We start from the raw sequence: 288,358 nt of genomic DNA, 5'->3' as shown, positions 1-288,358 counted from the left end.
TTTGGCTTTGCGTTATCGAATTTTACATTATTCTTCAATTCAAGAAATTGTAAACAAACTGAGTACAGTAATTTGAGGACCAAATACATTAAATTACTTTAAATTATGGCAAAGTATTCACATAAGTAGGTTGTACAAGTAAAAATAATAGAATGGAAAGATAGTGTTATGAATAAGTGAAAAATATTGGATTTCGCCCTATTCTTTCATTGCAGTAGTGCCCTCCATAGCTCACAGAAACTTTTATTATTAGAAAACACTAGTATGAAACGTAAGTTAATTAATGGAATTTTGAATGTATCATGTGACTGGACTGAGGAAATTCATGTAAAATTTCGAATTTTGTGAAACATCCTTGCTACATAGATAAGAATGAGTTCTATCATGTTGCGTGTCTAACCTTGGAATTTGGCCGTGCGTTATTGAAGCCTATCACCCAGGAAGCTGACACAATTCCTCTTTTGAATACAGGAAAGATATTCAAGTATCTTTTCTGTGTGATTGTTTTTATACCTATATACTTGTCAGCGGAACATCTCAACCATGAAAGAGGAATAGATTTGAAATTTTGTAAGTTACCTCAGTCAAGCCTGTTACGCGACACGTAGTTTTGCATACTTCTAACTTGTATATTTTCATGCAGGTAATTAAAGTTATCAATATATATATATATATATATTATATATATATATATATATATATATATATATAATTGTATAAATGGCAATAGCCTTATTTAATTTCAATAAACATTGAATCACAAAAAGTACTTGCTCCGCCGGGAGTCGAACCCCATATGTGACAGATACGGCCAAATACAAAAATAATTGAATCGCAAAAAGTGAGCGCTCTGTGGTGTAATGGTAGCACATTCACCCGGCAAGTGAGAGATCCGGGTTCGACTCCCGGCGGAGCAAGTACTTTTTGTGATTCAATGTTTATTGAAATTAAATAAGGCTATTGCCATTTATACAATTATATATATATATATATATATATATATATATATATATATATATATATATATATATTGATAACTTTAATTACCTGCATGAAAATATACAAGTTAGAAGTATGCAAAACTACGTGTCGCGTAACAGGCTTGACTGAGGTAACTTACAAAATTTCAAATCTATACGGTCCTCTTTTCATGGTTGAGATGTTCCGCTGACAAGTATATAGGTATAAAAACAATCACACAGAAAAGATACTTGTATATCTTTCCTGTATTCAAAAGAGGAATTGTGTCAGCTTCCTGGGTGATAGGCTTCAATAACGCACGGCCAAATTCCAAGGTTAGACACGCAACATGATAGAACTCATTCTTATCTATGTAGCAAGGATGTTTCACAAAATTCGAAATTTACATGAATTTCCTCATTCCAGTCACATGATACATTCAAATTCCATTAATTAACTTACGTTTCATACTAGTGTTCTAATAATAAAAGTTTCTGTGAGCTATGGAGGGCACTACTGCAATGAAAGAATAGGGCGAAATCCAATATTTTCACTTATTCATAACACTATCTTTCCATTCTATTATTTTTACTTGTACAACTACTTATGTGAATACTTTGCCATAATTTAAAGTAATTTAATGTATTGGTCCTCAAATTACTGTACTCAGTTTGTTTACAATTTCTTGAATTGAAGAATAATGTAAAATTCGATAACGCAAAGCCAAACCACATGAAACAAAATGAAAAATCATCGAAGTAAGTGGTGCTCATATAAAAACAGTGCCATACAAACTTTTAAGTGTATATTCTTTTTCGAGATATCGTGCGTAGAGGCATACAGACAGAAAATAAATTCTAGCTCCACGAGTGGTAAGCTTCGTTGACACTCAGCCAATAATGTCGTTAGCATTGATGAAGTCTGTAAATACAACATAAGAACGTTAAAGTGCGGATGAAGAACATTAAGCACCGAATTTGGTATTCTTGTAGGTATTTTATAGGTATATAAAACAAACTATATTTTTTTATTGTAATTCTCTCACAGCTTTGATAGCTGTAATGACAAAAATAGGCGTAGGTAATAAGTTATGTTATCTGTATACCCAGTACTATTTTCAATGTGATTGAACAAACCCAATAATGGTATAAGAATTCTTAATCTAAGAGAAGGCCCTAATAAAGGTATTACTTTAAGTGTATATATTATGTCCTGATCATTTCTATACACATGTTTCATATATCTTTATAATACAAATTTAAAACAGTATTTTATTAAAATATATTTCATTTATATTATAAATCATTAGTGTACATAACTTATATCAAAATAAAAACAGCACCAGTTTATATGTTTGTATTGAGTGTCATTTATCTGTAAGAATTTTTAAATTTTCCGAAGTATACATAGAACTCATGAAATGTAGGTCTGTGTGATGTAGAGAAACCTGGAACCGACAGCGACAGCGACAGTCCTTGGGTCTTCCAGTCGATCTGATACGCTCCTTCACCCGTAAGTGAAATGATATCGTCGTTATCGAGTTTGTGAAGCCATCAGCAAGCGATCACCGTGGTCGATCGATTACCTATACTACACCATCTTGGAAAATATGGATATCCATGTTAGAAAGAAACATACGATATATTTATGAATATACGATATATTAACATTCAGAATATATATTTTATGACTTTCCTAGCTTCGTAAAATTTGTATGTAGGTATTCCACAATAATAGCAAGTAAGCTTGTATTTGAACATATAAAATTTTCCCTTAATATAACTTTATATTTGTTCCCTTTTACTAGAACTTATAATGAATATTCAATGTTTTATTAATAATTACGCGCTTAAGTTATAAATATCATTGCCGTTAAATAGAGCACAATTTTACCTAATGCAGTATTTGAACAGCAAGTCACTCTAAACATAGTGATTACATTTTTTATTATTGTATAACAGTAGTTTATATTAAATATATAGTATTACATACAATATATAACAGTTACGTTAGTGCCACTCCAATCATTATAGTATTCTTTTATAGTTATTATTATTAATTTTTCTATATATTTCAATTTAAAACATTACAATTTCACAATCATTATATCTACAGGAATTTTAACGCAAATCTTTTAAAGAGATAAGGCACTATCGTACCAATAGCCAGCTGTTTTTAAGAAACTATAATATATATCTCTTCCAAATGTAATATGTACAAATAACAGTATATATTCGCTTGTAAAATGCAACACATATCTGTCAATTAATTTGTAGTTGCTGTAAAAAATATGGTTAAAAATATCTGGTATAATACAAAACTAAAATTTATTTGTAACGCTAAAGATTAAATTAAAAGTTCAAATATGTTGTAACTTTCTAACACTGCCTTTAAGAAACATTAAAATAAAAAATAGTATAATATAATAGTAGTGATATAATGATTAATAATTATCCTTCTGTCTCTAAAAGCATTCACATTCAGATTTTTTCCAAAAATATTTAGAATTTTTCTCCTGCATCACTCTTTAAAGGAGTTACTAACACCTGAATAGGCACAATCAATTATGTCAATACTATAACGTTGAAATGTGTATTGTCCGTATGTTAAAATAATGAGACGCGTTCACTATATTTAATTTATGGCTTAAATTATAAACTTTAAACAAGAACAGTTTTCAGCAGTTAAATTATTAGTAATGGAGATTTAAGATTAAATTGACTTCTTCTTAATGTGAAAAAATAGTTAATTAGAAATTTGGATTAAATTTTAGAGACTTTTTATTCACTAAACCTTCTTACCTTCTAATTAAAAAATAAATTAATAAACTATCAGATTGTTACGACAGTCATACACACAACAATATTCTTGTTAATAATTTTCATGATTCAATGCTCTCGACAAAATTTTCAAGTGAGAGGACTTGCAGTGAGCAGGATGTGTAGGTTAGGAAACTTAGCAGTGAAGAGGTTAAAAGCTTCCGCCGTTTGAGCCGCTGTGTACTCCCTTTCCGCTTATAATTTCGCAAAACGTATACGAGAGAAAATTTACGATTCTCTTCGGTATTTTAACTTTAGTTTACGTAGCTGGTCCGCCAGCTCGGTGAGGGACCTACTCGTGGTGTCCTTGTTACCAAATTGTTTAAATTTCCAGATAAAAGTTATATGGATATAAATAGTAAAAGTTATATTTTGTATTAAACGGTTCAGTCGAACTGATTAAATATTTAGTTTTTACATAGTGTATAGCATATATGTTTCCGTTCATAAATTGGGTTTATTCGAAAGTCGAAAAGTCAAATGCATATTATATTTATTTAATTCTATAACATTAGTACTCACATTTATTCATTCATGCAACACAGTTCGAGAAGAATTTAATTTTTAAAATGCGTATTACAAACTTTCGTACCATGTTTATCTAGTTGAAAAACCTTTTACCATAAGAGAGAGTTGATTGCTTAAATATACAGCTTTTTACGCAATTAAGTGAACACTAACAATAAAGATGTTGTGTACTTGCAAATACTGTATATACTAATACTATTATTTTTTAAATACAATCATTTAGCAGTAATTAAGTTTAATCGTTAGGCTGACTGCCCCAACACTAATGTGGGAGTTTGAGAATTAATTCTCTAACATTTACAGATAAGACTAGCTGTTACCCACTTCTTCATAGAAATTTTTCCTCATTGTCACATAGGTGCTTCAGCAGGCAAAGTTTTAACACTGAAGACCAGAGAATAACGTGTCTAAGTAACCGCTGTGTATATAAATATAAACTGTAAAAAAAAATCCCATTGGAATTGTTTTGTAGTTTCTGAGGCCAGTAGTAACTGGATATACTGAATAAATTTAATTCATTTTTAATGTATCCCTAACACCTTTTGCGGTTACAATAAATAATATGCCTATCATGATTAATTTTTGTAATAATAATTTTCAAAACAAAGTTTAGAGTTATTTGTCTCAATAAAACCATAACGTAATTTATTACTATTTATTTTCAAATTGTAATTTTTTTGGTTAAATTAGAGTTCATAACAAATTAATTATGTGTAATTTATATATATATATATATATTATATATATATATAATTATATATATATATATATATATATATATATATATATATATATAATATATATATATAATAATAATAACTACACGATTTAATTAATGTCTTAATAATCCTCGCCGCCTTGACCAAGCGGAAAAACTATATTTCAAATTTTCCAACGACTATTTATGGTACGTAACTAAGTTCACAAATACTAGACAAAATTTAAGTTTTGTTAATACTTACATTTTTTACTTATTTTACTTCTTTATATATTAACTTTTAGTAAATCCTTACAGGTATTTTTCACTCTTTACAAAAAATTAAAAAGAAAACAAATAAAAATTTAAATTTTAAAAGGGCTATGAAGTCAAGAAAACTGTCAGGAGAAAACTAAAGAAATAAGATCATTCAAGAAAAAACTGACATTGGTATACAATTGTTTCATTTACAATTTTACAAACATACAAACTTTGTAAAAAACACGTAGGTTTTTAATAGTATAAATTCTTTTGAATTTGAGTTTTGAATTTTTTGAATTTGAAGAACAAATATATGTTGGTGTTTGGTAATAATATCTTCTAATTAATGTTCGTACGAATGCATTTCACTCACATTATGACTTCAGTTGCTCTATGTTCCTCTTTTCCATTGTAATCTAAAAATTATCAATAATTGATCAATGACTTGTCCTATATGAATTGGAATTAAAAGCAAAATCATAATGTTAAAATAAAAACTACAAAAAATAACCTTTACAATGTTACAGTATATTATTTAAATGCATATAGAAGTATCAGTAATTTGGTATGTAACTGGCAGAGAGAGGCCTGTTGCAGAGTCAGCTCTAGAAGGTGGGAGCACTTCTCTCATTGTTTGGCGGCTGAAGGGCTCTTTCATGTCCCGCCTATTCACCAGTTTGTGCTTTATCTCTAGCGTGTGTGCTTTATACTCGATCCACAAGAAATTACTGTACGACTCAACGAACTTACAGAAAGTTAGGTTCATTCCAATTACAGAAACCCCTAATTTAAACTTTCGCAGAAGCTATTTTATGGGCATTCTATTGTCATTATAATGTATGCTATCATGAAAAGCACACAACTAGTGCACTACGTACACTTTTATATTAAATTAAACTTAGAAAAAAGTGTTATTATTAAAAAGTTATCTGAAAATATTTAAATTGTTTCCTATCACTTTTATTATTTAATCTTATCTTTAATTTAATTATTACTTAAAACTCATTAATTATGAACTTAGAATTATATTACGTATGGACAGACCTGTGACACATAAATGGCCACCATTTTACACAGGGTGAACCATTTGAGGCGGTTTAAGCCATTGTGTTCCACTAACAAAGCCTTTTAATTTGATGTACAACCTATGCTTGCATTGAAGAATTTCCAGACGTCCTCTAAGGGACGTGTATCTGATATGATGAAAACTAGAAAGTTGCTTGAAATGTATATTTTTACTTTAACACTGATGTACATTCTCATCCGTAATCAGGAAGACGGTTCCAGACTTAACTGACACCCTGTATATAAAAGGGTGTAACTAAACTCTCCACACAATATGTATGATGTTGTTCCTTGGGTGAAATTTAGCAAAAAACAAAATTCAAAAAACGTTTATAAATTTTCGTTTATTGAATGTATGTGGGTAAACATAATGATAAAAACTACTTAATTGATTAAACCCAATGTTATAATCAACCCTTACAACTTAATTCCCTACCGAAAGTATGTGTTTAATTTGCATCACCCGTTTCAAAATATTGGCAAACTAAAATAATTGTATCCATTTTACAAAAAAAACTAATAGTTTCAGGAAACATACCAAGAGAGGTAAATTTTAGTGATTTTTTTATGCGGATTACATTATGCCTGAATGTTGAAAGTCAAATAAGAAACAAACAAAGAAGTTACATTGATTTTTGTGCGACACTAGGCTCGTGTACAAGTATGGCCTATATCTTGAATCCAGCCAAACCTTAATTTATAACATTATTTCATTTTATATTTATTTGAAGATAGTTAATGTATAGATATTCCCTTTTGGAAAACGGTGCTTTTGAGCTCTGGGGGTCATGTTCGATTAAGTCATATAGAAACCTTCCCTAAGTGCCTACATGCACAATGAGGCCAATTATAACTTATAGGCCGATTTTGTATACGGAATCTACTTAAAATAGTTATACTAGTTTCGTGCATTGGCATAAACAATAATCTTCCACAGTATGTTACGTCGATCCATTACCGTATAAAAGAAGCACATCTAAAACCGAAACCAAATCATCGTTGAAGATCATTGCTGAGCACATAAGACATTCGGTGAAAGGATTCGTGAATGTGGAAGTGCGAGTAGGGACGTTATGTGGCAAGAATGGCGATCATTTATAGGATGGACGACAATGAACACCATATTGCGCAATTCCACAGAGTAAAGTGCCGCATTGTGGGGTATTAACAGGTCGGCATTAGGAGGGTTATGAGACTCACAGGTAACAAACGCAATACCTGGCTGCGTTCATTGTTGTGTCATTTTCTACCGGCAAAAAATGAACGATGAAACAGAACTTGGTCGAAAGCTGGAGAGTGGAGAAAAGATTGCAATACTGCCCACATTGTCAGCAAAGTACCCTATAAAAATAATCAGAACTTTTATTGGTACGTTAGTCTACTAACTCAGATGGTCATAACAAACTTTGTCTGAAGTTCTACATTATCAGTCTGCATATCATGAAACTCTGTTGTATTTAGATCGTTTTATCACCAAAGATACAACAGAGAAGTCCATAGACATATCCGAAAGAAAGCGTACTTCAACTCACTGTTATAATTTCTATATTTACTTTATGTATGGTTTTATTTAAACAAGACCGTTGAGATGGTTTAAAACTAAATTTGGACCACCCTATTGGAAATTAGAGCTATTTATGCCTTTTTACATTGAGTTAAGACAGTTTACACTAATTTATATAAACAATTTAAATCATCCGAGACCTGGCAATAATCATAACCCTATAAAACGAGATAAATTCCTATAAAACCATCAATATGTATTATTAGCTTAAGTAGACTTTATCCTAACGTTTCACATAAATTGTATTTGACAACTATGTCAGAAACAAGATTAAACATTACGCTTGCATAGACCAAGAAAGGCATGCAAATAAGCATGCTATGTGTATCTTAAACGTTAAGACCTTCGAAAACGATTTGCGATGAACCTTTTTCAATCTTAAAAATGGCATTAACTTTGAGTATAGTAAAGATCGGAGAGAAAATTTAAATTTTAGTTACGGTATGTATTTTTGGTGGAAAGAAAAAACTGTGATGATTCAATTGAATGAAACTTATATACATAAAAAATAAAAATATTGTGATTCCCAATTTTAGTTTAAAAATATCTGACTTGTACAGTATATCTGTGATATTATTTAACACAAAATTCTTCAGACATTTGTGCAAATTGTAGACTATTACATCAGAAGGTGCATGTATACTTTAACTATAGAGGATCTCCAAGTTATATAAAAGGTATTACTACTTTCCTTATAAATTTCGAGTATGTAACGAAAATCCAGCTCGAAACTTAACCTTTAGGTTTAACGGTTTAAATCATCCTTCTAGACTAAATTGTTATCTAGATAATCACGAAAATCAAGAACGAAAAATTTAAGGACCATAACTGTCTAGAAATTATTTGTTTCTTTCATTAAAAAAGATTCTCTGACTGTACCACACATTTGTTTTCAAGAGCTTTAAATGAATCCAGTACATAAAGTACGATATCTGGTGTAGTCATTGTTCACTTATAATGCCACATTTCATGTTTCTCCACTACCAATCCCAAAAGTGCCCCAATAGTCTAAAATTACTCTTACTATTACTACGATATTATCATAGTATTTCAATTTATATAATGGCATTAATCTAATTATTTACTATACTAATGTGTAAAGTACAACATAAATGTTATTATTCAAATGTATGTAATTTTCGTGACAATCATAATGAACTAGAACCCTCATCCACTAACAACTAACTTTAAACAGTAATATCATTCCTCAAAGCTGATTTAAATTTACTCAAATTTACTTTAAACCTAATGCATTCACCAAGAGTACATACACACTGATTTTAAACAATAAAGAACTCGCCAAATTTGTGCTCTAATTTACGTAAATTCGTTTTAAGTCACGAGGTATTCAACAAAAGTGGACTATAATTCATTTAAATCGCTAATCGTTCACCAAAAATGGACGCTAATTGACTTGAAACCGCAAAGCATTCATCAAAAGTGCACTCTAATTCACTGAAATTGACTTAGTGCCGTAAGGCATTCATCGAAAGTGAACTCTATATAAGAACTGCACTGTAACTACACGACTGTTTACCCTTGTGTCAATCATACGGTTCACATACCACTCGCGGAGGTGGTGGTAAACACCGGTAAATGTCGGGTAATGACTATGAGCCGGTGGTACTCTCTCTGCCATGTATGGCCGCTACGGCCGGTGGAGCAATGTCAATAAACACTACAGCATTACCGCATCTCGCACAGAGCTTCCTGCCTTCCCTGACTCGGGGGCTGGGGTCAGCATTTCCTCTCACCGACATCATGAGGATCACTTTCTCCAGCAGAAGACGCTGCTAATTTAATCGGTGTTTATACTCCTTAACGTAAACATTTATTGGACATTACCGTTAAGAAGTGAAAACCGTTAAGATCCAGTTATTGGATCTTTTTGAAGTGAATTTACCATTTCGCTTTTCAGTTCATAAAGAGTTATTTTTATATCTATAATAACAAGGATGTAAAATATAATTAATTTATGGTTACACACACTACTAAACCAATGTATAAGACACTGGTTTGTTTTATACACCTCGGTACAAGTAGGGGTTTCAGTAGTAACGCTTTAAATTAGTGATGTACGCTTTAAAATATGTTTACACACACGTAGAATTTCCAAACTTGCTTCCTCTGCTAATGTTTCAGAACGAAATAAGTGGAGATCCTTTTGAGATTCTGATTCGGGTTGAACCTAGATATATGTTAGGTGGAATACGAATGTGTTCGAGTCAGCTATTCATCTGTATGGTAGTCTTTGACAAGTCTGACCTATGCAAGCAGTATCTCGGTAGACTGTTGGATTGATGACCGACTAAAATCTTACATTTTGTACTGTTGCATGTATTTAATCTACCGATTTGGGAACAGCATCAATTAATTCTTGCCATCAGTTACAGATTTTTTCACAATTTACGAACGTTTCAGTGCTTGATTAAAGACTTACTGTAGCATGCATTTTCAAGTTACATTTACACGCAACATTCCAGAAACATCTAATCGTCAGTAAGTTTTCACTGGTAGATTAATTGGCATTTTAATTTGACATTTATGTTTAATCGTCAGTAACTTCAAAACAAGAATTTTGATCAGCGTGCACCTTTGAGCATTTTATAGTCTCACAGTTGTAAGACCTTTAACCATGATCTTTGGGGAAAGAGAAAGTTTTAATTTTTAAATTAGAGAGATTTTTAAAATACGAAATGAAAAGTGATGAGACCACATGTATGATTACAGATGGACAAGCGCACGTAAACCTGTTTCTCGAAACATGAAATTACCAGAACCTGCGCGTTATACCATTCAGGTAATGTGGGGAGGGGGGGGGGGTTACTTGCTCGATTCGCGGCCAACCTTGACTAGCTTTTACCGTCTTTATTCTTCAAAAATGTGTCACCCAGTGAATATACGTACTATTGGGAGAGTAAAAACGAGGGGTAAACATATTTTAACTTTACGAACAAAACGAATATTTGTGAATTCAGTACAAAATTGAATTGATGTCAGTTTGAGTACGTATTATAAAAAATATTATCTTTATCCATGTTAGTATGTAAAGGTGCCAACATTAATACTAACATTACAAGCATAGTATAACTCAAATTTTATTCTTTTATATAAAGTTAGCAAAAATATAGTTTTAACACGTTGCCTTTATTTGGGATAATGTTTTTTGTTTACATTTGTAATAATCTTTGTAGCACATAAGATTGAAATGTAGGATTGTAAGATTTGAAAAGATCGTAATGCCTTGTATTATATTAGTTAAACAAGAGATAACTCACACAATGCAATGAGGTGATGCTTGGAAAAGGTAAGCTCTGGCCATATGTCGATTGAGATACTCAGGTAGTAAATATTTGAACGGTAACAATCAAAGTTACGTAACACAGGCCTAACGTCGGACCTCAAACCTAATTGAAATTATCCTCCGGATGTCAGTACATCTCGCTTGAATGAATGGTTTATCTCCTTAGTAAACACACTAAAAGCTACTTTAAAGTGTTAAAGGAATATTATTCGTATTAAATATAAAGAAATATACTATTTAAGATTTTAAATTTTGAGATTTAGGATTATTGGTTTGGTTCTCCCTCTGTTAGATATCTGGTAGTAACCCGCGGTAACTGAAAAATATCGAACTATTTTTATATAACTTATTGGAAAAGATGCTTATGTCCTATTTAAAAATCTATGCATGTTTCATGTGTTTCTGTAATGTGATGACTTAAACAAACTATTTTTCTGTACCCTTGAATGTATTTTTAAAGTTTTATTTTAAAGTTAAATTTAGCCTTAACATTAAACAAGCTTTCATTCCAAATCTTATCATATTTTCATATACGTGAGCGATTTTATGAAAATAATGAAATTTACATAAATTACATTATACTGTAACATTTGATTTTACTATATGATTTTAAATGTGTTATTTAATGCTTGTAACCTGAACTTTTGTGTGAATTTATATGTCACAATTGGTGAATTTTAACAAGCATTTTAATTTTTATGAACATTTAGGTAATATCTACACCAAAACTTATGAGAATCATATAATACGTATGTAGTAGACCTGTGACGTTTTGCACGTCTTGTTCATCAATTTGATCAAGAAATATAAGTATATTCAAACCTACTCAAACCCCAAAAACAACAACGATACGCTATAGAACGTGAACTAAGAACTACATAAGTCTAGTTGCAGACACGCGAATCTTGTGCCCTAAAACATACTTGTGCCCGAAATAAGTAAACTTGTGAATAGATTCTGAAGACCAGTGCAGAGATCTGATGTCCTCTTTTCTTTCTGTGGAAGAATAAGTTTTTATAATAAGCAGAGCCCACATGGACTTTTTCACAAATGTTTAAAGATTTCGGAGCTCATGGCCCATGGTTCTTGTAACAGCTACACGATAAAACTGTCTCTAAATAGTCAAATCACTGAAAATAACTTGAAATGCTACATAATAATAAAATTTGTAATTGATCATTTCATTATTATTTATGCATTTCACTTTATACCATGAAAGTTCCAAAACAGTTATTTGTTCAGATTCTAGTATACATTATTTTATTAAAAAAAAAAAAAAAAAAATTATATAACATTTATATAATTATAACTCATAACATAACTATAATGTATTTTTTATCTTTTACCTCTATCTGATAAGGTTGTAAAACATGAATATAATTAAACTTTTATTTTTGCCAAAAGTAAAAGCTTTTGTAATTGACGAGTGATTTGTAAAAAAAAACTAATCTAGTCTAGTGAATTTGTTTGACATTTTTGTTATATTTATCTAGTTGGACTAAATGAAAAGCCTTATTCTGATTGCGATAACTGTACTCTAAAAATAGCGCACAACCTGGGTTTTCTTAAATTAAAAAGGAATTTTTCTAAGAGCTCAATCGTCAGTCCCGTTAATTTTAGTTGAGGTCAAAAAGATTAAAAATATAAAATACATTATTTCTCAGATTGTAATTATTCTATGTTGATAGGCCTACATTTAAATCTACCATTAGACACATAAGTAATAGTCAGACTGATAACTAGGTAAAGAAACAAAGACTGCATTTGAGGGTCGGTATATGGTATAAATAACCGCTGATTAAAAATTTATTTACGAGTCTTGGAACTATTTTTAAATGTTTCAAAATAAAAAAAAATGATCTGAGAAAAAATTATAACTTAAAATTTGTAATTCCTTTGACACCATCCCATTTCTACAGCTACCAAAACTAGAGCGGCATATAATTTATAATTTTCTCAGGAAACCTTCTATATTAGTTTTAAAAAATACGCCGTCAGCTCCTAAGGTAATTTTAAAATTTACTTTTGGACAACCAACATATTTTTAACTATACCTACTATTATAAGTACCAACTACATATGCACATAAACTTGATTATAGCTTTGGTTTTCTAAAATGTAATTTTATGTCCTAAAACATGTTTACCACTCTGAGTCCACACCATTGCGAGTACTGTTCAAGTATGAGGAAGATTCTTTCACTCTAAGTCTTCTACTCTGTATCCACCACTTGAACATCTGGGTCAGCCTGACAAAAGATCAACTGAAGTGTAAAGCTTTATGTAAAACAGACGGAAAGCGTTTACTGTACTTCCTGGCGATAGAAGCCTGGCTGTCGACGGGCACTTAGCTGCGACGAGATGCCGACAGGGTTACGTGCAATTGCGGGCGAGTATGGATTATGAAACTCTGGTGAAACAGGATACAATGAAACGCATTTTAACTGGAACTGGCACAACTTTTGTGAAAAATGCATAGAAGAACTCTTACATCTGTTATGGTCATCATTACCAGTGATGGTGCTGTGATTACTTACTTCAGAAAGAAACATATACAAGGGTGTGTAGAAGATTTTCATGTTCACTGTACAATTCTTAACAATATCTGATTGAGTTCTTACAGGTCCCCAATTCCCAATCCGTTCGAAGGTTTCTAACAATTCTGACTGCCTTGCGTCGTTGATCCCCTGATAAACAAAACCTCTTGCATAGGATAACTGGCTCAACTATTTCTTTGGTGGGTTTAAGCCTTCTTAAACTGATTATGCTGGTTAAAATTCTACATTAACAACATAACCCCACTAGGAGGGCTATATCAATTTGCACTTGAACCCACGACGGATTCGTTATCTTTTTGGTCAAATGAACTTCCTGATCATGACCGCCAAACTTTTGTAACAACACGACACTCTTCTTGTAAAATTCCCTGTCGAATCCTATTTCCGATTTTAGGTTATTGCCTATTTTTACTAATCCCAAATTAGCAAAACCCCTGTGAAGGGGGCTCGAGTGCCGTAGGTAGTTGAAATTTTATAATACAAATTTCATTTACAGGATAAAAAGATATATCAATCATTACGACATTATGGTATATGATATTAATGTACAACCAAACAACACCTGTTATAACGTTAAAGTCCTTTCCTTTATTGTTTATTTTCCACTGTAAATTTTCATAAAACTTTTCAATGTTTTATTCTGAACACTTGCACGTGTTGTTACCAATCCCTCAAGTTTTTACATTGTTCTATATTTTTAAGGCAAAAGGTTAAGGCGAAACAATAACATAAAGCATTGTAAACACAAGTCTGGAATTTAAAAAGAAGTTTGGGCTAGTCGAATTATTTAAATAACACTAGAATAATCGGCGTTGACATCCTTGCATCGCTAATGGAGACGAATAAAAGATGCATTAAGTAAAGTGGTCCAATAACCTTGTACATAAATGTCGACACTTATATTACGTGCATTGACATAACATTAAAGTCATGAGTCCATCCAGTTGTGTCTGGCGGTCAGTAGCAAGTTCGACTCGAGATGGGAATTAACAAGTTGTTTCAGATTGCTACATATTTATGTCTCAGACCGAGTAAATCTAGCAACATGTAAAATAATATATTCTGTAAGTATTAAACAAGGTAAGAGCACGCCACACCACGCTTCGCCTGTAACAGGCTTCGTTGAAGTTGCATGCAAGCCTTCTCTCTATTCTGTATGGAATAGGGACATGCCCATCGTCAAACACGACGTTGTCTAAGCAGAAATTACATTACATTAAAAATTTATAGACCATAACTCAATTTATATTTGACATATCCAGCGGACACAAAATTTACAGACAGTTAGGAGAGGAATTATACCGAAACCCTTCGTTTGCTAATCCAAATATTCTTCTAAGTTAATAGATCAATTCTTTTTCTTCTTCTTCCTTTAAAGAAAAAGGAGAGGCCGATCCCCTTTTAAGCCTTATCCTGTCTGTCCTCATGGGCCACTGGCCTGTGCGAGGATCGTATCAAACAGAACAAACGGGAGAGTCGATACAGTACAAGCTCACTGATACTGATAAAAAGTGTTTCGGCCACAGACAGGGTTTGAACCTGCACTATCTCTAACTCATATCGAAAGTCCAGTGTCAGACCGCTCGGCTATCGGCACTCCCAAATATATCGGGTAATATTCAATCTTGAGATATCAGTGTGAGTTATAGGCTTTGCTGATCATTGCTTGACTATATTTAACAATATTATTTGTATTGATACACAAATAAACTAATACAGCTGGGTCCAATAGAATGTAATGAGAGCATGAAGTAAAAAATAAATAATAAACCAGAGACATACCAAACAATCCACCAACTGTCACATGTCAAAATGTCACATCACATTGAGATTTTTAAAAGTTTCTTTATTCTTCTTTCATTCTTGTTTCCATCATGGTTAGCCAAGAGACCAATGAAAATATGTTCGCTAACGTTCAGCTAAACCCCATGGAGTTGCAAGCATTATTATCGAACTTGATTGTCCTCATATAAAAATGAAACTACATGCAAAGTTTCAAGTCGATTTTCGTTTTCGTTTATATCTTGCGAACAGGTATACAGAAAAAATAATAATTTCAGTTCCTCGAATGATTGGCTTCGCTAAAGCTCAGCCATTTAATCTATGAAGCTCATAGTTTAAAAGTGGACTTTACTACTTTTGTAAGTTAAGTGCAGTTTTAGACATAAATAATAAAAATATAAGCCTCAAAAGATTTCTAATGAAGATTTATCGTCTGTGTTATTTTGCCTCAATAAGCAATTTAGAAAATGATTTTGCTTAATTTGATTACTCAGTAGATATCCAGAGTATGCACATTTTGAGTATAACTGATTACTAATCAGTTACAGCTCTAAAGTATATAAAACTATGGAGAATAAATTAAATCTTATTAAAAAGTAGCACTTCAAGAGAAAATATCTCTAATACATCGAAAACTGAGTCTGTGTAGTAGCCCAACGTTGGCTAAAGAAGTTGAACTTGGCTGCGAGATGAGATAGGTTTATATTTCCTTGTACTATTGACGCTTTCAGAACTTTTCTAAAAGGGAGGAAGCCGTGCAAATCTCGGAGGCCCTAAAATGAAAGCAAGCTTTCCTCTTTTATGAACTTATGACTCTATCTCTCTTCTTTCGCTAGGTGATAAAATTAAATTACATTAATATTAATAATAACTATATTTTACACAGGAAAATTGTAATATCTTACCAGTTTACTGCAACAAAACCCAAGGCTTGCAGTCTTCAACAGAACACCTTGTCTGAAATGTTTATTTGAATAGGATTTGTTCAATTAGGTTGGTTTTCTGGAAGTTAAAGGCTATTTCAGAAAGAGTAGTATTCTTAAGAAGGTGAGGCTGATCCCCTTTTAGCCATATTCTAGCCATCCTCGACATAGTAAAACAATGTTTACGGTGGAAATGTTTGTTTTTAACTGTTTATACACAAAAAATAAGTTTAACAGCTGTCATTATTCTTTTGACTGAAGATATTATTTTATGTAAACATTGTTTTATTTAATAGCATATTTTATAAAAACACATGTATAGTTTTTATGGAGTAGGTCTATGCAATACATTCTAACTCTATAATACTTGTACTTCAAGTGCACAACAAAAATGTAAATTTTCTGAAAGTTGCAGCATAAAAAGCAAACTTATCTAGTTCATTACGAAACGAAAACAAGGAATTCATGCCTTTCTCCTTAATTTGTTTCGTGTTTTTCCTCCATAAATACTTTTCGGTGGAGTTACTCTTGCATACCTATTGAAGTGCGGGGGGGTCATCCGTCACGGCCCGGCGCGAAGCAATAAGGCACGGCACGGCATGACGATCAGCTGTCTTACACAAGTCAGCTGTTAGAAGTCCCTGTCAGCTGGGAAATTGGCAGCGGCAGTTGGTCATTTATGGCATAATCATCTGACCTGTTAGCTCCTCCGTGATAATTGCCAACCTCACCGCGTGGAAGTTATGTCATCTGCTATTGCCGAATAAGAACCGCAATGTTTTTAAGATACACAAACCATAATAGAGTTATTTACATAAGAAAACTAACACAGTATACTTGTAATAAAGGTAATGAAATTATTAATGTTCAAAAACCTAAGTTGCAGCTTCACCGTTAAATGGCCCAAAAAATCTTTTATTTAATTGGTTTTTTCAGATTTTCATTAAATTTCCTTCTTTGTAAAATCACTTTTATAACTACCGGTTTACTAACAACTTAAGCGTCCATGAGAGTCAAAAGAGTATAAATATATGTTTTCTTTATGTTAAATAAAATTTACTTATTCCAATGTTTACCTTGGTCATTAACTTTAATTAACAACAAACGCCTTTGGAAGATTATGTAAATATTATTCTGTTCCTCCGCTGAGTAAAGGACGAAGATAAAATATTTGTTGAGAGAACAGTATGAGGATTGCAATCCTAAAAGAAATAAGCGATATCTCTAGACTTCCATATATTTTTAAAAACTAAGCATTATCCATGTGGAGTATGGATGGGGCCCAATCTGTCTGGACCCAAGGTACAGTGAATAAACATTATCTCTTCTAGTCGAGTCATTGTTAGAACATTTCGATTATATAAGTCTATCTAACAACTCTTTCAAAGTTAATGTTCAATTATTATGATTTTGGGAACTACAAAACTATATATTGAACATTTCCTCAATCTAGACATAAATGCTTAAAAATTAAACACATTCTAGAATACAAACTGTACAATGAATACCTACAACTAAGTATCAATGAAAAACTATAGAAGAATTATTTCTGTTTAAAAACTTGGCCTGAAACATGAAATTATAAATTGGCGTTATTTTTCTAACATTCTATAACAATTATTAATCTTACTATTTTGGATATTCTTAAGTTATTTATTTAAGAAAGAACAAGTGTCGTCGCTTGGATTTCAGTGTGATACTATCGTTACAAGTAAACCTACCTCCTTAAGTGATGGTTTGAAAGTCATTCTCAATTGAATTGTTTCATGGTTGTGTAAAAGAGACCTTAATATGACATGGACACGAATATTGTATCCATATTCTTTCCCTTAATGCATTTTTGTATCCTTAAGTCAATTTGGATTTTCTTTCGCATTCACTTTACTCTCTAAAGGAAAAGATTACTTTCTTTCTTTCTTTCCGTCACGGTTACACAACGTTTTTCTATCTGTGCTCGTTCAGTTCGACAACAATCATAACTCACAATGTCGGGTTTATCAAAGGTGGCGACGGAGCTGTCGTCTATCGCCGCCTCCGGAGGCACGACTGACGCGCTGTGAAAGCCCAAAGATTTTGCACGACGAGATATGCACCGATTTTTATTGAGTGTGATGGTAATCCGACGAGAGACTTTCCATCGTGACGCGCTATGACATTGACAATGACTCCGCTGTACAGCATCGGTACGGGAGCGCGGGAGGCGCGAGGGTCATTCAAGGTTACTTTCACCGTCGGTGCCGACTCTTCCGGGCTGTGGGATCCTGGGATTGTGTCGGCCCTGTGATTTCGTTTGACTGTCCGTCCTGCGTTTCCGGAACATGGAAATTCGGCTAGTCACGTCCAACGCCCTCCTTCGATGGCGATTCAGAAACAGAAAGCATCTGTTGGATGCCTTTAACCTTTACTAATAACAAAGGTAGTAAATAACCTTTACTATTTTGTGAGAATCTTCAAAATTGTTGCGTCTTTTTTGGGTTGACTCCTTTCCAACCAAGAAATATAAATCCTAAGGATTTTTACATTTATAAGTAAAGATTTGGGGGTTTCAGAGAAACGCACATACTTTAGTTCGGCTTAGAATATACCATAAATTCGAAACTATCTGTGGTGGAACTGTCTTGCTTACAAAATGCCAATTGCAACTATAAATATTATATATATATATATATATATATATATATATATATATATATATATATATATATATTATATATATTGATTGATTGATTATATATATATATATATATATATATAATCAATAATATATCAATATATCAATATAATAATATATCAATGTCAGTGTTTTCTTCCTTTCACAATGGTATGATAATAGGTTACCCATATTTAATCGTCTTCAAAGTTAATTGATCTATCATCACCCATTAATTCCGTTAAACTAATTAACTTCAACCAGGTAGTAATACTCTTATTTTATAAAACCTATAGTCTCTTTGAAAAGAACAAACATTACATTGTACAGTTTATATGTCAACCCCACTGACAGACTCTAATTATGCAGTACGTTCAGTATACTGTACACAAAGTTTTCATTATGTTGTTACTGCCGTTTAAACCGGTATAATCAAGAATTTTCTTCGGTTAGTTATAGGTTTACTGTCTTACATTGAGGGTTTGAAGTCTGAAGGGTACAAAAAAACACAGTCTACAAGCTTTATGCAGCCACTTGTAAGACAGAAAAACGTAAATGTAAATTATGGCTGACCATAACATGTGTTTAGTATTGATAATAATCACTATGATTTCATGAAATCAGGTAACTTGTTTGCAAGTGTCAACGTCGTCATAAACGGAAAATAGGGAATGGAATAAAGGATATTTGGGATGAATATGATGACCTGATTTTGCACACGTTGGATGAACTGCTAGGGAGGGCCACGAAGTTCCAACAGCTGTGCTGGTCATCTTCTTTTACTTAGAAATCCAAAAGTCTGTATGGGTAAATTTTAGTGGTAATTTACCTTGAAATTCGAAATGTAATATAAAAAATTAACAAGAAAGGTACGAACACGAACTAGTTCGTGAATAGTACAGAACTGTTGATTATATTAGCATCGTTATTAGAACAGCCTGAAGATACCCAGATACTTGACAAACACTCATCGCTGGAACCCCACTCACTCAACCAGACGATATCGGCGTGTCTTGTCACTCTCGAACTGCTCTAGTGTCATAGTCCAACCAGCACAGTTCTACGTCACATACACTGTCATGACCGCGCGTTCTTTGGCAGCTTTGTACACTGTTAGTAGATGTCTCTGATACATCGTAAAAGCACTGGCTATTTCAATTTCGACTTCCTTTTGTACTTTACAGTCCTGTTGTAATACAATTGATTCGGGTGTAGATAAACTGAACATGATTCTGACCTGTGTCAAATAAGGGCATCAGCACTGACACTGACAGTAAATTCGCAGTTATTCGCCTACATAAACATGATCTCTATATACATTACGAACTATACTGGACGCCATGTTCGGCCGCGAATTGTAACTAATTGTAGAGGTGCTTAGAACACATATGATTTGATAAGATATGGACCTCTAACCTCACTACATATTCAGGCTACCAATTACCATCCCAAACAGTAATCAGCCGTGATTAGAGAAAGTGAGCAGTTAGCCAGTAAACGGAGTGTCGCGGTTCCCATGAGAGCGAGAGAGAGCGTCGCCTGTGAATTGTTTGCTAACGTTATTTATGCGTAATTGTGCGTGGGATGTGTGCGCGTGCGTACGCATGCGTTACGCCACGGCGGGAGGTCTGCGTAGTGCATAAAGAGAGGGGTAATACGAGTATTGGATTGCTGCTTGCGTAATTCGCATTTCTTCGGATTGCGTCACTTGTAAAGAAAGAAAAGAGAGCATACAGGATTATACATATGATTTCAAAGTGATATTCTTTTGTCTAACTTTCTCATATTAGGTAAGCAATATTTCATTGTCATTTTTATTACAATTAAATAGAACATTTTTACATTTTTATTAGAATTAAATTAGAACTAGACTGAGTCCTTTGACCTAACTAGTCTTCTGAATGAAGTTATAAAGATTTTTATGTCATTAAATTTTGTAAAGGAAGTGCAAGACACAAGCTTCAACCAATGTAATCTCTCCCATTATGCGTAAATTGCTTTTCAACCAATACGAATCTCTCCCTCCTAGCTGACGCCTCCCAGTACAGTCTCCTAAGCAGTTGTCACAAGAAGGGAGGTGTTCTTTACGTGAAAAAAACTCAACGTCACAAATTTTATTGTTATGCAAAGTCAAATAATTACATTTTTATAACGAAATTGTATCGATTAAAATATTTTAATAAAATTATTCGACAAATACCAAAAAATATTAAGTGAAAGATAATATCATATGTACAATACAAACGAGAGATTCACAAATTAATTGTCGTAGCATCCTAACTGGCATTTTTCTACTATAAGCTATTGGTTTAAATATATAGAGTAATAAGCTATGATCAATCTTTAATATATGGAGTTAGTGTTGGAGAGCAAAGTTTTATAAAACTCCAGGACAATCTGACCCAACTTGTGCGAGTAACCAGCGACAACCGGCTTGGACGGTGCCATAAAACGACGCGTAGCTTACGACATTCTCACGCCGATGACTATTGTCCTTGGGTACAATCTGGCCCAACTTGTGCAAGTAACTAGCGACACCCGGCTTGGACAGTACCATAGGATACCGCGCCGCTTTCGACATTCTCACGCTGATGACTATTGTCCTTGGGTACAATCTGGCCCAACTTGTGCAAGTAACCAGCGATACCCGACTTGAACAGTGCCTTAGGATGCCATGCCACTTACCACATTCTCACGCCGATGACTATTGTCCTTGGGTACAATCTGGCCCAACTTGTGCAAGTAACCAGCGACACCCGGCTTGGAGTGTGCCGTGGGATACCGCGCCGCTTGCGACATTCTCACGCTGATGAAGTGCGGAGTTACTCTAGTGAAACCCTTCCATTCATGACAAGCCACTCACTTGGTCTTGCACATTCTCCACTAGGATTTTACACTCAATGATGCACCTTACGCGTAACACAGTGGTTGACGTTAGCTCATAATTAGTTACAACCTCAACCGGTGAATCACACTTGCTTTATTGTTGGATAAAGTGAACAGCTTTTAATGCATATCTTGTAATTTATTCGTTTGCTTTCTTTGGTAAAATTCTATGAATAAATAATTAGTTGTTAAATATTTTACTCAAGACACTAGCTTTTACATTTTATTATTTTTATTTAATTACAATCTGTTTCCTTAATTATATATATTCAGTACTTTTTACAAACTTGGTTTGGAAATGTTTTGAGCCTTCATAACTAGCTGTTATGGACAATTACCATGTATCTCGCTCGGCTTGGAGTCCCACAGAGTCCCGCTGCGTTATTGTGGCAAAACTGTCAACACTTATCATCTCCACTAAAATTCGTTATTTCTTAGACTAACTATTTATTCGTTTTTTTCTCAATTAAGCATAGCTTCAGTTTAATTGATCAACTTTGGTACTTTATTCAATTAAATTTTAAATTACTGCTTTTTTAACTATAAGACTTGGAGATTCTGACAATATAATGATATTGTAAAACGAAAAAGAGCCATCGTAACATTTGAAGGCACATGATCTTGCTTATATAACCACATAGAAGCTGTAAGAACCGGAGACACTGGACAAAACTTTTCAGATAAAATTTGTACTCTAGTTACAAGTTACGTTATTGAATGCTCCAGAGTTTGTGAAAAGTCCCCAGTATCTTAAAATTCTTAAACTTTTTAAAGTCTTGGACTTTAATGTGATTTGGGCAGGCAGTGTGATATGGATTCCTGTGCTGTGAAGTCCTTAATGATCATAAACTACTAATTTATATAATGTACTAGCGGGCCCGGCGCGCTTTGCTGCGCATTTCAATAATTTTTTGCAAAAGTTGCCCGCGGCTTCGCACGCAATTTCCCGTTGAAAACAGTACACTATATTCACTTATTCTTTTTCTATCACATTCTAAACATTGCTGAGATAATTGATAGTCGTTCCATCGTGAGCCTCTTGGGCGTATTATGAAGGTATGTACCATATTCCTGCCTCTATCTAGCTGTTACCCACGGCTTCGCACGCAAATCTTAAGAACCGAAGTCCTTATATTACTTAGTAAATTTTTTTTTTTACTATAATAAAATTTTAGATTAAATTAGTTATATCTCCGATGCCACGATTGAGCTTGCTTTGTTGTCTCGATCGAGAGAATATGTACACACGGAGTTTTGAGAACCATACTTCTGTCAAAAAAAACAACTAAGGTTGATTTTATAACATTCTTTATATTTGTAGCCAACGTAAGATAGTAATTATGATATCTGCATTACTCTTCTGATCAAGCATGAGCATGGTTTATATTAAATAAATATTGCAGTTAAAGGTGAATTTTTACGTCAAATTTGAATTGTATTATCTGGATAGTAAAGTCTATGTTTAACTCAGTGATTGCAAAAACAGTTTAAACAAAATTTGTCGTTTCTCTTAAGCTTACTCTATGCTTTAAAACTATAAGTGTAATATATGTTTACAAAGAACAGCTGATTAAAAATTTGAAAAGACGTTAACATATGTTTGCTGCAATGCATTTCTTATGGGTATTTTTGTAACCAGTGGGGCGGAATCCTGAATCGGGAAAGGGATGGGCATAGCTTATAAACCTTCTCCGTGGAAAAATACATATACGTACAAATTTTCATCATGATCGGTCCAATAGTTCACGATTCCATAAAGGACAAACATACAAACATTCATTTTTATATATATAGATTTACTTCCAGTTGGCCCGTTATTATTACCCTTGTGTATTGTTTCCGATTTTGGTAGTGACTGAATAAGAAACCTGTATCTCTTGAAAAGTTCATTTCAAAAGTCATTGTTGACCAGTGTTACAATTCCGCGCACTCAATATCTCGCTGCACTAGGAGGTTCATCACTTCCACACACACGATGGCACATCGTATCAATGTGGATCATTATGAGAAATCAGTTTCAAACCCTATCGCACCCCATGCCTCCAGGTCCGATAACCCACAGCCCCCTGCAGGGAGGGAGATTGAGCACTGGTGCCTACATGATGTGATATCCTCGAGGAGCAATATTATATTTGGGAGTAATACTGATTTTCTCACCAACTCCCATCCCATTGTACAAAACCCATCCTAATAAGTGCAAAATGGATATCATTGGATCCTAAATTTATGCCTCTGCGTTAGGAGACTTCAAAAGATTCTGACGACCCATCTTTAGTTGAACAGAAAATTATAAAAGTTCTAGAACTTTTTAGAAAAAATGTTCTAAAAAAATGCTTGAACATAATATCAGACTGCATATTTACTGAGATTTAAACATTAAAGACTACGAGTCTTATTTTAAATATGTACAGTATTTCATTTATTTTAATACTTGCACGGCACACACTTTTAAAATATCTAAATATTAAAAACATCGACCTTAGTATTATTCTAGGTAATTTAAGTTTCATAATTCCACAGTGTTTGTAAATTTTAACATCTTATCTAGGAAAGACGTTAACCTTAACATGAGAACATCGTTTTATTACTTCCCTCAGCATAAAGCGTGGAACTCGAGAAGACTGTTTAAAGTGTATTCTAAATATCTGGTCTTAATATTATAATTATTTTTTTAAGTCACAGCTATATCAAGTAGGCATTAAGAAATGGGGATTAACACTATAAAAAAATTGAGGAAAATATTCGTTTTTATCGAAAACTTAAGAGTAGAAAAGTGGGTGTATGAATCAACCACGGATCAAAAGAGCTACTTGTTTAAGCATGTTAGAGTTTTTCATGAGTGCAGTAGAAAGGTAATAGACAACAAGCTCGCTAGACCTATCTTCACATGTGCAGATTAGGTAAGGTTCTAATCTGTCGACACTTGAGACTTCTCTGGTCACGTCTGAACCAGACGATTGTTCACACTTTCTCCTGCGCCTGTGTTGTGCTGATACAGCTCTATATTCAAATAGCGCAGGCGCAGTGCCCGCGTATTTGTTTGCGCATGCGCCGAGCCGTACCCTACAGCAGGGTGCGCCGAGCCTCAGCTGTCATCACTGATGGCGGAGAAAGTACCGATTGTGATGCGATACTTTCGTTCTCTAGTATAGGACCAGGGTTGTTGACCGCTCCTTTGACTCACCATATGAGCAGTAGTGCAGCAGAACCAAACGTAATTATCCGTAGGCTGTCACTAGTAATTGCTTTGCTAACGCTCTACTATCAACTCAGATGATTGGAAAATTGCATGTTCATCGGAACATAATTATGTGTGATTGTTCGCACGGTACATAGAGAACGGTTTAAGCCAGGGCATTCAAAAGCAGTATGCGTGTGATTTTCCACATTCTCCCACCTCATGGAACAATCTCCAAGCATCTCTCCGAAAAATCTTCTCTTCAAATCAGTGTTTTATGAATGTATGCAAATTATATCGTACATCTACAAAATTATCTTTAGTACAAATTTGACTACTGCAAAAAAATTAATTACGAATGACCCTTACAACAGGGTAATTTTAAAACCTTCAACTTATGATATGTAACTTGTAATATTTACTCACAGCCTTTTACTGACAATAATTATTCATATGAGAGTCATTTAAAATCTATAACCGTTCTGACGATGTAAATAAACTTGAACGTAAATAGTAAGTCAACTTCAGTATCGCTTAAAAGGTATCGTTAACAAGGACTTTTGACATGAAAAAACAGAGTTGTCTCAAATTCTACTAGTAAGTGAATTTGATAGCTTCATAGCCCTTTAATTTTTTTATTATTCCAGTCAACTAGAAGCATTATCAATAGATGTATTGCCAAAGGGAAATTATTAATATTAACAATATTAGCAATACGAAGTTAAATTACATTTTGTACCATTTTAAAATCTTAATGAGACAAAACATGCATGTGATATTTGATAATTAATGTAGTTTTATCAATCCTTAAGATGGTAAATAATTAACGTAATAGCCATAGGAAGAGTGCTAGTGGTTTAATGGACGACTACACCTCGAAGAGGTGACCTCCGAGGAGAGCAGGATGAAACCTAAGAAAGTGGATGGATGGATGCATTCACTTGAATCGTGATCGGATAACGAAGGCCCCATTGAAACCCCAACGGTGCTTGAGGATTTTGTGTTCATTCCTCCTTGTATATATTAAATATACTTGATATGGTAGAGAAGGGAAAGTTTAGATCAGATGGTCGTTATGTGTGTCTTCGGTTCGTAGAGTTGCGTCTGCCAAATAATGAGTTTATGAGCGTTTCCCATTCTAAAGTGAGCTAAGCGAGATGGACTAATAGTCGCATCTCTTCTCTGTATTCATCCCTGGTACAAATCTTAGCAGGTTAAAACACTGGCATATTATCCTCTTCGGTGTCTCATTCCAATTCGGCAGAGAAGTAATTTTATTAGGACATGTCTGCAAATTCTTAAGCACAAACATTTTTGAGAATCTGAGAGACGAACAGAGTGCTATGGCACCTTATACCAAACATTCTTTCCCAGAACTCAGAAAAAACCCGAATTTCATTGTCTCACATTCGGATTAAAATGCAATCCAAAAGTTACACGCAAGAAGAAAGCGTTTTTTGGTTGTGCAGCACCGGTTGTCACTTGCCTAAGACCTCCTCAGACGTGATGTAAAGTTATCGAAATCATGAGAGTGCATCTCATATCGGTTTGATTGTGAACGTCAAAATCTGACCGACATTTATGAGAGACATCGTATTGTGTACATATATCAGGATCACAGGCAATGATAATTACATTTCTTTTTTATTAGTAAAAGTCGATTCTGAAAGAAAGAGCTCAAATTTTAAATGAATGCTTCCTACATCGTAATTTAATGTTTATTTGTACATCTTTTTTGACAAAATTAATATTTATATCTTCTATTAGCAGTGTGTTACTAATTATTTTGTGAATCTTTCCTTTACCAGAAATCTATCAATTTACCAATGGTTTAATTAAAACCTCTCATATAACTATATACTTCTAGCTATTTCTATCAAAGATATAACTGGTATTTTATATTCAATTTTCAACATTATCTCAAAAGCTCATCAGAACAATCATTAATAGTTCCATATTTATTAACAACTGCTAAAAGTTGCTCCATTATTTTGGAAATTCTGTTTCTTCACTGTTCACAATAGTTTATTTTCAGATTTTAAAACTATCTCAATTAAATTGGCGTAAGTTGACAGTGAATACTACTTGCAGTAATACAAAATTGTATATAAGATGGTTTTAGCATTATTTCCTTCTCACAAGTAATCACATAAATAATATATAGCGCCAGGCAAACATTAGTCGAGAAACGCAAACAGAGGATGCTCCGTTAGTGAATGTCTAAGTAATGTGAGAGCTCTGCATGTTGGTTGGTGGTTATTGTTCACCAGTAATGGTATGCAGACCGACAAACATCTTGTTCTTGCCACTTCCTCGTAAATAACGTGACCACAAAGAATATTGCTTCTCTGCAAACTGTTAGCGTTTAATGTCATAATACGATACTTGGGAAAATACGTACGTTTATACTTGGATTAGTTTAGATTACCACACGCTAAATATTCTGTTTCGTGATATGTATCCATATTTTTTAATGGTTTTTCTAAAAACCGATATATAGCAAAGTAGGAATGAGCCATTCTACGTGGCGTGTAATAGGTTTCGCTGAGGTTGAATCCAAAATTTCACGTCTATAGCTAATTTTTGTGTTACTGTTTGTCGTTTTTAAATGCCATATGATTGTACTAAGTTTTTTCAGATTTATTTATTTTGCTATTTTCTCGCTTTCATCATGGTTGATATGACCAAATTAAAAATATTCGATAATGCTTAAACAAATTCCTCGGAAAAACATGCTCAATCAAACTTTATACATGCTTACACTGAAAAATTCTCATGAAAATCTTTGGTCTAGATGTTAGTTCGATCTCGATATATGGTGCGAACAGACAGAAAGGCAGTCAGAAATTAAATTTTCCCAGTCCTTCGTTCGTTAACGCTCAGCCAGTACTACAATGATCATGTTCATGACTATGATGAAATTAATGTTATTATCACTCAATATGGTATCTTGTATATGCTTAGAAACATCAACAGTAAAGTGGAAATACAATATTAAGTTGTAAGGGTAAGGTTGTAAGTGCCATTACAATGGACTTGAAATGTTGTGACAAGTCTGTAACAGCGTCAGAATCCAGACTCTGCACTAACAAGGAACGTGAACTGGAGCTGACCTCAACATTCACACTGTATCACCCTTCCCACATCCACTTTATGTGTATTAAAGTGCCGTTTACATTGGACTTAAATTACTAACAAAGCCGTTGGAATTTAAATTAAAATGAGTATGTATATTCCTTCAGTATGTTTAAAAATAAAATCCTTAATTAAAGTTATTTAAAAGAGTTTAGAAATTATATATTACTATAGTACTAGATATGTGTACCAGTCAAATCAAGGATTTCTTTTATGACAAAAGTAACAACTGCTACTATGAAAAACTATGGAACAAATAATATGAAATATGAAAATATATGTTCCAGAAACCGGTTGACATTAATAAGAAAGTCAGTGCATACATCCTAGCAACAACTATCTCAACATTCATGGTATTCTGAATCAAAATAAGAAAATACAATAGACATTACTAAGGACGTAGCTTACACATAGAACGCCGCAGTAAAGGAGGAAATGATCGTCTCTCCATGAACCCAAATGATTCCAACTCACTTTGGGGACCAACCCTACAATTTTTCAAGCGTATTGACATGAAAACTATGCCTTACAAGACTCGAATGAAGAACAGATTTACAAAGGCGGAAGTGGGTTTCAACTGTAATAGAAAGATTTTTCATCAATATGATGATGACCAAAGTCCTATGCATCGAGAACCAAACCTTCAAGGAGGAGATTGAATTATAATACTGGATAACTATTGGTGGGTAGGTGATTTTACGAATAGAGCATTGGAGCAACACTGTTCACGTCAGCTAGGAAGCTGAACTCGAGAATCACTAATTATTTTTTAATGGAAAAGACATTTTTTATACTTCCACATTAAATTTATTTAAAAGCGCTTTCGCCGGTTAAGGCATCATCAGTTGACCTTTTCTGTCAATCGTTTCGTTCACGATTATGTGTGATATCTGATCTCACTACATCTGAAATCAAATAAAGCCGAAATATTTCATGCTCCAAATCGTTTGAAATCAAAAAGGTTGTTGGGTCCATGAAATATTCCTCCTTAGCTTTTAAAGTGTAATCCAGATTTGCTAGTACTACCTCTAAACTATTTATTCAATAAACCCCAAAGAAATATTTTTTCCCAGAATTTTGGAAAAAAACATGGATATATTGTAATTTTTCTCCACCAGCAACAGTTTTGAATGTATATTATATCACAAGTTGTTTGTATACATCCCCAATAAACATATTTTTACTCCACCAGATCGATAAACTGAAATCTGTTAAACATTTCCGAATATTGCATAAAATTGGGTAGTCAAAACATTCAGGTTGATTATAATTATACAGATTTTTAAGAAGACTTTAATAGAAATAATATTTTACCATTTCTATCTAAACTGCATTGCTATAGGCTCTCGGAAGAAACGTCGCAATTTTTACCTTCGTATTGTAACAAAAGGAAATAGTACGTTACATATAAAGGTTTCTATTCTAGTGATATTTATGTTGCTTATGGTTCTCCAAGGTGTCAATTATTATTTATAACTTTTACCAGCAGTTACCCGGGTCTTCACTTGCAGTTTTCGAAATCTAACGCCATAGCTTTCGTAGTGAAAGCATTTATAATGTAATATGATGGAGTCCTTCATATTTTTTAAACATAAGTAGACATATGGGGTATATATTATTTCATTATCCATAGTAGAGATTCAAAACATTAGTTTTTACTAGTTATATTTTAAGTTTTGTTGTATGTATAAATATATACAAGTCTCGAAGATCTAAGTTACTTCCAAAGTGGCACATTTCATCTATTTAGATGAATTTTCTATCTAAGATATTTCAGATGCCATAGTTGAGTTTGACTTGTGCCCGATCAAGAAAATATGTACCAACAAAAACCCAATTTCGATTGAAAAGAGTCTACTTTCGGCTCTTTTAATTTACTTTCTTCTAAGAGTTTTCAAGAGCCATTGTTTTATTTCTTATCCAGATAAACGAAAAATATAACTTCCGTACTAAAAATTACAGCGGTCAAAAAGAGTTAAATACGACCGATTAAATTCACTTTAGCTCTACTTTATTTACGATTCCGCAGTTTAGTTTATGCTGTTGGTCTGACTAATAAAATAAACTCATATGTGGGTTTTAGAATCCACCTTAGATCGTTTTTTTGTCGTCTGCGATGTTTCTGGTGCTATAAGTAGTATTGATTTTTATCCTGATCATGAAAATATGTGTATACGAAAGATTAAAAAGACTACTTTACTAAATGCATCTACTTTCGTCGCTTGTATTCTCCTTTTGATATAAAGGGAAGAGTGTGCTATCCCGTTGCTTTCCTTTAAATATAGTAAAATTGTTAAGGGAGCCAACCAGTTTTGATAACCTCATGTTGCAAATCAGTCTCAGCTTTGATTTATAACACCGTTTATATATATGTATATATATATATATATATATATATATATATATATTATATATATATATATATATATATAGATAGTTTATTCGTCACTGGTGCGATCTAAATTAAAATTAGATAGTAACTTTGTGTTTAACACTACTGATCAAGCACTGTAATACTGGATTCACCTTCCTTGGACTTCTGCAAATAGTTCAAAATCAAAATTAGCCAACTAGGTCCAGCCGTTCTCAAATTTTTGTGAGCTAACAAACGCTCTTTCATTTTTCTATACCTTTTATAAGAGACATTTTGAAAGCTATGTAACGTATTCAAGTTATGTATGCTGATGACCTAAATCTGAAGAGATACTGCTATTAATTTTCATCAGTTTCAGAAAGGTATAAGCTCTTTAACTAACAGAAGCAATTGCAATATAAATTTCAAAATTAAAAAATGTCTGTGATTGCTCGTATTGTATTAATTAATAATTTATGAGTAAGAACCTCACTTTTCCAATCGTTTAAGGTTTTGGGATACAAATCAAAATAATATTTGCTTTAATAATTTTCGTTGAGATCATATTTTTATTGCTTGTGCCTGTCACTTTCAGACAAATAAAAACAGTTTTTGTAGTAATATTAGCTATATCGTTAAATTTAATTACTTTGATTGCCAATCTGAAAAAGTCTTATACATAGATAGATCTGCAAATCACATTGGATTTTAAAGTAGTGTGTTTTGTGTTCATATATATATAAATTAAGAACCGGATACTGTAAATATATTTGTAATTAAGTACATACATTATTTATTTATTTCCTCTCATAAGTCGTATTTCCCCTATATCAACATAATTGGCTGATCGTTACCTCAATGTGCTGGAAAGATTGTACTTCTATCTGTTTTCCGTATGTCTGTCTGCCTATCTGTCTACCTGGCCGCACAATATATAAAAAAACAAACAGAATTATGAAGTTAGTATATAGCATGAAGTTTAATTTTCAAACAGAAAAATATGGAGTTCAATGAGTGCATAGGATTTGACAGATCGTTTTTTACAGTGGTGTTATGGGTTCATGATGGCAACGAGAAACAGCAGAATAAATAAATTTGTACTGAGTACACTCGTGTGACATGTTTAGGCCTACAAGAGACATAGTAACATAATTATGTTGCTCTAGACTACACATTTTGCATGTAGCATGTTACGTGATGTAACATTCTCCTACCTTGTGTATTTTAAGCATTTTGTAAAAAGGTTTTAACAGTGGTATTAAAAACTTAATTTATGTGTTTTCTTCTACTATGCTTTTTTAAATTATCCTAACAATCAAAATCAGATTTTAATTTATTCACACTTACATCTAAAAGCTCTTTTTCTTATTGGAATCCTTACTTAATTTGTAAACAAACACCAATAATATTTTTTTTATTTTTGTCAGGCATTTCTCGTTTAAGGAATACATCATCAAGCTGAAGGCCTCACAAAAATAAAAAGTGTACTATTGAAGTGTCCGTCTTCAAATTTATTATTCACACTATTATGAACTGTTTTTTTTTCACTTTACAATTCGTAATCACACCCAACACTCTTGGACTTGTCCGATCGCCATGAAACGTGCGGTAAGGTGCGAATTGCAGTTCCGGCATGTTCTCTTCTTCCTGCATTCTAGTTTTGGAAATCATTCACACATCGAGCTAAAAATATGTGTGACCAGTTCATTTCTTTTATAATACGTTATTGATAGATCCGCAGAATCGACCCCAGTCGCGGGCCCGACCTCACTTTCCCTGTGGGCAGGGACACAATAGACTGATGATCATCTCTAAATATCCTCACATAACGCGTCATTAATAAATCAAACATCGTGACGGTCCGAGAAGGCCCTCTCTGACATTGACGTGAAAGCGCACATCTCTGTGATCGATTGACGTTTGTCCATCTACGTCAATGTCTCTTGTAACACCTATCGCTTTCGGTTTCTTTACCTCTCTCTTCTATTCATTCCGCTCCAAGTTAGATTATATTGTATTCCTTCTTCTTTTAATGGCAGAAATAATAAAATAATACTTATCAGGCAATTTGTAACAGCATTAAGATTATTGCTTAATATGGACGATTTCTAGGATTTTTCCTATTACTTTATTACAAAGTAGAGATCAAAGGTAGAGATATATTTTTTCACAAAGATACTTTTACAGTCACGTTAAATTGTTGCAATCGCTATTAGTAGAACTCACACTGAATCGACTCTTCCCAACTACAGCTACTTTATATGTAGAAAACTCAGTTAATCCGCCGTGATTAAACATCGTGTCTTAAACATCGTAGTACACTCAATTGTGCATCTGGTGAGACAATGAGAATACCTCTTCACCTAGATTACGTTATATCTTTTAGTCTGTGTGTCTCTGGTTTTTTGATGTAAAGACTTCATCTTGACTTCTTCAGATTCCACTAGTCACGTCAGTGACAGTATCATATTCACATATTCAAGGTGATCTTGAGTTAAATTCAACTTTTCACTAAAATGAACGAACTTGATCATTAATTAAATGGAAATCTATATTTTATCCTTAATTTCGAAACACCTTTTCTATAATATTCTAACCGACAGTGACGATTACGTCCAGTGTAAACATGATAATTAATTATCTCTCAGTTAAGACCGAGGATAGTGCTGGACCCTCCCACTGTTGACAATGCACCACTTGCTGTACCCACGCCACTTCACACGGCTCCACTGTTTACCAACTATTTCACAATGGCAGATGGCTAACAAGATTAATCACAAAGCTAATTACACGCGACCTGGCGAGTGCCACGACAGTTCCCATAGACCACACATCGCAGGAGACTTAGAGGCTGGAAGTCTTTAGCTTAAAGGCGCCTACTTACACCTTCAACTCAACTTCCTGTTGAAGTGGTGGAGGCTAAATTACTGCATTGCCAAACTATTAATTTTTAATAATTTACTAGATCCCATTCGAATAATAATAGCTATTTTTAGTTTTAAGTTTAGCTCAAGATCACCTTCCTATTATTTCAGTTGTGTACTTGATGAGACAATTAGACTGCCACTTCACCTAGATTACACTAAACTATTGGTTTTTTTATTTAGTTGTCTCTTAGGTCGGAACAATGTACTTTCTTTTTGAGCTTCTTCGTTGGCGATTTATTTTGGATCTCTTCAGACGAACTAGAAGGTTGTAGGAGGCAATTCCGAGACAACGTCAGATACCAGACGCTGCAGTAATAGGAAGATAAACTGAAGCTAAATTCAACATTCAAATTTAATCAACCCGTTCTACTACAGCTACTTTAATAATAATTATATTGTATTTTATGAACCAGGAGCTGAGAGCAAATTCGCATTCTGATTTTTCTACACAAACTTATTTTTCTTAAATCGATAGAGAAATTTCGCCTAAAGAATAAATCGATCGCCAGCCACTCTAGTTTTGTAAAGTTCAGAATTGAAGGATTAAAAGGTACAAAATATGAAATAATATTTTTCTAATCATTTGTATAGCTAGGCATATAAATAGAAGTTAAAGAACTTTAAATTGGTAACTTTCAGTCTCTTTGTGCACCGACAGTCGGTGAGACTATTATTTGTGAGTCTGAAGATCCGTTTTGTGTCTAACAAGTTATGTAAAATATATTCTGAGAAAAGTTTAAAAATAAAAGTTAGGAGGATTTTAATTTGGGTTATTGTTCCACATTTTTAATCCTTCTGATATCCTCCCTTTTCTATATCCATCAAAATTAGAGTGTCTGACGTTAGTTTTCATTCTTAAGAAATATTTCTCGATCAATTTAAAGAAAAACAAGATTGCGTGGTTATACAACGTCTAGGTGCAAGATGTAACAGTTTTTATACGTATGTGGACACTAGGTTAAAGTGGGGGAAATAAACCACACATAACATTATAACTCGAAATACTGTAGTGGGTCTGATTTTAAATGAATATATGTAGATAAAAACAAAACAACAGTTGCTCGATTTGCAGATTTAGTACTATCCACTAAGGAAGTTAAGCCTAATTGTGTAAGTCAACTAAAGATCTACAACAAACACAATCATTCAATTGGAAAATGTTACAACTTTCCTCCACCCAACCAATATCAATCACTGATATAGCTTATGTTTACGTTAATTTGACTATGAAAAGACTGTCACTCAAACATCACGGGTTCTATTAATGGTAAGATTGAAAACCACAAAACGTATGCTCTGCCAAAAAAGCCACATCTTCCATATTATATTGGCAAAATTATATAAAAATTACATTACTTTAGATAGATGCATGAAATTTTTTCATATAAACTCTGTTCGACCTCTCATTATTGTACGATAGGGTGATGTATCGTGAGTAGTGAATTTGATTTTCCTTTCGGCTAAAATAGGTGGATTGATCGTCATCACTGGGATGTAGTAACCTTCCTCTGTACCTAACTTCCACGCAAATCCTTTCAGTAATTATTTTCAAGATCGTCAGTGTACGGTTCAGGGGTGGCATTTGGTGTTAAGTTATAGCGGCATTCTATTAAACAAAGCAGGAGCACGCCACGGCATGTTTTGCTTACCACGCTTTGCTGATGGGGTCTACAGCTATTTTTATTAGGGTACATGTGTAACTATTCGGCGTGTTAAAATTTTATATTATTTCACAGTTACTTTATAAATTGATTTATTCTGTAATTTTCTGGTTGCCATCATGGTTACCCCTAAGAACAATGTAAAAATGTTCGCTAACGCTGAGCCAAACCCAATGGTAGATCATACACTACGAACTATGTCGATCTTGCTTATATACGGTTTTTATATTTTATATCATATTGCATTCTATCATCATTTTTTCTAAGTATTACAATTACGCTCCAAACTTATTCATAGCTTTTTGTTGTATTTTTTATTTTTTATTAATATTAATATCAAATTTATACTTGTTATTAATTTATACTTCCATTCTGCCTAGTTGTAATTAAGTTGTTATTAGCAGTAATTACCAGTCTAAAACGTAGGCTACTTGATTTCTTTTATCGCATTTTTGCTTAGTATTGGTATTCATTTTTAGTACCACATCGCTTACTCGCTTTTATTTTTTTGGAACTCAGATGTATATTTATTGTTGTTACCTATTATTATTTCTCTGTTGTTATTTATTAATTGATAATTATTAGTATTTTTTATTGACTTATTGACTGTTATTTACCACTTTTTATCTTTAGAATTTATCAAAATGCATTTCGTACGACTACATTCTCACTATCCTGTCTTATTTTACTATCTATATCTATATATTTTTATATGAACATCTATGCAAAATTTTAAATCTATACGTTATAGTTCGCTTTTAAGACATCGTGCGGATAAACAAACAAATAGGCCGACAGAAATGAAATTTCTCCAGCCCCTCGACTGATGGCTTCAATAAAAGATCGAACATTATGGATTGCTTGTTTGAAGTTTCTTTTTGACGATAGAAGGATTGTGAAGGAAACAGGATTTTCCCGAACGTTATCCATCATTCACTGATACAAGAAATCAGTAACACTAGGTTTTGAGATCTGCAATATAATCTTTTCCTCAGGTGAATAGCTAAGTTAACACATAACTAAAATATAACTTAAAATAAACAAATCGTACAAAATCATTGAGACGCATAAGTCAGAAATGACGACAACCATTTTATGTGTCACTTCATGCACAATAACTAAAAAATATGGAAAAACACAACACTAATTATTAAAACTGAACTACAGAGTACAGGTATCAATAGATATGAAATTACCGGCCTACCACATAGGACTGATCACGGATTGGTCAACTTGTAGTTACAGGTCTATCAATTAGTAATTGATACCGATGTAAATCAGTCAGTCATGTTGCTGGTGATTAGTGGCAAGGCTGCATCTGTTTCATTCACAGCTAACAGTCAATTCAGTCATACTTTAAATTGCGTATTGGGATTTTGATGTCTAAATTTCGCATAAAACATCATTGGCTAAATTAATGTGAAGACATTGGTATATCGAAATTTTTCACAAGTAATTCACAAACTGTACATTATGCATGGTCAAATTTTATAAAGATTATCACAATTGATTATTTTCTAAACCATGCTTATGGTACAACACTGTTGAACTGAAATATCAATCTTATCGAATAGTCATCTCCTATAGTACCTTTACCAACTACCACTGTAATGCTAACAATGCCGTTCCGCGAGGTAATACTAGTTGCAACAAAGTGCACGCTAGTTTTATTGATGTGAGGAAATTACCACATCCAACTAAACTACAAAGAAGTTTCCATTCTATTGGCCAACGTCAGTACATCTGGGTGCCGCATAGTACGGTGAAATATTTGACAGTTCTTGCATTAGCCTCACAATCACAATGTTTGTGTGGTCCCAGCCACGGTTGGCTAACTCCAATAGTTTACAAACTACAGTTGCTGTAGGGCCTCGTCAACTTGGATGGCATCTCGTTTAGGATTGCTTCTCCCTCTGTCGGCGCTTCGTAATCTCCAAATAATATTAATGTGCAGCTCTGTGTAAGGCTGTGATTACTAAGCATTGCCAAATTACTTTTCTACATTCCCTGCAAACAAAAGTGTCTCTGATAAGATTTAAGTAAGGTAATGGTCGATTGGAAACTAATATCATAAGCATACTTTTTTGATAGTACGATAAAACAATCGTTCTAATGAACAACTCCTTATAATATTATTTAAGTAGCTAAGTTAAATACCCATATCCGGTGTAAGGGAATCTGATATACTCTGAATTGTCCTGCCTGAGCCATGAGTCAATTCTCGAGAGCTGTCCGTAAGAACCTTTTATAATTAATAAATTGAGCGTTTTTAAAGATAAATAATAAATAATCCGTCCTTTTAATTAAAATCTCGGCTTAAGGCTAATTATCTTGGGGTTTGTTAATTTGGGGTCAACATCCTTACTTAGACAGGATCATTCCGCAATTTTGCATTTATTCTAATAAATGTTTCACGAAGGAAGTATGCCGTTAAAGAGTTCAAGCCATAGTATGGGACATCCACTACATCCTAAGAAGGTATTTAAATATACAGATTTATTGAAGTTGTAATATTTAATTCATGGGGAACATTGAGAGAGCTAAGGAAAGTTATTATGTTTAGAAATAGGCTAGAACATAGTCACAGCTCATAATTACTGGCCTATGGCACAGTTTATGTACAGAAAAACAGTTTGGTATAATAAGGTAAAGTTACTATAAATTCTTAGACTGCATTTACTAGTGTACCTCGGTATACTTTTATCTAGTATGAGGTACCTTTAACCTTTCTTGAGATTCCCGGGATGTTTCACTTCTAGCTAGTTTACAACTTTGAATTGAACCTACACTGGGTACAGCAAAAGCGATGCTCACTCACTTCCGGGCAACCCCACGGATTTCCAAGGTTGGCACATTACAACAACAAAAGTCGAAATATTTATGTAAAAAGATTGATCGATTGGTCTACTGTACTACGGAGGATTATATAGGATGTGTTAAGAGTTAGTGCTAGAGGGTTATTTATGCAGCATAAAAATTAGAGAGTACTGTCCCCTAACTGTTTTGACATGATAGAGATGTAGAGTCAGAGATGTACTCATAGGATCTCGACAGGAGATGGCCTCTACTACCAACCTTGCCCATCCTGTCATTCCGAAAGCAGCAAAGATCCAATGAGTTCAATAAGTTCAATAAGGGGTTCCGTCAACTTAATATCCTAAGTGATTAAATGTCCTTGAGAAGAACTACCATTCATTCCTATTTAAAATATCCTTACAATCAATCTTAACATAGCATAATCATCTACTTCATAGAACACTCAGTAATCTATGTCAAAATTTATCTTATACTAAACCATTCCAAGAAGTTTGTGTCTCAAGAATTAAAAGCAAGAGCCAGACTGAGTTGAGATATGCACTGAGCAATGGTGTGAAAATACCGACAGCATGATATCAGAGGCGACACGACAGAACGCGACGGCAATGGTGTGTTTGTCACGTCCCAAAGGTACAATAATCATTGTGTTGCCGTGGATACTGTTATGTCACCGGTATGTGGAACAACAGAAGACATGTGCGACCACATCAGCTCTATGCCTCGCCCTTTACAACTGAGGACATGTGCCGACTACATCAACACCTGTACCGCACCCTTTCACTCGTTACCAATTTATTCTTGGGGCTTTTTTGGAGTGATGATTATATCACTGCCTCACCACAACGTAAGTATTTGATTAAATATGCGAATTTAAGAAATTGTAGGCAGGGACATATTCGATTGAAATTAAAGGCAATAAATTAATTCATAAACATCATCATGCTTTCAGTGAGCTGTTATCACATTTAAGGTACAAATGTGAACCCTTTAAAAGATTAACTAAAACTTTAAAGACCTGTTTGATTATTTAAAACCAATATGCATTTAATCTTAAATAGCAAAACTAATATTTGGGGTTGTTCATGTCAATATTTCAAATTAATATAAGTTAGATCGTACAATTCAGGGTCAAGACTTTATCGTTAAATAAATTAATAATTGCCATTGTCGATTTCCAATCAGATTAATGAGTTGTTATTTGTAGATATTATTTCAATTTATAATCTAAGAAATTGAACTTAACTACATATTACACCATTGAGTGACTCAGCATAATTTGTGGATTCAATATATTAAGTCCTTGTTGCCTATTAGGCTTTAATATAAAACCAAATATAGTAAAATTATTGCCGTTGTGAATCATGCTACTAACAGTCTCAGCAGCCTTCGTATTAGGGTCAAACAGTTTTTCAAGGTGCTTTATTACTTTTGTGGAAGCCACAAAGAACACACGGATCTAATTGGCCTCTCGACCGTACAAAATTTGAACTTTTACTCTGACGAAATATGTATAATTGTAATTGTGTAATTACTGGACTGGAGGCAGTAAGTAATTTTGTGGTCGGCCTTGACAAATATCCCGAAGAAGTCCTGAGAATATATGAAGAATGTAGTTTTATGGTGTGTTTGTAAGAATCTGGTTAACTAGGATGGGGAATAAATATAATCGATATTAAAATTAAATGAATTATCAAATTGTGGGGAACTATCAAAAAAGTGATGAATAATGAAAGGCGATGTATCAGTAAAAACATTTCGATGCAATGTCCAAATCAAAACTAGTCATAATATTAAATTTATAAGAGATAGCGATAGAGTTTGCATGAGATTAAATGGTAAGAAAATTCTAAATTTTAATTTAGGTAGTACCATTGATTGAAGATGTATAAATAGCAATACTGAAATAAAATATCATATACCATTTCCTTATATCCAAAGATATGTAATCATCTCTAAACATATATACAATGAATTCTTCTTTGCAGTATTTATATGGAATATATTTATAACTTCAGAGTAATAGTTACATAATATGTAATATGTAATTTCACTAAGCCATACCTCATTATAAAAAGACTTGTCACTCTCTTAAGTCGCAACTCAAATACAATATGACACACTCATATCTTTATCTTCGATCTTTATTCTTGGTTACAAAACTGCCCAAATTTACAACTTAAATTATCTATTATTTATCTCTCGTGTTAAAAATATATTTTCCTTTCTATAGGCAAGGTATTTAATGTAGATTTTTCTTATAAATTTATCAAGTAATATTTTTCATATATTATAAGTTGATACTATTCTTGCCAATGAATTGTAATTATCGATCATTATTGTTTATTTGACGGCCGCAATCTTAAAACTGTTGTTTACTGTTTTTCATTGTTTCATGTGGCTTCTAATATTTAGTCACCTTTATAGAGTTAACCTGTACATTTTTTGATAAGTAGTGGGGGGATAGTGTAATAAACATAAAGAAAGATCTTTTCTAAAGTATGATCATGGTACTTTACACATGAAGTAGATTTTTCTACGAAATTCACTTTAAAATGGCATACTTTCAAACCTCCTCAAGTTTAAAATCCAATATAAAATTGCCTAATAACTATCAATCACTTGGGATAAAATATGTTTTCTTCAGTTACTTTGTTAACTAAAGTACTTTGTAACAATAACCAACCGAACTCATATAAGTAAAAAATTGTTTTAAGCCAGAGCTTTATTTGTGGATCTCTTACTTTATTAGTATAAAAAGTTGTATCCTAGTAGTCATAACGTCTGATGATGAAACAATATTATCTAATTTGTCATTTTTTTATGTTTTAGTGTATTTCTTTATAGAGTACATCCATATTGGAACATCCCTGAACGCCTGTAACCAATTTGTTGTATGTTTTTCCCCTATTTTTCATTTTTGTTACGAAATAATAGAGGAATATTAGATCATATATTCTATGTTGAAATAATTTTAAGGAACAACGTTAGTTATTACATATCGTAGAATACGGAACAAAATGTAATTTAAATGCACACGAGAATGGTTGTTACTACCACGTATTAAACATGTATACATTTTTAGACTCCTATTTTCATGAATTACACGAGTTACCCATGAATTTCTCCCTAAATATCCTGCCCCAAGCAACTATACACCGTACAGAAAGATAGACAAGTGTCAATGGACGGTTAACGGCTGGGCTCTGAAGGGCGACGCGACGGGGGCTGTAATGAAGAGTTCGACCATAAACTGGATAACGGCCTCGTTGATTGAATATTGGCAAACACCAGTTTACGACTCTGCCATTTTAACTCGTGAGTTACAACTTTTAATTTTATTCCTAAATCCTAAAATGAATGCATAACAGACATTGGGATTATTTTCGTTGAACTTTTTGATTGATGAACATTTTGTTACGGTGTATTGATATATTTCCAATTAAAAGTGTATTTAGAGTTACATTAAGTAACTTTTTTATCCGAAGAATGGAAACACTCTTTAACCTTCAGTGAATATGTCTGTACCAATGATTAAATCATGCAATTTCATGTAAACCTCTTTAAACGTCTTTATCAAAAGTTGTTCAATAAACGTAATATAAACTCCTATTGTTATAACAACGTAAACAACACTCACGTAAATAATATGGCAGAGAAATAAACTGATCACATGTGCGACTCATCAAATTAAAAATAAGGAAAGATTAGAAACTATTTTCCAGCGCAGACCCTTATCGTAAAGACTATTACTAGTTTCAACTGACCAAGTGAATTGAGTTAATCTAAGTCGGATTTAATCTTCTCGTCATTTTCTGTCCGTCTGTGTAATAATTCATGATAAACATGTCCTAGAGATTTGAAACTTTGTAAATAGGTTCTTCTTGGTTCAAGTAAGAACCCTTTTGGGTTTAGGATCAAAGACTAGTCATCAGTCTGTCTGACCGTATGTGTGATAACTCATGATAGAAAGACTTTGTGACATTGATCCAATGGATAGTTCTGGACTTAAGAGCACAAAATGGCAGTCCGTCTGTTTGTCCATCCGTCTGTGCGATAAACCTTTCATTACGTTATGTCGGGTCCTTCGATAATCCCTTATATCGGTGTATTGTTATAAGTGTATATACAACAGATGTACCTACATTGTTCCACCTGTCTCTCTAATACCCAGAGTATTGTCATGCTCAGGTCCCTCAATTTCAGCTAGACATCTCTACAGATTGCCTCAATTCTTCTCTTGTACAGGTTCCCTGTGGATAGGTCACCTAATGGTTGTGTATGACTGCGCCATTTGTTTGTCCGTCTATCTACCTGATGGCCTCAAGTGTATCCTACGATTGCATCCTAACGATCATGACAGAACGTGTGACATTAACAGCGAATCTGACATAGCCTGTAAAAAAGGTGACATTTATAACTGACCCTCCGTAGTTACTTGAGTTCCTGCGCTTAGTGATCCCGACGCTACGAAAGTGGCTAATTATCGAGATATATATATTTTTTGAGACCCACTCTATCTTGAAAGTACGATATTAATAAAATAATGTAAATTCCATATTTTGAACGTTGTTTTAATTCACTATGACTTCCTTAAATAAGTCTTCTCTACTAAAACATTTAATTAAAAATATTATACTAGTATAGATAACGTATTATTTAATAGATTAAATATAATAGGTGTTAAGAATAAAAAATACGTAATTAAACTTATGACACATAGACCAGTAAAAGGCTTATACAAAGCACAAAACAAATTAAACACGAAAACAATAAGAGCCTGAAAATAAATTACAAACAAATCTTTTAATATGAATTAAAAGATAATAGATATATCAGCTACTATGATGTCCTTGAGGAACACATTCAACATTTATGCGATAAAAAGAATAGCTACGCTTCAAACTTCAACTGGTTTGGCGGATACCACGCTGAGATTTTCAGTTCTCTATAGATCAGGAAATAGATACTAAACAGCTGGTCGACATTACGTGACATCACGTTTCCATAAGTGACAGGTTTGCAGCTACTCTAAAGGTGGACACATGATCGTGCCGTTTAAGGTCGATAATAAATTGAGTGGATGAGTTCGCAGGTTTTTAATTCCTTGTATAGGCTATCTCCATTTGATATGCAATTGCGGTATGCGGGATGGATGTTACATTCATCTTGATAACAGCCTTTATCATCGTTCACGATCAATTTTCCCATGATTTTGATACCACTACAAGAATTCACAAGATGGAAACTCAAAAAACAAAGATAATACTTAGATGACGCAATCGGTTTGAATTTTATTTAATTTCTAAACAGCATTTTTGCCATCTCTCTTAAAGTACTGTATATATTTTTGTGGATACTGGAAGAGTAGAAACAGTTTTTATCATTCTATGACGAATTGTAGGCATTCACAGCAGAATTTGGAGGATTCTTACGATGAATAAAAACTTGTTGAAAATAAGTATACAAAATCTTTGCAGTATTTTCATGAACTGGAGAGAATTACATGTTCTTTTTTTATTAATACAAATATTAATTGCCTTAAATTGAAAATCGCTGTTACTCCCTGGAGGTATATTTCATTTACATACTGTAAATAATTTGCATTTAATAAATGCAAATTATTTACAGTATGTAAAAAAAAAACTGCCGGAAGATATAATATATCTTCCGGCAGTTTTTAATGAGGCCTGGTTACAAAGTTGCCTAAATTTAATATTTTATGCCAGTAATTGCTTGTGGGGTCATAAAATAATTCTACTTTCATCAAGACTTTATCATAAAAGCTCATCGTTTGAAAATATAAATATTATTCAAATCAAAAACCTATTGCGCAGCCTTAAATAATGTTAAGTGATCAGTTAAGTAATAATGGTATCAATATCAGTTTTAAAATGTGTTTAGCAAGTTATTAAATTGCTATTTGTTTCTATTTCTGATTGAATTTTAATAAAAATTATTGATCATAAGAACCCTAGATTTAAACAATATTGTAGTTAAATTATTTTCTTATTTGTACTTTACTATTGATTTTTTGGTATCACAAGCTTCTTAAACATCAAGAATGCGCCCTCTGGTATGTATAACTTAATTTATCTATGTTATAAAATGGATAATGAAAAACCAGAGATGAGGCACATTCCCACCATTTTTGTTGATTAGGCAATACATGTTCGATTTTTAGGTGTTCAATTATTTGTGTGATTAATTAATTTAAGGAACGTTTGCGCTTTTTTGTAGGAATTTTTAACAGTTAAAACAATATTTTTGTGATTAATCCTTTTCTTCTAATTATCTTTCATAACAATATCACCATCATTAACAATGGTGATTTCTTTACGTTATAAACATTCAAATATTTAAATAAGCTTGTGTCTACCACAACGCTTGTATAACGCGAATATTTCCATCTCAAACTAACTACATCATTTTTTTGCATCCTGAATGTAATGAAATCAGAATGCTAAAGGCGGTGAACAATAAAATTTACATTAAACAATAACTAGAGGGTTACGTGTAGCTTATCAAGAGTGAGGGAATAGTAATGGTTCTTGATAAACGCTGCTTAGAAAATGTACGAGTAATCTACTTCCTCTTCTCTCTCAAATAAACTATCAACACTGATGTCAGTGTTGGTTCTGCACTAACCATATTAAGAACTTGTTATTTAAAATAAAAGAGCACTTACAATTATCATCAATTATCGTTATCATTATTTTCTTATATGAAAAGTACTTTAAAAATCCTTTTACTTAGTGTAGCGTATGGCTAACAAAAATACTTCTTCAGAAAGTATAGGGCATCTTTAGTTTCTTGCTGTAAATTATTCAGTTGCGTAGATTATTTTAAACTTAGTAAAACGTATTGTATATTGTGTTTGAGTATTGAATTATGAAGTAGCTCATAATGTAATTGTGTCATAGTTTATATATTATATAGTGAGTGGACTGATTCAGTCTATTCTGGACACAATATATTATATACGTTTTTATATTTCCGTATGTACTGTATAAAAATATAGTGCCACCGAGAACCTGTAATTTAGCAAGTGTATTATGTCCCAGAATGTGGTATTCCTCCGTAGTTAAATCTAAAAATATCAATCAGTATTTCCTTACTTTGTTTCCATGTTCAATAAAAAGTTAATGCATGCTGAGGTAGACAAGCAACGTTTTCGGTATAAAAAGTAAAGTTCATCCCAGGAGCTGTCATGAGCCAGGCGGCACGTGTGAGAGAAGTTAACTACTTGAGACATGTCTTGTGTCTCGTCCTTATACTTATAATGAGAATGTACCTCAGTTCGTTTCCAAAACTGTTGCAGTATTCATAGAATTCCATTCGCATTGCTTTTTCTTTTCATTCTATTAAATGCCATCTTTTATACTTATTTGAAATAATTTTACACATATGGCAGCCTATTCTAATAATATATTTTAAATTAAAATAGAAAAATCACTCATATTTCACATATCTCAAAATGTTTCCAAAATTATCATATATTTGAAATATTGAGACTATTAATGAGTCTTTATGTAGATTATAGCTATGTGAGTACCTACCTGATTTATAACATATTTAGCACTTTAAAAATGTTAGGTTATATTTATAAAGTGAGTTTATTCTCCACGCAATAATTTAGTATAATTTAAATGCATGCAGTCATAAACATCGTTTGTCAGCAGTTAAATATAAAAAATAAAACGTGATCGTAGAGTTAAGGTAGAAATAAGACTGACTATAGTCACGCACTTTGAAAATTGGCGTTCGTGTTTTGTTTCTACATCCATTTTGTAATATAAGATTTTGCAGTATTTATTGCAATTTTTTAGTCCCCACAAGAAATAAGTCACTATTATAGTTGTCAGTTTTAACTTCACGACAGCAAAATATGTTTTTAGAAATTAGAAATTGTAAGTATAAGATAATGACTATAATTTAGACCTAACTCTATGAGCAAGTTTTATCAAAAATGCTAATTGAAGATACAAACAATTAGGAGAAAAAAAGCTAAAAGAAGGATTAATTGTTCAATAACACGAATTTATACACTCATACGTTTTTAAACATGTGATAAGAACCATTTTCCTTGTTCTTATCGGAAGTTAAAATAACGTTTTTAAATTATTCGTCCACAACATTAAATGGATCAATTTTGAACCATTTCAAATATTTTAGGAGCAGTCGCCTCAAAACCTCCCTTACATTTAGGTTTTCAAATTTTAAAAGTTATTTCAAAACTCAAGCTCCTTATTTTTAACACTACATATAAGGGCAACTATACAAAACTATATTATTTATTCATTTATGTTTTAAGCTTTTAATTAATGTAGCAACGTCTGTAGTGTAGGTACATAATTTTGGAGAAAGGAAAAACAATCTTAAATCGATCCACACAGGAGCCATTGGTAGAAACTAGTACAATAGAAAAAGGTTTTGACTTTCAACAAATAATGTAATATTTTATACGTAGCTATTATAATTCAGACAAAAATAAAATCAGAAAGAAAATTATGAAAAAAGTAAATACACAATAAATGTCTTTAAGTATAATTGTGGTATAAATCCCTGTAGAGTTATTGTACACAGCCATCTACAGTGGGAAATGACTACTTGTTTGTTTGTACCTAATGTTTCATTATACAGTAGACGGGGAAAGTAATGTCAGGTCTGATGGCGGGAATTGTGGGTTATGTTGCTGTAGTAATGGCAGAACCGGTTGACCCAGGATCGTATTCGAGTGACCTTGACATAACTTGTCCCACCACCATATAAGTGATTCATCACATGTTCATTTATTTACATATACGAAATATTTACGTTCAAATTTGGTATATTTGATTACCGCGTTGATTACCGCATTCTACATATTTGATTTAATGAAGAAAATGGAAACTAAGTGATACAGTTTATGTTCTGTACCTAATTAGGAACCAAGTTCAAGGATTAAGATTTAGTGACACCGATTAGTGGGTATGTTATTTTGAAGGTTAACGTGTTAATTTTGTATGTCTATAATTATAATTGATCTATTCTGTATTGTTGCTCCATGTCTTGGTAAGTAGGCCCTTTAGTGAAACAATACCTTTAAAGAGAAAAGTCCCCACTTTCCAAGTCAGAGGTTTTTCACAGTAATTTAGAGAAATCTTTATCTCTGCTCTTTACCCAATGCCGCTGTTCCATAACGTATATTCCACATGAGCTCTAACTGAAGTTCCATCTCAAAAAACGTAGAAAATAACAATTTTCCTCACCATTACTGTCATGCTTTAATCCATGGAAGAAACCCCATTCTTAGCACACTAATCTGTTTGTGTTATTCAAAACTGGATGTATGATTCTTCCCAAATGAAACATTATGTGGAACAGTGACATGGAACAGCCAAACATCACCTAGCAATAATGAAGAATGCCATATCTTCTTATAAATAAAAATGAATGGCGAAATGTGTTGGTAAGCGCTAATCACGATAACGGCTAGACCAATTCTGTTAATTCTTTTTGTAAAATGTCCATTGAAATTCGAGGAAGGTTTATATGAAGAAAAACTAAAGAAAAGTTACCTGGAATATTTTGTAATTCAGAAAAAATTGTAGTTTTTTCGTTTCATAATTCAAATTAAACTGGCACTAAACAGCTGTTGACAGCTATAGTTCGACAAACTTTCTGAAACATCTGTTTACATTTAAATTTTATCAATAATAAGTAAACAGTGCTTGATCGGTAGTGTAATGCAGATAGTAAATAAAACATTTATATATATATATATATATATATATATATATATATATATATATATATATATATATACATTTTACTCCAGAATGCCCCAGTGACGAATTAAAATCATCTAATGCATTAAATACTGTTATAAAACTAACCTTAATGAACAAAGTTATGTATGTTTTCACATAAGTTACTTTAAACTCGTGATATTATGATATTACATTTTAAAAATGGCTTATGGAAAAACAGAGAAACGATTACTAACACACCTTAACGATTCATTCGTTCCCTGGCCACAGTCCATAAAATAAGTGTAACGCCAACTTGAATAACTATTATTTTGGACTGCTGCATAACCTTAATAAGAATTTCCCCCTTATACCGAAAGTACATAAGAAGTAGGTAGGACTTCTCCCTAGGTCGTAATAGGCTTTTCAGGACAAGGTAAACTCAACTATTTCAACACGATTTTGACCAAAATAGATTTCCGAGAACTAGATAATGGAACGTATATAGTATTTTGATCGAGGTAATATGACAAGCTAAACTGTGACATAGTACATAGGTAAGTGAATTTAAACTGTCTTAAGTAGGCACTCTTTAACCGAAGTAGGCATCTCGGTCCTACATAAGTATATTTTTCTTCCTCGTCAGAACAAGGCAAACTCTACTATGGTACTGGAGATATCTTAGACCTGAAATATATGGCAAGGACTGGAAATATACGGCTTTTGACCAAAGTAAGTTGATCAGAGATTTGTGTTTTCTTAATCGTGATTACAAGGCAGATTCAGTTGTGACGTTATGTATAGAATTAATTAGAACCAGAAATGCTCCTACACGTGCCAAACATGATATAATAATTAAGTTCAACTCTGATATTATTTACCATGAACTTAAATAATATCTACCTGATGTATGCCTACTTACGTTTTAAAACTTTTATAGGACTCCCATCATATTACATCATAATTGCTTTTACTAAGTAATATAAGGACTTCAGTTCTAAAGATTGCGTGCGAAGCCGCGGGTACCTTATAAATCTAAACAAAACTATGTCTGCGGTCAACCCTTTCCCTATGCTTTAGTACAGACATATAACAGAGGCATCTCTCGGTACACTTACACGAACAACGGCATGTCCCTTGGTATCAATGAGATAAGCGATGGCCCTTGCTAGAAAGTTGTTTCCCAGTAACATCCTCCTTCTCGTTGCTCTATGACAACCTCTGAATGATCCCTAAAGGAGCGCTATCTGAAAACCGGATATTAATAGAGAAAGTACCCATACTGTCTCTCGGGTGGGATACGTTTTCTGAAAAAAGAATCTCTGCGTTCAATTCTATCTTGTTGCTCTTGAATCAATATCGCTGCTAACAGTGTTACTCACAATAAGAAGAAATACACCCCCCACCGGTATTTAAAAGTAAATTTTAGTCATCTGAAAACCTATATACTTATTTCGTATCGTTGCTCAAAGGTTTCCTAGAAAAACGTTACCTAGAATCTTGACAGAGACAGTGAAATGTCCAAAACACCTCTGATATAAATTATGGTTTTAAAAAATCCACTTTTATCTCTGTTCTGCCTTATTGCTCCAGTACGGATTGAGCATTATCTCTAACATGAATGCTTTTCAGAAAGTAAAAAGTTGTTTTTATTTGGAGAGAACGGCAACTCTCTTACCTTCTTGCCTGTCTCATTCAGCAGATGTTATATGTGCGAATTCCACGTTTATTTTCTGGTCATTTACTCGTCCAATTGGAAAAATATTCGGAGAAAAATAAAAATAAACATATAAAAAAGGCGAATTGTATAATAATCATATAATAGTAATAATTGAACCCCTTCTTTAATGTCGGCTGATTAAAAAAAATTGCTTATTTAACAGCCAGCCTTAAAAAAGCTTAGGCTGCCATTTTACGATGTTCAAAATGTAATGTCTTTCATTACTCTCGTTTCATGAGACAACTAATATTGAATGGTCACATATCGAAGTCCATATTAAATTTAAGTATTGTCACTTGCTCTTGCAAGTTTAACAAAGTAAGTTCATCTTAGAATTTGGCATAAAATTGTTAGTGTAAATTTTCTATTTCTGTTTTTGTGAGCATAATTTTTATCTTGATAGCTGGCGCTAAATGAATACCTAGCAAAATATTAACCTAGCAGTTTGATTTTTTGTCATTCAAATACATAAAATTTATAACTTTTGAGTTCACAATTATTTTACCATTATTGTATTTACACTTGCTGGATGTGCAGAAACAAAAATAATAATGTTCAGGTATATTAAGTAACCTGTGACCTTCGGCAGTTGCTCCTTGTGGATAGAAGAGTGTTGTTGATTTGGCCATAGAGATTACTTTGAATTTAATCATGCATGGCCTTCATTTTGTTGTCAATACAATTCCCAATTTTTATCAGGTCGTAACTAAACTAAACTACATCCATTCGTACTATCTATATTCACTCATTTCTGATACCATCTTCAGTTTGTTTTCTTTAGAACTTAAAGAAATACAAATATAAAATTAATTACAGTAAAATGATTATGTACAGTATCTCTTGACGCTTCTATAAATAAATAACCGATTTCACCTTGTAAGATTCTATTCAAATTATTTCAACTTATTGAGTGGACATCAAATTGAACAAATGGAAATTAAATAAGCACATAAATAGTCTGAAAAGGTGACCTTTCGGAAACAGCATCAGAGTGAGAACGAAATCTTGATTTGCGAAGTGGGAAGAACAAGGGGAGACATTTTTCAGGGCAAACAAGGATCGACAGTTTCCGATCTCTGGAGGACACGTCCCATCAACCCAACCCCCTCCTGCTGCTCGTCCTTCCGCATCACTAAATCACGGTCTTAACGTATAGTCAGGACTTGGACAAGATGGATCACATTTATCAATTATATTATAATAAAATGAAAATTAATACATTAATAGTGATATTATTAGAATGTGTTTTTATTCATTTTTGAAATCAAACATATTCCTAAGGAATATAACAATTGAAAATATTCACAAATCAGATATTTCATAGTTAACCAATACTTTTCTTCAAAAGTGCTATAACTATATTGACTATAAATACTCAAACGAATACTAAAACACGAATTGTTTATACTTTTCTTATTTTTACGACTTCTATTGTAAAAATGAGGCTTTGTGACTCATTCGGCTGAATAATTTACATAATCTTTTCCAGAAAAGACGTACAAAACATACAGGCAACGGAGCTATATTCAACTTTTCTATTTCTATCACTGCATCTAATGATTTCATATTTTACTTCTAGACAGTTTGGATATGGTCTTTCAATCTTTTCCATTACAATAAATTGTATTGTTGTTACTGAGCTAAACGTATAATTCAAATTACTGTTCATAAATTAAAGGCATTACAAATAAAACTGGTACTTATTAGATGGGTTTTTAAGAAAACAAGATAAATCATCAATAACCACAATATTAATAATAAAATAACACTGTATTTTTTGTAAAATTTTCTGACGTAATTCCTGCCTAGTTAATAATAATAATAATATTAATAATAAACACATTATATATCAATAAACAATTGCAAAATAACATCAATATGACCGAAACAATTGCTAATATTTTATTCTGATATGTCCAACATATTTACAATTTGCATCAATTTACAAATACAAAATAAAAACAGTAATTAATTTACTTATATAATATTATATACTAGCTGCTATCTGAGGCTTCAATCAAAATTTCATAGGATTTGCATGTATGTGAGACTAGTTCAAGTGAATTATACGAGTCTCGTATTTCGAACGCTAACGGACGCCAATCAATGCTGCCACGACCAAGAAAACCTGCCAAAACGTTATATTTATGGTCATTGTAGTTTACTCCGGTCTTAGTATTTTTGTTTCATAGTTGATTTTACTTTGATTCCAGATAAATAAGATATATATACATACACAGGACAAAGAAGCTTACTTCTGTATAAAATAAATCTAAAATGGGTTATATGACTATATTGAAATTATAGTAAAGTACAGAAAACCGAGCTTCGCATATATATATACACACATATATATATATATATATATATATATATATATATATATATATATATATATATATGTATATTCAAGAATTTCTCGTTTAAAAGTATTACATATATAGATGCTAGATAGTAAATGTATCTTTGATATCTAACATTTAATATCTGCTTAAAATTTACAAAATTATTTTTTTACTAAAACTGTTAATTTTTTATCTGGATATTTTCTTAACCCGTGATCAACAAAGGTTACAGAAAAGGTTGAAACAAGAAGTGTTGTTACTATCAAGCTTACTTTATTCTTTCACACTAGACATGTAAACCACTTGAAAATAGTGGTTAAATTAATTTAACATATGCCTGCGCTGCGTCATATTTCGTAACTGTTCAGACTAAGAGTGGATTTTTTCGCTAGTTTAGAGACTAGTTTTGTAATGTAAGAACGAATGTAAGACATGTAAGAACGAGCTATTCTTGAATGAAAGCTGCTGAAAATGTTAATGATGTTCAACATTTTTATCATATGCGAGACTTGATGAAAACTTTCAAACACCTTCTCATATTCTATAAGCACGAACGACAGATATAAACAATTGAATGTAACATTATTTTAAGGCCTGCGGTTCATTACCGACGACATATATAAAAATATTCTTAAAATTGCTAAGTCAGTTTGCTTACTACAGGGAGCAGAGAGGTTTATATGAAACTATCTCAATATTTCTTCTTCAGCAATGTTTTAAACGTTATAAAATTATCCTTCAACATTAAGCTACATTTTACAATGTTTGTATACATTAATTGACTTTATGGGTCAGGAAGCAATGAGGTGTCAAGAAAGGTGAAGCGTTCAACATCGATATATCGGTGTGATATCATATCAGCGAACTGACCTGAAAAACGACCTTTGCTACTGTTACACAGAGAAAGTGGATAGTTCCAGAATTTGTAATAGGTTTATAAACAGCCACTGTTACAGTAGCATAACATTATCGAAGTAATTAATCAATTAATCTGTTCCATCAGTTATATTGATAACTGCCAATTATCTTGATAATGGTTATCGTTCAATAGATTTGCTTTTTGCATACGATAACAAATATTTAACACAATACAACCTTACTTGTAAAAGATCGGTAAGGTCAAAAGAGCAATCGTGACAGTTGATAACGTTTATATTAAGACCTAAATTTATCTAATTATACGTAAGAAAACCTTAATACATTTTAAACTAAACTAGGTATGTTATATTCTTTGACCTTTTTTTAATTAATTTTTTACAATGTTATGTTTTTGTTTTAATTACTAAAGTAATTTTATATTATAAATGTAAAATGTTGATCCTACGATTTATACATTTTTGTATCATAATGGAAATAAAGATATTTTTGATTTGATTTGAGTTTTGAGCTTAACTATAGAATAGAGGATTCTATAGCTAAAAGGTGTGCACCTTTAGGCGTAAGTGCCTTCTGAAAACTTTTTGGTCCTGTATGTTGTTCAATAAGTGACATTTGTGAACAAAATTCATCATCAGAACCTAAAACTAATGACATGATCATGATTCAACCCATTGAGTGAACAACAAAAGTGAAATTTAAACTATTTAAAGCTTTTTATGTTGCATTTTCATTGCAAGAACGAGAAATTGTGCGCAATGAAAATAAATACGCTTTAAGGATTCTACGTTCTTTCCGGATGGTTTATGCATTATTGGGTAAGAATTCGTTAGGCATTCCAGCATATAGTATCAGTTTTTATGCAAAAGAAGGATGATAGTCCTTTTCTGTGCTGATAGAACAGACGTTGAGCTTATGTTGTACGAGCTCTACTACAAATAAGTGGATTCCAATAATATTTTAAATGCAAGTAGCACCTTTAGAATTCTAATTAGTGCGGATCAAGCTGCTACTAATAAATACAAAATTCTCTCAAACATGCACAATTCATAGTAATTTGTTAATGCCTCTTTACCCTAGTATATTACTTTTGACGTTCTCGTGACTGTAAGAAATTTGTTAAGACCTGGTTGACAGATAACAGAAATTTGTAGTGACGGATACAACCGATTATACCGTAGTACGATAATTTATCACCAACTCATAAAAAGAACGTAAGTTTTTGTTATTCAATGTTACAAATTTCAGACCGGTAATCTAAACTGTTACAGTAAGCGTGTAGCTTGGGAGCGCTCACTCTTTTCAGAAGTAAAAACTAAAAATTAAAAGTAATAAAGTATGAAGCACTTACTTAAGCTTGCAAAGTGTATACTTTCTATTTGCATATTTACTACACAGTTTTTTTTTTTTCAAAATGTGTAATACATATATTATGGTTACATACAAAACTTTTTTTATAGGTTTAACTATTTATAAGTAACCAATGGGCTGTATATCGACGTTCAAAGGTGCAGAGCAAATATCTTGCACTTATATCTTCTATTTGATTACGTTTTAGTACCCGTGTCGACCAAAATGTTGAACCGCCTACATTTGGGATCCAAAGGTACTCCCCACTAGTGTTGTTAGAGAATTATCTGCTTCTTAACTCTTTTGAATGAAATTCTATATATAAATAGTTTAGTAATTGAATAAATGGAGGTTTCATTATGTTTAAAAATATTTTGAGTCAAAAAGTGTTTTGCTCATTTTTTAAAATCATATACTTGAATTTACATTCGTCTCAAAAGTGGGTTATATTTTTCTAAATAAAAAAAATCAATATAATTAATTTATCATGAGTACATAACACGTTTATTACAAATTTATTAATACGGGATGATTTCAAATCCATCTTAGATACCACTGTTTTGTTCATGAAGGGTGTTCAAGCAAAAGTATTTCAAAATATTAAACAGTATTTGAAGTACTGGCCGACATAAAATCCATCTCCGAACGATACATTTTGTTTATATAAAGTGATTATACGCAAACAAAAATGTAATTATCAAGATTGCAATATTTATTTTGTATTAGTACCCTGATCGTCCCTCTCACCACCATATGTTACACTGTCCCATCTTCAGCTGATCCCGCCGTTTCCCGCCGTTTATCAGCGGTTACCAAATACCCTGCCCCCACCCCATGCTAATGCCGCGGGTCTGGGTGATGGTATAAAAAGAAAGTGCCGTTCTTCCGTTATCAACTGTGGGAGCTGGTCTCGCCGTGGTGTGTAGTGCCAAGTGAACCATGTGGATTCAACCGCTACACTTTGTAAGTCATTTTGTTTTCATGTGTTTTGAAATTTTTCTTTATTAAAATAACAAAACAAGTCACATAATTTAATATCCCCTAACTTATTTTTATCACGCTTTATAGTCTAAATTTTCGTTTTATTTTCTCTATAATTTGAATTTTTAATTACAGTGACAATTTTATAAATTTAATTGGATTGCGTTGGAGTTATAGAGTGTTCACACAAGCAAGTAAAGTTGTAAAGAACTGCCACAACAGAAGTTGTAATGAAGATTTATGTAAAGAAATATTGTCTTGTGCTATTTTAATACTGGCATAACAAACATTGCAAACAACACGCAATACATTTGTACAGTGTTTTTATTTAGCTTTAGTTATTTCATTAAGTAAAACAACTCGTAAATGTTTATTTTGAAAAACCAATAAAACTAACCTTACATTGCTGGTCCTCTTGGTGCTTCAGCCTAAATTTTAAGAACATATATAACTATTAGCTTAGAGCTGTCAATATCGCGTTCTATTTTAGAAACTCACTGCATTCGCTATCAAAAACTTATGTATAGCGTTAAATAAGATATTTTTCTGTGGTGAAACCATAAATTTATATTTCGATTCGCAAAGAAAAACATTTAATTTAATTTCGTTTTATACCACGCAATTTTTTTATGTATTAAAATTGTACACTTTCTTATATTTTATCTTTTTTAATCTACGAACGCAGACACTGAGAATTTTTATGAATAGTTGTATTCGGGTTACAAATAGATTAATTTAAACCTCAAAGCGATTAATTATTTTAGTTTCATTTTTGATCTGTTGGATATATATTGGCATTGTGGACAGTGGTGTCAGTAGAATAATACATTTTATACCTCAATTTACGAAAATAATATCCGTCATTTGGTACCTTACTTATGAAGGTTTCAGAATTTTGTTTTGAAACATGTGTATTTCAAGTTATGTGTATTAAAATTTAATAAAGTATGTTTATTTTATTTCATAAATTATTTCATCTTAATACGCCATAATGATTCAGACCATGCGTCGTCTATATGATATACTACTCACATCTGCATTTAGATGATAAACAAATTTGCCTTGTTGAATTCCATTTATTCGTATCCATAATTTTGTCTTGTTCTACTTATATATACATTCTACTTACATATATATTCTAATATATATATACATATATATATATATATATATATATGTATGTATATATATATTAGAATTTTATTTAGTATTTGCTTGGGCAAGTATATAATAAGAGTATAATAAGAGCGCATTCAGTAATCTGTACCTTTGTACCTTTTTTTAAATTGTGTAATACAGTAATATTTTATATTATAAAATATAAAGCTTCATAATAAAATTCATTTTACTATCATGACTCACTTATTCTAAATTTAAACAATATAAAATACTTTCTAAAATGTTAAGTAATCATTCTATTATACGCGTAATAATTTTGATTAGAACGATCAATAGACATATTTCGTAGTTTTATGACTATATCAGCAATTTTAATAATAAAAACGTCATTACTATTATTAAATGACAGCACGTGCTGTCGGATCTTTACTATCTAATTAACACACCAAAATTATTATGAACATTTTTGGAAATCTTTAATTCTCAGCCAGTTGGATTTCGTTATGTGTGCACATAACTTTAACGTTTTTATATAAAGTTGTGGTTGATTGAGTTTTTATTATTGAATGAGATTACTCCTATATATGAATAGGATCAGACCTCCTAAAACTATCAACCCACCATTCATTTTTATTTTATCTTTATTTTTCGCCATCGTCAACACCTAATTCCTAATTCCTTTTCAGTAGATTAAATAGCACAGGAGAAGTTATAGTTTTGGGACAGCTTATATACTCGTACATCAAATATATCTTTATTACATAGATTAGAGTTTTATCACGAGACAATCAATTTATATTTTGTATGTAAATTGTGCGTAAAAAATATACATCGTAATATATGCATAGTAAGTAACTGTTCGATTTTGTCGATGAAAAGCGCATCAGGTTTAGTACTGGATTTCAAGACCTAGTCCAGAGGGTGTAGAGGAGAAGCAGTGGGTTAGAAGTTAAAGTATTATTTCTACAGTCTTTAGTGATCTCTTTTATTGGGTTATAATTCAATATTAAGATAAAAATATCGTTTGACGTCATCGAATAGAAAAATTGAGGTTTAGAGCCCGTATTCGATCGTTAGATAGACCGGTAAATGATTGGAATTTGAGATGTCTTCCAATAACCACCTGTGAACTCAGTGGTAAATAATACCATTCTGCCGTTCAGTTAAAGACTCACTTAAACTTGCATGACTGACGGTGATACATAAGACCATCGGGGTGGAGATTATTCCCCATTCCAACAATGGAGGTCTTGCAACGTTGGTGCTTGGCACAACTCTTCTCCAGTGGTGTGTTTAAATGTCTTCATTGATGACCTTGTTAGCATGGCAGTGTGAGATGTGTGGAAATGCAGATGTAAACGATCTTTATTGATGGACACAACTAATATCAGAGATAGTTGGAATCACATCATCATCTAACTAACAATTTTAGATGATTCCCTTATTTGGAGGCCATGAGGACCATGATAAAAAATAGGTTCCGGTTACATAATTTGCCCATGGACTACGTGGATCTGGGACAAGTTATGACTATCGAATCTTTGGCATTTGTGTTAGTGAGTTTTGAACTCTTCTTTCATCAAAATAAGAACCATTTATGAAACACAAATATTTTCCGAAACCATCATGAGGAACCTCTAATATTTGTACCACTATTCAAGTGTAAGAAAAATGAAGGTCGATGATTTCCAATTTTTTACTCTGTTATGTTGAAGTGTTGGCATGTATGATAATCATAAACGGTTAGCCTATTAAATAAACGGGCGGAATTCATGTCTTTACTGTGTTGCTATATAAAGCAATAATAATACATATACGATGGTAGAAAGTCACAAAATAAAATTTAAATTTTAACACTTTCAAGTTCATTATTTGGTTTTTAATTGTTATCTCACAGTTTACAAAAAGTACTGGTTTCATTGATTATATTAACTTACAAAAACCACCAAAAAGCCATTTTCAAACTCATAAAAAGATATATCCTTAATTATCAAGATTTATACCAAATATTGTTTTAAAGATACATAGAAAACTACATAAGCATAGTTTAATACCAACCTAATGTAAGTTTTTCGTGAAGACAATTTATTAGTCCTATCATGTTCTAAAAGACTTTTCAATCCTTAATAACCCTATTTCATTTAAAATGTGTCTAGTTGACACAAAACAAGTTAAAGGCTGTAATTCTAGAAAGGTTTGTTTATTTGAATCTGTAATTTCCGTGGTTTAAGAGTTATATTCTTGATGTTAGTTCAGACATAAAATATTGGTAACAACTAGGAAGGTTCAGTCGACAATGGTGCACTAACAGCTTGAAGTAACACAATAGCCAAATGGAAGGAAGCAATTTGTAACGGGATATGTCGATGGGTTTAATTGTAGTGCCGGCAATGGCAGTGGCAGTCAGCTGATCGTGCTGAGATGTTCCCGCAGCGAAAGTGGAGGCTTTGACATAACCTCCACCTCACCTAACCTAACCTTACTTGCGTACATTCTCTCTCATACACGGACCACTCACAATCACGATCACTCTCTCCCTCCTTTGTGGTTTTTGTCTCTGGGGTAATTAATTCATTACCGCTACGTGACAGAACTATCTCTATTAATTAGCATAGTAACGAACTACTCTAGTCACGGTAAGATTCTGCAAACACAAAAAATCTTAGACATGAGTTCACAATTTACTAAATGACTAGTTTGAGAACTTGAAGTAAACGAACATGTGTTTTTCATTCAAAAATAAATTGAGTTTCAATGTCTACATCATTAATACATTATAGTGATACAAGTCAATTTATATCTTAGAGTTTTCAGTTTTTGGTAATCGTCAAATATCGTGAGTTTGTATTCTTTTTGATTTTTCTTTTATGGCTGGACAAATTATTTTATTCTACTTCATGAAAGGCACTAAAACAAAAATGTTAAAACTACTTCTAAAAATCTAAATTGTTGTCTTAAAATTTCACCGTAAGTACATAAGAGAATTCTTACAAGAATCATCTTCCAGCACTTGTAAGAACTACATTATAAAATATATCTTTACCGAGGTTATCTCTGCAGAACATGTACTTAAAATCTTTCAAAATCGGTTAAGAACTTTTGCAGGTTACACATTATTTTAAAGGAAAGTTATAGGGTGCCAATGTATATTTTATAGTTTTTAATTTGTTTATGATTGTAGTATTGACAACTATTATTTATTTCTAACTATTATATACGTAACGATGTGCACAAAAACATATTTTGTATAAATAACGTGACTAAAAACCTGGCGTTATATATTCAAATTCTTTTGAACACTTTTTACGAATCTAAAACTGAGCAATTATCATAAATATAAACGAACATTATTCCTCTTGTTAACTCATTTTTAATTAAGCTTTCGAAATTATATACTAAAATCAGGTTATTTTCCTCTGTAGCCTAGCTGCATGTGGTGACATCAGATGATATAACCTACATAATTTGAACCGCTGCCTTTATCCTAATCAGTACTGAAAAAATAAACTGTTTGTTTTGTATTAATGTAATATCCAACTAAAGTGCCTTTTGTCACTCGATTGAATTTTCTTAGGCGATTCGTCTAGCCTCGACTGATAATTTTGCTGATCAAATATAGGATTCCTTTTTAGTTCATAATAAACAGATACATCTGAAGAGTTGAGAAAAATGTTTATAAAGTGAATTACAGTTTAATAGCCGAAAACCAAAAGTACTTATTTATTATATTTTATTTTTATGTACTTGAGTGTCTTAGTTTCATCACGTAGTATGACACTGGAGAGAGAATTACACTTCTTGTGACACAGAAGAAGCTTTACACGAAAACTCGAGTTATAGCATTATTGAGTTAGTTCAACATGTGTCCCTCGCTTGAATATCACATCAAGTTAGTTCAGCACACGCATTCTACAATCCTCGTAGTGGATATTATAACATCCTTTTGGAAAGATAAACTATTCTATACAACATCCTTCTTCAACTATTCTGGGAATCAAATCTCCGGGGCCGTGATGAGTACTTAATTTTAGGGTTCTACTAAGAAATGCTTGCTAAAGCTAAACCACTAACTCTTTTATTCGTGTAAAACTTGCAAAGAGCACATTATACTTGTGAATTTCATAAGTTAAACAAATAATTTAGGGATGTGAATTTTAAAATTGTTGATCACGCTAAAACGCATAAGATTAGTATGTAGAATTCAAAGTGAACAATATTACACTTATTGTTGTGGAAACATTACATAAATATTCCAATAATATTAATTACGCAAGGCCTTTTCACACCAAGTATGCCATCATCAGATGTGAATCCATAAGATGCTTCATGTAAAAAATTATGCTTATTGTCTTTATCACTTTCGGTACCGAATATCGCTGTAAGCGACTTTCTGTGCTAGAGGGAAAAGTCGCTGACATCGACTGTTCAGCGGGCGTATGTCCTCTTTATTTTTCAGCGTTCATTACAATCCAAACTTTTCAGTCCAGCGTTTTCCAACCTTTCCCTACTTATTGCTTGTTAAATGGCAAGACAGCTGGTTTTCGCTTAGCAATTGAAAGGCACCGCAGTAATAGGTTAATAGTGCGACGTTCTTTGAGTTTGATGTGAACGTAATTAATTAAAATGCCATCAATTATTAATAATATTTGTAAAATTCTCGAAAATCTCTTTCTTAAACTAGTTTTTAGAACTCTAGCTGCTTAACTGAAAGTTGGTTTTGTGTTCCAGATCTTGCTGACGATATCGGCAGCGGCAGCTCGGACAGTCTACAAGCGAGATGGTAATTACAATGTAGACACTTATTTCATCAAGACTGAATTTGCATGTCATAACTTAGTTTATTCTCCTCCGTATATGACTCGTGCGGTGCCCGCCTCTGGCATTACTTGGCTCACATTTGCCCAACTGTTCATTCCTGCCAACATTGTTAATCTCTCCACGTCCTTCGTTAATGATGAGTATGAGCTCATATCCTTGCTGCTTTCAGAGTAGAAACTCTACTTCACTGCTAGTGCAAGAGAGGATTATAATAAATCCCTAAAAACATTACGCCTCATCACATCAATCACCGTTATCAAAACATCAAAGCGAGAGTCTGTAAGTGGCGAAACCTCTTTAATGATATCAGTTGGCTCTAGACTAGAATAACTGGAACAATTAGAAAAGTGCAACAATGCAGACAATCCTACGTAGGCAACGTACAAGACTTCCCAACTTGTACTTCCACCAACTATTGTATAAGTCTAGCAAGTTTCACATTAAAAAGGTCAAAATATAAACAATTAGTAGGGTATTGAAATTAGAAAAGGGAAAATTTCATATGTTTGAAAATCAACCCTTATTTGTAAAATTTTACTGCATAGGTCCAGTTCCATATTACTTCGTATTTATAAACTGTTTATTACATGGTTTTCTGTAATTTGTACACTCGAACTGCGCTATTTGTTTGAGAAGATAATCCGAAAGATTTGGTTGACTTGTTTTTGAGGTCAAAGCTTTAGTTTTAGTTATATTAATTCTCCATTAATATTTCTACCTTTGTACCTCTAGCAAGAGTACCAGTAACATAAATCCAAAGAGACTGTCCACTTTCTGAATCCTACTTGCTCTCAGACTTTGCTTAGGGCATCCATCAGTCATGATTCTCCCGCTACGTAGAACGTTACTGACAAAAATTTTCAACATTTTTTTTGAAAGGTAGTAACTTAGGGTAGCCTAAAACATTTTCCATTTAGATCCTTATTCTAATTTTCATCAGTGTATTGTATTGTCTTCCATGTCAATATGAGACCTTTGCTAGTAACAGACCCATGGTTTAAATTTTGAAGTATGGTTACTGGAGTTCTCTTATAACTGTCAATCGCGTGATCTACCATACTGGAGATAAAAATGGCATACCATTTCCAACCACTTGAGATATGACCGAGAGTTGCAGAAGTGCTGCAGACTGACTGCACGGGACCGTGACTCTCCTCAGCTGCAAGTCAGGTCCCGTTGGCGCTATTGACTGCTGCCGCCCACAGACAAACCGGTTGTCTGCCTAACACTTTCTCGGACAAATTGGTGCTCCCGTTGATCGTGAACCTGCCAGTCATTGATGGCGCCCTTGAACGCCTGTATTACCAGTATACCCCCGGGCAAGTCCTTTCCCTTTCACATTCACCTGTCCTCTCTTGGCGCCTCCAAGCCCTCCTGCGAGACATTCGCTAGATTTGTACGGTTAATTCAGCCTTCCAACGCTCAGGGACACGCTTTCTTATCGTTGCAATCGTTTATAATTTATTTTGTCATGACATCACCACCAAAAGTTTATCTTATATACAAACTGTTTTTCGTTTGAACTTCACTAACACGTTTAGAATTCTTCGGTTGTTTTTTTAATACTTAATTTTGGTAGTCAAATTTAGGATATGAATATTTAGTATGAATTAATTAAATTTATTAATTCATATATATATATATGTATTTCTCTGTATAATAGAAGAAACTTAATATATATATAAAACTTGTGTCAAAAATATTGGATTAACAACTTTTTAACATTTAGATATATATGATATTATGTATATTTGTGCTACGTAGCCTACCTCTAGACTACATCTAAGTATATATACATGATTTTGTCGTTAACACTAATAAAACAAATTTGCACAAATCAGAATTAAATTTAACGTTAATTAACCTTTGTTCTTCTTGTTCATCTTTTGTCTTTTCTGTATCTTGCCTCAATATATTTCATTTAAAACCCCCGTTTATTTGGTATATCTGAAAACCTCTGTATAATAGAAGAAACTTAATTTATTTTGTCTCGGTATTCGTATAATGTACAGGGTTTGTCCGGAAAGTAATAGGACTGATTTTCTTTCGCCGAGACTGTACTTCGGAGCGTGCACGCAACGACTGGATTCGGTAGAGGGCGTTCCTAGCTAACGAACAAGCGGCTGGTCAGTTGTTTCCGAGCACCTGAAGAGTCAGAACAGGCATTTTCACATGACGTGTTTCTGTGAGTGGTGCAAGCTGAAAATGCAGCGTTCGTTAGAGAAGAGGTACACGATTAGATTCAGTGTGAAACTCGGTAAATCTGCGACAGAGACATTTGATATAATCAAGCAGGCTTACCCAGATGTTGCTTTAGCAAGAAGGGGTGTGTTTCGGTGGCACCAGGCCTTTTTGGAGGGCCGGGAAGAGGTCGCTGATGAAGACCATGCTGGAAGACCTTCGCCTTCGACAAACACCGACAATGTGACTCGTGTGCGCAAAGTTTTGAACTCAGACCGTCGACTAAGTATTCGTTTAATTGCCCGCATGTTACATTTACCGAAATCTGTCGTTCATGAAATCGTGACGGAGCATTTGAACATGCGCAAAGTGAGTGCGAAGATGGTCCCAAAAGTGCTCACTGGCGACCAGAAATTGTGGCTCACACCGCCTTTCTTGTGAACAGCTACCTGACCAAGGCCAGCGTCCCAACTCTTCCACAGCCGCCCTAAAAGCCCAGATGTGGCCCCCCCAGACTTTTTTTGTTTTCTCGCCTGAAAAGGCAAGCATTTTGAGACGACAAAGGAGATCCAAGCAGCTTGTACCGCGGCTATCAAAGCTATTCCGGAGAATGGCTTCTGTGACGCCTTCAATGCTTGGAAATCACGCTGGCAGCGCTGCATCGACGCAGAAGGAACCTATCTTGAAAGTTTTATAAGAATTGTAACGATTTGCTCAATACATTTTTTTTTAATTGACTCAGTCCTATTACTTTCCGGACAAACCCTGTATACCTGCCAGGATTAGTCTAAACTATTCACCAATGTATTGGACGTATAATTAACACTTCAAATATGTATAAAATCTAGCGGTTTTCTTAAAATTGCTTTATAAATTAATTTATATGATCTGAGATATACTGAAAGCGATGCAACCAACCATTGTTATTCATGTCATTAGGATGGATTTGCGCGGTATTATGCAAAACAATCAACTAATTAAATTATAACACGCAATTTCTGGCAGTAAGACTTTCTTATGTTGGTAAATTTTATGAACTTTGGTTCAGCCAATTATTATAATTGTTTAAATCATTATCACTGTTGGAAATAGAGTAAAACTATTTATAATTTTTCAAATTGTGACTTTATTTGACAAATGATCTTGAGATCGATCATTTAATCCCAAATTTTTAATTTGGGACTTCTTTTCCAACTGCTTCATCGTGAGAATGCGGAATATTAAACTAGGTTAAGGTTAGTAATAGCTACTATTTCCCAATGTAATTTTTATTATTTTTATGTAAATTTTGTAACTTTTCAATTGCTCAAGAGTCTTCAAAGAGGTAGATTAGTTAATTGTATAAAATTTCTTAAAACAAAAGTAACGTTCACGACACTACACACAAACATTGATGATTCAGTTATTCAAATGCTGTGTACACGAATTTTGAACTCAAATCTCGATTGTCAACACTATAACAAGAACCCCTTTTAAGAGACTCAATTTCATTCATGTTTTGTATTAATTTGTGGTAACATTCAAGTCATGGTTACGTAACACGTTGAGTTCACGTAACAGGTTTACTGAGGTTGCATGCAACATGTCAAGTGTATAGCTCATCTTTTTACATTTCCCTCTCCAAAAATCATAGGATAAATTGTGCAGGCCTACTGAGTTGTACGCTTCAATCTCAATCAGCCAAATCCAATTGATGGATATACAATATCATAGAACTCATTCTTGTCTACGTAGAAATTATGTTTCATGCAAATTCGGAAAATACTGTTCTTGAGATATGTTGCTGAAAGGGTATACATGCTAGCATGTCACATAATGCCGTATTATGAAACACAGGTTGTTTAAAAGTTTATTTACTCTGCCACTTTTTCGTTATTTTTTTGGTTACCCATGAGCCCAACGTAAAAGTATTTGTTAATGCTCAGCAAAATCTCATGGCTGTACATTTACCATCATCTAACTTGATGATTTCTCCACAAAAAAGAATCTTCATGCAAAGTTCTAAGTTTATTTTGCATGTATATAATTCTTTCTCGAGATACCGTGCTGACAGACAGACAGAATTGAACTCAGAAAAATGTACTTATTTTTCAAACGTGGAGATATTTCATTTCAAATTTATCTAACCCCTTGGAGGATTCTCTTCTGGCTGATGTATACCTGCCAATAGAACAGACACGAAGTACAGTAAAAACCGAAATGTCACTTACATTAGATCGACTCCATGTATGCCAAGGAGCTAACCGTAAATGTAGAGATATTTGTTTATCTATCCGTTTCATTTTATTGTGTAGGATGATTAGTTTAGAGAGTGACTTCTTAAATGTTTGCAAGATTTAGAGTTTGGAAGTGCAGTTCCCTGAGACTGAAACAGAGAAAGCTCCTCTTTCTTGTAAGATGGCATGTCTGAGATAGTGCCCTCTATCCTTCTTCATGATGGCTATAACATGGAATCTCTGGAGCAAGCGTCTCTAATCTCCATATCGTTACCCATCCGGAATATCGTGTCAGTATAGAAGCCAAGCAAAAACACTCAAAGGATTAATTGCAAAAAGAGGTTCCTGAGCTTTTTTTCCAAATCAATCAGATGTTATCACAAGTACTTAAGCTCAAGAGCAGTGCCATTGATTCGGTTCAATATCTTCATTCTGGACTTCATGCAGTTCATGAAGTATATCTGAATTATTTTAACTTTGAGTGGAAGTTCATTGCCTATTTAAGTTTTTAATGCCTCAAGTTCATTTTACACCTAAAGAAGAATGCACATTTTAATCCTCTAAATGTAGTGTTAAACTGTTTTGTCACATTAACGATCACAAATTTCCAAAATATTATTATGTTGTCAAACCTTTCATCGTAAACAACTAACTATAAAAAAAGAAGTACGTACTTAAGCTCCTTGGTTATTTTTACTCTATATGAAGAGATGAAACCTTGAGATATGTCATTTATCATAAAAAAATAATGGCAATGAATACGCCACTTGACTAATTACAGAGTTGAATCCATTTCACATGTTCTTGACGTATCTGGAGAGTTCTAAGACAGTTTCAGTTGCCCCTCACACCGTTACGCACAGTAATTAATTCTTTTCTTCCGTCTTCTTAGGCAGAATTTGAACCTACAAAAGTGTTATTAACTATTCTAGTTTAAACTGGAAAAAAAATAAAAAATTGTTGCTAATTACGAAGTTTGGTTGAAAGCCAAAACTTTCTTTCACGACTAGTTAAGATGTAATCGGTTTACTCAACGGGACACAAAATACCAAGAATTTGGCGAAATATTCAACAGGTCCGGGTTAATTATCGCGCCGTGTTGGCCACAAATGTGCGGTAAATGCTGATGACTTCACATTAACAGCCCTCCGCGGTGACGTGTGAAGACCACACTAAGGTAAGACACGGTTGTGGAACCCTACAATCGCCGACACTGACGACACTTTCATCCTCATTAGCTCGGATCTCGGTGTCTGTCCCGCGGGTCATCCCGGCCTCGAGCTTTCACCTCCGGTGAGTTGCGTCGCGTGGCTTAGCTATCTCCAAATGTGCAGTGTACCACAAGTATAGTTGATTGCACCCGTATCTATCTGTAAGAGTTGACGTGGCTGAGCTATCTCCAAATATGCAGTGTACCACAAGTATAGTTGATTGCACCCGTATCTATCTGTAAGGCTTGACGTGGCTTAGCTATCTCCAAATGTGCAGTGTACCACAAGTATAGTAGATTGCACCCGTATCTATCTGTAAGATTTGACGTGGCTGAGCTATCTCCAAATGTGCAGTGTACCACAAGTATAGTTTATTGCACCCGTATCTATTTGTAAGACTTAACGTGGCTTAGCTATCTTCAAATGTGCAGTGTACCACAAGTATAGTAGATTGCACCTGTATCTATCCGTAAGAGTTAACGTGGCTGAGCTATCTCCAAATGTGCAGTGTACCACAAGTATAGTTTATTGCACCCGTATCTATTTGTAAGACTTAACGTGGCTTAGCCATCTCCAAATGTGCAGTGTACCACAAGTATAGTTCATTGCACCAGTATATATTTGTAAGACTCGAGGCAAGTACATTCCAGGACTAAAGTGAATGCCTAAATCTCAAAAAGCTGGCTGATTAAGTCTATATGACAAAAGATCAGAGGTGGAAAGGCAAATTTTATCAACTTGTACCTTGCCAAAGACACTCATATCTGTATCCGTGTGGATGCCGTTATTTTTGTGTAATCCGCATATCCACTTGGAGTAGAGGTTGAAACAACTGCAAATAATTAAGTTGCCTTCTGAATGTTGAATAGTTCAACTTTCACTTTTTAATTTACATAGCTTGAAGTAATGTTCTGAACAGAAGAAACGCTGTGTTGTGAAGAATTGTAACTAATAACAGTTGTGTTCTGTGAAATTTCCCTATTACGATTTACTAAATTCAAACTTGTTGGTAATTTTTAAAAAAGCTATTACTACCTATATGCTATAGATTATATACATATGTTTTCACAGTTTAACCAGTATATGTGATAGATCATAAAAACTAAAAAAAAGTAACTATTAAATCAAATTAGATGAGCCAAATGCACTAATTTCAATGAAAGGTTGAATCTCAGAAATTCTAGAAAGATGATCTAATGCTGATATTTTTTTAATTTGAAGTAAGTATTTTCAGGATAAGTCATGATACAAATTCTTAAAATTCAATTCTTTAAATTTTCGTGTTAAGGTTTGTCCTGTTTATGCCTCTGAAAAATAATTTGTGGTATACTGAAAGGTGCTATGGTTTTTCATAATATACGATAAATTTCCGACCACCCTATGAATGTTTATTCTCTTTTGCGTATTAACGTAATAGTTTTTCTTTCAGTACAATAATCGATTCAATGTTATTCATGAATATAAAGCCTCGTGTTGTTATTTTGTCTCAAAAAATTAATAATTTTATTTACTGTAAAGTATCGTTGGTTAAAAAACCTCTAAATATGGTTTTTTTGTTACCTTAATAATGCAAAGTTATTTATGTACTAAAGATTGATGATTGATACTACTTTTCTTATTAGTATTTTAAATAGTATAAATCACTCGCAGGTTATTCCTTCATGTCAAATATCATCAAAATCATGCAATCCATAACATTCTATCATGACAATACATTTTTAACCATAAACTGTATAGTTAAAAGTAGATCATCTGTTTTTATCGTTTTTATAAAAACTAGTTTTAGGTTTCAAAAATATGCAAATAATAAAAGTATTTAACGCTTACTTATGTATTTGGGTAACACAGAAAGCGATGAATTATACACCGATTAGCCTGCTGACTCGTTCAAGCTAAAATGTTGAAATAATGTCAACACAACTTCTAGCAAATGTTATAAATCCAAACGTAAGTAAACTGGCAACTGAGTGAAAAATGTATACAATTTATTGTGTAAACAATTACAGTGTTAAAATATTAAGCTAGGAAAAGCCAAATGTTTATCCGATTCTACAGAATCACTATGGAGATATTCTTTGTGCATAATTCACCATTAAAGACATTTAATACAAGACAATCTTGTCAAGTGTGAAAATGTCTATAAAAATACATTGTTTCACTACCCTTACAATTCTTGTATACTTCCAATCAGTTCTAGGAAAAATCGAACGGATACTAGTAGGATCATCTCTCTATGGTTCCGTGGACACATTGGTTAACCTTTCTCAATAGGTATCGCATGAAAGTATGTGTCTTGCGAGTTATCCAGTATATCTAATGAACAATCATAGAAAGTGAAACGTCACTTGAATCCGAAGAGAGCTACTCGGACAGAACCGGTTGTTATGGAGATAAAGTGGCCCTGAACCTTAGAAACAACCGGTCTCTGACATGACACGTAACCCAATCATCGCTACTTCTTGTCCTAGTGTATGACCTACATTATACCGCTACTTCAGTAGCGTCCTGGTCGACAATAGTGTAACTTTCTTCACTTCAGATAGAATAACTTAACGTACCATAAAATATGTAATCTCCTAATTTTTCACTATTAAAATTGATGACAATGCTGTAAGTGTACATTGGTTTTAGAAAATAAATCATTTTTCGTTATTTAAGCCATTCTGTGATTTATATTCGATTGAGTGACACCTTTTTTCAATTCAGTAAACTTTATTATTTGTTTATATGTGATCAAAGTTTTTCATGTACTAATTAATTTCTCAAAAGTCCGATTTTTATAGTTAAATAATTTTATAAGTACACGTATGGATGTTAATACACGTTATGAATTGCATAAAATTGTCAATCATATTACTTTTATTTGAAAAATAAATAGTTTCATACAAATTTAAAGGTTTTTCATTAGTAAATTGTTTATTCTTAATTATATTAACTTTCTGCTAGCTAATCAATACATCTTATTTCAGCTCCACTAATCGGAGGAGGATACCCCGGCGGTGGTGGTGGGGGAGGAGGGGGATATCCAAGTGGAGGTGCAGCGTCACCTCCATCCACAAGCTACGGTGTTCCAGCAGGACCAGCTCCTGTGCCGTCATCGAATTATGGGGCTCCGTCAGGAGGTTTCGGGGGTGGAGGTGGTGGTGGTGCTCCATCATCATCCTACGGCGCACCATCGATTGGCGGGGGTGGCGGAGGGTATAGCGGTGCATCAAGTGGAGGAGGTGGCTACAACAGTGGTGGTACTGCACCTTCTTCCAGTTACGGAGCACCTTCTTCTGGAGGCGGTGTTGGAGGATTCGGTGGAGGAGCCTCTGCCCCTTCCAGCAGTTACGGAGCCCCAGCAGCACCGTCTTCCTCATATGGAGCACCCTCTTCAGGTGGAGCAGGTAGTTACAGTGGAGGAGTAACGGGAGCTAGTTGGAGTAACGGAGGCTCAGCACCTTCGTCTTCTTATGGAGCACCTTCTGTGGGAGGAGGAGGAGGTGGTGGAGGTTACAGTGGCGGACTTCCTACAGCTTCTGTATCTTCTTCATTTGGGTCATCATCTGCTGGGGGATTCAGTGGAGGAATACCATCAAGTAGTTATGGCGCACCCACTGGAACTCCATCTTCTTCGTATGGAGCACCATCACTCGGAGGAGGTTCCAGTGGTGGATATAGTACTCTTGGTCAAGGAGCATCAGTACCTTCCAGTAATTATGGAGCACCATCTTCTGGTGGTGGTGGAGGATTTGGTGGCGGAGCTCCTTCAAGTAGCTACGGAGCGCCTGCTCCATCGTCATCTTACGGGGCCCCATCTAATGGAGCTGGTGGAGGTTACAGTACTGGAGGTGTGACTGGGGCCAGTTGGAGTAGTGGTGGTACCGCTCCTTCTACTTCTTACGGTGCACCATCCAGTGGAGGAGGTGCAGGAGGTTATAGCAGTGGAGGATCTGGAGGTTACAGTGGTGGCAGTGGAGCTCCCTCCTCATCGTATGGTGCTCCTTCTAGTGGAGGTAGTGCAGGCGGCTACAGCAGTGGAGGAAGTGGAGGTTACAGTAGCGGTGGTGGAGCCCCTTCTTCATCTTATGGTGCTCCTTCGAGTGTAGGAGGCGGAGGTGGCTACAGCAGTGGGGGCTCTGGACGTTACAGTGGTGGCGGTGGGGCACCCTCATCATCGTATGGTGCTCCATCTATTGGAGGAAGTGCAGGTGGCTACAGCAGCGGAGGAGGTGGAGGTTATAGTAGCGGTGGCGGAGCCCCTTCTTCATCTTATGGTGCTCCTTCTAGTGGTGGAGGGAACGGTGGATACAGCAGTGGAGGGTCTGGTGGTTATAGTTCAGGAAGTGCAGCTCCATCGTCATCCTACGGAGCTCCAAGTAATGGAGGAGGTTACAGTTCAGGAGGATCTGGAGGATATAGTACACTTGGAGGAGGTAGTGGTGTTCCCTCTTCATCATATGGAGCACCCTCGAACGGAGGTGGAGCCTCCAGACCATCTAGCAGTTACGGTGCGCCCTCAACTAGTACATCAATAGTTCAATCTGTTAGTTTTGGAATACCATCTAATACTTATGGTGCACCATCTGGAGGTTCTTCTGGCAGACCATCAACATCATATGGAGCACCATCAAATGGAGGAGGTTCTAGTTGGAGTGGAGGCGGTGGGGCAACGAGACCCTCAACTAGTTATGGAGCACCATCTAATGGAGGAGGTTCAAGTTGGAGTGGAGGCGGCGGAGGTGGAGGATCTTCGCGGCCATCGAGCAGTTACGGAGCCCCAGCTGCCCCATCATCATCTTATGGAGCACCATCAGTTGGAGGAGGTTCTAGCTGGAGTGGGGGTGGTGGAGGAGGAGCATCACGACCATCTAGTAGCTATGGAGCACCATCTAATGGAGGAGGTTCTAGCTGGAGTGGAGGCGGTGGAGCATCGAGGCCTTCTAGTAGCTACGGTGCGCCATCCAATGGCGGAGGTTCAAGTTGGAGTGGAGGTGGTGGAGGTGGAGGAGCTTCACGACCATCTAGTAGTTATGGAGCACCCTCTAATGGAGGAGGTTCTAGCTGGAGTGGGGGTGGTGGAGCATCGAGGCCTTCCAGTAGTTATGGAGCACCGTCCAATGGAGGGAGTTCAAGCTGGAGTGGCGGCGGCGGGGGTGGAGGAGCTTCCCGACCATCTGGCAGCTACGGAGCACCATCGTCGTCTTACGGTGCACCCTCAAATGGAGGAAGTTCAAGTTGGAGTGGGGGAGGTAGTGGATCATTCGGTGGCGCACCTTCAAGTTCATATGGGGCTCCATCATCGGGTGGACAGCAATACTCGGACGATGGAGGATACGTATATTAGGCCTTGGTGAATATGGACGGAGCAGTTTCCTGTGTATTTATACAATTCCATACTAATTATAAAATAGAAACTAATAAGCAATCATTAAGCTAAGTATCTTCAAATTAAATATTGGCTATTCGTGAAAGCCATTACAAACGCCAAAATGATTAACTTAGGCAATATTTGAACGTTGTATCACTTTTGTAACTGTGTAAATATTTAATTTTTTATACTTCGTTTGTAAGATGTTGTAGATATTTTAGCTGTATATTTAGTTCTGTATCTTGTGTTCGTAGAATTGTGTTTTATAAGGTTTTGTAAGTAAAAAGATTTTGTATATGCAGTATTTCATTCACCAACCAGTGTCTTTCATAATAGTATTTGTATATGCAAGCCCAACTACGGTGGTGTGTTCGTAGAAACGGTCAAGTTTATAATACAATCAGTTTTTACTGTTATTCGCAATAACAAACTAGAAATTTTCAGAGAAGTCTTTAAAGTGTTTAAAAAAAAAATGGGTTTGTATGCCTAAAATTACCAGACAGAATTCATAATACAAATAAATACAGATAAAAAATGTACAATGCAGTGTTGAAACTCTAACGACATTATAGTTTAGTCTTTTTTCGTAACAAGCAGTTTTTGTACGCTACTCTCCTACTGATATACCAATAAAGTGGTAAGTATAAGAATGAACTAACAATGAGGACATGGTGATATGCCGTGATGTGCTTCTTTGTACTCTTAGTTCATTTGAATATCAATAATCTTAACTCTTAAAATCGGTTTAACATTTATTTTTATACCTCTATACTCCTTGTATTGATCCATATTTTTTTATTCAAGCTGTTAGAGCACAAATACGACTACAGAAAAAATAATAGCTTTTTGTAATGTCAACAATATAAATGTAAATATCCAAATATTGTGGATATTTCAGGTCTATACCAATGCATAGACAACCAAACTAAGCACATAGAAAGGATAACAATGTTTTCCCAATTATATATACATTGGCCCACTACCACTGACAAAGACATTATCTTATGGGTTTGAATTGCCCTTAACGTCATAATTGCGTCTAATTATTACATCATTGCATTTACTTCAGCGCGCCACGATGTCTACCTAGACCAGCCTAGACAAGGATATTGCAGTTAATTGCATCAGGGCCTAAACTGCTCTGCATTCAGTACAGCTGATTGCAGCAAATACGCTTTTGTATAATGGAATTAATAAGATCTTAGTATGTTTTGCATAAACAAACAAATAAAAGATGTAAAAAATAAATTACATTTAAAAGGCCAATTTATGATTAGGATGTAAATAAAATTTATGAATGATAATCAAATATATGTGGGAGGAATAATCTAGGCCTATTGCTTTTATCTTATATAGTTAGGGCTCAAACTGAGTTCTCGAAGTAGATTGGGTAGTTGTTAAGTACGCATGAATGTTATAAATGTATGGTACTTTAGTACTATCCGAAGGCCACTATTTTTAAATCAGTTTTTGTAACCGAGGACCTAAAAACTACATTATTAGAAAGTACAGACATTATTTAACTTACTGTGAAAATTAAATGTCATTATTACGATCGGTTCTTGTTTTCTGCCTCCCAAAAGGATGAGATGTTGGCGACAAGTAGGTCACTCTGACCCTATCTAATTCTTGTTTTACACGACATAAGTAGGTGTTGATTATGTTATCATAAGTATGTTACTAGTAGGTTAAATATGGCCTTTACGAGCGCTCACTTAATCTGAGTTTGAATTTGGATATTATCTCGAGATATGGCCAAAGGCACAACCGAAGTCTTCACTGGTGAGATGCATTTCCGATCGTATACGGATATGATAACAACGAAAAACTAACACATCCCTGGAGATAGTACCTAAATTCAAACTCAAATCACGTAATTACTCGTAAATTTAAACTTCAACTTTTTATATTTACAATTCATACGTATGTATAGTCTAATAACAAAGCGTATACAGGGTCAGAGTGGCCTCGTTCTAACCCACATCGCTTTCTTTTGGGAGGCAGAAAACAACAACCGATTGTCATAATGACATTTCACAGTAAGTCAATTAAAGTCTTTTCTTTCTAGTAATGCAGGTTTATTAGGTCCCCGATAATAATAAAAAGTGGCCTTCGGATAATAGCAAAGTACTAAATACATTGCCAATAGCGCACATTGTTGTAATACAACGGTGTCTAGTAAAAGGGCTCTAATCGGGAAACAGTGTTTGTTTAGTTTCTGTTCTCAACTTTTTATGTTAAATACTTTTCACCTGTGTTGACCAAATATGTGCCATCCAGGCTTCAGGAATACGTCCATCAACCAAGAAAAATTACAACATTGGCCATTTAAGAACCTCCAGAATTGATTGGTTCTAATTTTGGTAGTTTCCGACGAATTTACTCCTGGATATCATCTTGGCTTACTTCAATAGATTGCAGGAGGAATGTTTTGGACCAAGAGATTCCTGTCCTGTTGAAAACTCCCTTACTTATATCGCTTACTTGTATTACCCATTTTTGGTAAATGCGAACCATCTACGCTTAAATCACAGTTTGTGTTGGAAAGGTCCCATACAATTAGTGTACGGTAATTCGGTCTGTATGTATTCATTTAGTTTTTTTTTTTTTTTGTGTGTGTTCTGCTTTACCAGCATGAACTTCTCAACAGTGCACATGCTTATCAACAGATTTATAATGGCTGACATTATCAATTACTGCAAGGCTTTAAATGAGCTACTTACTTTTTCTGCTCTTTTTCCACCTTGATTTATGCCCCCAACCAGTCCACCTGGGGTCCCAGTCACGCTTCACTTTGTGAGTAATTTTTACCACATCCAACGAATTTGACACGCGGTCTATTTCAGTAACAACACACTTTGCAAATACTCTGGCCACATTGCCATCTCTAGATAATGCAAATGCATTTCTTATGCAAATTGTGTCTATTCTTTTTTTTTTAAGTAACTATTTCAAATATTAACCTTTATTTCAGGAAGATTCACAGGGAATGGCCATTTTCAAATATGTCATCCAAAATGTTATAAGAAATATTGCAACAGATATATTTATGATATACCCAATACATTATTCTTTAGAGAAATGCTAGTAAACAACAATTTTAATCATAAACTTTACTACAATATCAAATATAATAGTATTCATTAAACGATTCTAGTGTGATTTCACAATCATAGAATTCAACATTGTGTTACTTATTTTAAACTTCATACTTATAACTTAACACTTATACGTAATTGATTGGGCTGAATCATAATATCAGATATCAGAAGTAGAAGTTATTTTATGACCAGCCAATCAAAAGATTTTTGCAAGGAATTACATTAATTTGTCGAAGAGAAATCTGGTTTTATAAAAGCAAGAACAATTATAAAACACATTTACATTTATTACATTTATCGGAGATTTTTAAATGTATTGACTATCAATGCATCATTTATTATAAAATAATCTTCAAATATAAAATTTACCAACAAAAAAAAACAATAATATTGTGCAATTTTGCTTGTCTTAGGCTAGACATTAGGAAAGCAAGTTAGACCACTGAAGGGTAACTGAAAATTGTAGCAGTCCGAGTTTTGAGAAGAACTGTTAAAAATTGTTATCATCAACCAAATCATTTAATTAGAATAATTAAATTAGTGGTTTTAGTACACTTGCCCCTCTGAGAGAAAATCTGTAAGGTTTCAGTGAAATAACACGCCTAAATAAGCCTTGTATAGGTCAAGTTGTATGTCAAATTAAAGACATTGATTGATCGAAGGTTTTTTTGGGTCTTTTGGAAATATTAGTTAGGTAAAACATTTTTAGTATGAATTTTATCTTAGAAGTTTATCATATCTGTTCAGACAAAACCCTGAATTAGGGAAATACCACTCAATGACTAATTAGAATACTTCAGGGACCAGAAATATTTAATAGAAAATATTTTCTTATTCCAAATAGAGGCTTGCTGAGAATCGTAATCTTTCCATCATAAAAATATGAGGTAAAATCATAATTTAGCCATAGTCATTTCAGTAATAATAATGTTTTTTTTTTAATTTATTATGAGATAAGTATGAAATATTGTACCACAGAAAACTTCTTTTATGTATATTTATAGCTACGTTTTCATATATATATGCAATAAAAATTACATTTATTATATTGGCTGTTGTTAATTTCTTTTTAAATTGGAAATAAAAGTAATCATAAATTCATTTATTTGAATGATCTCGTTTCATGAGACGAGTAATATGTAAAGTAGAAAAGGTAAGATAAAATGAGTTATCTCATTCGTTAACTGAGACAAATGTCATATTACGTGTGCATCTAACCGAATAGTTGGTTATGCGTGTTCCATCACACAATATGTATACGATGTATAGTTGCGGTAGGGTTAGGGAGGTAACTCATTCGTCAATTAAGACTACGTGTCTGATTACATGTGCAACCAACAGAATAGTTGATTATGCATGTTCCATCACACAATATGTATACGATGTATAGTAGCTGTAGGGTTAGGGAGGTAACTCATTCGTCGATTAACACTACGTGTCTGATTACATGTGCAACCAAAAAGAATAGTTGATTATGCATGTTCCATCACGCAATATGTATACGATTCACCTTAGCAATAGGGTTAGGGAGGTAACTCATTCTTCATTTAAGACTACGTGTCTGATTACATGTGCAACCAACAGAATAGTTGGTTATGAATGTTTCATCACACAATATGTATACGACGTATAGTAGCGGTAGGGTTAGGGAGGTAATTCTTTCGTCAATTAACACTACGTGTCCGATTACATGTGCAACCTACAGAATAGTTGATTATGCATGTTCCATCACACAATATGTATACGATGTATAGTGGCGGTAGAGTTAGGGAGGTAACTCATTCGTCGATTAACACTACGTGTCTGATTACATATGCAACCAAAAAGAGTAGTTGATTATGCATGTTCCATCACACAATATGTATACGATGTATAGTAGCGGTAGGGTTAGGGAGGTAATTCATTCGTCAATTAACACTACGTGTCCGATTACATGTGCAACCTACAGAATAGTTGATTATGCATGTTCCATCACACAATATGTATACGATGTATAGTGGCGGTAGAGTTAGGGAGGTAACTCATTCGTCGATTAACACTACGTGTCTGATTACATATGCAACCAAAAAGAGTAGTTGATTATGCATGTTCCATCACACAATATGTATACGATGTATAGTAGCGGTAGGGTTAGGGAGGTAACTCATTCGTCAATTAACACTACGTGTCCGATTACATGTGCAACCTACAGAATAGTTGATTATGCATGTTCCATCACACAATATGTATACGATGTATAGTAGCGGTAGGGTTAGGAAGGTAACTCATTCCTCAATTAAGACTACGTGTCTGATTACGAGTGCAACTAACAGAATAGTTGATTATGCATGTTCCATCACACAATACATAAACGATGTACATTAGCGGTAGGGTTAGGGAAGTAACTCATTCGTCAATTAAGAATACGTGTCTGATTACATGTGCAACCAACAGAATAGTTGATTATGCATGTTCCATCACACAATATGTATACGATGTATAGTAGCGGTAGGGTTAGGCAAATAACTCATTCGCCAATTACGACTACGTGTCCGATTACATGTGCAACCAACAAAATAGTTGATTATGCATGTTCCATCACACAATATGTATACGATGTATAGTAGCGGTAGGGTTAGGGTTAGGGAGGTAACTCATTCCTCAATTAAGACTACGTGTCTGATTACGAGTGCAACTAACAGAATAGTTGATTATGCATGTTCCATCACACAATATGTATACGATGTATAGTAGCGGTAGGGTTAGGGTTAGGGAGGTAACTCATTCCTCAATTAAGACTACGTGTCTGATTACGAGTGCAACTAACAGAATAGTTGATTATGCATGTTCCATCACACAATATATACGATGTACAGTAGCGGTAGGGTTAGGGAAGTAACTCATTCGTCAATTAAGACTACGTGTCTGATTACATGTGCAACCAACAGAATAGTTGATTATGCATGTTCCATCACACAATATGTATACGATGTATAGTAGCGGTAGGGTTAGGGAGGTAACTCATTCGTCAATTAAGACTACGTGTCTGATTACATGTGCAACCAACAGAATAGTTGATTATGCATGTTCCATCACACAATATGTATACGATGTATAGTAGCGGTAGGGTTAGGCAAATAACTCATTCGCCAATTAAGACTACGTGTCTGATTACATGTGCAACCAACAGAATAGTTGATTATGCATGTTCCATCTCACAATACGTATACGATGTATAGTAGCGGTAGGGTTAGGCAAATAACTCATTCGTCAATTAAGACTACGTGTCTGATTACATGTGCAACCAACAGAATAGTTGATTATGCATGTTCCATCACACAATATGTATACGATGTATAGTAGCGGTAGGGTTAGGGAGGTAATTCATTCGTCAATTAACACTACGTGTCCGATTACATGTGCAACCTACAGAATAGTTGATTATGCATGTTCCATCACACAATATGTATACGATGTATAGTAGCGGTAGGGTTAGGGAGGTAATTCATTCGTCAATTAACACTACGTGTCCGATTACATGTGCAACCTACAGAATAGTTGATTATGCATGTTCCATCACACAATATGTATACGATGTATAGTGGCGGTAGGGTTAGGGAGGTAACTCATTCGTCGATTAACACTACGTGTCTGATTACATATGCAACCTACAAGAGTAGTTGATTATGCATGTTCCATCACACAATATGTATACGATGTATAGTAGCGGTAGGGTTAGGGAGGTAACTCATTCGTCAATTAACACTACGTGTCCGATTACATGTGCAACCTACAGAATAGTTGATTATGCATGTTCCATCACACAATATGTATACGATGTATAGTAGCGGTAGGGTTAGGAAGGTAACTCATTCCTCAATTAAGACTACGTGTCTGATTACGAGTGCAACTAACAGAATAGTTGATTATGCATGTTCCATCACACAATATGTATACGATGTATAGTAGCGGTAGGGTTAGGGAAGGTAACTCATTCGTCAATTAAGACTACGTGTCTGATTACATGTGCAACCAACAGAATAGTTGATTATGCATGTTCCATCACACAATATGTATACGATGTATAGTAGCGGTAGGGTTAGGCAAATAACTCATTCCTCAATTAAGACTACGTGTCTGATTACATGTGCAACCAACAGAATAGTTGATTATGCATGTTCCATCACACAATATGTATACGATGTATAGTAGCGGTAGGGTTAGGCAAATAACTCATTCGTCAATTAAGACTACGTGTCCGATTACATGTGCAACCAACAGAATAGTTGATTATGCATGTTCCATCACACAATATGTATACGATGTATAGTAGCGGTAGGGTTAGGGTTAGGGAGGTAACTCATTCCTCAATTAAGACTACGTGTCTGATTACGAGTGCAACTAACAGAATAGTTGATTATGCATGTTCCATCACACAATATGTATACGATGTATAGTAGCGGTAGGGTTAGGGTTAGGGAGGTAACTCATTCGTCAATTAAGACTACGTGTCTGATTACATGTGCAACCTAACAGAATAGTTGATTATGCATGTTCCATCACACAATATGTATACGATGTACAGTAGCGGTAGGGTTAGGGAAGTAACTCATTCGTCAATTAAGAATACGTGTCTGATTACATGTGCAACCAACAGAATAGTTGATTATGCATGTTCCATCACACAATATGTATACGATTCACCTTAGCAATAGGGTTAGGGAGGTAACTCATTCTTCATTTAAGACTACGTGTCTGATTACATGTGCAACCAACAGAATAGTTGGTTATGAATGTTTCATCACACAATATGTATACGATGTACAGTAGCGGTAGGGTTAGGGAGGTAACTCATTCGTCAATTAAGACTACGTGTCTGATTACATGTGCAACCAACAGAGTAGTTGATTATGCATGTTTCATCACACAATATGTATACGATGTATAGTAGCGGTAGGGTTAGGGAGGTAACTCATTCGTCAATTAACACTACGTGTCTGATTACATGTGCAACCAACAGTAGTTGATTATGCATGTTCCATCACACAATATGTATACGATGTATAGTAGCGGTAGGGTTAGGGAGGTAACTCATTCGTCAATTAACACTACGTGTCCGATTACATGTGCAACCTACAGAATAGTTGATTATGCATGTTCCATCTCACAATACGTATACGATGTATAGTAGCGGTAGGGTTAGGCAAATAACTCATTCGCCAATTAAGACTACGTGTCTGATTACATGTGCAACCAACAGAATAGTTGATTATGCATGTTCCATCACACAATATGTATACGATTCACCTTAGCAATAGGGTTAGGGAGGTAACTCATTCTTCATTTAAGACTACGTGTCTGATTACATGTGCAACCAACAGAATAGTTGATTATGCATGTTTCATCACACAATATGTATACGATGTACAGTAGCGGTAGGGTTAGGGAGGTAACTCATTCGTCAATTAAGACTACGTGTCTGATTACATGTGCAACCAACAGAATAGTTGATTATGCATGTTCCATCACACAATATGTATACGATGTATAGTAGCGGTAGGGTTAGGGAGGTAACTCATTCGTCAATTAAGACTACGTGTCTGATTACATGTGCAACCAACAGAATAGTTGATTATGCATGTTCCATCACACAATATGTATACGATGTATAGTAGCGGTAGGGTTAGGGAAGTAACTCATTCGTCAATTAACACTACGTGTCCGATTACATGTGCAACCAACAGAATAGTTGATTATGCATGTTCCATCACACAATACGTATACGATGTATAGTAGCGGTAGGGTTAGGCAAATAACTCATTCGCCAATTAAGACTACGTGTCTGATTACATGTGCAACCAACAGAATAGTTGATTATGCATGTTCCATCACACAATATGTATACGATGTATAGTAGCGGTAGGGTTAGGGAAGTAACTCATTCGTCAATTAATACTACGTGTCTGATTATATGTACAACCAACAGAATAGTTGATTATGCATGTTCCATCACACAATATATATACGATGTATAGTAGCGGTAGGGTTAGGGAAGTAACTCATTCGTCAATTAAGACTACGTGTCTGATTACATGTACAACCAACAGAATAGTTGATTATGCATGTTCCATCACACAATATGTATACGATGTATAGTAGCGGTAGGGTTAGGGAAGTAACTCATTCGCCAATTAAGACTACGTGTCTGATTATATGTACAAACAACAGAATAGTTGATTATGCATGTTCCATCACACAATATATATACGATGTATAGTAGCGGTAGGGTTAGGGAAGTAACTCATTCGTCAATTAAGACTACGTGTCTGATTACATGTACAACCAACAGAATAGTTGATTATGCATGTTCCATCACACAATATGTATACGATGTATAGTAGCGGTAGGGTTAGGCAAATAACTCATTCGCCAATTACGACTACGTGTCCGATTACATGTGCAACCAACAAAATAGTTGATTATGCATGTTCCATCACACAATATATATACGATGTACAGTAGCGGTAGGGTTAGGGAGGTAACTCATTCGTCAATTAACACTACGTGTCTGATTACATGTACAAACAACAGAATAGTTGATTATGCATGTTCCATCACACAATATATATACGATGTACAGTAGCGGTAGGGTTAGGGAGGTAACTCATTCGTCAATTAACACTACGTGTCTGATTACATGTACAAACAACAGAATAGTTGATTATGCATGTTCTATCATACAAAACGTATACGATGTACCTTAGCGGTAGGGTTAGGGAGGTAATTCATTCGTCATTTAAGACTACGTGTCTGATTACATGTACAAACAACAGAATAGTTGATTATGCATGTTCTTTCATACAAAACGTATACGATGTATTAATATATATATAATATATACTCATTAAAACGCATATATATATATACTCATATATTGTATATATATATATATATATATATATATATATATATATATATATATATATATATACTATATATATATATATATATTATATATTATATATATATATACAGGTATACATAGGCAATGAGCTCACGACTAGCTGATAAGGATCTTCTCTGATGCAGGTCATTTTCCTTATTACTGGAAACTTTCAATTGCGCTACCTTGCAACACCTTAGTTGTTGACTCTGTAATCAGCCACAGGAGAGTGCTAATTACATTATTTTGGCTTGAGGTTAGGAGAAGATTCCTACTTGGAACCTCACACTCACGTTATGAATTCTACATCAGCATTGGGTAGAAACTCTTGGATATTGTTAACGGTACATGGATAGGCATGCCCATTATAACACCCTTCTTCAATCTAGTGTCTAATCAAGCAAACCTTAACCCTACCTATTATAACATATGTTTTTAATTTTTCAAGTTGTTGGGGGGGTAAAGGGGGGCAACTAAACATTTTCAAATACAAACCCCTATCATGTGACCCCTCATTTTAAAGGGAATAAAAAAAGAAATCCAATAATGCAAACTAGAGGTATCTACGTTTATTTTAACAGATTTTATGACAAAATCAGTAACTGTCTTGTCCTGTTTATCGTAACATGAGTCAACATTAACGCAAATTCTAAAAACAGTTATCTGTTTTAATGTAGCAGGTGTTCAAACTGTTCACCTTCGGCTGTTTGACAGTGTGCTAGACGTGTGTAAAAAAATATGTTATAATAGGTAGGGTCAAGGTTTCACATAGATATCTCGGGCCGTTTAAATTATATCCAGGTGTGCCAGGACATAAAACTCACTCTGTACTTTTTCCGAAGCAGTCCTATCTGCATATTCGTTGTAGAGTCTGGAAATATTTGATCTGAGAAGTGTCTACAAGTTTAAATATGTTTCAATATATATAACCAATTAAAATTGGGCATGTAAAATATAGCAACCGTTACAATTAAGTGCTTAACTAAGAAACAATAGCTTCTGGGTTGTTCATACCCACCGATAGACCAATAATGCCTTTGTCTGTCCGTTAACCTGTCTGTACGATGACTAAATAGTGCCTTTGTCTGTCCGTTAACCTGTCTGTACGATGACTAAATAGTGCCTTTGTCTGTCCGTTAGTTATCCTGTCTGTGCGATGACTCTTAATATAATGATACTGGATACTCGATACATAGGTTTCTCTGGACCAGGGAAGAAGTCTATAGATTTGAGATCAAATGGCAGAAAATCGTGAGGGAAAAAGGTACAATCAGTTCGTTAAAGGCTTCGACAGTAAGTTCGGTAAGGGTTTCGTTCGTTCTGTCAAGTCCGATATTGTTAATTCAATCCACAAACTAAATGATGCATATTCACTAAATATTAAGCATTCTATATTAAATCTAAATTTTATTAACCCTAATACATAATTCAAGTTTAAGTACAAAGTGGTATTAAGTACCTACACTAAATATTAAGCATCCTATATTAAATTTAAATTTTATTAATCTTAATACATAATTCAAGTTTAAGTACAAAGAGTTACTTTGATACTTTATAAAACCAAATTTATATTTTCTTATATTTTATCAGTAGTTTCTAAAATTGAAGAAGTTACAAGTTATACTAAATGCTAAGTGACTAGTATCAGGTATTCAATCGTGTAAACTAAAATTATTAATATTATTTGTTAGATAGTATAAACCATAATCAATTCAAGATAATGCACGTTATATACAAGGCCGTATTTTGATGTGAACGCGTGTGTTAAGAAAGTTGCACAACTTTAGGGGAGCACCAGCCCGACCCTCAACGTCACATGCAATATGCTCACACGCCGTGAGCACAGCTGGTGGTACCTCAATTAACGGTGACCTGACCTCTGCTTCTGCATGGTTGTAACACAACACAATATTGCTTCTTCTGAGTGTCGTCTCAACATTGTAGTCACTACTGTATTGCTACATTAATTGGAACAGAATGCTAATTTCATTACCTAGGATTAAACCTTGCAAAACATTAAGATAACATTACCTTTTTATCGTTGTAAATTAATGTATTTTCTATGTGATGTAATAATAGCTCTGAGTGATGGTGTTTAACCTGTGATAATGTATTTATGATGATGGGAGTACCTCGAAAATCCTTAAATCTGCAAAAAGTCAAAAAATTATAAATTATAGACATTTCAATACAATGATGGGAGTATTTATGTTAATTTGATTCTATACCTGGATATTTACCATTAATCAATGTTTTAGTAAGTACATTGCATTCAGTAAACGTACTGATACTAATAATGCAACCACAGAGGTACATGGATCTATACAGAGGATAAGAAAATTTTTGATCGTTCATCGTGCCAGGATCACGGGAGAGCAGCCAACCTTAATCAATATTCACACAAAATTTCTCTGCTCACAAGTTAACGAAGCCGGGAACATATCCAGCAACCTCTCGACGCGAGCTGGGAGCCAAGAGGACTATCTAAACTACTACATAGTCGTATAAACTGGAAAAATTAACCGGAACTTGAAGTAAGAACGTTTGAAAGCTTCTAGAACCAGAAGTTACTTTCCAGTAACTGATAGATGACGTGGCCAACTGTGACGACAAAGAAGAAAACGGTTCAGTACCGCCAACTGCACAACCACGGAGCAACAAAATTAAAGTAGTAAACGCCACAACAGTACATTTAAAGTGAAAATCGTGTAGTCATGCTCTGTTATAATGCATACAATCTTCAGATTTTTTAAACATATTTTTCATATATACGAGAGGTTCTGGGGTTTCGAATTTCTTTAGCCTACTACCTCCGATACGCAGGATCAGCATTGTCTGAAGCAATCATGTATATTTAAGTAGATGGAAGAAGAAAAGCTGTGAGAGCTCCAAGATTTCGGGTACTATGGAGGCCTACTATGGAATCAAGATAATTTAAATAGATTATTATCTGAACCACCACTCCTCTCTTACTTAACATCCTTTCTTAACTCTACACTTATCTCTACTATATTTGTATATTTAGTAAATTTTTCAACATTGTGTACACTATTTCTTTGTATGAGATCTAAGGTATACAATTCCATCATTCATTGCACTCTTTGTATCGTGTATTTGATCATCACCTCTGAAAACCAACGAGGCCACCACTAAGCATTCGTACTAGAAGTAATGATTCCTTGAAATACGGGTTAACTTAAAAACAATTATCTCGTTTCGATCTAGCTGTAGGTTTCGGAAGTAATGTTTGTGTGGTGACTGTAAGGCCAGCGTTGCGTGTTTTCCACACGAGACACGCAATACACAGTACCCAGGCAGCTGTTGGGAGTAAATTTATTTATAACAACCCTTACACATGTTATACGTCGGTTATGATCATATCTGACCCTCGGGAAATTTTTCATTGCTTATCTCAATTCGTGTAAACATTCTGTAATATAGATTACTAATGAAAATATTTTTCAAAACAAATTGTAAAACATTTGTGCATTGGTAAATTAATACAATTATGGAAGATCTCTAAAACTGCTATTTTATCATTTATCATCAATACTTTTTGATAGTCTCGAAGAATGTTAAAACATAAATTAGGGGGAATTTACTAGTCTTTTCTTTATTTACGACAGTTGGGATGTAACCCCACTACCACGCCATTCTTGTTCCGTTCTACCAGGCTGGACATCCTATGATTTTACCGAATGAACGAAATACATGGAGTTGTAGATCTTTGAGATCGTAGTAACAAATAATCTGTACAGCAAACTTTACTTATAAGTTTAATTATATCAGATAAAACCTATAAGCACCACTTTTAGATGTTCAAATAAATATATGAATTGTCACGTTTTTTCCAAAAATAGAGTAATAATTAACAAAAAATGTATCAGGGGTTTAGTCTGGTCGTTCCATGTTCTTTACAAATTTTGCTTACAAACGCAGTCACTTAATAAAACTTTAAAATGACTTCCCTTCAAGTTGATATCCACTTACATACGCGGTGCCTACATCTTGGCTCGACATTACAGCTGTATTCCTCAAAAAAGATTCATTCTAGGACTGAAGACTCGATAATGAACGCAAATTTGGACTCAAAGGTGAACTTAAACTCACCTAAAACAAAATCGCGATGGTATTAGCCATTTATTGAGACAATATATAATTACTACAAGGTGGTCTCGTCAAAGTATATCACCAGATCTATAACTGTATTAATCTGGCAAATAAAACATAACCACAGGTAAGTTACTTTCCTACTTAAAAGTTTACTTTATATTACATTTATTAGAAAATAGATATCTCGCATGAAAGGGTTAATTTATAATACGATAATTTAAAATTTAACTTATGGACAAGGCGCGCGAGGTGGTAACCGGTGAGCTGACGGACGGCTACAAAGTTCAAGAGAGACAAAATTACTACGCTTTTCAGTTAGGTTATTATTCCACCAAGAATTTAGTTCCAAGAACATCGGAAAAAATAATAATAACCCGTAACGAGTAACAGAATTGCGAAAATATATAGTAATATTATAAATGCGAAAGTGCCTTTGCTTGATTGTTTTGCTTTCACGCGTAAACTATTAAACCGATTGTACTGAAATTTTATATGGACATTCCTAGGGACTCTAGGATGAACATAGGCCTATTCTTATTTCGAAACTCCCTCTTGGCTACGCCCCACTTATCTCTAAAGCAGCAAAAAATCCCATATTGGGATTTAGAGTTATAAGTATATATATATATATATATATATTGGATTTTACCTATTCAGGATGTAGACCTACTAAATTGGAAATGTATATATTTAAGGTATTGAATTTGGTTTCATTAGACATTGTAGGGTACATCGTATCTATTTCTCTCTGATAAGGTATAAGATACTGATTAGGTATATAAATACTGATATAATTCCTAGACTGGACAGAGAAAATAGAATAACAAAAAAAAGAAAATTGAAAACATTGATTGGGAAGCTAGAACGTGTACTTTTACTGCACCATGTATCATATTTACATATAGATGACAACTATCATAATGTCAGTATTATTGATGTTTATTTTAGTTTTTAATTTTCAATAACAATATCTATATACATACAATTTAGAAAACTATACGGTTTGAATTAAACCTCATTACAAAATTATATGTAGGTTTATATACTGTGTCTTGGTACAAAAAAGCAACCTCAAGTTTTGCATAAGTAATAGAATTAATTTGAACTAGAAGTGTAAAACCTGAAATAAGAATTACTTGCAATTTTGCTTAACTTTTGGTTCTCTTAATAATGAATACTGAAAATGGATACCTACCTGATGCATAATATATGACTAATTCCGTTTTTTAAATATCATACGCCCTATCGTATTACACCACAAGTGCTTTCTCTAAGAAAGCTATACAATTTTACTTTGGAGATCCACTATATAGGTCTAAAATAGTTGAATACATCGAATGTTGTAATTACAGGCGGTATTTTCTAGATGCAATAAAATAACGGTACAGGGTCTTGAACATTGATTTCAACGAACATTATACTAGTTCGAAACGGTTTACTCTTTGTGTAGATTGTGACATATCCATATCACTCCTATGTGTAACAATATACCATCTAGTCCTATTACACCTTCGAAAACAAAACATCGACAAATGATTATTAGTAACATGATTGATTGTAAACGTCTCTTAATCTTGCTTAGGGTGTCTTATCAAGGGCACAAGCACACTGACTTCATGGTATTGGGGTGGAGCTTCCATTAAAATCGTATCATTCTACTCTAAGCTATGTATGAAAATATCTCACCATTAAGGCCTAGTCCCAGGTAAACGCTGTTTTTTGATTGCCAAGCAACTGTTGCTACAAATAGCAAGAATGTGACATTAAACAAATTTAATATTTTCGGCATAAGCTTTACTATTTAACAACGGTCGCAACTGGTAAACGACATCTTTCAACCCGCAGTCACACTAGACAGCTTAGCAGCCGCAACTAATTAATATCACCGTCAGGCAACTAAGAAGACAATGGTAGTACCAAAATGTTAAATATGTTGGCTTTGAACTAGGAAATAGTAGCCCGCTGACATTCCGCCAAACTAGGCTGCTGCTGGAAAATATTATAATATTTTGGCCGTGACTTTAGCTAAAAATCCCGATCATAACTTGAACAAAGTCGAGTGCTAACTTACCTAGGTCAACGAATAGGCTACTTCATGGTAGTTCGCAATTCCTTTCAGTCCATAACTGACTTCAGGGTTTTAAGGGAACACTTCATACTCTGATAGCAAGAGGTCGTAGGCTCTTGTGTGACATGCAAAAAAAGATTCAGTGTCAGTTGCAAGTATTTCACAATCCACAAATGGTTCTGATAAACGGTTCTATTGAAGACTTTAAAACTTAAGCACTCTTCCAACAAGTGGAGAAGCGGCTTGCATCCACGCCTTCATTTTTCGGATTTAAAAGGATTAAGTCGTACCTTAAAGACAAGGAGCAATGTATTCAAATTGGAAACCCAACTTTGAAGAAATAAGAATAAATTTTGGTTCCTCAGGGATAAGTTCTCAACCAAGCTTTCTCTTTGATTTAACGTTACCAAGCTGAGCAAATATATGTGTATACCCCTTTTCATTATTCCCTTTGCCATGGAAATCGACACAGGTATTTAGCTGTTAACTTAAAAACATCTTGTAACCAAAACCCAAAAATCATGTTTAGTTTGTGGAAGGAAGAAAGTGAGAATCCCCTCTAGTGATAGTGGACAACTTTCACTGGAGAGTTGATTCTACCGAAATCCTGCGAATGCATCTCGACGAAGAGCTGACCTGAAGTGAGCATGTCGATTTAGTTTGTTCCAGAGTCACTAAAGCATATTTGTTTTACGTATTTGGTAATGTTTTGCCCACTAAATTTCTTGAAAATTGCGTACTGCAATAAAAAAAACACTCCAGAACTCATTTTAAATTGAATTTTATGTAGGCTAAACTCGTTTTCTCAAGGAGCGATGTTAACAATGTCAGTAGTGAACGATGTTTTAAACACTCACGTGTTAAACATTTTCACAAATAACGTTATATATCCCACTTCAAGTTGTTGATATTTTCTATAATTTAAAATATCTTATAACAAATATCAAATGTTAAACTATTACACTATGAAGGCCTTTTGATCAATACTGATCGTAGTTTCAAAGAATCAAGCCTCAACATTTAATATAATTGTTTATTAAATACCATAATATGAGTATTTTTATGCTTAAATTTCATATCAAACTAGCTTTTTGATTTGTATCATAGTTAAGAAATTTTTCGTTTAGTTAGAAGCATCTCATTTTTTCTAAGCATTATAAATCAATAATGTGTTGGTTTATTATACACATCTGAAGTCAACTTATCTATAAGAAATTTCAACTAAAAGCTGAAAATAAACGTTTACTTTTGCTAGGAGTGATATTTGACTACACTTGAAATGTATTTCTCTCGTTTACCAGTTCGGAAGTTGAATCTCTCATTACAGCTTGCAGGTAAAATAAGGGCTGTTTATCGGAATTCTCTAAAGCATCAAATCCGCCAGTGGAGTGTCATCAACTACTTTGAGTGGAAGGAGAGGGGAGGGTTCATACCAGATGTCAACTTAGCCAGCAACCGTCTGCCAGAGTCCTTCTTACACGCTCTCGTCGCTTTTGTACCTCGGGCTTGGTAACGTCTGCCATTAACAAAACTAGGTGACCTTTAGTAGTACTCATAGTCAGGGGGCTGCAGGGGGCTGAGGGGGCCGGGGGTTTACTGTGGGGGCGCCAATGGGGTGAGGGGGCGCGCGCAGGCGCCACCACCCACGCCACGACCCCCGAGCTCGATCAATAATGTCGTCTTTTTCCACGGGCCATCGTCTCGTTCACTACACGGGCATGTGGCTTTTTTGAGTTGTTCAGTTAACCAGTGGTTTTATTTTGGTACGGTCGAGCTCCTGTCTTTCTGGGAAGAGACATCGGGCCTCTGGCAGGTGAGTGATCTGTACTATTATTGTATTTAACTGATGTCACAGGAGGTGGCGTCTGGGCTAGGGCAGTCAATAGAGCATTGCATGACCTCTTATCGATTCAATTAATGTGTTATTTCCGTCCGTCATGACCTCTAATTTTGACAATGATTTCATAAGATTGGTGAGTGAGTTGTCATTTAAAACACGTGAATATGATCCTTTTATACTAGGTTAGAGTGATTGCAGCGACAAATTTAGTTTTTACTGATGAATTGCTAATTTACTAAATAAACACTTGAAAATACTCAAAGACATGAAAATTTTCTCAATAATTTATAGGTTTTTAAATAATCCATTTATTACAAATATAAAATTGTGTTTAAGTAAAACTAATCGTAAAAATGAATCACCTCTATTATTAAATTACAGAAAATGCATGTTACATTATATTTGTATCAAAAAACAACAATTACAATTTTTTTATTCAAAATGTTCAATTTAAAAAAAAACCTTCATTTTTAAACCAATACTAATGGTAATTTTACACTTACTTTGTAGTTGTTTCCCTTTTAATTCCAACATTCATAAGTTTTAAGAATCCTAGGTAAATTAAGCTGATATAATATCTTATTTCAGTTTTTGGATGGCAATCTATGACGTTACTATTACAGTGTAAGAAATGTGTTGTTTTCTTTTTTTATGTTATAGTAATTTGTTTCAGTTTATAAAAATTGGTTCCTTTAATCATCAAGTGTTGGTTTCCAGCAATTTATTTTTAAGGACAACACTTTTCTCGCAAATAGTGTATTCGTTTTTATTGCGAAAAATAAAATTGAGTATCAATATTTGTTAGTCGTTTGAAATCTATTTTTTTTCAAATTTGATTTAGAATGTACATCAACCACAAAAATTCAAAATTTGAAGTTTTTAATAATTTTACAGATGTATTTTATTGTATCCAAAAGTGTACAGTTTATCCACAATCCTTGTTAGATAATCCTACAAAATCCATTAGAAATGAAACTCAATTACTTCTAAATTATAGATTGCATTGCAATTTATAGATTCTAATTTATCTAAAAAAAATTTGCTCTTTATGTATTTGCCAACAGTATTGTTAGTTAATTGTAAGTATTCATAAAATATTCACCCAGTGTGGGGTGCAATAATTAATATTATTGCAATGACAAAAATGTGAATTGATGGTAAAAGCAACCCAATTTACAACATTTATATTGTACTCACACTGCATTACAGTTGTGGATTATTTCATACAAAAATATTAACTTACTCGTATTAATCTTTCTGTAATAAAACTTTATGAATACATTTTGTTACTCTTATTCTGCTTGTGTAACAGGCTAATGCAGAAATGGCAGGGGATGTAATACAGCAAGAACAGAGGAACAGCTGATTGTGAAAAGCTATAAATAAATATCTACAATATCTAACCGGATTGAATTTTGACAAAACCCGAAAAGTGGGTAACATTATTTTAATTTATTAATTTATACGTTTTGAATCTTTTACTAAGAAATCCTTCTATGGTTGATTTAGAGATTTATAATCACCAAAATAATTGAGTGTTTGTAATCGTGATATAAAAAAACAAAAAAGGTGTTTCGGTCCGGAAAATTGATACAGAACACATCATGGAACCAGATCCTCTCATCATCGACTATGCCACAGATCGGTGACCCCTCACAAACTCACCAGATCTTCCAACTCTGATTTGGAAACAACCCAGCGCCGGGGAAACATTTCTTTCCTTGTGAGAACCACTGTATCACACTAAAATTCAGTCTTTAATGGGTATGCAACTCATTTACTCAAATGAGTGAGTTATTTAATAATAATTCGATCTAAACTCATTTTACGGTTTTTGTTATGAAAGTCTTTTCTATCCGGCAAAATTTTGTTATATGTTTTACGTGTGGTTGTCGTCTTCAAAATAATATTACAATTAAGGTGCATTAATAGGTCTGGACGTCAATTTGTACAAACTTGTCATTACTATTTACGCTCTTTATTAGGAACTGGCAATCTAGATTTTCAGCTCCACCCACTGTCTTAAAACAAGATTTTTATGTGTTCATTTTTACGTACATACGTATGTTTACACATATTTTAAATTTGTTTCCAAAATCTTTCTATAGTCGGTTTACTAATGTATATTCTCCAAAATTCTAAATGATTAATAGGCGAGTGTTTTTAATCATTTTTATTTTTTTAGCGAAATAAAAAAATAAAAGTGGTATTTTGGCCCAGAAAATGTATACACAATACATTATGTCACCGGAACTCTCCAGAATACCAGAATTCAGTGTGCACTTGGTATATTATTTTCTCCTAGCAAATAATATAAAACCAATTTGTAGTGGTTGTGTACTATATTTTATAGTCTAGGTGTTTCTGATGTCAAAACAGTGTAAAGATATCATTTTGAGCTTCTTCGCCACTGCTTTTCTTTTAGATTTCTTCAGACGATATGACTCCAGATTTCAGGAGTGAGGTCTGTGACAATGCCAGATTTCAGACGCTTTACTAAGAGAAAGGTGAACTGGATCTATACTCAACATTCTCATTTACAACATATTTAGATAGATCTAAACACATAAGAGATTTTTAGAAACTTTTTTACTCTGGATAGTGACACAGTCTAGATAAATTTTATATTATGAGTGTAAATCCCCACTATTTTAGATAATTTAATTAAATGGGCTATATTATGGATTGGCCAAGAAAAATCTTTCACAAGTAATATAAACCTTAATATAGGACCGTTCATTGAATGGATTTAGTTTCAAGTTTCATTTAGGTGCATCGCGCTTGGTTACAATCATAAATTTTGAAGGTGACTGCGTATACTCGTCGTATTGCTGCTATCTTATCGTATATTTTTAATAAATTTGTACAGCTGCCATCTTAAAACCAAAAATAAATAAGAATAAAATTGTATTTAATGGCTGAAAAATTCTAAACCCTTTCATAATTTCAATCTATTCAAGTTAATAACTGAGATATACTTGGCACGGCCGCCCTCTTGAAATTGTTCATGAAATGCTGAACGTTTCCAACGCACTCGACATTACCGAACCAAACCTGGTTGGAATAACTAGTAATATTTCCAACGCTATTGTGTTCACTTATATCACTGCTGTAATATTGTATACTTATCAATACAGTATATGGACACCATATTTAAATCTTAGGAAGTAGCGAAACACTTATGAGAATGAAAGTGAATTGTTCGGTAAATTATAAACTCGTTATAAAATTGATTGGAATAGGTAGTATTTCCAGAAACTTACGTGAAAATTCCAAGTGTCAAATGGTCATCACTCGCTCCGATTTAAAATTTTCAAAATGATGTCCCAAAGAAAAGTGTTATCACTTCATAACAATAAGGTTTTACTTATGTCGTTACGCAGAGATACGTGTGCCCATGTTTCACATAGACACGCAAGTCTCACTCTCAGATGTCTAGCTAATATTACGTTTTGGTTATTTTCTTAAAAAACCCATAACTGGTCAAAGATAAGTTACAGTGTTCTAAATGCTTGTGCTTGTTTGCATACTTCGGGCACACAAATTGGACGATTTCAGAAACATAACATAAACGAACCGTAGGAAAATAATTTTTCCTTTTTTACAACAATTTTGTTTTCAAACTCATTTTTGAAACCACAGTTATAAATTTATGTAATAATGATATTTATTCAAAAACTGAGTTTTAGCTGTTACTTTTATATGTATATATATATATATATATATATATATATATATATATATATATATATATATATATACAAATTAATACAAAACTATAAAACCTAAACAAGAATCAAGACAAGATAAATCTAAACACAGTGCATAACATTTCATAAAGTCCAGCTGATGTACAATTTTTCAAAATTTCATCTTGGTCGAACAGTTGATTTTTATAAATGATGGAATAAAACTTGTAATTTTTGACAAATTTTGAATCTATACAAATTATAATATAAAAAGTTATCTTAAATTTAGACCAAATCGATTTTTTGTCTTCAACATGATTCGATAAGCTTGCTCTATGTGCTTTAATTTTAATCTGTTGTAATTTTCATCAGGGAATGGAGGTATTTTGTCTATTCCTTTTAATGCAACACATAAAATAATAGAATATATTCCAATTATATAAGCAAATGTAATTTCTCTCCGGATTTTGCAAAAACGGATGTAAGGTATAACCAAAAATATTAAATTAAGGGTATTTTAAACATATAAGGTTTCTCTACAAAACCTCCTGATGTCATGATTTGTTAACGAAGTTGTACCACTCCAACCATTATTACCATTGAATAGCTGAGTGCACTCACAACCATTCACCAGGCTCCAGACTATGTTTGCTCTCGCACATTTTGCTGTGTGTGACTGCCACAACCTCTCGATCCGCCCGGTTAGTTCTGAATCCCTTCGCTTCAACACTGGTTCGGATGCAGTCTTACAATGCCCTACCTTTGAGCTCTGTTCCAGTACATGCACGTAGTCCAACAAATGGAATGTACAGATATATAAAAAGCAAAATTAAGCATTTTTATGTTTATACGTCTCTATAGAGTCATTTGCATGCTGCTAAGGTGACAAAATATCTAAATAAGTCGGCCTCGAAAATAAATTGTTCATCCATTACAAATGCTTCTTGTTCATTTGTTCTTGTTTTCCTTCATTTTTGGCTTGTGATATGACCGCCTTAAAGACTGAAGTTCAGGTGGGTTTGAACAAAATAGGCCAAATTTATTTTTACTGCAGTTAAAATTATCAGTACCACCAGTACGTTTTCAGGCGACCGTGTGCATTGTAATGAAAGAATTTCCAACGATGCCCTATTTGAAATGTAAGAAGATTGTACAATAACCTTTTAGTGCCAAATGAAAATGTTAATATTGTTCTAGGACTTCATATATATTTGTCAGAAGACATACTGTACATTATTTCTTTAACCCTTTCAGGGCCAGGACCAAATATGAGATGTTGCAAAATTTTTTCACATATCTATCCCCTTGTGACTAGTCAAAAGTGCCAGGCTAAAATTGGCGATTTTGCAGTCTCTTAGATTAAAATTTATAACTTTTCATAAACATTAGAGAATGACCTAAAAGTTGCACCAAATTACTCGTATAGATATATACTATCAACAAAAAAAATATAAAGATGTAGTTTTAAGTAATTTAAAATTTAAAAAAAAATAATGTTTTAATGGATTACATAAAAAAAATTTAATTTTTTAATTTTTTTCGTAAATAACTAAAAAAGGAAAAATAATTTTACTGTAGAAAGCTATGTTATTATATTGTACATTTATAAAGGAACAACCATACAAAAATTTTGTGTTATTTCTCTCATAAATAAATTTTTTATGACACATTTTGTATAAATACGCATAATTGTACTTCGCAACAAGTGATAAAGCAACTGACTCTTAACTGCAAGAAACTTAAAATAAATATTCACATTACGGATGTACCGGTAAACAGATGATTGTAGGATCCATAAGCAGTTTCAATACAGTTAAAAACACTATTTACCAAGAAATATTTACACAATTTTATTTGAAATTTATTTACACTTTTTCTATTTACAAATATGCTACTTACAATTTCACTCCCGTGAGATCGCAAATTGTCAGTCATTGTAACTACTACACACAATAGCTAAGCAGGTAACACTACTAATATTTACAACCACAAAATAAAATAATGAAGAAGAATCCAGCATACAATGGTACGATTGCACTAAAGCATAAAGAATTAACAACAATAGATCGAGTCACCTGATAATGTCACGTGACAATTACGAAATAAAAATGCATAGACCTCCAAAATAAAAATTATATTCATATTAAATATCTACAAATATACCAGGGAATAAAAAAACATAAAACTTTAATCATTTGATGTCGTATTTTTTAAAGAAAATTACGAATATCAAGGCGGCAATATATTGCCGCCTGGCGCTTTTCGCGTATGTCACCGACGGCAATATATTGCCGCCTGGCACTTTTCAGACACGATCTATGGCGGCAATATATTGCCGCCTGGCCCGGAAAGGGTTAAATACTTGCAACCACTATTTTTAAGAGAAATCCATGTTTTATTAATTCTTAAATAGTTTTATTTGTTATACTGCATTTCACTTCACTAATAACCTTTTTATTGAAAACATCACTTGATTTGTCATTTTATTTTGTAAAAATTCACATCTCAAATATATAACTTAAAGCATAAAAAGGAACAAATTCCAAAATCTTGCTAACCTGAATAAAAAACATTCCATTTTTTCCAAATCTGGGTAAAATGCAGCTATAGCTGTATATAAACTAGGCTATGTAATTATCAGAAATATCATTTAATTGTGATTCTAAAGCATTGCATTATGTTGCTTATGACTAATTAAAATGTTTTCGGACATTGGCATCAATAAGGTGTAATCAGTGCCAAAAAGATGTACTGTAATTAATAACAGAACACAAAGAACTTTGTAAGCGAAGCCGGGCATAGCAGCTATGTTACAGCAAGTCTTACAGGTTTATATCTGTTCTTGACACAGTAAATATTGTGCTATCAGTAAATCCTATTCCAGTGAATTATCAAATATATATGTATATAAATAAATAAATACATATATATATATATATATATATATATATATATATATATATATATATATGAAATAAATTATTGTTCAAAATTTACGGTTACAACAATTTCAATTCTTTTTAGCAAAGATCAAGTCGTTTGGGTTATTATACTGTCAGAATTTTTATTCAATTCACTCATTTTAAACGTGTCAGAATGTATGGGTCCAAAGAAATAAATTTGCTCGTGTAGGATTGTTTAAACGGATTTTTTTGCCAATCCTCAAAATGCGATACAAAATCAAACCCAGTGAACTGAAGAAAGTTGTGAAACAGGAATTAAACTAACTGTATCACAGGCTTAAATATAAATCAAATATAGTATGTACAAGAGACTGAGATAAAGGCCGACTGGCAAACAATCAGAGCAAATCAGGGATAGAATGGACATTTAGGGAATAGCAGTAAATAACTGGTCTGGTTCAAAAGAGGAAAACATTCGTGGCATTTTTTAATAGTCACTCACGGTATTTTAGCGTTTTAATCCACAATATTAACATTCTGTTGAAATTCTGGCTATCTATTCGTTGAGCAATATTGGATAGAATAAAAATATTGTTAAAAAAGTGGTGATTAACCTTCACCGGTTTGTATCCTTTCATGACTTCAAATCTTCCGGGATACCTTAAGGTAACGAGATTTGCCCTCTATCTTCTAGATCGAATAGGTTCGTAATCTTAACTGATGGAATTTTGTGGCAGGAGCCTTCGTTTGTTTAGCTGAAAATATTGTTCTAATACATGGGTTGTAACGTTTTTGTTTGTTGACTTATTTTTATTAATTTTTTATTTGTTTAATCTGTCGTTGTATTTTACCGACTGTAATTTTGCTGCCCTTTGCCCCATTCACACATGCATACCTGTACTTAAATTCATAATAAAAAGCATTCCAATTATATACAAATTTTGTAACCAACATTGCACAGAATATCAATATGTCATCCTCTCAAGGGCAACTTTGCCGCCCTTTGACCTTTTAACCCCGTTCATACATACATACCTATACATTTACATTCGTAATAAAAAGCATTTCAACTATATACAAATGTTGCAAACAAAATTGCACAAAATATCAATAAGTCATCCTCTCAAGGGCAACTTTGTTCCCTTTGACCTTCTGCCCAAAAATCTTCCTCAGACCAAGAGGAACCTATGCACCAAGTTTTTAACTTTTTAGGACCTTTCTACGAAGATTTATTGCACAGACGGGCAGATAATAAGATGATTTTACCCTTTCGGATCCTCAATCAACATTAAGGTTTTCATTTTTTTTTTACACTATCGTTATAAGCAGTTCATATACTTACCACCACTTCAAATTCGACTCTCGGAAACCAAATAAATCTCCTTCATCTAAAACACTGTACAATTTAAGAATCTGAGGAAGATCAAATGTAGTTCTATAATGTAGCTCCAGAGCAATTTATTGCTTAAAAATAAAGAATTCTAACGACCTAGGTATAGGACACTTTACACCTTAAGGGCTAAAAAGTTTTGTTGCTTATATTCTGCAGGATAGTGTAACTTCTGGTTAAGTGCTATCATAAACTAACCAAAGTAACCATATTGTAGATGCTGGTGACGTTGAACAGTTTTGTCACGTTGATGTCTTTCTTGTCACTAGGAGATTGCTTGCCACCGTGAACTGAATAAATATCAGTCTTCGTATCTGGTGTGATCATTTGTTTTATACATTAATTCTCTGCTTCAAAACACATTGTTTTTCTCGTCTTCTTGGTATTTTAGAGTATCATATCGTACTAAAGAGTACATCCTTATTATGTCTCTTTTATACTTATAAAGTTTTATTTGATATGCTCAACTATACTGACTACTTATTTTTATAAATTGACTAGCGGACCCGGCGCGCTTCGCTGCGCATTTCAATAAGTTACCCACGGCTTCGCACGCAATTTCCCGTTGAAAACAGTACACTATATTCACTTATTCATTTTCTATCACATTCTAAACATTGCTGAGATAATTGATAGTCGTTCCTTCGTGAGCTTCTTGGGCGCATTATGAAGGTATGTACCACATTCCTGATACTTCTGTCAAAAAAAAAAACAACTAAGGTTGATTTTATAACATTCTTTATATTTGTAGCCAACGTAAGATAGTAATTATGATATCTGCATTGCTCTTCTGATCAAGCATGAGCATGGTTTATATTAAATAAATATTGCAGTTAAAGGTGAATTTTTACGTCAAATTTGAATTGTATTATCTGGATAGTAAAGTCTATGTTTAACAGTGATTGCAGAAACAGTTTAAACAAAATTTGTCGTTTTCTCTTAAAGCTTACTCTATGCTTTAAAACTATAAGTGTAATATATGTTTACAAAGAACAGCTGATTAAAAATTTGAAAAGACTCTTTCACTTAATAACATATGTTTGCTGCAATGCATTTCTTACGGGTATTTCTGTAACCAGTGGGGCGGAATCCTGAATCGGGAAAGGGATAAAAAGTATCCTATAACCTTCTACAGATCAAGACGAACAAATTAAAAAAAAAAATTAGGCGAATCCGTCCAGCCGTTTGTGAGTGATGCTGTTACACACGAACAGTTTCATTTTTATATATATAGATTAAATGCAACTGTTCACATTATTCATACGAATGAAGGGGTAGGGTACGATAAGCGGACCCGGTTTTTTATATCGAAGAATGTAATCATCGATACCTAATATTCGAATCTCAAATCCTAGACTATCAATCGATATAAAAGTATCTATAGTCCTCAATAACAACCACATGTTTTAAATTAAAATATGAATGTAATATTTACAGTGATCAAACAAATTATTATAGCCAAAACTAGGAAAACTGAAGACGACCATATTTGCTCCTCTCACAGTTACAGTTGTTTCTTTCCCAAAAATTTCACATACGTTTTTCGGTACGAATACAACATGTTGAAGTCACGAAAACATGTCTTGTCATCTTTCAAAGCATTGTCATGTAGTTTTCTAAAATTTACTGCCTTTTTAATAATCAAGTATTAGGCTACTTGTATAAAATTGAAATATTACATACCGAGTATTATTTGAAAGTGTTTACAGCAGCTGTTGATATAGATTATTTAAGTCAGTTGTTCAAAATAATTAATCAGTATCGATTGACTATATCGATGGTTATGATTAAGTAATATCGTTTGCCAATTTCGATATAAAAACCGGGTCCGCTTATCGTACCCTACCCGAAAGAAGTATAGGAGAATGTAATGAAATTATATAAAGGGAGGCTATACTTAATTCTAATAAATAAGAAGTTAGGTGTTCGCAAGACCATAGCTTATTTCATTCTCGAGTTGACCTGAGGACAGACAGAGAATCGAACAGAAAAGAACATTTTTCAGCCCCTAGGTACGTAACATTCTTCCAGTCAACTGAGTTAAGCTTTAGTGCTCCTCAGCCGTCGATTGACGTGCATCATCATTAAACACATTCTTGTCTAAGACGAAATAAAGTTTCAGGCAAAATTTAAAAATTTAATATAATATCGTTATCGGTATATCCTTTCCATAGTTGGGCTACATGTGGTAACTATGTCACATGTTAATATATCATAAGATCGGTTAGCTTAGAAATTTATTTATTTAGCAATTTTCTTCTTAAAATCGTTATTATAAAAAATTTTTGCTAACGCTCAGTCAAACTCCAAATCTAACACTGTGTTGCATATGTAAAAATGAAGACTCATGCAAAATTTCAATAGATATGTTCGTTCTCAAGATATCGTATAAACGGACAGATATAAATGGAATTTGTCCAGTCCCTCACGTGATAGACATCGCTAAAGCTCTGGTAATACATTTTTATAAAGTACTAGCTATTTCCCGCGGCTTCGCACGCTTTTCGTAAGCTTTGCCCGTGTATGTGCACTTCTGGTTGAGGTAAATTATATTTCCAACGACGATGTAGAGTTTGTATTGTTGCCACGATCAAGAAAATCTGTCAAAAGTGTATGTTTATAGCCATTGTCTACGTACATGTACTTTATTATAAAGTGGTCTAACACGCAAGCTTTAAGTTCAACCAAAAATGTATTTTGAAGACAAATACACATCAAAGCTTAGCGCCTTCAAATAGTTTTTCGCTATTTAATATACTTAACTGTCTCGTAATCGCAGTTTGTAGTGTAGAGGCGCTTCAAAAACTTTTAACTTTTTCATTGCCGTCTGGTGGCGAGATACATCAATAGGCATAGCATATAAACCTTCTCCGTCGAAAAATACATAATATACAATTTTTCATAATGATCGGTCAAATAGTTTACGATTCCATAAAGGACAAACACACAAACATTCATTTGTATATGTGTAGATCAAGCATAGTATTCATTAGTTATTTTGTAATTTGTTAAACAACTATAAAAATTGCCATCCATTCACTAACAGTGGAGCAAATTAGGCATCGCTCCCCAACACTATAATTTTGATGACTCTATCCCCTCACTTCAACAGGGCAATAAGTAACGTGTCTATTTGGTGGAAGGGAGGGAGATGGAGTGAGAGTGGTGACCAATCCGCAGCTGCACGCCAACTCCCCTAGCAGTACATATTAGCAATTCACATTTGGTTAGGTTCGAAACGTGTTTTTTTTATAATAATTACTTCCTACTCGCGTTTTGATCACGTATAATGTCTATTATTGGAACTACAGAAAGTTTTTTCCAACAAAATGTTTGTTTCGTAGTTAATTATATACAATTGCAATATAAAAAATTACCTTACAGAATATTTTTAAGTACCAAAAATATGTTATTACAAACGTGCATAATTACGTAATTAAACTTATCAACAAAAATCCTGTGCTCCATCGCAGTTGTTTCAGGGCTTATTTTAGTAATAGCACTAGAAATGTTGTAGTAACATAAATACACTTACCTACAAAATATACTGTGTCCCATCACAGTTGTCTCTCGGCTTATCTTAGAGATAGTAACAAAACTATTTTATAAAAACACAAATAGTTATTTAAATAAACTTCCCAACAAAAATACTGCGTTCCATTACATTTTTTGTCGCCTTATCATAGAAATACCATTTAAAATATTACATAAAAACAGTTATATAAATAAATTTACTGTAAAAAATTGTGTGGTCCATCACATTTTTCTCTCGATTTATCTTAGTGATAAGACAAAAACATTTTGCAAAAAACTGCTAAATTTTATACGTAAACTATGTAGGTAACATAATATGCTGTGTTCCATCATTGTTGAATCTCTGCTTATCTTAGTGATATAGCCAAAAAGTCCTTAAAACCGGTATAGCGACTTAAATAAACTTTCCAAAAGAGAATTCTGTGCTCCATCATATTTTTCGGCTTATCTTAGTGATAGCACTAATAATATTTCATAAAAACAGGTATAGTTAAATAAATAAACTGACTATCAAAAATACTGCGCTTGTCTCTCGGCTTGTTATAGTGATGGCACAAAAAATATTTCATAAAAATAGGTATATTTTCATGAATAAACATACCAACACAATATGATGTGGTCCTTCATAGATGTCTCTTGGCTTATCAAGAAAAATATTTTTTTTTATTGTATAATTTCATAATTAATCTTTACAGAAAAATACTGTGCTTCATCACAGTTTATAACGTACGATAAAGACATCATAATCACTTAAACTCGGATAGGTTTCTCTTAGTTTGAGAATTATCTCCATTGACGTTTTGGTCCAAAGTTTAAAGGGCAGTTAATTTGCAAGTAGCTTAAGGTGAAAAAGATACTCTGTGGACTTAAAATGCTTCATTGCGTCCTGTTGAGTAATTTTACACTATATTGCATTGCTTTATTTTCTTGCCTAAAGGATTAATCCGGTAAAGACAAAGCAAACGGCCAAAGAGAAGAGAAATATTGGTGTGGTCTTCGGATTTTATTACGGATTCTTCATACAGGAATTTTCATTCTTAAATTTGATTCCTTTAAGAGTAATATCTCTAAACATATTATTATAGTATATTTAAAATTTTTAACTCGCCCGATTTTATTAATTTAATTTTGTAGTGTTCATAAATCAAATATAAGACAAGTAAATGGAAACCAATAATAACTTAAAATAAGAAGGAGTTACGAAGTAAATTTCAGATCTACCTTATATACTTCTTTACCTGTGTAAACTAAGGTAAACCTAAAATTCACACATTCATTTCCAAAATATCAGCATCAACGGTTGAAATTTATAGATTATAATTTGTGTTTTATACATAACGGATTAGAGGGCATTAATCGGTGTTAAAATGTTAATTTTCTATTTCCCACACAGTTATTACGGATATTCTTTGTTTTCACAAACGTCTTTACGGAAAATCGTCGTAATCATTGTTAACCGAGACTGTTCTTGAGCATCTTCGAAGCTAAAATAGCAGATATTCAAAGACTAATGTATTGTTAAATAAATAATCTAGAGTTTTCATAAACAATACATCAGACTCACTCTTAACTCTTTGAAGCACGGTGGTTAGTACAACTGACCACTTAAATTTTTCCCTTTCAAGCACGGTGGTTAGTAGTGCAAACCACCTTGTTAAAGCATTTTAGTTTGTACCCTAGTGGAGATTCCATGAACTAATACACAATTTTAGTTCCTCCAAGTCCTGGCAGATAGCAGGGTATAGCAGGCTACTTTTGTCAAAGCTATGATGTATGTAAACCTGCTAAATAGTAAACATGTGTTATGAGCAAGACTGTGCCGCCATTAACATTAATTATTGTGAATGTTAAGTTTCACATCTAATGTGTTTGAAAGTGCTACAACTTATTAGTTAATTATACAAGGAATTGAGTATACATGTAGTGTTTAATTAACAAACGACCAATTTACTATATTAGTTTGTGGTGTAACTAGTGGTTAGTGCTGCTGACCACCACGCATCTACGGTAGGCCTAACCTAACTCTAAATATTTGAACTTTTATTGATTTTTCTGAACTCTTGAGTTATGGATCATAGATCGATTTCTGAGTACGAAGAGATTCCTAGTGGTTCAGATTGTGATCAATCAGATGATACAGATGAAGATTTGACATGGTATCCTCCTAAAAAAACATCCAAACGAGACATGATTACACTATTTTTACGTTCATCTTCTGATGAATCAGAAAATGAGGAGCTTCCAGTTAAAAATTTAGTAGGCCTACATACTAAATCGAACATTGACAAACATGCTATTAATAATAGCCCTAATTCTAGGTGTGCTATTCCTAAAAAAAACTTACTCTCGCCAGAGTAAGATGGGTAAATCTAATGAAACAAATTCACCAAGAGTTTTCGATGAATCGTTACTTGACAGTCCAATTTCACCGACTGACAGTCTACTTAGGTATTTAGATGATGAAATACCAACACCACCTGCTCTAAACGCATATGTGGCCTCTGATGAATTACAAAAGACATCTTGTTTATAATTACCGGGGATATCACGTACCCCAGACATAACATGCTCTTTTCTCACTTCAGCCATGCCAGGTCCATCATCCACTACTGCTCAACTTATAAGAGGACAGCAAACTTAAAAAACAGCTCCACTTTTCACTACCCAGGAGAGCCATGATACTAATCGTATAACTAAGAAAAGAGGGGTAAAACGTAAACAACCAGATGATTTGCGTTGTGGGAGACAAATTAGCCTGAAGAAACCTGCACTTGAATGGGACAAAAATGAAAGACAGAGGACTATCTTCCTGATTTTGAATCTTTTTCAGGACTTTCAAACAATGTTAAGAACCTACCAAATAAGTCACCGGCAGCTTTATTTGATCTGTATTTTCACAAAGATCTAATAAATCATATTGTGTTCCATACAAACTTGTATGCTACTCAACAGGATGCAAACAAAACATTCCAGGCTGTAACAGCAGATGAAATACGCTTATTCATTGGAATAAACATATATATGGGAATGAAAACACTTCCCAGCTATCGTAACTACTGGTCGTCTGCTCCGGACTTCCAGGATTCCTATATTTGTAATCTAATGACTGTGAATAGATTTGGATGGATTCTAAGCAATATTCATTTTAACGACAACACATTGCAACCTGACCGTGGGACGAAAACTATGATAAGCTTTATAAAATTAGGCCAGTGCTTGGGTATCTTTCAGCATCCTTTATGGAACATTGCACACCTCAACAAAAGCTTGTTGTTGATGAGTCTATGGTCAAATTCAAGGGCAGGAGTAGTCTGAAGTAATATATAAAAAACAAGCCAATCAAAAGAGGTTTCAAAATTTGGATGCTATGCGACCAAACAGGGTATAACTTTTGTTTTCAAAGATATACTGGAAAACAAACCGAAAATGTTGAAGTTGGACTTGGATCTCGGGTTGTACTAGACCTGTGTAAGGATGTGTTTGGTAAGCAACATATGTTGTTTATTGATAACTTTTTTACTAGTCCTGCTCTATTTATCACACTAAAGGAAAATCAAATTTTTGCCTGTGGGACGGTGAACCCTCAGAGAAACAATATGCCTCAATTAGCTGAAGATAAGACTCTGAAAAGGGGGGAGCTTGACTGGAGGCAGTGTGATGAGGGTCTTACAGTATTCAAATGGAAGGACAATAAGTCAGTACATTTGCAATCCAACTACCATAACACATCGGACACAGTAACAGTTCAAAGGAAAGAAAAGGATGGGACTTTAAGTAATATACCTTGTCCCCAGATTCTGAAAAACTATAACAACAACATGAATTACGTTGATAATTTTGACCGGCTAAAAGGGGATTATGCGTTGGACAGAAAAAGTATAAAAAGTGGTATTTACGAATTTTTTTTCGACTTAGTTGATGCGTCTGTTACCAATTCTTTCATTCTTAATAAAATTCTTGATGAAAAACAAGCTAACGAACAAGGATTTCAGAAGAAAAGTGTACCAAGAATTACTTGCCAAAAAAATTATTGAAGTAAACACAGCAAAAGCTTTCCCAACAAAAAATAGTGTAGAAATTAGAGCACACAAGCCTTATGTTGACAAGTGCATTCGCAACGCATCAGCTTCTCATATGCCAGTGCATTCATCGATGAAGAGATGTGCCAGATGCAGTACCAAACAAAAGCCAGTTAGATCAACATTGACCTGCTCTACATGCAATGTGGCCTTATGTCTAGGCAAAGATAAAAACTGTTTTCAAGTCCATCATCAAGAATGAATGTGTAGTGAAATACCGAATAAACTTCAAGCTTAATAAATATTGACACTGTTTTTTGTTCTATCTAAAGGTTGATTTCTTATAATTAATAAAATGGATGTTGGACAGCTCTATTTCTGACTAACTCAATGCCCTTATGAGATATTTACACTTGTTTTATTATGATAGTATTAGGTGGTTAGTACAACTAACCACCAAGAATAATGTGCCTGTTGCACGGTGGTCATCACAGCTAACCACCTTTCATAACGTCATAAAATGCTGACGAATAGTATTCATTCAGAATTAATTATTATTTTCATTAACAATTAGGTAAGATTGATCTAATAAAACTAGCAAACACAAACATTTAAGAAAAAAATGTTTCTGTGGATGAAAGGGTTTTTAATACTGAAAATGTCTGTACTTTAAATAGTTAACCGCCCTAGCATCAAGTGTCCGTCGGATTAACCGACTCCTTCTAAGAAGACAGTATAAGACTTATATTCCACCACAGCTTTGTTTAAAAGATTTTTTGTGTACTTCATGCATTTTAAGACTTGTAATACAGCTAGCAACAGTGAATATAGTATAATGTTGATAAGTAAATGATTAATTATTATACTACATTTATTTGTAAATACAAATATAATTTTTTTTATTGTTATACAAATTAATGCAATGATTTTTACAATTCCAGGACCTTTTAACTATTTTTTGTTTAACCTGCTTTATGGCGGTTATGAGGGAGTGTACTGCATTAAAATATATTAGTTCTTACTTTCGAGTAGCAGTTAATATGCATACTTTAGAATAAGGGAAATGCACGACGAAAACATATGAATAAAATCAAATATTACAAACACAAAAAATGCACAAAATTGATTCATATCTATATTTTTCATTATAACGAGTTCAAGAAATCTATAATGTCTCTGCACTTCACTTTAATGTTCGTTATTTTTTCCATTTAAGTACAGTTTCTACATCTAAACAGACAGATTTATATAGATACCGCTAAAAGTGTACATACAGCAGTACGTAATTACACGAATGACGCAAAACACATCATCGATATCCGCCATGTTGGTTCATCAGACTAAATTAATTTCACTGTTCGCCGAGTTTGTCTATTAGGAATATACACCGCTGTGCAAACATTCGCCAGAAATAAATCGATAACAGTGACTTAATTAATCTACATAAAATTGAATGATTGCAACAGTGTTCAACCCGTGACCTTCCCGGATATATAGGGCAGCTTCAATAATCTTCTATATATTAAAAATGTTCATTCAATGTTCTCTCTAAAGCAGCATGAACATTTACTTAACTTTTAATAAAGCTCTTATTGTTCCACTACACAATGCGCCTACTGTAATTAGATTTGATATACAACAGATAATAACAAGATAGGGATTGTTTAGGTTTAGAAACCTAACAATTGGCTAAAACTAAATATTGAATTTCATTATTATATTAAAGACTAAACTTGATATATGCAGGTAATTATGATAAATCTATAAAAGCGTTTCAAGATAACTATAAATTTATAGTAACGCATGCTGTTGCATTTATAGTAATCTCGGTAAGTTTAAATGCGTTTAATTATTGCGCTTTAGCTTCTTTAATTAGTTATTGAAGTATGCTTAAAGATACATATAGTTTTGTATATTTATTGAAGCGACAATCAGCCTTTATATTTCTATATGTATATTCAGGAAAAAAGACTAAGCTGTTGTAGCCTAAACCATAACTTGAATTTTCTTCTCTAATGTTAATGAAATTTTGAAATCAAATTGTCCATGAAAGAGTTATTATGTATTATATTAATGCTTTGTATGTACAGAATTTTTAGATGTAGAAAATGGAAACAGGTGTGCACAGAAAGTAAGTTCAGTCTAGTAAGCGAGCTGCTAGTCTCTGGCAACCCGAAACCAAGATGGTTTAAGCAACCAATGAAAGCTTGGGAAAAGTGTGTGGTTCAAAAATTAATATCGTTTCCTTAAAAACTATACAATATACAAATTTTTATGCAATTATCATCCCGATTGTAAATATTGTTTCCTATTAAAACCGTAGATACAATGTTTTATCTCAAACAGTTCTCGACTTATAATTGGAAGAGATGGGCGCGACCCACGCTAAGTATCCCATCTTCCTCCTAGTTGTTGACCACAAAGGCGGATGACGACAACATCATGGTGGCTATAGTTTAAACAATAATCAAGAATACATTTTTGAATAATCAGTGTATTCCTTAGCCCCTAATTGGCCCCTTGACTACTAATACTAATAGCCTAAAATTTACAACTGTATTCTAAATTCCATTCATCAGCTTACTGAATAGCAATAGGAATTCTTTATTTCTTGAAATTGTGCATCAAGCTTCATTTAATATATTAGCCATGATGGTACTTCCATTGGATTAGTCTGACCTTATTTTTACATGGGTCTTTTGGGTAACTAAGATGGTAACGGAAAAAGCTGAATAAGTAGTAATTTAGTAAACAAAACTGATTCCAATCATTTTACATTTCAACACGTGACTTTTATTCACAGAGTAAAAAAGAAAAAAGTGGAAATTTAATTTTTAAACTAACTCGAGATTGTAGTACCTCACGGAACTTTCATTATTTAAAAATGCTATGAATCCTTAACTGAATGAGCAAAATTTTTAATGTATCATGTGCCAAGTTATCTCGAATAATATTTTATCTGTAGACTTTAAACTTTGCATCGAACTACATTTCTGCAAAGACAGTAATGAGTTTTGTGTTAAAGCATGTCCAACTATAGAATAAATTCCCAAAGGTGACCATAAGTTGTCTGTCACATAGTAGGTTAACACAATTTCTCTGTTGTCTACTGGGGGATGTAAAAATGTCTTCCCTTTATGATGCCTCTCTGTCTACCTGTACGCAGGGTATCTCGAAAAAGACATGAGCTATAGATTTGAAAGTTTGCAAGCAACCTTGGCGGAGTAAGGTCCTGTCCTGTCTTGTTTTAGAATGTACTAATACAGAATATAAACTTCTTTAATTATAAATCTATCAAATTAAATTATAAAATCTATAAGGGTAATAAAATGTATGTTATGTAATAATTGATAGGCTATTACTTCAATTAAAACATTCCTAAAATTAAATTACGATTAAATCAGGTAAAAACTTTGAAGAACATTCAGTGGTTGAAATTCCATTTGTTATATTAGTGCATAAGCTCAAATCATGTTGCTACTGGACATACTTACGTTGAATCCAATGATGTAGTAGCATTCATGTAATTCGGTACTAATTATTATTTTAGCTTTGGATGAGAACCGCCTAACGATGCGGACATGATGCTAGGATGTAGTGAGGAATTCCGTGATGTATGAATTCCCTAAATTTTCCCCAATGCCTAGAACACTATCACGCCACGCTGCGTTGTAATGTTCGTGGGCAAAACGCTAGAAATGAGAAATCTCGTTAGGTTCTATGCTAGGTGAGGAGTAGGAAGACACTCTTGTGTCGGTGGCGGCAAGGCAAGGGCTGGGTGGCATGGCCTACATTGCGAGGTCGATAGTGGCGGATTACCCCGGCAGCGGTGTTGCCCTCTCACCTGCCCTCCACACGCACGGTCCACCCTTCGTCTAGAACAGCTAATACTACTTTTAATGAAGAAAGATGGAGTATCTTGCCGTTTAAGAGTAATGATAACTTAACTTATTACCAATATATTATTAACAAAAGTTAGAAAAATACAGGGTGGAAAATTGTATAACCTTTTCATGGCTTTACTTACAAACAAAACTGTCTTGATGAATATGGCCACAAGAACTTATATTTTTCTATATTTAGTCAGCATTTAATCTTTTCCCGAGGCCAGCCGTGAGGAATCGATCGAAAATATTCAATTTAAGTATAAGTCATGTTAGTATCGAACGAAAGTTCTTAAAAGAAATTAAATGCCGTAAACAGCATCTCAAAATATTAACGCTGTTTAGAGCTATGGGGCCTATTATAGCAAAGTAAGTAATTGTACACTGTTTATTTATTTGCTAAAAATTTGTTATGTAACTGTTGGTATAGAAATGAATTTTTTTTGCCATATCATTTTATTTCAAAATTCTTAAAACAAATTTCTGATATTTAAATGTCCTCTCGTTTTCACTGCCTGCTGTTTACCAATAACAACTGAAGTGTAATTAATTACTTTCTTTATAAATGCAATATTAATTTCGTATCTCATTTATTAACGAACAACGTATAATTTGTGCATAGCAGTAGTTAAGACGTTACAGCCATTTACATCCGTATACATACCGTCTTGATTCTGTTTAATTATAGAGACGTTCTGAGCATACTTTAGTTTAGAAGAATTCTAGGAGTGTTGTGATTGATATTGCAGCCTCGTTTATATGTTAGCAAATTCTCATAACGAAATTCAGCAATTGCAGTTACACCTCTAGCCACGCCCGTGAGGATGAATAAAGTATTTATTGCCTGAGCGTTAGAGAAGCTTCCCACTTAGGAATTTCGAAATGTCTCTCATAACTTCAAGAGCAAACAGAGTAATATTCTTGAAATTTTGCATGAAGCTTTATACAGACATCATCGAGTTCCAAAATGGTGCATGTCACTCCATAGGATTTTGTTGAATATTCGCTTAGCCAATCCATGAAATATTTAATCTGTTTACATCTTTTATGAAACTTCATTTTTACATACAAGAATTTAGTTACATCATTGAGCATGTATATATATGGGATTTTTCTGAACGTTATTGAAGCCTTTCATTCATATAGTTTTTATTTTGGAGAAACTCACTGGTGTGTGGGACTCGCACCAACTAAAATTCCCACCGGTTCAGACATCACTTCCTCTTGGGACTGCTTCCCGCATTACTTCAAGAGTGTGCCTATTTAAGCCAACAGAGGGCTCCTAAAGTATGAGGCCATCGGTTGGGCAACACTGGTGCTGTATTACCTTTATTCTAATTTCTTGGTTTTCAGCACCTCCTTTACATAAGTAGAGATATTACTCCAAGTATGTCTGTCAGAGACTATTTTCCGAACAATCGTATCCCGTGAGAGTTGGCCTATAGGAATCTCGAGTCTCCTTTTTTTCGTTTTCCCACAGTCTGCTGAAGAATAACGTGTGGTGGCTGTAACTCCATAAGGACATTCAGAACTTTCAAAATTACCCATCTTAAACAAATACGCTCAAAATACGGTGTCTAATCAGCCTGGTCGTCCAACGTCCTCTGCTCTTAGCAGCCGTCGTTCCTGACAGCCCCTCATGGTGAGTTCTCGACCTCGGCGAGTTGCCATATCGTTCCTTGATTAGACTTGACTCTATTGCAAATAATTGATATTACTAAAATATTTTATTGCTTATTAAATTTAAGAATGGATAAAATGTCTTAACATAAATGAGAACAAGTAACAGAATTATCATGAGATACAAAACTAAATTCAAATAATGTTGCATGTGTTCCAAGAACATTAGTTCACAGTGCATGTTGTAATGCGTTCTATATGTCTTCTTATGCCGAAGTTAAAAGTAGCTGAAAACTTGTAATTATATAAATACTAAGAAATTTATTCACATATATCTGCTACCTCAGAAATGCGCATAAAAACCGTATTTTGCAACTTCTGGTCTCCACCCCACTCACTTATAAGTTAAGGTAGACATTCTATTATTCTATATGGTTCTAGCCTTAGTGAGATATTTTAACGACTACTATATATGTCACAAGTTTTTAGGAACTATTTAAAAAGGAGTTCATAAGGCTTCTTTTGATACTGTAGAAGATGAGTGTCCTCATAGTTTTGTTGTATTATTGTATTAGCTTGTTTCTTTGAACAGTGGATAGCAGCTAACCTATAAGTTTTTGAAAAAGTCAACATTTATTAACAATTGGAGGAATTTTTGTAGTAATTTGCCAAAATGGAAAGTACTCTTCATAATCTATCTAATACAATGTTTCTCGGTTAAAACATCAAATTGTATTAGAGCCTGCGTTTCTTGTATTTGCTTGAGTCATGGGCCTATATGTTTTACATGTTTTAAATATTGACATAGACTACACAGAATACTTACACCCATTATAAGCGTACTATATGGCGTTTTAATGTGTGCCATGTAATGGTAAGGACTGCTAATGTAGAACAATTAGTTATAACAGATGGACTATATCAATGATTGATTGAAAATTGATATTGTATTTCAAAATTATTATACATGTTAATTATTATGTTAGCATTTATTTACAAGATTTATACATAACAAAATATACAAAATAATTAGATATGAATAACAAGAAACAATTAAACGTTTTTTATGTTTTATTTTAGCTAAATAATCGTACACCAGCAATAATCAAACAAACCTAAAAAATTCCTACCACACAAAAATTACGAAATTGTTCCTCCAGCATGGCCGCTCATTAAACCAAGAGTAATTAAAACACAGTAGGCGGCTGTGACGTTCATTAAATACTACCACTCACTTTTAGTTAATTACATTTCTTTGTTACTTTTGACTTTCATCTCTTAGTCTTTTGTTTAATGTCAGTCGTGTCAGTATGCAGAATATATTCACGACTAACATTATACCATCAGTCAATGTTTGGATAAGGTCAACACTGAAGCGGCAGTTTCTCATGTTCAAGGAAAGAAACTTTTTTAATATATAAACGTTTTCTGAAGCATAATTATCTAACTGAACTAATTTCTATATTATAATATTGTTCTAGTACTGTTTTATAAGGCGAAATTTCCTAAAATGATTACTTATGTCACTGAATAGTGACTATCACAAGGTAAACTAACAATTCATATTTTAAAATATGGAAATAAGGAGTTAAAATTATTCTTTTGTAAAAAAAAACCTCGGTCGATCGTGTCAAATAAGTTGTGAAGGCGTTAAAACATGTATCTAGGAGCTACCATGTGAGTTAGTCTTACCTTTCCAGTCAAGGTCTGATGAATGATGAACTCCGAGTTATATGTCTGTCTGTCTATACGCATGGCAAGTGTCTAACCAGTATGTAATTTAGTATGAAACCCTACATTTGTTTATTCGAAGTTCTGATTTCTATTATTAAACAAGTGGCTATCATTAAATTGTTGGCAACCACCTTAGAAACGAGAAAAACAAAATAACTTAATAAATCTGTATATTTTGTGAAGATTAATCATTTGACATTTATCTTATCAAGACATAAGATGGATTTACTTAGTTGGGTTGGTCGGTTTGATACGAACCTTTTTGAACATTTTAGTCTTGCAATGTCACATCCATAGTCAAGCTAATCGGTATGTTTTTAGATTGGCATTATTGATGAAAATGAAAATTTTACTATCCGTCTGTTCAACACACAGACAACAACTCGTATATTATTGTGGTTTTTGAGTCCTTACACGTTAGATTTAAGAATCTACTGTATTTTACAGGCCAAAATTGTAGATTTTCCTGGGAAATTTCTGTTACTTATAGAAAGATCTGGCCCCTGATTTTCTTCGTTTAGAATATCAGTAGTTGGTGTTATTAAGCATTCTTGTCTAAATTTATTCAGGATTTGTAATTCCATTTGCAACTATAGAACCTTGATTTATACTTTCTGGTACAACTAACCCACACCTTAATTGTGTTTCCTTCTTCTGCATTCGGTTCTTACACCAAGCAATTTTTACGGTTGGTTTCTTTCTGATCCTAATATTTCTGTTATTGAACTTTAATACAGTTCTGAACAAAACTTGTATTTTTGCTTATCAGTGTTCTAATTCTGGGGTTTTTACTCCTTTCTATCAAGGATAAAATAATTAAGATAGCGACCATTTTTACATATTAATCATAGCTCTTTTCGTGTAAGACCTTCATGATGGAGTTTGTAAATACATAAAAATTTTTTTTGTTCTTCTTAAGGCTTTACTAGGAAGACACTACAAAAAATGCAACATCGAGTTCACGCTGATCCTATAGAAGTGCTGTTTTACGTATACGTTTACTGGTTTAGCTTCAAATATTCAATTTCACTTTTGATGTAAGTGAGTTCATAGTTTTGTTTTTGAACGTTCATATTTTTCTGTCATGTTGATTACTTTTATAAAAATACCGATCATCTGTTTATAATCATTTTCTACTGTCTTCGAAAAGTTTAAGCTCTTTCACTTTTACAGACCTTGATTTGAACGAGGACTCCTCAATTATTTCCTGAATTAATCCCATTTGGTGTATAAAATAACATTTGAATATGATGCAACACTTTTAACTGTATATCCCAAACCTGCCTTGCGTAATGACCTACATCTTAGGAACGCCTTGTATATCTCGCCTCTATATTTGAGTTTTAAAGAGATGTTGTCAATCTTCTCCAACGAAGTTCGCGGTGCGTTACGGTTGTTGAAACATGGTTTCAATTAAGCTAATTTCCCTGATGACGTACTAATTACAGGTGGTCAGTGGGGGAGTTATGTGATTGCGCCACAGCACACGAACTGGCGCTTTCCATCACAGCATCTTGTTGCCGTATGACCATTACAAACACTTCAACTAAGTGTCTTCGTAATCATTGGAAAGTAAAATAATGTAATATTATCTTCTGTATAAAGTTAAAAAACTAAGTATCTGCTTACATTTTAAATTATTAATTAATTAAGGTCACGTGGTTAGAAGAAAGAGATTTGATCATCTTGAAATATTGGATTTTTATTGCATAAAAGTTTTCCAAGTTTTGTAACATAGTTACAAATCATAGTTAGAGTTGTAAGAGTTTTAAAATTTGTTTTATTTTAAGATATTTCATAATTGAAAAAGAAATTAGTTTTGTTCTGATTTAAAAGGGCGCTATTTTTACACGTGTTTTAGATCTAATTAACGCTGTCATGATATCGTAATTTGATTCATATATTTACAAAAAATTAAATTTATATAGACGTTACCGATGCAACACTGCCTGGTAAGTACATACTTGTTCTTTATTTTCGAAAATTGTACAATTGTATTAATGATACTCCAAAAGATTTTCAAAGGTTTAACAGTAAAGTTTTATCAAATATTTAAATATATTGAACTCTGTTTTGCTTTTCTTACCGAGTATAAGATTAAAAGATTAAGTATCAATGTTCAATCAAATCGGATTCAGCAACTAGTTCATATGTTTTATGTATGTTTAAAAACCATAACATTTTATAATGACCTTGACATTTTTTCTAGTTATCGTGTTAGTGCGTTACATTGCGTGAGCTGAAAGACGAGGATTATTATTTTAATGCCTTGTGGGTGGAGTTAAATAAAAGCATGAAAAACAATCGACGTTTTGAAGTGAAGCTGATTTTACTATGCAGAATTTTGTTCTTAAAAAAAATTATGGTTGCCTGTAAAGTCGGTTTTACGGGCGAAGATTTTACGTGACAACGTCTTTTTCTCGGTAGAATATTTATTGATATGAATATTATTAAATTGCACAATAGGAACAAGGAATTGAATGAAAATAAGAATTGCACAAATTTTAACTATAGAAATATATTTTGTTTACTAAAACATTGTACATAATTTGAAATTAATTAAAATTTGTTATTGTAAATGGTAAAGTTGAATAAAACATTTACTAAAATTGGAATTTGAAATTCTTGCTAAACACAGTTAAATTCTAACTTCGCGCGTGGTGATTGGTCGGTTTAGTTCGTTTGTTTGGTCGCACTGTTATGACAGGTTAGAGGTTATAATTTGTTATTTTAAATGTTTGACTAGCAATACGCGCTGTTTCTTCTCAATCGACTGAATTACGATTGATTGCAGAGTGATTTAAACTAATAATTTACTTAACACTATCAACATTTGTCAATAGTATGACATAACCTATAAACTCAGTTTCTCAACTTTTGTGTCAATCTAACAATTAATCAATCAATCATACTTTACGATAATGAAATATCAGTGTACAATTATTTACCTTTATTGTTGTAGTTGTTGTAAATGACGAATCTAAGCACTCCACATTTTCACGAATAAACATAGTTATCTGCTTTATCCCGTGCGGCGGACCCACAGTTATCTGCTTTATCCCGTGCGGATCCCGTGCGGCGGACCCACTGGACGGGCATCGTAACGTTACCGGGCGTTACACTTTTTCATGAGTGACTCCGAGCCGCAACCTAATTTAAGACGTTGTCACGTCAAGAACCGAGCTAAATCAATTATCGAGCAATAAATATGCATTCATGTTATATTCCTCTATAGTATTTAATGGAAACTGTTCATTGATTTCAAAATAGCAAATTGAAGAATAGCAGTCACTGATGGAGTGCAAAGTCTCCCTACGTGTCTCCAATTAATTTATTTTACCATTGTCGAAACTTCAAGAATCTGCATTTTCACGCTGTACATTAAAAAGCAAATTCTGCAAACAAATTTAAAATTGAAAACCAATTAATTATAAGTGTGAGTTTTATGATGTCATTTTTGCCAAAGGACGTTTCATCTTTAAATAATTAGGTGAATGTTTTTAGTACTGTGCAAAGAGGGCAGAAGTGTTTACCACTTTATTTTGGAAATTTATAATAGATAGCAACACACTGATTTACAGCACCAAAACATGCACACGCATCCAGCAGTACGTGCAGGACATACTTATATATAACGATTCCTGATAACACATCCTTTGTAGGCCGTGATTTCCAGAACAGATTTGTTTGCAACCAGAAGGTGTACTTTACTGTAATGGGGAATTCCCCCAGTTATTTAAACATCAAGGTCACTCTCTTCTTACTGTGAAGCATTCTACTTTTTTACAACAATAGATCAGAATCGTTAAAGAAATTCTACATTCTAATACATCTTGTTCATGAAGGTTTGCTTATATTTAACTTGCTCAATCAATCAGCCTACCTTACGTACAGGAATATCTGGCATATTTGGGGCTATGAATCCAACATATAACAGTGGGATGTTTGTATCCGAGATAGGCGGTTCCCAATGCCATATATGTAAGAGGCCACTAGGCTGGCACTAAGAGAATAAAGTGAGGACGGTTGTGGAAGTAAGGATTTTTCTCAATGGTCATAGAGTAATTTGAGGATCCCTCCATCCAACTGGAGACAGGATATTCCACTTCCACCTGTCACTAAGTAGATGCTATTGTTTGTCCTGCCGAGTTTGAGCAATAAAACTCTTGTTAGGTTTATAATTAAATATGGTATTTCTCATTCCAGTATGTAATGGGCATAACATGAGTAACCACAGAAAAGGTGCAAGGCCCCGTTTTAGATGGGGAAAAAGTTCTTCTTCTGTTCTTCATGGCATCGTCTGCGAAAGAATCAATAAATGTCCAGTCACTGAGAACTGGCGAACTATTCCCAGGTGAGAGTGAGTAGCTCCAGTCGGTGCGTAGTGGTAGACGTGTAGGATGGTTGCTCTCTGCGGAGGAAAAGAGATACTACAGTGGTAGGTTTAAAGTTAGACAGACAGGTTGTTTGGGGGTAGCAAGTAAATAATAAAGCAATAAAATAAAGAATAAAACATAGACTATGGGAAAAGAAAACGTTAAGATTATCAGTGCTTACGTCTAAACAAACATGGCAGTAATTTCAGGAGTAGGGTATGGAAGTTAAACCATCCGGAAGGACAGTATATACAAAGGACACGGTATCGACAGGCAGCAATGACCATAGACTGTTGTATCGACCTAGACTAGCAAACACATCATAACCACCTTATTGCCTCCATCGTGATATTCTTGGCAGTGCTTTAACATGATTCTCGCCCCTTCTTTTATTATTATTATTTATTTCCAACGGACAAACTTCTTCATTTTATATTCAAGATTCATATAATTAACTAATAAAAGATTAACTTATTAACATTGTTATAATAATTTTAGCGAACATTTTCTCCTAATTGTAAATCACTGCAGGACATATTTCGTGAATATAATCTCCCGGGGTTCTGAAATATTATTAGCCTAGTCCTGTAATCCTGTAAGAATAAACATCCATTTTTATGTCACCTGAAATCAGCACTATCCCCTTGAGTGGCCTGGTAAATATTCTTTGGAAATTTTCGGTGGTTAAAAAATTGTTTACATTCGAAACTGGATTTTCAAAAATCTATATTTGTACATTCACGCGTTTCGGAAAAAAATAACAGTACACTATTTTAGCACCATAATTCAACTAGTGCCAGAATTCAACCAGAAATAGTTCTAGACTAGTGTACAGTTGTCTCTTAACCTAAAGAAGTGGGAATTCTGATTAAGAAATTATCTCATTGATTCGAAGCACTATTTATGAAAAGAAAGTTTATTACTACGCTTTAATGATTGGCTAATGCTATTGTGTGGTCTGTTATCACATAACAGTTTCTACATAAAAAATGGTTCAACTTTTCACGACCATGTTTACCATCCTTAAAATCATGTACTTATACAGGGTGTAACAAAAATATTTGGCTGGCTATGCATTTTCAGATTCTATGTATGATTCTAAGCTAAGAATGGAGAATAACTTTTTTCCTATTTCATTTCGTTTAGCAGCTATACGCCATGTTATTAATAAAACAATTTAGTCTTAGTTTTTACTTTTACGATTGTTACAAAAATTATTAAAAGGGTCATGTCAGAAGGTATTATATCAGAAAAAATATTTTTAAATAATTTTTAATACTTTTAGAAAGTTGGTCATTTAATTTTCTTTTCATAAAATATCTAATTTTTAACTAAACAGTTAAAATTAGATATTTCATCAAACTTTTATAAGACACAAAACCGTTTTTAAACAATTGTTTGTTCCCAAATACACTTCATTTATAAAAATAGGTTAAGAAATAAGCATGTCATGGAAGGATTCGTATTACACGCACAAACTAAATGGCCCATAATTTGACTTTTCATTTCTTTGGAAATCCTGATGAGACAATGAGAATACCACGTCACCTAGATTATACTATACTGTATTTTGTAGTATAGATGTCTCTAATGTCGAACGATGTAAAGAGTTCATTTTTATCTTCCTCGTCGTCATATTTTTTTGAACCCTTCAAAAAAACAAGACTCCAGACTTTCACATTATATAACATGTTATACATTCAAATTTCCAATTTTTATTTCTAACCGTAAAATCACAACGCATTTCCCACCTGAAGCTGCTTAAAAAGCTTGTAGCTCGTTGTTTGATAAAAACGACGATGTTATGGTTAAGATTAAACCAGATATACTGCTAAACGAGCAAGATTGTATCAAGAGCTCATTAGCTTCGTTCCCCTGCAGATAATCTTGGTTTGTGGGAATGGTTAATTTTGGAGTCCAAAATAGCCTCTTCCTCCGCTGGCTTGGAGTCGATTTGCATTTTAATTATCCCGCCGTTATGCCAATCTTGTATCTATATTCTTGGCACAGAAAATTATTTTATTATATATGTACTTACCTAGCGCATGTGTTGAGTAGCTAGGTACAAAGTACTGATAAAATTTTAAAAATCTTGCATAATTTTCGTTATCTTTGACATTTTTGAGATATCGACTAGCATTAAACTCATAATAAATAAACAATATTTGTTTTAATTCAGTTTTCTTTTTACAGAATAGATATTTAAAATTGTGGAACGTACATCGTCATCTTACTCAAGGTGAATGTATTTTTTAATTTCATTTTGATTTTCAATGGCTTAGCGGTCTTAAGGCGTCAGACTTTGGGTCTGTACTAGAAATTGCAGGTTAAAATCTTGTCTGAATGCAGCACTTTTTATCAGTAACATTGAACTTGTACTGTATTAACTCTTCCCCTTGAAAATGTCTCCAGTATTATGAGATACTTTGGCTTTTAAAATAACATACACATCTACAAAATGGTCATTTAACTAGTCATGTCATGACTATAAATGACTGACACAGGTCAATGAGTCAGGTAGGGTTTTTTTTACTTTTACACGATATCAAGAGTGTATTCATAATTATTCATGAGAATTACAATAAATATTAAATCTCTTCCTCGTAGGTAAGTCTATATTAAGACCATAGGTAAAAGTTTAGTATAATATCTAGCTGTCGTTAATTTACCTGTCTATTTCTTTGATAGTAAAAATAATCCCTGTTTAATTAACCAGTTGAAGCAACTCTACACCCTTTTTAGAGACCTTACCTCAGGCAAAATCATAATAAAAATATGCCCATAGTAATCACAGAACAACAAACTACTTGTTGACGTAACTCTACTTTAATTGAAATGCATTCAAATATCCTAAAGTAAGCATATTACAATCGACCAATAATTATGTTTTACATTAAATACCGTTATTTCTGCTTATAATTAATTAATATCGGTTGATTAGGTCTCTGGTAGCCAAAGGGCTATTGAATAATTGGATGGTAATCCCCTCTCCCGTCCACCTCATCAACCCCTCCCCCCCCCATCACCGGATTAAGGGTAACGCGTGACTCACAAGAAAGCGGGTCAGGTTCGCGGGTTAATCAAGTTGAGGTTCATCCCTCTCGTCAACCGCCCCCAAATTTCACACCCTCTCATCACCCTCTACTCGTGCTGCCATGACCTGCGAATTCGTGTCTTTTGTGATCGCTTTTTAAAATCCGCTGATTTTTGCTCAAGCTCGGACATGTATAAATGTGCAACATTTAAATCATATTCTAAATTATTCATTAGCAGTAGCAGTCAGTAAAAGGTGTACAGTACAATCGGCATTTCGTAAGAATATTTTTGTCACTAATATTTTGTCTGTTTTTTAGGTTTTACTTACTCTTCTTATGAACGAGGCTAGTCAAAAATAAATATTGAATTTATAGAATCTCAAAGTTATACTGGTATTCTTATTTTTAATGTGACTAAACTGCAACATTATAAAAATTACTACGTTTGAGAAAGTGTGTAAAATTAAAAAATAATTACTGTGGTCTTCAACTATTCTTAGTGTGAATTTCTTGTATAACAATGACAGTCGAAGCTGCAACTGGCCGGTCTTTCTACTCAAGCTTTCTTACCCATCAAAAAGGCTTGTCAGTAGAATAGGTTTTCAACCTAAAACCTAAACTCATCAGGAATAGTTTGAGCAAAAACCTAATGTTTTTCTCATTGCAAATTTTAGAACAGAATGATTCATTGTAACATAGTCTTCTTCAAAGTTAATTGTAACATATCTTCTTCAAAGTTAATTGTAACATCATAAACAGTCATGGAAGGGAGTAAACTACCAAAATACAGCGTGCACTAGGATGCCAAGAGAAAGTTTCAACTTAAAACTTTATTAAGAACTGTTTGTTGTAAGAAAATTCGAATTATCTAATTGTTTCTAATTACAAATGTTACAGCAGAATGTCTATGAACCTAATATAAGTTACCTCCTCTTAACAGTTAATTGCAACGTCCTAAACATACATAAAAAGGAGGCAACACTTAAAGTTTATTTCCAAAAAACAGCTGTGCACATACAAATACTCAGAGGTACCAAGTACCCAAGTACCCAGAGGTGTAAAATAATTAGTTACGTTATTGGCTAAGCTTCAGTGAAGTCTATCAATCATGAGGCTGGAAAAAACTTAATTTCTGTAAGTCTATCCACACGGTTACTCGAAAACTAACTGATCTATAAACTTTAAACTGTTAATTCATTTAAGTTATTTTATTTCTAAATTAAAAATACTGAGTTCGATGATGGTGCATGTCACTTCGTTGGATTTGGCGAGCGTTTTGATCTGATTTTTTTATCTGGATTTGGAATATTTTTTCTTTGATCTGATGGGTAACCAAGTCGACGACGAGAAAATAACAGAATATATAAATACATTTGTAAGCAAACTTAATGCATCAATAACAGATTCAAAAATATAACATGGTAGCAATACAAGTAGCTTAACTACCCCAACACATACATCATTTTATAGTGACTTGGTGTGTGGACTTATATTACTTAAACACTGATAAGAAACCTATTTTAATGAACAAAAATCTGAATGTATCATGTGGTAAGAAATGCCGAGAAAGATTTTTATACATAGACTTTGCATAACTCTTCATTTCTACAAGATTGAGTTCTAGTATGCGTCATTTTCGTGTCAACTTATGTATTGTATGATTGTCTATTTCTGTCTGTTTGCCCTCAGGACATCTCAAAAATGAAATGAGCTTTAATTTTATTTTATTTGAAATGTTACTTCAATTTTACAGCAAAGCCTGCTACGACAAGTAGTGTGCCTTAGTTCCACGTTTTAATGTACAAGTAAGTATTTTCCGCTAGTGTTTGGAAAGAACCGACTATATTATGACTCATAATAAATTAAGATCTCAAGATAGTCTCTGCGCGGGTTCAGATAAGTTCGGTATTTAAAATATCGTTTGATTCAAATTGGCCGTCGTTAAACGGTCAGGAAATTGTTCATTTGCCGGCTGTGATGTACGCAAATCAATTTTGTGACGGATTGTACTGGCTGTTTTGTCCGATTGTACAAAATGAGGCAATCACTGAATCAAGAATAGATACGAGATAATGGAACCGTTCCATTCGCTGATTTGATTGCACCCGTGCATGTGAGTAATGATATTAGACCCCACAGTTCTCTAATTATGACAACATTGCTGTAAATCCATTTACTCCCTGGAGGACTGGGTATCCTGTTTACTCCTGCACGATAATTGAATCATCCTGAGTCTCTGATGGCAATTCACTGCTTGGTCACAAGTTTAGGAAAATTAAGAATAAATATAACTTAAATTCTGTATAAATCTATATAAATAAAAAAACATGTACCGCTAAAAATGACCGTCATAACTACAAAACGGATTTACATTAAAGTTTTAAATGATCCATCCACTTTAGTCGGGAATAAGGTAGATTTCACGTGGCTGTAATTTCTAAATGTCCAACTAAAGATGAATTAGTAGCTAAGATGGTTAGTTAGTACTCGGTATGTTACACTGAAAGTATGAAAGAATCTTCATTCTGTCTTGTAGAAGGGCGTGCAATCATCTTGTACTTCCTTAATTTTCACCAATCAGATAATTTACGAAAATGTTATATTATCTAAATATATATATATATATATATATATATAAAACTGAATGTAAACATGTAAAAACAAAACAAAAACAAAAACAATGTAAAAAAAGATTATATAACATTTTGAAACTAGTGTGAAGTTCCAAAATACAAACTTTAACGTAGGAGAATTCATGATAAAATGATCAGTTGTATTAAAAACTAATTAATAAAATATATAATTAATTACTAAAATTTCATTAAAAAAGTCGATTAACTGTTTAGTATAGTACTAAACATATCGTCATTTAGTGAAAATAAACCGACTTCAAAACACTATAGTAAAATCGAGGATCTAAAAATTACAAATTATTTTTCATTTCAGAAAACGGAAGAAACATATTGAAGAAACGGAAGAATTGTGTCATATTCTATATCACACAAATCATTGTGGCACTTAAAACATTAAGGCAGCCCCAATTTTTAAGAAACAAATATTATGCAATTAATATTTGCATAATACGACCCATGCGAGGATCTCATTTCTATGCATAGTTACTATGGTTGTTCAATGTGGTGCTTGTGGCTGGAAATAAATGTATTTCTTTCTTTCTTTCTTTCAAATTCCAAATATTATACATTATGTAGACATTTTGCCCTTATTGAATTTCTTCTTGCAGAAAAAATACAAAAACACCATAGACGAGATATAGTCAATAGATAGGCCATCAACAGACTGAATTAGCCAATATGTATTATTTATGCTGTACAACTGCATTTAATACTATATCACGGTTTATGTATACAAGAGGTTCTCCTCTCTACTAAGTATGAATTATAAATACGGATATTTAATCTGCTTTGCCAGAAAAGTAATTCAGTGACAACTTTTAATTCATAACACCTTGTTGTAAGAATATTTTATATTTTAAACTAGTTTTACATAATCACTTTTTACCTTAAAATTGCATCCAATTTCTTTAATTGAACACCATTACCTTTAAAGAAACCATTTCCTTTTAATCTATTTAGAGTTTGGTGCTGCCTTAAAAAATTGTGTGGATTTGAGTTTCTTTCCTTTTCTGAAATAAAAATAATTTTTACTTTTTAGTTCCTTGATTTTATTTTAGCATTTATAAGTCGATTTATTTTTATTTTTTAAAATTGTATTTTTTATTTTTAGCAACTAATCTTGAGTACTCTTTCGTAATTTAGTAATACAGATTAAGATATTCAGGGATTAGAACCTAACATTTAGTGAATTCATTCATTCATTCATTCATTTCATTTATTTATTAGATGTATTTGTATTTAGTAGATGTATTATTTTGTTAGAAGACTCATAGTGGTGCATTCTCTATTGGATCCCCAATTAATATTCTGAAACATTCTAATCCCATGTCTGAAATTTGAGTTAATTTCTTTAATTTAATTTGTAGAAATCTCTGCACTCCGTACTATCCCTCAGCTCCATGAAATACTTTATTATAAAATATTCCACACATTCTACAACTGAGGTACCATCTCAAAATATTGAATGTTAATAAGTACTTTTCCTTTCTCGCTACTCTATTCTGAATCAAAATTTGCTTAAAACTCACACAAACAATTTATCACATGACATTCCAAACTAATCCAAGTAAATTATTTCCTGTTATGTCTGAGGTAATTCATGGTAATAGCTAGAAAAATCCATCCCTGCAATATAGTCCATCTCGTTACTCCTTATCACGTTTAAAAAGCCTCCTAGAATAATCATTGATATAAATAAAAACATTTTCCAAATGTCTGTGGGGTAAGCTATGTTTAGTTTTTATTAGTTACTTTCTCCCATTTTGGTGCTCTAGGACTGAATCTACTAGTATAAAGAATGTAGTACTTGTAGACTTCAGTCCTATATTCAGTACCTCGCTCCCTAGTGTCTGCGAGGTACTTTAGCAGTTGAAATAACTCAGAAACTTACTGTTTCATTGCTCCATATCATTTTTAAAACAAATCCTAGAGGGACATTATCTGAGGTCCTGGTTTACACTGGAAAGCTCTATAGCAGTTCTGAGTTAATTTAATGACTGTTTATATTCTAATCTCAGAAGCAATTCTGACTGATTTAGAGATTCTGTCCTGATAATGCTTCATGACAGAATCCAAACCGCTTCAAAAAGAGTATTACTCAGACAGGTACTATAGACTACGATATGATCCGTAGCATCTGTGAAGTACGTTATGGTCATTGCAAAATAACTACATCTAGGCATATTCTATCCCATTTTTCCATGTAATGTTTCAAAGGGTGTATGTTCCCTAGCAGATTGAGGTAATTTATGGTCATTGGAAAAAATACTTGAATCGTACAGGAGCGATTGCTGAAACCTTGATATACACCGTGATATACAGTAGTTTGGAAATGTTTAAACTCCGCACATAACTCTCTACCGTTACTCCAGGAAGGACATTTTATACTGCCTCCAATAATAGAACGAACCATTATCAAGAACAGATAGTACTTGCTCCGCCGGGACTCGAACCCGGATCTCTCACTTGCCGGGTGAATGTGCTACCATTACACCACAGAGCCCTCACTTTTTACGATTCAATTATATTGTATTTGGCCGTACCTGTCACATATGCGTTTAAATAACTAAACTAACATATGATCGGAAGACCAAATACCTGACAAACGACTTTTGTTTATATTAATTAAATTTGTAGAAATGGCAATAGCCTTATTTAATTTTTTCAATAAACATTGAATCACAATATACGGTACGGCCAAATACAATATAATTGAATCGTAAAAAGTGAGGGCTCTGTGGTGTAATGGTAGCACATTCACCCGGCAAGTGAGAGATCCGGGTTCGAGTCCCGGCGGAGCAAGTACTTTTTGTGATTCAATGTTTATTGAAAAAATTAAATAAGGCTATTGCCATTTCTACAAATTTAATTAATGTAAACAATAACAGATAGTGATATATGTGCCCTATCATCTGTGAAGTACGTTATGGACATTGGAAGGAAACGATAGAGGATGGATTATGGATCTCTGCATCTTATTCTGTCTTGTTGCTGAATTTAGAGTGTGTTTCATGTGGTAATTTTGGAACCCTGATGTAAACTAAGGAACTTTTGATAGCTAGCTACTTTAAGGTATTTTAGTGATTTGGAAATTTCTAAACTCCGCATTGAATCCTGTCCCGTTGCTCCAGGTCGAACTTTGTAAGAAAACGGCATCTCCGCGGTTTCCATTGTATGGCTTCTCCATATGGCATTATATGTAAAACTTCCGAAGTGATTTACTGCTGAAACACCTGTCAAATCCTTAAAACATTTATGTGAGACCAAAGATTCATCAAAACTGGTTTAGTAGTTTTCTAAAAAACTATGAACATAAAATAATTAACATAGAAACCAGTCGAATTGCATTTGGAAACCGATTAAAAATAATGACAATCCTACAAGTTTAAAAGTCTTTCTTACTTTTCTCGGCAAATTTGAAACTTGCCAATTCATAAAAGGTCGTCTAAACATATGTATTTCTAAACAGACTATTTTCACTTTACAAACTCCTTTAAGTACAGTACTACACTTTTACATAAATTGTGCAGTGGTAAAACTGTTTTCATTCTGAAATAGAAGAAATCATTTTTTTAGAATCCCAGTAAATTGTAAAGTTAAATTTTAATAAACTTCTCCTCAGACATTTATGTTTGTTATTATTAATTTATTCATGGAAATAAATATTAATCTCTGCAGGAAATTTGTTCGTTTATTTTTTTAGTAATCAGACACAACCGATTTCGTTTTCGTCTTCTTTGCCGGATTAACAGACGTAACAGTGACGCACTCTATGCAAACAAGCCAAACTCGGAGCTGAGTACGGCTCCACCACCGTGTCTGTATCACGGCCACCACATAGCGTCACCGATAAAAACTTTCACCGAGATCGACAAAGACGTCTCTGCCGAATTAAGAGACGTGACAGTGACGCACTCTATACAAACAAGCCAAACTCGGTGTCGCCGATGAAAACTTTCACCGAGATCGACATAAACGTCTCTACCGGATTAAGAGACGTGACAGTGACGCATTCTATACAAACAAGCCAAACTCGGAGCTGAGTATGGCTTCTCTACCGTGTCTGCATCACGCCACCACGTGGTGTCGCTGACGAAAACTTTCACCGAGATCGACATAAATGTCTCTAGCGGATTAAGAGACGTGACAGTGACGCATTCTATACAAACAAGCCAAACTCGGAGCTGAGTATGGCTTCCTTACCGTGTCTGCATCATGCCGCCCTCGGTTACGGTCGATGACTAAACGTGGAAGATATTGGTTTATTTCCGTTGTAGAAATGGAGCACAGTGGTTGTCATGTTCATTATATGAAATATATATTAACACGTTAAAAATTTAATAGTATTAATTAGTAATAAAAGTTGCTATAGAGTATTTTTTTATTATTATTATAAATATTATCACGGCATCTTGTTAATGATTAATATTTAATTTAGACTGTTATATTTGAATAATCACCCAGATAAAATTTTATAAAATTTAAATTATATTAGAATTCGATCAAACAAATTTCAATTAAATTATTATTTAACAATTATTTGTATTGTAATTAAATCCGGTGAAGAGATTTTAATTTTGGTTTATGAACAATATATAATATTATTAAGGTGATAACCCTAACATGTGAGATATCAATTTCTTAATATAACATTTACAGAAATTGTCATATTGTAGTTTGGGTAATTGTCTCTCAGAGCGTAATGTACATACAGGATTACAATCATAAATTTCTTACGACATACTACTTAGGACGACAACCCTATTAATGATCATATGACATATATCGTCATTGTATATTAAATGGGAAAAAGGAATATAAAATTCTTATAAGTATTAAAACGTTGTGTGTATAATATTTTGATATGTTAAAAATCGAAAACTGCAATGTACATTTAGGTATAGAATAGTTTATGCAATGATGTTGCAATATTGTGTAGTAGTGAGGTTTCAATCGTTGGTAAAATATTAATCTTTATTAGTCATAAGATTAAAATAAAATCTGATACTAAGCCATTTTACGGTGAGGAGATATAATTCACCATATTATCTATTCTTGTCTCTTAAAATGCGAAATAGCTCATTTTAGCATTTTTGTATTAATTTTTTTTAGCTTATGTGATTGGCTAGGTGTTCGGAAAGTATAATAACTCGAGGAGCAAGAAACATTGTATACTTGTCTGACTGTCTGTCCGCACGGTATTTCGAAAACTGCCTGGTCTGTAGTCTTGAAATCGTGCATGAAGCTTCATTTCTGAATTCGATGATTATGCAATTTAGCTGAGAGTTAGCGCATATCTTTACATCGTCCTTATTGGTTACTATTATGGTAACAAGAAAATAGCAGGGTAAATAAATTTTTTAACAGACTGACGACAATCATATGATACTTTAACGTGTGACATATTAAAACATGGAGCCTAACTACCTAATCGTGTAAAACATAATCTTTTGGTGACTTGGTATGTAGGATATAGCAAAGATGAATGTCGGTGTTCTTTTATTATTAAAAATCGCTATGAAACCAGAGGTAAAGGTTCAAAACTGTGGATGTTCAATGTGGCAACATATCTCAAAAAGATGTTATCTGTAAATTATAAATGTTTCATGAAACTTCAATTAATATAATAGAAGAAATTCTATACTGATGCATGTCCATAGGATTTGGTTGTTTCATTGAAGCTTATTTTACAGTAGGCAGACACAATATCTCTCATCTGCTAGGGAGATGACAAATATGTTTTATTGTTTTATGTGCCTGCCGCAGGACATCTCGAAAATAAAATGGGTCATAGACTTAGGTGTGCCGTACTCCAAATTTATACCACCTTGTTTTTAGTTTAAGGAGTATAAAGAAAGAATATTAATGAAAACTATTTATGATTTGATACTCATAGTAATGGGAAGATAAGCAAAATATGTAAACTAATCTAATTTATATTACTTCTTCTCTTTATAATAAAGATTTATACCTCTTTATTCATTCAAATATCATATTATTATTTAGAACTGTTAAAATGATAGATTTATTTTACCATAACATGATAATTACTACATGTTTTTTTCTTTTAATATTACAAGCATCCATGATTGTTGCATTGAATATATTTTGTACTAGCCCTACTAGAAAACCATATGATTAGTAGTTAGCAAAATAATTCCGATATTTTAAACTATTTATTCCATTTTTTACACAATTAATGCTTGACATATATGTGTTATTTTTGTATCTTTAAATAAACTGCGTTTTATACTAGTTTGGTACATAACATACACAAATAACAAACCATCTTAATCTCTAAAATAATATTTATAAGGTAGCTGGATTGAAAGGAAACACGTATCAACCTATCAAGAACCTACTTTGATTAGATTATTGCTACATACTCAACAGCGTGATCCACCCACCTCATTCACACTTGATACAAACGAAATGTCAGATTGTTTTGTTCAGCTGTCACACGCCGGAACGAAACCCTTGCAGAGAGAACTTTTGGAGTTGACACTTCATTACAATTGTTCCCAGCTAAAATGTTGCAGCGATACGAGGATTACACGATGGCTGATATCACAGTTTAACACACTTAGAGGAACCATATAACAATCTTAACTTCTCTTTTGACTTAGAACATTAACAATGATTAATTACTACTGTGTCATCCTATCATTTAGTAGACAATTTTCACAATTTACGAAGTTCATAAGACACATTTTCAAAGAAAATATGTACTGATATTTTCAAGGAAACCTTTCAGTGTTAAAAAATGAAATAATGTATGGAAATCGAGTTTTTTGACTAGATTGAAATATTATATTGCTCCACTTTAATACTGAGTGCAACTATCACGTTACTTCCTTCAGATAAAAAAGTGTAAATACACGAGTTAGGACGGTAACTACAAAGTATATTTTCTCAACTGCCCTCTTAATCATTAACACTGAAAATGGGTACATGAGTGCTTGATATATGAATAATTCCATTTTTTAAATATCATAGGATCCTATCGTACTACATAAAAATAATATATATACTTCGAATTTGGAGTTCCTGTAGATTTATATAAAATAGGTTATGTTACTGAAATCCCAAAAGCTATTTAAACGAATACACCGAATGTTGCGGGTGCAGCCGAAGGCATGTGCTACAAATGTAGACATTATTTTTTCAACTTTTGAGATATCGAATAAGCTATGGAGGCAAATTTTTCTGTATAAATAATTCTGTAGACAATTAGGTCGCAGGTTTGAGTCTGTCTGCCGGCCCCATAGAGTAAATTCAGAAGTTACAAAAACGCTGACTCATTAAACAAACTTTCTCTAATTCAGAATAATCAATTTTTTTTTTTTTTTATATAACTGAGTAACCTGGAATAGAAAAGGTAAAAAAAGATGTATCATGTATTTAATGTGAAAAGTATTAACATTGTTATTTGTTACAAAGGCAACTAATTGGTTTGTAATGTGCGCTTATTAAATTAATTAATTCCTCTCTATCTTTACTTTTCAATTAACTGAGTTGACATTTAATTTATGTTAGTCAACAATGCTTTTTTCATCCTCCAATAGTTAATCTCCTCTTGCATTATTTCCAACAAACATATTACACGTAGTATTCGTACAATGTTTTAATGTGCTTTTATGACATGATATGAAACCATTGTATTTAATGTATTATAAATTTTGAAGTCAATGGGGTAAGTCTGTCCACAGTGGAAGCAGTCATTATGCAATTTAAACTAATGAACGCATTTATGTAAACGAATGCCATTTATTTATTTGCGGAAAAAAGTACTATATTCCTTTTATCAAAATTTCTTTTTAATTTATTATTTTTAGAACTTGAGATAGGAATTAACAATTATAACTTTGGTATATTTTGATAACGCATAAGTATGTAACGTATTTTTTATTTATTTTTACTCATTCGCATGTGAATAAGGGTCATGTTTTAATGTCTTTATTTTTATGGTCCAAAACTGTCTAGTTCCATTTGTGATGACGTAAATAATTGTGACACATTACCTCTTTTTAAAAAAATCGCGACACTATCTAGTCTGGTAAGCTTACCATGACCTTCAAGGGGCTTTTTAGCTTCGGATGGTAGTTAGATCACATTATCACATCGTCACGAAAGTCTAACAAACTTAATAGTGTAGATCGTTCAATTAACTATTTTACTGAAATATTATATGCATAACTCACATTATATTAATTTATTAATATTTTCATTAATTCATTTATTAATGTAATTTACTGTAATTTATTAACGTGTACTGCATTGACTTGCATAAAAACATATCATACGTTCAATTTTAATTTATGAAGCTTATCAGAGTTTTTAACAAGATATATCACGGCACGTATCGTAGCCTCTTCATATGTGTTTGATTTGTTTCATGATGTTTTATTATAGTTCTCACACTATCACAGAAATAATTAGCATTGTTTTGAATTACTGTTGCAGTAAACAATGAGTATAATGTAAATGTCCCTCTGTTGGGGTTTTACCCCTTTAAAGCGGTAAGTATTCGCTGAGTAATAAGAAAAACTAATAACTAGTTAAGAATAAGTATCGTACTAAATTTTATATTCTACTCCTCACAAAATACTCATGTCTTCGGAACTCATTCTTGATTTGTTCCTTTTTATTATAGTTTTAAAAGGGTACTTCCTCGAATAACAGCTGACACACAAATATCACTTGCTTGGATGAACACATAAAGAAAGTCAGTTTTAAGAATATGTTACAAATTTTTATCAAATTTGGATATCATCCTATAGCACAAATTAAATTATAATAATTCGAAATCGTAAATTTTGGATTATTCAATATTTCTACTGTTATTTTTAATTTAATGTTTAATGTACCTATTGCAAAATTCAAACTTTTAAGTGCTAATTTAATTTTCTTAAATTAACTTCATATTAACAAAATAGAATTATTTCTAAGAATATGAAAATTCGATTTAAAATGTTGTTCTCCATGGTTCACGTTTTACCGAAACGCCGTTCAATATATCGTGCAAATTAGTTACCTATTTGTTTAGCATGTTTAGTTTGGTTCAAAAATGAAGGCGCTATCACCTACATTTAGATTGAACCAAATACTGGAGTATATTATATACAAAATGTCAACTCAAAAGAGAAATCAGAAAATTACAAGCTATAAGAAGTACTTTTAAAAGGGATATTTCCTTTATGACAGAAGCATCGACTACCTAAGTTTCTGTAATGGGAATATATGCATTTGACAATCTGATTCCAATCAGTGTCTTTGATAAAGACCTACTTGTCTTTCCTGAGACGACAATACATTTCTGTCACAAAGTTAGACAACATCTCTTTGTATTGTCTTTATGTTTTGTTTTGTCATTTCCGGTCACGTTAACTATGATTTGAATGTGTTAAAATCTGCCACAGCCTCGAGGCTACATTTTAAGGGATTTGAGGCGATGGTGTGTGGCGCTGAGATTACACATGTTTAAAAATGGTTTAAACATAAGAATTGTATTTAGGCACTAGTAATTCAACAGCTTACAAAACGAGTATAACAAATAAAAAGATTATATAACTACAATCTGACCCTGCCACGCTTCACGGCGGCTTGGTTATCATACGATTAATATTATGTACAAGTTATTCATTATTATATATATTTTATTAAATTCAAGTACAATTAAAATTCTTTATTGCTTATACAAACACAGACACACAATATAATTTCAATACTAACACCAAACAGATTCGCCTAAACTCACCAGTTTCATTACACTAAGAGCCACGGTATCGTGTTACAGATTCGCCTGACCAGTTCATAATGCTCCCTGCCTCTGCCCTTGCCTTCGGTCTCCAACCTCATCAGTTTCATCACACTAAGAGCCATTATAGTGTTACAGATTCGCTTGACAAGTTAATGCTCTGCCTTTGCCATTGTCCTCAATATCCAAACTCACCAGTTTCATTACACTAAGAGCCATGGTGTTGTGTTACAGATTCACCTGACCAGTTAATGCTCGCTGCCTTTGCCCATGCCCCCTGTTTCCAAACTCATCAGTTTCATTACACTAAGAGCCATTGTATTGTGTTACAGATTCGCCTGACCAGTTAATGCTCGCTGCCCTTGCCCTTGCCAGTTAACGGCCCTCTATGCATCCGAGACTCGGCCCCAGTCCCCATGTACAGCCTAGCCTTTAAGACACGCAACAGCCCTTCTCAGAAGACGTCCCTGCGATGGGGGGACTGCTGTAAGCCCAACCGCTGATGCAACACCTTGTTACCGTTCGCTACCTACTGTTGTTACTCAAAGACTATTTTGAAAATTTGTTATAAATAATGAATTCTATATTTTTCTGGGGAGAAAAGAAGACTTTATACCAAATATAATATATTTTAGTGAGAGTGTATTTCGGTTATAAATTGAGATATTTATTTTTATGTGAGAACTGAAACTGATACATATCATTCACATAAGTGAAGAAGACTTCACCCATCGTAACCCAACACTAAACCAAAATCGTAAGTATAAACCAATTCCATAAATTTCTCTTCATCTTTATTCTTTTGATGCTTTATACTAATAAACATGAGGACTACGAATTAACTCGTAGCCTACTAGAAATGAGTTTCTATTTTTTTATTATTGTCTCTAGCTTTGAAGAACGTTTTCAATTAAAATGTACGCATTTAACCGTTGGGAAAATTTAAATATATAATCTGATTAGTGAGTTGTAACAAAAGCGTTTAAAGTAAATATTGTTAGTTGGATAATTAATTGTTGATTTACCTTCAAAGAAACTGGACTGTGAAACACCCTACTGGTGAAGTGCCCCACCCTAATTGTGACTTCACCTCCCCATATCGTTCTATTTACATCTAGGAAACCTTGAATGGTATACTGGATAGACTTATTAAATTACTTTAATTTGTTATAGATATATATACTTTTAAATTATTCCCTGTAGTTTTCTACGTTTGGCTCTAAAATTATATTCAAAATAGTTCTGAATCAATTTTATTTTGTAATAACTAATCCTGAATAATACAGCGGATTTTTTCATAATTATAAATCAAAGTAAATTTCAATCATGTAACTTGAATATAGAATATGAATTAATTCTTAAATATATGACTATTACGCAGCGTCTATCAACTTATTATTCCCAAACACTTCATTTAAGGACCTCACTTTACATTATGTAACTAAATTTCTAACAATTTAATATTTTTCTGAGGATCAGTTGAAGTTGAGTATTTACGTTTACCTTAACGAGTTTCTTTTAACTTCATAAATATTGTGGTGTTTATTGTTTTAAATTATAAATGTATTATTTCACTATTTATTAACACTTAAGAAGAACACTTAACACTGAGATAGTATGTTTTGTTTTCATCTGCAAGTTATAAAAAGAAAGTAAACAACTCAGGGGAAGTGAATCCTTAACGTATATTCATTATTACAAGGAAATGATACAAAAGGGAACCGAAAAAGCTGTCAATGTCAAAATGGTATTGACAGGCGATGGAAACATCATTACTGCCTATCATAAATATTGACATTATTCCATTTTTGAACCAATAGATAGTTTATTATGAAAAGTGTACTACTAAGTGTACTTTGAACTTTTTTATGATTATTATATGAACAGGAAAGTAGGATGAGTTTTGTTGAACAATTCGTTATCTTGTATGTGTTGGATACAAATAATTCAACATAATAATTAACTATACTATTCTTCACAAATTAAACTTATTTTTATGGAAAATTAGATGTAATGTGTACGATATTGAGCTAAATAATTAAACAAATTGTGGGTTTTACATAATAACTTACTTTCTTGTGTATACAGTATTGTATTATAATAGATAAACTTAAACACTTACTGTTTTATTACTTACAAGCATCTTCTTACATTAATATAATTTTTGTTTAAGAGTAAACCAAAATAAAAATGGGTTATCGTTCAACGGTTAATGTGTTAAATTCCAATATGGTCATGGGTCATTAAACCATTTTAAATTTTAGGACATTTTAAGTTTATTTTCATCTAGAGGTGCTACGGTCTACTATAAAACATAAATCGTTAAATTAAGCTACAAATACAATTAAAATAGAAAAGCTTTTATTGAAAATATGTCCAATAAATTATATAGAAAAGTCATCAAGAAAATTACTTTTCAAAACATTTTAAAATTAGATTTTGAAAGTAATTTACAGTATCTAGGAATGGAAACAGTTTTAATTGTATCAGTTCGTTTTAGTCAAGATAATTTCATAATATATGTCAACATAGTTCCTGATGCATTATTGGAAGAGAATAATCATTTTATTAAACAGCAAAAAGTGTTCTATCTTATTCTAATAATATAGAATTAAAAATTGGCATATTTTGTTGTTTTAACGATTTTTTGTTTGATTTTAAAGTAGTTCTAAGTGTATTAAGCATTAGATATTTTTGCATAAACGATAAGTAAGGTAACTGTATTGTTTTTGTTTTTTATAGTATATTTTCTATTTTTATTTTCAGTCTATCTACTTAGATTTGTACTAATTCTATTTTTTCTGCCCTTGTAACGTTCCCGAGCTGGTCAATAAACCTATCGAGAAAAGAGAGAACTGGCCAAGAAGATGAGGTTAAAACCACAGACTGGATGATTTTACAGCTAGGAGAAGACTTAGGAGCTAGGAATACCAGATACTAGGGACCAAAACTGCGGATATCTAAAAGAGAAATTGCGTTATTGAGTACGTATGAGCCTTTAAAGGAAATAAGCTACTCTTACAACAGAAATCTTAGAGGCCTGAATAGCCAAATAGGAGTATCGCACAAGGCCTGAGTTGTCCCAGAGGACAAGTAATCTCTCAGAAACAGGACGATTTTAAAGGTCCGTGTGATACTTCCAGACTTCTGAGCGATATCGACTTGAACAACTCTCCTACACTCATATTGAACGGTCGTCCTCTTTCATACAGTGACAAGGCCAAAAATCTTGGACTGACTATTACAAAAACTCTTAGTTGGGCCGATAATGTTACTGAGACTTGTGGCAGGGTATTTGCTGGTATTCATAGTCTTAAGCAATTTGCTATTTATTTACCCTTGAATTTTAAAGTAATGTTAGTAAAGACCCTGATTTTCTGCCATTTCAATTACTGTAGCGAAGTTATAAATGACATGACGGTTGAGCTTTCGGACAGATTACAACGTGCTCAAAATTATTGTATTCGCTTTATCTTCAACCTTAGACGATATGACCATATAACACCCTTCATCAATCAGTTACATCTGTTAAAGTTGAGTCTACTTCGTCAGTTCCACATTCTTAGTTATGTATGTTACATTCTATTTTGTATAACGATTATTCCCCTTCCTATCTGTCTGAACGCTTTTCTTTCATTTCTGAAACAAGCAATTGGAATACTCGACGTGGAGCCTCTCTGTTATCTATTCCTGTTAATAGATCCTCTATTTACAGTAAATCATTCACAGTCTCTGCTTGTCGACTCTGGAATAATCTCCCGGATCATATCAGAGGTATTCGTAGTCGGGAACGGTTTCGGGGGGTGCTTAGGGACCATCTGTTTTGGGCCTCGTCGGGTTGATGATATCGTGGCATAGGGTATGGGACGATGGCTTTGTATGAATGGTGATGGATGAATGTCTGTTAATTTCCTTGTAAGTTTTATTCTATTTATTTATTTTTAGTTTCTTAGTGAACCTTTATTTCATTTTATTACTTTATATAAATAGAGATTATAATTTTTGAATGTAAAATAGTAATGTAAACTGTATTTAGCTCTTGTTTTACAGTAATAGTATAGTTTATTAATTTATGGTTAGGTGTAAGAGAGGGCTTAATAGTCCTAACCTCGCCAATTGAATATGTTTTACGTTACATTCAATACCGAGGAGAATTCCACCCATACACCTAGTATTCACAAAAGAATCATGTTGCCAGAGAAATGTGGTTAGAGAGGTGGCTAAAGTTCGGTGGCTTCATAACAAGTGCTCCCAGAGACCGGGTCATCCCAGAGGAATGGTGGCTTCAGAGGAATGGTGGCTTCAGAGGAATGGTGTCCTGTCCGGATTATCATGAAAACTGTATTCTCCAGAGAGAGACCTGTTAGTCCTATAGTAGTTTCATACTAATATAATAATCCCAGAAACCTAGTTATTTCAGAAAAATTATCTAAAGCCCGTGCGATAACCAAGGCCAAATTATTACACAGAACGAATCATGAGTTACGGTGGGAAAGAGAAAGACCTGATAATCCCGTAGTGGTTAATAATAAAATAATAGTGCTTTCAGAGATAAGGTGGTTAGCTCGCCCAGATTCTCTCAGAATGAATCCTGAGAACAGATTATCACAAAAACTAGATTCTCCGGATAGATGGGGGGGGGGGGGAGAGAGAGAGCTAGTAATCCCGTAGTGGTTAGTAATAATGTAATAGTACTTTCAGAGACAAGGTGGTTACCTCGCCCAGATTCTCTCAGAACGAATCCTGAGAACAGATTATCACAAAAACGAGATCCTCCAGAGAGAGAGAGAGGGGGGGCTATTAATCCCGTAATGGTTAGTCATAATATAATAGTGCTTTCAGAGGCAAGCTGGCACGCCCAGATTCTCTCAAAACGAATCCTGAGAACAGATTATATAAAAACTAGATTATCCAGACAGATAGATAGAGGGAGAGGGAGAGACAGAGAGACGTTTTAATCCCGTAGTGGTTAATACTAATATAATAGTGTTTTTAGTGACATGGTGGTTATTGAGCACAGATTCCCTCAGAGAAGAGTCTTCCCAGAGGCCTAGTAATTTCAGGAAAGGGTTTCTCCCTGATAACGAATTGCTCGGAAAACTCTAAAAGCCCCTTACATGATTTTAGATTGATATTTAATCAATCGCACATTTGAAATATATATATATATATATATATATATATATAAATTGTAATATTATAACAATGTATTATTTACTTTAATAATTTTAGTAAGCATCGAGTGGAAACTGTCTGTAAGACATGTTTCGGGATGCATGACGTTTATGTTAGCTAAAGTGCTTCAGACAATGTGAAGTAATATGTCTAGTTTGTTCAATTCCTGTTATGTGGAAAATTTTCCTTTAATTATGCATATTTTCTTTGGTTTTACTAACACTAAAAATCAGGTTCCAGAAGTGGAACACTATGCAGGTATTGCTTCCCATTATTTCCAGAAGTGGTGTAATTATTTCATTTTTGTTACAACCGAAATTGTAGGCTATGATAAGTTCAAGTTGTAAATCCAATTTAAAACTTTTAATAAAGTTCAAGAGAATTACAAAATATATTATTACTTGCAGCGGAGTAGTAACCTTAACCTTAATCAAAAACAAAATCCATCTTCAAAGCGAACGACTCCCTCTGATCTTGTTAGGGAGGTACTTTTCTTTCATCTTTGGAGTAGAATTACAAAGAAGTTTGTCGGTTATCTCTCATAAAGCCACCCAGTAATTACATTTGCTCCATTTTTTTATAGAATAGTTTTATTGTAAAGAATATTGAAATGCACAGACATCTGAAGTAAGAAACTGTGATTGAGTAATGTCTCTTTCTATGTCAATGATATTTTATTGATTACACTTCAGTGCATTCAACAAAAAAGTAAGTTATTTTTATTTATTATCTAGCAATAATTTGTTTGTGTATATAAGGACCTAATTAAAAAAATAAATAATAATAGCCTACTAATCCAACTTTGATGTGTTGTCTGTAAACGAAAGGTATTGATAATACCATTAAAACATTTAGATTTCCCTAATCATTCTTTTAATACAGTTTGTTAAACATACCTACTTTTATTTCGGTATAAAAGTTACAACTTCAATTTGTAAATAAGTTTTTTCGTATTATTTACTAGACTGAATGGGTTAAAATACAAGATCCAATGGGTTACAAATGGTTTATGTATTTGGTCCTGATTACCTATAAACGTTTCATCCTCTTATCTTTTCAGGCCTTTTAGAAATACTCAACTTTCTTTCTGCAAACCTAATCGCAATAAAAGTTCAGCAATAGATCAATATGGATTTACATAAGGTAAATACCGTTATAACATTTATTGGATGAAGCCTAAGTATTTTTTCTGTTTAGAACTAATATACTATATGGGGTGGAATGTTCCATAGTATTCTGTTTTATTATTATTATTGATTATTACTAATATCCGATACATTCTGAAAGTAGACCTAAAATAGAGAAATCAAAGGGTTAAGCAATTCATAAAATGGCAAATAAATGTCGAAAATATTTAATCAGCTTTACTTGCATTATTCTTGTTCAGAAATAAATTTTGAATGATGCTATGGCAACAAAATCTGTTTGTTCATTGTGAACGCCGAATTCCCTTATTATAAATGTTTTTAAGTCAGACAAACACACCAGACACATTTTTATTTAACATCATAGGAACAGAATTCCTGGTCTTTTAACGAGCCGTGATCTGGATCTAAGACTACATTGAGAGTTGTTTTATTTATGTGTGTAGAAATCTTAATGGTGTTTTCCTACCCCCTTCTGTGTCCTCTTAAGCGAACCAACTCCAACTCATTGTACTGGATGTTAGATTTTTGGAAAATACAATAAAAATTATATATATATATATATATATATATATATATATATATATTCCAACTTTATTCGATGTCTGTTTTAACATTATTACTGGAAATTTAGTTTAATGTTTGAGTTATATATAGTTAAAGTTAGTTAAGGTTATATTCTCTAGTTTACTCACAGGTACAAAATAAACTACGATAGTATGCAGTGAAAAGCAAAATAAGTTTGAAAGAAAGGGTAAGCATAGAATTTTTAATCCCAAAACTATCTCAATGAGTTATGTTTTCTAATCTTTTATTGGAGTCTGAAGGTTGAAGTAACAAAGCAAAGTAAACATGAATGTATATACATGAATGTATATACATGTGATGTCATTATATTGATCAGCAAAGCTTAACATAACCTCCAGCAATTTAGTCTTGTCTTCCCCATCTAAATCTAGCCTCGATTGATATGCTTGTCATCCAATTTAAAAAAATAAATCTTAAATGTAAAGATACCATTGTTTACTATTTCCTAATCTTAATGTACTAATTCCATGCACTTATTCATGGTAAAGTTATTTTCAATCCTGTAGCATGTACTTCTAAACAACTACATTATAACGTAGAGGCGTTTACAAATGAACCCTTTTGCTTACAAACGGTGGAAACTAAGGAGGCAAATTCATGTAATACAAGGAACCCCGCAAATTTATGATGGGTTGGTCGGAGATGAGATACCCTTCTAGTCTTATTTGTCACAATTATGTTGCTATTAGAGAGGGCAGTTATCAGTGATCCCCCTCCCTCCAACACCTTCCTCCCCTTCAGCCCTACTGATAACAATCTGCCCTCCCCGACCACCCTCGAGTACCAGCGCTGCACTGGGTTGGCTGGCAGTACAAATTTCTAATAATCGTTAGTCAAATGGTGTATTGCTTGTAATTAACTTAGCTAATGTTAACCTTCTACAACATGCATTAACCTTCCAATGCTTTGATAAGATAATTAATTAGTTACAAAAGTAAATACTTAGCCTAATACTTGTGTTTCATGTAAACAATTCGTTTGTACTTTCAATCACAACTTTTAAGTCATACTATCAAAGAAAATAGCATTTAATCATGCGTACAAGAGTTTTTTTTGTTTATGTTTCCGCATAATAACCGGAGGAGTGTCATGTCCAATGTCCTTTTAAATACCATTGCAGGCTTTCTGAGATAGTTTATATATATTCAAATATATTTAAACCTTCAAAGTACTTCTAAATTATTGAATTGACTTAAGTTTCCGTGGATCGGGCCCATGATATCAAAGAGAGAAACTTTCTTAATAAACCCCTGTGAGTTAGCTTGATTGCCGATGAAAATTCAATTGAAAGTTGATTAAGATTTCAGGAATCAAATGGCAACGAAACTATAAGTCTTCAAGTCGTAAATAAATACACCTTCATTCGTGGGCGTTGCATGAGCTTTTGCAAAACTTAATAATACTGGTTCTGAGTTGGTTTTGAGGTGTCAGTTGTTTCTATTAATGGCTTAACCAGCAGGACAGAGCTGCAATTTTGAAAGCGAGACTTTTTAGTTAATATTTCGTAATATAAAAGGCTATAAAAATTTAAATTCGATAAAATTTTATTTAGAAATGGAATTTCGGTACCTATACATACTAAGTTTAAGGCAATTTTAGTTTATCAGAAAGACAGGAAGGAATTAATCTGTGGGGAGAACCAGAATTTATAGTTTTCTTTATGAAAATCTGAAAATATTTATTCTATCTATTGTCTACTACTAAGTGCACATAAACTGAAAGTTTTGAAAATAATGGAATACTTCAAATTAAACTTTTTGTTAGATATTACTAGTTAAAGAACAGCACCAAAATAATTCAAAAAATAATAGAATGGACCTCCTCGAATGAATGAACTGATAATTGTAGATCCACAAAGATTTATCCTAACCAAAATTTTACAGAATATACCAAACTATCAAAAATAAGTTTATATCATAATTATGTTTTACTGCTAGTTATAACAAGTAACATAAGCATATAAAATTCACAAAACTTGCCATACTGATATATCCTAATTCTATTCTTGTCTCTGCGGACTCAAATGAACTATGTAGTTGTACTCTATATACCGTTTATGAACATAATTTTTATGTATACATGTATAACCCATTATGCTTAATTTGTAATCATTTGAATATAGCCTAATACAGTGATATTGTCTAACAGTAGATCTTTCTTGCGTTTCACCTTTAAATTGGCAATACATAACTCGACCTAGAATGTCAATTTCTTATGAAGTATTGAGACTTACTTAATGTTCTTATGAGGGTAACGCATTAGGAATAGTAATCGTTTGGAAGTAAATAAAAACGTCATAGGAAACATATTCCTAAGAGGCCATATTCAACTTGCATACTACCGGGTTTTGCGGGAATTGTCTCCTGATAAGTAAAAAATAAGTAATAAAAAGGATAAATATTCTAATTTTCTCTCTAAATACTTTTTGTTGGACTTCAAATGAATTAATAACAATAGTAATAATTAATAACTACTAAAGTCCTCTTGTTCATCCTAATAGTACACATGTTTATGAATTTATCCAGATTATGAATTGTAATTTTAAATCGTTCCTTCATAATGACTAAAGAGAACTTTTAATATATAATTACTTTTAGTACCTCTAACTACTGAATTCATAGTTCAATGTGAAGCCTCTTCCAGAGCACCCCCTAAACCTGCTGTAAACCACTATATTGGCGTATATGAAAATTATGTGAGTAAAATAAACGATCTAGATATAGTCCTACAAATATATCTCAATTTTGTAAACTTTATTCAACATGTAATCTCAACTAACAGAGACCAAATACAAGACACGATTTACTTTAATGTTGTACCATTCTGTTGACCTACAACTAACTGTAATGTAAAGAGACTATATTTCGTGACAAAAATTATATAAACTGTTTATTAAAAATTAGAAAACTGAGAATCCAAATCAATTTGTCGTTATCAGGGAATTTAACCGAAACTTTGGAAATTAAAACTCATCTCTTCTCTCAGACTTTCTTTAATTTATTGCATGAATATATCGTAAATATTCTTCTATGCAATAAATTATCAACTAAAAGTAGACTATTACGGGAGCTCTACAAACACGAAAGTCGCGGTACTTGCAGCGGTAACTCCGTCAACCGGCAGTTTCGATCAATACTGCTGCTATTGTGGTTAGTTAACTTTTAGGGCTTCTAATTTCCTTTATCCCTTCAAAGAAAACTGTTATCTCACATTTTCTATGTAAATCCTAAACGTCCATTACAACTAATCTATTAAAATACAGTGTCAATCAGATAGAATTGAACTATTAGCTAATATATTTATTTGTGTATATTTTATTTTTAATGTTCCCAATCATTCGTGCAATATCATCATTCACAGCATTGAATGATGAAATATTTCCAGAAATTGGATGTCTAAAATTATTTTATTCTAAATGTTATTTTGTTTTTGCTTAAAATTACGAAAATATATTTTTACATCTGTAATAGCTTTATGACATGTAAGTATGAAACTAGTATTAAAAATACAACAATTCTTTAAACTTTCGCTACAGAAACCTATCGTTATTTATTATAGTATAATTTTTATTACTTAAGAAATTAAATGAAACTGTATGAGTAAATTTAACATTTCGTAAAATTGTTATAGCATTATGTTTGGAATCCCTATAATTTATATTTTTTATTCTATTTATATTTGAATGAAGAATGAAGTATTACGTATAAATTAATACGTTACATAATCACAATATTCTAATAACTAATATTTTCTCACGTTGTTTCTTAACAAGATCAACTTATTTTTAGTTCCAAGACAGAGGGTCACAAATTTATAAACACTGAATTTTAGATCATCTATTAATACTTTGCTGACTGTAAGATAATTTGATGACTCCAGTGGTTTAGTCTATTACACAAGACAAGATTAGTATAAAATAATAAATACACCGTAATCCCAACTACGATTGAATGATAAGAAAGTTATATAAATAATAATATAGTTCAAATATCATAAATATCATTTTAATTTTATTAAAACTTGCTCAAGCTATTGTAATGCGTGCCCTAAAAATGGACTATATAGTGATATGCTTGAACCACTAGTCCTAACAACTCAATGGTGTTTCAGAAGATGATCAACGTATCAGGAGTGATCTCAATTGTGCTGTTCTACCTGCTGATCTTGGGTGTCGGTATCTGGGCAGCGCGCAAGAAACAGGCGGGCAATGATTCGGAGGAAGAGGTCATGTTGGCTGGTCGCAGCATCGGACTCTTCGTCGGCATCTTCACCATGACAGGTTAGTGCTTATGTAACCTTGACTAAGGATTACAGTGAGAAACGAGTAAAGAAAGTAGGCTGGTGAACGTTGACTGGTTTTTATTCTGAACATTTTTAGAGATAAACCAAATACCATCTCATGTGAAATAGTAAATGAGCGTTTTCCCTCTAGCTCTCTCTACAAAATAAAGGCTTCAACAATAGTTTAAGTGATATAACTATACTATACCAAAATTCTCAGGCTGCAAGTAATAACATTTTAGAAATCGAAATGTTCTGCAATGTTAACTCATCCTGATATATTAGTAATATCTGAAGACCGGCTTACCATCGATGTACTGCTTGTATTTACACTCAGAAATTATGTTTTGGGAAATTCTTTAAGCAGAAGTAAATTTAAAAATGGAGGTGTCACTCTATTTCTGAGACAATCATTGAAATTCTAATACATTAATTTAAAGTTCAGCTGACAAGAACTTAGAAGTTTCTGGATTAAAGTATTTATGGTTTATACCGATCTCCCATAGAAAATATTAAAAGTTTTTATTATCAATTGCAAATTTTATTAAAATTATTAATAAATAAGAATAATAAATATTTATTCTCCTAGATAATTTTAACGTCTATATACTAAATAGAGAAATATACTGTACACAGAGATTCTGTGACTTCTCTAGAAGTTTTGGTCTGACGTAGTCCGGTAACTCACTAACTCAGATTACAGCTCACACAGTCAGCCATCGACAGACAACCTGGTCACCAAACATACCAAACGTTTCTGTGTCAGTTGTGTCGATGGCTATCACTGATCATTACGGACAACTCGCTGTTGTGCCGAGATGTCCCGTGACTCACTGTTGACCGATGGAGAAATTTGGAGAGGGACCCTCGACCTTTAAATGTTAAGACATTGATCAGGTCTTTACAAAATGAAGACTGGGGACCTCTTTATAATTCTATGTCTGCGGAGTAAAGATTTTCAAAATTTGATAATGTTTAATTTAATTTAAATATTTCATGTCCATTGGAAAAAATAAACAATTCTCAAAAATAATAACTAGAATTTTAGTATCTAGAGAAAATTTAAAAAGAATGTCCAAATATACCAAGTCCTCTAAAAATAACGATGATCATGAATTTTATAAACGTTACAGGAAAATTCATCGTAAAGTAATAAAAGCGGCAAAATCTTCCAACATCTATAAATGTGTTAACCTTAACTTTGGTTAATATTTCTAAAACGGAATGGCTAATTATAAAATGCCAAAATTAAAACCAAGTCCTATCAACATTAAATTGGACTGAAAGAAGGAAATAAATTATAAAGTGAGTTGACCAACGTGGGTAACGTTTTTTGCAAGTATTTCTGAACTAGTGTCGAAAGTAATGACGCAGTAACCAAACCGCGCTCACACTTAGTAAACAGTGGTCCTATATTTCCTATGGTTTGTTCACTGTAACCACAAGGGATGCATGTTGAGACAGTCATGAAAAGTCTTAAAAGAAAATGGTCTGCAGATGTTGGTGGTGTCTCTGTTTGGCTGTTAAAACAATGCTATCATACAATTGTGGAATCTCTTACAGCAGCCTTAAATCTATCCTTTGTTGAAGGTAAATTTCATCACAATTTAAACTAGTTAAAATGATTCCTCTTTTCAAAACCCGTGTTTTGTTAAAATCGCGTAACTATATACCTATATATTATATGCCTTCTTTGACTAAAGTTTTTGATAACTTATTTTAAATCTGTTAATACATTTTCTGGATAAAAACAACATAGGCTACTAGCAAAACCACAGTTTGGTTTCAGAAAGGGGTTGTCTACTGTTGACGCAAAGTGTAATTGAATTTGTAACTGAAGGCTTGGAAGCACGTGATCCAGTACTTAGTATATTTCTGGACATTTCAAAGGCTTTTGATCAAGCAATTCTACTTGATAATTTTTATAGTTATGGAATCAGAGGAATCCTCCTTAATTTGCTGCAATCCTATCTCACTGACCGTAATTAGCAAGTTCAAGTTTCGTGTGAATAGTTCGATTATCCAAATTAAAATATGGGGTTTCACAGGGTTCAATCCTTGGACCAATTTTATTTTTACTATATGTAAATAACGTTAAAAATATATAAACCGGTAATCTTGTTCAAAACGCCAATGACACCAACCTCACCTTCAAAGCCAAATCAAAAGCCTCCCTAGTATAATTATCAGTTACGGAATTGAATATTTGTATTCAGTATCTTGAGAAAATAAATTTGGTGATGAACTAAAGCAAATCAACCTAAATGGCCGATAATAGCCAGAAAATTTGAAAACAAAATTCCTCACCATCGGTAATGATTGGTGTTAAATCATTGGTCGAAACATACCACTAGATTCTTCAGTATCAACATAGATTGTTATTTATCCTGGAGAACACATATTGAAAGTATTTGTATAAGAATTTCCTCCAATATATATTTGCTAAGAAATTTATCAAATCAAAATTAAATTAAATCCATCACAAATCAAACAAAATTCACAAAGGTGCTGAAAGAATATTTAATAGCGAACGCATTTTATTCCCTGGACGAATTCCTGGAAACAACTACCAACGTTAAGTCAGAGCTAACAGATATGGGGAACTGAAGGGTGTGCGATAAAATATGTGTATATGTGTAATTTATTGAATACATTTATAATTTTGTACTTTTTTATCTGAAATGTTTTATACATAACATAAGCTTATTGGCATAACAATAAGATTAGTGACGCATATAATACAATTTTGTATAATTGTTAAATGTATGACAGTAAAGAATTATTGAATTGAATGGAATTGGTCACTGCATTAGACTCCTCATCAGCATCTTCACCATGACGGGTCAGCCAATTTGTAACTTAAATTGTCAGCTAAGGGTTATATTAAAAAACGAGGATAGAAAGTAAGTGAATGTTGGGTGGTCGTAGCATGGGACTCTTCGTTGGCATCTTTACCATGACATGTCAAAGATGTAGTGGTATAAAAACTAAAGATGGTTGAAGTACTTTAAAAATTACTAAATGTCGAAACACGTGTCTAAATATATATAATATATTTTAATAGTTAATAGTATAATTAATTGTCTCATCATTGTGTTTCCAGCGACCTGGGTGGGAGGAGGGTACATCAATGGAACAGCTGAAGCTATCTACACTCAGGGTCTAGTGTGGTGCCAGGCTCCCTTCGGCTATGCCCTTAGTCTCGTCTTTGGTAAGTTCGATTACTACTTTTTAGTACTTAGTGTTTAATCTTGAACTTTTAACCACTGCTTTACAATTATCTTTACTTCCTACAATGTTACTACTTCAGTTATCCGTTAGTAATCTCGTTATAAAAGGTTGTCAGTAACATTGCCGCTGGTTCATAGCTCGAGTACTACATAAACCTCTTAAGAACCTGCTGTGTGGAAACAATCTCAGAGTTACCCCATAAGAACAAAGTTAAATTAGAAACACTTCTACAACTTTATTTTTATCGTACTATTATGTAATAAATTGTATTTTAAAGATAGTATTATTATGTATCCAAACTCTTTGTATTATTTCTTGTTAGATGTATACTTTTTGAATATTTCAAGTATAAAACTACAGATTTTTTCAGAACAAAAATGCCGACTCTTAAGGGTAAATAGTTTGTTTTTTTTTTTTTTTTTATTGCATTCCGCTAAACATGAAAGAAAAATAGACAGGATATCTCTTTGGTTATTAACTGACTTCAAGAAGAATGAGGTATACATCTTGACCTGTTCTATGATGTTTTTTATGTATATTTCACCGATTTTCCGAACTACTACACCTATTTAGATGACACTTAAGCTGAACATATTAAGCTATATTCCCACTTACAGGAAAGAATAATAAAATGAACTACTTGCAAATTTTAAAAAATACATTTTTTAAATAAATACAAACTGACTACAGTACAGTATCAAGTAACTAAAAAGTAAACAATATTTTAACTGTGCAAAATTACTCAAAGCCAACTTTAAATATACTAAAAAGGTTTTTATGTGATTTTAAATGCATTTAACATAACGCCCAATACATAGTACCTACCAATATTCAACTACGAGTGTATCAATTACTATATTGTAAAGTTCTAAATCCGAAAGTTTACTTTTGATGCTTACGAAACATTAAATGCTATACTTAGAAGGACTATAACTAAAAATTAACTTCCAAAGACATGTATCCCTTAAAGGTTTGCTTCGTTTTCAAAATTTGGTAGAAAACTTTTTTGTCGTTTTGTCATTTTTTTCACTGTATTATAAAATATTATATTATGTTAGCTTCAACAGTTTTGAAGTTTAATTTAAACAAAACAGTTAATATTTAGCGGCTGGCACCTTAATATATTTATTTTCAAGCAACTGGAAACCCACCATCTTTAAACATTACATGTTATCTCAATATATATTTTATACAGTGTTATTTAATCATGTAAGGGTTTTGAAATACTTTATTTTCTGTACACTACAAGTTTTATACCATATATAAAAATTTCGAATGAATTCATTATACTGTAAATCAGCTATGAATAATTATAACTTATGTATAATTAACAATTTCACTGAACTTCCATTTTGAAACCTTAAGAGATATTAAGAGATAGCGGATAATGTGTAATAAAAGTAATCTTTATTTGAGTACAACCCCTAAATTCATTTTGAGCAGTGTGCAAAGTGAAGATTGTGTGGAGACAACTTCATTATTTCGATTCACAATTCCCGATTTACACAAAAAAGGAGATTTAACAATCTAAACAAATTGAGAGAACCCATTGTCTGACTTCATTCTTTCTAAAATGAAAGGACACTTCTATGTAAGTTTTGATTACATTCTAATGACCATAATATAACAATGGATCGCAACCATTAAATTTTGTTTGCGAAGGCCTAATGATGTTTTTATTTAGCGCTTCACAGTACAATGAAATATTCCATAGAGTTTCCTTTCATAACCGAAAGCTGTATTAACAATGCAATGTTGTTACGGAACAACAAAGTGAAAGTTCTTGCTGCACGCCATTACAGTTGGTGTTTATTATTTAGAACAACTAATGTAAGCAGCAGCTGTTGTTTAAAGAAGGCTCTCAAAGTTCCGTTGACGAGGAGTGTTGTTAATTGGGTGCTCTTGTTGGCAACACTGTTGTTTACAGTACATATGCATATTCATCGTTATATCTTGCACCTGCTTAACATGTTTTGTTTTTTAATACAAAAATTATAAGAATAATGTTTAAGTTGAGTAATTGAAAATAAGATTGAATAGTTAATTGAAATAAATTACCATTACTTTATTGTTCCCTAACATTATGACTATTGAAGCGAATTTTCAAGTAACTTTTGCTGAATCAACATATTTATTTTAATTTACTTTATCATTCATTTTTATTACTTTATCATTCATTCAAGTACTTAACTTGAATGAATGAAAAATCATCTTTCAAATACCCCACTGCGCAATTATACAATAGAACTGTCCACGGTCCCCAAGTGGTTCAATTTCTTAATCATTGTACAATATATAAATCTCTTTAGTTTTAATTTCATTCAGAAATTACTAGAGTTATATGTTTACAATTTTCAAGATTTCTTAGTTTCTAGCCTTTAACTTATCCCAGCATTTTATGCCAGTATCTCTCCATATTTTTAGGATGTATTTACTTGTCAACGAATAAAATTGATGATTTTAAATCTCATGAAGAGTTTTGTTGAACTTTGGCTCGTAATCAAGTATGAATTATTATAATCAATTTACCTTATTACATCATACACTTTCGAACTATGTCATACGAATGTTATAATGATGTAAAAGGTCTACAATTCCATTAAACTTTGAAAATGTCACCAAGGCAAATAAATTTTGTCATTCTGGTAGGTTACTGTGGGATTCAGCAATGACTGGACGTTTTTCAGGTGGAATATTCTTCGCCAATGAGATGCGGCGGCAGGGCTATGTGACGATGCTGGACCCTCTCCAGGATACCTTCGGTTCCAGGATGGGAGGGTTGCTCTTCCTACCGGCTCTATGCGGGGAGGTGTTCTGGGCAGCGGGCATCCTGGCAGCTCTTGGTGAGACGGGATTGTAACAGCTTAGAAGTATTCGTAAATGTTTGTACGGAACTTTAGTAACTATTATTTAGCATTCAAATTCCGACTTGGTCATGGTACTTTTAAATTCTTAGACTCGATCACTTGGACTTAACTAAAGTAATGTAAACGTTAGAAATGATCATATAAAAATCATCTTTATTTGAAAATCCTGACATACTGTGTTCCTTGCTTTTTCCTTGTAATTTAGTACTACGCTCCCTTGGTTAGACAAAATTCAAACTACATACAGGTTAGTTTTGAGAGAAATTAGTTATAAGTTGAAAATTACAACTGTATCAATTTCTGTTGAATGCTTCTAATTTTATTTTGTTATCACTTAAAAATGTTCTTGTTTTAATTTTTTATTGATTGTTTGGTGAAATTTATAGGTCACATCTATGTTTTATATATGGAAAAATGCAGTTATAACCTTTTTAAAACAAAAATAGTTTTAAGAAAAGATATACGAATCTAACTGCCGATAGAACCTTGTCAAATGTCATTAAACCAAGGGAACAATTAGTAACAAGTAGTGATCCTTTATTTGGTTGAAGTGTTTAATTAGACCATAAAATTTAAACAGTGACACAAAGATACTCAGAACACAGTAGAATATGCATGATTTAAGTTGGAACCGATAATTCGGTAGTACTTTCTTTTACAAATCATACTTCAAATTCCGTACAAAAACTTCTTGCAGTATTTTATAATAATTTAATACCTTATTGTATTTTATGATTAGGGGCTACTTTAAGTGTGATTATTGACATGGATCATCGCACATCTGTCATCTTCAGCTCGTGCATTGCCGTGTTCTACACGTTGTTCGGTGGTCTCTACAGTGTCGCCTACACCGACGTCATCCAGCTCTTCTGTATCTTCATCGGTCTGGTGAGTAACTAATCAATATTTTACTGTACCGTCGAAAGATGTGACTCTAGTTTAACAATAAATAGGACCATCGCAAATCTGTTACCTTCAGCTCGTGTATTGCCGTGTTCTACACGACAGTGTCGCCTACACCGACGTCATCCAGCTCTTCTGTATCTTCATCGGTCTGGTGAGTAACTAATCAATATTTTACTGTACCGTCGAAAGATGTGACTCTAGTTTAACAATAAATAGGACCATCGCAAATCTGTTACCTTCAGCTCGTGCATTGCCGTGTTCTACACGTTGTTCGGTGGTCTCTACAGTGTCGCCTACACCGACGTCATCCAGCTCTTCTGTATCTTCATCGGTCTGGTGAGTAACTAATCAATATTTTACTGTACCGTCGAAAGATGTGACTCTAGTTTAACAATAAATAGGACCATCGCAAATCTGTTACCTTCAGCTCGTGTATTGCCGTGTTCTACACGTTGTTCGGTGGTCTCTACAGTGTCGCCTACACCGACGTCATCCAGCTCTTCTGTATCTTCATCGGTCTGGTGAGTAACTAATCAATATTTTACTGTACCGTCGAAAGATGTGACTCTAGTTTAACAATAAATAGGACCATCGCAAATCTGTTACCTTCAGCTCGTGTATTGCCGTGTTCTACACGTTGTCGGTGATCTCTACAGTGTCGCCTACATATGACATCATAGTACATCAATGACGCTAACAAAGATGTAATTCAACTCTTGTGTATCTCCATACCCCTGTTTTTTATCCATAGATTATATTTATCAAGGCTATCCGGCATTTCTAAATTATTGAACCGCCGACAGCTAGCCATTGTATTAACCCACTTTAGCATACGTGCCACAAATATAAGATGACCCTAACCACCACTACCCCTCCCCAAAACATGCATCCAGTACTCTCATATCCATATTTAAATTGACATAGATTATTCACTAAACGAGTTAATTTTCTAGGTTAATATTAGGTTTTTAAAAGCATACAACGTTTCTTCAGTAAAAATGTGATTAAACTTCAGTGTAAGCCTTTTACCAGGTTATATTTTGGAAAAGCTAGCTGGAATTCGTCAGGAAAAGATGTATTTAGCTGTTCAAGAGATCTCAAATCAAATTCATGCAGCGTTTAGTATTATCAGTTTCCTATTATTGTTACCCTGCCTATGGAAACAGTATCACGATGCACGACGTTCAGAGAGTTAAACAACTCCAAAACACAACGCTGAGGTTAACGCGTTTCGCATGGGTGACTTCTGCAAGTTGTTGACAAACTGCACAAAGTCCACCTACTCAGGGGGCCCCAGTACCTGTGTGAGAGACTGCGGTGTCGGGATGAAGTCTCACGACGTGTCAGCCGCGACCGGAAGCTCCATAAAGTGAGACTTGAGTTAGGCCGAAAAAATTCTTCCTATTTTGGTCCGACATTGTATAATGACCTCCCTGGTTTCCTGAAGTCTCTTTCCACTAGTTGTTTTAAAAAGAATGTAAATGGCGCAGTTACAAATTAAGATTTGACTAGTGTTGACCTGAAACCAGTTTGTAACTGAGGAACGCCTGTAGGCATTTTTATTTATTTATTTAAATTATCTAAGCAATCAATTACATTGAATTTCTAGATATTCTCTTCCCTTCTCACGGAAATATAATTATTCGTTATGTTTGTAACATTACTCCTATGATAATATTTGAAATGTGCTCTCTCTGTGAAGTGTTGCGCTGATGTTTGCAGTGGATGTGTGTGCCATTCGCTTGGATGAACGAGCACGTGCAGCCGCTCTCTGTGAAGGAAGACTGGATCGGCAGCGTGGACCCTGACATGTACGGCTACTACGTAGATTACGGATTGCTGCTTGTCTTCGGGGGAATCCCCTGGCAGGTACTGTCCGCCTTCCGCCAACGCGGTGCAAGCCAAGTTGGTAATGTTGAGGACTTAGACTGGATAACGTTTCGAATGGGAGCAAAAATGTCAGTGTCTGTTCACACGCTTTGAAATAAGTAAAACTTACAAAGAGCTCTGTGACAGAAAATTGTAGTAATCTACAACCATTGTTAGTTAACGTCTGACAACGTAGTAATAATACAATACCATGGTATTATCATGCTGGTTTGCCGTTTTTGATCAATTTTATGTATCAATTATCAAACGTAATGACAGAAATTTTACATTTTTGATTACTCAAATTATTGGGCCATCTCAAAATATGTTCAGAATTCACTTGGAACTGTAGATTTTTGTCAATGAGTTAGCTACACTTCACACATCATTCACTGTCACTCATACACCATTCGAGTTATAAAAACATTTTGAATTTTCGTCTTCTGGATACCATGGTGAATAATATAAACATTCTTCCAGAAAAGACTTCAAAACTATATCTCCCATTGAGATAGTTTAAGAGGATAAGTAAATCCTTCGGGCACTGATTAAACACTGAGCAGTAGTCTCCTTCGAACGATAATAACTTTGAGACACATTTATCTCATAATTTTCAAATTCTTCTCATAGTGAATAAATATTCCAATGTTATTGTACGCGATGGACAAATGAAATTGATTTCTCAAATTGTTAACACCAATGCCTTTATATAACAACAACCTTGAGCTAATTCACCATTCACAATTCATCATTCGTGACCTATTTTTAGTTCGTAATTATTTTTATCTATTTATGTGAGTAAAAAACTAGATGTGATAACGCTACGTGCGTCTTTGGACGCTGGTAAATACATTACATTATATTTGTCTTTTAGGTATGTATTGGAGACGGATTATGTCTAAAGTGGTCTTTGAAGTGAAGCGGTAGACACGTTGGGATTTAAGAAACAATTCATTACCTTGAGGACCTTCACCAAAACACTTATACATCAAAGCGTAAAATATTCTTGGACAAAGATGGATATTCTCTGCCAGATTTTAACAGGATTAAAAATATTCATTTCATTATATTGTATGAGAACAGTTGCAGTAAAACACTAACCGATTTCTAGTGTTATTTGTGTTGATTTTCCCTAGGGAAATGAAACGTCAACAAGTGTAAATTCAGACTCAACAGATATCTCACAGATTCTAAAGAATGTTTTCTTGCATAAGCCAAACTCCTATTAGTAATTATTATGTTGCAAATTATTCACTACTGTCAACAAGCCGTGAAGAGTATCTTTGATCTCAATTCCAAAAACTATTAATTTACAAATTCTCGTTAAGATTCTTGTATTATTATCATACTGTTTATTGTCCGCATCAAAGTCTTGTTCCGTAAAGGATCAACTTCCACGATTTCATTTGTTTTAAAAATAACACTCAATCTTCTACTAAATCGTGTATTTTCAAGGTTTCGCCAGTTGCATGTGTTTTTTCCAGGTGTACTTCCAGAGAGTTCTGTCATCAAAGTCTGCAGGACGCGCTCAGATCCTGTCCTACGTGGCTGCGTTCGGCTGTATCATCATGGCCATCCCTCCCGTCCTCATTGGAGCTATAGCCAGGAACACAGGTCTGCCGACACCTATCATTTTGTTGTCTTTGTGAACTATCTCTTCAACCTCTCAGTTGATAACTAATTTGTTCCAATGTTCACAATAGCGTCGAAAAATAAAACAGTCTCTAGCCTATCAGTATTTTAAGAGGCTATATGAGATCAGTAAGGAGGGGTGTTTTTTAAGTCACGTTCAGTTAAGTTGATACTTAATAGTTGGGAATGATTTGAAATCGGTAACACAAAAAGACATATGATGATCTTTGTAGTTTTAACCAATAAAACGTTCCAAGACATGGCGGCTATTCGCATTAGTGTAAAAATTGTTTAATATCTCATCAATTAATTGTACCATACAACAAAGTAAAAATTGTTTTAAAATTTTCATATCATTTGCAAGAACAATTGTTCTAACACGGACTTTTAACTTAGAAACTGTAAATTTGCATCTGATCGATCGCTCCACAACACCTATAGGGTTGCTTAGATGTAAGTGACACATCGATTTATTGTATACTCAATAAAGGTTGAATTATAAGGTATAAACCAGCCAGAAATGAACATCCTGCGGCCTGGGGGCTTATATGTTAACTACTAAACATTTTGGAAATTCCTTAACACATTTGTATTATTTCCTTTTTTCGATACTTATATCGATTTTAATTTTTATTATATATGATCTCTAAGCGAACTTAAAATATTTTTACTCCTTTGCTCAACGCACTGAAAGGAAGTATCAATAACTTAGGTGACATTTTTGTGGCCTTCAATTTTTTTTATAAATTATTAAATAAATCTGTCCGTTTTGTACTTAAATATTTGGAAAGTTGTTAAGTTCTCTTATCCTAAAATCGATATTTATCGTTCGTTTTGGAAAATCCCTAATCGAAATATAATCGAAAGCTTGAATTCTTTTATTTATTACCTCCATTCTTATAAAAAATTAAACCATTCGTTTCACATCGAAAAAAATCGAAATACACTAAAACAAATAAGTGTGATCTTCATTTACTCTTTATAGACTCCTATCCTTATGACACGAGAGTGCATATCTTGTAAGTGAACAGTGCAGCAGCGACTAGGGATGGTATACGTAAATAAGTAATACGTAAAGGAGGAGAAAATTATTACAATTCGCAAATAACAATGAAAGATATTCGAATATTTTATAAACAAAAACACAATATTGAATAAGTATTCCCTTGAGTATTGGTTGGAATACCAATTTAATCCATAAATTGTAATACTGTACCTGATATCATATTAATTTAGTAATCTGAATTCTGTGGCGCCTTTGGGAGGTCACCGAAGCGAGAGTGTACAACAAGCAAGACTCAAGAGCTATTTAGTTTCTTTGATGTTGAGCGTCTGCCGTCGGGGTCTGCCGGGAGGAGAGCCCTCGCTATAGTCACTGCATCAGTGAATGCATTACAATGTGTTATCATGGAAAAACTAGATACGTTTTAGTATGATATTCCATTATTAATAGTGAGTGATATGTATTAGTAATTTAACTCACTTTTCATAAATTCCGTAAGTTATAGAATAATACAATTTTATTATTAGACAGTGAAATAAACCAATAACTGTATATACGAAACTGTATTTAGGCCTAATACTAGTGCCAAGGGTTTTGTTTAAATTTAACCAACAATAAATGAGTTATTAAATCCATTAAAATATTAACTATTTATAATTATTGTGTGCTGACTTACTCTTCTTAGATATTACATTTCAATAATTGATTTCAAAACTTCCAATCCATTAATAAATGTGTTCGCCAAAAGTCCATAGGTTTTCGGGAGCCTAGCCTGGTGTTTCCAGATTGATTATGCCTTTTGCTGTCGCATGTGAAACTTTAGTCTATAATTATTAAACCTTATCTCCCGAAAGGTGGAGGGGGCAAAAGATTGTTTTCCACGCGGTGGTGAAGAAGCTACCGCCGGCCTTGTGTTGTCTTCGAAATTATGTTAAAAGTTTCAAGAATTCGCGTAAAGTAACATAAAAGCGTACGTACGGCATAACAAAGAACATGCTATTTTAGGGTAATTGAAATACTGAAGTGGTTCCTATAACGAACAAAGGCTCCACGTTCCATTAGTCAATTTTTGGGGGGATTTTAAGTGTGAAAAAGACCCATCAATAGTTAGGTGTTGATAGCAATACACGTAGAGCACTTACATGACAAAAGGACATTACGGAAATTGTCTGACAACCCTGCGACATTACAGCTTTGACAAAACGGCTTCTTGACCTTTTCTACTAAAGTGTCGTATTGATTGTACATCATTGTATGTAGATCTTCCATTTGAAAGTTATTGTCAATCTAATAATTTCATTATATCTAATTAATTTAACAACTAGGGCAGATTGTGTCTTTGTTTATTGTATGGCAAAGAAATATTTGTGATTGATTGAATGTTGAATTCAAAGTTTTCGGCTGAACAAATAATTATATTTATGAAAACATTTGCAATAATTGAGCTAATATGAGTTAAACCAACACACTAAAAATGTTGCAGTATTGTTGATTGTTATTTGTTATTTATTTACATTTGCAGTATTGTTATTTGGTACATTACAGTTGCAAATGCGAGCAAATACCTGATATACGAGTGTGATGTGGGTTCGTGAACGTTTCAGTAAAAGAGAGTAGGAGTAGTAGAAAATTAAAATAGTCCTTTTGGCTCAGTTGTAAGAAATACGTAGATTTTGTGATAGCTGAAATATTATTAATTTATTTTCATATAATTTATATATACTCAATATTTCGAAAACTATTCTAAATGTACAAAACTTATCCATAAGAAAATGTTTTGGAAATGTTTCATGCATTCTAGAACACTTTTTGTTTTTTCTCTATTATAAATAATGGAGTTGAATCTTCTTTTAAGTTTGGTCCACATATTGAAACGAAATGGCGTAACAAGCTGGACAACGAACCTAGCCGAGATATTCATTAAGATCAATTGTTGTGCCAAGTCCAACTTGTTTGAACTTTTTGGGGCAATTTTCTTTTCCACAAACCACACTATATATAATATATATTGTTAATATATAAACATATATTGTTGTTATATAAACATATATTGTTTAATAGATATAAACTTTTAAACGAGATTTGGTTGTGAGTTTTGGGGGCTATGTTCGATAAGTTATGCAGAAATTTTTCGTATTACCATGATACCATGAGAACAACTTAAATAGGCTGATTTGTAGATGTGTATGTAAATTATATCTAAAATGTAAGCCATGTATACAATTTGCTTAAATATTTCATATTCAGGCCTTCTAGTTCAAGTGGCCATCTTGATTCACCTAATTTTTTTTTTTTTTTTTTTTTTTTTTTTTATATATATATATATATATATATATATATATATATATATATATATAACTGAGAGATTTTAAGAAAAACTAAAACATATGGAATAAATGCAGGAATATCATTTTCTACAGTTTGGCTGATGCAAATAAAATGTATACATAATTGGTGTTAACCCTTTGAAGCACAGTGGCATCATAGTGAAAACCACCTATGTTTTTATTTCTATTCCTTTCCCGCATAGTGGTGCATATACGAAACCACCTTCCAGAAAGTGATTTAGGACGCATTCTAGCGGCAAATTACGTAACCGCTCCACTAGATTCGCCCAAATCCCGGCAGGAGCGTTGTTTGCCACGACTGGGTGAAAGAAGAGTCCATGCCTTGACTGAGGTGTGACATATTTGAATTTCTTTTTGTGCTTTGATCACTTTTGGTAAGTACAAACATATATTTTCAGTATAAATGTTACTTAAATATATACATATAAACTATAATAATTAGATTTGAGATGCCAGGGCGAATAAATATTAGGCGTTATTGTGGTGGTTTCACCACATGACCACCATGCATTTTGGGGTCGGCCGTCGTTTTATACTACGTACCAGTTGCTAAACCTGTTTTATATTGTTATTTTTTTACTATATAAAACTACTTATTACATTTTTTACAACTGCTTATTGATTTCAGGGGGTACTATAACCATGGAGAACAAATCCATAGAGGCTTGGCTGGCGGAAACTGAAGACATCCCATCTGACCCTGAATCAGAGGACGACGAAGATCAAGTATACCCGGATGTTGCTGAAGGAATATACACAGTTGCAGAAAATGGAATCTTAGAGGTAGATTATTTGGACCTAGCCCAAACAGCTGAAGGTAATGAAATCCCGATTTTAATTATTAATGAAAATGACTTTCAAGATAATCATAGTGCAGAGGGGGTAGAGCCTGGCATTCCCGAAGGAATGCAGTCTTGGACGTTCAAAATCAGCCTATGGACGTTCAATTTGATGAGGACTCTCTGAGCCTTTGGCTAACAGACTTTACAAAGATAGTGTTACGTGGTATCAAAAGTACTACTCACCCAATAAGTCCGTATGATTTCAATGAACGCACAGGTCCCCCTAATTGACGCTTCAACCCCAGTTGATGTGTTTTCAGCTCTTTTCCCCGACGATCTAGTTGACAAACTTGTGTTTGAAACCAATGTTTACGCTACCCAAATAGGTGGGGGCGTTATCAGATTTCCAACAACAAGGAAAGAAATGAAAGTGTTCTAGGCCTAAATATCCTAATGGGATAAAAAAATAAAAAAACTTCCCTCCTACCGTGATTACTGGTCTTCAGAGGCAGATTTGAGAGATGACTACATATCTTCATACATGTCTGTGAACAGATTTGGCTGGCTTTTTCAACAAATTTACATATAAACAATAATAATGACATGCCCGAACGAGATTCTCCTAATTATGAACAAACTATATAAGATCAGGCCTCTCCTAAACAAGCTTCAAGAAACCTACAAAGCATGCTATGCTCCATCTCGATTTCAATCAATTGATGAGAGCATGATTCCATTCAAAGGTCGGAGTGGAATCAAGCAATATATGCCAGATAAGCCAACCAAACGTGGGTACAAAGTTTGGGTGAGGGCTGATGAAAAAGGCTTTATCAGCCAATTTCAAATCTACGAAGGTAAAAGGGCTGGAATAGTTGAAAAGAATCTTGGGCAAAGGGTAGTAACAGAACTCACTGAAGAATTAGTAAATAAGAATTATGTAATATATTGTGACAATTTTTTTAGCCCAGTCAATCTAATGAATTTACTTACAGAAAAACAATATTCAAGCTTGTGGTACAACAAGAGCTGACAGACAATTTTTTCCAAAAGAGTGTTTGCCTGAAGGGAAACATAATGAATCAAGGAGAACATGACTTCATGTCAACTATGACTGGAATTGTAGCTGTCGAATGGAAAGACAAGAGAGGTATCTACTTTCTTTCTAATTACCACAATCCTAACGAAGTGACAACTGTAAACAGAAAACAAACGGTGAAATTGTAGCTGTTCCATGCCCTATATTAGTAAAGGACTACAATGCTCACATGGGCTATGTCGATAAGGCAGACATGTTGAAATCTACCTACTCAATAGATCGCAAGTCCAAAAAGTGGTGGCACAGAATCTTCTGGCACTTTCTGGACACAACCATGTAAACTCTTTTATCATATTTTCAATGCTATCCCAGGGAAAACCACTGACACTAAAAGAGTTTAGGAGAAGCGTGTCAAAAGCCCTCTGGGAGTACCTCGTGGAGAAACTAGAGGAAGACGAAGTTCTTCAACTCCAATCAACAACTACAAACCAAAGGTTCCACAAGAACTTCGTTTTACGGAAAAAATGCACACATGCCAGTAAGAGGAACGTCTCGACGTTGTGCTCAATGCTCCAGCAAAGAAGAAGTTCATCGGTCGAAATGGGTATGTGAAACGTGTGGTGTTTGCCCTTTGTTTGAGTGAACTAAAAGAATTGTTTCCGAGCCTATCACCGAAAGGAATAAATAAAAAAGTGTCCACATATGAAGTAATAATAACATTATCAACACAATCAGTTTTGGATTGTTAGAATAGTCATTTATTGATTGTATTAAATAAAAGTTGGTGGAGAAAATTTAATTTTATTTGCATACACCCAAGACCGTACTTGCAAAGTGGTTATGCAGTGAAACCACCTCAAAAATAAATATAAATTATGATTGACAAAATCTAAAAATAAATGTACTGTACTTACAAAGGTTATTTCTATAGGGAAACAATATAAAATCACTAAAATATTTCATTTTTTTGTAAAACGTGCTTCAAAGGGTTAAATACAGCAAACATATTTCAGCATGGAACGAGACGGCCTACAAAGGACCCTATCCCTTGACTACCGAGGAGACCAGCATGATACTACCCATGGTGCTACAGTACCTGACCCCGGACTTTGTGTCGTTCTTCGGTCTTGGAGCAGTGTCCGCCGCCGTCATGTCGTCCGCAGACTCCAGCGTGCTCTCCGCCAGCTCCATGTTCGCCAGGAACGTTTACAAACTCATATTCCGTCAACGGGTAAGTTACCTTCCTCTTCCACCCAGGAGACCACTGCCATTACTTATGCCACCACTGGAAATGTTCTGTTTTCATCTATTTCAACCGCTTCAGCCGAATATCAGCTAGATACTTTTACATGAAAACTACTATAAATTCGATCCTCTCTCTAAAGTTATCTGTCTCTACCCTACAGTTGTACTTCCGCCACGCAAGTGAGTGATACTCACGTTGCCAATACATGTCATACACACTTACTCTAAAAGAATTTTGTAAATCAAGCGACGAAAATCACACGACAATCTTACAATATACTTCCAGGAGAGCCAATTTCAACAAGTAGTTATATCGCAATTTTGCTAACTTCGCAACGTGCTTGTACTTTAGATGCACTTTAATTCTACTAATAAAAGTGGCACTTTGAAAGCGGGCAGGTCAGTCTAAGTGTAAATATATTAAAGTTTATATTACTTCTTCTACTTGATATATTCTAGAAAATGTACTTTAATCGATGATTATTAACATTTAAATTTCTATTTATCTAAGGATGTCCGGGTATGAACAGAAATTCTAGTAAAAATATACAGACCCACTTTAGTCAAAAAGTATGTTAATCAGAATTAAGGAAGGTTTGAAACCCAAAGGCCAAAATTCGATTTTGTTTGATTAAATTTGGTCCATATCCAATTTGAGCTAGACTCTATTTTATAAGTATCTATTGAGTGTGTATTTTTTTTATTTTGCAAATTAATTAGAGGAATGAAGTCAGGAACCTACTGGCAATCGCGCTGACTGGCTGGTATCGACGTATCGAGATTAAATATATTTGAGTATTAAAGGTATTGAACTTCAGTTATTAAAGAGAACATTTTACTGTTCCCAGACATTTCACATGCGCTGTACAGCAGCAATGGCCATTTTCATAAACATGTTAGAGTTATGAATAAAATTGAAACCGATTTTTAAGGGCTTGTCATCTCCAGATGTTTAAAGAGTATTTATACTCGTACATCAACATGTAAACATCGTGCTAGAATTTGAAAATTCAGTTTACTCGTCAGTATCCTACAGTTTCGAAACGTGCACTGTTTATGAAGCCGTGTGATTCTTTAATTAGGGGTAAACCGCAAATTGTAAAGTGCTGAAAAGATTATGTGTTGTATTTGGAAGAAACTTTTTAAATGCGTTAAGAGCAATGTAATAAAAACCTTGAGAATTGAGAAGCAGGACAGTGCCATTGAGCAAACTGTTAAAGGGAGAAGGAGATAGAAGATGAATACGATACCCTTGAAGAGTTACCTAAGTAATCCTTCTTATTCAACTGGTATTACTCATATTAAAGGTGGCTTCAATACCGTATACATTGGTTTAAACTTTGAAACTGGTTTTCAAAGTTCATTTCACCTTTAAGTACATTTTTTTAGAAAAGTCTTACAAATACTTTACGTTTTTAACTTGTTAATCCTTAATACTTAACAAAGGAGTTTCCTAAATAAACCTTGTTTAAAATGTATTAAATTAAGTGGTATTAAAAATATTTTCAAGAGATGAAAAATAGATTCTTAATGTTTCACAAAGTCTTATGTTAAAATGTAGGCATAACTGAATGTGTATAACATAGAAAACAATTACTGTTCTAATCCTATAAGTAATTTATATATGTCATTGACTCCCCGGTCTAGGCCAGATTGTAAACGGCCAACTTTTAGGTGGCCCTGAACAATTTACCATTAATTTTAGTTTGGGAGAAGTTGATTAAGTAATCGGTTTTCCCTACATTGTAAGTTATTTTACTAGATTCAATAACATACTATCAAAGCATTAATATTTTCCGAGGGTTTTGTCGAGATTAAAATAGTGAGATATTTAACTAAAGGTAATTGATCTACTTAAATGTTTACAGGCCTCAGAGATGGAGATTATCTGGGTGATGAGAGTTTCGATCTTCGTGGTCGGAATCCTGTCAACCATCATGGCCCTCACTATTCCCTCGATATACGGCCTCTGGTGAGGATTACCTTAGTTTATTGCGTTCATTTTATCTGGTGTACGTCAAAAGTACATATTTTGGAGATATATAGCCTATGGTATGTGTAAACAATGGTGAGATTCCTCTTGAGCATTTGTTATTTCCAACAAGGTATTTTTTCACACAATTTGTTGTGTAACAGACTTCGTTAAGATTACATGCAAAATATCAAGCATATAGCTCATTTAATTCTCTAGATATACTGCGGTCAAACTGAAAGACGCTCCACAGATAAGGTATTTACATCCTCCTGGCAGACAAAACACATTGTGTCAACCTATTGAGTGGTAGCTTCAAAGACACTCTCCTAAATTCCAGGGATGGACATGCAGTATCGTAGAATTTATTTTGGCTATGTAGAAAAGTCTCTGGAGATGATCTTTATCGAGGTATATTGCCACATGATACATTCACTTTTTGTTCGTCGAGTTTGGTTTCATAGCGGTGTTATAGCGGTTTGATTAAGGTGGTGTAAGAATTACAACATAAGTTGCGCTGAAATCAGACCTTTTCACCAATATTTACTAACGATCAGCCCAGTCCCGTACAGTGACATGCACCATCATCGAATTAAAGTGGTGCTAATATATTAATGAAGCTTCTGCAGTATTTCAAGTCTATAGCTCAATTTGTTTTCGAGATATCTTGCGGATAGACAGAAAGAGTCAGTCAGACAGAAATACAATTTTTCCAGCTCACGAATGATAGGCTTCGCTAATGCTCATCCAAACAATATATGGTAACTTTGGTAAATTATATAAGCTGCAATTCATGTAAACATTCTTTTATATTAGTGACTAAAAAAACTTGCAATGATTATCAAATAAGATGAACAGTATTAATGAAGCAAAGACAGGATTTATTTACAAGATTCGGGGAAGCAACCCAGGAACGACGAGAATCTAAACTCATTCTGCGTTAATTTTGCAATGTTTTCTTAAGCTAACTTCGACGATCGCTCTCCTGATTAAATGGAAACTTGCTAAGTTGTATTGACTGTTTGTCCATTAAAAGGTTTTATAACTTTGATTACATTTCTGATAGAGCAGACGCTAGCCTACGTTGCCCGATTATCGACTTTCCAACTTTAGAGTTTTCACAGTTTGGTTTAGTCAGAAAGCACGATTTTTAAGTATTTCTAAATAATTATAATTACTTAAGAAAACCTAATGCTTTCTGTATAAAAATATGTCTTTTCCTACACACGTCATTCATAAACATACTATAAAAATATATATTCAACCACTGTTCCATTGTGCCTTATTTCAAGATGATCGCAATTGTTACTTTTAATGCCAACGATTCTTCAATAATGATGATACATAGTTTTCCAAACTTTAGAATAGATACGATATAATTGATTTTAATTAATCTAACTCAAAACCAATTGCACCATGTTAAATAGAATCAACATTTTCAGTCTATTTTTCATGTCGAGCGTTGCTGCTCTTGGGTGACCTTACCGATCCTTCCTTTCAAACCCGCCTACCACTGGTGGTGATTCGGAAATCGGTATTTGGAAAATATGTTTAAATCTAGCTTTTCGTTGTAATACAATAGTTTAATTTGCAATATATTACTTTATCTATAGCCGAAAAGTTTATTAACTTAATTGTTTTGTCTGCAGGTCCATGTGTTCCGACCTTGTATACTGCATACTCTTCCCTCAGCTGTTGATGGTGGTGCACTTCAAACACCATTGCAACACGTACGGGTCTCTGGCGGCATACATAGTAGCGTTCGTAGTGCGGATGTCGGGCGGGGAGCCGTTGTTAGGCTTAGCCCCCACCATCTACTATCCGGGCTGGGACGGCGAGAGACAACTGTTCCCCTTCCGTACCATGGCCATGCTCGCCTCCCTCATAACGCTGGTCGGCGTGTCTGCAGGCACCAAGTCAGTTCACTCAGGGTTCTCTTTATTGTTATTAGTATGAAACCTGAAGGGAAGTTAATAGAGTAGTGTTGTTGGGTATATCACAGGGTCCTACTCTATATCCTAACGTTTTTAGTAATTCCCTGAATACTTCTAATGTATGAAGAGTCCGTTACTAAGTTAGCTATGAGTAGGTTGAATGTTTGTTATAACTGCTTACTCCCGCGACTCTCATCCTTACGTTGTACTTTTTGAAAACATCATCATTATGCCATCCTCTTATTTTGGTCTAATAAATGTGTTTATAGATATTAAAAATATTTTATTCGTTAGCCATTAACAATGTAAACAAAACCATGTTTACTTTTCTGACAGATGCAAGTGATTCTCGACAAGTTTTATAAGAGAAAGATTATTGACTATTGGTAGATTAAGAATTGATAGCATGCACCTCTGAAACTTTAAGATTCTGTAAATAATTTTAAACGAAGTTCTATATAATAATTTAATACAATAAACAAACATAACACATCTCTATCCATTTGAGGCTTTCGTAGATAAAACTATCTAATGATCACACAATACAGACATTATACAATACAAATATTACAATGGTGTTGGCTGTTAGATAACTTTTTAGCTTTAAAAACGTATATATGTTGAAGCAGTATATGATAAGTGCGTTGAAGCTGTGAATGGTTGTTGGGCTTCTTGCAGGCACGTCTTCGAGACGGGGATGCTGGCACCTGGCTACGATTGGTTCCGCTGCGTGGTGAATATCCCGGAGGATGTGGTGCACGTCGGAGAGCCGGCCGAGGGGGAACAGATGTCGGTGATGACGAGTGGCGCGGGCGGGCGAGGCTACGGAGCCGCCACCATGGTAGGCAAGGACGAGATGAACGGCAGAGTGAATCCCGCCTTGGAGACGGACGACGACGACCCGGCACTGGACCTCGCGGAGCTCAAGCGACGAGGCACAGGAGGTGGCGGCGGTGGCAACATGGTTCCCGGCCAGACCACTCTGTAGACTGTACACACTGCTCACTATACAGGTGAAAATGTTTGTGAGGTCGCGGACTGAGCAGAAGCAGCAGAAGTGTCATCCCAATAGCAGAACAACCGGAGTGGCAGAGAGGAAGGGAAACAATTGTATAACGCTCTCTATGACTCCAGAATCTCATGGTCCACAGGGGCTGTACGCTGCTACTGTGCTGTCATGGCAGTAACTATAATCGCTCCTTGTAATTGTGCGCTGTACAAACAAATACACTTGATTCTAAAATCAGCAGTACTCAAGTATCTAGAAATGCTTGCTTTCTAAAAAGAGACTGAAAATATCAATTATGAAGTTGTTTACTGAGGTGATACAGGAAAAAAAGCCGATTAACCTTTCCTCCAAGAGGACATATCCATATTTATATGATCAATCAAAACGTAGCTTCAACTGATAGGAGGTAATGCTGCATGGTAGTGTATGATTCAAATGATTTTATTCAAGCTTCTTGACATAAAAACAACAGGCTACACCAAATATACATAATTCAGATAAAATTTAGCTCACTCCAACTACTGCGCATACTCACACAACTGACCGCTCCATGACAAATACTTTCACCTGTACACGATGACCACTTCTGTCCTGGACGACCACAATTCAGCCACATCAACCCATCTTTTGTTATTGCATTCTCAAACATATGCTCATATTTGACTCGACTGAAGAAAGATTCGACCCCGCTGTTGTATAATGGGAACCAACACTCTGAAGCGCACAAGGTGTGAACAATAACCTTCCATCAATCCAAAATTTGTATCTACACTCATTCATCTCATATATATGACAAAACGATTTTCCATCTTTGAAAATCACTTTTTTGGATTACGAAGAAGCCCTAGAAAACAACAACACAACAATTGCTTATGTTACAGCAACAATGTTAGTTCTTTTAGAAGTAAAAACAATTAAATGACTATTTTAGGTAACAAAAGTCCAATAGAAGAACTTGTGATGCTATGACAAATTACTATTTTAGCTTAGATAAATCACTATTTGAAAAATCTGTGATGAAAGATACATATCACAATAGATTATATTTGATAAAGCTGATACAGTTGAATGTGTTTACTCTTGATATATATTTACCTATCCTCAACCTAGCTGGTAGACAGATGTGGTCTGATTGACAACAACAAAAGTATATATTAATTGATGTACCTTGGATTATTAGGTTTAATTAGGTAAGATTAGTTACTGTTTGTTAGTTCTAATTTTGTATAGTTGTATATCCCTAAATGTAAAAATAACTGTGTATTATAATGCAAGTTACCTACCTGCTTTTCATAGTTTGTTAGCCATTGTATAATACATTTGTGATCAGGATGGCACTGTTAAATGTGTATGGTGAAATAACTAAGTTTGGAATAACAAAATAATTAAACTATTCAACATCAACGATGTTTTAGTATAAAATGTACGTTCTTAGAAGGGCAGCTCATAATAATGTAAAAGAATAGGCACAACGGCATCGAAGAAATGGTTACATTTTTTTTGCGTACCTTTATAAATGTTAATAATACCAAGGTATCTAATTATAGTGATCTCATTTGGAGTTAAAGCCACCGAAGGCAAATCTGTGTTTAATTTCGTTATAATATAAAAGATACATTACATCAGACAATATTATTTTTTCATTTTTATTTTTTTCAACTTCTCTACATAGGTGCATCATTTCATTTCTCATCAAAGTTATATATACTAAATCTATTGTTTGATTTAAAATGCCCTTATATTTCAGTTTTTGACTAAGTCGATTTTGTATGTAGTGCTCTTAGCTAAGCAATAAAGTAACTGAACTTGGTGTCACTGGTTATTATTATATCATACAAGGTGGTGGCCTAAGTGACCAAGTGTGAAAAACATATTTGGTCAAAATCATACCTGTCTTTAAAAAGTCACTAATTATGGAAAACTATGCTGACAGTGAAAAAATACAAGCTATAAATGCACAAAAGTGTCAACTTATTCATAATAACTTCCTATTAAGATTTATCTGATTTTACAAATAATGACAACATAATCATTGTTATCACCTTCAGAAATAGAGTAAGCCTCTGTAACTGTACTGAAACTTTAAAATAGGACTCTGTTTAATCAGAGGGTTCAGTTATCCCTATATAAGTTGCAGATGATGAATTTAAAACATGTGCGCCACCCTGTGCTATCAACAAACAAATTAAGGTAGTATAATCGATTTTTGATTGGAAAAATATGTTTTCTTTTAAATTTTAGATTAATACGCCCTTTTATATAACTTGTCAGTATACAAAAAAAAATTAGCGTTTTTGATCACACCATTTTGTTATTTTTTTTTATTACAAATATTTAATAATGACCCTTTTCTTTCTCTTTTTTCTTTTTTTTCTTTCTTATTTTATGAACTAATTATGTCATCACTTGATGAAGAGGATAGATTTCAATCCTCAAAACGTGTTATTCGTTTTAAAACATATAGCATTGGCAAATGTCCCAAACCTCGTTATCCATTCAAATCTCCCATCATCATTGACAAATTTTAAACTATGGCACTTATAGTGTGAAACTTAGGTAATTTTGTTATCAGGCTCAAAATTAAAATGGCTAAAAATAAAACTGTAAAATGAGTATTCAAAGTAGTAATAATTTCAGAAATTGATATGTTTTATGACTTTTAACAAAAATAATATACTTTAAATTTAATTTAATTTAATAATATGATTAAATAAGATAAAATATTTTTATATTATCAAGCATTGTTATTATTTCTATTTTTACTATATAGCATATTCTGTTTCAAATTCCTGCCACTCTTCGTGGAATACTCTAAAGAGTTTTTCTAATTTTTCTGTAACAAAAGTAGTATATAAAAGGTCTGTAACCAGATGTTTTTTTAAAAAAATATTCCAACCAAAAACCAACTGCACCACCTTAAATTTACCTTGATTTGTTCTACCATCTGGTTAACAAAAACTTAGTTAAGAGAGTTCTACTGTAAAAACAGTTCCACAACATTATTTTTGTTTATATTGCAACAATCTTGAATATCATGTGTTAGATACTAAGTGTATTCTTGAAATCTTAGAGTTTATCATCACATTAACTGAATAAACTTTAATGTGAATGTAAAACTTTATTTTTACTTTTATATAAAAAAATATATAACTAAACAGTTTGATGATCTAATTACCTATTTAAGTTTAAAACACTCCAAATATATTGTTCATAATTATTACTATTTTCATCATTTTTTCCGTAAAATATAGATGTAGTTTGTTTTTGAACAGAGCATATTATAAAAATTTTAAAAATTCAGTATTCAATGTATTTTTGAGTGTCTTTGACGTTCTATTTGTGACCAATGATGTTTTCTGGTATTGGAGTGCTGACAGTACCTACAGTACACAATAGGTACCAGACTGTTGACTGCCGACCCTTTAATGTACGTATTGTATAGTAACGCTTACCTGTGCTATTGCTAGTTGTAATTAATGTAAATTCGTTAGATTTTAGGTTGTACAGAAACAAATACATATCATTATGTGCTCTAACTAAATTTATAAGATTGGTAACCGTTCATCTATCTGTATTTACAAAGTTCTCTGAATGCCTTACACTCATTGGTTACATTATTTCAACCAATTTGATTGGCTAAGATGGCACCAATCGAACTCAATACGGTACCGTTATCTTGATCCCTATTGGTCAATCTGTAAAGCATCTGTATTGTTAAGCAACCTATACATATCATACATTGGCCTAACTGAGTTCTAGGTGTTGTTGACTTGTTATTGCTGGTGTAAATGTGTTGCTTCCAACCATATATTATATATTATCATGTAATCAGTATTAAACGATGTATTTCAATTTATCATTGATATATTTTATTTCTACGAGTACTCGCTGTATCACCAACTCAATATGCCTAAGTGTTGTTTATTTATTCCTTGTTGGGAAAGAGTGATTTTTAACTTGTCAATATGCAGAGTATATTTTATTTTTTATCTTTATTTCTAGGTGTAATTTATTTTATATATGTAATTTTCAATACAACTTATTTTCCATGTATGTCTTTGTTGTTAATATTTTTAAAGTCTCTATTTTTTACTATCAACTTAAAACAGTACCAAATAAAAATGAATGTAAACGTTTGTTAGAAGGTACTTAATGTGTTATAGATCTTGTCTTGATTTAACATGGTATTGCTATGAGTAATTTGTTCACTTACCATGTTCGTAAAATAACTTATTTATAGATGTAGTAAAATATTGTAACTATTTATTTTAGGTTCATTTTGTATTGTTTTAGATTCTATCATGATGAATAAATAGAAAAGTAGTGGAATCAATTCCAATAATTAATTTTAGTACTTTTCTATTTACAAAAATGTTGTATTGGGCTTCTTTTACGGACTTGTTACGAAACATTAGCCCCTATGTTAGTGTAAATAATCTGTAATAATTTATTTATTAATTTTACTAATTAATACAAAGTCAGTGTCTTGTATGAACAGTGTTCCAAGAAATAATAAATACTGATATTATTTTCTTATATTTAAGAATAAACATGATTTATATTAGGTAAGATAGTTTTTGGTCTGTATAAAATTGTTGACGCATTTCAGAGATTTAAATCGATTGGTAACAAAAATAAGATAATATTAATGATAATGATCTTTAAATATTTTTAGCAAAATGTGAATATTCTTTATTATTTAATAATGTACATTTATACATAGATACAAAATAATGATAGAAGAGTATATAAACAAACATAAATTGATAATAAATGCATTAAAATGTTGTTGTGGTTTATCCAATTGTTATTTTATTTGAAAGTAACTTTTTCTGGAGAGTGATTGAACACTCACTGAAGGCAATTGGGCTGTGATGTGTGTTAATGTATATCAATAACTAAATTCTGTTATTTTTATGTTGTTTTGTTGGTCACAGAATATAGTGAAGAAAATGTTACTGTATAATATATGTAATGAAATTCTATTGAATTTTTATATTCCGTTATATTTTACTAATAAGAGGTAATATGAATTCACAAGGAAAGAAAGATGGTCAATAAACAAGTCATGTTGAAATACAGTTATTAAACTAAATGTAAAATTTAACTTTATTTGTTGGAAATTATTTTTGAATAGTAGTCAAGTATTTAACATTTAATACTTTTACCCAATTTATTGTATTATTTACCCTGTTCATTAAGTTTAATAATGTGAGAGCCAAGTGCGTTTTAATAAATCTTAAATTATACTTTGAGTATTCAAAAACTTACAAATGTTATACGTGAGCAGGAACATCACACTGTGGATTGATCAAAGAAATTTTTATTTTAAGGTACAATTTTGATACATATGTATTCTTGATACAAACAAACATAGGCCATTAAATTCCAAAAGATCATAAATAATTTAAGTTATTCCCGTTACAATAAGCACAATTTATCTCAAACATATTCAATTATTATTTCTTGTAATCCTTACAACAATTGTAAAACTATATTATACAAAATTAATTCAAATAAAAAAGATGTATTAATTTTGTATTTTAACACTGTATTTATTATTTGGATATGATGTCCTTTCAGAAATAGAGAAATTTAAATAATGTATTAGACTAATTTTAAATACAACGATATATTAAATACATTTGTAACTGATAGCAACATTATATAAAACTAAGATAAACCCTATTATCTTCGAACATAAAATGTACTTACTACAAAAATAAATAGAATTCTGATATTAATTGATGTCTTGCAGTTTAAGAGCATTAATTTAATTGAAGATAAATTAATGCTCTGTATGTTAATACCCAAACAATAGCATTGTGGTACAAAATTTACTTTTACTGGAGTATATATCACATTGAAGTCTGCATCTGCATATTCCTAATGCCAGTACGTCCTTTAAAAGATTAAATATTAAAACAGAACATTAAAATAAAATGATAAGACTATACCAGGAATATTTAAATAACATATTTATAAATAAATTTCACAACCATTTAGTTTATTTATTTATTTAAAATAATTGTTTCTGCAATAATATTTTTATGTATATCATTCAGTTTTGTATATTTTACATTAGCTACGCACATACCACTCCAGATTGTACAGACTATGTAAGATGTGTTATTTTTTTATTTATGATGATCAACTCCTACTTAAGCAGTGATAAGAAAGTGATAAAATTTATTTCTATGACCTTTTAGAATTCTAAAGTGCCCTGAAATATTCTTCATATCAAGCAATTTTAATGTTTTGTACTTATGTTTTGCACATAATGTTTTTCATATATATTTTAAACATTTATATAATTTGTCTATATACTTCTTAAAAATGTATTTTTAAAATCTTTTATGAAAAACTCGTTACAATTTTTTGTTTTTAAATGATACTTTTTGGGTCATAACAATTTATTTAGGCCTACCACTTTTCTTATCACTCTTTGTGTTTAAACCTTTGACTCAAAGGTAAGGCTCTCAAAAATGTATTTCTATTTATTTCCATTCTCTACTGTAAGAATGTGTCAATTACTATTCTCAAAACCAAACAAATATCCTTTTTAACTCTGAGACACTGACCAAATCTTTGTAAATCTTTTGTGAGACGTCTAGAAAACGTTTTTGGTCTTATTAGTAAAAACAATACATTTTCAAATTGAATACAGACTACCTTGTTTTGGAAATTTTTGTAGAAAAAATCTGTGGGACTGACCGTACTATAGTTGCGAGTTATGTAGGCACAGTCGCAGTTGCGTATTAGCTTAGTGGAGTAACAGTAAAGTACCGAGCCTTACCGTTGTCAGTGTCGCCACCCGTATCTATGTCAAGTGTTACTTACCAAATCTAGTTGTATATAATGTGTTAGATCTAGTCTTGTTAGAGCAAGGTTACCTCAAACATGCAATAAAATGTACTGTTCAATGTATGTTTTCTTTAATTTATCTTCCTCAACGCTTTACTCTGCTATGAATATAGTACTGGAAACATTTGAAAGAACTGTGACACTATGTAACAGAACTATCCAAAACAACACTACCAATTCCTCGAAGATAATATTATTGCTGATTTAATTATGTTTTACCTTAGTTGTTTTATTATTACTAACTGAAGTGGTTAATGCTTCATATGGTAGGTAAACACTGAAGTGTACAGTGGTTAGTTGCTGTCAATTACATAGCATTAATATCTCGATCACAGAAAATACAGAAGTTATAGAAGAAATTATTGTTCACATTAGTACCTGGCAGTCAGGCCTAGTGTTGTCTGTAATTGGTGGGACTAAGTCCAAAGTCACATACAAATGACATTTAATGCATTGAAAAATTATTTTCATTCATTACAGTTTGACTATTTTATCATTTATTTTAAGGAGTGAATCCACCATGACTATGGAAGACAGTTCTATGCCTGTACTTGAAGAATCAGATCAAAACAGGTGATAGTGAACAAAACACTATAAAGGTTTGACTACACAGTGGATGATTGTAAATCATCAATTTTGAATAATTAATTTTTAATCCTTTTTTATTATCAGTTTTTTTTTTTTTAAGACTGCATTATAAATTTGGTGCATGTTACATAGGTGGCTCTGTTCCAGCCACCTCCAGTCAATGCGGGTATGGGAAGGTACTCCCTAATGTCTAGACTAACAGCCCTTTTAACTCTAAGGAAGCTCCACCTATCCGACATTCTTCCTCCATAGTAGACTAAACCTATTGTTCCACCTTTTACTCAAATACTTCAGCATTTGCTGATGTACCACTCCCGGACATCCATGGGGTTGCCTAGGTGAAAGTGATACATCGGTTTGTGCTGTACTCAGAGTAGGTTCAACTGGGAGAACACCCCTAGTGTCCTCTCCAAGGACAGTTGGAGAAAGAAAGATATAGATGAACTCGATGTGGATGAGCTTATCGTTGACTATGAATGGAAACCAAAAGTGGACACTCAGCTCCCTTAAGTGATCCAACTTCAGGAAAGGTTTTCTGACTGTTCCTTAGCTATGGTAAAACCAATGTTATTTCACACATACAAGAGCCCTAGATTTAAAACCAAACCCCGCTGTTTGTGAATATACAAATGTGGTTTCTGATCAAATGGTGGAAAAAGATTTAATAGCATCTGGGAGCTCTATAACATGGCAAACAAAAACATTGTAATTGATGCTATTATAACAATCACGTATGACAAGAAGACAAAGTTACAAGATCAAGATGACATTGATAATGGTGATGGTCATTGAAAGAATAATGAGAAGGTTGATAAAGAATTAATAAAAATTAAATGTGGAACAAGAGATTTTAAAACCTTACAGGTACCTAGTGCATTTTGCAGGATGTAAGTCCTTAAAAGTAGTTAACAGAACATTACTATTTTATCTGTAACTAGCTGCAATGTGGAAGGGGAACTTAGCTGAGTAAGACTAATCAAAACCAGACTAAGATCTTGTGTCAGACAAATGGCTGGGCAACTGAATCGTCATATACTCAGAAAAAGATATTTTGAATTACTTGAAAATGAAAGAAGTAGTCGAAAAGTTTTGCAAAAACAGCAGTCTCTAGAAAAGAATGTTCTGTCCAAAATTTAACTACAGTAATGACTTTTTGGTTTTCTATGACAGTTCTACTCATTTTAACAAACTCTCCGTTATAAAAAATGAAACCATTAGGTATGCTAAAAAAATTTTATTAACATACCTCATCATGAGGTAATTCTTGGAAAAGCAAGATTTGACATCATCGGTTGTGTCTATGATTGGATACGACAGCATACAGTAGTTAGAAACAATGGTTCTCCTATCGGTCAGGGCAGCACATAGCAATAGATATTGATTGGAAATCGTCACAGTTTCTATTATCCTAAAAGTCCCATTTTACTAAATTAAACTGACATTGATAAACAATGTGTTTTATGTCCTAAAAAAATTACTAAATTAAATCCTCATAATTTGTATTTACACTATTTATAACATAACTCTTACCACCCTCTGAATTTACTTAAGGAGTGTGCAACTTATTAAAGCAGGCTAACACACACTCGCATCACCCATAAGTCACCGGCTAACAAAAGGCCTTATAAATCATTATTTGAAATTGTACTTACCCCCTTCATTGCAAAACACCCAGAGCATACACAATATAATATAACATAAAACACACACTCTGCACAGTTACTGAAAATAAAGTTAATTAGCTCCTGACTCAAATATAACAATATCAGGTTAGTAACACATTATGGAAAGGTCAAAGTTCCATCTCAAATACTAGAGGCAAACTAAGCATATATTAATGGCCGAAGGTCGCCGATCGGAGATGACAGCACCCGGAGTGAATTTGGTGTGTATCCGATCGGAGACGTTAGCAGCGAATGTGTTAATGTCTCATCGTATGTAATAAGTAAATTTGTTAAACATAGGTTTTTTTTTTTTTTTTTTTTTTTTCCTTTGGGATATTGGGGTGGATTCCTAGATCCTCACACGTCAACCTGAGCTTATTGTGTGCCCCTTTGATGTTAGAGGGGTAAGCCTATCTTCGTGCCCTTAATTAGGCTAAGAAGCTTTTCCCCGATACTAGCATCTGGTTCGTCGCCTGGTTGTTTATCACCGAAAAGAGCCCTTCTCCTTGCTCCCAGTCTCTCACAGTCCAGTATTATGTGTTTTGCAGTCTCTTCAGACGTATTGCAGAGTCTACACTCCGAGTCCTCATTTCGTAAACCTAGAGTGTTTAGGTGTTTCCTGAAGTGGCCGTGTCCAGTGATCAAGGCAATCACTTGCTTAACCCGATCCCTCCCCAGCCCCATCAGCCATCTGGTGAATCCGGAGCTAGAATCGGCAAGCAGTCTTTTGCCGAGTGCTTGTCCTTGGTGACTCTGCCACCGCAAGCGGTGTGTCTTCCTGGACCATTTGTTTATACTTTGATAAGCGGCTGACTTGCTTATACCACAACTCGGTTCTGGACCGGTGTATGGCATGCTTGCTCCGCTTTTGGCAAGCCTGTCGGCGCATTCGTTGCCACCTATGCCTGTTTGGCCCGGTACCCAACCAAGACGCACACAGTTGCGTGATCCAAGCTTGCAGAGAGTGTTAAAGCACTCCCACACAAGCTTGGATGAAATGCTGTTGGAGTCAAGAGCTTTAAGAGCTGCCTGACTGTCTGACATTATACAGATGTTCATTTCCTGGTACCTTCTGGTGAGGCCTAGGTTGGCACAGGCTAGGATACCATAGGTTTATACAAAATAAATTCTTCCACAATTTCTTCCAAAGGTGGAAATTGTCTTGGAAGGTGGAGGGGATTCTTTGCACAAGGGAGAAAACCTTTGGTACAGTTTTTTAAATATCCGTTAAGTGCCTCCATTGACACTGCTTACTATACCAAAGATGTAATTCCTCAATTTTTTATTGATTGCCTTAACCAATTAGTTTCCTGGTCTTCCTCTGCTTTACATTATCATCTTACAAAACACGCACTAATGGCTTAGTCCAGTAGATATAGTAACTACCAAGTCAAGCGATGATGTGAGGCTGCTACTTGGAATTTTGACCTCTGAGCAATCCTATCTTAGCAATCAGTGTGACTACCTAGCCATTGGTGACCGTTTGGAAGTTACTTTTAAGCCATTGGTCCTGAGGCAATGCTAAAAAGAGGACTTCCTAGTCTTAATTCCACGAATAAAACAGGATCTCCCTTTCTTAAAATCATTCTTAGACATTTTATGCCATAGTCTTTAAAATAGGCAAATGCCTTATTCTTAATGTGCAATGAGCTTAGTAAGAATTACCTCATAGTCTAGAATTACAGAGTCAGTTTGCATTATACAACTAATGACCTTTATCAATAGAGAAATTTTGTCTATCAAGAAAAAATTTTGTAATAGTTGTGGTGAAGATCAAAATGGGAGGTTATCTAGAGTAAAAATATGAACTGATAATTTTGTTTTTTAAATTATTTATTTTCAATTTTGAGATATTAAAATTTGACAGTTTGACTGTAAAAGTTATATCACCTAATGGTACACAGATAAAGAGTCTGAAAGTTACAACTTCAAGATCTGTATATGGTTAGCTGACGCATTTTAAATTTATTCACTTGTCACACTTGGTTTTAAATACACCAAATTTAGAAGAACATGATCTGAGAACAAACATATTGTGTATTTAAAATTTATTTTTTTAACACTTAAGATACTTTCTCATTTCAACCTTTATCACAAATATCATAGCTGGCAATTAATTCCTCTCTCAAGAAACTTCTTCTATTGATTTTAACAAAAACCAGATTGTTTGTTTATAGAATGCAAATTGACCTCCTGGATTGTCAGGCTTGATACCTTATGTTAGTTAAAAAGTATAAAAATAATTGTTGAAACCTAATGTTCGTAACTAATGTTTATCTACTAGTGATAAAAACTCACTGCGATGGAACTGAATAATTTTCTTCCTCACATTCTTATCCAACAATAAAAATTCTTTATAACACAAAACCAGAGTTCAATTTACCCAATACATAAGCCATGGAATTAGAATGCTCGTAATAGGAGTATTTCATCAAGCCCTAGATAGTTGATAAAAAGTTCTTGAATTCACAGATTGTAAAATTTATACTTATTAAATTATGAGTGGAATCATTTGTGAAAGTATGTTTCAAAAGGTTGTATAATGTCTAATATTACTATTCAAATAATGGAATTTCATGTTATACAGAATTCAAAAACATGTACAATCAGGTCCAAAACGCTACTGGCAAGCAGTTAAATAATCTCTTACATTTTTAAAAGGTCTGACAATAAAACACAATTTCCTATTGAACTTATTTTATTACAAAACCAATAATGTTTTTAAAACAAAACATTACTGGGCAAATAATGTACAATTTTGCATTCACCCGCAATGGATGAATTAATACTTTTTATAACAGTCTGAGATCATTAGAATACAACATTCAAAGTAACAAACATCAAACTTTATAACATATCATATCTCTCTAACAACATACATCTATTAAAACAGCCTTCAAACTTGTTCTAGTGATAGTACTTCACAGCTTTTTGCAAGGTCCTGTGTTATTACAATCTTTAATAAACAAAAGTCACTGTTACATATTAACTGTTGTAATACTGATTGCATACAAAACCTACTGCATATTCAATATCATAAAGTGAAAGACAATAAATAAATTATTTTCAAAAATATATTCAAATATATGATAGCAATTAAAAAATTATGTTCCAATCAAAACTTCATAAAATAATTTGCCTTACTTGAAAAATTACAATAATTTAAACTCTTTTTTTGCATATAAATAAAAAACCTTGTAAATATTCACTTTTAAATTACTGCCAGCAATAAAAATAATTCCTTAAACCTATAATTTTTAACATAATTTTCAGGTACTTGAAAAATATAAATTTTCAAAAGAAAATCAGGTTTTTGGTTTAAACCTGGACATATAAAAGTCACAGTCTGAACAATAGATAGCTGGATGTTGAACTTGTTTCTTGCGACATAAATTGCAAGGATTGCTCCTCAAATGTGGAACACCCGAAGGTTGAGCCGTCCTTTCCGGGATCTTACTAACACTTTCCAGTTGTTTGGGGTGCGGAGGTGGCTGATAAGGAGGATGCCTTACAGGAGTAGGGGTGGGGTTTGAGTTGTATTGGTGCCCTCCAGTCTGCGAGTGGTTGGTTATCAGATGGTGGCTGGGTGGTTGGTTCGGTTGGGTCAGTTGACTGTGACTAGTCAACTGAGGATGTTGTTGGTTGTAAATGGGTTGTTGAGGGTGATGGTTTGGTTGTTGGGTTTGCTGTGAATGATGGTTCACCTGTTGAGGTTGTACCTGGTGGTAGGCACTCTGTTGATACATAGGGTGTGGTGGATGTTGATAGACATGGATTCCAACTGACGGTGGCATCTGACCATGTGGACTAGTCGGGGAGAGTGGCCTATGATTTGCTGAACTGAGAGAATTGTACATATTTCCTTGTGATGAAGTATGATGATTCTGATCCACTATCAGATTTCCAGATGAAGTTGGTACCCTCTGGTAGATTTCCGACCTTACTGGCAAACCGTTGGTTCCAGAAGGGTCTTTTCTGGGTGGTGGTGGATGTTGGTACTCTGGTGGAGGGAGATCCTGCTGGTACATGGCTTGAGGTCTGGCTCTGACAGTAGTGTGTTGGTGTACTGGTGGACTATTGACAAATCTTGAGTTCTGATCAACTAAACTGTGAGGACTCCTCAGAGATCCATTACCGGTTTGGTGACTGTATAAGCCCTGGGACGGATGCATGTATCTCGTTTCTACTTGAGAGTGATTGAGGTTGTCACTGATGCGATGTTGTATGTTCATTGGATTACTCAAAGCTGTGCTTAGCTTTCTGCCATCGTGGCTGTGCCCATTAGGAATCTGTTGATGACTGAGAGGCCGATTCATGATTGGAGATTGCTGAGGGAGTCCATGAGTTTGACTTCCTGGTGTTGGAGCAATTGAAATTACAGGTTTATACGGATACTGATGAGTCTGAGGTTGAGAAACAATCTGATAAGGAGAGTTTGTAAGATGACCCTGTGGTGGGGGAACCTGCTGATATGGAGATGATGTAGCAACTGGAGAGGGGGCTGCAGACTGTGCTACAGGATACTCCGATACTGAAGAGTGATGGTTCTCCATATGGGGTGAATCTGACTGGTTAGTCTGAATGTTTGATTGGTGAGTATAGGAAGCAGAGTTTGTATAAGAAGGAGCTTGAGTGGAATAGTGTACTGAAGCCTGAGATTGTGGGGTTTGTGGTGAATAACTCTGAGAGTGCTGAGGATGGACATGAGGCTGATGATGACTTTGCTGATACATCTGTGTCTGGTGGTTGTGGGATTGTTGAATATTGTAAGGTGTCACACTGTGCATCGATGGACTGCTGTTGGATTGGGATTGAGTAATAATGTTAGGCTTCGTTGGCAATACTTGATTAATTAAAGGTCTTGACATCACCGGAGACTGCTGAACTCCCTTAACACTTAGCTGTTGCTGTCCAGAAAAGTGCCGTTGAATGTTTGATGCATGATCCTGGTGAATCATATGCTCTCCATTCGTATTTGGTAAGTATTGATGCTTGATATCGTTCAATGATGCAGTCGATATAGTTGGCAACGAATTCATATGATATGTAAAACTTTCTGAAGTCAATCCTGGACTGGGAATGTTTGGTTTGTCAATTCCGTTTACAACAGGACCTGTATTATTTTCTTGTTGATTCTTCTGACCATAATTGCCAGAATCAGTTCTCTTCAAGGGAATGACTGACTGAATTGTAGTTTCTCGTATTTCCTGTGGACTGTCTTTGTGTAAAACAGACCTAAGAACTCTTTCTAAAATTGGGTTTGGTATGTAACTATCTACTTCATCTTCATCAGCAGTAGCAACCAAAACGACTTGCTCACAGAACGTTACGTTTTTCTTCTTACCAGATTTCCTCCTTGGTTCATGACTGTCAAAATGTTGTTTTGCAGGGGCTATGTTGTTGTTGGCAAAAGAAATATCGTTTTCATTACTTTTACTGTTATCATGTGAGAGATCAAACCCATTCATATGAGCAGTAATCAAACTGGAGTCATAAGTCAGAGAATTGATGATTGTATTATTGCTAACCTGAGCATCATAGAGATGTGAGTTATCTGTTATGATCGGACTAGCTCGTGATGGTTTATTTGAAAACTGTTGAACAGATTCTATTTCTTTATCAATCTTTATCTTTTCAAACCTAGATTTCAAATCTTTAACGGAAGTCGTTTGTTGACTGTTTGATCCATGTTCGTGGATTGCTGGTGGTGTCAATCTTTCTCTAGTATCATAGTGTTGAATTGATTCTATCGACTTGGTTGGAGTCAAAATTCTGTTTCCAACTAAAACAGGACTTTCTATTTTACCATTCTGGGTGAGACCATTTTTACCTTTAAGAGCAGCCTGTTTGGCTTGAAGTTCTCTCAACCAAGTTTCACCTCCTACAGCTCTAGCTGCCTCATAAGACTCCGCAGCAGCTGCAGCTTTTGCTTCATTCTCTGCAAGAATTTGCAAACGTTTCTGCTGTACTTGGGCTAAAAGGCTTTCTGGTGATGGGGGCCTGACTGGAACTTCCTCAGGTTCCTGTGACACAATTTCGGGGGGAGGTGGTGGAAAATCCTCACTTGGCTGTCGAGAGTGTGATACTGAGTTCAGAGGAGAGGGATAAGGTGGTAGAGGAAACCCGTTGACATCACAAGGGACTCCAGAGTCTACCTCGTCCCTTGCAGCCTGAGGTGACTGCTCCTGATGAACTTGAGCTGTAGTAACCACTTTTGTGTGTTGTTGATATCCTTGCAGTAGAAATCCACCATTAGCATAAGTAACAGATTCAATTTTCTTAGTTTCACCATAACTTGCAGGGATGTAAGGTAAAGATTGTGGCTCTCGAGACCACTCATCATTTCTTTCATTCATCATGTTTTGTTTTATGTCGTCCATTGGTAATGGGAAAGGAGGGCGGTCTGTTTTACTCAACTGTGAAGTTGTTCTCAATGGAGGAGGTGGAGGAATTTTCGCCATTTGAAGAATTTTGCTGCCATGGAAACTCTTTCTCATCAATTTACTTCTCTCCAGATTTGGATTGCCAGAAAATTCAAGATGTCCTTCTGACAAATACCCACTTAATCCCATTTGCTTATCCATCTTTGACCCAACATTTGAATCATCTTTAGATAATGCTTTGGTCTCATCCTTTACTGAATCCTTGGGAGCAACCTCATCTTCTCGTAAATCTGGCATGCTACGATTTTTCCTTCTAATTAGCCCACCCATCAGAAGTTTTCTCCTTATTTTGTGCTGCTTCTTATTCTGTTTCGGCTCTTCTACTTTTGTCTGTTTTTTTGCTTCTTTAGAGAGTGAATTTGAAACAAATTCCTTTTCTTTTGCAGTCTTGTTATTTCGTTCCTCACTCCGAGCACGTTTTTCACCTTCTTTTTTGCCATTTAATTTCGATCTACTTGAATATAAACTCCTTCCTGGTCGATCATACATAAGATATTCCTCATCTTCAACAGCTGTTTTTGTTTTAGTCGCACGTGATAGCAATCCTTTCTTGCTCTTGGGAAGAGTTGCGTATATTTCAATATTTTTCTGAGCTGGCCTTTCAGGAGCTACCACTGTTGGTGGTTCCCGGGGACCAGTCTTGGCTGACGGCAATTGAGTGGGCATAGTATTTACTAGAAGTTCTCGGCTGTTCTGGCGGGAGTGGTTACCCTTATCTCTTGAGTTCTGTCGAGAATGAGAGCCAGTTGATCCTCGGTTACTGCAGCCACTGCCTTCTCTGCTATGTCTTCCTTCTGGATCTGGAAAGTAAAAATAATTTAAGTTTACTAATCACATATGTACAATTGGTTATGTCATATGGAGAATATTTTTCATTAAATATCAAGAAAACTGTACAAGCACCTGTTACAACGTAATTTTCATACATGTTCTACTTCTTAACTTCTTAAAGGCTTTCGCCCCAACCCATGAGGTTTTGTATTAAAAATTTGCACTTTCGCACATCATTCTTACTTTTATTGGATTCCTTGATAGTAAAATGGCAGAATGACAGTAAGTTAAAATCAATACTCTTGTTTATTACTTTACTGCAATACGTGCATGCCGTTCTGCTACTGAATATTGTATTCATCTATTGTGATGACCACAAAAAACTGATGTTTTTGTTTTTTAGGTGAGAAATGACAGAAGGAACACTGTGTTCTTATAAATAAATTGTAATAACATTTATTTCAAATTTCATTATGTGCAAATTTTTTTAAACCATTGTAACATTGAGACTCATTTCCGTTATGTCAAAGCCAAAACACACAATCATAATTTATTATAATATTTTGTTGTAATTACTAAACTACTTAAAAATAGCTATTTTTTACCACTGTCTAAGAATGAAAAAGTAGTTAAAGTGATAACGACTATGGATCATATTGGTTATGTTGTGATTTTATGTGCTAGTTTTGAAAATGAAATAGAACAATTTTTTCTGAACAGAAAGATGTTTCCATGATTATAGAAATCAAATTCATTTTGAACAACAAATTCAACAAAACAAGTCTCTTGTAAATATCCTAAAACATAAAGTGTTGCACTCTAAGCTAAATTAAATTTATCAATGCTGTAAACAATTACTTCATGCCAAGGAAATATTTAAAGAAACAAAATTAACAATAATCTATATAACACTTACGCTTGCTAGGTTCTTCCAGTTTCTTGTGCAGAGATCGGGCACGCATGACGCAGGTGTTGTGTTTCATACGAGCCGCACTGGCAGTCTGAGGGTTGCTGTAGGGGGCGTCCATGGCGGCACGTGCCTTGTTAGCTGCTGCATGGCACAGCGATAGTGCAGTCACCAGGTCTTCCGCAGCCTCCGACTTGCCCAACAGCTGATCTGCCTCCAAGCAGAGTCGCTCACAGTCATCTACAACAGGTCCACAGACACTTATATGATATTCTGGATCATCTTTGCAATGTATCACATTTTCTTTTAATCAAATTCACTTACTTTATTGTTCACTGCTATGGAAATGATGCCTTTACCCTTAAAATAACAAGTCTACTGACACAAATTTAGTTAAGAAATTTTAATTTTACTTAGTCATATTGGTTCATTTATACATTAAATATACATAGAACATAAAGTTTTAGCAATAAGCTTACGGTAGGGTGAAAACCTTTTTACTAAAGTTATAAACAAAACTATAGAATGTAGTAATTCAACTTTTATAATGAACATGTGTATCACATCTGGTCATTAGTTTGTTATTTCAAATTTTACGAACACAACGTGAGCAACGTTGCTGAAATAAAATATATAATTTCTGCAAAAAACAATATTGTACGGGCATTTACACCTAACCTATTATAACGTCCCAAAATAACTGATTTTGTGCGAAGAGACAGTACCTGTTAGGATCACAGACAACTTCCTCAATATGCAGTTATCAATATGCAATCTAATCAATATATCACATGATTACTCACCTGTAGATGCTGATACACTAGAGTTGTACTGATTAAGCAGAACACACCCAGTTGGCGACTGATGCCCCTCAGGTATCTGGGCCAACTGAAAAAAGATAAGGTGATGTTTACTCCAACAAAAAGTTTTTGTGATGAGCTAAAGCTAACTTAATCTATGCTTTTGCTTCTTACCACTGCTTTTACTATTTTTGTCGCTCGTTTTATTGTTTTGTTTGTTATTATATTCATTATGAAGAGATAAAAATCAATCATTGGAAGCTAAAAACCTGGTGCCTCAAACTTCGTTTTTTATACTTTCTATGAGATTTATCTTACAATTGTTAAACAATGTTGAATTGACATTGTTTGTGTGTAGGATTTTAAATTTGTGAATATAAAAATTTTGTGGTTTGAGTGTATGCTCTTTAATAAGAAAATTGTTACTTACCAGTCATCTAGACATTATCAATAATTATTAATAAAATAGAGAAAGAGAGGGGCCTGACTGAATTATTTTGCTCAGAGCCCATCAATGCTGTGTGCAGCACTGCCTATATTAGTTTTTGTTACAATTATTAATGAGACTTCGCTCAGAGCCCATCAATGCTTTGTGCAGCACTGCCTACATTAGGTTTTGTTACAATGATTAGTAATTGTCCAGTGTCCAGTGTAGCTTACCTGCAAGTTATGCTTGAGCGTCTGCTGCAGAGGGAGGCTGTCATTGGAGGACAAGGAGTAGGAGTCGTAACCTTGGTCACAAGGGCCATCTGACTGCTTTACTCCTCTGTGCATCATACATGGTTGGTTATACATTGCATATATAATAAAAGACAGGAATAATAAGTAAGTTGACAAATTCCATTATTATCACTAATCAGTTTACATCTAAACCTTGAACATGTTAAAATTTTATTTTCACTTGAATGCATTCGTACAACTTAAATGTATCCTGATACTGATATATGATATTAATTAACCATTATTACATCAATCTCTTGTTTTTTCCATTGGATTAATTTTGATTAAAATAATATGATACTGTTACCAACATGAGAAATCCACACATCACTTATGAGTGACTCAAACATTGTTTTCATGAATTCCTCAAGAGGATAAATTTTCTCTCATCCCTTAGAAATTTAAATATATATAATATATATAAATTTAAAGAAACTCAAAATACTTGTAAAAGACCACATTTAAATGTATAACAATGTAAAATAGTAACATAAAATTTCTATATTTGAACAAAAGTTATGATCGTAATTACATCTGTATGTTAAATCAGATTAAAATATACCATTTCTATAGAATAGTCAGGTATCAACATACCGGAAGTGCATCTTGCCGACAATGTAGTGGTAGGGGTTCTCCAAGGATGTGGAGGAGGAGGAAGAGGCGCTATTACGGTCTCCACTCCAGTTGCCTGAGTCTCTCCTGACCAGCTCGGTTCCTGGACGCAGTGGAAACCCCTTCTGTCGCGGGGACTCGGGCGGTGTGTCTCCGAACATGGCGGCCTGTAGGTGCGTCAGGTTCTGGTAGTCGTTATTGTTCAGGGTAGGTCGCTACAACACATCATCCGTTAGATTTTGACAGTAGTAGTATTTCAAAGTCAGATAAGAAAAGAAACAATAGTATAACTTAGAAACTGATCAAACAATTTTATTGGTCACAGATCTCACTGGTTTAGACAACCACATACTATAACTATATCAATAACAATAATTTCTTGAAAATATTTCTGAGTGGAGCCCAGTAGTCCTTGCTTTGTGTGCTCAAATACAACACAGAGTGAACGAAAAAGAAAAGAAACTGCTTATGAGTGCACTAAATGTCAAGTAACACTTTGCATGTATCAATGTTTAAAAAATTATCATACTTTGCTAAAATTCTAAACAGAAATAAAATGTATAGTTATAACACTTATAAGATGCATGCAAATGGTCCATATTCAGTATTTAGTCTTTTTAATCTATCAATGCATTTTAAATACATACAACTAGAAAGTTTTCTTTACTGCCTAGAATTCATTAATGATAATTTTGCTTACTCTAGTATACACTAGGTAAGTTTGACTGTTATAGCTAGCAGTAGTCCTCAACAGGTTAAAACAGTACCTATTAATCTTAGAAATCATTTTGCAGCGATTTGTTTACTATGTATTTTTTTTTATTCCAAATCAACAATGATACCAACCTGAGCTCTTAGTGGTTCATGCTGCGTCTGTTCTGGATTCGGTGTAACGGCTCTCCGCTGAGTGGTGAGTCCCAGACCACTGGGCTTCTCGGGGCTGGGGGTGAGTGAACGGCGTGCTGTGGGACCCGCCGGAGCCACCAGTTGGGGTTTGGTCACTCTAGTCACACACTTGGGGGCCCCACTGGTGTCTATTGGTGAGCCTTCTGGCACTGCAAACAGCAGTAGCAGTGGCTGGTACCGGCCTCTCCGGCATTTCTCTACCACCTAAAGAAAACATTAATACCGGTATAACTACTGCAACAATATCAACTTTAGTACAAAAATATGAGTATTTTATAACACCTAGCATTAACGGTTATTACTATCACAGTAGGCATTCAATTTGATGTTAGTACTGATTTCATTTTCAACCTAGCAAAGCCTCTAAAATGTGCGTTTTCTGAGAAATAAATTTATCTTAAAAACCATAATATAATATTGCAATCAAGAGTTACAAAACTATTCAAAGCCACTCACTTGTTCCCATCTTGGACCAACTTCCCTGACGGTGGCGTCATCGAAGTATATCCACAGACGGAGCTTGGTATGGAAGAAGAAAGTAGAGTAGTGTTTGCCGTAGTAGGTGACAACTCCAACTAGCTCGTGGGAAGTGGGAGGCACGTTAGCAGGGGTAGGGGTGTGGAAAACATCACTGAGTCGCAAGGACGTGCGGAGGGTGCCCAGCAGGGACATGATGTGATCCAGAGAAGGGCGCTCGGAATCCCACACCACACCCACCGACACTATTTCAGGCCAGTTGGTCAGCGTGCGACGGATCTGGATCTTGGCTCCACAGGCACTCTGTGACAGAATAACAGTTATTCGGATTTGAAGCCTGAATCTAAAAATGTGTTACTTACTACAAGCATCTTATATAAATAATCTTCAAAATAGTCTATTTTTATAGTGATCAAAGAGCTAAATAGAAGATTGGACTATTTTACACAACTTTTCCTCTCAATAATATAATATTCATCATACTTTTCTTAAAAATATACAGTAATTATATTAGAGATTCGTCACTGTTGTTTTTTTCAGCTATATTTTTATAACTTATAATGAATTGAAAGAAGGTCTTAGATATTCTTTGATGACACTATGGTAAATCTGCATAACACTGCTATTATGATTAGAACTTGACCTGATTAAGAAACTGTTCAGTTGGTAAGATATCAAGTGTTTGCTAAACAGAGGGTAGGAAGATTTGTAATAATGCAAAATAGACTGCAGTTATATTTAATGAGTTGTCAATCCAATACTTTTAAAGCTCTTTGTAAGAATTAATATTGCACCTTAGTTAATAACAAAATTATTACACAAAGAGGATCACCACTGATTATAAACATTAAACATTGTTTTTGCCAATGATATATCAGCCGTCACGTTTATTATACAGTATTGTACTACTTAGAGTTAAGGCAACTACTTACAGGACAGTCCCGGATATCGCCCATGCCTCCCGCTTTTTTGAGCAGCTGCCCAAAGAGATCTGGATGGGAGGGTGTAGAACATTGCTTTGCTTGTGAAGTCAGTGCAGATGCAGACACATAATGAACCATCTAAAAATAAAAACGCACTATTAGGTACTATCAAGTCAACCTGTATCCAAAATCTTACCGAAGTTATTCAGAGCTACTGTCAAGGTTCCATGAAAGTAGTTTGATATCTGTAATACTATTGACTGTTTACAACATGAAAGACTGACCTGAGTGAAAGGCAGAGGTTCAGAGGTGGCACCACATGCGCCGCACACACTCTGTTCTACGAGTGTCATGGCAAACTTCTGGTGAGGGATGCAGTGTCTGGCATTGCACATATCCTCTGACTCCCCACACACGCAATATGGTAGTGAATCCGTGTCAGGATATTTTCCTGCAACATTCAATCAAAGTTGTAGAAAACGAATAGAAAATTGATGAATATGTTTTATACACAAATTATTAACACAATTTAAGTACTTTGTCTAGTTCAGCAGATATAGGTAATCAACCAAAATGAATCAATACTCACAAAGCACTCTGCAGCATCATCCATGAAGCCCAACTGAAATCGTTGTTGATCGAAGAATGATTCTGCCAACGCCCTCCGCAGAGCATCAGGAGGCAGCGCAGTCTCATGGCTGAATTGTAGTTGTGAAAACAGCTCCTGAAAAAGAATCATGAGCATGCCAATGAATGATATTAAGGTAAAATTCTGATAATAATTACATTTGCTGACATGCAGGAAATATTTATAATATCTTTGGTGAAATCTTGGTAGACTAACAATAATAGTATCAGTTTGGTACTATGGTTAACAAGGCAAGGTATCAGTTAGACTTTGACAGCCATTTGATACATCCTTGAACATTAAGGTGGAATACTCGAGACCAAGATAAGGTTGGCGCAGTTAAGAGTTGCTTGGCAAAACTTTCACGAAATTTTATCCTAGCAGAAACTCAAAAGCATATGTCGGCTTTAGGTAACTATCGAAGGTTCAGTGGAGTGGTGACCTCGACACCACTGATACCATCGGTTGGCTAATTATTGCCATTCGTACAAGCGCGGGCGCGCCGTACCTTGCTGTGCCGATTAACAGCGTCCGCTCGCGCCGCCACGCCGATATATATTTCTCAGAAGAGAGCGTATATGCTCGTAGTTCACAAAACCTTCGTGCATGCGCGGGTAATATTTCTACCAAGGATTTGTTTGAGAGAATATTTTCTATGCCCACTCAAAATTGCTTGAAGTGTTGCCAGATTTTGTTATTTTTATGGTAAACCCATATTACCGCATATACTACTATAAGAAGATGACAAGCGTGCAGTTGTTCATAACTGGATCACAAAATTATAATCCATGTCACCAACGTACATCTGATAGTGAATGTCCGCATGATAAAATCTATCCTTGTAATCCTCTACGTGGCTATACATCAGCGTTGCCTCTCCCAGGGAGTCGACACAATGGTCAATAACTTCTATTGTCCCTCGGCCCGGCGCGGCGGTCTCGCTGTGGCTGAAAGAAAGCTGGCCGCTCTACCCTACCAATTCGCCACGGTGCTTCTGCCCGCGGTCTACTGAGCTCGTCTACTCATGGAATATACGATGTCATCCGTACCATATCTATTTATCACCGATATTGTGTAACGTACAAACATATTTTGTTTCCTGCCAACATAAAAAGTACTAAACATCATGGAAGAGGTTTGAAAATGTGGTTAGTCATCAACTTAAACATTGCGTTTGGTGAGATTGTTATAAATAAATAACCTCGGAAGCAAAACCATACAATTTTGTGTTGCGATGAAATGGTTAGCTCATTTCTTTGATGCTCATTTCTTGAAAAAAAAACTGGCTGCACTTACAATAATTCGATTTTTATAGAGGGTTTCTATGTTTGCTCAGACGACCCTGCTGTACTTCTTTTTCTCTAGTTGTCACTACCAACAGTTCGACCAAATCAGGTGCTTCCGTTGTCTAATTGCCATGGGAAGTTCACACACCGGTGCTTCCGCTCACGCTCACACACTCGACACTAGCTGTCACGCCCTCCTACACTTCACTAAGCTCTTGTCTGCGCTGACACTGTGACTCATCTCCTCCCGCTACTACTGAACAGGTGCATCCTGAGGTCTCTGTCAGGTGACAAAGGAGGTTCTACTGGTAGTAATAACGAACATCTTCAACAACTAGGTAACTAATCACATGTGTTTTCCTTTGTTATAAATTATAAACACGGTTTCGGGTATATCTGTCTTCCGCTGTTGGCAAATTCTTCAGGCTTGTGTTTTGACATAATAAATTTGGCAAAATGTCGTAATCCTGTTGAGGGGCATGTTCTTTTGTATTTCAATTTCTTATTATTACTGTATTCAAAACAATCCTATGGCTACGAAAACTATGCTCTGGGTAGTGCTTGTTGATAGTGAATTAAGGGCACGTAACTCATAAAAATAGATGGATCAATTAAAAAATATAATGTAAAAAATAACTACAAGGTTTTTATTGTGTCCTGAAAGTAATCGTGAGTACACAAACATTTTTGCTCGATGGAGACCAACACGAATCTTCTTGAGCCACAGCCAGCAAGTAGCGAGTGGGCGGGAGAAGTGGATGGGTTTCCCGCGCGCGCGCGCGAAGAGGACGTTGCCTTCGGTGCCTGGTCTGGTCTCGACCGAGGAGTAGCTGGCACAAGAGTAGCACGCTATATAATCTCCGCTGAGAACTGAGAGGCTATAATATGTTTTACAGCCCAACGCACTCCCAGCAAGCTCCAACAATTTGTCAGCCATATTTGACTCACGTGCTATTATTTGACAATAAAGTTTACTCATTAACTGAGACCAGTGCAATTCTTTCGACGTTCATTTTGCTGTGGAGTGCTTCAAAGAAAATGTCACCATGTGGTCTTATGTATAATGTTACTCCTGCAATAACTAAGCCAGTAAAATAAGTCTTTGTTTGAAAATAAAAATAATGAGGTAAATACACATCAATATTTTACATACAACTTTCAGCTGCAGTAGACAAAACACACGAACTCGTCAGAGGTCAGCAAATGAATGAAGTCACTGTGCCTTACAAGAATTAAAAATGTTATTCATAAGTGACAAAGACATATCCGTCCTTCAAATTGCAATAAGAATTCCAAAATGTACAGCATCCACTACGTGACCTGTTGCGCGTGAGTTGGCTTGATGCCGCAACAAATGCCTTGTCGTGTCATTGTGTACATCAGCTTCAGGCTTTATAGCTTTTAATATTCATACGGTAAGACATGTGTTGATCCTTGTAGGACACCGAATTAGTTTGTGAAGGTATTCAGAAGGTTCATGCTAACGTTAGTTCAGTTCAATCAACTTTTGCTCACCGAGATCAATTGCTCGTTGAATGACCAATATATTGGTTCTTAACTATCCTACGGTGTTAGATTCATTCTAAAAATAAAACTATATAATCGTCATTCACCTCAGTATACGTTTGAAGATGTTAGACTAAATAATTTTTAAGACATCAAGGACTATGCACCTAAAAACTTCTTCCATAAAACCATCAACTCCTGAATATTTTTGGTCTATCGGGCCAAAGCAGAAGTATCTAAATCTTACTGGCACTACGGGATCCTATCAAGCGTTTATCTCAAACGCAGCCGTTGGTTTCATTCCATATGATGGCGACTCGACGGTGACCGTCGTTAATCTCCCATCGTAATCTCTGCTGTTGGCGGGAACAAGACTATGGCCACGACCGGGCGCCCTTGGAGCGACCAGCTGTGGTCGCAGCCGGTCCAGACAAAACAAAACATACGCGAGTGCATCTCGTAAAACCAGCTGAGTGCATCATCCTCTGTGTTGGCGCGCGCGGGAAGAGCCGCGGAGGTCGTGACTTGAGATTTGATGGAAATCACTGCGGCAGCACACCGAGTCGTGCGCTAAGAGAAAAGAGGGGAGCGCTTCTGCCGTTGCTCGGGAAATTGGAACTAACAGAATGACTCGAAGAGTGTTCTGCTGAGTTGGTGCCATCAAACATCACGCTAATACTAGATGATCATCGGTTGTTAAAGAAATAACTAGTTATTGCTTTACTTCGTATTCATTGCAATGAATTGGTTGGAATTAGTGCACCAGTATCCAATGCCTGATGTTTTGTTCCGATTGAACATTTCGTCAGCACTAGCTGTATCTCTCATTTAACAAAGCTATATTAGAAAGATAGAACATGTTATAGCACTTTCAGCACAGAACTACCGAATTTCTGTTTTACTTTTACATCTCGATAAACATCTTGCGCAATTATCGAAAATCCATTTTCCTCGTATTCTAAAGCCGTGCAAATCAAGAAGAAGATTTACCAATAGCTCAAATTTAACCACGTCTATTCCTTACCGTTTCGTATATTTCCCGCAACAATTCCACTGCAAGTCCACTAACCTCTAGTAATATGTAGCCTTCTCGTTCCAGACCGCCAGTGCGGCGCGGTGAACCAACCCACCCCAATCTCGACCGTAAGATGCACCGACTTTGATCGTGTCACGTTAACATCCATGACTCGGAACCTTAAGCGAGACAATAATTTCCTGTGTGTGATTACCCCGTGTCCACGCCACTTCCAACGCATCGTTTCCGGTCTTTATAACAGGTCTAGAGTCTTCAGTTGTCCTGAGCAACGAGGCGAAACACGGTGGGTTTAGTGACAATCAAGGTGGTCCGCAGACCGTGCATTAATGAATCATCACGGAATCGAACCGTCACTTTCCATTTCGAAACGATTACAGTTCCCAATTCGTCAGCGAAAGTCCGGTTTCATCGAATCCTATTCAGGTGTTCTGAGCAACTAGTTTGTGTCAACAGCAGCAACTTTAGGTTCCTTTCAAAGGACCTCTTAGTGTAAGAGTTTTATTTGACCCAGGTCAATCTCCGTTGAATCATCACGTCAATATACTCTAAATTACACTTGTGTCTTCTTAACTAAAAGAAAACCGACATGATAAACCATCATTCAAAATCCAGCACATAAATTGTCGTCCCGTATTTTTTCAAAGTAACACACAATAAGCCAATTATGTTAGGTATACTTTAAACAGACTGTACGATCTTCCTATGTAAAATCAAACTCCTTCAGATTGCGACCTATACCGAGCGGATCTTCCTCGCGACGAGTTACCGCTGACCCCAGAGACCTCTGACTCTTGACCCTGGACATACACGGCCACGGACAGAGGGCTAATCACAGTTATCGTCGTCCTTCCACAGTGAAAAACAAAATACTTCGGCGATTTTGCACACGTGCCTTTATCCAAAACCTGACTTTCCAACAATAGGTTTTTGTCCTTGGCAGGAAAATTACGATAAATGATCGTTAATTTTCCAATTATGAAATTCAAAACAATTCTAGAGCTAATCACTAGACTTATTCAGATACCTTGACATAGAACACTTGAAACAAACATGTTGTTAATCCAAGTTTGAAAACAATTGCATTTAATCTGCGGTTTCGGGGATTATTTTCAAGAAAATGTAACACGTCTACATAAAAGCCTATTGACAAGATGAATACAATGTAAACATGGCACTGTCTATCTAAACTGAATATACATTTAAAAACCCGTTATGTATTAAATAAAAAAGGATGAAAATAAAATCAATATGATGTTAAGCTGTAACAAAAGTGTACTCATATAACACATCCAAGTCAAAAATTAGAGTCGATTATTGTATTATAGAGAATCGATAGGTATCGATGGCCGTGCCCCGGAGCCGCCCGCGGTCAAGGCCTGCCCCCCCCCCCCATCACTGTCAGCAGAGCGTCGAGGTGAGAGGTCCACTCTTACAACTCGCGGGGTCTCTCTCTATCCATCCTTCTACAGGCCTCTTATACCGCAACCACGGTCTCTCTGCTTACCTTCCTCATCCCGCTCAGTCTACGCGGTAGATGGTATAGGACTCATAAGACTGAAGGATAATTATAGGATGTGTCAGAAATTTGAAGAAATAGATCTACCTGATATCTAAGAAGACTTGCTTGAATCAATCACAAAATTATCAACGATAAGCAGCTTATAGTGAAATAAGCACAGTTGTAAAAAGACTTTCGAGAGTTAAAGATGGGCGACCGTTTGCATCCTTTTCTTACAAAATTACCCATTTTGGAATTTCTGGAACGAAACCCATTATGCTCCTGAAAACCGTGGTCACTTAATTATTTATAGACTGTTACCACTGCACTCACCCTTACACAAGTGGCAGCTGTAACCGACTATCTGTTTGCTCTAAATTATCAAATGGGAGCATAGCATAATAACTACTTTTTTTAATGTATGTGTTACCTTAAAGAACACATGTTTTAATCATTAAATTAAAGCATACATATGACATGTTTCAGAGGTAGAACAACAAGTATATCCTATAATTTTAAAAATTCCTCGAACCTGGATTTATTTTTTATTTTGCTATCAAAATTACACATGTAATAATAGCCTAACATTCAACTATTTAAATAGAAATTAATACAACTGGTCAACGATTATCGGGAATACCACTCCTTTGAGATAATTCAGAGGCGCAACTAATAGGGCCGTGGGGACGCGTGCTAGAGTTAGGGATCGTCATAAGGATACACATAATCCTTCAGGATCCTTGATTCTCTGTAGAGAATATATAGTTATGACTCGGATTTCCTGAAGAAAAGAACATATTTTTAAGAATGTTCTCTTGCACCAATTACGATTTCAATGACAAAATATGTACTACTACTACTTTGATGATCCCCACTGATACAAAATGGAAGTTTAGAGATATTGAAAATTAAAATTCATACTCTACGGAATTTTAAAATTTTAAAAAGAACAACCACGACAGCCATGTTTTGAAGAGTGTATTTCGAACGCCACATGTGAAATATAGACGTCCTATATCTGTACAACAATCTATCTTGCATCACAGAGTTTCGGACATTGAATTAAGTAGCGCCAATAATTCAGTATTGTATTTTAAGTGATTTTGCAACATTAATACTTCAGACACATTACTGGGCAATAAACCGGTGAAGTAACAACATTTGGCCTCGAAAACAGCAGACACCACGGTAAATGTGAAGGCCAGCATGTACCGTGTATTACCGTCTGTTGTGTAGTGGACGCGGCGCCCTTCCACCCGGTCACCCAAGCAGGCAGATCTCGCTCGCCTCTACTCCACTTTCACGACCTCCTTCAGCACAACCCGGCGTGGATTCTGGGAAGCCGCGCACGGCATTTCCTGTACTTCCGATTCCTCGGCCGTGAGAAAGTGTTAGGTGCGTCACTGCATTTTCTCAGTAACGTCTCCCACTCACGCGGATTTTCAGGATGAAAAAGGGTGATTCACATTAACTGATCTACTATGGACTGGCGCCAGTGGGTGGCGAAAATGTCTGAAATGAATTTCATCCAAATATCACTCTACCCCATCCGTTTTAGGAAACTCTAAACTCTGTATCCATAAATCGTGTACAGTATAAACCTGCTGACGTAAAAATGTTTATTCAAGTAGTCCTCCGTTGAAATTTAGGTTATAAGTGCAATGGAGAACATATTATGGATGCGTTAATAGCATATTTCTATAATTAGGACTATCAAAGTCAACGGGTTTTGAATTGACAACAGCAAAACATAATAATGTGGCGAGACCTTTTAGTTCGTAGATAATTCTCACGTATATCAGATAAATTACAACCAAAACACGTTTTTATTTAGTAGAAGTCAAACGACTTCAAGATTGCCAGCCGAAGCAGCTTCAGTTTTTGCTCAAACTATATATAATCTTATTACTCACATCTAGCTTCCGAGTAATACCTCCTACAACCGCTTCTGGCCAGACGACCGCCAGACACGGTCACAGCTTGGACTTGCGACATTGTGAGTCACCGCGTGTGGGTGCTCCAAGGATCTATACTTGGTCCTCTTCTCTTATTTTCCTGTCTTCTGCCAGGACCCTTTTATTCCGTCCGCAGAGCCCATCAGATCATTACAGTCTCCGTTCAATATTGTTAAATAAGCTCTATGTTTTTTTGGAGGCGAAATGTTTGGGGTATTTGAGGAAAAGAGGATAACCAGACTAAGTTTCGTAACTGTAGGAATATTCTTTATCGAGACTTTTCGAAGGAGAAATTATGTTGGCTACGCCATTGTCAGAGAAAATCGGCGTATTTACATCGGCATAGAAACGTGATCGTCTAAGTTCATCAAGAATTAGTTAAGAGAGTAGACTGCGTCAAATAAGAAAAACAATCAAACCATATGACTCGGATACTCTCGTGTTAAACCATTTACCTCAGTTTTTCACACTGGGCTAGTGCTCATTGCTCTTTCAAGTGTGTAGGCTTACTTATTAAGGAACGGCTACTTAACTCGTGGCGTTGTCCGTCCCTATGTGCAACACTTCTTGATAGGTCCTACATACTTGAAACTTGACACACAGGTTCCTCTTCGTACTAAGAAGAACTCTATTGATTTTGATGCCAAAGGGTAAAATGGCAGACTGTCCGCCTGTCACTGCTCTAATTCTGGTTATGTACTGTCGGTTTTTTACTGACTGGTTTTGTTATTGGATTCCCCTACTCTTGAGGTATTTTATTCAGTGGCACCCATCACAAACTGGAATAGAACATTCCTCAGCTAACTCAAACCTCAACCGCTGGTATTTAGCGAAAGGAAAGACATGACGCCACACTGCTGGAACCTATCGTGTTCTGTGGCAGAGGAGAGCGTCTGACCACTGGCTGCATAAACGACGATGGATGACCAGGGCCAGAAGCCGAGGCCAGAGGTTGTGGTCTGTGGTGGTCGAAGGACTCTCTGCCACCACTAGACGCAATGACATCTACATCGGTGGGAAACGTCTTCGGCAGAAATAATTACCCGCTACCGCTGACCACTACTTTACGTCTACCACATTTACGATTTGAAAAAGCAAAGAAATAATTTCTAAGGCTAAATTATACTTAAGAAGAATACATTATAAAAGGAATTCTGAATAAAAAAAACCGCTCCTACAAGTTTGTACGTGAGGGTTTGAAAGAACGCAAGCCGGTAATTTGCCCTCCCTTAAAAAGATTGGTTATATGGGAAACCTTAGCGCCCTAAATCCCAGTGTTACACTGCTGCCATAACACTGATAACAAACCAAATTTACCTTTTGGGTTTCCTTGATGGCATTTTTCAGAATATTCACTCTTCTCATTATAAGAAAGAATTGGGGTGAACAATTTGTATTGAAATATAATGAGGCAATACACCCAGTCTGTTGGAAGATGAAGTGACTACAATATATGTCACATGAGAGAAATATATTCGTGTGCGACCGTTGTCTACTTCGTATTCATGGTTAGTAGCTCAAAAGTTCCTTTAGTAGCAAGCAAGCTAGCGACTTTCGAAAGGTACTAAACAGCTCATGGAAGGCAAGAAGTGAATCGTGACAGTCCACGACAAGAGTGCGATGTTAGTGAAACGAACAGTAGCTGTACTGAATCAGATGTCACGGCCAACAATGTTATTGCGGCGGGTAGTACACGATCTGGCGTTATGCCCACGAGCTGAACCGGTCTCCGAGTACAGTCCATTCAGCAACTGATACCCTCGGTCGGGACTGTACTTCGCTGCTGCTGCGGCTCCATCTCAGCAGATCATGTCCACATCAATCCTGCTGTACCACTCCGCTCCTCTTAGATTACGTCTTCATTGACTCAAGTACTTGACTCGTTTAAGAGTTATGGTAGTTAGATAGATGATAGCTCGCCTACATGTTCACTGCAGTTTCATGTCAATTTGAAAACTCCCATTACATTAATTATTTATATGATTAAAAACCAACTGTAATGGCCATTGGATACTTTAACTCAGACGAAATAAGCTACAGCTCTATTTAAACATTACTTAAAATGAATTTTAAGTGGATACATATTTGTATCCGATGGCTTTCCTATCCAAAAATACATCTGAAAAGATTTATGTGATAAATACGGATATGTTGTTATCACCCATTATAAAAACATTGATTTACAAAATCTCACTACACATCATTTAAACAATTGTTACCAAGTTTAATTAAAACTGAAAATTTGTTTTTACGAATAACGTTGAAAGTTGCTGTAACGCGAATTTAAATCACAAAGAGGAGGCAACAAGCAACAAGTCTATACATTATAGTTAATAACAAACGAACAATATCTCATGTCAAACAAATTGTATAAACTAATTTTGAGGATTTGTATTTATTTATATCAAATTTCCCAACGAATAGCAAAAGAGGGAGAGAATTGATTTTGAAATAAAATTAAACTTATTTGTTTATGCATTCAATAATTTTAATAATAGGTGTGTTTGTTAATTTAGTGCTTAAAATACATATTTTCATTATGTGACCACTGATACATTTTCAGTTTAATTTATTTTAAATAGATAATATGCGAATTGCATTATGAAAAAGAAATTAAGTAATATCATCAATTATTTGACCTCTCCTCAACGCGGCTATTGTTTTTATGACATGAAGCATATGATTTTAATTTGAAGCAACAACACTGAAACCTATAGTGCGCATTCACGTATATTTTATTCTTTATCTATTCGATAGCTGAAATCTCGTTAAGAATTTTTAAACATTAGTCAACAACGCTAACCTTTTCCGTACCACTCTTGTGTATTTCTTACGAGAGCACGTGCAGATAAAAACTACATTCGCTATTGACGCAGGGGTCGTTATTTGCATTTATAACGATAAAAACGCACGGCAATCTACGATGGAAGTGTTGATTGTTGAATCGATAAAGCGGTAATTGCCGGTGAGTGACTCACGACACCTGTTCCTCGCCGCACGGCTCAAGCGGGAGTGGAACAGTTTGTTTATCGCGGACAAACACGTGCGCGTGCCGCCCTACACTACTCACCTGATAGTGGAGCCGATAACAGCAGGTAATCTACAGTATACGGCGTCAAACCGGAAACATCAGTTTAGTATGATAACAAACATAAGCGACCATTCATACCTTATCCATACACGTGGGACGTATCTAAAAATGATGTGTTGATAACGGTATTATAATCATAACGTTGATTTACTTCTTCTGATGGTAGTTTTACATCAAAAAATGAACAGGTATATTTTTTATTGAGCTCTTCCTATCGAAATAACATTATATTCCTAGTTGACTAATTAGAGTTAACAAGACAAAAACATTATTTGGAATCTACAAACATTCACACAATAACAGAAAATACCTAAAAATAACATATGTTACAAATAATGTTTTCCACAAACAACATAAAAATTTACAAGATTTCTGTTTTCTATTGTATTCTATTTACAAATCTATTTATATTTATTTTAATTTAACATATATTTTTAATAGCTTATGTGGGAAATAAGGAAATTTAGCCACTTTACTACTGTAAAAAAGTGAATTGACTTCAAAAGCAACCGCAATGTAACATAACTCACATCAACGATCTTGATGTCTGAGCAAACCGAATAGTTATCGTTGTTTGATAACGCATATATTATTACACAAAATAAACAACTTTGTACGTATACATGAACGTATTCCACTTGATATGAATATGAAATTCTTAAAATATATGTAGTAAGAATTGTACACACAATAAATCACTTAAAAACACGTGCAATTTTATACTTGTTAATTATTTACTTGTAAATTTGATCACATAAAATGTTCCGATGCCCATAGTCCACATTATACCATCAACAATACAGGCAGAAACCAATAGGAACAAACAGTACAGACTTGTATTTGTGTATCCATTTCAAGACGCCGAAAAGCTGACTCGCCGACTATAAGAGCTGGCATTTACGTAACACAAACTGTGTAAGGGGGTCACGGCGCGGCGCAGCTCGGAGAACCAATGGCGGCACAGCCATCGCGACCTCATCCGCCATCGGTCTCCGGATCTGCCCCACTGGTACGAGCACAGGACCATACAGTTCCTAACATCTCTGACAGCGGCAGATAAACGCTGAAAACCCAGACGGAAGTTGAAGACGCTAAAGAAGGCAGTTGTCACTTTTTGTGGGGCTTCCGTCCTAGAGAACTGAACCTGAACGACAGCTTTCTGATTTGTAACGGGGATCTGTGATCGTACCGTGCAAGTCTCTCCAGGGATTACGAGTGTACCTATGTTCAGTAAAAGCTATACAAAGAGTTTTGTTATGAAGCAAACATTACAAACATAAGCCAGGATTAATTATTCTTTTTATGCCGTTGGACCTAAGAATTATTAGCTTCTCATACACAATTTACTAAAAAAAACAATAAAACATATTTCTTTGAAACAACCAACAATTGAAATGTGTACTCGAATATTATATTTAAACAAGGAATTTAAATTAATGTAATTGTCTCAATACCATCAATTCAACCTAAAGCATAACATTTAACTATATTACTGCTCCCTGATTCCAAGTAACGCGGACCATTTAATTATCTACATATTGTTTCATTAATAGTACTATCAAAAAATCAGTTCTCATTTATAACTTATGTTATACATCAACCGTTATTTTAGGTCGTCCTGTAAGAGGTAAACAAAGTATCAAGGTTAAAAAATCAAATTAATAAATATGCTAACCACAAAGAAATACAAACACCATGAATTTTACTAAATGCAATGAAAAATGTATAAAGGCCGAGCAAAAATCGTGAAATGGTTATTTCATTGTTTAAGAACAAACTTAATCTCACGTTTATTCAATCTTACGCCTCCTGTTATCGAAAATCTTAATTAACTTAGATCACCTTCTAAATTAATCAATTAGTATTAATTAGTCTAAATAACATGTGACCGACAAAATATCCCAGTAGTCCCAACTAATTGTGAAATGACAACTTCCACATCGACTCATTTACTTCAGAGCATTACATTAATTAATTAACACTTACTTCCCATCAGAGTGGACTTAAAAACATACACTTATGAATTCAAATAGGCGCGAAGCTGCAGAATGATGTGTCATAAACTCGAGGGAAAAGGGAAATCCTCAAGAATAAATCTGGACAGCGGAAACGGCAATCGTAATGTTGTCGGAGTTGTCTGAATGAACCGCTGCTATTAAACAACTAGAATGACCGACTCTCATTAGGAACCTTATTAATGATGCGTTGTGCAGGGATGTAGCCACTAACTGTCGGACCCTAGATGTACAAATTGAGAGGGGGGATGTTGGCCTTCCATGCCAACACTCAACACTTTAGACTGACTTCCTAAGTGAAGTCTAATTTTGAATGCTCATACGGTAGAATCCTCCCACGGGCACCCTGTAGATACGGCCCTGGTGTGGGAATCACACAAATTACGGCGGATGGGCCGAGTCCATCAGGCCGAGGATATAAAAATTAGCCGCCAATTACTCGTTCGCCTCGCGGCAATCTGGGGAGGAAACGGAAGGGTGATAAGAGCAAACTCTGGGAACTTGCGTAATACATTCAACTCCTGAGAACAAGGTGTGGGAGTCCGGGAGCATCTGCGGGCGCGCGGCTGGCCTTGGGCCTGGGCAGGCTATCCGGGGTATCGTCTTGCAGGGGTCATTCGCAAGGTGCTGCACTTTCAGTGTGGTCAAACTTCTAAGTCTCGGATCGTTATACTAGTACTGAGAACAAATACTCGTATATCTATCTAACGGTACGATTCCAGATGAGCCACTATTTTTTATATCCGCCGCCATTAATGATTATTTCAATAATATTTCAATTTAAAACCAGAACAGGGAATAACATAAATGTAATGCTCTATGTAGCCTTTAGTGTATTACAGATTATTACACAGAGGATCATTCAGTACACGGTGGAGAAAGATTGTAATGATTTTGGGGGAGACTTGATGTGCAGTCTACAATTTGGTAAATATCAAATGATGTCCATGACAGAAACGATTACTGAAAAGTGGGAGAGGACCATATAGAACTCCAAACTCTGATAAATTATTGCTTAGTTCAAAAATGGTTCATACATTTAGAAAAATACGATGGATTTTCTTTCTTCGGTCAATCTGCACTTTTTCGTTGTTATCAGCAACCGATAAGATATCGATAATCATCACGCTGATTCAGTTGTTCGAATCTTCATCACTTCCAGTAACTCGCCGCCAGGAAAATGGAATACAGCACTCCAAGTGTTGGAGAACACACAAAGGAAACAGTATAAGTCTTGACGTGGGTTTTAGAAGGCGCCAAGCTCCAAGGCCAAACGGCCCAGTCTTGCATATTGCATACGGAGTGACGTACCTCCATCATTGAGACTTTTACTGTTACCTAACCACCAACACAGCTGCAAGCAAACCCGACAGCGGCGCGTGGGTTACACAACTCACTATGGACTAAGGAGTCTGTGTATGGTGGTACGAGGCCAACACAAGGGCCTCTGCTAGGCCCACTACTCTTCCTGCTTTGTGTATGTTATAACGGTCTTGCAGGCAAAAAGTCCAAGAAACATTCGTCTGAACTTTTTGAAATAATTTGGCAGCCTTATCTACAAAATGATCCTTTGAGATGGTCAACTACTGTTTAACACTGAGAGAACCTGGAGAACAATGGATGTAACGGCTTGGAAATCATACGTCACTACGCTACGGTGGCGGTCTGAAATACACCATTAGATATACTGCAGAGGAGATTCGTCCACAACGTCATTCAAAGACGTCACTTGAGCTAAGAGGCTACGTCTGTGTGAAAGGCACTTTAGCGCTATCTGGAATTTCCAAGATTTTTAAAGAGTTCTAGATCAGAACGAGTTAGTTGTCAGTGTTTTATGTGCTTGTAAACCCACAGCATCCATTGGATTCTCCTCATCACCATCAAAAATCCGATTAAGAAACAATCTTATAAGGACCTGACAAGAGCCACGGAGAGCTAGCTAGATGGGCCCAACACCGGCCCCTGGAATGGTAGCAGCAGAGACCCAGGACCGCTTGTCTGCGGTAATACTACGGTGTCGGAGTGGAATGTGGATCTAATATAAGGTTACCATCTGACCGGCAGCTTCTCACAGGCTCTCATTGATATCAGCGCACTCGGCTACCTTCGGCCCTGGCCGTCCTCGCCGTTTACACGGCTCTCGAATTGTAATTACAGTAATTGATAGGCTAGCCCGACTTGTAACAGATCTCCACGGGTATTAAAATACCGACGTTTGAGGAAGCTTGGTTAGTAGCCAACGTTTGTTTCGTGAACACCTCTACAGTTTTATTAACAAATAATAAGAAGCTAAAGAGCCGTTTTCTATTAGCCTGCAGTACAGCACTATTAATAAAGACGAATCTTGTTGCAAATTATTATTATGTAAAACATGGCTTTGGGTTAATTTTTAGTGTAGGTTACGTTCTCATAAATCTCAGCCTGCTGCCAAATGAACGGAGTGATAAAAATTATAGAAACCCCACAAAATTTCCTTTTTAATAAGGTGTTATACCTGGAATAGTGTGGTGAATAATGTAAAATTCTAGTGAAATTCGATTTTTCCCATATCATTCTTAAAAAGGCATACGTTTTTATCATACCTTATCATTCTCCCTTAGCAAGTTATTTTGTTCCTTTGAAAACTTACACCCCGTTGTACGAAGGTCGTATCATCCTCTTCAGCCAACAACTTATTCTTATCAGCGTAGAACGACTTGTATACAACAATCCAACCACAGTAGCAGCCATCAGGCACTGGACTTGCAAATGTTGCCTCCCTCTTGTGAGTACTCCAGTTTCGAGGCAGTACGGTGAATGCGAATGATCTCAACATTGGACCAAGATTCCAAGAGAAGAAATGGGTTAATCAGGCTATAGTAATGCTTGGCTCCCGACTTTATCAACTGCCGCTCCCCGACCAACGCGGTAGTCCAGTTCCCAGTGATGCGGCTGCGGATAGGTTCGTCGCTCCCGAAGACAGAGTGCCGTTGTGTCGCGGTCTGCCGACTCTGCTGCTGCTGCTAATCCCTGCTGTTTTGTGTGGCTCTCAGCTGATCGCGCCATTGTTGTCCGCAATCTGACCCGAGCCAGGAGACAGCCTGATTGCTCACATCGATTGTATCGAAGAGTGCTCCGCGATTATCGTGAAGTCGAGAACCGACCTTTGAACCGTGATCGAATTGATTCGCTGTACTCACATAGTTTGCTCGTTCCACTTAGACATTTGAATTGTTCGGTTAATTGATATGATTGCACAATGACGGATCTTCCAATAAAGGGAAGGAAACCACCAAAGACGCTTAGACGCGCAGAACACATTGCTGTAGTCCTGAGCGCAGAATTCCACTTCAAATTTACCTCAAACTATTATTTTTTTTATAAAAACTGGCTGAACTTGGAATTAATCGGTCGTTTTTGAACAAGACTAATATTTTGTGAGACTAACTTCTACTCTACAAGAGCAAAACCAGTTAATACTATTATGATTGTTGAATTGTTTGAAACTGACCTCGACCAAAGACATGTTACTTCCTGTTTAACATCGAATAAAAACAATAACACGTAGTGTTTTCAATGTTTGGGGGATATTTTATCTTGTTCGCAGTAGTAAAAGTTAAATAAAGAAACGCTAACAAGCAAATTTTTCAGGTGCGCCACGTGTGGACGGCCAACCGCCTAGAGAAAACTTGGTACTAATGCCAATTCCAAGACAAAGATAATAAAGTCATCCAACTATAACCACAAGGCGCCACAGACGAAGCCATATCACACGACTGCAGACTCCGTCCGTGTTGTGAAAGCCACGAATGACGTCACGGCTTTCTCCCCCCCCCCCCCCAATAGTGTGTTAACTGTTGATATCCCTCCGCCTCCTACGGCACCCCATATACCCACACACGAGAGCAAGCCAGTAGTCTCTCCGTGCACCAATTCGCACGTAATTAATTCACCATTATACTCTCCTCAATGGATACCACACTTTCGACAGCACCGAGTTCCCATATTAATATTGGCTGCTTCCCGCCTTACATTATAACTGATGGAGTGTGTCCAACAACACCCCGCCGATCAGTGGAACGTAATTGAATTTCCGCTGTATACGAGAATATGAGAGAAACTGAGCTGTTAGTAGTTATGGATCCGGCGATTCAATAATTAATTTATAAATAGAAAGCCGCGTTCGTGACGTTGAATTTACTTTCATTCATGAAGTAAATTTAGTTCCATAAAATTTAATTTTACGAAAATCTTAAATCAAATTTAGTTCAAGAATGATTTTTATAGATATTTTTGTAAACTGTAATTGAAGCGTATATTTACCTCAATTGTTATTTCTCATATCAGTCACCCATAAAATGGAAATTGTTCTATTTAGATTTCTAAAAGGGATATTTTTACTAATTTGATCAAATAGGTAATATACGCTGTTATTACCATAAAATTACAATAAAATAATAATAGAACTATTACTCAACGAGATAGAATAGTTTAGTTTGAAAATGATTTAATTCAAATTACATACAAGAAATGTTTCTGTCATTTTGATTTCAACGTTGCAATCTGCATTAGAAACGGGCAATGGGTAGAGCAATTTTTAACAATGTTCTGTACTTATTTATGTTGGACTGGAACGACTTGGCAGGTAATCAACTACTTCCTGGAGCGGCGCCGCTGAGTAAACAGAACAGCGTCTCCAGACGATCGCCAGTCGCCGCTCGTGGTCAGGGACATTAGCGGGGGAGTGCGAAACGAGGCGGGCGTTGAGACAGAAAGGGCGCGGTCGGTCCGTAGGGCGCCGCTGCTCCAGATGTAGACCTGAGGTCAAGGGTCACGAGGAGAGAGGAAAGAGGGGAGAGGGTGTTGCAAAACCCGACCACTCTCGCCGTTTCCTCTACTCCTTGGCTTTGAAAATGCTATATTCACATTGGTAGATCTACTTCACGTACATCAGCAAAGTCCTCGAGGTCTTCTCGGAAAATCTTACTCGGCCCACGTATTTCCTAAATCCTAAGACTGCAGTCAATTTCTGATAAGTTTCATTCGCGTATTCCTCGATAAAATATCATATTTGTTAGATAGAGTATAATCTATTGCCAACGGGATTCGCCAAATTGTTGTAATCTCAAAAGAAAATTACGATAATGCCTAATAAACCAAACCCTGTCACAATCACGACTAGTATCTGAAGATGCCACACTATTGTCTCCTCGCAGTACTAGCAGGTGGGTTAATTACAGTGAGTTGCCTCTTCAAGCCGTGTTCTTAGCTTGAGCAGTCTTTGACCTCTGCCCAGCCTCCGAGAAACTCGGCATCTTCCACCTGGTCTATAATGTTGGCGTCTTTGGAGTGGATGTATTAGGGCTAAACAAATGCTCTTGTCGCCATTCTAGATTTTTATTTTTATACTCAATATTAAAACATTTAAAAGCAAGTAATCTGGAATAATCTGAAAAATAGGACAGCACGAAATCATTGCCATAACCACACCTCTATCTGTAATAACAATCAGTGTTCGGTGATGATAGATAGCCTACTAATACCACAAACAGAATATTTTCTCAGCAAATGCTGGATAAAGCAGTGACTGATCATGCTCTGATAAAAATACAGATATTTTCCTATTTTCGTTTAGAACATTAAATTACAAAAATTGATTGATTTGATGCACTAGATTTTATCCGGTTCTACACTACATTTGGCTTACAAAATTTTACACGTATTTTTACAAATTTTTCAATACAGAATTGCACTAAGCTCAGTGAAGTTTCAATATGTATGAAATTACTGACATTAAATTGTGAGGATAATCTGGATATTTATAGTTAGACAAACATCTGGGTAAGATTATTTATAATGAAAGAACGTGGTACAAAGACTGGTAGCTATCCTCACCCTGTTCATCCCTAACTCTCCTTCTACCAAAATTGGTAATCATGCATTGTGTACCAAATTACAATGTACATTATCTGGCTGTAAAATATAGGTATAACTGCAGTTAGAATACCGGTGGTTTCCAATTTAATACAGGTCGCCGTAGACGAAATATTGACAATATTTACCTCTTGCATTCCACCCTACCTCCTCTGGTGTTGATTTTATATGCGTTCGCGTTCGTTGAATAAATAAGAAATCTACAAATATTTTAAAGCAGTTGAGCACAAATTTTAGGTAGGTGAAAGGAAGAAACTTCCACTTGTGGGTCTCTTACCTTTAAGGCACAGAAGATGCAGGACTCCGCCATGCATGAATGGCCAGTCAGCTCCCGGAAACTCCGCCGGAAGATGTCCAAGTGCCATAACACCTGCAACAGGGGAAAGTTCTCTATCACTAATTCTTATCATTTGGGAGAAAACGGATCATGACTATAATTAACAACCGGTTTGAAGCTGGACCTAAAAATAATTAACAGTACAAGTGACTCAATACTCAAGAAAAGGATTTTACGAATGAGTAACTGAGGAATGCACGCTCTCTGGATACTTGAAATATCTTTGTAGGTCATCAACTGTTGCCACAAATAAAATCTGTTTTCAGAAGCTACAAGGAAATGTTGTGACTATAGTACTCAGAATTTAACAGAATATCGGTACAAGGAAAACGAATACGGCTACTTGGAATACACGAATGATTGTGGTTTCCACCATTGTGAAAGGATCGTTGCAATCTCTGTCGTTTCATCAAGTCTGGACACTCGCGCAATTGTCAATGATGTTAACGTCAATCCAGGACAAAAGAGCTGACGCGTGGGACAGGGGATCGCTCCTTCATAAAAGACTTTATAGAGCACCGCTATCGAGAATGGGGACAAACCTGAAGGAATGGTTCCTTCAGGACATTGACTACCTGGGATATTCGTTCTGTACTCTGTACAAGAAAATGCATTATCTGCAGGACCATACAGAAAATCTACTAAAAGTCTTAACTAAATATTTCACAGTTATACTGTGATATAAGTTTACGATTAATACATCATATTATTAGCAAAGTCGGTGCATGTTTTCGTTTCATGATTTTGATTAGTTTCCGGCAAGTTCTTTCATTTAATTTCGCATACAAACATTAGCTAATTTTTAAGCAGATTTACTACTTTAACTATTATGAACCCGTGTGAGCATTTCTCATAAGTCCGTTAGTCCATTTAATGTAATAAGTTTTCGATAATTTTTGCAAAGTTCGCATTGACCTAAACGCATACCATTAACGTTTATCACATGACTATAAATAATGAACGAATGTAATATGTGAACTGGAAAATTCCGTATTCGTCGGAATGGAAGGTACCAGTATTATTGTCATATTTTACTGAAATGTGTCCGATAGGGAACAGAGGATATTCTTGTACCTCCGCGCGAATATTAAAATAAAAATGGGTTTTTACTTTTCATCGCCTAAATTACATATTAAATTTGGTGTAACTGAGACAAACACTTTGTTCATATCGCCAAGAATACCAGGAGGGATTCTTTTCGGTGGAAAATATACTTTCGGTGTTTCTAATATCTCTGTCTTTTTCTCGGCATACTTTAATTCCTAGAAGGGCTGCAAACCGCACCCCGAGACCCGATGACCGGCTAGAACGGTGAACAATGTATTTACAAAACCCGCACCTGCCGGCCACCCTCGCCTACCTGCTGTCTCTTGCCTCCCTATTGTGTTTCTGCACTCCTCTCAGAACTCTGCTATCCCTCATTCTACCTACCTTGCCATTCTTCTCTGTCTGACTGGCCCCAAAAAATACCCCGACCTCGGGCGATACTGAAATAAATTGTACAACTTACGAAATTTAATACAGTAGTTTGAACTCCATGTTTCCGTCTCTCTGTCTGTCAAACTATGTAAAAAAATGTTCTTCTCCCTTGTACAACTGATGAAAATATTAACGGAATTGATACAAAACCTTGACCAATCAATTCTCACAGGAATATTTCTCATCTTACACAATTCTGTAGATATCACTTGTCTTTAAATTTAAATCATACGTGTTCAGGGAATATTAGAATTACACTCAAACGTTTAGATAAATTTAAAACTTGACAATAACATTTATTGTCCACATAAACCGCTGAATTCGATTAAAGATTTTCATTATTGTTCTAGTTACTATAGTATATATAAAATGTATTACTTTTAAAAACTACAAAATATACTACCGTATATGTAAACTTAGGACACAGGTAAAAAAATATTAGTAACATATAAAAGTTAAATGATATTTCTAATGTATCCAATAACGAGAAGTTTTATTTATTCTTTGCCGACAATTTAAAAAGATTAATCCAAACTTCACATTGTAACAGCTGTCATTTGTAATTTGAACACACGACACAAATTATTGTACATGGAATATGTCCTCAAACTAAAGATAAAATTAATTTTCTTCATAAAACGTTACATCAGACTTAATTTTAAATTGCAAACCAAGTCCACAACAAACATAAACAGGCGATACAGGCAACAGGTTGTAAGGAGGTATAGCAAGGATTCAAAATGGCGCCGGGTTGCTAAGACGCAAGGAACATTTCTCAAAACAATCTTACTTCCTTACCTTAGTAATTTGAAACAGAGCCTTCTTCGACTTGCGGATATCCTTCATGATAAGTCCTCACTGAACACTCGTCACAAAATTCACAGAGAGCATTTTAATTTACAAAACCAGTCACAATAGTGTAAACAAACGTAATCTCATCCCCACTGGACAACTACACCTTTGTTTATGGCGCACAGAGGCACAGGTGGAGTGGGCAGCGGACATCGAAGCCAGGTAACAACGTTGGAGGGGGTGTTGGGGGGGAAGGAGGAGGGATAGTACGACTGACAGAGATGCCGGCAAGTGGCGCCCTCTCGTACGAGCGGCGGATCATTGAACTACGTCACGGCAAACCAGTTTCTCGGCGGGACCCGTTTTACTATGATTTTTACTACAAGTACACGAACACCCGGGCCACTCGCTGGACCGGTTTCGCTACTCGCCGACCAGAAAACATCCGGCACCGGTAAACAAACCCTCCTGCGCACGTGGTGACAACAAACCATAAATTATGCTAATTCCTAGATTGAAGAGGCAGAAACCGGGTGGAACGTGCTCGCGCCTTAATCTGACTTACTAAGGGTCATTAAATCTGAATATAGTTCAAAGAGGATAATAAATGTTTATTATACGAGCACGTGTCACAAGAGCAAGTAATAAAATACCAATCTTTAATGTGCATATGCTGTAACACGGTGGTCTTTAAAGTTAAAACAAATCTCACATAGCATTAATCTGTATCGCTTTTCTTAACAAACAATTAATTTTCTCTAGTATAAATTACTAAAGATTAATCATACAAACACAAACTATAGTGTCGCGCTATAAAAGGTCTATTCGATCTCATTTTTTTAGATGTAGCTTCTCCTTAGAACGTTGAAACAACCTTTGTCTAAAATATTCAAAAGTACCTATTTTTATAAATTCAATGTTTAATAGTGTTTTTCTGCATTTTAATTTCTAAATGTTTCTCTATTAATTGCCAAAAGTTGCATACTATTTCATAAATCAATGTTTTAATAATATAGGGTAATAAATGCTTAAGTAAGGTCCAAAAACCTACACCTCTATCCAAATATTTCCTTTATGGTTTAAAATATAAAGTATGAATGCTCAAATAAAAAGTATTACATAAAGAAGCTAATTAAAATAGTTATAAACCATAGTTAAGCTCTTAAAAACATTCCTCAGACTGAAGAAGATGGTGAGACAAGTATGGATGACGATGCTTTTTCGATTTGGAAAAGTAGACGAAGCTTTAACGATCAAGAAGATTTAATAAGCACAGAGAGTGACTAGGGTACATTAAAACAAAATTTATTATGGAAAGTAAAGATGTATAACCCATTAACACTTTTGCCTTTTAGTTGTTTTAATTTAATTTTACTACATTTTACATTCTAGTTACTTTTCTGATATTTTTATTCGATCAATAATAATATTTTATAACATATAAGAATGTATTTACAGCTTTTACGTGTTAATTAACAGTTTTTTTAGCTATCTTGGTAATTTATCTCGGGAATTTATATATTTTGGAAATTTTGCCGACAACATTCCCTGGGCATATATCCTCGATTTTACATTTTCGGGAATTTTATGTCACTGTCCGGACAAAATATGTCAGCACCAAATTTGGTATTGGCGATGTAATATTAAAACTACTGAATTTTCTCTAGTCTATGTATAAACTGACCTATAAGTCTTATGTCTTATAGTACACCACACACTATAACACCTTGACCCGATCTATGTGGGATCCGACATTGACCGCGTTCACATACAAACCATCAGTTCCGCACAATATAAATGTAACTGAACATGATTTTCACCGGACAAGACTGTTATTCTTTCTCTTTACATCTACAAAACTACTATAATAACTACTACATTTTCTGAACGAAATACAAGTACGCAACATCACAAGTACGTCGTGTCACAATAAAGTTGTTAATACGACTCGTATATAATATGATTGTACTCAATTCGTTTACAAGTTTATTCATTCTGCGAATTTCTTATTGTCTTCTTGGCTATCCACAAAACAAATGTAAAAATGTTCGGTAACGCTTAACAAAATCGCATGAAATAATATGCACCATCATCGAACTCGGTGTTCCTTATACAGAGTTCAATCTTCATGCACATTTTCAAACCCATACGTCAATTTGTTCTCTACATTTCGTGCAGACAAACACAGGCGAAAATGGAATGCACATGAAGTGATAGGCATCGCCAACGCTCAGCCAATAACCAAAAGAATACATACAGAAAAGGAAATTTCTTCGAAACCAATATTAGATTACGGTGAGAAAGCAAAACAATACAAAGGGTAACAGTGACGAGAAAAGAAGGAAAAACGAATATGGTACGATGGACGAATACATAGGATGTTGTTTCTGCACAACTTATAGCGTCTCGGAGAACGTCAAAAAAGGCAAACGTTACTAGAATTTCATTTTTATTTCACATAAAAATTGTTTACTCAACTTTAAGGCTTCAAAGTCTATCATTATTATTGGCTACTATCATCATAGTCAAAGATAAGTATAAAACATTCTTATAAACAGAGGCATTCCTAATAATCTCCTCATAGCTTACATTCCTTCAGTACGGAATGTGCGCTATCCTGCTCGGAGGCCAATCAACTGAACATATGTGAGTCATATGTCACAGAGACGGACAGACGTGGCTTTGTCCGCGTGACCTTTGACACTACATCAGGCCAACATCAGACATCACTGCATCACTGAGGGCAGGTCACTAGGGAACACGGTTTAAACCCATCGGTTATATTGGGACAGGCGGTGATTAACGTAATTATTCAAGTCACCCCTTTATATAAAGTAGGGATTTGAAATGAATCACTTCGATTAAACTGAAGGTACTGGAACGAATTTAAAGAGTGAATCAGCTATTCTGACGGTAACCCTAAATAGAGGCACCAAGCAAGAGACGTTGATTCGGCAACAGGGTCTGGTGAGCTAATGTGAGCTGCCAGAGCACTCCTGAGGTTTCGCGATGATCGTTACTTACTGCGGCCTTGGTCTGATTTCTTCTCTCCTGACAGCTCCAAGGATATTATTTCTCTATCTCTGTGAACAATTTGTTATTTTAACTATACCTTCTCATGATTATTTCCAGGGGACTCTTGATAAACATTTTACAACACAAATACAACACAGTGATTTCAACACAGGACAATTGTAACGTACTGAAACGCTGTAATACCACTGAAGAGCAATATATAAACAAAGGCTACGCGATGTAAATAGAGTAAGTTAAATAGCCATTTGTCTATCAAATCAACATTTTTTTAACGCCACGAGTAATGTTTTAAGATTTACTAAGAACGCAGTTGTGAAATCCCTGCGGATTTATTTTGAATCGCAACTAATAGTCTAGCTTATATAGAGAACCAATCCATGAAATCCACAGTTTGTACATCATAATACTACCGTTTAACATTCAATAAGAAATTGGACTATTATATGACATTCAAGTAATTGAAAAATCTATGTCATACGAAAATTATTGTCAAAAGCAGGTCAATAAAATAATTTATTTTCAGGCATTGACTATTTTTTCTTTGCGTTTCATAATTTGAGTTACTTTTGATTAATTTTGGGTTTCAAACAATCTAGATAGCCAACAGATTCCTGTCTCGAAGATGTTGCGCGTTTAAGTCCTTCAGCCCGCACGTCCTAGTCGGGTTCACAGAGAAGCTAGTGCTCGTACAGAGATTGATGGGAGGTGTGAGAGAGGAAGTGGATGCAAATGAAGGAGGAAGATGCAAATAGATAAAGGTTTTGGAGTAAAATCAGAAGCGTTGTCCCACGGTTACAATAGTCCAATTACCGGCCTCCCACGGGCCGGGGCCGAGGCTCTGGCACCTAGGGCGGGCAGTGTAACACGGGGGCGACCTCATCACAAGTCGTCAAACCAGACCGGTGGGGTTTTACTGTGGATGTAGATTAGAGACGCATGTGATTGTATGCGTTGTAAGAGTTTAAAACCGTCCACGACAAGCTAAGTCTGAGTTCAGTACATATCTCCAATGCTATCAAGAGCACTTAGGAACATGTCAGATGTATCCAAGTAGGTAGTTCACTGGCTGGCTGCCACTCGGTGAACAATGCTGGTGGGCTTAATATTACAATTCAGTCTGTTACTTCTGACTATCTCTTTAAAGTTCTCACATCAGCTGGTGCAGCATGTACTGGTGAAGAAATGAAGATGCTGAGCGTTAGTATTCCCTTGTCTAATCGAGCAAGGAGGACATCGGTCCACACTGTTGGACGTCAAGACTTCAGGTCTGGGTTACTCAGGAACCTTACAATTGTACACATATTTTGTTTTATAAGATCCATGGAGACAAGGATAAGACATCTTCTTGTAATAAATTAATCAAATGAAGCAAAGCCCTCTTGGCATCAGAAATCACCGAGCTCTTCGTTGATGCAGCATTACGATGGTATTTAAGGTGCACAGAGTCTTCTTCGAAAGTCTTCGCAATAACAACGTGAAGACTGAAAGCAAGTATACGGTTGTGAATTACCATTAATGCTGGACTGTGAAAAGCTAAACATCGCTAATTTTACATCGTCTCTACCTCACTCACAATACACGATAATATATGAATACGTCCAGAAAGTATTTAGTTAAGAAATTCGTACGCCATCATTTCCAACCTCTTTATTTTCTGGGCCTCACAGGATCGAGAACTCCGGACTTCCCATAGACAATACGCTAAACATGAAAACACTCCCGACCTATGAAGTAATAATCATTACGTTAGACACGACAACACAGTTTATCAAGTCAAAAGGCAGTAAATACATCGTCCAGGAGTTTTTTTACAACTGTAGAAGATTTTTATGTCTAACACGGACCAAAAAGCCAGAAACCAAAGTGGAACCGTGTTTTGGGGCTCACAAAACCCGTATTTCCAGTAACGTAGGGTCGGGGTCGCCGTATCGACAGAACAAGCTTTGCCACTCGGGCCGGCCCGCTCTGGCTGCTTATCGCGGAGATGCTGTTGGAAGAAAGTCTTGGATGAAATATAAAAAGTATTGAAATTATTACTATTAACAATAAAAAATATTATTTATTATCTCTGTGAGAAGTTTAAAATAGGTATCTCGTTATAAGTATTTTTTACATATGTACGTCACAGTAATGGCATACTTTAATGTTCCACACCACGAAGATAGTAGGACATGGGTATATTGCAATATATTATACAATAATTATATAAAACAAGTAGTCGAGAAATTGAATTTCATAATTTATTCGTTGGTCTTCTTTAAGGCTATTTAAGCAATGATGTTACTGTTTTGTGCCGTGTTATTAGGCATCGAAGTATTAGACTATATACTTTGTTGTTAGTTCGGGTTTTCTTCACAAAAATATGTTGTACCTCTCTCCCCTGCCCTCCACAGTCCCTAGAGATTGTACAAGGAGCGTCCGACACCGAACGCTCAGCAACTTACCACAAGATTGCACAGGTAGCCAATTCAGTATAATTGCTGTGTAATTGTCTTAAAGAGAGGAGACGTCCCACAAAAGCCAATAATTGGTAGAAACGAAACGTCAAAATCTGCAGGTGGACAACCACCAACCACGCAAGCACGCAGGGGAAGGGTTCGAGTGCACCTGCAAGCAATCTGGAGCGTAGCGAAAACAATACGTGAGCGGCCTTGGGAGTTCGCTTCGCTCAGATCATTGCGGTTGAACACTCGGCTGAACACATTGTACACGCACTGGCCCAACAATTATGCCAACTGCACCGACCGATAGGAAGAGTTGAACACGGAGAAACACGCACTCCCCCCCCCCGCACATACTCAAAATCCTATTTTTTATTTGTTGGTTGTTGATTAGTCTAACAAATATTATGACGTTATTTGGTTGAATGACATTTTTGGATAATGCTTTCTAAGAGTCTTTTTTCCAATAAGACGGTAATAGGAGCCTCGCTGATTTTTTTCCGTATGTTGAAAACGCTGACACAGTATTAAGACAACTAAAAATAAATTGCCAAAATGATTTCTAAATCACAAGGTTTTTGTTATAGACCTCGAAATACTAACTTTATGTATCCATCTTCTTTATTTTGATGTTGCTTGCACTATGGATCACAATCTACTCTCACGCGTTATAGGCAAGAACAAATATTGTGTTCAATAACACAGAACGACAACTTTTGGAAACTAGCTCACAGATAGGAGTCAGACTGATTAACAGACTCCCTACAACCCTAGGAAATCCAAATGGCTTCCTAGTCGTATGAAGTATGAAATCAAATTAACTGATTAATTGGAAACACTGAGTGTTTTCACGTTAGTATGGAAGTTACGAATTTGAAAAACGCATTTTTTAATAATGTAAAATTACAACTGAGGGAAATAGTTCACCTCAAATCGTTCCAACTCTTATAATTTAAAACTTGCCTAATGGACTTCAGGAGATATGGGCTTTCCTTGTCAAATTAGAATGAAAATCTTCAGTAAACTCTGTTCATCGTGATAAAACCTGTCACTGGTTTGAAGGATAAGACTTGGTAACATCTGCTGGAGACTGTATGGTGTGGGGAATATCACACAACCAAATTATATGACCAAGTGTCCTTGGTATTTTATAATGTAGGTGCTCTAGTAAACGTATCTATACATGTGTGGACTCTAATTGGGTCGATATAAACATTTGTATATCAGCTTAGAAATAACTTTATATCTCCAATATCGGTATAGTCGTCATGAATGGTTTGTTTCTTTAGCTAAGTGATCTACAGCTAAGAGATAGCAATAGTCCAAGCTGAGATGTTATTTTGTTCCCTTAGGACAAGAAGCTGAGAAATTGCACTTAGTCCTAAAAGAACTTTTGCGCTGCTTCAGGAGATGGATAAGGTTGGGGTAGGGGACACTAGATATCAAGATCCAAGAAGAATAATTTTGACCATTAATCTTAATCATGTCTCCTTAAAAAAGGGATACATCACTGTACTAGCCTCTCCAGTCAAAGCAGGCAAGGGGAGGCAACTCTTATATCTAGCTAGCAACAGCCCTTAACAGTTAGGGCACCTTCAAACCAGGGAACGTCAACGAACATCTACCGCAGTATACTAAACCTATCGATATATCCTTGTATCCAATGTCTCGACATTTGCGGTTAGTCCCGCTCCTGGAAATTCACAAGGTTGCCTAGATTTAAGTGACACATCGTTTTTTGTTGTGCCCAGTGTAAGTTCAAGTGGAAGATATAAACCAGCCAGAAGTGAACCCTCCTGAAGGAAGCTACGAGGTTAGTCCAAGTCGTGGATGAAACTTAATCATAATCATTGTCCAGATGGGAATTTAATTTCTTGTATAATATAATTTATCCTAAAAAACTTTTTTAACTCTAGTGATGTCTTCTAATCCACTCATAATTGCGTCGATTGTACGAGAACATATATAGAACGGTAATGCACGAGCCATGTGGTACACGCTACAGAATCCGCTAGGTGAACTGGCCGCTATCTCATCGAACACAATTATTGGCCGACCCTACCCAGACGTTGGTAATTATTGGCCAGCCATTCAAATCCAATTAACTGCGAGCGTTTCTGGTCAAGTGGCCGCAGGAGACCGCCAATTACTGCAGTTAATATCTACGATTCGAAAACTCAGTAAGTTACGGGCCAGAACTCTCTGCCCGTATTTATATTTACCACACGGCCCAGTCGCGTAGCATACCTGTTCAGTAGGTAGACGTGAATTTAATTTTGAGCAGTAAATATAATGTAGCTAACGAAACGAGGTTGTAGCATTCTTAATAAACAGGATTAAACCTATGAGTTCTTAGAAGCGATTATAGTGTGAAAGGATCGCTCTCCGGACACGCAGGCCTTATAAACAACGCTGTTGATGGCCCGTTTTAATAGAACTTCTTTGGTGTTTATTATGAAAGAAATTGTGCTTTGAAATAAAATTGTAATACAAATAGTTTTTAACCACAACAATATTGTATTTAACGAGCGTTTATCTAAAATATGCGACAGATTATTGACACATCGTGTAATGCAAATGATTATATATCATAATAATGTAAAAAATGAATAAAAATAATATTTTAGCAACTCTGTTACTCGTTACTAATGCCATTGCGATTTGGTTTTAGACGAGTTCTCGAGTCCTAGAATGATTCTTCTTTGAGGACTACATTGATCTAATTTTCTAATCTTTCTTTTTGTGACTACAGCTGCAGTGTCTAGCCAAGATGCTGACGCCGCACGTGTATAAGTGGACATCAACATGAAGACAAGTAATTTTCAAGTTTTATTAGGTGATTTAGTTCGTGGGAAAAATTTCAAAGAACATTACAAACTGACATTCTTTCAGTTAAAAATATTACCAATTACAACATTTGTTTATTTTTAAAGTCCGCAGGCTTTTATATATTAAAGTGGTAATTTAGGTACGACGGACATAAATTACGATACCAGAAGCATAGACCGTCGAATGTTTAGAACTCCTAAGAAAAACAAATCCATATTGAGGCAATCATTTCTTTACAATGGTTCAAATTTCTTCAACAATTTACCTTATGTAATTAAAATTGTACCTTATTATATAGTTAAAAATACTTGCTTTCTCTGTATTTGTGTTTTATAGTTTTATAATAATGGTATTATGTATTTTGGTTTTATTTTGGTAAACTATTGTATTAGTTGAAATTAAATTTTAAGTAAACTTTGCAATATTGAATATTTATTACTACAACCTCAGATATCTCCTGTAGCAATTGTATCGCCTATTCGGTACACTTGTCCAAGAGCCTGCAAGAGCAGTGATGGTCGAGAGACCCATGGCACGGAAGGGGGCGTGGGTGTTGATGGTTCCGAGGCAAAGTGGCTTCATCCGCACAGGACGCCCTTCGCTCGGGTGGATTGGGTAGATTTACAGTGAAAACGGTCTTATATTTCAACCATACCGGTGTTTGCTGAATCGTGAAATAGGGTTTTAAACCTGGATTTACTTCTACACTAGATCTCCTAGTTCCTAGAATCCAGATAGTGAAACTGTCATCGTCTTCTTAATCCCCGTTTTTAGAGAATGGATTCTTCGACTGATTCAGGTTTCAATAAGGATTTGATGACAGTCTACCCTTTTAATAATATAATATTACAACACTGTATGGTGAACTATGCATCAAGAATATGTATGACTACCTACAGATAGTAATGTCAATCCCAAGATTCTTCGACAGTTCGATGGAAACGTGGTATCAGCTATCATCGTCACTATACATACAACCTGAAGGCGTTAATCTTGCAGGCCGAATGATAAATCTAATGTAGTAATATTTGTCTACAGTAAATCAAATCTGTCAATCTGTTCTAACCTCCCCTCTGTGTTCTAGAAATCATTCGGCCGCCTCACACCCGCGCGTTCAACCATCCACTCACTGGACGAATGGGTTGGATTCTCGGTAAAAATCGCTCGCCTGCTTATTAAATGGAACACCGCACACCGGCTTCCGTCCAACCGCTAGATGAAAATTTGTCCGGTGGATGGATGTTTTGGAATCGCTCACCAAGCAATTTTTTCAAACGTCAGCGAAGAAGCTTTCAGCTGCGCATGCGCACGGATGGATGGACGTTCGGTGTGAGGCGGCCGTAAGGAAAAACAAAAAGATCCTGAAGAAATCCTCTCTCACTGAAATAGCGTAGAAGCTTATCGGGCGCCACCGAAATCTTACCACTATTCACGAATTTTTATTATTTCTGCCAAATAAGCTTTTACAGTCGACGGAATAGACGACGGAACAACTACAGAGCTTATCAGATCAGCCACTTGTAGTTTACTACCACACCGGCGACAGTAGATACAGTGGACACAATCTCCTGAGATCTATTTAAAATCGGGTTACAAGTGAGGGGGTTGACGGTGACTGCCTTCGACTCCCTTCCACCTTTTTCTTTCTCCCTGGAAAGGCAGTGTCCTCGTTACTTTAGAGCTCCAACAATCGCACGTAAGGTTTTTCATTTCTAAGTCTGTTCGACTTTTAAATTCTTACATGATTTGAGTTCAAACCGGAAAGCTGAAAATACTCAATGATTATATGCTACATACTACACTGCATAAATACAAAATTAAACAATATAAATATGTTTTAGTAGTTTATTTCTAAAATTGCTACGAAAGAACAGAGTATTGCGTCCAAGAAGCTTCATGTCATTGCAGAAAATGCAATTTTAACCAACTTTTCATATCTTTATAAGACCGACGCTACAAAATACAATGGTTATGTAACAAATATTATTTAACAAATTCTTCAGTGTCGAAGTTAGGGAAACAGACGAACAAAGCGAAACATACAGCAGTGTCATGTAGTCAATAAACACCCTGAGTCAATGAAATTACAATAATGATAATGATTATGATTATTATGATAATTGATTTTATTTCTCATAATAAAGTGGGTCCAACATCTCCATTGTAATAGCCATAGTCAAACCTATTACGCATTATTAAAATATAAAGAGAAGGTCTTCAATATATAACTAGCTATAAACTATATTGCATTTAAAATTCTGTTGATAAAAACAGTTCATAGTTAAAAATATATCATAGATTAGTAAACTGATTTATTTATGTAAATGACTTAATCATGTGCACTCTCAAAGATTATTTTAATACACACTTTTTGTACAAGAATATATGTAGTAGATCGATCTGTGTATCAAGGCATTCGAGGCGTAGTTAATAAAAACACCATATAATACAACGTATTTATTGTATGTCTTTGATACGATTATTATACTCGTTGGCTACCTGAAGTAGACTGTGAGATGACTACATAGCTTGGTCTTCGGAGTATTTAAGACTCAAAGATCAACTCTCTAGGAACATTGAAAATGTTACAAACTATCTGTGTTCTAAAAACTTATGGGATACAACTCTTTAGTTGGCATTGTATATTTAATGTGATACACAATTGAGGTTACAGGACGATGTATCTAAATAGATACATTGCTATGTAAATGGTTAAACAAGTTGTTTAGTATATGGCTTTAAAGCGTATACACATTTCTCAGCTTACTACGGGATTATTTAAAAAGATTTAGTGTAAAATATTTTCTATCGGGACGTATTTCCAATTGTGCAATCTTATTTTAATATTCGATATATTAAAACACAGCTGTTCGGCAAGAACTTCCGTAAGCAGCCTTCGTATTGATACTGCAACCTTTAGTAGAATTCTAAATGTCCATCGAGGGTAGGTGAAAATAAGAAATGCTACCACAAAGTCCACTGAAAAGCGTCATCAGATACGACACTACATTACTATACGATATACTACTTTAATAGACTCGCCGCCCGGCAAGAATACTTCCATCGGATACTCACCACTTTACGAGTCACGTCTTTCGTGTTAAGTGTTTTGTTATCGTCACTTTCGGTAACGATACCGTCATCTCTCGGCCTCTAGAGAAAGATAAGAAACACTCAGCTTACTTAAGATCATAGGTGAAGCTTTTGATCACCAATAATTTCCTAGCGTAATTTTATGCATTATTTTTGTAAAGTAACGATATACGCTGAGTTAGCCGAATTCAATGCAGTCACGCTCCAAATAAACCGAACTCTTCGGGCCAGGCGACGACTCAGGTTTGGACCAATTTGAATACAGTATATCGAGGAGATGACAGGATACCTGACAGAGGGTGAGGGTGGGAGGACCAGATGGCAAGACGCAAGTCATCCTCTCCACTCGAGTGTCCTGGCACGTGACCAAAAAGCAATGTCCTCTCCCCCCACCCACCCCGTCAATATCCAGCACTTGATCAGTTAGCACAAACGATTCTGCTGCTCTTTTCATTCTATGGAAATATCCGAAAATAAAAAGGAACAGGCAAAGTTTGAAACAGAATGTATCATTATTTGTACATTGTTAGCAATGAGACTAACACGTTCGTAAACATACAAGAACTTTCCAATAAAAACCATTACACATTGGAAATAATTTTAAGAGATTTTCTAGTGAAACAACCATTTGTTTTACACCATAGAAGCAATTTGAAACGCGTTGCACATTTATTTTTGGCCGTAAACTTATAGTTTGTGTCTAATTTTTAAAATATAATGTAGGGGCATTCACACGAGTTTTAGTTTTTTTTTTATTACGAAGATACATTTACTTGCTTGAGTACTCACACAATGAAAAAATAAAAATATTTCGGATTATTCTAAATAACGATTAAATATATTACAATAAAAATGTTTAAAATAGACGTTTCCCATAATTCTACGCAAAAATATGGAGTGAGTCGTTTGAAGTTTAACATTGTACTTATGAAGTTAAGTACCCTAGATAGCTCTATCAGTACAACATGCTCTTAAATAAAAAGTTTTAAGTGCCCACGGTTTTAATTTCATTTCGAATTCAAAGATTTTCTAAATGAGCGAAAATCAAATTACGTTATTGTGCTATGAAGAACAGGACATGGACGAACTGTTACTTAATCAACTAACTAATTGTCTTCACAGACAATCAATAACGCATTTTCTTTGAATCGAAGCTAAAATAACAACTCGCAGAGTGTGTAGTACATACGGCTAGATTGAACAATACGCTATTTGGTAGGTACAATGGGAAATAAATCGTTAAATGTAGTTAATAGTCTGCTAATTGAGTGCTGTCACTCTGTGTAGCTTAGAAAATAAAAAGCGGTACCTTGCAGCTTGATAAGATTTTTGAACCACTTTACCCTCTCCAAGACCTCTTCAATTCCAGCGTTTCCTAAGACCAACGCCAATCGAGTTCCGCGAGTTGGAAGTGGGTGTAATACTAAATGTAATAGGTACTACACACAGGGAACATTCTATAATTAACAATTTGTCTACTAAGCGGTGCAATGTCCAAAAGTATTGTGATCCTACTAGAAAAATAGGGGACGGTTATTACAATATTTGTATATGATAAAGAGAAGTCTACACATTCATCAGATGGTTTTTAAGCGTCTTCTCGCGTTCTATACATTTCAGAAAGGACAGTAAAATCAATACATGATAATATATGCAATGTTTACACTTCAACATTTTTTATTCACGTCAAATACCAGATTATTAATAAAACCTTTGTAGTGATGAAAAGTTTACTTTGCCCATGTGACTAAATTTCTCTGGATACATTTCTCATTCAACTTTACAGCACAGTGGTGTGGTAGCCGAGTAATTTGATCGGTCATTTTTTTATATTAAGTCATGGGTTTCAAGTTTATATGAAAAATTTCAGCTCAATCATGTAATGAAAAGTAATTTAATTTAATCACTTCATGTTTGCATCAGGACAATATACACAGAAAGAGAGCTTGCAAGCAACTGGTTTATTGAAAAATAGGTTGTGAACTTATTTGTTACCAACGATGATGACACCCTTGGAACTACCTTATCTATCGTCGGTGATGGTTAGTAGTACGGCAGACAGGACCAGCGATGGTGACACCCTTGGAACTACCTTATCTATCGTCGGTGATGGTTAGTAGTACGGCAGACAGGACCAGCGATGGTGACACCCTTGGAACTACCTTATCTATCGTCGGTGATGGCTAGGCTAGTAGTACGGCAGACAGGACCAGCGATGGTGACACCCTTGGAACTACCTTATCTATCGTCGGTGATGGCTAGTAGTACGGCAGACAGGACCAGCGATGGTAACACCCTTGGAACTACCTTATCTATCGTCGGTGATGGCTAGTAAGTAGTACGGCAGACAGGACCAGCGATGGTGACACCCTTGGAACTACCTTATCTATCGTCGGTGATGGCTAGTAGTACGGCAGACAGGACCAGCGATGGTGACACCCTTGGAACTACCTTATCTATCGTCGGTGATGGCTAGTAGTACGGCAGACAGGACCAGCGATCGTGACACCCTTGGAACTACGTTGTCTATCGTTCCTTGATGGCTAGTAGTACAGCGGACATGACCAGCGATGGTGATGGCTAGTAGTACGGCAGACTGGACCAGCGAAGGAGAAGGTGCCTCGTTATCCATGGTACGTTAGGCGCGGTGAAAATCTCTTGCCAGACGTAGGAAAGCGTTTAAAACACGTTTATCGGTTGGGTAAACAACCTATAGATTCACTTTTAAACAACACCCTCAATACTGTTGGCCGCTGAATTCTTCGGCAATCTCTGGCAGCACAGGATAGGCTACTCTATATTATTTTACATCCTCAAAGGATAGTTATATTATATTTTAGGAAGCCAGTATATATAGACGTTAACACGTGTTGGGGTCGAGTTGTCTCCGTATTGTTTTCTATACTTTGAATCTACAACACTGTTGAAAATTCGACACACGTGTTTAGTAATTGTGTTTCAAATGTTTCTATAGTTCGTAAGTTAACAACTTTTTCACATTTTTTTGAACAAATGTTGCAAGACAGTAAATAAATAATTACAAGCTAGAGAATCAAAAATATTTAAACTTTTTTAATTAAAAATCAAATTTACTACAGATATCACTTCGTTAATTTCTTTCCATTTCTACAGAGTATAAGTTTAAATAGCTTGCCACATATAATCTGTTGGCTTACTTTTCACAAATTATTCGTGGTCAAAAATCAAATGCCAACCGCTGGGTATAATTTATGCCTGCTTTAGTTGTAATGAGCTCCAGGCTATATAAAATACGAAATGTACGTGCCTGAGCCCACGAAACCCGGCCCTTAAGACTACAAGTGATGGAGGTTTAAAACCCGTTCTGGCTCGGGCGGTATCGAGGTCCCGCCGTGCCGCGACTGGAAGTAGCACAGGCCCGTAAATCCCCAACTATAAACAATACACACACAAAACAAAAGGAAAATTATATATGTCTGGATAAACGACGACAAGACCCACACGAAAACAAGAAACCGGTTAACGAACTGCGATATCGAACTGGTTCGGGACCTGGTTCTGGTCCCAACTGAGAAACCCAATCCGCGAGATAAGCCGTTCGATCGCCCAAAACCAGATACGGTTTATCAAAAGCACTTTGGGGCGGCTTCTTTGGGTTTACGGATGGCTTCACTCCTGTACGTGTCAGAAACAGTTGGATGTTCATCATCACGCCTTGACATCTGGTTCTGGCGGGTTTGTTAATGAGGAGGACCTACTTTTAAGTCTCAGAACTTGGGTTAGGGCACATGATGAAGCCTTAGAGATTCCTTTCGTATGGACTAAATATATATCTGAGAGTATGTATCAAACTCGTAAATGAACTGATTTCTATGAAACGCGGCAAAGAATAACGTGTAACTTCGTTGATATAATATGAAACCAGTAGGTGCATTTAGTTTCCAATGGTCCTCCCAACTTCTTTGCATTCATTGATTCGGTCTAAATGATCTAGACTTCTTAAGATTCATATACAGTGTTTCGTAAAGTTAGACAAACTGATAGTAGAAACAGAATGGAGCTCCTGATTTCCAGTTTAACAAGTCCTTCCCATGTAAAACTCGATTTAATTGTAATCTAACTGACGAGGCCGACAATCAGTCGTTAGCCGGATCTCTACCCTCGGCTATTAACCAACGACTTTATGAAGGTCAAACCATCTTCAAATTTAATTGATCCAATTAGCTTGATTGTTGTTTCATTCACAATCGTCAAAGACTCCTTGATTGAAACAAAGCTCTAGAAAATCGATCCTGTTTTAAAATAGTTTCCACGGACTAACGAGACTGCACAGTGGTCCAAATGGAGAGTTTCCATCATCTGTATCGGGAGCAGACAGAAGGCGTGGAGGCGACTGCCGGGGGCATCGCAACATTCCAGAGTAGCGGTTCCTCGTGTCGCGGGCAGCTTCCGACAACCGCCTGAAGACCGAAGTCCGCTTCCTACTGTCACCGCTCGTCAGGAATACACAAAGCAACCCGTGATAACGTTGGGAGTCTTGATCACAGTTTCACAGTTTCAGCTGTTAAGATCGACAGCTTCATGTCAACTCTAAGTAGATCATTAGTTCATCATAAAATACCACAAGATTAATTAACGTTATTTGATGAACATAAGCACACAACGAGTACTGGTTTATCTGAAGATGTAATTTTAAGAGTAACTCATACAACATTTGTAAGTAATAGTTTTAAAACTTATAAAAGAAGTAACAAACTTCATGTACAAAACATTCTCATGTGGAACTTTCGACGCAAGCACAATCAAATGGAGAATTCTCGAATGGTGGATTGAGTCATTAGTCGGAACTAAACTATGTGATCTGCGTCAACAAATCTCATTTTATGGACTACCACTTCGATTCAGACTCTAATGTTGACCTTTCTCAGAGGCCCATCAGAAAAGGTACGCTGCTGGTCAGTAATCAGTTCGATTACAATTTACTGAACTCCGGATCGACTCATTAATCTTCTATCCCATACTGCACGCTTCCATCGACGGTATTCACTTTCCAATCTGATCGGATTGAGAAACAATGTGTGTGATCGCTCAATCGATATGCTAGGGAAAATGGATGCGAGAGGCCTTTTCCCATGTGAATACCTCGAGATGCACGTCAGACTGCACAGTGGACTCTGAACCGGACAAAGAGTAGGTGTAAGGAGGAGAAGGAGGAGAGACGACGCGTGCCGATACCGAGAACTGCAACCAGAAGCGTCACGCTCCGCTGAGCTCGCAGATGCCATCTCATCATCCACTGCGAGACATACGAGCAAAAACTGAACTATTGGTAATTGAAGGGGAACGACTCGAAGCGGCAGGGGCACGTGCTCAATGAACGCGGCTGAACGGTCAAGACACCGGTAGAACCGCTCGGAGAATACATTGCCTCAAGGAGAAATAAGGATAATTACCTATTAGCGGATGAAATCTGAGATCCGTCGGGGACTAATTGACGAGTGAAATCGTTGAAAGCTGCCAATAACTTGAAGATTCTTTTAAGTCCAATTGTCACCAATCACCATTACTTTTTCTAACGCGGCAACGAATCGAAATTACTTATTGAAGTTATGCACATGAGGTATTGAAGTTTATGGTGTCAAAACATGATCGTTCCTGCAATGCTTGCAAATTCGACGACTTTTGTGAAGGCCTAATTTCCTATCGTTTATTTCCAACTCCACTAGTTATACAAAAGGATTGTACAAAAATTTGAAGTGGATTCATTATCCATTCTAAAGTTTCCAACTTAAGTGAAGCAGATGCCCACAATGTAAGTTCCATCTTACAACCACACACAAGTCGAGAAGGCGGGCTTCCTGGCGAGATACAAATTGAGCTACCTACAACCGACTGGATTCTACATCAATATCAACGGCCAAATAAACAAGTCAATCCTGGTCGAGCGACTTTCTCTCAATTTTGCTTCACTGGTTTCATTTTAACCAAGTAACTTTTGAGGTTTGTGTTCATAAAAATATGAAATGTTTATAACTATATTAGTTACTTTACTTTATACTATATCAGAGTTACACAAATGAAATCGCGAACAAAGATTTGTAAAACGAGACATACTCTAACATAAGTACTTTCTTGTGATAAACATGTCAGAAATAGTATTGAAAGATAACATAATTGTAAGTCAGTTGGCAACAAAATAAAGCATCTGGAGTAAATAAGTTATCATCCCTAATTTTCAGAAAAAAAACATTCGACTTCAAGAATTCTTTTGAACCTAGTCCATTGTAGGTATTAAAAATATTACAATTATACTATGAGGTCAATGTATTACGGTTATTTCTTCTATGAACTGCTTTATTTATTAAGGACCCGAAAAATCCTTGTCCTTTTTAAAATCGTCCTGTTTGTCCGTCTGCCTGTCAGTCCGTGCGTTAACTCTTGATAGAAAGGTACAAGAGACTTGAGACTTGGTCCTCACGTTTCTCTTTGTCCAAGGAAAAACTTTATTCATTTTTGGGTCAAAAAGTCTGAATTAAAAATAAAAATTCAATTCTACCATTTTGACATTGGTTTCATGAAGTTTCAGATGGCAACGAGAAAACTTCAGGATAAACAAATTGAGTACAATCATATGACATCTCATCATGTAACATCGTAAAACTTTTGACGAAGTAACTTTGTTTGAATGGGTGGTAAGACTTTATTAGTTTATTTAATGAATATACAAATCCATACCTTGAAGCAGTTAAAGCGTGCCTATCACACACGAAAATATTGTTCCTCGCACATACTACCCTGTTCTTGGGAACATCAGAGCAGGCCGTAAGAACGAAACTTACAGTTAAAGCGTGCCTATCACACACGAAAATATTGTTCCTCGCACATACTACCCTGTTCTTGGGAACATCAGAGCAGGCCGTAAGAACGAAACTTACAGTTAAAGCGTGCTTCTCACACACGAAAATATTGTTCCTCGCACATACTACCCTGTTCTTGGGAACATCAGAGCAGGCCGTAAGAACGAAACTTACATAGTAAAAGCACTGCTAAGGTCTATTGGTGATAAATTAATAACAAAACCCACCAACACTCCACTGTGTGGCGAGATGTCGACCTCAAGATCTCTCTTGAGAGTAGGCGCTGCACCGTTACCTCAGCGGGCTTACTAGTAGATGAGCTGCCTAGTAGACTCGCTTGTCCCGATAATATATTCACTGATCCACTTCTGCTCATAACCATCGGCCGCCGAATCGGTGAAACTCGCCCGCATTCTTGCGGCTTCACAGCCACCGCCACCCGCCACCTCCGACGCTACTGGTTCCCTGGTGCGGGATGCTGGGCGGTCAGTGTATGTTATTACACAAAATTTATCATTTAGGTTTTTTACTGTGATGATGATTCCTTCCCAATCCCTTAAAATGCTTTCTGACCATTCACTTTTGACTCCTTGCCTCTCAAACAATTAAAGCGGTAGTAGATGAAAGGGTGAACAATTTGGAGGTAATACATAATTTAATAAAGTGCGTAACATGAACTCTACAGCTAGCTTATTCTAGCTGGCTTATTATTAGTTCTAGCTTATTCAAATTCCATGCCTCTTTTTTTACCATTCGTATATAGTAAAAAGACGACTGGTTGAGTATTTATTTACAGATTTTTCACTGGTTTGGGCTGTACTAATGAATTCTATTCCATAGAATACAAGCACCGTACGCAGAATTGCTAAATTCATTTCCTGAACGAATTCACCTCAAGTGCACCAGCTAAGTAAAAACAAAAAATCAGGTTTTAGTTTTGTATTACATCCAGCCTAATTCCAATCAGTATAAAAATATCAATACGCGTAATGTTTTAGCCCAAACCAAAATTAAAGAACTAATAAAATATTTTTATAAGACTGTTTTAATCGGACTTAGTCCTGAATCGATAATCGGAAATAAATCCTGCCTTTCTTTTGAAACAACCAATATCTTAGATTCTCACTTGTTTTTCCTCCATCGTCTTCCTCGATTCCGTAACTAAGCTCGGTGACCTCTCGCCCCCTCTGACCACATATCCTCCACACGCCAGAAGAGGACCACGAGGCCAAGGCCCGGTGCACTTGCCCTTTCGGTTGCATGTCCTCTAATTGTGGCTGGTTCACATGACCGTCGCGCTTCGAGGAGTTTCCCACACGCTGCAGGAAGAAGGAGTCCATTAAGACGGCAGGAGGCAGGAGGGTGCCCGTCTGCACGTCACGGTCTAAGACTTCCTCCACCGGCGGGAGTTTTACTCCTGGGCAGGAGTCACGGAGAAGAAGTCTGGTTGGGTATGCTGTCTAGGACAAATAGGGCATTTCTTGCATTTCCTACTGGTATACAAGGTGTTTAATTTTTCGCTTTCCAAACAAATCGAAAAACAGTTGATTCTTATTCGCTGTCATCCCTTCATCGTAAGTAATAGCGTGTTCAAGTCTTATGGTGTCAAAGGCATAGATGCTTAATAACAACACATAATGTAAAGGGTGTCTTATTGTATCAGACGAAGTTAGTGTAAAACCCTTCTCTAACACATTATCTGGGGAGCAAGGTTTAAAGGTGACTAGTCTACACTCGATGATTACCTGGATATTAACCTCTGCAGTATCCAGTCTGACTTAGTGCTGAAGATAGATAATACAACACGGTCATAATCAGTACACCTTTTGCATGATCAAATTTCAAGCTGCAGCACTACGAAACAAGTCATCAATATTTATCTCGTTCGAGTTTCGTATTGCACGAATAGATTTGAGGTCTAAATATTTTTATCACTTCGTCAAAAGAAGCATTGTTGTGTCGTCCTTTTTTGCCCCTGTAGCAAAGTTATTATAATATTCTCTGTTAATGCTGACGCTGATAAGTCATTGCAACTAAATTCATATATTTATAGAAGTGGGCATGTTTCAGCGCACGCTTCCAGTAACATGCGCCCATCATTCAGTCGTTTAGCTCTGTCTATTGCCTAAAATCTAAAAATTATAAACTTGTTATGCTGACAAAATAGAGGTTCTCAAACTTGTATACAAATTACAGTTAATTTGTAATTCTTTATGATGAATGTCTTTAGTAACATAATACGTGTAGGATGTCGCCTCTCTAAATCATCGACTACGACTTCCACCAGGTTACTTACTGCATCAATCGTTTACCTACTTTCCTAAGTTACAATTATTGAGCGCACACGACCTAGGTGTCCAGATGTCATGCTAGGAAGATCTTCATAAAACTTTAGCTGAGAACAGGAATAATTTCGATCAGACGATAGTTACTATCTCGGTAAGTGTGGTATTTCTTGAAAAAAAAGAGTGGCTTTGGCTGTTTTTAGAATGTATAGGATATGTAATTTTTGAAAGGAAAATTTAGTTTTTTCAGGGATGCCTGGACCAAGGTTTGAGGAAGCACACTGATATTTTACTGCAAAGCGCTACACAAGATTGTATTGATTTCAAGCCCTGCGTCTCACCAACTCATCAACAAGACCCAATACCTGGATTATTGCAAAGGCCTAACACCGTCTAAATGGAATCTCAAATGATCATTGAATGCATGAAACATTAAATTCAGACATCCGAAATCGTAAAGAATTCCAATCTACACGTCACAGTCCATCAATCCAATGTTTAATGTTTTAGGATACGGTCAGTCTACTTGGTATGTCCACATAGCAAGTTCCACTTAATAGTGAAAGATCACGTAAGTAATCACACAGCCGCTGGATTAGAAGTTTAGTGTAATCTAACCTCAAACAAAAAACGCAAATAACAATGGTGGGTTCATGTATGTTTTTTATTGCACGATTGTGCTGAACGAATTGAAAACCACATCTCTGGAAACTAAGTTTACGACCTATAAGGTTTGTAGGCATTTTGGATTGTTAGGGAATATAATTGTGGATAAATTTAGTAGCTAAATAAAATAATAATATTCTCTATCCCTCTTGCTTGATTAATACAAGTTTGTGCTTCCTTTTTTACTTTCAAGAATCTGGTGCCCCAATACATTTGTTTTAATCGCTTATTGCTCCGCACGAATTTTGATAATTTATTATACGGTTATTACTTAGCTAAGTGTAAACTAAATCTGTGTTGTGGATGCATGCGCTAATTTTTCTATTAAGCCATGTGCTGTGTCAGTCTGAAGGCATTTTTTAATAAAAATGTTTTTATTATTTCTTACACGGTAATTTTTAGTAAAATAAACTACCAAATTAAATCTAACAAAACGTCTCCTTCTAACCTCGCATCTTGGAACTACTAAGAGCAAGCAGCTCCGATATAGCTTTCATTACTTATAAATATATAAGTACTAGAGAGTATGTGTTTATTGTTACTCAGTGTTAAGCATTATTTAGAAAGTTTATAAAAAAGGTGGCATCACTAAATAGTACATTACATGAATAAGAACGATTGTTTATCGGATCTCGAGAGTTAAAGCAATTTAATTCCTGGATAACATTACGGGACCCATTGCGCTTTAAAACTTGATCTTTATTTTAACTTTGTTCTGGCATATAGTTGTTATGTGGACAATATAAGTAACTAATTGTAAAACAATTTGCTTTCTACTGCACGACTAAATATGATTTACTGCTTCTAAACAGGAACAAAACTTAATACTCTTTCTCTGTATACTATTCATTCATTCAACTGCATGTTACTTGACGTTGACGAGCATGCAACAATTCGTCAAGACTCAGCCTTAACACCATTATACTGTACTTCTGGAGTGTGGATCCTATTTCGACTGTTGCCGTTGAAGAAGTCATTATTCTAAAGTCCGGCTCAAGTAATAACTCTAATGCCCGTGAAATGAGCCCCATTACGGTTGGGGAGCCTGGGGCCAGGTGGTCGTTTCCTGCCGCAGCTCATTCAGATCTGGAGACATCGACGCACGAGAGTACTGAAATAATTGCTTAACTCGCCACTCTAATCTGCAGTACTAAGAAAGTAATTTTCTGATGACCCAAGAAGCATTTTTAAATGGGTTTCAAAACAATCGCATACACACAATTTCTACTCTACAAAATATTTACTGCAACAGTTAAAAGTGTAAGTGATGGTATTGTAAATACAGTGTTTTATATAAAAGTTAATTCAAGAACATGTTCCAACGAATGTTGGGCCCGTGATCGTGTTTTCTAAACATTTGCACTTGTTCGAGAGTGCAGATGCTATTTCCGTCTAATAAAACAATTAATTGTAAACGCTATGATTTGTTTTGTTGTAAAAATTGAAAGGCGATCTCATTTATATATTTACCGATAGTTTGTTAATTTCCCAAAAAACTGCCACAGGCGAATAGTTTAAATAGTTATAATATAGCATTCAACATTTACGAAAACCAACGTAGAGGGGGAAATGTAATAAACACAATAATAACCCAAAACTAAATCAGTGGGATCTATTTGTAACTGCACTTGTGCAAAAATGATTACGAAAATATACGCATGATTTTAACAATTTGACAGAATAATCTATGTAGAAAAAGAGAACGTATATTAATCATAATCACATATTTAAAATTTACTCTGCTATCTAAATTTCCAATCTAATTAATTAATTAACTAGGCTAAATATACTACGGAGATAGTAACACGTCCAAAATAGGTCCATTCAACAACTCAGTTATGTATATTTACATTTTCGCATACTAGTACTTTCACGATACAGACTATTCAGCTACATGATTTTAAATTGAAGGAATTGATCATTTACATTTTTATCATACACGTAATAAACCTTCATTGATAAAATATTTATTGTTTAAAAATTAAAACTTTTTTTTAATATCGTATTAGCTAAATACTTGATTTTAATTAACCTTCATCTTTACTAATGTAATGTAATGCACGCTGCTACTTCAAGATGCATAGAATCCACGCCCCATACGCCTGTAACGAAAGGGATAACCTATGTACCTGCCTTTGCTTATCATTGTATCCTCTATTTTGAAATGAAAATGTCTGTTTTAATTTTACTATACAGATACAACCTAGAATATACTTCAATATTGTAAAGTACAAACATTTCACATAATTAAGTTGTCTCAACTCATTTATAAATTTTATATTCATTTTCTGTCATTATACTTTGTACATCCTTCATGAACCTATTAAATTATGAAAGATTCGACGATTACTTTTTTTTAGTGGCAAAACTGTATCGAACTCACGGCATTAACTCTAACACCAGTGTAAATGCTTTAGCCATCGCCTCTCTCATCGTTTTTGTTTTTTTTTTTCAAAATTCTGAGGACAAATTGTACAATTGTTACATATTATTCATTTTCGCTAGGTAATTCTTTTTGCGAAGGGGGCTTTTTAAAACGGGTTGAATTTCGAGATATAGTACTTCTGCCCTTCTTTTTGAACGATGCGAGGCGATGTAGTTAATTTTTTTCGGGACTTGTATATCAATTACCTACAAAAGACAGTGTGAATAACCACGTGCAGCATTAAAACTTTGTTCATTACGATTACAAGTATATTTGTCATTTTAATTACAAGTGGCATTAATCATTTCTATTCAAATTCATTGAAAACGTAAAAACAACCAGAAAGCCATAATTGTTTTATTTAATGTTCACATGACTCACCATTCATTTTTCTAAAATAAAATTTAATCACTGAATAGTGACGAGCCCAGTTGGGATTTTAAATTCATCCATCGCATTGTTCAACGCATAAATTATACTTATTTTCCACTCACGTGACCATAACAATTCACCCCTGGCACATTATAATAGGAACAACTGTCCGAGACCTTCCCCTTCACGGTGGCTGGGTGGGAACTGTCGCAGCCGCGCTGATAGCAGCAGTCAACACTCAGCACCGTAATTACACATCGGTTGTACACATTTGAATACTCGGGTGCTGATAGTCATATAGACTGTTATTACACTAATAGTTCCTCTCGGTGTATTGTAGGCCTACAGCAGGCTCGCGTGGGCGTGTGAAATAGGCGAGATGTGTATTTGCTATGCTAATGCACACTTGTTATCTTACTTATTACGCAAATAATATACAACACGCCGGAAACTGATTTGTCTGAAATTGTGTTTGCGACTGTTGAAAACGTTTCAAATAATATAAAACACACTGGCAACTTACTAGTTTGGAATTGTGTTTGTTGGAGTTGAAAACGTTTAAAGTTAATGCAAAATGCTGGAAACTTATTTGTTTGAAAGTTTGTCTGTGACAGCTGAAACCATTCAAATAATAAACAATATTCTGGAAACTGATTTTTTTTTAATTTTGTCTGTGACAGCTGAAAACCATTCAAATAATAAACAACATACCAGGAAGTGATTTGTTTGAAATCTTGTTTGTGACAGCTGAAAACATTTTAAATAATAAACAAAATGCTAGAAACTGATTAATTTAAAATTTTGTCTGTGACAGCTGAAAACCAATCAAATAATAAACAACATACCAGGAAGTTACTTCATTGAAATCTTGTTTGTGACAGCTGAAAACATTTTAAATGATAAACAAAATGCTGGAAACTGATTAATTTAAAATTTTGTCTGTGACAGCTGAAAACCACTCAAATAATAAACAACATACCAGGAAGTTACTTCATTGAAATTTTGTCTGTGACAGCTGAAAACATTTTAAACAATAAACAACGTGCTGGAAACTGATTTGTGAAATTGATAACTGAAAACGTTTTAATTCTGTTACATCTTTAAAAATAGTACGAAAGGTGAGTGCCAAGACCTCAAATATAAATTGATTAGTTTAACAAATTATTCATTATATACACAAAAAACCAAGAACATCAACTTCCACACACTGTAAACAACAAATAAATACAAAATATAACCACCAAACTAACAACGTGGCAAAACAACACCATGCCACACATGGTGCTTCATGTTTGTTTCTTTTGTGTTGTATCCTTTATTGTATGTTTTTTTAGTGTGTGACTTTATTGTATTTGGTGGGTATTCCCACCGAATATGGGGATATGGAGGATGTAATGCCTAAGGTTGGTCAACAGAGTTTCCGCACAATTTGCAAGAGCTGCTGGCGTACAGCATAGGACACTACTTTAGTAGTAAACATAGCGATATTTATAACGCAATGGTATGGCTTAATAGAATATCATAATAATCCTGTTAAACAAAATTCTTATTTGGTTTTATGCCTGTTATCCTTTATCTAAGAAAGCTTCTTGTTGATACTATGTAATGTTACAGCATCAAATAGTTAATGAATGTGGTTTGGCTAACATGAAATTGAAAATAATAAATAACTAACAATAAATAGAACGATTCCATTAATAATTAACATTATCCTTTTTGACGCTGCTTGGGTGTTCTACGAGAAAGATTTATTAACTCACATTTTATTACGACATTTTTACGGTTTCTTATTTACTGTGAGAAGAATATCCACTTGGGTGCGTGAATGTTTTAGTATGCATCAACGAGCGTTATTTTATATATACACTTTACACTATTTACACTAAGCTTCCACAATGTTTTATTTAATTGTTTTAAATTATAATTGCTCTATATAATTTACAAGTAATAAGCCCAAGTGCTAGTAATTACAAGTGATTTAGCAAAGCAGTTTAACATTTCTATGAAACAATACGTTTGAAATCATATTTACACATACATATATACAAATTTATTTATTTATTTGTCTGTTTATTTATACAAGAAATATATATATATATATATATATATATATATATATATATATATAATTCAACAACAATATTATATTAACAATAAATGCAATGTTAAACCTCACAATTCAATCATACTTTATTAGCTTTTGTTGACATTTAGATTTCATTGTCTTATTCTTACATTCAGTAACGTATGACGCCAAAACAGATTAATCCAACAACAGTAACACTATTATTGCGTGTTGATGATACTTGACTGAAAGGGCTCGGACTTACAGACTCGTAGTCAACCCCGACTACGGACGTGCAAGGGCGCGGCTAGGGGAAGTACAGTAATGGGGCAGAGTAATTTCCACGGTTGGTCTGCACAGTGGTTCATACAGGAAGAGACCGATTAGAGGGTGCAAGGACGTTGATATTGGGGAGGGGAGGAAACACGAGTCAGTGGATGAGAGGTAGGTGGGGGGAGGGGAGCGACCTCTGATAAGATAAGAGTGACACGTGCAACGCCAGGAAGTAAGATAACAGACAGAGGTGACCTACTCAGTTCCAGAAACTCAGCTGCACGACGCAGAAGGGCGGCGGCGGCTTCTGACAACTGCAATAAACCGAGAACGACGTAGACCTTGACTTTACCAGTTAGAGGCATGGAATTATTTTCATGATCAGCCATGACTTTTCAACGTAAACAATATTGCATAACCAGTTCAAACGTGGTAACCGGTGCCCGAAGAAGCAGAAAAAAGATTTGGGAAATTAAGACACACCATCAATATAATTTCATAATAATTAATTAGACAAAGTCATACATAGCTAGAGGCAATGATTACACTTTGACTCTGTTGCACGTAGCGAAACTCACCCGAGATTCAACAACAAGAAAACAATAACAATATTTTCTTAAAAACTGACATTTAAGACTTCCGGTTCACAACGTATCTTTTTTTTCGTAGACAAACTATAAACAAAAAAAACTAAAAGATATTACTGTAATGTATCATTTGTTTTTCTCTTACATTTCGAGAGAGTCTGGTTTTTTATAGTTTTAGCTAATGAAAGAATCTATCAAAGAGTATGGAGGACTTAAATCTGTCATAAACAAACTATAGACAAGAAACAAAAAGATACTACAGTAATGTATCATTTGTTTTTCTCTTACATTTCGAGAGAGTCTGGTTTTTTTATAGTTTTAGCTAATGAAAGAATCTATCAAAGAGTATGGAGGACTTAAATCTGTCATAAACAAACTATAGACAAGAAACAAAAAGATACTACAGTAATGTATCATTTGTTTTTCTCTTACATTTCGAGAGAGTCTGGTTTTTTTATAGTTTTAGCTAATGAAAGAATCTATCAAAGAGTATGGAGGACTTAAATCTGTCATAAACAAACTATAGACAAGAAACAAAAAGATACTACAGTAATGTATCATTTGTTTTTCTCTTACATTTCGAGAGAGTCTGGTTTTTTTTATAGTTTTAGCTAATGAAAGAATCTATCAAAGAGTATGGAGGACTTAAATCTGTCATAAACAAACTATAGACAAGAAACAAAAAGATACTACAGTAATGTATCATTTGTTTTTCTCTTACATTTCGAGAGAGTCTGGTTTTTTATAGTTTTAGCTAATGAAAGAATCTATCAAAGAGTACGGAGGACTTAAATCTGTCATAAACAAACTATAGACAAGAAACAAAAAGATACTACAGTAATGTATCATTTGTTTTTCTCTTACATTTCGAGAGAGTCTGGTTTTTTTTATAGTTTTAGCTAATGAAAGAATCTATCAAAGAGTATGGAGGACTTAAATCTGTCATAAACAAACTATAGACAAGAAACAAAAAGTTACTACAGTAATGTATCATTTGTTTTTCTCTTACATTTCGAGAGAGTCTGGTTTTTTTTATAGTTTTAGCTAATGAAAGAATCTATCAAAGAGTATGGAGGACTTAAATCTGTCATAAACAAACTATAGACAAGAAACAAAAAGATACTACAGTAATGTATCATTTGTTTTTCTCTTACATTTCGAGAGAGTCTGGTTTTTTATAGTTTTAGCTAATGAAAGAATCTATCAAAGAGTATGGAGGACTTAAATCTGTCATAAACAAACTATAGACAAGAAACAAAAAGATACTACAGTAATGTATCATTTGTTTTTCTCTTACATTTCGAGAGAGTCTGGTTTTTTATAGTTTTAGCTAATGAAAGAATCTATCAAAGAGTATGGAGGACTTAATTAAATCTGTCATAGACAAACTATAGACAAGAAACAAAAAGATACTACAGTAGTGTATCATTTGTTTTTCTCTTACATTTCGAGAGTCTGGTTTTTTTTATAGTTTTAGCTAATGAAAGAATCTATCAAAGAGTATGGAGGACTTAAATCTGTCATAAACAAACTATAGACAAGAAACAAAAAGTTACTACAGTAATGTATCAATTTGTTTTTCTCTTACATTTCGAGAGAGTCTGGTTTTTTTTATAGTTTTAGCTAATGAAAGAATCTATCAAAGAGTATGGAGGACTTAAATCTGTCATAAACAAACTATAGACAAGAAACAAAAAGATACTACAGTAATGTATCATTTGTTTTTCTCTTACATTTCGAGAGAGTCTGGTTTTTTATAGTTTTAGCTAATGAAAGAATCTATCAAAGAGTATGGAGGACTTAAATCTGTCATAAACAAACTATAGACAAGAAACAAAAAGATACTACAGTAATGTATCATTTGTTTTTCTCTTACATTTCGAGAGAGTCTAGTTTTTTTATAGTTTTAGCTAATGAAAGAATCTATCAAAGAGTATGGAGGACTTAATTAAATCTGTCATAGACAAACTATAGACAAGAAACAGAAAAAGATACTACAGTAATGTATCATTTTGTTTTTTCTCATATATTTAGGATCTAATCTTTTGAGTATGCAGTAGAAACTTTATGCTGTCATAGACAAATGGTTTATTTATCTTTGACACAAGTTCACAGTATGATCAAAAGTGCTGGACTGGATTTCACCTCTGTTGTTTCTTAAAACTCCGCGTCAAAGATACGTTCTGGAACATAAGACAACCACATACCACATTCTATGTACCACATACGTGTATGTAAAATATAGACAGTATATTTACCGGTATAACGTATACCTGCAGTATGCCGGATGTCACAACAGTATTCTTTCTTCCAACATTGACTTCTGAACTGTTGAGAATTCTAACATCTATCTAGATTTGTGGATAATTAATGGTAACAAGTTTTTTATGAATTCCTAGTGAAAGGACGACCATCGAGTAATACCTGAAATTAAATTTCATTCCATTGAAACCCATGATATTTCAAAATAGATTTCTGACTCCTTTATCGGAAACAAATAGTGTTAAACGAAAGTTACATTTCTACGAAACCTCATGTTGGAGCAACTTAATTTCTCCATTTCTCCCTTTAATCAAGCAATAACTTCAAAATTAGATACCACACAATGGGGTTCTTCAAAATGTTTTGTCTACCACTAAAAACCCCGATTTTGGAGAAGGGCTTAAGTTTTCACAAACAAAATACTCCTGTTTAGGTCATTTAACATTTGCTGAAGAAAATCTCTTCATCTGCGCTTGATTAATGCTGAATTACACCTGATACAATGGAAGTAAAACCATTAATATAAAGAGTAAATTGGAAATGATTTATTTATATACCCAATCATGTACACTAACGTGTTCTTTACAATCTCATAAATAATGACCGAATAAAATTGATTTTATTCCAATATTAACAAGAAATTTAAAACGTTTGAAAATGTGACAAATCTAAATACTAAAAATTACGTGGAACTCCTTGCTCTTTCTGAGGTACTATTTAAGTGGTTTACTTACTTATTATCCCCAATTTAAGCCCTATTTAAGCCTATTATTCCAAATCCCTATAATTCGGAAAAATTGTTTTAATTGCGAACACTATACACTTAAATCGATAGTAAAACAGCAATAAACACGAGGTATTTTATTATTTACCTCTGTGGTCCATTAAAATAGTTTGACTAAAACCGACCTCCCGCGGAGTCCACCGAATTCCTCACGCTCCCGTAAGAATATTTCTGGCCAGAAATAAACTGAAGAATATTATATTTAGCGTGTTGCAAGCAGCATCTCAGCTTGGACTAAATGATACAGACCGGATAATACAAACTCGGGCCACCTAGCGAGCGGATAATGGGGGTCCCAGCTGTGCCATTAGTCGCGTGGCGCGCTCGCACATCTTCGGGGAAAAAAGGAGAAGAGTTATTGGGCGGTAATTAGCGGGATGGTTTGAATAAACATGGCCGCACGAACGCGTTACTTGGTCTCGGGCCGCACGCGCTACACCCGCCACCCCTAACAATCCTTGTTCTTGTAGTCAGAGCTACAAACAAAAACACTGAATTGTTTCAGTAACATTACAGTACAATAGTATTAATAATCAAGATTCGTGATTTTAAAGATTTCAGAAATCTGTTGAATCTACAGCTACAATTTTATCTTATAATATATGAATCCTAATTGTACCATAACCTTGTTTGTTATCCAAGTTGGTAGCCTTGAGATTTGTATGATCAATGAAAGTTTTAACTTTAACTTAGTCTGATGATTTATCGGCTCAGAACGTACAAAGCTCAAACCCCGTTTAATCCGTCTGTTTTCAGTTTCCATATCATACGGTAAATACATTATTGTCTCTAACTTTACGACCAATTAACAAATACAGAACACAGTGATGGTAATTGCCAAACTTGAATTTCGTTTCTTAGAGATATCACGAGTCTCGCACATAATAGACAATATTCAAGATCCAGATATTGTAAATATAGAAAACACTCGAACCGACTCGATAATATTGTACCATGCGTGTCAGACGAGTTGTTTTACAAGGCAAACATTAAAAAAAGATCCAAAAATTAGGTTAGGTTAAATGAATTTAAATAACAGTGCATGTTACAAAACCATAGGAAAAGAAAGGAAAGAGCCCAATGGAGAAAATAATTCTTTAGTCAAATGAAATACTACTAAAAATTACTTACTTACTATTCATTACTTAATTATTTTGCGGAATGTTCACAGATAGTGCAAAAATGTAATTCTTCCGCTTCGTAGCATATGGCTTACATATTTATCCATGTCTTAACCGAAACTTAACAGAAAGGAAATTTCGTTACCTTCAAACTGTTAGTAACAGAATTGCTTCTTCATAGCCACTTAGTCAATTATCATGGGTTATCGATTGACGCCTGGAATTCCCAATCCACACGAAATAATTTAAGTAGGCTATAACAATTATTATACGTACTCATACGATAAAACTTAGTGTTTAGTGATTAAATAACTGTACACCGTACTTCCTATTAGATACAGGACAATGTGTAATATCCTCGGGTGACGGTCCAAGTTTCTCCGTGACTCAGCCTTTGTCTGACCCATTGTGAGCCGTCCGCCGCATAACCACGAACAAAAACTCTCACAAAAGGCTGCGTCATCGGATGGGGCATAAAATTAACCGCAAAATTAATCTCAACACGTTTACGACATAAAAATCAGATTGGCTTCAACAAGAATGGGTGCATGGCGAGGACATAACCTGTTGTTCTGCCCGCCAGGTGTCGTTCATGGTCTACCGCACTATGGATGGCGAGGGGCTCGGATCTGGCGCAGACGACCTGTTGCCTCATCTGCTGCAGTGCATGCATATGCATCGGCAAAACAGCGAGCCAAGCGAGCGAGAGGTGTGCATTTGTGGCTTCTGGCGCACACTTCTGCGGCTTCTTTCTTGTAACCGCTTTTTTCATCACTCTCACACTCCGTTCTATCTGACAACTGCAGTTCGGGCGTCAAACCTCGAGATTGGGCCCTTAAAATTTATACCACATTGTAACAAAGAAGCGAAAGTTTTGAACATTTACCTGTGTAATTTAGTAACAAGTTTTGATTTTGCTATTGCTAACAATTTTTGTGTGAACTATGTAACCTAGTTCTTTGACAACTATGCGTTATCTGACGTCAGAAATTATCAAGCAATCATAAACAAAGAATAAACTAACGATTCCTTTGTACAGTTGTACAGGATAATACCAGATGCAATATAATTAATAAAACTCCTCAAGGCAAAATTATTTTAAAACACTTGTCACTAACTCGACCTATATGTACTACAGCTTCAAGCTATCGACAAATAGTTCTCCTGACTTGAGTAAAAATAGTATACAGATTTCTTTAAGATTACAAAATGAGATTACTTTGCAACCTAGTTTTATGACTCATCCTAATTAATCTCATTTATGTTGTCTTCTTTACCAGAATAATAATAGTTTGATCATTGAACCCAATGCGTTTGATATTTTCACTTAAAATAATCAATCATGCTTCAAACCTTTTGGCATTGGCTCTTCACTTTGGATTGATCTTGTGTATCATTTTGAGTAATACTCGATAGAAATACTGCGATGAATATTGTCTGCATCATTGATGTTTTTGTAACATTGTTCAACCCAATGTCAAAACGAGCCTTACACTTCGTCCACCTAACCAAATGGGCATTCCAAGGGCAGCTTCCGGCAAATTTCGAAATGGCTGGCAACTCCACTGGTGGATGTGATAGTTTACGGCGGCATAAAATCTTGCGCAGTGGCACTACAAGTGGCGGTAAGACAGTCGAGCAGCCTTCACTGATAATCGGACACTAGAGGAGGTTGGCAAGTCACAAGTAGCATGGCAGCCTTGGCATAGTTGCGTCGTTGAATGACGGGAGTGCTAGAGGAATGCGGATAATAGCACTGGTATGCTACACATCTGACAAGTGGGTCATTTGAATACATTGTTATGGAACGACTTAATGAAACTGACAAGGTAACAACACAGCAACACAGAAGGATCAACTGTATAATACATTCTTGTTGTTGTTTTTCTGATTTAGAGACCATAGACTTGCGTGATACGTAGTAAATGGGGCGATATAACGTAAGATTTGTGAGAAAAATAATAGCTTCTTCTATTTATATCCCCGGCTGGTTTAACTGTTTATTTGTAGGTAAATAATAGTCACAACTTCACGAAAATCAATAGACTCATTTGTGTAAGGAAAGCCTCATTATACTCATACAATTATAAAAATACAAGTTTTTTATTGCTTTGAGCTAGTTGCACCACAATCAAGTACCAATCTAAATAATTCTTACTCAAAAATGAATGGTTTACAAATTCAGGTGCTCGCTGATAGAACTATTTTCTTCTGCTCGTAAAGTAACATGAAACCAGAACTCCCAAATTTCTTCCCATGACACAGAGCACTATTACAAAATTCTTTCCGCTGAAATCAATAGGTTCTTCTTCCACCATAATCTGTTTTCCTTTCAACTAATTGTATTTCTACTTTCTCGACTGTTCAGCGAAATCATTTCTTCAGCCGTGACTTCTACAGGACTACAGCGGGGCAGTAATTGGCTGTGACGCCCTGATCTCCTGATCTGTTGGACCGCAGCTCAATAACGAAAGCGGCCCCGGCGCCGTCCCCTGCGGTCGGAGGATGATCGAGCGAGCTACCGGCTCGACGTGGTGACAGCACCCGGCGCCCGGGAAAGTACCGACGGCCGGGCTAACAGTTTCACATCATTACGCCAACACGGCCCCCAATTACTAAGTCGTATTGTTCTTCTGAGCCCCACTTTTGGCGGGAAACAGGTCAACCGCTCCCCGCGTAAAAGCATTACAAGAAAAGTTGTCCATGTTGATCGGTGAAATGTTCATTCGGAAGTCCAGCGCTTTTATCGTGAGTTACACGATTTTTTAACAGCCATGTTTTCTCCTTGTAACCTTCCTCCACCATTCACCTCAGAGCGAGTGTGAGGTGGAGAGTTCTGATAAATGAATATCTGATGTTGCTGCTAATAAACACGTTTATTCATCTAAATGATGAATGGGTTTGCCGCTACCTCTGATTTGATCCCAAGATAAATCTAATGTACCTTGTTTGTTTCACCAGAGGTATATAGTCTAGCTATCGGAAGCCAATTTGCAATTTATAAGCACACAGCCTGTTGTTTCTTGAAATCGAAATATCTCCCACGAATAGAAATCGAACGTCAGTCTCCCAGTTTTGGTGGAGATTATTATTAGCGTCAAACAACTAGATAAACATACTGAGTCACAAGTTTTCGCCAAATAATCGTTCTGTTTATGTTTACCTGACGACTATTAAACTTGATTTTCTGACTGATTGTTGGTTTTTAGCGTATCAGGCTAAAAATGTAGCATTTCAGGAAAAAATTTCATTTGACATTTTTAACCCTTTTGAACCCTTCAATTTTGCCATCCAAAATAACTAGCATGGTAGACAATCGATTTCTTTCCTACACGGAACATTTGTACCGTTATCAAGAAAACCGGTTTGTGTTTACAATCCAAATTGACACTCGGCTCCTGGAACATTGAAACAGAACCAAAAGATAAGAGTTTAATAAATAAAACATACTGCATTACACATTTAAATGTACATATTGTTCTAAAAATTTGACACTGGTGATTAGCTAGTTTTCTTGTATCGTTACATTTTTACATTTTGGAACTTTTGTGTGAACAATTTATAAGCTTGTATTCAAATTGTGTCCTTGTGAAGGAAGAGAATATAATATTTTTGATAATGTTTATCAAATGAGAATAAGAAGAAAGAAATGCTGCACGTCGCAAATCGAAAACAGTTCTATTGTCATGCAATCCCGACAAGAGGACAGGAACAGGGCGCAGTCTCTGGGCCGGGCTTTGTTTGGTCGATTGCCGTTCGCTGTGGGAGTGAGGTTATTTATGTGCCATTATACCCTACTTGTCGCACGTATCGTGTCCTCTGGCCTGCTGGCTGGATATCTCGCCAACTTCGCTCGTTGCTCGTTACTCGCCCATTCACCGGACGTCGTTAGTCGTTACCGCTCAAGTTGTGATGATCTCTTCATCTGACCACAACGAGACTCTGCGGGTGGGCGGGGCTATACATCATCTTGGTATTAGCTAATCACCAATCAGACCTGGGGCTGCTGGGTACTCCATCCGTCTTACGTCTCACTGCCGTATTACGTTGGCAAACCGAAATCGGATCAGATGTGTTTTTAGGCACAACGATCTTCGAATAAAGAGATCCGATTAAACTGTTTTATAATATGTTTTAATTCAAAATCAAACTATACATTGAACTTGGTAGCTAAGAGGAACCTTGAGTTATGGCTGCTTAATACATTTTCAAAATTTATACAGATTTAATTCACATAATTTGCACCTCACCTTAAATCAGAATCGTATAAGGATAAATTCTTTAAAAATTAAATTATTTTCAGTTATATTTCTTATTAAATACCTATAGATATGTTGTTTCTTCACCCGTTTGGAGTAGTCTTGAGTAATACCAAGGTATATACTATAAGGGGATATGCCATATCTGGTTTTAAGGTAATTAATAAAGTAACTACATTATGTTTCACCTACGTACAATACATTTTTATCTAAATTACCAAAAACTATTTCCAATAACTCTTTAAATCAGGTATCACTGATATCAGTAACTTGTTAATTTAGAAATGTCTATTTATATTCCACACCAATGTGATACGCAGTTAATACAACAACAAATGTTACCCTAAGTAAAGGAAGAGATTAAATATTTCGGGAGCTTATTCACTGAACAATGCCGTCAATACTACATACAACATAGTGCCGTCAATACTACATACAACATAGTGCCGTCAATACTACATACAACATAGTGCCGTCAATACTACATACAACATAGTGCCGTCAATACTACATACAACATAGTGCCGTCAATACTACATACAACATAGTGCCGTCAATACTACATACAACATAGTGCCGTCAATACTACATACAACATAGTGCCGTCAATACTACATACAACATAGTGCCGTCAATCTATATACAGGGTGATTCAAAACTAAACGGCAATCTCTCGGGAGCTTATTTTATAGCTGAAAACAAGTAAAAAAAGTTCATATAACCATATGCCCGGAAACGCTTCGTTAGCGAGTTACGCTAGCGAAAGATTTCGCCCGGATTTCAGAACCCTTGGTGAAGTCAGGCCGTATAAAAATGGTAGAGGTAGTTACAAAAATACAAATACGATTGTTTTTTATATTTTTATATCTGACAAATTTATTAAAATTCGTCCCAGAGCTGTAAATGCAATACTTTCAGAGATATCTTACGTAAAACACAAGAATTGGTGCAAAGAAATAACACATTTTTGTGTTTAACGTAAGATTACTTCCATAAATGTTAAATAAAGGTCATTTTTTTCTTAAACAGATTTGTAGAACATTTAATTCTGAAAAGATTCATTGTGAATTACTTAGGAAAAAAATTAATAATAGGTATTGAAATTTAGCTTTATTTAAAAATAAAACAGACGCACAAAAAATGCATATTCTTATCTGCATAAAATATTAACTAATGTTTAGGTTGTGTGAGTAACAGCTGATCATTTATTCAACACTTTTTATCGTCATATTTTCTTTGCAAAGGTTGGCAATATCTGCTGATCAACAATTAAGTTCATGAAAGTAATATTTGAATAACCTTTATGGAGGTTTTTGTATTGTGGCGTGTGAAGATTGTATTTTGTGAGATCCTGTGATTATTTGGAAATATTTTATACAAGTGTATAAAAATATTGTATTAAATATTTTTATAAAAGTGTATGTAATTATCTTAGTAAAATAATGGCAGATAATGTAAATGGTATGTATTCGTTTGAAGAGTATACGGACATGATACTGATTTACGGCAAAGTTAACAAGAATGGTTTAGCTGCAGTTCAGGAATATCGTGATACTTTTCCACATCGAAGAAACACCTGATCGCAAAACATTTGAAGCTGTGGAGAGACGACTTAGAGAAAACTGGTAGCTTTAAACCGAAGCGAATAGATACTGGTCGTCAACGTAGCGCAAGGAAACTATAATAATGAACAAGCAATAATAAATGCTGTAGAATTATCACCAACCACAAGCACCAGACGATTATCACGTCAGTTAAATATTTGCCAGTCAAGCGTATGGCGGGACACTTCATGAAGCACAGTTGTACTCATTCCATATAACACGTGTTCAAGACTTATTACTGCAAGATCTTAATAAACGGAAGTTGTTCTGCCGCTGGTTAAGAAGAAATTGTTTACGACATCAGTATTTTCTTCGGCGTATTCTCGTTACTGATGAATCCTGTTTTACTAGAAATGGAATTGTAAATTTTCGTAATACCCATACTTGGGCGTACGACAACCCACATGAAACTGCGACGAGGCATTTTCAACATACATTTTTCAGTCAATGTATGGCTTGGTGTTCTGGGTGATAATTTGATTGGTCCATTTTTCCTCCCTAATCGACTTAATGGAGTAGCGTACTTAAATTTTTTAAGAACAAACCTGCCTACCCTCTTGGAAGATATTCCTGTTCAAAACAGAATAAATGCATGGTTTATGCACGACGAAGCACCTCCACATTTTTCTAATGATGTGAAAAACTATTTAAATGATACATACGGTAGGACAATGGATTGGTCGAAATGGACCAGTAAAATGGCCACCATGTTCTCCTGACCTCACGCCAGCAGACTTTTTCTTATGGGGTTGGATTGAAGTCAATTGTTTATTCAAAACGGATTAACACCATAGAGGAGTGAGTTACGTAATCGCATTACAGAGGCGGCAGAAACTATCTAGAATGCTCCAAACGTTATGAAACGCGCTAGAAAAGAGTGGATTCGTCGTGCGAAAAACGTGCATTGCTAACAACGGAGGACACTTTGAGCAACTATTATAGGTGATTATTACAGTTTTATAAAGGTAAATACATTTTATGTTAATGTTCAGTCTAGAATAAATGATCAGCTGTTACTCACAACCTAAACATTAGTTAATATTTTATGCAGATAAGAATATGCATTTTTGTGCGTCTGTTTTATTTTTAAATAAAGCTAAATTTCAATACCTATTATTAATTTTTTTCCTAAGTAAATTCACATGAATCTTTTCAGAATTAAATGTTTCTACAAATCTGTTTAAGAAAAAATGACCTTTATTTAACATTTATGGAAGTAATCTTACGTTAAACACAAAAAATGTGTTATTTCTTTGCACCAATTCTTGTGTTTTACGTAAGATATCTCTGAATGAAAGTATTGCATTTACAGCTCTGGGACGAATTTTTAATAAATTTGTCAGATATAAAAATATAAAAAAACAATCGTATTTGTATTTTTGTAACTACCTCTACCATTTTTATACGGCCTGACTTCACCAAGGGTTCTGAAATCCGGGCGAAATCTTTCGCTAGGCGTAACTCGCTAACGAAGCGTTTCCGGGCATATGGTTATATGAACTTTTTTTACTTGTTTTCAGCTATAAAATAAGCTCCCGAGAGATTGCCGTTTAGTTTTGAATCACCCTGTATATAAAAGAAAGTCGTGTTAGTTACACTATTTATAAGTCAAGAACGGCTGATCCGATTTGGCTGAAAATTGGTAGGGAGGTAGCTAAGAACTGGGAAAAACACATAGGATACTTTTTATCCCGTTCCCGATTCAGGATTCCGCCCCACTGGTCTCTAAAAGTTACGGAAATACCCGTAATAAATGCATTACAGCAAACATATGTTATTAAGTGAAAGGGCCTGTTCAAATTGAATCAGCTGTTCTTTGTAAACATATATAATGCAACAAAAGAAATATATGTTTATATCATTTAATTACCATTTTAAATTTCTTTACATTTATAGTTTTAAAGCATAGAGTAAGCTTAAGAGAAACAGCAAATTTTGTTTCAACTGTTTCTGCAATTACTGTTAAGCATAGACTTTACTATCCAGATAATACAAATCAAATTTTAATTTTTTACAATTCAAAGCAGTTATCTCTGCATCTCCAAGTCAGATACGTACATTATTTGCTATCATCATTTCGACATGCTTTCCATCGAACCCATCTAACCTGTGGCACAAATACAAGGATAATATGGCAGAAGATATTTTACATCAAATTCGTGTCAGTTCAATAAATTACGATCTTGAAATGAATGAGGAGATACATAATCGGGCCTTGCTCTTGATCGAAGACATGAGTTATCTCATGTGTGGTAGTTTATTAGTCAGGTTATGAATGCCAGCGCCAAATCGTAAAATGAATGACGCATTTAATCGAGAATTGGAATGGGAACGTGAATATGATCACCAGGAATTAGATTTAGTAGTTCAAACAAATGTGCCCCTGATGAACCCCCAACAAAAGGAAGTTTATGATACATTAATGAAGGCAATTGATGATGGAAACGGTGGTTTATATTTACATGGTGGAACTAGTAAGACATTCCTCATGTCAGTAGTTTTAGCCACTGTTCGTGCAAGATCCAACATTGCAGTTTCAGTTGCTTCTTCTGGAATAGCAGCCACATTGCTAGAAGGATGTCGTACGGCACATTCTGCATTAAAATTGCCGTTAAATCTTCAATATATTGAAGAACCAACGTGCAACATTACAAAGCGCTCCGCTATGGCGAAAGTTTTACCAGAATCGAAGATCATCATCTGGGACGAATGCACAATAGCGCATAAACGTGCATTGGAAGCAGTTAACCTAACATTGCAAGATCTACGTAATGACTCAAAATGTTTTGGAGGCGCAACTATTTTACTGTCTGGCGATTTCCGCCAAACATTGCCAGTAATTCCCAGATCGACTGCTGCCGACAAAATAAACGCTTGCCTCAAATCATCGAATCTATGGCGCTATGTTAGGAAACTTCAGCTGACAACAAACATGAGAGTTGCATTGCTGAACGATACATCTGCTGAAGATTTCTCTGAGTAATTGTTAACTATCGGTAATGGTCGAGTACCTGTCGACGAATCGAGCGGATTGATTTCATTTCCTCGGAATATCTGTAACTTTGTCTCATCGAAAGACGAACTCATTAACAAAGTATTCCCAAACATCGTTACTAACCTCAAAAATAATGAATGATTGAATGAGCGATCAATTTTGGCAGCTAAGAATAAAGATGTAGATGACTTAAACTACATAATTCAGAATGAGATCATTGGTACACTGCATTCTTTCAAATCTGTTGACTGTGTAACAAATAAAGATGATGCCACCAACTATCCAATTGAATGTTTAAACTCCTTGGATGTACCTGGCACAATTTACAACTAAATATTGGTTCTGTAGTAATCATGCTACCAACCAAAACAGTGCAACGGAACAAGTTTGGTGGTAAGTAAATTGATGAACAATTTGATTTACACCACAATACTCAAAGGTGAGGAAATTCTCATTCCGAGGATCCCGATGATCCCACCCGACATGCCATTTGAGTTTAAACGGTTTCAATTTCCGATCCGCCATGACTGTAAATAAGTCACAAGGCCAATCGTTGAAAGTTTGTGGTCTTAATCTCAAACATCCATGTTTTTCCCATGGCCAATTAAATGTGGCATGTCCACGGGTCGGAAGACCATCCGCGTTATTTGTTTTCGCGCCTAATAAAAAAACAAAAAAATTAGTTTATCACAAGGTGCTACAATAAATGGCAAATAAAGAATCATTGAATAATTATATTTTTTTATTTACAATTATCCTAATTTAAAAAGTAAAAAATGTGATCATGTGATATTGCCTTTAAGGCGGGACAAAGTTCGCCGGGTCAGCTAGTACTACATACAACATAGTGCCGTCAATACTACATACAACATAGTGCCGTCAATACTACATACAACATAGTGCCGTCAATACTACATACAACATAGTGCCGTCAATACTACATACAACATAGTGCCGTCAATACTACGTACAACATAGTGCCGTGTTGACACACATCAACCTCCAGAAACGAAAGCTCTAAAAAAGCCAAAAGTGATGCTAACGAAAATAAACACGTATGCAAACAAGGGCCACGGCCTGGTGCTTGTGTTGACAGAACGGCACGATCGTGCCGACACATAAACAAACACTTGTAGCGGTGGACATCGGCCGGTAAACAATGGTAGTGGTGGTGAGCATACTGAGCAGATCTGGGGGACAATGGAGGCCATCAGAAGCCCGGGCACAGCATCAGGCCCGTGAGAGGACTACGACTCCGTGTCAAACACGGCCATGTGAACACCACTGACATTACAATCCTGGCCGGCGACTTCCTGGGCATACTAAATATCAAAACCACTTTGGGCGTTTCGCAAATTCCTGACGGTCACTCCAATTCTACAAAAACTGCAAAGTCCTCATGTAGTTAGTTCCGTCATGGATCTGTTGGCGGCTAAAATAACTCCCAGATCGTGAACATAATGTTACTTTTAGTCTGTCTAAGTATCGTTTCTCTTTAACAGAATCTTGATTCTTCTTTATACATGAACATTGATGTTGCATGAATCGCAAATCATACGACATATCAAACTACAAACGCAAAAGAAAGGTTGTGTTGAAGGTTTTCCTTGCTTGTTCTCTACGTCCCAAAACAACTTAAAATCGCAGTACTCTCTACTTTTTTAAATAGACGTTCTTAACTTACCACGGTATAAAACAATTGGACAACAGTAATACCCAACGATTGCGGAATGATTGTTTGGCGCAAAGCACATTGTGGCTTGTAGGTACAAGAATGTCATTATATTTATATAGAAACATATTATAGAAACATTCTAGAAACAATAACAGTATTTCAAACAAGTGAAATCTACTGCAAAACAGTAGAAATTAAAACTTAAGATAAGATCAAAATGATCAAAATAGAAGCAAAATTGTTGATTACTTCAGAGAACTTTATTATAATCATGTTGCAATATCTATAAACTAATTCCACGCCTTTGTGTTAGGGTCCAATAAACCTCTACCGTACTGGCTTGAAAAGTGACAAGACCACCGTCTTCACGCAAGAATAGAACTCTCTGATATGCTCCATTGCCATTTCACTTGTCTCAAGATATTTTCAGTTTAACACATATTAAAGTTCAGATGCCAACATTGGCAAAATTACTATTATTTTGCAATTAGTTAATGCAATTATTGTTTTAGCAAAGATTTTAATGTCTGCAATCCTTGTATACCGGACTTATACCGGACACATTAGTGGTATAATCGTGTTTTACCAAAATTCCACATCACGTGGTATAGTATTTCTTTCATTTGGTAGATACGAGATAAACTATAGTGAAAAACATGAAAGAGCACAAAATCAATCAATAGTTGTTAAAGCATACGCCGCTAGTGCAGCGTGTCTTTCAACTATCTTAAAATGTTATCTCATTATCTTTAGAAGTTCATAGTCTATGTTATAGTGAGTAACATTTGTACGGAAAATTTTAACACCATGATAAATTCCATGCTCCTCAGCATATAAATTAATCAATTTAAATTTGCGATGTAATATGTTATAGGTTAGATGTTGTGAACTTACAATATGTTTTGGTACAACTTTGTCCTTTCCAATACTTAGTTACTGGAAACAGACAGCGAAATTTCTATGAATTCTCTCTAGAGAATTAAAATTTAATTCTTGCTACTCTGCAGATTACTGAAGTGTCCTTATCCTAAGAGCGAATACTAGCGGGCCATGGCCGTAGCCCACTGATGTATAGAGTCAATGGACCTACTTGCACAGCACTGTTGAGAAAGCAGTTGTTCTGTCCGGGTCCATTGAGTAATCCTTTGGTGAAAGCCACTGAGTCTCTGGAGGGAGACATTTCGGCGGGAACCGTCTTACTTCATCTTCTAGCCTGAAACATAACACAACTTCATTACATACAGTGTGACGCACAAGAACAGTTTACTCAGGAATTCTTTTGTCCGAAAACTTTTAGTATTCGCCTAATCCAAAGTATTTTTTAGCACAGTGAGTTGAGTGGAACATTTATCTTCTCCATCATTTAACGAAGAATCGATCATCAACTTTTGTGAAGAAAAGTACTTATTCGAAATATCGCCCAATCAGTTTTCTTCCATACATTGATCACATCCATAATTTGTTTCCGTATTTATAACGCAGGGTAAATTTACTATAACGAGTTAATAAGATTTCTTTTCCTGCATTGGATCTGTCTATTATGATATGAGCAAGTATTTAATAGTGGGGTGTAGTGACAGACTTCTCTTGTACATACTAAATCTACAACATATTAACTATAAAAATTATAAAGATATGTAAACAAATTAGTTGTTTTGTCCAGTAATGTTACATGCTACCCTTAAACCTTGTCTATGAAAAATGTATTCTGGATGAAAGTTACGTATACTTCAGTAAAGCACGGACCAAATGAAATGTGTAAAGGAAATGTTAGTTTTAGACGAAAAACTTATTAATCTTTGATCGGTGAACTGTAGGATAGAATGGATTTAAAAAATTTTAATTTGATCACCTTGTACTCTATAAAAATTACTATTATTTTCAGGTAATTTACTACTAGCAAACAATTCTTATACAGAGGTGGATAAACAAGATCTGAATGCGTTTATAGGTACTGAATTCAGAAAATCCAAGATAGAACATGATCAATTCGAAGCGCCCCTAGGATCACGAGACCATTAATCAGACGGTTATTCCGGATCCTGGCGGCACGACCTGAGGTGGACGAGATGCTGAGGTTAGAGTGGCTGAGCCGACACTCGTGAGCGTGCCCAGTGGCCATTAGCTTCCGTCAGTGATTAGTGATTAGTGATTAGCAGTCTCTCTCGTTGGGCTTTGTCTGTCCCCGGCTTCGTCACTGGATTGGCTTTTAACAACCGTTCCAGTGCCATTGGTCTACTTCTACAAGGCCTCTCATTATTGTTCTCGGAACAGACGTGAGGAATTTCTGTAATATTGTTACTTCACTTCATCATTTTCCAATCCACGACGATTTTGATTCGTGATTATGTTTAGAAGGAGAATAAATTGATCACAAGTCATTCAATTCCGACAAAGAGGCTCATAGACATTCACAATGTTTTGATCTCTTGAAGACTACAGAGTGACGGTTAATTTAAACAAAAGCATACATGCCTTGAGGACTTTATAAATTTAATTAAGATATACAGTTAGCTCTGTGACCAGAGAAAGTTCCATTCTGACATACATTTAATGTCTCCTGAGGAAGATATATAAATGAATATATAGCCAGCCGATTGCTCAGAAGGAGATTCACTCTGCCAGAAATTTCATTCATATTCCTCATATAAATGTCATGTAAATTTCAGACATATAAATGAGTTGCATAGTCGGTCACCGTTAAAGAAATCGTATTTCCATTCATGAGAAAGATCAAAGGACCTCACACCCTTTGGAAAGTTTTGAAGAAAAGTACCACACAGGAATGTTACTTCCAAGATGATTTTGAAATATCCAACTCCTCATCCATAAGAGGCAATGAAATGAGCAAACGCGTTAATGGTTCAAAACGTAAGGCGTTTCAGGTAAATCGCAGTGGAATGCCAGCATAAATTTTGAATAGCTTTAGCCATTATTCTCTTCTGAAATATCCCAATCAACGATAATCGATTACTCTAATATGAACTTCCCATTCTACCCAACTCTCCAACAACTACTTATAAAACCCAAATTAGGCGTATGTAGAATATATTTTACATGACTAGGCAGTTTAGCAAGTTTTAATTGCGTTATAAATGTTTCAACCAAATTACATTAATCTTACATATTTATTATGATATACAACAAACCCTGTTTATATTTAAGTTGATTACGGATTCTTTGTGGGTCCATCTCACTGAGACGTAAGAGCACATTTGAGTTATGGGAAGACGTACATACACTACTCACTCGAATTTGCCAACCACTCGATAATGAAAGACACTGTTCAGCTAATGAGACATAAAAGCCTAATAGAATAGTGTCGTGTAATTGCGCTGATAGAAGTATGGGCAGTAATAAATATTTCACGTAACGCATTCCGCACATCCTTGCAACTTCTATGATAAGCAGTAACTGTTATACGACTACTGATCACATTTCCTATCAGAAGACCTGCAGTAACAGCCACTCCGAAAGCTTATTACTAGCCACTTCACCGACGGGTTTGTAAATCCGTGAAATTACAGTTACCAGCATTTAGTATCTTGGGATCTACCGCTCTGCGACAGACAGACCTTGGGTAATAATTCCTTTAGTCATAACTGGAGTCTGTTTTTTGCGATTCCCCATTCTGTACAAGAAATCACTGCTATCCCACTGTGCACGATTTCTCGAGTTGTTCTAAGAGTAATAATACATGAAAATACAGAGCACCCTTTCAGAATCTAATGTACAAATCGCAACAAGAACGTGAGTTACTATGTAGGTATAGAGTAAGATTTACAGATAAAGTTCATTATTTTATTGTTACGAAACATTGGGCCATATACGAATTGGGTCATGAAACTCAATAACAGCTGAAAACTAAGAACGTTATGACTTTTTGAGCTTTTTTACAACAAATAATTAACAGCACTTTGGTTACTTTCGTGATGTCCTCTCAATTTACTGGAAGCCTATGACACGCCATGAGCACTAAATTTCAGTGTATTTGGAAAACTTTCATAACTTTTTTAATTTGATATAAACTATAATTTCAGTTCAGTCGGAATAGATATTTCTAATTTTGATGCGTCACATGCATTTTGTTCAATTTAACGTGATATCTTTGTAAACAAACCAGAGTTTTAGTCGGTGGAACGCCCACTTTGAGATCAAAGGCTCTATACAGTTCAATCATTTAAAAGAGCTTCCACGGTATTCGAACCCGGGATATATTGCTTCTAATGTAAAGCAAATAGATTGGTGAAAATAATAATTGTTCAGAAGCTACGTCTAATTAGTTTAATGTGTTGTAAATAATTAATAAGTGATCGATAACGCTCGAAGTTGTTTAAAAGCAGAAACTATTTCATACAGGAAGGTACGACGATTATTATGATAATAACTAAATAGTCAAATGTCCTTCGGAATAAAACTGTTTCTAATCCAAAGACAAGTCGTTTTATTCCTAAGATAACTCAATCTGAAGACAAAAAGAAGAATAAGAAAAAACACACTATGGAGCAAAAACACTAGAGCCATCGCAATAAACCGATCTTCCGTCATAAATAGTGAGGCACGCCTCTCCCGACGCCTCTCCCTCCGCCATTAGCAATGCAGAGCAGAGTTATTGATGCGACATTTAAATCTGTCCCCGCCCGACGAGAACTGTTGACCTTGGGTATTTTGGCAGCAAGGACACCTAGCAGAGCGGGTTTGCGGGCGAGCGCCGTGGGAGCTCGAGTTTCCCGCCAAAACACGTAGTGCCCGGTGACCGCAAGTTGTGAGTGATGTCCACCAGTTCCGATAAAACGCTGACTGGCATGAGCACGTGTGGTAGGCGAAGGAGTGGAGGTATCGCTGTGGAGATTAGTGAAGTTGTCCAAAAGGAGAGGCGACGTAAAGATTTGATTTGCTGAAGAAAGAAATCGACAAAACCATGTAGCTGTCATTCAATATTCCAGTTCAATTGTAATTTTTACTGCTCCCAAATCAATTAATATACACTCAAACGGTTGCCCTATTGGAGCTTGTAGGTAAGGACATCCAGCGGCGCGAATCAGCCTCAACATACCTTTCTTGTTTATGAGGTCACATTTTATAATGATGTTCAGAGCCCTTTAGAGAACACATAAATCGTATCGTTAAGAACCAATTTTATACTTAACACATGTTTTAGTTCTTTCTTCTATCTTTTTTATATAAAAAAGAGAGGCCGATCTCCTTTTAAGCCTTATTCTGTCCGTCCTCATGGGCCACTGGCCTGTGCGAGGATCTTATCAAACAGAATAAGGGGGAGAGTCGATACAGTACAAGGTCGATTGTACTGATAAAAAGTGCTTCAGAAGAGACAGGATTTGAACCTGCGCTATCTCTAAGCCAGACCCAGAGTCCAATGTCTAAGACCGCTCGACCATCGGCACTCCCAATTTAGTCAGGTTACAACGTAATCAATGAGTCGATACGGTTATAAAATTATAGCACAGCTGAGCACATGCAGTGAATAAGTATTTGTACAAATCTTTCCAGATTGTTATATGTTGGGTTCTACTTAATATTTAAGGTGCTTTAGCACTGTGAGATGACACAAAGCGAACAGCACGGTTAGTTAACCCTTCCTCCCAACAACGTGGTAAACTTGCGTTCCCTTCAAAAAGCTCAGCAATAAGTCACAAAGCAGGAGTAAATCCTTGTTTATCTTCTGAGAACCAATCAGCGGGCGGTGTACGGCGAGAGGCGGTCGTGACGTGACGGTGCGCCTGGTACATTAGGTGTTATCTGGGAAGTCCAGAGGTCCAGAGGACAGGACAGCGCGCGAGGCTGGCGACACTGACGCAGCAGTTTTCTTGTCCTCACGGGTCCTGGTGTCCTGTGTCCTGGCGACAATCCCACTCGAGACTGTCACTGGACATCCTCACTCGGCGACCCTCGTCTAGAAACCCTGGATAGTGGGAGCGATGTCTAAGTCGAATTTACTAAGAAAACCTTCAAATGTGTGCTGTTCCTCATCCCGAAACAGGATTGAGATTTTCGTTTCATTGAATTGAATTTTAACACAAAACTTAATTTTGTTTTCCACATTTAAAACACAAGTACAGTGTTGATTAGTTCAATGTCAAAAGATTTGTAAAACTGAAAAATATGCTTACTAATTGAGATAGTATTTTCTCCATTTAGAATACAAATATAATGTTTGAATAGTTTAATGTCCAAAGACTAGATTTGATAAACTGGAAAATATGTTGAGGTACTAATGTAGATATTTATACTAATTGAGATAATAATATGTAACTACGTCTTAAAAGTAATACATTCATAATAATATATTACCAAATTCCGTTTCTCTCTGGAAAAACTTAAACTTTTTCATGTTGGTAGCTTTCTTTATGATTATTTGGACGTGATTATAGAGTACTTCTAGTTCCAGAAAGGTCTAACACTGAAGGCGACGAACGAAAATCATATCTTGAAATTATTTTTAAGCTTTGAAGGGACTCATCTTAAATGCTTCAGACAGACAATAAATATTACTACTTAAGTTACAATAATATACTTCTATAGGCAAAAGTCTTGCGGGCAGATAACTAACCGACTTTAATATTGATTAACAAACTGCACGAACTGGTTAGCTAAATTAAACTAAATTACTTGTAAGATGACGGAGAACAAAGGCTATGCAGAGAACACGAGTACTCCAGTGTCATTGTGTGTACTATGTGTGTTGATGAAAGCAATGCAGATTGCGACATAGTACTATTCTTACACTACCCGTCTGTTGGTAACCAACCAGAGAGCAGAACGTCTTCGTTGCATCGGGTGGTACACTATTGATTACATCATAACATATCAGAGCTGTAAATGTACCTCATATGAAATCTCCATAATTCCATAGAAATCTAACAATGTTATAAGCTGAGCTGAGTATAAGATAAATGTTAATAAAACTTATCGTTTTAATTTTTGTTACTGCTCATAAGAAAGGCCTTATGGGCGTTAATTGACTCGTTGGGACGGCCGTCTCAGGCAAAGGTTACAATTAAATAAGTGCGCACGGCGCGGCCGCGGCGCCCATAAACCATCCGGGCATGCGCGCGCAAGTGAGAGAGAAGTAGACGTGCGCAGTCGCCAAGATTTATACTCAATCTGTATGCAAAATAGAATATTCCAACGGACTCTACTATGTTTTACTATAATGCCAGGACCCTCCGCGCACTCGCATGTAGCCACCCCTCACTGTGTACCAAAGCCATGTTTGAGCTTTTATGGTTTTATTATTCACTACAGTCCTAATTAAGCAAATTGTTTCACAGTATTAGAAACAGTTTCAGAAATATTAAAACAGTGACATATTCATACAAAATATAGATGGAACAACCGAATAAATAAACTTCATGTAAGTTGTATTTCCATTTCATCTTCTAAATAGACTAAGTAATTATCCTGAGTACGAGATGGATAACAGAATTCGTTGCAGTTTTTAAATACAATATTGACAATATTCCTTAAATTATACTCAAGCATTTTAATGATGCTGAGCTGTAACTAGCCTAAAATAAAATTGTATTTAACTAAAAGTGTATTCTTAATCACAACATGGTCCATTCTATACTTTACAGCTTTATCACACTGTTACACAAACATCTAATGATGTCTGTCTATGTGTTCAAGTATTTGTGTGTATTACTAAATTACGTAGAAACTACTGGACTGATTGTACTGAAATGTTACATTGACACTCTTAGGGTTCCTGGTTAACATGTATCTATTCCTATTTAAAAAATCCCTCCCGGTTACGTCCCACTGGTGTTGAAAACTCTCCTTTTGACTTAATCAGCAGATAGTAAATGTGTATTTAAATCAACTGTCAACATCAAAAATAAGAAGCATGATAATTTATACCTATTTTATCAGGTGATAGTAACTATTTGTTGTCATTCATCTGTCAACGTCATTTACACTTTACAAATTTCTTGTTACGTGCAGATGCTTTCCTTCTTTCCTTCGTCTGGGTTTGTTTTCATTAGGAATTTAATCAACTACAGTAAAATCCCATCATTTATTACATCATAAGTGTGTTAACTGAAAAGCTAAGGACTTGTTTTACCGGAAAGTGAGGCTAGAAAGCGAGTTTAGACTTAATACTTCTCCGCACTGGCCTAAAATATTTTAATTCTTAATGAAATTGTTGGACTTATTCAAAATATTGAGAAATATTGGAGGGAAATTTCAAAAGAGTTGCATACAAAACAGTTTGAATCTCTGATTTCAAGGGCCTTTCTTTAAACTTAAATAAAAAATGGATCAATTGATTGGTACATCTTTCAGTGACAATTACTCATCTCAGGATTGTTTGGAGTGCCATTTAAAAAGAATATGTCCTGTTTCTTTTTGAATGAATTATAGCGTACAAAGATGCGGGCAACTGCTAGTATTACAACAAGATTAATATTTTATTTCATTAAAACAAGAACCGAGCTTCCACCAAAAGCAGGTTAAATCAGAAGAAGACGACCATATTATCATCATACAAAGATTCTTATTTGACACATTTCTATATTAATATTAATTACAATACCTCATAGTTTGAAAATCCCTCTGTTAAAGCTTGATGGTTTTAAGTCTTGTTTATCCTACACAATGTAAGTTTCCACCATAACAACATTGTTTAACAATAAAACTTGATATGAATCTTATAGAGTGTCATGTCCTTATTTATTATTTATAACCTAAGAAGTCTGTAAATTGTATCGCGGAAACACGAACCAAGTCGTAAGGCAGTTACTGAACTTCTAAAGGAAAATGGAATAAGCAACGTTTAGTTTGTAAGGTAGGTCACTCTATATCAACTAAAATGTCAAACTGTTTTGCCACACCAGTTCAGATTTCAAAAAAATTAAGCAGGATTGGCCTACGCTATAACAAGGGCAGTAGCGATAAAAAACGAAAACGTGGGATTAAGTGTAGGATTTAAAGTACGAGGCATGACAGTAACTACGTTTTTTGTAACCCCTAAAAGATCAGTCCTTGCTCTTTTGACCGCTACGGTAATGATACATTAAAAAACTTTCAATTGTGAACTAGAGTATAGGAAATACATTCCTAAAGAATCTTTATTTAAATACCATCTTCGTGTCCATGAACGTTCAACCATGACGGTAGAAGCCACCTGCGGAACGGTAAAAGCTGAACAATGTTTAACCATTCTGCACATTCCGGACGGCTATTAAACGTATTCATCGAACCTTGGCATTCCCGCCAAAATTAATAGTTATTACGCCTCGGAATGCTGGATGGATTGGCTCGCATAAATTGGTGGTCGGTTCAACAGAGATGGCAACCGGCTGAGCCGCTCCGAGGTCCGAGGTCTGCCCCACCCGCAGTCAGGATGGCCGGAATATTTCTTCGGCCTCATTCTCGGAACTCAAGTTCTTGCGTGGACCGGCATTGTCTGCTCTTGAATTCATTACGGAGAGATTATGGAATTTATGGCTGAAGAAGCCGCTGGAGCTTGAAAAGATAGAACTCTCACTAGACTTACCGATGAACGTTTCAGTTACCACGCCACAATTTTATCAATTTCAACTAAACTAAATTTTGCTCACCAAAAATTATTTCACTGACAGTTTTTAAAGAATTATAGAGGTAATTTAGAGGAAATATTTGCCAATTAATTAATCTAACGTTGTACAAGTGCACTTTTTAAATTTAAAATACCAGTAACTTCTAACGTTACAATTAAATCTAGCATGCCACGAATGTCTAAGTAACTATGGACCAATGATCTTTTTGTCGATATTCTATAGGCCACATCTATGAAATACTATGAATTTTTCGTAAATCTTAATACCGTAGCTTTTAGACCTACTTGACATGGACGAATCATTATATTTTCCCCTATTTTGTGTAGCCTACCCATACACCTTTTACGATACCCTATTGTTCTTTTTTAAGGTTTTGAAATCTAACATTTTGAAGAGATTAGATCGAATTCTGTACTTACCGAACGGAAACTTGGTAGATTTATAATGCCGTTACATCAACATGAGTGAGACTTGCAACTGAATTCCCGTTCCTCAAATTTCTACTTTCTTTGATTTTATTCATTTAATCTAATAATTTATTTATTTAAAAAATGTTCTGTTCAGTTTAGAGCTAATTGTTTATATGAACGTGTTTCTTGAAAACGTAGCTATGATGGGAAAGTTTGATTCAATGCGAATGTTGATTTTAGCTCCATTGTACCTTCCGCGTTGTGAGCAACGTCTGAAATTTGGGAATGAGAACAGCTCTGCACTCATAGGTTATTTTGAACCCCTTCGTAGCCGACTTTTTTTCTGTTTAGATGTTTAGACGATTCCAGATTCCAGGAGTCAAGTCTGTGACAGTGTCAAATTTCAGACGTTGAATCAAGCGGAAGGCGGTATAAACTCAACATTCGTTTCTTGAAAAGTTACGCGTCTATACAATGTAGGTTATTCCAATTAAAAGGGGTTCTACGAAGGGGTAGCAAAAGGGTGTTAATAAATTAAGACATTCAAAACATACTGTAAGTATAAAAGCAGTACTTTAGGGTTTCAAGCTGAGCCACTGCAAATTAAATACTGTCGTTCTATCCGAATTTCGGGGAACGTTGGGAAATTTCTGCTTGTGAAGTAAACAGGCAAACTCTTAGTAGAGAGGTGAGCCTGGGGTGGTTCAATAAATGGCAGTTGGGTTCGTCCGAGCGCGTCAAATACTTCACGGTTGCGATTTCAACAAATATTGCAAAAAGAAAAGGTGGTGGACCAGAATTGCCAGAAAAAGAAAATCTGTAAAGATTTTCCGGTCCAACAAGTGGAACTGAACGCTTTCATCGAAATGAGGGATGGTAAATGAAAGGGTCGCCCGACAAAAGCTTATCCTGTTAAAGGCCGCATTCTTTGCGCTAAGGATCACAAAGATGATCGTTATCTTTATGTCCTAAGAGTACAGTGGATTTTATTATTACTGCTTCACTACTTGTGGCCAGACACATAAAATGTGGAACGATTTGCACAACGGCGTTCAACAAAAACAGTATCTTGGAAGCAATCAGTAAACAGTGTTTGTTGGAGTAGAGGATAACAATCAACAGGAGCGTTTCGAGGCTGCGGGTCCAGACTTAGAAGGGTCTAATTTTAGCTAACGGCCAATAAATTAGACCGTTTTACCATGTTTCGCGAACACCGCCCATATATTACCGGTGTTTACCCAGGCCAGGCCCGCCTAGCACATCTCGCATGCTGGGTGTCGGCACTAAAACCGCCAAGCCGTGATAGAATCAGGAGTTTCATTATCGTGTGCTACTTCTGAAATATATACCTTGCTGCCTGATGTTACACTAAACTACATTTATGAGTTTGAGGGGGAAAAGCGTTATTTCAGATAATTTGGTAAAATGTGTGCGTTAAAACAATAACCAATTTGATAACTAAACACGAATAATGATGCTTGTTGTTATAAGTTAAACGCTAAGATGGCACTGCCAAAATCATGGAAGATTGAGAAGAAAAATAAAATTTACCTAGAAGAAAGAACAAAATGGAAAGTCGCACCTGTTACAGAAATTAAGCAACGGTCGTAGGAAAAACAACTATCATGAAAACGTAAAAAATCGTAGAAGCTGACAGCACTAGGTTTACGATTTTAAAAGGATGTAAAATTTACTAATTTTAATTACTACTGAATAAATAATAATGTAATAATATTATTGAACCTTCTAAAATAAAAAAAATGTCCTTAGATTGAAGAAACTTAACTTAAGCGAAGAACGACATGACTAGAATGACTAAACGAATCATAATTTAAACTTACACAAATAAGTTATGACATGTTGCATTCATTAAACTGAAAATCGATTTTGAGTTCCCGTACTCCTGAAATGTTGTGAGAGAATGTTGACAGCTTAAACTGACATTAGTCTTCTTTTCAAAATATATTTACTACTTACATTTCGCACTGTAATAATGACCTATTATTTTTCCTCACTTCATGATATCCAGCACAATACATGTATGTTCTATGCTGTCAGGAATTAAACTCAATGGGTGATGACGTATGTGTCATAGGCTATAAAATGTATATTCGACATCTGTTTTATGTTTCGAGACAGTTTCATAGACTCTTCAGAGACCACAACAGTGTAGACCGGATTACATAGAATGTTTCACAACAAACAATCACACTTAACAAAGAGTAGTGACTGTCTGAACAAGATTTGTCCGAAGAGGTCCGAGCCGGCCTGCCCGAACCCGTTCAATTAACCACGTGCTCTGACAGCGTATAACGCGACTGCTCAAACTCGAGTTTGGAATGCGACCAGTCTCTCAATTATGGATGTATTCCGGCCTTGTTTCAGCCGGACCTCACCGCCGATGTTTGGCGGGAAGTTGGCGATGTTGCGGTTTACTTTTGCTGCTGGATTTCTCTCAAGTAGCGGTTGCAATCCTTTTTCAGTCCGATTTGCAAATTGGAGAGCTCTTAAACCCTGATTTTCATCTTTGGGCAACTTCGATACATCATTGCGATTACATTATATCCTCGGGAGAGCTCTAAGGGAGACTGTTTGTGACTCTGAATGAAGTAGCTGATTCTTCAGGTTTTAAATCTAATTGAACACTCTTACTCACTCTTAATGAGAAGGTGAATGTGAATTTTGAATATATTTTGGCTCAATCTCTTCCATTCCTAAATACATCCTACTAGACTAAAAAACCTAAAAACCTATAATTATATACATTAAATGGCATTATAAATGGCTGATGCGATAAATAATGCAATCTTCAATACATAACTTTGCTTCGGGGTGAAACAAAATTAATGACATGTGAGCTGGAAGTGAGATGCATGGGGGCAGTTCAAACACCTAGTGACCTTTCTGTTAGTTTTCTCTTCATACCCTTACTTCCAACGTTCTTGTTACTGATACCTATCCATTTTCTTGCAACTCGATTTATCGAACTCCAATCAATAATCAAATTTATAATAATACATAATGTAAATAATACATTACCATATACCCTGTCATTTCAATAATTATTATATAACTACGTGTTTGCATAACATAACTCAAGTACTTTTATATCATACACCTAAGTTTTACACGTTCATTTTTTCAGACACGACAATTCTCACGTTCTACTGTAATTAATCAATTTCACAAGAGATTCTTTACATCTTTACTTTGTGTAAGATTTGTTTTAATAGCTGAAAAATAAAATAAGTAGTTTTCATCATCTCGCCGATAATTGTTTGATAGTGCCGATTAGAAATTTACATTTCGTTAAAAATAAAAATAGACGAACTGAAAATATAGCAAAGATAATTCTGGTAGCCTACGTGTGATACATTCATCAATGACAAAGTAAAATCTGTCATTAATTAAATGGAATATTTAGAAAAATTACACTGGCCGCGACCTTTGCATCGAAATGCACTGACAACGAACGTGGAATAATTCAACCACAGTATTTCTCATTACACAGCATATCGAAGTTTTACCGTTCCGATCAGGTTTGAGATAATGGGGGGTGACTGTATTATACTACATATCAAAATAGCTCTAACTCGGCAACAAAGCCAAAGCACAGTTTTTGAACAGGTTAGTGCACTTATTTTCAGATCCAGCATTGACACGTTTATTGCCCAAAATCACCATGAGAAGACATTCTTGTTCGCCGTACAAGCCGTTTCTCCTCATAGCCGTTTATAATGCCAGTGAACAAGGCCACAACTCGTTTATCCCCGATAGTTCCAAGACAAAGGTATGAGGGCCGCGTGTATCACGGTCTGTTAACTGTCCAGAATGATAACGATAACAACAACATAACAGTGACTGGCAGCCACAAGTAGCTGTTGCCCTGATAACTGCCCCGTGGCTACCCGCAGTTCACGTTACGTCATGTAATCACACGCTGTGTTCAGCAACACTTGCAGCAGTGACGTTGAGCAACCATGTTGTGTTGGTCCGGATATATATCGACGGTTACAACACTGTACACTGTGTGGGCCAAACCACCTAGAGTGTTTCTCTTTCAATCTCCAGTTTCAAACACGGAGAATATAGTTGCTTGCGTTAACTTTTACATCCCCATCAGGGGTTAATAGCGATACGAATATTTCCAGTTACAGAAACGCTGATAGCTGTCATTGCAGTTACTCGCTTCAAATAGAAGTTTACTTTTACATTCCCTGTGTTTGTTGCCCATAATATATACTTTTAATATCAAAACCTGCAAAATAGCCTCATACAGAGCGCCTGAAACATGAGATGGACACGTCTTAGGTAACTTTCAAGTACATTAAAGTAAATTCGTGTTCATGTTTCGGTGTTATTGTGTACCATTTTTCCATGTAGTAGGATCATGCTTAGTTTATACTCCCAATAGTGATTAATAATATGCACAAGATATTTATGCACCCATTCAAGTAATCTGTTTTTTTTTTCGTACATCGCCAAAAACACAACTACGGGAAAGGTTTAAACGATCAAAGTAAATTTTCGGTGATCGATGTGATTTGGCAGTACCAGGAGTGTAGAAGTTGGTTACAGTGTGGCGCGACCCGTATGAGGAGCTATTTTAGTGATTAGACGCTAGCGCCAGTACCGCAGTAATGTAGGCTAACTTGCAAATATTTATCGCTGCTATTCTGGGCGAGACGCAGCGGCGGCAGCGCGGGCTAAAGCGCCACACGGTTTGAAGGTTATGTTCTGTACAGATATAGTGCAAATATTACTAGGCCAAGTTAATGAAATCTGGCATAATGACATCCATATTGACATCTGGGCAAAACGCAACGTCTCGATTTGAAAGTTATGTTCTGTTCAGACCTAGTGCAAATATCACCTCGCTATGTTACTGACATCTGACATGATGACATGTAAGTCTATCATCTCTTGGGGAGATGCGACGCCAACGCGGCCTTGAGCTACAGGTAGTTTTGGTGGAAGGCGAGATGGGAGAGATATCATAAGGGAAATGTGAAATTGTAATTTTTATACAGACACATCACAATTTTATACCGTGACACATTTGAAACTGATCGCCAGAGAAGTAAATAAATGTAAAACTATTATTATTAAATCATATCCCAAATTGGGTATAAGAAGTGCATTTTCGAGGACACTACGATCTGCTTTCATCACTAATCCTTCTGGAGCCACGGTTCTCTAGACAGTGTAAAATGTTTTTGGTTTTAATACCTCTAGACGAAATTATTATTAGAGCCGGGCCTTTATTTCCAGCCAAAGTCGCATGCTAGCTCTAAAGTTACCAGATCACAACAGTCAATGCGAAGGTACCGCTGGAGTGTCTGCTTCAATGGCAAACGTTATCATATAAACATCAACAGTGAAGTGAAGAAGATCCTTTCACCAGCTCCATTGTGTTTTATGGGAACTTTCGACATCCAGCCTCTGTTCAAGGAGACGCAGCAGAGTTTCGTAACGGCTCATCCCGCCGTCCTCACGTAATCCAATATTAACATCGATAGTCATCGACACTGGAGTTCTGAGAGATTATTGATAATTCATCGATAGTCATCAATACTGGAATTCTGAGAGAATATTGATAATTCATCGATAGTTATCGATACTGAAGTTCTGATAGAATATTAATAATTCATCGATAGTCATCGACACTGGAGTTCTGAGAGAATATTGATAATTCATCGATAGTCATCGACACTGGAGTTCTGAGAGAATATTAATAATTCATCGATAGTCATCGACACTGGATTTCTGAGAGAATATTGATCATTCATCTAACTTTTGTTTGAGTGCAGAGGCCCGGTACACCTCAGATAACGATTATTTCAATAACCGATTTTGTTTCTTGATTATTGCAAAAATAGTTTGATGAGCGAACGGCCGATCTAATGTATTTTTAAATACTTTAATTTCGATAGTTATTTATTTTCAAAAGTTCACTTACATTGTAAAGTATTTTTTATAGTGACGCGTTTATAATGCTTACTAATTCTACGAGTATGAAACACTTAACGTACGATTGTACTTAACATGACACTGTGGTCAAAGTATAATGTACATGATATGATGAAATGACAAGACTAATGGAGCATCCGTTTTATTTAGTCTACCGATGGATGAGAATGATAGGCATTCTTTCAGCCGAAAAACATTGTTCTGCAGTATTGTACGAGGATGGTCTGGTAAGTTTCTAACCTCAACGTGAAGACGGCCAAGCATTCGTAAATAAAAGCTACTGAATTTTGTTGTTCATCTGTTGACAGTTCCTCACCTAAGTTTCACATATTACATCAATATTTGGGTATTACAAAGCTGTCCGCGTGTTGAGTGACTTATTTGCTCATGTTAGATAAAAAAACGTGTTAGAATCAACACTTCAAACGCTCTTTTGGCGAAATAGATCCTGCATTATTACTGCAGATGAAACTCGGAACACCATTGCACGCCCGAAACAAAAATACAGCTTAAACAGTGAACTGCAAAGGGGGAATCTCCAAAAACGCAATAACTGTTTTACGGCTGGGAAAATTATGGAATGATAGCCATGGAGTTAATTTAACTGATTATCTTCGAGAAGGAAAAACCACTATAGGAACATACTCTGCATCATTACTTGACAAGCTTATGGCAGAACTTGCGGAAAAACGGCCACATTTGTAGAAAAGGAAAATCCTGTTTCACCAAAACAACTACTCGTCTCACACCTCAGACACAGAGGTTGTCTTGGCGAAAGTCCACAAATTACAGTTTGAACCGCTTGACCGTTCGCCTTACTCACCAGATCTAGCCAAATTCAACTTTTGTTGTTCCCACATCTAAAAATTGCGCTCGGAGGACAAAGATTTTAGTCAAATGAAGAAGCAATCACCGTGAACAATTATTTTGCAGAGAGAAATGCCGAGTACTATTTAGACGGGTTACAAGGAGACTTTGTAGAAAAGTTTTTTTAAACAGGAAAACTGTCTTGAATCTTTGTTAGGTCGTAAACTTTTCAGACTACCCTCGTATATTGATACAGTATCTTTTAGTTTTTTAAGCCGGTGTATTTACGAATTTTAGAGTGTTCAAACTCTTTACACCATTTTTAGATGTGGAATGTTCATTAAGATCTGCCATTAACTAGGTCATGGATAGGCAAGGTTTAAGACCTCCAATTAGTCTTAAATTGGCTGCAATCTCCAATTATATGCAAGCAAAAGCAGGCTAACGACTGTTGTCCATCCTTATTAAGATAAACCCATTTAACCTTAGCTAATCTTGTAGAAAAAACTATAAGTGGTAGTCCTGTTACGAAAAGTAAAATACCCGTCGGTGGATATCGCCATCGTATTTTTAGAAAACAATAACTAAGCAACTGTAGTTTATACAATAACACGATTAGTAAAAATTCAGCAACGAATTTTTCAGTGTAGACTTATATAACTAACTTTACGTTCACCCTTACAAAAGTGTATTGACTTCATATATAGTTAATTTTTAATAATACAGTTAAGAATTTAAATTCCTTTCAAAGTTGATCCACACAACTCGTCCACCTTACGCGTTTCTTTCTTTCACAGTCACTCTACAGTCACCAGTTTCAACATGTACAACATATACATAAAAACAGTATCTAATGACATCACATCTGACTTGAAGCCATTTCAATTTCAACAAGGACAGAACATTTTTCAGCTGCACGTGAGACTAATAAACAAGATCGCGAGCATATCAGTCTGCTAATCGAGAAGGACAACGAGTAATCTTCATATCGGTCTTTAATGACAGTAATTGACTTGACAAGTCAATTCGGGGAAAAACGCCGAGACGAAAATGAAAATTAAAACTTTTGGCGCGAGCCGGACACCCCCCACACTTTGTAACGCCTCTCACAATTATGATGGACTTGAATAATGGCGTCAAATTAGTAGCCATCCATAATCAGTGGAGGGCGCGGGCGCCAGACCCGGTTAATCTGCATGTACTCTGCCAACCGAGGTGGGCTCTGGCTACCGTCTTCCTTGCAGAGCCGTGCACACGTGATTCTGAGGCCACTGGTTAGATTCAATACTAGCATGACTTCACTTAAGTGTACTATGGGCTCCAGACCCGGTTAATCTGCATGTACTCAGCCAACCGAGGTGGGCTCTGGCTACCGTCTTCCTTGCAGAGCCGTGCACACGTGATTCTGAGGCCACTGGTTAGATTCAATACTAGCACGAGTTCACTTAAGTGTACTATGGGCTCCAGACCCGGTTAATCTGCATGTACTCAGCCAACCGAGGTGGGCTCTGGCTACCATCTTCCTTGCAGAGCCGTGCACACGTGATTCTGAGGCCACTGGTTAGATTCAATACTAGCACGAGTTCACTTAAGTGTACTATGGGCTCCAGACCCGGTTAATCTGCATGTACTCAGCCAACCGAGGTGGGCTCTGGCTACCATCTTCCTTGCAAAACCGTGCACACGTGATTCAGAGGCTACTTGTTAGATTCAATACTAGCGAGTTCCCTTAAGTGTACTATGGGCTCCAGACCGGGTTAATCTGTAAATACTCGGTAATAATCTGTAAATACAATCGAGGTAATTTCAAAAGGATAACAGAATTGCGGTTTTGCCGTCAGTACCTGTTAGGTACATGTTGGTGTATCTTCAACACGTGTCAAATCTTGAATACTAAGGTTGGGCGGACAAAAAATCAAAAGTTCAATAACGTAGCCTTGAACACGCCAAATCAAAGTGAATAATAACAAATTAGTACGTAAAAAACCCAATCACACTATACCTATATCAAATGAAGCACAAATTAAATATTACCCGCGTACTGTTTATCACAACAGGTTAATTGAGACTTTATTGTACTGTTTAATTTCTTGATTTGTTTACTTTAACTTCATGAATGAAGATTTTTGCAACTGAAGTAGACTGCTGATACCTGATATCTAAAGTGTCGTGTCTATTTTATTTAGCCTAACACATAAGTAAAAAAAACCCGTAATACTGATTATCCTTCCTATTCAATTCATTCATACTCAATAATGAACTTTAAACATAGACTCCGTCGGTTTGTTGAAAGAAAGTTAAAAACAACAAAATTTTGATTTTTCATAAACACGCCGCTACGTAAAGTCTCATATATTACATGCAAAAAAACTACTGTGTCATATAACTGATAACTTTGGTACGGTACTATGATAAAATAAGTCCAAATAGGAGTAATACATTTAGGGTTTGACTGATTAAAAAATTAACACATTTTACATTTGATGCATATATTTAACATTTAATGCATATATTCTGATATAGAAAAGCTAAACTGTTACCTAATGAGGATATTTTTAATGGATATTTAATAGCTTACTGAAAACTAAAATTAAGTAACAACACATTGTGTCTGGGTGATAAGTGGCAGTGCTGCCGGTGTTGGGTGAGGTCGTGCTCGTGCAGAGCCTGTGCCGTGACGATGTGTTGAGATGAGGGGAGCCACGCACACACGGGATGAGAAGGTAGCGTGTGGCGGCTCCCTGCCCTCTATGCCACAACCACCTGTCACGGGGAGGAGGGTGCAACAGCACCACCTGTCGCCCAAACTGCAGCTGGCACCTGCTCTGAGCTTCTCGTCTTCGCCTCAAGAGAAAACCGTTGGCCCCTTCGCAGACCTTCCCGTTTAGCACAGACCTTCCCGACAAGCGTCAGGTAAACGCATGTCACTTCGACCAGAAATCACTCCGGTTGTCAGGATATTCAATTGTTTCGTTCTATCTCTTTAAACTACTTGAAATTTTGTTGAGTAAATTAATTGCAACCTCAAAGTTTCCAGGTGATGAACAAGTGGCAAACTCCACTGCTTAAATATCTGTAGATGTGCAGATATGTAAACATTCATGTTCTTTTAGATAAACTTAAAACTATTCAATTAGCAGCCATGTTGATACCATTAAGATACATAATTCTGGGGGCAAAGTATATTATTAACAATTTTGGGATGCGGCTGAAGGGCTAGGTTACGTTGCTCGCACCATACTGGCCCCAGCCACACTTCCTTATTGTCAATGTCACTTGCACCTTATTTGTCAGGACACCTTGACAATAGTATAGATTTGTACAATTATTAAAAACTAAAAAATGTATAAAACACGGATTGTATTAGTATAAAGTATAACCCACTTTACGGTGTGTGGCTATCACCCAACTGCTACATATTGTCTTTTTGAGACCATAATCGTATTATACAGAGCTCTTAAACTACACTATACAATGTTGTGTTTACGAGATAACACGTCAAAAGGCGCTCTTGATCATCATTTAAATGATTTGACATTTACAACAGATATTTTACTGGCCTTTTTCTTATCTTAAGTACTTTTACAAATGCTGATTCTCTAATATATTTTTTCACGGCTGAACAAAATAGTTGATTGAATATTCGGAAAAAACATGTATAAAAAACCCAGTTAAACTAACCCGTGAGTATTAAGAGCCACGACGCAGAGACTGGCGGCAGTAGTTCCCGGGCTAATGAGCGCCTAGGAGCGACTGAGCGTTTTGTGGCCGTTGGTGCACGTGCGAAACAACGGCAAGGGGGTGCGATGCGCCTGTTCGATGATCTAATCAGCCTACTGATGACTGGTCCGGGACATGCAGGACATTATAACTCTCGACCCCGGATAACTTGCATTACGCCACATGCAGAAACAACGGCAAGGGGGTGCGATGCGCCTGTTCGATGATCTAATCAGCCTACTGATGACTGGTCCGGGACATGCAGGACATTATAACTCTCGACCCCGGATAACTTGCATTACGCCACATGCAGAAACTATTCGCTGACTCAGGCTCGAAATGTTATCGACGACATTGGGCCTTGCAGGAATGTAGGAATATTTATATTATATAGATGCTAAAACCTATCGTCCAGAATAGCGATTGACTAGTATCCCATGTGCTTGCAATCTAATTCAGAAGAGAACCTGTCAAAGTGTCACTATATCACATGATAAAATGCCACATGATTGTACATGTTATTTGTACAAATTTATTTAGTATGCGATTTTATCTCAAAATAAAAGGTTCTTCATTGGATGGAGAAGAACCTATGTGCACATTTACAAGTCCAGAAGACTTTTATATCAAGAGTTCTCGTATGTACGGGCAGACGACACGATTTTACAAGTTCCTGCGGATTCAAGAGTATACATGAGCAAATTAAAACTAGGCTGGTGCATTAATTTGTTATTAAGGTTTGAGAAAGTGAAGCGACATATTTCGCGCCGACCAACTATTGTTGTATACACGTTTAATTGCAAATACTCCCGAATACAGGCCATAAGAAATATACCACATTCCAGGTAATTCCTGGTCTTCAAATTAAAAACATAAGATATCGAATTTCAGAATTTGCGTTAATAGATTAGTGTAAGAAGTGATCACCACAATCACAGGACAGACAAGTGCAGCGACCACGACAAAGGGGGCCGAAGATAATGTCCCGCTCCCGCTGCCGCGGCGTGTGGTTGGAGACAGTAAATGTAGGAGCAGAGGACATAAGAGGACCACACTCCGCTGCGTGTAGCCACTGGCCACTGATTACGGCCAAATGGACTCATGACAGTCCAGTGCTTCCTTTCACTTCAAGGAAACCTTTTGATGGTTGCCGACTGACCACGATAGAACAAACAGGAAGAAACAGATTCAGTATACTACAACTACTCGATCTCTCTGCTGCGGATTAAGTTCGCGATGGGATACCGGAGTTCAGAATTAGAATCGTTTAGCAGGTGCTGTGACGTTGGGCGCATCTCACACAATGGTTTATTATTGGACAGTTCATTAAGGAGACGAGTCTCCTCGGAGTTGGAGCGGACCCAAACTGCGCCTTCTGGTTCCAACAAATCACCATTTCTGGCTTGATTGCCCTCATTTCCATACCTACGGGTGCCGTGCCCGTGAGACTCTGCGCCCGTTGTGCCTGTCAGATTCGGAACGTTTTCTGTGATTAAGGTGATTAAGCCGTCCTTCAGGTTGAAATCGACCTTGCGGTATTTTAAACTTGCATACGTGACAACTCAAGGTATGTGGACTTGTGCAACTCCGGCCAATCCACGGTCACGAACATCCAACCGACGTGACATTATACTTGAAGAGTTACGTGATCTACAGTGTTTCAATGATAGCGTCTCATTCAATCTACAGTTTCCAAGGAACGTCAATGTTCGCAATCTGAGAGTCACAACCTTGTATCCCAGTAATCAAATTATTATGCATACAAAATAAGAAGTCATTTTTAATTCTGAATATCCATTTACTTCGATAGTCTTATCCGGATATCGATACAGTCTTTACAGTATGGTTGTTTGAGGAGCTTCTAAAACATAAAACTGTAACTATTGATAGATAGGAGGTTAAACGCAGAAGAAACTTTATTTTTACACCACAATATAGCGGCTGATAGAAAAGCTATGGAAGACGATAATTTGAAAGTCTATTATTAATGTTGCTTGGAGAGATATGTACTTTCGCTTGTCAATATGAGTTCATCATTACTAATAACAGAACTTAACAAACTGTAAGTTTTTAATTCACCATTTTTACTAATAGTAAAATTGAGAAAGTACTTCGGGATGGACTCCATCAAAGAACTTAGAACTTCTACTATCAGGGTAAGACTAATAAATCGATAACTAAACACTAACATGAGCAGGACTCTATGCACAGAAAATACTGTAGATTATATGGTCACATGCATTATAGGGCAATGTATAGAAAAAATATAACTAAACTTAACTAAGAAGAAACTATTTTTAGATATTTTTGGAATTTGTTTAGGAAAGGGTAACTTACATGGCATGCCAGTTGAAAGAAAATAAAACAGAAACTTTGAACACCAAATGATAAATTTGTAGAAACCGTTAAGGAGATGGAAAGATTCTCGTATCTATTAAGAATAATCAATCAATATTATCGTTATCTACTACACTTTTGAAATTGAGAAGTTAAAAAAATTTGAAAATATAATTAAATACAGCTTTTGCATTTATTTTTGGTTTTAGCAAGTAAAACAATACAATGCAACAGAACCTAAATAATTACGCAATGCCGTTACTACTCCCGCAGCGAATCTAAAGATTTGTTATGACAATTGTAGCAGCAGCCGAAGAAGGACTTTGGACTGGATCTGGGTGAGTCGGTGGGTGCTTGTGGGCCCTGGCGTAGGAAGGCAATAATAAATACAGGCGACCTGACCATAATAGCTCTGCAACGATCATGTGATGGCACCGGGTGCCCGAATTTGGCCCTCGAGCCCACATGAGGGCTTTAAACATCCGCTTTGTACAAGGTCGTTGCAGATCGATCTTGAGGGGATAACACGGTGTACAAGACTACGATTTGTAGCATTTCAACCCCAAATGATAACGAATGTTTAATACTAGCCGTTTCTTTGATAGAACCATTTTTAATTATATAAAGCCCAAATACAAAGTCACACAAAGAATCTTTCGTATAGCTTAACCACTGATACTGCTGTCCTAAAAAGAGCATTTTTTTAAAACAAAGGGAACCCTAGTTTTTTTCAGTTAATGTTATATTTTTATTATACAACCGAAATTTAAAATATTATATGTCAATAAACAGTGCTTATAAAGGAAATGTTTAAGGTAAACCTAAATTTGTCAATTCAACATTTCCATTTGGGCGCCTATTTTTTCAAGGTAATGTCTTAAATGCGATAAACTTGTTGGCAATAAACAAACTTGCAATGGTCGCCTATAACAACTTTGGCGAGATGCAGTCTAATTGTGAATGCCTATTAACATGAACAAAATTCATTTACATCACTGATGTGATACAATTTGGAAACGTCCATGAGTTTTCATATAATCCAAGACAGGCAAGTTTCTAAAAGTATCCTTCAAAAACTGAAATTTAGGGCCAGAACTCTGTATGGCATGAACAACCAAGTGTCCAATCTCAAGAGAGCCTGCAGCCATGAAAGTGAAGAGTACGCCATCCGCCATACATTACTTCCTGTGCGGCACTGACTGCATGAATGTACGCATCGGCCCGGAACATGGGGGCTTGTCATGCTAATTATCCATATTGGTATGTCGTGTCCCACTTTGAACATTTATCTCCTCTGTCAGTTTGGTTAGAACAGTTCCACTTCTTTCACAGATAGACTTTAGTTATTACGATCCTTTCTTTCTATTTTTCCTGTGGCAAGATGGAATTCCTAACTTGGAAATAGCTTTGTGACATACCACGTGAGTTAATTATCTCTCCAAGACCAGCTCAGATCATTTGTGGGAACTTCTATTTCCTATTGAGTGTTTCTCTATCTCAATTTGAACTCCTCGCAATACTGTTAAGAAATTTCGAAGATCTTCTGTAATTCATCTATAAAGAGGCCTTTGCAAAGATGAAAGTACTACAAGACGAAACACACGTGGTTTCTTGGGGCTGGAGTTGCGAATTCTTCTTGAGCCTCTTGAAAACATAGCCAATGTAAATTCAAGAGAAATTGAAATGGCATTGGTTTTATTTCCCATTTTGGAAATAATCAATTTGGAAACCCAGGCGCTTGTCTCTTTCAGATCCTCATCCCAGCCCTGCCCACATCAGCTCATTATATCCTCTACACTATATCGATTATACCGAACTGACAACTGCCATGGTAGCTCGAGCTGGGCACGCGCGTGACTTCACACTCTGATTTGTTCTTTTGTGACCAAGGTAGGGAGTTTTTGTTCACGTGTCCTTGCCCTGTCACAGGCATCATCAATAACCCATAACGATGTCACGCCTCAGATCTCCCATGATTAATTATTTCTTGAGAACCGATGTTGAACTCTGGGTTCTTTATTTTAAAATAACCCAAGTTATCACTTAATTGGAATTTGGATACATCTGATTTGTCCGCTCATTGATCATACATTATTTCAGAACCCGCTGTAGTAAAATGACCTTGACCGAAGCGTGACTGCAATTTGTTAACACAATCCTTTAAAATATTCAAACAATGACGAAGAATAAAGTTTGAGATTTTGTTCTGAATGACGCATAAAAATATCAGAAAACCTAAAAAAGTGTTTGATGCATATTAATCATATCTTTTAAATAAGCCATATTCCATTTCATTATTCTACGACTCAAAATAGAGGCGTAAAACTGCTCGAGGTTTTTGGATTGTTCTCGTAGAAAAAACCAGAAATAATTTTGGCTTTGTTTTAACCGATATAACATGTTTTTAATAATAAATACGTCTGTCACATCTTATAATCTCATCTTAAATCGTATTGTTACACGCATTTAATTAGTTATTAAATTTAATTGAACTAAACAACATGAGCAGTTTAACATAATTTGAACGAACATTCCGTTATGTTATGCTCGTAGCAGAGGCAACCATGTCAAAACACCTACGACCTTTACATGGTATAAAATGGTGGGATAATTTAGCAACATTCCACAATTTTGTAGACCCGGTCTACGCATCTGTAATCATGCAGTGAAGGCGATTATAGTGTACAGGTATCAGCATACAAACTGCCTGACAGTAGTGGCGACTGTGAGGTCAGACGAGCAGACGAGCTCGACACCGGAACTCGCTCTACCAACCGGAAGGACCGGCAATTCACCGTGATAGGTGTCACTGGGGTCCATAAAAACCTATGTTGTCAAATGTGATTGTCCATCAACGAGGTGGGCTTCCGCCTTCCGACTCCTGTTTCAATACGTCTATCTTCACAGTACAACACAACCTATGTACTGTAATTTAAATTTATTTTTACTAACAATATACCTCATAATTTTTATTTTCATAAAAACTTGAAAGATATATATTCCTCAAAGAATATCGTATATCATATTTGAGGTCTATATCAACCTTCCTTGTCAAATTATTTTGCTGGATGTATACTTCAGCTACTTTTACTCTTAATTAAAATACGGCATTATGGTCCTGGGGAACCGCTGCTATCTTCACTTGAGTGTTTAAATTACAGAAGTGGGCCATTCGAGTCATGTGTTGGCTGGGGTGTCGTGACAGTTGTAGATATGTTATCCCTGCTGAGAGCCTACTGACTAAAACTTAAATTTTAATATATTTACGTAGTCTGTTTGTTCACTTTTAATTCCAATTTTCCAATTCATACCCACAGATTTGAAACTAAACACAAGAGTAATATTGTCATAGTTGAGTTTCGGACTTGCATGTTGAAAAAAAATCAATTCTATACCTTGGACCCAAATTGTTCAACAACCACAAATAAAAGATTGTAAAACTGCAACTTAATTAAAAAAAAGTTCTTTTGTGCCGTAAAGGCTATTCCTAAATAGATAGTTAGGAAACTTGTCCTAGCTTGGTTCTCTTAATATTCTCCTTAGCTCTTTCATAGTCTGCTTTAAATTCTAACGTTATGATGAATTACTTTTAATTTGTACGTCTTTGTCATTATGCTCTTACTGATTTGACAACTACCCGTGTTAACTTTAACTTTTTTACTTTTTTACAAATGTGAACTTAAAATTTTTTGAACTTATGTCATGAAAAACAAAATGTATTTTAAAACATCACATTAAATAGGTTTAACAGAAGAACTACGCGCTAGGTTATTTATACATAATATTACCGATTTAATATAATGTAACAGCGTGTTTAAATTATAAATTTCACAACTTCCTCTACCACGATTACTAAGCATAATGCGTATTTTGTCTGCACGTTTCTGTCTACCTCGTGACCACGGCAAGGAAACTGAACGTAAATCTACAAACGGCAGCCGAGCGCTCACGAGGAATGGTGGTACTATTGGAAGCCGGAGTACGAGGAAAGTAACGAAGTTTAACGGATTCCCCCAGGGATTCGCGATGGGCACCACCTTTTTAAAAAAGATATCTTCAGGTACTCCCCGTTAATGCGTTAATGCGCCATGTACGCAAGACAGCGCACAGCACAACAGAACAGCCTGGATGCTGCTGTACGGTGATGATTGGACATTTGACTGCCTCCGACTCTTTCACGCTTATCACGGACAACAGGCAACGGGACGGAAGTCTTTCAGTGTAGCCATGACCTTTGTTCGATTACTCAGATTATCCGTTTCGTTGAATTAACCCAATCCCATGCTCCGTTTCACAACTGCTCTCATGCAATTTACTATAGGTAATTCAACCTTCACCGTTTACATGTTTATGTTCTAGCCAACCGTAATCTTAAACAACACTATTTTTTACATTTCCATCCCATGGCTTAACATGTTCAAAACTAAGTTATGGTAGATTATAATAACTCACATGGAGCGTAACAATAATAACTTTTTAGAAAGAAGCTGGGTCAGAAGAAGAATCGTCAACTATGATCGTAGCAATCGTGTAATCGTAACAGAACTGGATTTTATTAGGCACTAGTCTTTTTTAAGGCGTTACAATAGAGTTTAAAAACATGTTTTGTAGTTCACAACCCATTAAGAGAAATTTCCTGCAGAACAATCTGATGATTCTTTCACGTAAAGGCTCCAGCTTGCAATAAGGCTCAAATAAAAACGGCTGAAAATTAAAATCTAAAATGAGTATAGCTTCAGTTGGTAACATTCTTAACATTTACAATTTTAGAAAATTATATTTTATATTGAATGTAGCTTTATAAAACGACGTTTTTGAATATCGTTCTTGGCAAAATTAATTTTTTTATAAATAAAATAATAAATAAATCATTTCTTGAAGCTATTATTTATGAACATGCTGTAATTTCCACATTTATATCTTCAGCCATTTTGTATTTGCTTTAGATTACAAAATGGCCAACTTTAAATACCTGTAGTTTCACGTGGAACTCCAGAAACAGCCTGGAGTAACAGAAATTATTTTCAACTTTTTTGTATTCAGGTAAGTTGTAATGAATTTTAAAAAGAATTCCAAGCCCAAAAACGGTTTGCTACCGTCTATGACACATTTCTTGCAGCTAAATTGACCACTTTGGTTTCAATCTCAGAAATTTAGAAAGGATTTATTAGTGGTCCTTGTCACTACCGCCCCATTGTTCCTAGGAGGCAGAGTCTAGTAACGGATGAGCGAAGCCTGCCGGACGCTCTAGTTAATCCATCAGTTCCACTCTGGTCATGAGACCTCTGACAAAGGACCATCACATTCCTACGGCCCCGTGTCACGTGCCGCCGCCACAGAAGACCGAGGTGTTTGCAGAAGTCGCGTGGCGAGCCGGTGACAGCAGCATTGTATCCCGATTGGACTCCCGATTACAATCGTATAGGCTCGGAGGAATGAATCAGGAGCCAATTTGGCAATTTGAACGGTCATTGAGGATCGTATTTCGACAGAGATCCTGAAGTGAATCTATAGAAAAGATCCAATACAATGACGGATTGTTGGACCTTATTTTGAAATCTATGAAAAGCATCTTTAGTCCATGGTTAGATTGAATGTGTCAACTGTTGAAATCTGTAAGTGTTTTAAATCAACATGTAATTTTTGTATATTTCTTAAAAGAATTTAAGAACCAGAATTACGATTTATTTTTTTCTTTATTTTATTACAAATCGTCAGACTCTAAACCAGGAAATGGAGAAAACACCGAGACAATCAATAATTATGGTACGGCACAGAACCGACGTTACCGCTGCAGCCGCTTGTCGGTAGTTAGGAGTTGTACGGTTATAAGGAGTGGTATATGGTAGTACTTCATGCCAGCTCTAGAGAGCCTGGCTAGGGAGAGCCTGGCTTGGGTTTACAATGATGTACGCACACAACATCTAATCGATACCAATCACAGACTCTTTTTGTTTGCAATTATAAATATCCTCGCAATTAATTCTATTTTACTGGATTTGCAATGAATCGTAGTCGATTCAAACATTTAAGAGAAAGACAAAATCGTAAAAGAACTACGGCCGACCATATTTATTAGTATTTACGTAAAGAAATTAAATGTTTTCTCTACTTATAAATTCGTAAATAAAGCCTGAAACAAATTATAAACCGATATACAGATCTCCACCTCGATTTCTTCATCAATTCCCAAATTTCCGAGTTGATTTCGAAGTTGTGTTCTAAGAATTGCAAATTAAATCACAATTATAACAGTATGTCGTTACACATAATTGATGTAGTAACTGTAATATTACTATACGATATAAAGAAGTAATGTGTGAAAAAGTAATGCAGACTATACTAACCAACCTCTATTGAATTGGTCCGTCAATAAGAAACTTTAAACAAACAACTTATACTATCAGAAAACCTATGATACGCGTGCGATATCAGATAAATTTTAAAATTAACGATTCAAAACTGAGAAAGAGGACAAATTTACCAAACTAGGATTGATATATAGAATGCGGTACTCGCAAATACTGCTCCCTTTGCAATCCCTAATTGATAATACTATAGTTGATCAGCTGACGAGTTTCATGAACTATATTACTCGTATTAACACTATTAAGTTCATATGCCTGCTTCAGCACCCTTCGTAGGAATAACATCTTAGAAAGCAATATATTTTATTGTCTTGCTTCTTATTTCCATTCTTTGTTCTTTTTTGTTTTTTGTTTTAGTTGTTGAAATCCTTTTAAGGATGAATTCCTTAGTTGCATGACATCCTTTTAAGAATGAAATCCTTAGTTGTATGACATCCTAGGAAGCAATATATTTTATTGTCTTGCTTCTTATTTCCATTCTTTGTTCTTTTTTGTTTTTTGTTTTAGTTGTTGAAATCCTTTTAAGGATGAATTCCTTAGTTGCATGACATCCTTTTAAGAATGAAATCCTTAGTTGTATGACATCCTAGGAAGCAATATATTTTATTGTCTTGCTTCTTATTTCCATTCTTTGTTCTTTTTTGTTTTTTGTTTTAGTTGTTGAAATCCTTTTAAGGATGAATTCCTTAGTTGCATGACATCCTTTTAAGAATGAAATCCTTAGTTGTATGACATCCTAGGAAGCAATATATTTTATTGTCTTGCTTCTTATTTCCATTCTTTGTTCTTTTTTGTTTTAGTTGTTGAAATCCTTTTAAGGATGAATTCCTTAGTTGCATGACATCCTTTTAAGAATGAAATCCTTAGTTGTATGACATCCTAGGAAGCAATATATTTTGCTTCTTGTCTTGCTTCTTATTTCCATTCTTTGTTCTTTTTTTTAGTTGTTGATTTTAAACGCAACTTTCTACTGAAATTCCTGTTTTACTACGTCTTATCACATCATCCCGAGGAGATATAATAATATTCATAAACTGTAGATACAACTCAGTAAATTCTGAGTGCGCCAGTCTCTCCCAGTACAGGGTGTGTAGCTGCTGACACCAATGTCGAGGGTCAGGGTCAGCACCTCGCTGAGCTAACGGTCGCCTCCCATTGGTCCACAACTGCTATCGCGCCTCCTGATTGGCTCTCTCCCTCCATCTGGTAGATTATACGCTACAGTTTGCTGTGGCCCGACAATCTGTATGTGTTATGGCACCCGAGCTGGTCTATCATTTGCTCACACCTGTTTTCACTTTGCTTCTAAATCGTAGCCGAAATCACGGGAACGTGTTCAATCGTTTTAGTTCATCAAACCGTTACCGATATATTGAACCAATGGTTCAGTATAAGGCATCAAATTTTTTGGAAATATTATTTACTGCAGTACAAGATTAATTATAGGATAGACAATTAAATACATTACACAGGTAAAATATATACAGGTAAAAACATATATTGCACATGAACACGTCGGGCAATAAATTACATATTAAAACGACTAAAACTGACGTAAAAACACACTAAAAATTGTTATAAAATCTTACTAAATTGTCACTTGCCACTATTAAAATTGTTATGCCATTGGTTAATAAAACAGCTTTTATATAAAGGAATAAACTGTTCCTCATTTTTGACGGTAGATGTCAATAAACATATTTCAACACAAAGATTGTGTGGGGTCCTTAAACAGATTTTGCAATAGCATAAATTCTATTCAATTCTGGTTATTTACTGAAGGATGTGAACGAGTATCAACAAGTTCTTCCTCACAAATACACAGCACTCGAACCCAAAATAGAAAGGGTAAACAGTTAAAAGGTTTTGCGTTGTTACAGTGGTGGGAAGCTGAGGATGGATGGCCGTCACTATTATTCTCCTCCACTGTCGCGGCGCACGGATGTATCACTGTTGTGATGATGTGAAACCTCACGATTGTAATAGTTTATAAAAGTAATTACGGATTTAAAACCACCAAATGCGTTTTTTATTTGGCGTTTTAATGTCGCCTCATGGTTGTCGAGGAGTTAAAAGTAGAAGACAGGCTATAACGGAGGCTGTAGACACCCGAGAGAACAAGAGAGAGCTGAAAGCACACGTGTTCCTACAGCGGCCCAACAATGCGAAACAATCAACTCCTGTCAGTTCACAGAACAGCAGATTAATGATGGCCTTAATTATAGACTATTGATTGGTCGGTAGCCTTGAGTTCGAGCCGTGTCCTGGCCAGCTCGGTCCGTAGCACTGGATAGGTAGAACATCTGCTCCGTGATAGAACGTGCAGCCCTCAATAATCACCTTACATCTCTTGAGAGGGTACAAGGGTCTTCCGCGACTACCTTGTATAACAGTCTTTACCTGGTGAAGAGTTTCTTCTTACGCCATTTTTTGGATGATTATATTCCTACCCTGTATCCAATTATGGTGGGGCAGCTCCTTGCTCCATCTAGGGAGTAGGGAGGTGGATGTTGATTAGGCGGTTAGCCGCCAACTTCTACTTTTTAAATCTCAGCTGAATTATAATAATAACTCGTGGAAGTAGCCTACTCGAACCACGTTTCAGTCCTAGTATGATACTAACTCAAAACATCGTGTAAAAATTGAAGTCATAAAGAGTAATCCGTCAGTGAATTGTATTGAAAAGTTTTATAACATCAATTTTACACTTTAACGAACAATGGACGAGATATCGTTCAGTCATATTCTGTCGTAATAGCAGATTTCTGTTTCAAACGAGCATATTTTACACACATTTATGTTTCATGGCTTTGAAAACTTCATTTGAGTTTGTTCTAAACACTTTAGCTTGTATTTTCAATTTATTTAAGTCGATTTTATTTAGAACATACTTACTTGTCTTTTTACAAGTTAAGTATCGAAATAATTTTTATTGATAAAAACGTGGAGAAATCCTATTTTATACATATATTTTTTAAAGCAGACAGAGATGTAAGAAAATACTTAAAGGAACCTTTCATTTAGTTATTAGAACAACAACTAACGTAAGCTGAATGAGTTGTTCCAGTTGTTAATGAACATTACAGAACGAGAGGCGTGGAAAGTTCCACTTCCAGTCCCTTCAATCCAATTTAATCGAATGAATTTCCGGCTGAACACGTACCGTATTTACAGTGCAATTTGTGGGGAATAGAGTCAATTTTAGTGTTGTATTGTGGTACTTTTTGTCTCGGTAAAGTCTATCTACTGTACTCCTTTCTTGGTAAAATCCACCTCAGAACTAAGAATGAGCTTTGAAGTATAGAAGGCGTATTACTAAATGATTGAATTACTATCTCCAAAATATATAGTCGATATTTTATTTCTATTTGATGACTAAAGCAGACGAAATGAATTTAGGTCGAAAACAATGACCTCTGGCTATAAACAGAGTGGAGTCAGAAACGTCGATGATGCATTCACATTTCTGAAGGGTGAGTGATGGTCGATAATTGGCTGATACAGACGACTGATGGGTTTATCTATCTTATCATCTTACGACGGGCGCTTGGGCAATGTCTGAATCCATCAAATCCTTCTAAGTATTTTGGAGTTCTGAATATCCAAAATTATATGATGATTATAGGAAACCTTTGCAGCGCATTGAATTGCTGTTGCGTCTTCTCTTTGGTTGAAATTGCCTTTTCACAAGACACTTCCATAACTTTTGGTTACTAACCCATTATCTACCCACCTAACAATATACTCAATTAACGTCAAATTTCGATCCCTCCGTTTTCTTGATTGATCGTTTCGTTCAAGAATTAGTTATTACCCTGGATAATATCTTCAACTGGACGGTTCATCGCCTCATTTAGTGAACTATAGCCGTTGGCTCGAATAACTGGAGTTAACCCAATTATGTGGTTACGAGCAATTCATTATCATTCGGGGTTGTATTGAAATGTCTTTCCAGAGTGTTGAACTTGCAGATTCGTTTCATGCATTGGGAAGTGTAAAACAAACACTTGCAGGGAATAAGATATGTGGAATCGATTGTGGTATTTTCTTTTATAAGTTTAACATACCTGGCCAATTAGGGCTAAAAGAAAATCATACCCACATCAAAAACGCATTATGCCTAAGTGAGAGATATTTGTACAAGATTAGATGTAACTAACTGAACTCAAGTGATAACACTGTAGTTATCAGTTCAGGAGAAAACTTTCGGGGAGAGCCATCCATAATCAGCCCTAACACTATCTAAGAGCGCGTGTTTACAAGTTGCTATCTTGTGTTTGTTTGTTGGGCGACAAGCGACCCTGATAAGCGTGTAGTGGTGATGTCAACGCAACTAGGTGCTCAGGTTCAACATGCATTTTGCGTTCTGCAACTTAAAAATATCTTTTGTTGTTGTTACAATTTTCCGGACATTTTCCACTGTTCAGTCATACAAAAAAATCAGTAACACAATATTCCGATATTTGCTATCCGATATCATTTCCAGATGAATAATTAACGTAACACATGACTACAATCAAGGTACTGTACTACATAAAAAATCATACAAAAGCGTTGTGACACGCATAAACCAGGAAACACAACAACCATAAGTTATCTCCATGGTATATAAAAAAATACAATAAAAACAAAACACGACTTTAATTATTAAAAACCGAACTGAAGAATACGAGTCACAACAGATCTGAACCCACCGACAAATCACATGATACCTGACTGCATATCACAATACTCTGGTATGATTTATGTGTGATTTAAGTATCTTACTGTAATCTGTGCTAGTGTGATATGTAATTGTAATCCCTGTACTTGTAATTTATGCTAGGGACGAGCATGCTGTGCCGTGACAACGCATGGACAGGAGTCCAAGCAGCTTTTGGGTATTTTTCAACCCTTTTCCTTTACTTCTTTACTTTCTTTCTGTTCTTTATTTTTGTATCTATTAATACCTCCCCCACCTGACGAAGAGAGTGGATTCCAATCCTCGAAACGTTGAGTTATACCTTTTATAACCTATAACGATGGTAAATGTCCGAAATCATGTTATTCTTTCAAACCTTTCATCGTCAATAACAAACTTTAAACAAACAATGATTCACAGTTTGGAATCTATAAGCCACGTTATTTTTATGTAGAACGTGAGGTGCTTGCAAACGTAGCTGGGTAATGGAAAATAAGGACAAGTCGTCAACTTCCAAAACGTTGACGAAATGCGTCGATAAGTCCTCGGTCAGTTTGGACAAGAGCGATGATATAAACATCTTTCTGCAGATTTACACAAATATTTCAAATATACCTTATGTTCGAATCGTGTGGATTGCAGAAATACAGGATATATATATATATATATATATATATATATATATATATATATATATATATAAAATATAGTAAGCTGCCTTTTGCGCAGTATCAAAAGCAACCAGTGAACATGTGCAGGCTCTGATAAGCAAATTACCTTGACGAGCACTATCAGCATGACTCACGCAACGTGATATCATAGAGTGACTCAATTTGGCCCTGATAGTGGCACGCCAAATCACAGAACCCAGGTGAAGACACGTATTGTCGCATCACCAGGGCGTGAGGAGGCACAGAGGCTCGGAATTAGCGGCAGGTGGGGTAGGCGCGGTCAATGGTGGCGAACGTGTCACCTGAATGTCCACATCCTTGGGCCAAAGTGTAAATATCCCACCTGAAATACGGGCGACGAAAGGTAAGGTCTTTTTGACTTCACGAGTAAGAACAGAGAAACTTTTTGAATGGGAATTGTACACATTGTATAGAAGAAATAAAGGGGATCATGCTGAAAACAATGCACGTCTTGCGGGTTTTATTTCTCGATGTGTTTAGATCGATCATTACAATTACGAAACCTATAAGGATTATTAAACTGAGGTTTCATTAAAATAAGTCCTTGATTTAAGGGATTTAATTATGTAATTCAGTTTTTCAGAGTTTAAAAATAGTAAATCCTTCACGTATTTACAATAACGTTATGACGTTAGTAAATAAATATTAGGCGTGCTCGTAACATATACTTATAGACTGTTCTATTCTTTACTGCAGTGAAGGACTAAAAATGAAAACATTAATACACTGTGAGGGATAGACTATTCCCGAAGAATCATTTCGAGATTGGAGAAGACGTTGGGAAACGTTGTGTTGGCTATTCCATGATCGGAATCTGAAAGTAGCCGACCACTCTAAGACAAGCTAGAGGCGGAGGTGGTGAGATGGGAATAGAACCCATCATTACCGGACATACCCGTCTGCACGTGATGGTAAAGCGGTGGCTTGCGTGGAGTGGAGATTACACCCTCTCCAGTTGCCACTATATTTGCTCTGAGCTGGTCTCTCAAACAATCTCACACTCATAGCTCGGGCAGAGAATCAATCTGTGAAAGTCTATCCCTTCGATTTAGTCGAGATCCAGGCATGTGAACCAATCGAATTATGGGGGGTCAATGCCAAAATCGCGCTTGATACTGAATGTTTCTTCGTTATTACACTATTAATTTCCTAGTATAGTTGTTACAGAACTTTTGTTTCAATTTCCTTTACCAGTAATTGCAGATCTCAAGAGAATTATTACTTATAGGTATAAATTAATATTAAGCTCGCAGCTATGAAGGTAATAAACCTATGTACACTATTGAATTTAGGCGCGGTATGGGTGGTTGCCCAAAAGGTTTTAGCTACAAATATACCTAGATATTTTATTACTTTGGAAAAGTTTTCAATGAGCACAATACATTAAATTTATGAGTAAAATGCATACTGCAAGCAAAGTTAAAATAAATTCACTACATAGGCTGTTTTCTCAATTGTGATTAAACTAATGTCAATGGATTATAGAAATGTAATTCTCAAACTTTAAAATAACCCCACATTAAACCACAATACAATATGAATTAAAATATTATTTTCCTCATGTAAATACAACGAATTGACAAGGATGATCCTTAAAATGTTCAAAATCGTTCGGTTTTGTTTAAAATCATAGTATGTATTAGACATTTAAGCCCTCTAATAAATTAGTAAAATCCTAAATAGAGTTATAATTAACCAATTCCAAAACATAAGTATTTCCTTAATAAAAACTTAATACTGCGTAATTTATTTATTTGTCTAAACCGAGATTAATTAGAGCGACAAAATAGTAAAAGCATGCTATTATCGTACAATAAATAATGTGCTACAATTAAAAACCAAAAGTATATTTCTACTCACCTAAGATAGCGGTTGATATCCAACAATAGGAGAGGAGAAACTCAACACATTGACTTACACAAGACAAAAAAGACAATAGATTGTTTACATCGCTTGTTTACAAGATAAGACGCAGGTAAACACTGGAAGTGTTTCACTTAATCAGTTTATCGACACGCGTTTTAGCGTTCTCATTGCACTTTTCTACAAAATTCGTTCTAAGACACTTAGCATTAATCAAAGTTAAAGCAAAAAAGTAAACTGTATAACCTAACAAACTCGCACGACACAAACAACAAAACCGAGGCGCGCTCGCTGGTCGCTACAGCCACAGGTGAGTGTAAAATCTGAGCCGACAATGCTGCCAACCGACAGACCGCACTCCCCCACTTCCCGCGCAGTGATGCAACTACTCGGAACTAGAATCGAACTAATATTCCAGCCGGTTTGACATTTCACTTGCATAATAATTCAATTACCCACGGCTTGAATGTCGGCTGGTTTTTCCGGTATCATTCTCATTCATTCATTCATTTACGCTTCGCACGTGCCCTACAATGGTCACACGGGCGTTTAACCACCTGGATACTGCAAACTTCAGTTGCACCTGGTTAAGTATCCTAATTTTGCTAAATTGAGATTCAGAGTTCACAAGCTCCGCGATGTTTATCTTGAATTCTGCAAATGGCTTTTTAATCTTAGTCATTTAGATACTGGAAAATGTAATCAAAATATATCAATAACAATATATCTTACTTTAATTTTGTATTTTTTTTTTTTTAATTATGCCAAGAACACCAAAACACAATATTATTCTTAGGTTAATTCTATTTTAAGTAGAAATAGAATTATCAATAAGTAATCGTATTGTGTTGCAAATCTAATGTAAATCTAATGCTTTTCGTCTTTTTACAGCTAAACTACGTTGCTGTTTTCTTACATTTCGAATTTTTACAAGATAAGTTGAGGTTATAAAAACATTTTATTACATTTAGACAAATGTATTAATAATAGTAAACTTAATAAGAGATTGTTGCTCTATCACCAATAATAAGCGAGATACGAGCGGTTCTCCTAATAGCAATTTTGCAACTTTAATTCCCCACCCATACGTTGTCGACCATCGTAGAAAGCTACGACATTTGTTTTACACTCACTGGTGATTCCTTTACAATAACACAAAGACAAATTATCTACCCCTTTCAGTGCACACTCACCTAATGCAAGTGCCTCGGTTATATGTACTGTTTTGTTAAGTAGCTCTCTCGACATAACGAAGTTGTCCCCGGCTCCTTAGTAGTACAGAGTTACAAGCCACAGAGTACAGGAACGAGAAATAATATATTTTCTTGTTTTATGTTCAGTAGTGATAGACCGTCCTCACCCACGCCTCAATACACATCGGCAGTCTCCGTGACTGATCGGAAACAATCGTTTAATATCACTACGTTCTACATGATTGAACACATTATTTTCGTTTTACCTTCCGTGTCTTTGCTCCATGCCGGGTTATTCACTCGTCCACTTCTTTAGTTTTATATTATCA

At 35.0% G+C, this 288,358-nt stretch overlaps 3 protein-coding genes across 3 annotated transcripts; 2 read left to right on the top strand and 1 right to left on the bottom strand.

Moving 5' to 3' along the window:
* The first annotated feature begins 57,649 nt into the window (after positions 1 to 57,649).
* LOC124361034 (loricrin) lies at positions 57,650 to 72,262 on the top strand. The gene is made up of 3 exons (XM_046815072.1): positions 57,650 to 57,742; positions 60,915 to 60,966; positions 69,582 to 72,262. Exons 1-3 carry the CDS (start codon positions 57,650 to 57,652, stop codon positions 71,939 to 71,941), a joined length of 2,505 nt encoding a protein of 834 aa, XP_046671028.1. The 3' UTR covers positions 71,942 to 72,262.
* A 17,596-nt stretch (positions 72,263 to 89,858) lies between these two features.
* On the top strand, positions 89,859 to 172,533 carry LOC124359351 (high-affinity choline transporter 1). The gene is made up of 12 exons (XM_046812027.1): positions 89,859 to 89,982; positions 132,916 to 133,340; positions 143,602 to 143,770; positions 146,876 to 146,983; positions 149,691 to 149,846; positions 150,610 to 150,758; positions 152,499 to 152,645; positions 154,130 to 154,259; positions 160,460 to 160,677; positions 162,560 to 162,663; positions 164,313 to 164,579; positions 165,276 to 172,533. The coding sequence occupies exons 3-12, from the start codon at positions 143,605 to 143,607 to the stop codon at positions 165,583 to 165,585; spliced, it is 1,755 nt and encodes a 584-aa protein (XP_046667983.1). The 5' UTR covers positions 89,859 to 89,982; positions 132,916 to 133,340; positions 143,602 to 143,604; the 3' UTR covers positions 165,586 to 172,533.
* A 4,869-nt stretch (positions 172,534 to 177,402) lies between these two features.
* Positions 177,403 to 287,159, bottom strand: LOC124359350. Its single transcript, XM_046812026.1, is given in 14 exon segments — positions 177,403 to 181,965; positions 182,853 to 183,083; positions 183,647 to 183,731; positions 184,304 to 184,409; positions 184,958 to 185,190; positions 185,822 to 186,085; positions 186,338 to 186,661; positions 187,291 to 187,419; positions 187,566 to 187,694; positions 187,697 to 187,732; positions 187,871 to 188,005; positions 206,487 to 206,579; positions 251,516 to 251,638; positions 286,834 to 287,159. Coding segments are annotated over 13 exon segments (5,793 nt in total). The 5' UTR covers positions 251,606 to 251,638; positions 286,834 to 287,159; the 3' UTR covers positions 177,403 to 178,027.
* Positions 287,160 to 288,358: the final 1,199 nt, after the last annotated feature.

This window comes from Homalodisca vitripennis, chromosome 4, assembly GCF_021130785.1.
Source record: "Homalodisca vitripennis isolate AUS2020 chromosome 4, UT_GWSS_2.1, whole genome shotgun sequence".
Classification (NCBI taxonomy): domain Eukaryota; kingdom Metazoa; phylum Arthropoda; class Insecta; order Hemiptera; family Cicadellidae; genus Homalodisca; species Homalodisca vitripennis.
Note: the sequence above shows the minus strand (reverse complement) of the source record. Positions and strands in the feature narration are given on the sequence as shown.

Excerpts from the sequence above, each read along its gene's own strand:
- LOC124361034 (XM_046815072.1), top strand. The coding sequence starts at position 57,650 with ATGATAAAAAATAGGTTCCGGTTACATAATTTGCCCATGGACTACGTG. Across the intron at positions 57,743-60,914 it reads AATCTTTGGCATTTGTGTTA|ATCTTGCTGACGATATCGGC; the intron begins GTGAGTTTTGAA and ends TTTGTGTTCCAG. Across the intron at positions 60,967-69,581 it reads GACAGTCTACAAGCGAGATG|CTCCACTAATCGGAGGAGGA; the intron begins GTAATTACAATG and ends ATCTTATTTCAG.
- LOC124359351 (XM_046812027.1), top strand. The coding sequence starts at position 143,605 with ATGATCAACGTATCAGGAGTGATCTCAATTGTGCTGTTCTACCTGCTG. Across the intron at positions 146,984-149,690 it reads TGCCCTTAGTCTCGTCTTTG|GTGGAATATTCTTCGCCAAT; the intron begins GTAAGTTCGATT and ends GACGTTTTTCAG. Across the intron at positions 149,847-150,609 it reads GGGCATCCTGGCAGCTCTTG|GGGCTACTTTAAGTGTGATT; the intron begins GTGAGACGGGAT and ends TTTTATGATTAG.